The sequence below is a fragment of the Zosterops lateralis genome (genome assembly GCF_965231275.1).
Source record: "Zosterops lateralis genome assembly, chromosome: 1".
Classification (NCBI taxonomy): Eukaryota; Metazoa; Chordata; class Aves; order Passeriformes; family Zosteropidae; genus Zosterops; species Zosterops lateralis.
The window spans coordinates 18,039,697-18,317,215 of NC_139762.1; the positions used below are offsets into that span (position 1 = coordinate 18,039,697).

General features: G+C 40.1%; 1 protein-coding gene across 1 annotated transcript; it reads right to left on the reverse strand.

The window, feature by feature from the left end:
* Nucleotides 1-36,475: 36,475 nt before the first annotated feature.
* Nucleotides 36,476-225,234, reverse strand: GPR158 (G protein-coupled receptor 158; the record flags this gene model as incomplete). Its single annotated transcript, XM_083863219.1, has 11 exons — nucleotides 36,476-42,137; nucleotides 42,941-43,087; nucleotides 45,002-45,107; nucleotides 49,064-49,202; nucleotides 60,184-60,422; nucleotides 90,788-90,897; nucleotides 120,451-120,519; nucleotides 137,207-137,424; nucleotides 144,652-144,754; nucleotides 211,138-211,243; nucleotides 224,363-225,234. The coding sequence occupies 11 exons, from the start codon at nucleotides 225,232-225,234 to the stop codon at nucleotides 40,683-40,685; spliced, it is 3,564 nt and encodes a 1,187-aa protein (XP_083719345.1). The 3' UTR covers nucleotides 36,476-40,682.
* Nucleotides 225,235-277,519: the final 52,285 nt, after the last annotated feature.

The following is a 277,519-nucleotide window of genomic DNA, read 5'->3' on the forward strand; positions in this document are numbered from 1 at the left end:
GGGACAGCGGCGGGACGGAGGCGCCTGGATGCGGAGCTGGACTCCCAGCTGGACTCCACGGCCCAGTGATGAGACAAGCACCGTCCCTGCAAACGCGGCGCTGATGGCGTCACGGCGTCATTGCACCGCACTGACTGTATCACTGCTTCTGTCAGCCGCAGCGACATTACAGCACCTGATTTAGACAGCAAATGCGCCCGTCTATATCCGAGCGGGCAGCAGCCAGCAGCAAGCCCTCAGCCTGGGCACGGAGGGGAAGCGGGGAGCATCCGGGTTCTCCTTCAGGAATAGTTGAGCTTTTCCTGTTTCATACCTCGAGCGGCTGCTGGTGTCAGACATTGCCCCATCTGCTGGTGAGCAGAGCAAGACGCTCGCAGCAACGAGAGGGAGTTTCTGCATCTTGTCCCCAATTCCGTGGACAGAGGTGTCTCGGCCATTTCTAGTGCCCAAGGCTCCAAAGGGTACTGGGAATTCCTCGTCCTGCCAACCCACTGTGGCGAATCCCTCTGCCTCCACCTGCTGCTCGAGACCAAACACATTTTCCCTGCCCCAAGGTTTATGTCATTCCTGGATTTACCAGATGAACAGTTAAGATTAAACATACACAGTTGTTTCTCCAGAGAGAGCTTCATCTCTGTTATCTCCTTTCTAAATCCCTAAAGACATCAGGACACAGAGACAAGACTTTCAGCTCCCACATGAGAAACAGGGTTCCCTCTGCCAGCACTTTTAAAACTGACCCTTAAGAGAAGTGGCTCTTTCCCCTCCCTGCAACGTTCCGTTCCGCTTCCTCCTGCCCAGCCCCGGGCAGCCCCAGCAAGAGGGCTGTAGCTGCACCAAACTCAGCATCCCAGTTTTTCCATGACCCTGTCGACTCTCTGCCACCAGTGAGCCATGGCTCATATTGGGTGCTCAGCTGAGCTGCTCCTGTTTGCAGCAGAGACAGCAAGTGAGGAAGGAGTGAGCTTCAGTAATTACATGGAACAGTTCACGTGATGCTCACATGCGTGCTTTTTGGGACAAGCACAGGACACAGAGGTGATGGGAGGGGTCTGTGTGCTGGCAACCCATCTCAGAATAAATGAATGAATAAAGCCAAAATTCTCATTACTTTTGCACCTGGGTAGTTTTACTGGTGTTAATTACATACTGGAAATTGAGAATCCATGTAAGCAAGATTCCGATCAGTCACTGATATTTAGCTCTGCTTCAGGTCCTCTCTATAGTGTTGCTTCTGTCAAAGTGAAGAATGAAACAAAGAGGGGAAAACCTAAATAGTGATTAATGAAGAACAGTCCTTATTTAATCACAGCTTTCAATTCAGACTTTGTAATTTAAACTTCAGCAATTGTCTTCACAATTTTGGCATCTGCATCTCAGCCTACACGCTATCTTTGAACTAACAGCACAGCTTATCTTTGCAATTAAGCATTCAATGTAGCAACAAATCTTCAATTTGGTGTGAGTCACTCAGCTGCTAAATCAAACAATGTGTCACTAAACAAATCAGTTTCCTCCTGACCTCATAGGATGATAATAATGACTTGTGAAACCATCTTGAGATTTCCTTGGTATAATTTGCTGGTACTTTCTGACACATTCCTTTTCATAAATATAAATGTGTTCTGCATTAGAAACAAACAATTTAGAGTTGTTAATATCATGGAAATGTAAAAAACTTACCTCAAAATCAGTTGCTTAAAAAGTAAAATATTTTTCTATAAGTAAGAGCTGTAAGTACAGGGTGAGCCAAAGTTACAACTGCATTGGCCTCAGTGGGTGGGTGGGGATCTGGACTCCTGTTATGGGGGTGGCCAGTGCTGGGTGGACAGGGTGGACACTCCTGGTGAAAATAGGAGCCCCATGCCTTCATATGCCAGACACATACCTGCTGCACTGAATCACAAATCTTCATATGTGCAGTCAATTAATAAAAGAAATCCATAGTCTTCATCTCAATGTAGTCAAGATGATATTTGGTGCCATAAAGTACCTAGAAAGTGCATTTCTGCACTCAACTAGAGAACAGCAATGCTGGGGTTGTTATAATGTGCAGTCCCAGGGCAGCCTGGGCTCCCAAAACTGACACCACTATTTCATACAGATGAAATTTTTGAGAATCTGGATTTGGAGTCATGGTGGATGCAGGTGGTTGCTTACATTGGCAGCATGGCCTCATTGCAGGATAGATGATATTCACTGCAGAAAAGGCAACTACTTAAAGAGACCCTGAAACAATGAAAAATCTCATTTGTTTTGCTTATGTCCATTTTAAAAGTGATTTTTGCAAATCTTTACTTTCATTACTACCATTGACTTCACCTGCTTCACTTCAGCAGCCCAGGCTTTTCTGGAACAGAGTCCCCTCCCAGTTGTTCTGAGCCTGAAAATGCTTCAAAGTTTCTGAGCCATCTCATTAACAGACAAAAATGTAAATGAACTGACTCCCTATACAGTGGAAGCATGATGGGTATTTTCAATTTTGTACCTACAGACTGCTCTTGCATTGTATTTTCATATCTGTCTTCACAACTGCAGTTATTTTTTAGGTGAAAGCTGAGATATTTGTCTATCCTACCTCTCCAAGAACTGGTAGAAGCATTCTGCATGTCATGGTAAAGACAGGTCACAGAGCTGTAGGACTGCTCCTTCCATGACACATAGTCCTAAGGAAGTGGTACTACATGGATCACACCCTTCCCAAACATTTCAAAGAGATGATTGAAAGGCAGTTCCCTCCAAACTCATGTCAATATTATCAGTAAAAAAAGTAATTTCATCCAACCCCTTCAGCCAAAATCCTATGAACCATTATGCATAGCAGGTTTGGGTTGGCAGGGTGCTCCAAGCTTTGCTGTGTACTCACCCAGGCCACCACACCTGGTGTGGAACAGGGAAGCATGAGCAGGTGGGTGGCTGGGCAGTGCACACCCTGACACCAAAGTCACACCTTAGTTCAGGTTTTTTTTCCATCCCTGCACATATTTTCTCCACCATTTCAGAATGCTTCCAGGAATGACCCCTGGTGGGAGAGCCAGCCTTGGGAATTTGGGGATTCATCAGCAGAGCTTATTCGTCAGAGACCACATGAGTGGCCTCTCTACTTCTAAAGAGACATATCTTTGTGAGGACACTGCCTCTGATACTCACTTTACAATTTACCTACTGAGGAAAATAGAGTGTCTGGGAGATTTCCTTCCAGAGTTATGGCTGTAGGCACAGGCCAGACCCAGTGTAAGTGAGCCTTCAAAGCAGTCCTTTAAATGTCAGAAGAAAAGTGGGTCAGACCTTGCAGCTCAAGTCTTCTGGGACTTTGACTTTAGTTAAAGTGTGAGATATCAGCACTCACCCAGACATACAACAGAGGGGATATGCTGCTATTACTGCTTACAGATTGAAACCCCCAGGGTGAGAGCTCCTCTTCCCTGGCTGCCTGCCTCATGGCATACAGAAACTGCTCTTGTGACTTTATGAATCCATTCAACTAATGTCCAAATTACATGCCAGGTGGAATGACACAAAAGGGACTTTTCTTTACACTGCTGACCAGAAGGAAGCTCCCCAGAGGGAAAGGCCATGTTATCCAGGCAGCTTTACCTCCACGAAGTCCTTGGCTTTGGCAGTGCATGATCCTGGGAGGTCCCTGTGGAAGCCACCAGGCCACTGCAGAGCAGGGGAACAAACTGAAGCCCCAGTCTCTTCTAGCAGAAACAGATATTTCACGACAAATTTCCATGGCAGCTATGTAATAGGCTGACTCCTAACAAGAAAGGTTGTTAAGTGACTGAGGGCAGTAAAATGCTGACAGGGAGATGTGTGGGATGCTGGAGCTGGTGGCAAGAACTGGGAACTGATGTCACAGTGAGTGGTGAGCTAATAGATTACCTCATTTCACATTTACCAGAGATGGATATGGCAGCCTTAAAGAAAAGAATTTCAACTGCTTTGTGTAATTTATTTTAACTTCTTATGGAGTCAAACCAACATTTTATTCAGTCTGGCAGATTTAGTGCAATTTTATGTGTCTGTTTATGTAGTGTTCTACCTGTGCCAACTCTCAAAAATTTTTCAGCTTTCCTTTAATATTTTGTGTTCTTCTAAAATCTCAGTTCCTGCAGATAAGTGGCATCCTTCAATTTCTGCTTTATTTTCTAGATTTTAGACACAAATAATTTTTAAAATCCTCAACTGCAATATTTGAACTTCATTCTCATAATTTGGAGGATGAGGCCATATATTTCAATACTTAACTTTCAAAATACTCATTGACGCTAGAGAAAGGACTGAAATGCTCAAATATTGTGACCTACATGCCAAGTATGAGTTTTATGTTTTGGGTGGCATATACAGCCTTGTGCCAATGTTAGTCTATTTCTAACTAATTTGTACTAAATAACTGCCATAGCACTGGTAACTTTCCCTCCTTTGGAGTTTTTAATTATCCTAAAGTTCTGATCATATGAAAAGCATCCATTAAGTCCGGTCAGTGTTCAAATGAAGATAATAAGCCAGGGAGTACCCTCAAGTATACAAAAAATTTACCATTTTTATTTCTTACTCAGAGTGAAATGAAGTTTTCAGTAATTTATGGTCAGCCTGTAGAAGTAGCTGAGTGGAACAACTTATAAAACCTTTATTATTAGGGAACTGTGAGTCACCCTGTACTGTAATTGCCCCTGTGCTGGTCTCATGGCTGCTCAGAGGCAGTGCTGCCCTTGCCCCAGGGGACATGTCCATGGCTCGTGGGGCAATGTCACTCTGACGGCTCTACTGGGTGCTGCAGGAGTTGCAAGTGGTCTTTCAAACCTCATAGTTCACATCTTCTCCCAGGCTGGAGGGGAAGGAGAATTGGCATCTTCATGAGTGGTTGTAACTGTAGTGGACTCTGCTTGCCTCCCTTTGCATCCAGAAGCCTGAAGCAAAATGCCCTGGATATGGTGGATAAGTAGATGCTGCTTAATTATCAGCAGATGCTGCCTAGTGTAAGAAGGGGAAGTTTGTTGAGCTTCGTGTGACTATCAGCAGTTTCACTGCTCAGGAATCCAAAAGCATGTGTACAACTCTGACGGGTTTGCTGTGATGCACCTTTGGCCAAAGAATAAATGGGTAAGTGCTATCAGAACAGTGACAGCACACCAACAAGGGCAGTGCTTATACACCTGCTGATGGAGTACAAGAAGGAAACCAAAACACATCCTAAATCTGTATTGTAGAGTTGCAAGGCACCCATGCTCACAGCTGGAACAGTTCAGGATGTTGAATTGCTCAGATTGGATGCCCGTAAGGATAAGCAAATTGGTGATTACAGCACCTGATTTAGACTGTCACCATGCCACACGTCCTAGAACATTTAGTCACCTACTTTGCATTTGTACAGAGATCCACCAATTTTAGGAACAAACATTTAAGGTGGAGCTTTTAAAATATTTTTTTTAATGAGGCACAGTGCAGCAGATAGTATTTGTGTTTGGGGCTTTGACACAGCCTGTCAAAAGGAAAAACTAACAAGGCTGGCTCCATTGTAGTGGTAGCAAAAAACATATTTAAGATATGAGATAGAATTTAATATCTTGGGAGGCTACTTTAAAAAGATGATCTAACAGCCAGCTAGTCTATTTTGCAGCTGGGATCACTTACATTCACTTGGCAACAGTGTTATGGCCATGTTGGCATCTCCTCAGTGTAACAGCCTGCCTTCATTTCATTTTTTTTCTGCAGCCTTTTGATATGGAAGCCAATTGCAATTTGGGTGAGTGCAAGAGCATCAAGGAGAAGGTCAGCCAAGGAGAAGGGCTCATCCTGTTGCCTTCTGACAGTCATGCACCATCTGGGAGTAGGTTGGTATGCGCTGTATGCATGGAATCCCAATGTCAAGTGAAGCAATCATGATCTGACTTATGCTGTGCAAGGGAGAAGACACATGGCATAGTCCTCTAGATTTCCTTGATGCAGAAAGAAACTGCTTTATTTATTCTTAGTTTGAAGGAAAATAAAGAAGCTTTATAGCTCTAAGAAGAGTTTCCCCACCTTTTATCATAGTGTTACATTAAGCTGTTCCAGTTACCCTCTCCTAAATTTACATGTAGCTCTATAATTAAGCTGGAAGTCAGTGGCTTGGTTGTCTTTGACTACCTGGGCCTTTGCATGTGGTTGAATTCAGCATAAGGGTAATCCATATCTATGTACACATATATCTGTGACCTAAGCATGTAACTCACGTTACAGCAGAAGTGGATAATGTTGGTGAAGCGTGGGGTGTGACTGAGGCTGTCACAGATTTGGTTTCCCTGGCAGAGTGGGCTTCATCCCTTTCAGGCTCCAAGGCCAGACTGCCCACAGCCATGTTGGTTGGTTGGGAGTTTGGCCATGGGACTAGGTCAGGCACCTCTGCTCCCCCTCAGCTAAAATTAGTGGAGTCTAGAACTCACTGACTGCATCTACATTTCAATATCTCAGACATAAACAGAATCCCACTCTGGATGATGTGTAGAGTTCTCCCTCCTCTGGAAACCTTTCAGGGCCTGGATTGCACAAACACTGTACTGTTGTGCCTCTGCCCGGGGCTGTAACTGACCAGTACCCCCTGAGGATCAGGACAGTCCTTGACATCTCTGCTAACTCCCCTGGCTCAGTGGAGGGTTCTGGCATTGCACTGGTTAAATGAAGGCTTTGTGCTTTTCTGAGGCTGCATATAAGCCTCTTTGAACTGAGCATGTACATGATTAGCTGGGTAACTTTAGCATTTAGCAAGCAAAATCTTATGCTGAACATAAATGGTTAATAGAATGATTAAAACATTAAGCAGAGAAAATGCTGCTTAAGCAAAATTATATAATTTTCAGTCTTTTACTGAACTTTGCCATCTACTGTGGTGCTTTCACAGGGAGTCACCCCTCTGCCTGCTGGCTTTAGTAGAATACTATATTTTTTAGGAGCCTTCAAAAACTGTAATTAACATTTAGCTCTTTTGTCTATTTAGCTCTTTTGTTTAGCTCTTTTGTCAGTAACCAACTGGCAGTGAAGTGGCCTGGACTCAGTTTCTAAGTACTCCAATGGAAAGCACTTGATTGATACCAGTTTAAGACTCCATCTGGCCCTCGGGGAAGCCTGCAGTGCACTGTCTGCATATCACAGCAGAACAGTGGTGTTCCCTCACCAGCAAAGGCTCCCAATGTGCACACAGCTGGACTGGGTGTACTTTTGCTGAGCCACCACGAGCCTGCTGCTGCTTACCAGGAGCACCAACCATCCCCTCCCCCAGTGACCTATGGTACTGGTGTGCTGTGATGGCATAAATACCTGTCTGGCTAGGAGAAGACATGTAAAGCAGGAATGTTTTCTCCAAAATGGCTCTATGAATTGTACCTGATAGCAGGCAGCTTCCAACATGCATGACCTTATACCTGGGATGAATGTCAGCTTTCAGGGCAATTTATATTTACTACCAGACTAGGCTAAATGTCTCCTAGCTAATTTGGTTTATTCTATCAGTAAATTTGCCTACACTCCTGAGAAAGTAATGCTAAGCTGGACAGACTGGCTTTCTGCATGACAAATATAGATCCATATACTACCTCTCAGTTTGTGACTGTTCAGAGCAGTCAATGTAGGAAGATGTGGTTAATTTTTCAGGCTCCATGCTAAGTTTTCAAAGGAAGCAAAATGTCTATATAATGTTGTCATTGACTAAATTCCAGTTCTGGATCAGGGGAGCAACCAGTGGAGCAATTTCATTGCTTGTCTATTACAGAATGCCACAGGAGGGCAACCTGCAAGTTGTAATATGTGCTGAGTGATGGTAATAGAAGTGTGAATGATCATCCATAAATAGAGACTGTAGGTATCACAAATGTCCTCTCTTTGTGCACTGATTTTGGCTGGGATGGAGTTTATTTCCTGTGTAGCAATCCAGATGGTGCTGTGCTTCGGATTTGTGACCAAAACAGTGTTGACAATACACCAATATTTTGGTTGTTTCTTAATAGTGCTTGCAAAAATGCATACCTTCTATACGTGTTCTTTTTGTCATGCTCCTCCCTCAGCAATTATGCTGGCAGTGGCCAAGATGCTGGGCAGAGACAGAGCTGGGACAGCTGACCCTAACTGACCAGAGGGATATTTCATACTGAGTTATGTGGTCCTCAGAAAAAAAATCTGGAGTTAAAAAAGAAGAGAGGGGGGATATTTGGTGTTTGTCTTCCCAAATAACTATTATGTGTGATGGAGCCCTGCTTTCCTGAAAAGGAGAAATTTTCACTCTGAGATCAGGTGCAGAAATTACTAGTCTGATAGAAAAAGAAAAATATGTGCTCTGTATCTCAGAAGAATGCACTCACAAGGGTCTGTTTTTCAAACAAAACAAAACAAAACAAAACTTTTCATCTCCATCCACATCTACACCTCAAAAAGATTAAGTAATAAAATGCTTGAGCTCTTTAACCCTGCTGACAACAGTGTGGTTGCTTGGGTGGATTTCCGTGCTGGGGATGAATGAGCTCAAGCAGCAATGCTAAATTACATTTGTACAGTGGCTTGTGGACACATTGTGATCTTCTTGTTCCTGTCTTTCAAAGTCATTTCTTTGCAGTGTCAAAGATATTTCTTTACATTGTCACCAGTTTGTTAGCTCCTGTGAAAAAGCCAGGGAGTTGGATTTGATGGGGATTGCAGAAAACACAGAACTGGCTGTTTTCCTTCAAATCCCTGGCAGGACTGGCTCTGCAAATTGGCAGCATGGGCAACAGTAGCAGAAGAATGGCCCTGTCCATGGCCACAGAGGCTCCTCTGCCTTCCCTCTCACTCTCCCCCTGCCTCTTGGATACAGGATTATTTGTGTTTTCTCAAATATTAGGATGAATCTTTCTTTGAGTGGCTCAAAACATGAAGGAGAGCATCTTTTTGGGAAAGTCTAGTTTCTGATGGGCCTAGTGTTAATCTTTTCAGAAATTAACAAGATAGAAATAAAAGTGTCAGTGTCAGTACAGAGTACTGCTGCACCACTATTGTTACGAGAATACTGCAGCCTGTTTTAAGTTATGTTAGAAAAAGACAGGAATTATTCTAGAGTCTTGAACTTTAAGCTGTTGACTGCATATGTCCAGTCATCCTTGTTATTTCTTGGTCATGTCCATGTCTGTGCCTGTGCTGTTTTCTCTCTGTCCCTGAGATTTCTCTTGTCTATTTTAGAGAAATTAAAATACAAAGATTTCAGCTGAAATAATTACCTCAGTGAAAAATCAGTGGCTCAAGACAGGCCTTAAGAATTGACTCCCACCTAAGGCAGGCATTTGCAGAGGACAGGTAGCTAACCCCTCACCACAGAGGCCTCCTGTTTTGAGGTGTCACTCATTGTCCAGATGAGGTTCTCTCTCTCCTCCATGGTGTCAGAGTCCGTCCAAGGATGTGATATGCCTCACAACTGTCTCCGATGATTGGGGACTGGGACCCCAGACTCTGAAGATAACCCCTGGCCTGGCTGAGGTGGAACATTTGCCAAGTCTCGGAGGACTGGAATGCATCTCCATGAAAACAGAGTGCAAGAACAATGGAACTGGTCAGAGTGGACTGAGCTGAGGCTGCTTGTCCTAACTGGTCTGTCCGTACCAGAAGTACGGCTTGCATCTTGTTCCTGAGCATCCAACCTCAACACAGGTGGTTCCTGCTTTGGCTCTGTGCCCCTTGCTTTGGTTCCCTTTGGCTCTGTGCCCCTCACTGTGGTCCCCACCTTAACCAACCTATAAAAACTCTGGAGACCCCCGCTCACTTTTGTGTACACCCCACTGGAGAAGATCATGTCTATGGGCACCTCTAGGCCTCAAGGACTCGTCCCTCCATGTTGGTAGCTATAATCCCCTTCCCCTCTTTCTCTATATTTCTCACTATTCTTTATTTTCTCTCCCCACTATCGCATTTATTGGCACTAAATAAAGGTGCATTTTTGTTTAAGTAAACTGAGTTGTCCCTCGCTGTGTCTTTTGCACTCTGAGATCCCTAAAATGAACCATCAGGTTCCCCGCATATATTTGTGGACCCTGACACGTGGCCTTCTCTGCTGACCCATGGACAAGGAAAACATTCTCCTCCTGCAAAAAAAGAAGAAACTCTCACCTATGTTTTAGTTCCTTAAGAGTGGCTCTGGGGAGGACAGGAGGGAGGCAGGGTTGCCCAGTGCTCTCTCTTGACTACTGGGAACCCCATGGCTACAATGCCACCCTGGGGTGTGAGCCCAGAGTCACAGCATGTCTGGGGACCTGACAGGCACTTTGTCATTTAAAATGTTCCCATCACAGCAGCAGGAGGCGAAGTAACACTCCCACAGGGAGGAAGAAGGTGGAAGATGTGCTACCAAAAAGCATTGTCATCACCTCATGAGAGTGATGTCCACCTGTGATGACAAGAGTGAATGAGGCACGTTCACATTATTATAACAAAACCATGTCAGATTTGGCCAGACTTTAACTTCTAAGCTAGAATTTTTTGTGATTTGAACCCCGTCTTTTCCCCACTACTGAAATGGGAAGGAACAGAAGACAGCACATAACTGTGAGTGTAATTATTTTCCCCAGATCCAGAGCAGAGATATTTCACATTTCAAACATAAACTAGAGGGGTGTCAGGGAGATGCTGCAGCTGCCAAAGCAGAACCAGCCCTGGCATCCACATCCCTTCTCCTGGCAGATGCTTTGTGATGTTCTCTTATGTCAGAGAGAGAGAAAACCTGCACTGGACACCCAGCTGGTCTTTGCTACCCAGAACATGAATTAGACCACAACTTATTTTGTTCACTTCTTGTCCCATGGACCTATGGAGATTGGTTTTAGGGAACACCTGACATCCTCCTGGGGAGTCACATACATCTACAGTGCTTGCCCTGTTAAATAGCTGCTTGTCTCTGTAGCTGGAATGTTGTGGAGATTTGATGGTCTTTTAAAATTGTTATATTCCAATATTCTTATTTGTATTTGTATTATTGCTTATTATTATTTGCATTATATATTCCAGTATTTTTGTTTGTCATCCGAATTTATAGGGGTTTATGAAGTTAAGAAATTGAGTTTTGGACTATTTTCAATCTGGCCTCTTACTGAACTTGCAGATGAATGTCTCTTAGTGAAAGCTTTCTTTCAATTCATTGAAAGATGCTGTGATCTGCCTTGGCAACATCTTATTAGAAATTCCAAGAACAAGATCAACAGCTGTGCTGATTTCCATTCCTGTGCTGTAAGTGTATGACACTTGCTCACTCCAGCCATCCTGCCACCACACAGTGGACTTCTGAAGGTTCCTTCCAGCTTAAATGAGGCTCTGATTTTATGGCTGCTCAAGACTTCCATACACAACTCTGCAGCTTGAACTGAATTACTTGTAATGAGGGCATTTGTTAAACATGTCCTTTCAGGCTATGCCAATGCTTTCAGGTTTCTTTCCATAGACCTTTCTTGAATAAAATATCTCACAATCTTTATTCTAGTCACATAAAATATTTATGCATCTCTTTTTCTGAGATGAGTAAAGAGAGGCATTTTTTATGAAAAAGGGGGAGTGACACTTAATATGTTTCCTGTTTTGTATATTGAAATTAGATCTAATATGTATTTTATATTTATTTTATCACTATATTACCTTCAAAATTACACATGTATGGAAAATTTAAAGACCTTTGCCACTCTTGGTATCTCATTTTTTCCTTTCCAGAAACTAACATGTCTTGGTATTTCCATTGCTCTTTCCCCATCACAAGGAAATAACTAATGCATTTTTAACCACATTTTGGTGCCTCTTTTTCATTATATGGATTTCAACAACTTACGATCGGTTGGCAATTTTTCATAGGTAGGCACCTTCACCGAAGGTAGGCACCTTCACCGAAGGAGGAGAACAATTTCCTTTGCAACAAAGCAGATTTGGAGTATGACTATGAGGGTAGACTGAAGGAAAATGAATATTCCTCATAATTTTTCTATGGAAACCCAACTTCAGAGGTGGCTGGATGAACTCGTCCTAGCCCACTTCTGTCCCTCAAAGCATGACTGAAATGTACATTGTCTCATGCTCTTTGCTCAAAGATGAAAACTTGAAGCTCTAAGAAATACCATCTCCTGATCATTAGGAACATCACTGAACTCTCTCTCTCCTTTTGCCTTCCTGGAGGGGTCAAAACTCACACTGCAAAAGTTGAGGGCTTCCCTGTCACTTCACACTCACAATGAGTTTTAGTTCCTCCTTGTGCACGGCTCAGCTGACAGCACCCTGCAGCTCTGCCAGGGTGGCCTCTGCCACCCAAACCTGCCCATCTCCATTTTATATAGCATTAAAAACATTCTCGTTTTTAATGCTATATTTTCTCGTTTTTAATACTAATTTCATAGTAAATGCATGTTTTGAAACTGAGGCAGAAAGAGGATGTAATAGCTATGAGAGAAACAGCTGCCTCTGTGAAAAACGTGGCCATGGGAGGGAGCAACGGCTGCTGCTCCACTCTCCTGTGCTGTCGTTCCCACAGTGGGTGAATAAAAAATTTTAAATGCCTTCATTTTATTTTAAGTTTCTTGTGTAAAAATTTTGCAGAGGGACTCCCAGCTATTGTAGGTGGAGCCCTGCTGAATAACTGCTCATGTTGTAAAAGCTGTTACTTATAAAATGTTCTAGTGATTCTCCCTTTGATCATAATGTTTTCAGTGATGCTCTCTTCAAACAGTAGCTGCTACATACACTGATCATCTTAAAGAATATATTTTTTAGGCCTACTTTATGCTTTTATAGTGTGGGAAAAGAAGATGGATCCAAATTTTATGGTATTTACCCTGTGGCATGTGGCATTGCCTCTTCTAGTTACTACTCTCCTGCTGTTAATTCCTGAAAGTTTAATTTTCCTCTTTGGCTGCTATCAGGAATGGGGCTGAACTTTGAACTAGGACTCTGAGAAATTTTTCCCACTTATCAGGGACCATTTTCCATTAGCAGCTTGTATTTTGTCTCCTGCTTACCTGCCATTCCTACAGCAAGGGTAGGGCACGGCCAGCTCATGACCTGAGAGGATTATGGGGGCCCTGGCAAGGTCTGGTACCTCAATGCCATCAGCATCCTGACATCAAAACTTTGGCTATTTGTTTAAAATTAAACCCCCCATTTTTCAATCCTAAATTTGTGCTCTCTAACTAGTAAGCTAAATGTCCTCTTGGAGTAAGAGGATAAGTATGGAAGAAATAAGGAACTGATATGTCCCTGATGTTACTGGGGACACATCCCCACTGTCTCTGCTCTAATTTTCATTCCTTTACCCTGTGCATTTTGACAAAGATCAGCTTCTGCTTTTATGATGGCAGTCCTCAGAGTTGCACATAATGCTCAGGTAGATACTGTTCCTCTTTACTCTGCATCCACTCGTGTTTGAGAAGATGATTTTATGGGGATGGAAAATGTGGTGCTTATTAGCCTGTACCTTAGACAAACTTAGTTAAATAGTCCCACCCTCTCACTGCCTACAACCAATGAGACTTTATGTCTGCTTGCAGACACATTATACTGAACGTTAAACTTTTTTTGCTTTCATTCTTTACTTGCAGGGTCTCAGAAAGCACCAGAACATGAGCTATAGATGCTGTGGGTTTGTTTTTTATGATGAGCCTTGCACCTTGCCTTGTCCCATGCCTTGCACCCAAGAAGAGCCCAAGGAATCCGTGGAGTTGCTCACAGGAGAATAAAAAAAGAGTGTTTTAAGCCCCTGTTCTTTACCCTTTGCTGTTCAGTGCTTGCAAACCCAGAAATATGATGTGGTGACTGGCTCTTCCCATCCCATGCCTGCTCAGAGGGGGTTGCCCCATGGTTGTGACAAAGCGCTGCCCACACAGTTCTCTGCACCAGAGCTGCTCTCGGTGCCCGTGCCGGCCTCTGCAGCCTGGCCTAAGAGCAGCCCTCAGGGAGGGTGCTCCACTTGCACTCTCATCGCCTGAAAACGAGGTGTAAAACACCTGGAAACACAAGCAGATCCTTTTATTCTGATTGTCAAAATGCCTCCTGGAAATAACTGGGCAATACAGTAAAGAAGAGATGCATAAATACTGTGTAGCATCCTTAAAATTTCACTTACTTACCTTGCATCTAGCTTTTCTATTATTTTGTAACCATGATATAAATAAAGGAATTTTCCTTCCACTGACATCCACATCTTTTACTTTATATTGCAATAGACTTGGAAACCACTTGGGGGAACTTTTCCCATTGCAGTTAATTACAGGTAAAAGACTGTATTACCAAAAATACCTACTGATCTGACTCAGCTGCTTTTATGAGCACTGCATATCACAGAAATCCAGCAGATTTCACTAAGAAATGTCAAATTCTTAAGACATTTGCAGATAAAGCATCCTTTAGGTTCGTTACTCTGATCGTATATTTTGGGGAAATTTGAGTTTGAGTGAGGGCCTAACTAATCATTGAACTGGCACTGAAAGACCTCTTTTTAGTCTTGAGCTGTATCATGACCCACACAAATGGGGAAATGTTATTTAGCTGCGAAACAGGACTCGGTGGTGCCGTGAACAGTCAATGTCATGACAGACATTGTTGGGCACAAATCAGGGTGGATTTGTATGGATTTTCCCGCTCACCACTCCTTTACCGGAGGCAGCACCGGGGCTCTCCCGGGCGGAGGGAGCGCGGAGGGCGCGGGGCCGCGAGGGGCCACCAGGGGGCGCCCGGACCCGCCGCCGGCCTGGAAACGCTCCCGAAAAACCCGAAATTCCTCCTGCCGGGCGGGGCCGGGAGCATCCCCCGTGCTCGGGGCTAAATGGCGCCCTGCGGGCACGGGCACGGAGCATCCCCCGTGCTCGGGGCTAAATGGCACCGGGGAGGGGCTGCGCCCTGCTGCCGTGCCCGGGCGCGGGCCGGGGAATTCGCAAGAAGTGCCCCGTGTCCATCTCTGCCCTTTCTCTGCCAATCATTCCCGCTTTCCCGGTTTCCAGCCCGGCTGCAGGAGCCCGGCACTGCCCCCGTGTCTTTGGCCCATCGGTCAGTTCTGCCCCTCGAATGTTCCCGTCTCTCTGCCCGCCCTGCTGCCGTGAGCAGCCGTGCCCGGCCAGGCTGCCCAGTCAGGACCAGGATCACAGCATCTCTTGGGTACCAGGATCACAGCATTCCTCATGGTGAGATTTCTTCCCAACACACCGACACAGTGATGCAATATGCTTCTAACAACGGCAGGAATCAATAATTACTCAGTATGAGGCCCAGCCACATCCCTTTAGGTCTCAAACTACATCTAAATCCAGGAACAACCTTACTTAAAATAAATGGTCAACTAAGCCTTAATTTATGCATTTTTACAGACATCTAAATACCTTTACCTGTGGCAAATCATGGAAATATCAATGTTTGTTCCAGTGAAACCAGCAGAGTTGGGTCCAGGGCTGAGGTTAAGCATGCAGCTGATTGCTGTCCAGGACTGGGGCCCTGTCCTCTTCCTCTTCCTCCTCACCTCATGGGGCCCTGAGGGGAAATACTCTGAGCAGAATTTTTCTTTGTGAGGATGTTGAATTCTGTGGCAGTGTCAGTCCCTGGGCCAGTGCCCAGTGTGCAACAGACTGAAAGAAACTAATGGATCTGTGTGAGAAAGAAAAAAGAGAGGAGATGCAAGGTGAGGAGTGGAGAAGAAAGGGAAAATGCAAAAAGAAAAGAGGAGGAGAGGAGAGGAGAGGAGAGGAGAGGAGAGGAGAGGAGAGGAGAGGAGAGGAGAGGAGAGGAGAGGAGAGGAGAGGAGAGGAGAGGAGAGGAGAGGAGAGGAGAGGAGAGGAGAGGAGAGGAGAGGAGAGGAGAGGAGAGGAGAGGAGTGGCTCTTCCAAGATCTGTGAATGTCTTCCAAGAGCCTTGTCAGAGGATACCAGAGATACCACCAGTCTGATGCTCCCTCCTGCACCCCCCAGGGAGAGAATAGACATGCAAACAGGTGCAAGGAGTAATAGTCACCGAGGATTTTATTATAAGTCTTTGCCATAACTCTCCAGCATTGAAAACAGGAGACTAAATGCAACACATATATGCAAAGATATTTCCAATATATTTCCATATATTTCAAAGATATTTGGTTTTCATTTTCCTTTTTAGAGGAAGTCTGATATTCACTTGCAGAAATCATTGCTCCCCTGGGAATTGTGTACCTGCGGTGTAGCTGAGACATTTCATGGTCTTGTGTTATTGAACCTGAGGCACCCTGTGGTGTCTAAGTGCTGTTGAATGATCTGGGGGTGTCGTGTCAGCCTTTTAAAGGCAGAAGAGCATTTCTTTAGGCTGCGATGAAAGGCTTTAAATCACAGCCACCGATGCAAAAGAAACTCACTAGACCTCAGTGACAGCCACAAGTGGGGGAAGAGCTCCCCAGAGGGAGCAGGGAGGAGGCTGGGCATCAGCATCAGCAAGCACACACCTCCTTTAGAGCAGGGAAGGTTGGGGAGCTGGGGAGAAGGAGTATCTGCCACTTTGCTGCCATTTTAGCACTCAACATCCAGCTGCCAAGCTGATCAGAAACAATCAGGACAGAGGTTTGATGGCCTAAACTGCTGCCTCTGTGGAAAGTGGATTCCATCTAGGTCTCCCAACTGCCCAGCTGTGGGAGATGCTCTGAGAGAGGGACATACACACAATCACCATGGAATATTTGGCCCTCCAGACTGCTGCTTTCCTCACTGAAGCCAAGGCAGCACTCTGCACTTCCTAAAAGAGAGACAGCAGTCCCCAGGAAGGGGGAACACCATAAGAAAAGCCCTGGCTTCTCAGTTTAGCCACCTTTTGAACCATGAGTAGTGCTGATGGTCCTTTCCTCTGGCTGCTTCTTCCCAAGATAGATATATGTATATGTATATGTATATGTATATGTATATGTACATGTATATGTATAAAACAGTTTTTAAGGTTGGGGGCTTTTTTTGCAATACATATGATTTTGTGGTCTCTGTCAGGTCATTGAATAAACCTCAGGGAGTCAAAACAAAGCTGGACTTATGGAGCTGCCCTTGGTGGAAGGTTATCACTGGGATTTGCAGAAATTTGCACTGTAAAAACTTGGCTTTGACTGAACCGTCAGGGGATTTCTGCCCAGGAAAAGCAACAGATTTGCACTTGGTGTCTCCCTGGTATGACTTTATAGAGGCAGCAGGAATCAAAAGAAATTACCATGCTGGAGCTTAGAGGCCCAGAGCTATCTGACCAGCCCTTGCCAGGATTCCAGTTTGCCCAGCAGCATTGGGAGAGCTGTCAAGAAACTCCTTAGCATCTGACTGGGACATCTTTAGGATTTATATCACCCTTTGAAATGTTTGAGTCACAGCAAACATTATTTCTATTATGACAATTTTTTGAATAGAGATTGAAATGATAATTTTTCTTCTTGCTGTAGGAGTATGCGTTTTCCTTTGCCTCCTAGTCTAGAGGCTTAGGGTTGCCTGGTTACTCTGACTCAGAAACTCTGTAAGGTGTCTCTTGGTGAAGGAGCAGATACAATTTGGCAATTAGAGAAGCTTGATTTGTCATCAAAACGTAGAAATCCTTAGGAAAAAATAACCATTTGAAGAGCAGTTGCACAGAATCCACAGTGAGAAAAGTCTCAGAATGTACATTAGTACTGAACATTGCTGGTTTGCTTATTGTAGAGGCATGAAAGTCATTAATAATGTATGCAATAATTGGGAATGTTTTTCAGTGTTCAATTAATAGAATCCTGTTCATAGCATATATGAATTGCAAATGTGATCAGAAAAGCATTTTTGTTGAAGAATTTCCCCATGGACTAGTGCTATAAAAAGACTCCATTCAGCTAGCAATCTGTTCATCTCAGGCTGGAGTTAAAGGTACACGATACATTCAGGTGAGGGCCCCAGTACAGCCAGCACAGCCAGCTAAAGCATGTCTTATCTGCTTGAGTGTGCATGTGGCTACATATATAATCTTATATAGTACGTGTGCCTATAAATATGTGCAGATGTTCTTACAATTACACATTTGTGCTGATTTGGAAATTTGTGATTGTAGGAATGTTTTTATTTTGTGAAGTATTTCCTTTACAACTGAAGCCATGTTGTTTCAGCAGTTGCTTCATAGATGCCCTTTAGTTGTTTGCATTTTGATGCATCAGAAAACACTTCAAGAATAAGGAGGGTTATTTAATGGTCAGGAAGGTGAGGAATGTTTGATGAAAAAGTCAGATCTATGGACCAACAGTTTTGCTATCCAGGGATCAGAGAGGCTCAGCTAGCATAAACTCTAAAAGGTCAGAATTTGATTTAATGAACTGAACTTTCAAGGCAAGCAGTGTTTTTCATACAGGATATCCCCTCAGGCTTGCTTTATTCAGATAGCAAAAAATGCAGAACAAATAGACTGACAAAAAAGTCCTGGTTTGTATATCTTACCATGTTTTTAATCAAGTGTCAGCACTATACACTTATGGTTAAATTTTGGACACCTCATTTAGTAGGGGTAGGGCATTACCTGTTTCCTTTATAGCCTTATGTTATGCTCAGTACTGTGTCCTACATCACCAGGATCTGAATCATTGTCTGCAACTTGTGCACCACGTCTGCTCACAATCTCACTTTGGACACAGCCCAGTTGCAGTGGGCTCAAACACCTCCATCCTGTTGGGATCTCCCACTTCTCACTTTGCTTTTTTCGGCTCTTAAAATGCAATGGCTGTAATAGGGAAACAGAAAGCCACAGGTGTCTGTCCTTATCATTAACAAATAGGGATAACTCAAGAAAAACATAAATCACCCAGGATTATTTTCAAGAGGTATATAGCTCTCTGTAACAATCATTTTAAGTGTGAAATGGTGAAACTGTTACTTAGTCATGGTATTGGGAGGTTTTTGCCAGAACTTTGTTAAAGAAAAATGGTGTCTTTCTTACTTAAGTTTGTTGGGTTTTTGTAGTTTGGGTTTTTTGTTCGTTTTTTTCTATCAGTCAATTGCAGTTAATGAAACAATCAGAATACATATATTTTCAGCCAGGCACAAGGCAAACCTACAATATTCTCCTCAGGAATGACTTCTTACAAAGTCTTGTGGGAAAAGTACAATAAAATGAGATAATTTTCAAATAACACTGCCCCTCAAAATTATTTACATTAGAATATAAGAAATGGAGGACAGCTCAGGAAGCCTTACTGCAGCAAAGTTGTGTGAGCAATGAGGTGGGACATGCCATGCAGAGAGTGGTGGTTGGCAGGAATAATTGGAGTTTATGTTAATCTGAATTAGTTCTGTCAGCTAAAAACTGGATTTGCAGTTCAGGTGCTTGAGGGGGATCAGGGCTGGCCTGTGGTCACTCCTCTCCTCTGCTCCCTGAGGAGCCCTCCAACCTCTCAGGACAGGCAGGGCCCCCAGCTTGACAGTGGCTTTCCTTCCACTCAGCATGCAGTGGCAGCAGGGAAGGGAACAGGGAAAATTAGATTAGGAGGAATCAGAGAATGGAAAAGAAAATGGTACAAGAGATTGCACTGGGAGTTTGTTTTTGCAGATCACAAACCATCAATCTGCAACCAGAAAAAGGAATTAAAATCTGGCCACCACAACAAAGCAGGATTTTACAACAGAGAGGGAACGTCAGGATACAGATATTGTGAGTGAGGGCTTCCTCCTGACAGGCTGCTCATTCTGTAATGGCCTATGAAAGCAATGACGACCTATTTGTGTTCTCCCTCTAGGATTCTCCACTTGATTCCTTTCTGAGTCAGTCTACTGGGTCAGAGGTGTATTTATGTTTCTGTATTTAGGTTTGCTCACGTAAAACATTATTATTCCAACCACTATTATAGTTTTGACTGGTATATCTTATGTTCTATTTTCTGAAGATAATATCAATGTTAACTCTTAGAGTCACAAAATAGATGAAATTTCACTAACATATTTTGTATGTTTTCACTGACCTTGTGTGTGTAATATAATTTGTCTATATAAATAATTTATTTAGGAGGAGTTAAAACAAAAAAAAACCTGCAAATCAGAGATAAATGTTTATTCCTGTATGTAAAAACTATTTATTTATTAAGAATTACATTTGTCTTGAGTGAGAAAATGGTCTCGCATATTTTACCAGTCATGTTTTGACTTACAGAAATTGCCATAGTAAAGAAAGACGTTGCATTTCCAGGTTGTCTTTCTCCAGCAATGACCCAAACATGGTATTTATAGGATTTTGGTGCTCCCTATTCAAGGGGAGGAAGGAAGAGATAACACCTAAGTGGAAATCCCAAGGATAAAAAGGATCTGTTTTCACCCCAAATTTCTTAGAGCATCAAGTGCTTCTTTTGAACATGGCAAGTATCATCATACTCAAGGAAGATTCATTTAACAAAACCACCTAAAATATACACAAACGCCATAAAAAAAATCTTTCAGATTCAAACTTGGATGTAAAAAATATACAGAGAAATAAAGAAAAAACAGTGAAGAGGAGGCTGACTTCTCAAGCCCTGAGGGACTGAAAGTCTACCATCAGAATTAGGTAAATAATTATATTATTTTTTAAAATTATAAATTATTAAAAAATACACTTTCCCCAGTGTTGGCCTAAACTGCAGCCCTTGGAACAATCAGGCTGGTGGCAAGCTGCTCCTTCCTGCATTTCTGATTTAATATTAATATAAGAAAAAGGATTTTATTATTGCTCTTTCTTGCCTAATGAATAATCAAAGTTTTTCACATCTTTGGATGGAAACATGCTGGGATGAATTTTTTTCCCTAGTTTATGCCCACTATTATTCACATATGAATGCATTCATAGCCTCACAGGGGGGTAACATTAGTTGAGGTTCAGAGAAAGAATAAATAAATTAATAAGAGACAGTTGTAAATACACATCCACATAAATAGCTGTGAGGTTCTGGCCTCATAATTGGAGATTCTTTTTACAGATTTATCCACAGCCTGGTACACTTTTGGCTTCCTACTGTGAATTAGCTTACAATTTTTTAAAAGTCACTTTGTTACCTATCTGGTGCATATTATTAATGATGTTCTCAGCAAATGAGGACAATTATAAACACCAGTGATGACGGAGAAATAATCAAGGATCAGGAAGTTTCTAATGGGAAAATGGAGCCTCCCACAGAGAATTCTGCTTAAAATATCATCTTTTACTAATTGATACAGTCACTGGTGTTGGAGATGTTGTTGTTTTGCACCTGATTTAAATAGAGTTCAATGAATATTTTAATCAGACTGGGAATCTGAAGTGTTTATTGTGGGTTTTTTTCTGAAACAATGTTGTAAAAAGAGTATTTTAGAGATGCTGAAAACTCAGCAGCTAACATCAGTGATGCCCCAGCTGCGTGAGAAAGGGCTGGAACAGTGCAGTTTCATATTGTTAGGTGGCCTAAATACTCACCCAGGTATATCCACCTCTGCATGAAGGAAAGGTTTTGATGATTGCCCGAATTGTTACTTCCCAGAGACCAGTGCTACTGGAAAAGGAGGAGGAGATGAGAAGAATTAACTCACCTCAGCAGTGAAGGGGTCTTTATGAAACCTGCAGTGGGGTGGGCATGGATTTGTAAGAAAATTTCTGAAATGTAGCAAAGTCTAGGCTGACTTTCCCAGGCTCCTGTGAAGGATTAAGTGCAATTTGCAGTGGATTTTCTCCTGCATGAAGCTGTGAATGCAGAGTGACAATATTCACACAGGACCCCCGGGACCCTGGAATCCATTCCTGGCAAAAAAGTAGGCTGCATGTATGTGTTGCTGCATGTAGGAGTTAGCTACTTCTCTGCCGTGGAAATATCCTCCTCAAAGTTATTTTTGTATAGCCACTCTTTCTCTCAGTATGTGCAATGCCTAAAGTTTTAATTGCCTCTGATGTTTGAGCCTTTAGGATTCATGGTTTTATGGTCCTCCTTGCAGCTATTTATTTCATACAAATTCATGTAAACAAAATCTGATCTTTTTCCAATTAATAAAGTCCCTTCTTTTAAGTAAGGAAACTAAAGATATACATTTCTATCAAGAAACTATTTATTTCAAATGTCTTCCTGCATTATTACTTAAGGGTGTAGGAGGAGGAGGAGGAGAGGGAAGGAATGCATTTCTCTCTGATTCAACCACAGAGGCACAAAACCTAAGTTAAGCCGCCCCTCCAGCTCCCTTCCTAGCAAACAATGGTTCTTGGACACAGTTTTAAGATCACTTTTTCATCTTATTGTTGACTTTCTCAGCATTGTTGACTTCCTCAGCACTAAGTTTGAGGAGAGAAGTAATGCCACACAGAGATCTGGCTTAGTGGGAGATGGCAGCAATAGCTACAGGAAGCTTTTTTATGCCTTTCTGAAAGCAGCATATCAAGGGGTAAAAGCTAAGCTACAGAGGATGCTTATTGTGCCAGGACAATAACACAGACATCCTCACTTGAGCTGGTAAAGGTTTATTTTTCATGAAGCCTTTCATACTGCTGCCGGAAAATGCCATCCCATTGAATGTTTTGATGACAATGTACTGATGTACCTCTCCTCAGCAGGAGCTTCTTGAATTCATAATGTACACGTGGTCAAACAAGAGACGGCAACAGTCCAGGATGTTGCCATGATTTCCAAGCTGCAGTCACTCTTCCCAGATTTTTTAAATTAAGCTTGGAAAAAAACCACATAAGTAATAATGACACTCTCTGCAGAACAGGGTTTTTATTTCTGCAGCTTTTTTAGTCCATCCCTAATGGCAACATACTGTGTGTCCGCTCAAAGTACAGGTATTTCAGAGAAGCTCTGTCTGGAAGAAAGAAGTTGGATTGCTGTTGCTGGAGGGCAGAGCTGGGGTTTCCAAGGTATTTTAGCTATGCATTGCTTTACTTTCAAAAATGTTCATATTTTAGATTTTAAAAAGAGGCTGAATTTGTAAGTTGCTACAGGTTTTCTTGTACCTTAAAGGTTTTAGTTTTCTTCAGGCTGCTGCCCTATATGATGAACCTTAACCATGTTCAGTATAACCCTAAGAACACAGTATATTGCCATCAATCAGGACTAGAGCTGCAATACCACAATCATCTATAACACCCACCTACAAATGCATTTTGTACATTGGTAATCTCTAAATGGGAAAGGTAGCATTATCAGAACCTTCCTCAACTCTGGAAAAAGAGAATAAGCCAGAATATGACCAAATAAACTGAGACAGAAGCTGACTTGGATTAGCATCTCATGCCAGAGTACATTGGAGTAGAGAGGCTTCTTTTTACATTAAAGGATTTCTAGAACAAGGCTTATGTTTCAGAGCTTCTTGATATTTCAGTCTCTTGTCTAAAGGTCTGCCTGCAAAAAGCAGCAGTTCACTCCATAGTGACTCACTTTAGTGGATAGAAGACAGAAAACCTCCCCAACAGCACTTCACTCTGAGTCAGTTTTCCAAAGTAGCATCTATTCAATGTACATGGACTGACTGTCATCTTACTTGATCAATTAAATTCTGGAGCACTGAGTAAACATCATTGAAGAAAGGTGCAGCCTGATAGATTTGCAGCTACAGTGGTGATGGAATACATCTGCATAACAAGAAAGTTACCACGCAGTACCAGCTTCCTGCTTTTGGAGCTTTTGGTTGAAATTTTTTTTTTTTAATAACTGCTGTTACATGTCAGGGTCTTTAGGCAGCACCTAGGAGATGAATCAGGGATAGCTGGATATAGTTGTGTATGAATCTATGTCAGCCTATGTGTGTATTTAAATGCATTATATATATATATATATACTACACAGACATATATACATACATATATACATACATGTATATAGATTATATATAAAACACATGCACAAACTATTTTTCCACATAAATTGCTGTGCATTTTGGTTGACATTAAAGTATGGTACAAGAGAGAGCTTGAAGACTCTTGGTAGAGAGTTGTGATCCACTGCTGGCTGCCTACTGTCAGTTCTCCCAGGTGGATTCTGGCTGAAGTCAAAGCAGCCTTCATGGGGCAGGAGGGCAGAGCACAGTGAAGAGCCCAGGGTAGCCAGGAGACAGGTGGTGAGGGATTGCAGGCACAGGGACAGCACGAAGAATAAGGACTTCACTTACCTACTGATAGCAAACTAATTGCATTGGGGCAAACTTGAGACTCCCACAAACTTCTATGAAATGTTTCAAGCATATTCAAAACAAGATTAAAACAGATGATTATCATTCTGGAATATTGAGGGGAAAAATTACAGCATACCCACTAAAGTTCAGTGAAACTTAGCAATTGCAGTTATTTACAAATCTGACATACAAAGGTGTTTTTACTCATAATTAAGTAGTAATCCTGCTTAACAGCATTCTGGGCAGAAAATGTGGCTTTCTCAGTAAACACAACAGTGGGGCTTTTACCTCCATTACCCTTTAGACTTGTGCATGGTCAGTATTGTTGCTTGAACTTGAACCTTGACATCCTTCATGTGCAAGAGAGAGAAATTAATACAATCACAGAATCATTTATGTTGAAAAAGATCCTTAGGATCATGTCCAGCTGTTCACCCAGCACTGCCAAGTCCACCACTAAACCCTGTCCCTAAGCACCACATCTACACATCTTTTAAATACCTCCAGGAATGGTGACTCAACCACTTCCCTGGGCAGCCTGCTCAATACTTTGCAAGAAATTGTAGGGGGTGTTTTATTTGATGTCTTAGATGTGGAGTTTAAGAGGAGAGTGTGTCCCAGACTCAATCAACTTTATTGATTCTTTGTCTGTAAAGGGGACCCAGGGAGACTCACAGAGATGTTGGCTCTTATTCAGCTGGATACTATTTTGGGGAGTCTTTGCAAAGTAAGTTGATGATATGTCCCAGGTTTCCTCAGTTCTCTCTCTCATCCCTCCCACATATCTTTCATGGTGGAGTTCTCCATCTTGCTGCGTTTTTCCTCAACCCCTGCAGCACATTAAAATCATGGCTCCTCTTGGTTTCCAGCACAGATTTGGCTGGAATGTAGTGTGAAGGGCAGTTCTCTTGGTGAACCACTGTACTCTGTACACCAGGTTTGACAGAAAGCTCCATTTCACCTGCCTGCATTGGGCTCAGCCTCTTCATCAGGTCATGATGCCAATCCCCTCCACATTAGAAGTGCTAAAGAGGTGAGAGGAGCCTCTCTGTGCACTGTGATGACAGCATACCTCAAAATGTGGAGTCCTGCTGCCATTCAGGAACATTTGGTGCCATGACTGTACTCCTGAATGAAGGCATTGACATGGGACAGCTGTTCTTGCACATTTGAGCAGGGTTAAATAGAGTGTTTAACTACGAAAGTGTTTGGAAGGAGGTCAGGTCTCATCTGTGTGTGACTCTGGTGTCTGTTTCTTGAGTCAATGAGGCCATTGGGGGAACATGGAGTCATGGTGCTTGACCACGGTGCATTACTGATGCAAATAGTTTACTACACTAATGGTTGCTATGGACTGCAGCTATAATGCAGGGCAAACCACAACATTCATGCACAGAGAAACATACGGATATTCATTTCTCAAAGAAAGAATGTTATTTTGTTGAGTGGTGTAGAAGATTGGCTTCAACAGCAAGCAGACCAGCTATGTATCTTGGGAGGTGTGATCACACAGCATATATCACTCTTGTGCTATGTCATATAAGTTTCTGAGGAAGAGAAAGAACTGAAATGGCTAAGTAGATGTGCTGATTTACCTCAGTGATAAGTGACATTTCAGGGGCAGAAACAAAGGGGTGGTTGGATCTCTGAGTGGGTTGGAGTATGATGTACAGTTTTTACCTACACCATTGATACAGTAAATCTCAGCTGCTCCTCATAAGTTCATAGTAACTGTCCAGCTTTCTGCACTTGTTTTTGCATGGAACATCTTTAAAGCCTCACCTCACATTAAGCATGACCTGCCACAACATTAGTGTTATAATCCATACACTTCATGGATATCTGTTCTCACTGTCATACAGATTTTCAACCGTGGCAAATTATAGACCCCAAATTCATCATATTTAGTTTTAATGGTTTCCAGTGCTGGAGTAATACTGTACTATCTACAGTACAGTATCTACTATCTACACTTCATACCTATGATTAATAGCCTTAATATTCATCTCACTATACACATACATTTTACCTGATACTGATAGTATGCTGACTCCCTTAATTTCAGTAATTTAGAGTGTTATTCCAATGTTTAAAAACTATATCAATTTCAAGTGAAATTGCAATCCATGTATTATTTAAATAATTTTAAGCTTCCAGTCACTTTATATGACATAATTTCAATTACATCCTTGATCAATAGAGAGCATTTAGTCATAAAAGAGAATGAGTTAGTCAGATGTACAGAATTTTCAAGGTCACTATATTGTTAATAAAACTTGTTAAGTGACACAGGCATTAGTCATAAAGCTGAGTAAACGTAATGATTAAGCCACTCACAGCTCCTCACCATTCTGTTATATCCTGTTTTCTAAAGAGAGAATTTTTTATTGTGAGGCCTAATTTAAACCTACTTAAGTCAGTGGAAAAACTGCCTGTGGCTTTGCTGGGCTTCCTATCAGACTGCCACTAAATAACAGAAGCACACTCATGAAAGGAGCAGACAACAGGCTGGTAACTCAGGCAGACTCCTACACATCAGCTCCTGGCAGTCTTTAGCTGTAACGTTCATCTCAGCAAGACAGATGGAGCTTGACCAAGCTCTAGGTGGAACTGTAATTACATTTTATTTCTTCAGACACCTCTTGCTGCAGGAAGCACATTTTCCCTGCTGCAGAAAGAGTGGAATAATTACTGTTTGAGCTTGTTGGGGGGTTTGGTGATCCCCCAATGGCAGGCTGGTGCCCACTCACTGGGTGCAAGGGACCAAATGAGAGTATATGTATAACATGCAACCATACAAAGTGTGCAATAAACAGTGAGCAGTACCCAAATAGATACACTTCATTTATTGAAAACCCTATTCAGCTCCTGGCAGAGATCACAAAAGATAAAGCTCCCTTTTAATGATAAGAAGTGCATTATTTCTGTGTACATGACCACTCTATACTGAATACTATAATGTACAATGGGTTCTGTTTAAAAGTGAAGGATTTTTTCTGGCCTCTGCCTATTCTGCCTTATTCAGACAGTCATCAGTGATGTAAGATCAGGCATTTGAATTACTCTTGCCTGATGAAAAGTTGGGAGGCTGGAAAGAAGTCTAAGGCTTTGGCAGTGCCAATATGTACAATGCAGTATGAATCATGTCCTATGTGGGATCCCACATCTCACCTAGTATGAGACATCTTGGATAGCTCTAAATCTGAGATAGTCATCCTAATCTCCCTCAGAAAATGGATAGATGGCAACTACCTCCTGTAGGCACTGTCTTTAGTGTGAAAGGAATTACGCCACTGAATCCAGGGAATATACTGAATAAGTCTCCATTGACCATACAGGGGCCTGAAGTAGAATCCTCTACATGTAGGTTTCTACACAGGGAAATTCATTCAAGGCAGTTCCAGTCACTCCAAAGCCTCTCCTCCTGGGTACCACAAGACAAGAAAAACACCAAGTTGTCAGCACCCAATGCTACCAAATGGGCAGAATCCCTCCTTGGCAATGTCAAACCACTCCAATACACCCCTGAGAAAGCTGAGTCTGCCACAGACACTGAGGGAGAACAAACTCTTTAATGAGTAGACTGTACACTACAGTCCCCTGTCAAAGCCCCCTGTAGGCCTGCATGCAAGAAAAAAAATGTCCAGTTAAATGGACAACTTTGCTAACCACAACCATATTTTCATGAAGTGTATAAAAGGTGTCTAGTGACTCCAAGAGCAAAGCATTAAATTAATTCACTGCAAAGTAGCAGTGGACAGGCAGTACCTCATCCACAAAGTTGATCTGGTTAGGAGCAACAAGGCAGAGAAGTCTGGCATTACACAGAGCTGGGAAAAGCAGAGCACATGAACAGTATCATCAGAATGTCACACAGCAGAGGGACAACAGCAGCAAGGCCAAAGGACTCCTGTCCTGGTAGGAATGACAACAAAGGAGCATTCAATACAAAATCCAAGACATTCAAAAGATGTATCTGGAAGGTACAACCAAACAGCAGCAGAGACTTTGTCCTTCAGTGTGATTTATCAGAACTACAGCCCCTGCTACAGCCAGCTGCCACTGAAACAGCTTTTTCTTAACAAAGCAAATCCTAATCCAGCATGGTCTGAAGGAAGGAAAATCTTGGGTTTAGAAGCTGGACCTGAAAGAAGCAGCAGTCTATGCATGTGGCTACACTGCTGTCAGCAAAGCTTTTAGAAAAAGGAGCTACAAAATTCTCTTAAGAATCTGTAGTTTATGTAAGTAAACAAGTATGGAGCCTTCCTACATTATTGCAGATTTCCTGGTTCATGAATCAGTATGGATATATGCAGAATTTAGTTTCATCAACAGAATTATTTTAATAATTTAAAATTATTTTTATCTCTTTTATATTCTACTTTTCCCTGAAAATACCCTTTATGGATCTTTAATAATATCTTAATAGGCAAATATAGCTCAATAACTGAGGATTTTTTTTTTGTGGTGTCAGTGATGTGTTCATTATACTCACGTGACAGTCATCCCTCTTCCTTTTTTGCTTTTGTCTTTGTCTTCCCATAATCGTAGGCTGTAAAGACTAAAAAAAGAATAAAATTGGCACCTAATTGTGCATGTACAGTTCCCAGCACAACCTAAATTGATGCAGTGATGCTGTCACTCCTGCCTGTGCTGCTCAGGGAATTCAGAAAGACTGGGGAGGATGAGGCAGAGGGGTTTGCTCAGGTGGGTAGCAGTGTCTGGAGCCAAACCTGTGACCATGGGGAGAAGAGAATTCAGAGCAAATGTCAAGATGAGGGGTGATGAATGATTGGAATGTCAGAATGGAGCACACAGTTTTTTGATGGTGGAAAGGATTTGGAAACCGAAAGAATAGGAAAAAATAGGAGGCTTTAGCAAAGGCACAAGCACAGACCTAGTGGAAAAGGCAGAGGAAAACTGTAATACAAAGTTTATGTGTCTGATGGAGAAGCTGAAAATAAAAGACAAGGAAGCACGTGGGAGAGATGGGGTAAATAAGATTTTTGAGAACACCTAAATTCTTAGGGTTTCTAAGTGTCTCTTGCTTTTGGTGTCCTACTTGAAAGCAACAGTTTGAGCTGTTAAATTCCCCTGAAGGAGAAGAGCTCCAATCAGGCAGAGCAAGAGCTGGACATCAGGTATGCAAAAGGGGTTACAAAAGAAATATTCAAGTCTAGGAGACATCTGTGCATCTGAGCCAGTGCTGGTACATGAGCTCATTCTCACCACTCCTTGTAAGAGAAGAGGAGGAGAAAATGCAGCCCTTGAAGGAGAGCAGCAGAGAACACTAGAAAGGAGGATCAGGAAATGCATCTAAAGCTTTCTTCAAGATCTGAGTTTACTATACATGAAAGCTGTGACAGTGACATTAAACACAAACAAACTAGATGCTTACAGCAGATTTGATCTCCACATTGTGCCACAACTTACTTTTCTACTGAGCAGAGTCAGCTCTGTTTAACACAACCCAGCTATTTTACTTAAGGTTGTAAAGAGGAACAGCCTTTTATATAATTTATTTGAGTTTACCTGGCTCCATGGAATTGAACAGAGGCAAAGACCTACTGAAATTAAACAGACATATAAAACTGTACCAGATGTACCAGAGACACAAATACCCAACACCTGCCCTGTGACATTTGGATAGTATTTGAAGTAACAAGGAGGATTTTTTTATTTGGTCTTCATGTGTACACAGGAATGCTGCAATAGCACCAGCAAGCTTTGGAGGTGGACAGGGGAAATTCTGGACAACTCCTGCACTGGTGCTAAAAATCAACAAGTATTCATTTCCCACATCTAAACAACTCAGGAGATGGCATTAATTTTCATATAGGAAAAGGTCAGGTCACTTCAGCTTTGAGTTTCTCTGGGTTTTATCTATTTTTGCTAAGAAAAAATGCAAATTATAAAAGAGCCAAGAGGAAGTTTCACACAGTGTAAAATGGCTTTCAATGACCAAGTTTCCATAACCTGAAAGCTGATAATAACCTGCTTTGTGAACCACCTTCTACTGTCATTCAACAGTAGCTGAATGTGCCTTGTGTTAACCTTCTAGTGTCTATTCAACACTATATAATCCTTTGTCATGTAGAAGGTGAGGAGTAGTATCATACATGGGTTTTTTAATGCTATAAAAGGTACCTGGAGACTATAATATTTTATCTGCATCCTGTTTCCATCAGTAGGAAGCAGTCAGGTCTTCCTCACACAATGATAGAAAATCAAGGCACAGGGAGCCTGGGAGCCAGACCAGTACCTATGTAAAAAAAAGTGACCCTTAAAGGTTTGCCAAATATTACATTGGGAATTTACAGCTAGGCAGAAAAGTGGATGAGTGTGGCTTTGTCCTGGTTTGGGACAGGGGTGAAGTATTTCACAAGGATGGCCTTAGTCTGTATGGTAGCATGTGTTTTAAAAATGAAGTGGAATGTTTGAAGGAGATGAGGATAATAATGCTGCCACCTGCCCAGGACTTGAGCTGGGGAAAGTGATTAAAGAGAGCTGAAGGGAGCCGAACAGCCAGGAGAAAAACCTGAAAAGAGCTTTAGTTTGCAGCACAATGCTCCTGGCCTCTTGCTGAAAAGAGAGCAGAAGCAAGCAAAAGCCACTGCGACATTTCCAATGAAAAGACAAACCTTTTGTACTACCTGCAGGGTGAAAAAGGGCAGTAAGCACCTGGTGCGACCACCAGCTGGAAAGCAGGGAAGTGAACCGGCAGTGGCAGCTCTTGGAATGATGAATGCTTTTTTGTTCCTTAAGAGTTTTGTATCAGTGGATTGCTGACAGCAGGTTTCTGTTTCCCTGGTATGAATATGAACCAGATCCTGACTTAACACAGACCAGGTTATTTGCTGGCCTAGTTTGTATGAGGCTGTGGATTCTCTATCCCAGTCTGGCTGAAAAGGTGTTTTTGCTGTCAAAAGTTTTCTTTCCTAATATGGCTGTAATAACTCATCCTTGGTAGTGCGAAGTTAATTCTGGATATAGTCAATGTGTGGTCCTGTGTGTTGTTACCAATCATTTCCCATGCCAAGAGTCCACCTGGCTTCCCACCAGGTTGCTTATCCAAGGGGTTGTACAAGGGCATGGACTCTATTGCTGACTTTCCAGATTTGTTATTGCCATTTGTAAAGATTCGGCATGGCATCAAAACCAATAATCCAGTCTGTCAGACCGGTCTTTTCAAAGAAGTCATTGAATTCAGAGAGAACTGGAGACTAGATTCCTTCTCTGGTGGTTATGAAAATCAGTAATTTCTGTGCTAAGAATTAGCTTATGGTTTGCCTCTCATTCAGTAACTGATAACTTCTTCATCCTCTAGGTCTTCTTTTGGATCACATTAAGTTACAGTAGAAAATATGTTTTCCATGTGAGGAGACAACAAATGAACAGAGGAAAGTGGGAGTTCTGCTTAAGCAGCCCTAAAATGCTGCAGTGTTTGTTTTGTGTAAATGTATTTCCTTTTAAAACCTACCTGTTTGACACTTCAAACCTGCATACACTTTTGAAGAAATGATATCCAAATAATTTACTTCCAGAAAAAGGAAATTTCCTGCAAGGTAAAAGCAGGAACAGCATAAAATGGTGCATAAACCCCCAAAATCATAAGCAGGCATGGAACTTTAATATATATATATATATATATGTGGTTTCTGCATCTTCTGTTGAAATCCATCCCCACTGGGTAATTTTTATCCTCAGTAAAAATTGAGTTTGGGGCAAGAACTACAAGATGCATACTTGTTTCAGCTGAAATCACAAGTATTTTAAGTAGATGGAATGTACAGAGCAGTATTTGATCAGTCATCACAAATTTACAAGTTTCCCCTAAGCTCCTTAATACTATAAAAATTGGTTCAGAATGTGAAAGTAATAAACAAAATCCTCATTGTTTCATTCTGTTTTCTTCCCCAGAGATGCCAAGCTTTTCACATTTTCACTCTCACATTTTTAACAAAATAAAGAATATGGAGTTCTATCTCATCAATTTTTGATTGTTATCTGCTTGTCCATTATATTGAATTATAATGTTGCTCCCAATGAATTAAGAATACTATCTACATTTACAAGGCAATGAATAAAACACCAAAGAAAGCAGTTTAGCTTGTGTGTAAAAATTCTTGTCATATATGGATGGGATGGCAAATCCAAGAAACCCAGTCTCTACCTAGGCAATGATTGTTTATAATATGACTTTGCAATTCTAGTTGTAATAAAGACAACAAACAGTTGCATGGAAAGGTCATGAATGCACAATTGCACACTATAATTCATCATAAATCCTAGAAAGAAAAATGCATCTAAATGACACCTAGAAAATAATGAATGTAGCTTTATGCTACCAATTCTTACTTCAATTTTGTTGGTCATGAAAACAGCATAAATAATTAAAGTAATCAGAATAAAAAAATCACAAAATCTGTATTTTAAAATATTTAGCTATTTCTGAAGGAAAATTACATGAATTGTGAAGCTATTCTTTCTGACTTGAAATATAAATAATTTTGTGGGGATAATGCTGGCCGTGTAATGGAGCTGCTAAGATACAAATCAAGTTTAGTAGCAAGTTCCTGTAAAAGAATTTTTTAACAAATCACAGAGATAACAAAACTCCTATAAACAAAGAGAAACTGAAACATTGTAAACCAAAAGCATTAAAGGGAATATAAACATAAAATACATTGCTTACAGAGTAGCACTAGTCAATTTTGCTGGCTTACACAAATCCTGTGTATTTGCCAAATAAAACATGATGTGGGAACAGAGCTGGACAGGTGGCTTCTCCAGTGCTGCTGTGATTTTCTTTTGATGATGTCTCAAAGATGATTGCTTTGGAAGCACACAGCTCTTACCCCCCTGCAACTTAAGAAAAACTTCCATGACAAAGACATCATTACACGATATTATTTTTACCACTCAAGTATGTCAAATCAACCTGGCTTTTATCTGTTGTACTGCAACCAGTCTAAACTCCCTGCCAACATCATCTGTCAAGCAATACAACTAACAGTGTTCAGAGTCAGGCAGCCTCCAGCCTGCCCAGTTTTGGCAACCCTGCAGCATCCAAACTCACCTCATGGCCTCTGCTCTTGTCCCCTCTGTGGAGCAGCAGGGATAAAGTACATCAGGGAAAAACCACCACCATGGTGTTTGACAAACAGATCAGCCCAAACCATGTCTTTAAGTCTACTCCACGATTCAGCATCATTAAATAAGGGCACAAAAGGTCAACTGTCAGCACAAGAGCAAGGGGTGGACATGACAAGCCATGCTATGGAGAGAGCAGAGAGGCATCTGCATTTGCTCTTCCTCTGAACATCTCCCCAACAGCCAAGAAGCAAAGGCACAGGCAAGCCCTAACTTCACACACATTTTATACCCATAGATCTGAAAGACACCCAGTGGTTTGCATTTCATTAAAAGACTTCCATTAAGCAGGCTTAGCAATTTTGTCTTTCAATTGCTTCTAAAAGCAGCTACTTGTCTACTGGAAAAACCTGCCTTCTGCAGCTACAAGGCTGCAGGAATGATTCTGTGCCTTCTATATAAGATATGTATATCTACATTATACAGAAGATCATAAATGCACTTTTCAAAAATATATATGGCTATTTTGGGTACAGTGTAATGTTTTTTCATGCTTTGATACAATGAAAAATTTAACCTAATTCATATATCCAGAAATCTAAAATCCAGTAATTTCATGATAAAATATCCAGGGTTTGATTTGTTTGTACATTTTCAGTGACTAAAACCACTAACTCATAAATAAATGAAAAAGAAAAAAGAAAAAAAAAAAAAAAAAAGAAAAGAAAAAAAAAAAAAAAAAGAAAAAACATCTGCATAAATGGAAAGACAATTTTTAATCTTCCAGGTGTTAAAAAAAACAGAAGACTGAATATTGCAACATGATGGCAGCCTGCCAACCCAGTGAATGATCACTATCTTTTACTAAATTTCAAGCACTGCTAAAGCTAATTTCTGAGTTGATGAAAATGCTCCTTCAGAATTGGAAAAAGTTGTTTTCAACCTGTCAGAAATCCTATTTTATTGCCAAAAAAGCACATTCAGCTTGAAATAACTTCTCTGCAGACAGGCAGGCAGACCTGTAACCCTGAATGGAATCAACTGCCTTTTTGAAGAAATGCATTCACAAAACCCCCCAAAATTTAGAATTTTTTAAATAGTTCCTTTAGAATCCAATCCAGTACTGATTTTTTAAAAATCCTCAGATTGTTAGAGAAAAAAACATTACAATTCTTATAAGGTTTCTTTCAACTGTGCACCAGCTCAAGTAGTCACTAAACACAGGCAGGAAAACTTCTTCCCAACCAGCTCTAAACAAAATTATTTTCCTCGTCACTTTTTTACCACAGTAACTCTGGGCTGTGGGGTCAGAGGAAAAGCCAATTCTATTTCAGCAGCTGGTGTCTGTTAGGAGGGCTTGCCCAGAGTTATGTAAGATATAAATGAATCTGTGTCTGTGCTCCTTGGGGAGGAGTTGGAGTTGCCTGGTATCCACCAGGGTTTTAGAGGATGGTGGGAAGAGTCAGTTCTAGTAGCAAACACTTTTCATAGGATGATAGGATCATTCAGGAGGTCTCCAATCCAACCTGCTGCCCAAAGTTACAATATTAGGGCTTTATCCAAGAAAAGCTCCAAGGATGGGAATGGCACAGCCTCTGAGTAACCTCCACTGTTTGACTTCTCCTGGTGAAAAAGTTTTCTGAGTATTCATTCTGAGCCTCTCTTGTTTGAGTCTATGGCTGTATCTTTCTTCTTCCCACCATGCACCACTGTGAAGAGCCCATCTGTCCTCTCCATACCCTGCCCCTGGGTGCCAGGCTGACAGTGGGACACTCCCCACCCCAACCTCTCATGGTTCTGCAGGTGCAGCCACAGGTTCCTCTCATAAAACATAGCAGGAGAAGCAAGACGGTGTGTGAAAATACATCTCTGGATGATTTCCAAAGCCACAAAACCATGGAAATAATTTCCTTACTTCTTAAAATCAGTGAAAACTTTAGAAGTGGGGCTCAAAAGGCAGCCAGCACTTGAGAGAGTTTCAAAGCTGCCCTCAGTTTGAGCTGAGCACCCTGAAGTGGTTCAGTGAAAAATCTCCAGGCCTCATTTTTTGGATATCTGGACTTCCTGCTTTCAAAGGACTAGTACACAGTTCATTTAAAGAACATAAATAATTCCCTTCCCTTCTTTCCACCTCATGTTCCCATTACACCTGACACCGAGTCAGACTGGTTACCCAAATGGCAGCTTTCCAACCCAGGAGAGGTACATGTGAACACACACATATGCCCATGCAGGAACCTACCAGGACTCGTACATCAATAATCAATCATTAAAAACTGCCAGGATGACAACTGAAAATACACTGAGTGAGCCTAAACTATCTGTATTTCAGTAGACATAAGAATGTACAGGGGTTGTGCTGGATGAAATGTCCATGTAGCACCATATTGAGCAGTGGGTGATTAAGGTGAGAGAACTGGGTGATTATGCAAAGAGAATTATACTACTTATCAGTCATCTAGAGGTTAGGGATTTAAGAGTTTTCTATCCACCATGTTCAGGGATCTTGATGGATTTGTCTTCTGTGACCTCTCCAATGCTTTTTGAACCTATGATATGCACAGAAATCTGTTAAAATGAGCTCCACAATTTATTTATGACATATGCAGAAGAAAACTTCATTTATTTTAAGCTGCTGCATGATGGCTACCCTGGGTGTTCTGTAGTTTCTGCACAACAAAATCCAGCAGATTCCAGACTCCTAATTACCTTTGAATCATTCAAAAATTTTTATAGGTCTCATCCCTCTTTCTGAGTCATCTCTCTCCCAAGGTAAACAAGTTGCACTTACACAGCTGCCATTCTTTGTCTCTCATCTTTTTTGTTCCCATTCTTTGTATCTTTTCTATACCTATATATGTTAGACACATATATATATTATACGTTATATTACATATCTATATATGTTAGACACATATTTGAGATGAGGAATTCAGGAATGTGCATACATAGTACAGATGCGCTATAGGATTTTACAATGACATAGTAAAATGTGGTTTATTAATTTCCTCTTGTTTTCTAACACTGTGGTTACCAATAAATGCAAAGAATATAGTATAGACTCTACAGTTTTGAGCTCAAAATTTCAGTCACTGAGAAAACAGAGCTACTTCCCTAACATGAAATCCTGAACATAATACATATCTGCTCTGATGAAAATATAAGGAAAATCCAGAAAATGTTAATGGCATTATCTGATCATAGAAGCTGTAAAGTTAGTTACTTTACAAGTTTGATGGGAAACCCATCCAGTTTGGATCAGTAACGACTTCAGAAAATCACTGCACAAAAGCAGACAGATTAAATATAAATGTGCTTTATTGCAGAGAAGTTACATTATTTACATGCTGCAACACATTACAACATAAATCTATCAAGTATTTCATGGTGGATGCTGTTGGTTGCCAGATAACATTGTCATAAGAACCACATTATAAAGTGAAGAGACTTACAGCTTTATATACTCTACAACTTGGAGTAGCTAAAATTTTAAAAGTCAAAGGCAGTGTTTGCTCAGGCCTGCCTGTTGTCATATGCATGCAAAAGCCTAAGGAGAGCAAATATAAACGTCTTGTCTGGTTTCAGGTCTATGATGCCACCAAAGCTGATGATAGGTGTGTACTGATTGATATTTTAAAGCACATAATCTTGCATAAATTATACAAGTCTAATAAGATTGGTATAAATCTAATTATTTATAAACCATGGCTTAGAAATAAAGGAGATATGCAGCTTGCACATGCATTTAGAAGGACAACCTAGCAAAAGTTTGTGACCTTCATGTTTATTGTCTTTTCTCTTACCAGATCTGCTAGAAAACATCTTTTTAACCTCTTTACTCTAGAGTTGCACTTCTCTTGGCTGAACAATGACAATGAAATTCCAGAAAAAGACATCTAAGCAATCTAGTCAATATATGCTGGTGGAGAAAAATCTATGAAATACAAAACTTTATTTATGTCTAACTTAGTATGTCTTCATTAAGCAGTGCTTCTAGCAGCATCATAGTGTAGTAGGATAGTTGAGTGAAGTTTGGCCCCTCATTTTCTTAAATGTGAAATAATTTAAGTCCCAATTGAATCTGTAGCCCAAAGACCAGTTGCTTAATAAATTAGGGAAAGTTTTTTTGTTTTCTAAAGGAAAGTTTTCCAATTGTGTCAGTCTTAGGGGATGTGACTACAATGAGCCTAAAGAACCACAACAGACAGTTTTTAAGAAGTGAGAGAAAGGGTCAGAATAAAAGAAATCTAAACCAAATGAGTTGTACAAGCCAGTGCCTTCCCTGGTTAACCAGCCATCACTTGCTGTGCAGCTGGGCTGTCTTACACCAGCCAAGGAGTGAGCTTTGTTTCTGTGTTTCTAATGAAGTTATCTTTCAAAAAAGAAAGAAAGGGAAAAGAAACTGAGCAAGTACAGATATATAGCGGTGGCACAGACACAGTCATGCACAAAGGGCTTGATCCTGCCAGGAATGCAAAGGGCAGTAGTACTGTGCAGACACTTTGCCGATGTGGATCCCCTCATCCTTGGTGCCCTACACAGCTCCTGCAGAGCAGGGCATGGGCAGTGTGGCCTTGCTCAGCTCCGAGGTAAAGGATGGAGGGCCAGATGAGCAAGGGCATGAGGGCTGGTGCCTGCTCCTTGCAACCATCTGTCTCCAAGCGGCAGTGAGTATACACCAATACCTCCTTCCATGACCCCTCTGTGGATGCCCACTTCTAACCTCACAGTCAGGCTCCCGTAAATGAGCCAGGGCAGCCTGCTGTAAGCTGTGCCCCAATCCCAAAAACCTCTGCTGAGACTGCAGAACTTCCCTTCAAGGATAGGAAAGGTGTGAGATGGTCACCATTTCAGCAGGTTTTAAATTGTGTATTTCTCTGCACACAGGGTCAGTGTGCTTCTGGAGGCCTCCCAGAAAGCTCTTTTCCTAGACTTCTTCCCATGGAAATACAGGGTTATTTTCTCTCAGAAAAGATGATCAAATCCCACTGAAGCTGACAAGACAAGTTACAGACAAATCCCATGAGTGTCTGGGACTGAGAAGGGAGAATCTGAGCACATCAGGTCTAATCTCAACTCTTTTCCATACTAAGAACAGAGCTGGATTTGGGCTGGACATAGGATGCCACTGGCACTGCATGTGCAAAGTAGGTGCACTGATGTCTGAAGCACCCAGACTCATATGCCTGACTCCCTTTCATGGGTGGAAGGGGATCCTGGGTTGAAGGGTCCTAGTCAGATCTCCTAGACCATAATTATTCCTGACAAAAGAGGGGTGGGAGAGTCAGACAAGCCCCAGGTAGTAAAGACCTAAGTTCAGCACATCTCCACAGTGGAACTGAACATTATCGTAGATAACCAGGTTGGCTCGGGCAGGTCAGTTCACTTAATCTGGAGCTAATGAGCAGAATTTCTAAGTGAGGTACATGTTTAGACAGCACCAAGACCTGAGTCAGCTTGTCCCCAGCTGGCTCAGGTGTTGGCACATTCCAGGTTTGGGCTTAGCAGCGGCAGTAGGAAAAGCAGATCCATCTTGATCTGTCAGTCTAGACATGCCCATAGACTCCTCTCCTTTTTAAAGGACAGAAAAAGTCCTCTTCATGCCCAGGTTGTCTAAGTCCCTCTGCTCATTGCATTTTATCTTAAGCCACTTTTTCTATGATGCCACAAAAATCAGTTTATACTACATATGTGTATGTGCATGTGTGTATTAGATATGACATTTATATATATATTAAACATATATAAATATCTATTTTTATATATATTATATATATATATTAAACAACACATTCTATTAAATCATCCACATTTCATGTTCTTCCACCAAATCCCATCACTTCTCTCAAATTGCACAAGTTCTTTAGGACTGAGCTGTCTCTGTTTTGGAGTACACTATGTATAGCCAATTCCTGTGAACAGCACTTTACTGGTACTGCATTGAGATGGCTGGGGCTGTTTCATTGCTACTGATACTCCTCAGAACTGTCCAACATGTCCTCAGGCCCTGATGGTGAACTGTCACTAAGATTTGTAGTTGTGAATGGGCCACCTATGAATTAAGCTCATATGCACGATGAGGACTGTAGCTATTGCTGAAAAGCAGTACTGTATCAAACACTAACTTTTACTGTAAATGTACATATAAATTTAAAAAAAGTCAAAGCATTTTGGAGAGTTGGAGAGAGATACCATCATTTCTGTTCCCAGTATCGCTTACATTTGCATATATGGGGGAAGAGTAATATTTTGGAGTTCTCTCCTCACTCCAAGAGCCAATTTTTTGAGGTTTGCCAACAGGGATAAACAGTACAGTGTTGTTCCATAAATAAAATATCTCCCAGTGCTGTCTGGTTTTAGTAAAACAGGTGATCATTTCTGGGGTATATTCATTGTCATTCTTGCTTATCTTATTTAACAGGATAGGTTCAGTACGAAATACTGAACAAGATCATCACCATTAATGTTTAAAGTAAGATTTCTCGTCTCCTAGATGATATTTTCCAATTACTAACAAAAAAACCAAATAAGTTGTCCTAGGACTTACCAGTATATGCAGCTAAGACGACTGAATTTCCACTATTAACAAAGTGTATGAGCATTAACAGGGAACTGCATAACTTACTGCATATAAAACCCCTGAATAATACAGTATCAAATGATAAATATAAATAACAGAGAGTAAACAAAAAAACCCTCCACTATATAAATCACAGGAAAGAAAAAAAAATAAATCTCTAAAGCCCAAAAGAATTTCCCAATACGAATTACAGCTTCCACGGCCAGTGAAAGATTACTGCAATTCTCTATATAAACAAAAAGGTCTACAGCAGGTATTTTAACTTGCAATTAGAAGACAGTATCTGCAGATTGCACAAATATGTTGTTGTGTCACATAATATCAAAGTTATTTGCAAAAATTATACAATCTGGAATGCTTTAATATGAGACACAACAATGTACTTAAACATACAGTAATAAGAAAATGAAAGCAATAATTTTATAAAATATTTTTGGGATGCATTTAGTTAGCAGTGCTATTTAGATTAAATATGTAAAGTGAAAAGTCGTCACTTCAATAAGCTGCTCGTTGATACCCCTTTTTGCCATCAGGACATTTTCTGTGTCCTACTTCTGCTGGATCTTTAAAGTCCCAAGGGCAAGTTACAGCCAGTTGCAGCATCCAGAAATAATTTGGTTAAGATGTACACTGTGCGTTTATTATCATCTTATTATTTTTTCTTTTAAAAGAGGATTGATTTCACAAAGGCAGATTTCTTTCATTGACACAGTAAAATCCTTGGAGCAGGGACCATATTCTGGGCACTGCTAATCACATTGTTGGCACTCAACACATAAATAATAACAACAATAACGATAATTTACTTTACTGAACTCCTACTTATTTGTAGTGCTGATTCCTTTGATTTAAGTGATGCTCCTTAGGAATTTTCAGATCCATTTGGCCTAAGTCCCCTCTGTCTTTCCTGTTGTCTGTCTTCTCAATGTTGCTACTCTCCTCAGACCGAAAGCCTCTTATTTTCGAGGTGCTGCTGTTTTATTTGCACTTATAGCAGAGGTGTTCAATAAAGCTACACTTCTTTCTGCATTTGGTAAATCTGCTGTATCAAACTCCCAAGGGCAGACTTCAGCTCGAGATGCTAAAGATTGCTGTAGGTAACTACTTGGCTTATGGGAGTTAGATGAAAGCACATTTCCCTCAGAAGAGGCAATTTTTTTCTGTTCAGCCAATTTATTGAGGTTTTCCTTTTCTGCTGTTTTCTGGGGCAGCTCCTCCCGCTCCCCAGCATGGGCATTAGGTATATACCTATTAACATTCTCACACTTCAGCCCAGGAGAGACCTGGGACTTGGAATTTGACTGATTTTTCTCATTTTCAAAGATCTGCTGATCTTGTGTCTCCTGAGTGGCTGCTTCCACCTTCTCTGAACTTTTTTGATTTGACTGTTGATGCCCCTCAGGTGTCTTCAGCTTATGATGAGTCTTCCCCTTTGGCTGGGAAGGGTGGTTTTTCTCTGGTTCTGAGGAAGCAATAGACACATGTTTTTGAGCTTTAGAGTCAAAAGGCACAGGACCAGGAATTTGGTCATATATTTCCCAAGGACAAACTTCTCCTATGTTGAAATTATCCTTGTGCAGAGACTTACCTGGGCCTGTGTCTGGATTTGCAGGTGTTTGACCAACCCTTTGCTGTTTAATAATTCCAGATTTATGGGTTTTCTTTGTTTCCTCAGACTGGGTAGAGTTTTTCCGGTGAGAATCCTTATGTTCCCCTTTATCGGAGGCTGAGTGCTTTTTGCTGGCCTCCTTACCCTTCTGCTGAGATTTATGAGATTTAGTGCTTTCTTCTAGGCTTTGTGTTTTACCCGTTAGTCCCAGAGTCTTTTCCTTGGCACTAGCAATAACACTGAGGGATTTTTGTAACACAGATGTTCTTGGATGCAGAGGCTTCTTATCGGCACTTAAATTATGTGCACTTACTGATTTGCACACCAAAGGGACCGATTCAGTGGAGACAGCTTCAACTTTCTCAGGAGCATTTTTGGTTAATTTGTTACCATTCAAGGAGTCTAGAAGTGTTTTCTCAGCAGCTATAACTTCTGCACTTTCTGTAGTTAAGCCATTTGATTCTTCTGTTTGATCCCTAACATGATCATAAGTGCTGTGGGACTTCTTTAAGGAAAAGACTCTGTCTTTCAAAGTCTCTTCTTTGGGCTTTGCAGAACTTGTGGAATCTGGTGGGTTTTTCTTCAGAGTGGTCAAGTTCTTCACAGCATTGTGCTCCATCAGGTCCTTTTCATCCCTGGAGCACTGCCTGGTGACCGTCTCAGGGATTTCTGTAATGCGCCGCATTATGGAGCGCCCCAAGCCCTTTTTAGAGCACCTTTTTTTCTGGAGATGTGGATTATTAGCAATCATCTTTTTTCTTTTATAGATTTCAAGCTGAGCGTACAGTTTCTTCAACTCATCCTGCAAAGCAAAGTGAATGGCAAAACTAGTATTCACACAGTGAGTACAGTCAAACAAGCAGCCTGATGAATGCAAGACCTATTGCTCTAAAAACGGCATTAAACTCATTTCACTATCTTTTCTAATTCTTGAATATGCCATTTCTCCATCAACTTGCCATTTTTTCCACATTAGAAGAAGTTCAACCCTCATGCACAAACATGTTGCTTTCCACAGCATGCACACTTTATATTCATTTATGCTGTTTCAGATTTCACAGTGCTGTACTGTATGCTTTCCTGATGAACTCTATCGCTGTTTTTTGTTCTCAGAAATAAAGTAAAATAAGAATAAAGTAGTTTTCTCCATCAATCAAGTTTTTAAAATTTTATCTTTATAGATAAAGTGTATGCTTATGTACATGTTATATACATAACATATACATGTATATATATGCCTATGTATATGTTACATACATTACATATGTTACATACAAATGACTAATTATACTGAAACCAAAAGCTGTTTGCACTTCAAGATAATTCAAAGATTCTATGTAAACTGAGTAACAGCTCTTGCTGAGGATGATTCCTCCTCCTTAGCCACCACTACGACTTTTACTACAACTAGTAATGCAGCATCTCTTCACACTAGTAAAAACTTCCCATGAGAGTTTACATGACCTGATACCACAATCATAAAAGATCTAAGCTGGAATATTTCAGCTGATATCTACAAAGAGAAACAAATGCATGCAAGTTGGAGTTTTCATGTAGGAAGAAGCGTCCTTGAAAACAAATGCTATTTAAATGAGTTATATGTACCCGAATATCTTCAGGATCCAAACTATGTTCACTCCATGCTGAGTTGATACTGCTGTTCAGATAGGATCCAGACCGACCCATATCAAGCTCATCTTCATAAGCTTCTGTAGCTATATCATCTCTTGGGTTATTGCTTGAATGTGAAAACTGTAAGTATTCACAAAAAAATGTGTTGCCATGAGTACAAAAGTTTACTTCAACATCAGTATAAGAGCTTACAACAGTTTTTATGGTACAATGATTCTTCTATAGATTTGATGTGATTCTCAAACTCAGAACATTACTGTAACCTTCACTGGCTTAAGTAGTGTCCTATAGAGTCTCGGTATTGTATGGAAGGAACTCTTATTAATGATGGCTTAACTTGATAAATCATAGAGATTTGCATAAGGAAAAAAATTCTACTTATTTTGATACCTTTTTGAACCTCCTTAAATGGCATTTCAATTAAGCTGGCATGAAAATAAGACTTTCAGACATTATTTCCCATTAGGCTGCTAAAACAGTAAGACACTATTTTATACAACATACATCTTAATAATCCCGCAAAAAGCAATTTTCCTATTTTAGATCCCAACCCTGAAAAGGAAAGGGTGTATAAGGTGGAAAAACAACCCAAACAAAAACAAAAACAAAAAACAAAAAGAAATAAAAGAAAGAAATTAATGAAAAAGTAGACAACTTTTTTCTTCTATGTGTCACCAAATCCTTGGATCAGGAGTTGAAGTGAGGTTGTCATTGTTGTTCCGTTCATATTGATTCACTCATCTGAAGTTACTATTGTCCACATAATCATCTGTCTTCAGGACTTTATGAATAGAACTAAACCTTGTGAATCTTAATTCCCTGAATTCTTTGATGTGTTGGAAAAAAAGTCTGCACAGCATAACTCAAATAATAAGCTAAAAATGAAAATGTTGATCAGTAGTTATGAGTCAGCTTCAGAAAGGTCAACAAATTTTCTAGGCTAGTTTAGAAAGACACCTCTGAAGATATGTAATAAAGTACATGAATAGAAAACAGAAAATATAAGATTATTTCTAAAGACCAGAAAAGTAATTTAAAATAAAACAAGGTTATGGTGTATTAAGGTTGCATCAATGAGTCCCTTGTTAAGACTGTTTAATGTACATATATTTGACAGTCATCAGAACACCCTGTTCTGACACACAGGAAAAAGGCAGGAATAGCAGCTTCATAAACCTGAAAATTCTATCAACCTGACCTGCTTAATGCTCTTTCTTCATATGTAGCTTTCACCTTTACTGCTATTTTGACTCTTGTTTGATTAATATGATTAGTCATTCCAAAACCCATTAGAAAGTCATTCCCTTTGCTGGGGTACTGTCCCAAGAAGGAAGTTCCACTCCATTCCTGGGGACTGTTGCTAGGGACAGGAGGAGCCACCTGCAGGACTGCAGACACTGGGGCTTCGCTCCTGGTGCCTCATGAGAGGTGTGTGGGCTGCAGCTCGGGGGCTTCTCTGCTCCCCCCGACTCCTGCCATTACCACCTACCTGTGCCCCCACACACATATCTTGGCACCCAGCACCGCTCCTGGCTCCTTGTCACGGCCATGTCTCTTCCCAGTAGGCAGCATCTGTCTGTCCCAGGCTCTGACTTGCAAAGGCTTCTCCTTTCTCAGCCTGTAACTGCCTGATTTAAATCCCCACCTTCCTATCTCATGGCTAGTCCAGCCTCCTGATTCCAGTGTTTCTATGCCCTTGCCTAAATTCTTTGTCTGATCTCAAATCTGGCATCAGCACAGTCACACAAATACCTAAAAATATAGCACAGTTAGGCAGGATTCTTTCTTTCTTGTATTAATCACATCAAAATTTTAAGTACTTTAATCTCCTGGAATTTTGAAAGCAGTAAGAAAGAAACTTTGAAAATGTATACTTTTAAAAATAAAAACAATACAGCTTTCAAGGTAAAATATCCAAATTTTACATCCTCCTTTTCTATCATTTGCTGCTAGATTTACACAGAATTGCTTCTGCATGACAACATTTATCTTCTTCAGTCTTGGCAAAAGAAAAGAGACAGCAGACTCAAATACCTTAGGGATCAGAAGTAGCCCAACAGTGACTGTCACAGTCAAATGTGTGTGTGCAAAGAACAGCATCAGCATCCAGTCAGACTGAAGTCTTGAAGCAAGAATGAATCTGAAAATAGAATTCAGGGTTGCAATTCACTGCATTTCTCCAGTGCATTAGATTTAGTGTCTTTAGTATTCCTTAAGTTTCTTTTCACTGAATGGCCAAACACAACTGGTTTTGTTCTGTACTGCTTTCATACGGACTAAAAATTACATCCACACGCTTTCCCTATATGCTAAAATTTCAAAACAACTCTGAAAAGCAAAACAACAACCCAAAAATATCAAAGGAATCAACAGACCCTAAATTATACTCCTTATTCCATCTTTCTCACTCTACTGAGCTATCTTTTTGTTTTGTGTATATGGTCACAGTTTCTTTGGCCTGGGTTATAGCAACTTACATACATCAAGGAACTGAAGGGATGTTTTTAGGTTAAGCACATGTACTATGATGAATTGCAGTGCACCATATAAACACAGGATGTCCACAGATCACAGCTACCGAGTACAGCTGATAAGCCATCTGAGGGAAAACTGAACTGAAATGCTTTTTAGCAAGGAGCAAAGAAATGGTCTTTACTGCAGGACTGCCCAGCTCAGTGCTGCTAGGTCCAAGAGCCTGTAAATACTTGGAAATGAATGGCTGAACATCTCAAACAAAACAGTTCCTTGCTGAGCTTTTGAAAGGAGTGGTAGAACAAGCGGTGCAGTTAAAGCTGAAGCATGCTTGGCTTGTCTGCTTTAGTGAGCTCCCAAAGATAGAAGCAGTAAGCAATGCAACGGATGAATGGGTGTACTGCTGGCTTGCAATTTCCAGGTTTACAAAAATCATTCAGATAGAAATGACATTCGCAACTTATCCAAGTTCACAGATGCACATTTTGAAGAAGCTTTTGTTAACAGAAATAGTCTGGCATGAAACACTGGCTTACATGCTGTAATAATACAGTCATAATTACTTGTTTAATACTTTGTAAATGCAATATTTTATGAACACAACAAAATATTCCAATTAATTAATTCCTAGAGAGATAAATTGCTTTGGGACTTGAGATTAAGCAAACTTAACACAACTGAACTGATGAAGATGACATGAGAAACTGATGGATGTAACAACAGAGCAAAAAGTGAACAAAAGTTACAGACAGTGTTGTAAAGGATGGCAAGATTTCACAGGTGGTTAATAGGAAATCATTTGAACAATGGCCAAACTTCACAGATAATTGAAGGACCTTTGAGGGAGCAGAACTTGCAAGGTCAGTGGCACTGATGTAACAGTGCCATGTTATCAGTAACGGCAGATAAGATTGTGATTACATAGCTAATGGCATCACAAATGCCATTTTGAGTACAGATATAGCATAACTGTGACCAATAATAAAAAAAAATAATGAGGGTGTGTTGTTTATTTGGGAGAAGACGAGGACTGGGACAGATAAGAGATAAGGTAGGTGGGGGAAAAACAAGCATGGAAAGAAGCGGGGGGGATAAAATGGCTAGTGACATGTAAGCAAGTTGTCACTGAGCTCTCTACCTGGCAAATCTCTTATATTCTCATCAAATCCTTCTTACCACTCTCCATGGTGCACGTGTGCATGTATAGCTGATGAACAAACCTCAGGCAGCATGTGGATGACTGCCCCTGGGAAGACCCAAAGTGTCAGCCAGGCCCAGCTGCAGAGGAGGAAGAGGAGCAGGCTGTGAGTGCTGGAGCTGTGCTGGCCCCTGTGGCCAGCTGGGGGCTGTGTGACTGACCTGACGTGGATTTGCACAACCTGCAATGGAACCAGCAGCAGCCAGATCCATCAGACAGATAGGAGAAAGCACCCACATCCTGATGGCCACTGGAGTTGGTTAACCCTTAACAAATCCAACCTTCACATTCTGTGAGGGCTTTTTTCCTTGCTTTAAGCTCAAGACCTTGACTGATTACATACTCATGCCATACTACGTCTCTGAACACAAAACCACATCCGTAGGAGTCATTCAGCCCTAGTAAAGATAGGACTTCTATTTGGATGAGATTTTTTTCCATATAAATTTCGCATTTCTCAGCAATATAAGAGAAAGAGCAATGCAGGAATTTAATACTATGCTGATCTGAAGATAATCCAGAATCATCCGTTTCTGAAATGGGAATACTTTCAAAGGAAAACAAAATGCAAACAGTTCAAGGTTTTATTTAGTGCTCTCATCAATCTTCCATGAGCTTTGGGAGTTTTCAAACTGGATGGCGGCCTTGTAGGTGTCCTTCAAGGCTCCAGTACTTTCAACTCCATGATAACTCAGGTATGTCATATAAATCTAAGTTTTACATTTCTGCCCTTTCAGTTGCATCCAGAACTTGGCAGGGAAGATGTAAAGAAAAAAACCCCAACAAACTAGGGAAATGGATTAAGAGTTGTGCATGCAGAAATGGACATAATCTCAGGAGGGGTTGTGTACATTTTTTTCAATCTCATCTATAAACACTACACAATATTTCTTCCACAAACCAGCATATATCAGATGGGAAAGAATCAATACAAAATGTGCATTAAAAAAAAAAAATTAAAAAAAGAAGGAGGAATAGGACCAGCAGACTTTAGGCTGTAGGCACAGGATTGTCAATAAAACAAACTGAAAGACTTAATCCCTTTGTGTCTCCGTCATAAGGCATGCATTAAAATACCACATTTTCCCCTCTCTTTCATCCAAGGTTACTTGCTTCCTGTTCTATTGTTAAAAGAATCTTGCAGCCCACAAAATAGCTCTGAACGATATCTTCTAATATGGCTCAACACAGTTTAGGAATATAAATTAATGGAGGAAAAATTGACTGAGAAGCTGTCATATTGGTTATAATAAACTCAAAAGTATTGTAAATGAGTTTTACATCTATCAGGAATTAAAAAGAAAAATGTTTCCATCAAATAAAGATTTTAAACAATAACCTTGCTGATGTTTGTGTAAGGAAATATAGATTTTGAGTGTGTGTGGGTGTTGAGCTATAGGGTTAACAGAAGGGGAAGAAAAAAAAATGACATGCCTGAAAAATGCAGAGAACTGTATAACAGGGATAAGAGAAAAGAGCACCAGGAAGGAACAGAGATGAAGGATTTGCTTTGCTGATGTTTACTCAGAAAAAAATCACAAAAGCAAAAATCAAGAAGACAAGGTGGAATGTTAGTGCCAAGACAGACCAAGGAACAGAGAAGAGTATTTGAAGACTGTCAAAGAAGTAATGTAAATAAAATAAAATAAAATAAAATAAAATAAAATAATTTAGATAAAGTCTGTTAGGACACAAAAGATATGGTGTGAGAATGTCAGAAGAAAGTCTTAAGAGTTTTTACAGGATGAGATGAAACTCATGTTATCTTGCACTTTTGCATTTTCTAGGACCAATTCGTTTTTACAGGGTACTCTGTAGGAAAGCCAGATTTAGTAAATTTTCATTTAGCTACAGCAAAGACCCTTCTTTATTTGTTACTACCCAAATAATTTACAAGTATGAAATGTAGAGCTCATTGTAGACTTTAGGAGAAACATGGGCTTTTTACTGATACAGCATCATATGCGTAACAATTTTTTTATGTCAGCATATAAAACACTATGCTTCATGCCCAAACCAGTACAACAATCTTAACATAAAGCTGCAGCTCACCAATCTGTTGCACACCAGCAAAAGTACATACAAACCAACATTCTTACCTGCTGTTTTTCTAGGAATACAAAACAGTGAGCAGTATGTAGATGACTGAAGACAGACAGTTGTTTTCCTATACCTAATTTATCATATATAATGAACTTTGATCCATGTAAGTATCACCTAACTCAACTGGAAAAGACCCTGATAATAAAATTTCATATTCTTGAATCCCACGAGAACAGTTTTAAATTTAGTAAGCACTTAATTTGCAGAAACAAATATTTATAAGACCTTCCATTATACATCCTATCCCCATTCACCCATTCTAAGTTGTACCATATGAAACCTGAAAGATAAATGGTTAATTACTAGATCTACAGATCACTTGCCTAATTGTATGGAATATAGCAGAGATAATGAGCTCATTGTGAACTGCAACAGCCATATAACGTGGCTCATGAAATGCTGATGGGACTGTCCGCACTGCATAGCAGAGATAAACACCCCACAAGAGGAATAAAAATTCAGCTGTGAGAAGAACAAAAAGAAATAATTTGCAATTAGTTTTATAGATGGAAGGAAATTTGAAGCACTACAGTATCTTCTGTATGTGTGAGTATCTATGAAAAGACAGTACACATGTATATAAGTACACACATAGGCATTCAAACTCTTTCAGATATTGTCACTGTACACAATATATCTGGTTTTAATTTTACACGTCTTTTTCCAGATCAGGAATATTTACATTCATGGTATTTGTTTTTTAACTGAAAAACTTTGAGACAATGTCTAAAATTGTCTTGCTTGCTTTTATAGTTGGTACTACAGAAAATTCTCATCACTTCAAATAACATGTATTTTTAATTGTAGATCTGGTTCTTGTTACAGAGGCAGAAATAGTGCTACTACCAGACTATACGCTTTCTAAGACAAGACTTTCATTTCAAAGGTTTATAACTTAGAAAAAACAATATATTTTGTGTTTAAAAATTTCCTCTGTTTATCCCTCTGTTAATTCTGCTGGTACCCATAATATGACAAGTCACTTCTGAGGGTCTAATGCATTTAAAACAAATCATGTGTTTCTGTTAGGAGAAAAATTAGTAAAGGAACAAAGGAGAAAAAGTAGGGTGTCTGGATCAGCCTAAGCTATTCAGTTAGAGGTAGCTCATCTGCACCCAGCACTATGCTGACTTCAGCTTCCACTGGACAGCCTGATGTAACATCATTTTGATCTTGAGGCGAATAAAGTGATTTCCTAACCATCGATGAAAAAACTCCCAGAAAAAAAACCAAAAACCTACAGCCCTGTTGCGTAGTTATGAATAGAGATGGTGCCAGTGCCTCTTGCCTTGCAGTCTGGGTTGACAGTGGCTGGAAGTGTTTGAGTGTCACCCAGCAACATGCAGTTTCATGTTAAACCCCAGCAATGCCGGCACTGCTCCAGACCAGATTCAGACACCATCATCCCATTGTTGCTCATACACTGCTTTTGTCTTGTTGAATTTTTGCAATAAAAACTACAATTAAATGCAGTATAATAGAATATTAATTCTTTTTCAGACTTTTTTTTTGCCAATTATTTTTCTATCCTGTAACTAAACCTGGTGATCAGTGACATCACCCTGTGGAAGTGACCAGCAAATAGTTGCTAGTCTGGTTTCACTAATGACACAAATGCTTATGAACCCCACCATTAATAACAGACTAAAATATAATGGCAGCACTGGATATCTCATTAGAACAGGTCCTCCACTTTTAGTAGTCCACAACTGCTGTAACTTACCTATACTATATTGTTATACCATTTTGAAACTTCTAATTTTGCTGTTAACTCCAGCAAAAATCAATAAGAGACAAGTCTGGATAAAATGAATTCAGTTACATAAATCTCTCTGTGCTCTGACAAGAGTTCAGTTTGAACTCTGAACAACCCTTTGCACACTTCTCAATGAGAAATATATGTCCTACCTCCAAGATCATAACTTTTACTAGAACACATCCTTCCTAGGCCCAGCAGCCTTACCAGTTACATAAACCCAAACACCTGAAGCAGCATAATCCATTCATACTGCTGGTTTTGTGTTCTTCCTCACCAAATCCTAACAATAATAAACTTTTTGGTCTTTTGACTAAGTAATAGTATGATTTGAGGCCTTACTGAGTATCAAAAAAACACCCTTGGTATGAATTTCTGTGACTGTCCTAGCCTGGTTTTGAGATCAACAAAAGCACACATGCAGGTATGTTTTTCCCAAATTACTCATACAGTTGGGCAAACCAGCTGCTACTTCCATTTAATTTCTAGAAAATTCGCTATGCTATAAATGAAGTCTGTAATTCTGGTTTCTTAAAAACCTCCTGCACAGAATGACTTACCAAGCCATCTTGATCCTGAAGTCTTTCCTGACCAAGTGGAATACAAATTTGGCTTTAATGACATAAGAATAAAGGTATTTTACAAATCTTAGCAATTTGTTGTTTTTTTTCCTTTAGGTAGGTTGCCTCACGTATGCAGAATCATGGCACTGAAATGTGTTGTTCTTCAAATGACTGTAATTTATTGCTTTAATTGCTCCATAATGATTAGAAGAAATTGAAAAGCAGAAATTGTAAGAACTAGGCTGCTAAAGCCAGATCACTATATCTTACTGTCCTCTCTTCTTTGGAAATCCTTCATACTGACACTGTTCTGCAGGGCTCCTCTAACATGCCAGACAATGCCTATTTCCTCACATTTTGCCTTTCAACCAAAGTTCCCCTGCTCCCCAATATGAGCAGTAGAACTGAATAGATGAGCTAATTGTGAAATAACAGGCATGCTCCACAAAACTACACATGGTTTGTTCTTCTTCCTCTTTCTCAGCTGAAGCAAGAAGAGTTGCAAGCTTTTTTCTGACTGAAAATATCAGTTGCAAGTGCTAACAGAGGCTGAGAGTTTGAAAAGGTTTGGCTTTCAAAGAAATAAAAATACTCATGTAAATTTCATGTGCTGAAGGTATTCTTACTTGAACGAAAGAATGAGGGCCAAATTTTGCTTACTTTTAGAAGAAAAAATAAATAGCTGTAATTTTGAACTAGTGGTTTTTGGAGTTTTTTTGCATACAGAGCAAATGAAAAAAAACCCCCATACTTCCATTTAAAAAAATCCAACACCTTACAACCCAAACATTTCAAACAGCTGGGTTAAGTAGGAAGGCAGGTTGCATCTGATCTCCAGATCTGATTAATTTTGAAAATTTCAATTTTCAGTTTCACAATCATAGTTACAAGGAGTTCTTAAGACAAGAAGCAATTTCAAAGTATTAGTATACTGGAGCATAACAGTAGTTTGTACCATTCAGTGCATAATGCTTCTGGAAAAGCTTTATATTTAGAGCAGAGTTGGCATTCCTGTCTGCAGATAATAATTACTGTGACATCTGGTATGGAACACAAATACAGAAGAGCTCTTAAAACATAAGGTAAAATAACAGAGTTCCTTTACTTACTAAGTCCCACATTACAATAATTTCATCAGCAATGACAAAACAAAACAGACTGATAGAAAACCAATTTATTATCTAAACCACTAATTAAACAGCTTAAATATATCATGTAAAGGCTGTTAGGGGGGAAGTCAAGTTCCTATAATTAGCTACATTCTTGGTGCAATTTGCAACAAAAATCTGAAGGTGTTATAAATTTTTACTGTATTTTTTTCCTACATGGCATTTTTACCTTCTCAATATAAAGTAAGGTAACATATTAATGTATTTATTACTCTAATGAATAAGAAATATATAACTAACAATAGATGGATAATTGAGTACATCTGGCCACCATGTCGCAAGGTTCTAACATACAATTCATCTCTGATTAGGTTGTTTATGGGACACTAGTGACTGCTTTGCACCAAAAATCTTTAAAAATATGAAATTATATATGAAATGTGATATGAAATTTCCATTTGGCTTGCTGAGTAATTTTCCACTGAAAGTCTGGTGTAGAAAAATGACTTTCTGATTGCTAAAGAATATCTTAGCATACTGCATACCTGTCAAGAGCGAACTCAAAACTCAAAACACATGATCTTGTTTCTATTATTTAGCACAAGGCTTATAAATTATCCCATTTCACATATTAAGCACAAAACCAAAAAAACCTTCCTTCTCCTTCTGAAAAAATTATGGAAATTCCTAGGAGAGAGAGCTGTCAACTGTTCTCTGGACAGAAAATGCATAGTCAAAACAATAAAGCATAAAAGAACTCTGAAAAAAACCCTTGCAGTAGTTACTCTATAATTATCCAAAACAGGCATTCAGATCTGGGAGAAAATCTCTGATAGATAAGAGGTTAGGAAAAGGCTTTAAAGGCATAAATGGATGCAGATATGAATGGAAGGTAGGAGATGAAAATCTAAAGTGACCTCAATATGTCATGTGCACAAATGAATTAGTCTTTAAATATCTCTCGTCTTAGTCACTACCTACTTCTTATCCACAGAACCTTTTATCTGGTCTTTGCATTATCTGATCAACCTGCTTAGTATATTCGTTGGTGTTTAAAAATCAAGATTCTTCCCTGTCTTCATGATGGTGATTATGTTTTTAGAAAATGAAGCAATTTGGACCACTTAGCTCATCCAATACTCTGGGCCAGACTTGCCTGATGCCACTGGCCGGTTACAACGAAGGCTGTGTCATGTCTGCTCACTTGAGATCTTTTTAGGCCACTGCTCATATTCTGCATCTTCTGATAATGAAGGACAATGATTTATATCCACAGGTTGTGGTATGTATCTGCTTCACAGAAAAGGATGGACTCAGTGTTGTTGTTACTGATTTAATCAAATTTTCACAAAAGATCTGGGTTAATATATTTTCTAGGTTTTGCTAAACATGCAGTGGTCTGTGTCACTCTGAGCAGAAGGAAATCCCCACATTAATCCATTGCTGCTTTCACTCCTGCTATGCAGCTGTCTGTACTTCACCTAATCAAGGCTGCCTAATGATGAAAGACCTGCAATTTGTTGCAAATGACATTTGGACGTCTAGAGAATGACAGGAAAGACTGCAAGGGGGGAAAGTGGTATAGCACACATGCACAACTGATTTCTAACTCTGCTTGTGCCTCAGGCTCCTATGAATTTGAAAAAAACCCATTTGAGGTCCCCACTCAATCCAAAATTTGCAGAGCTAATAATTTTTTTTGCAGAAGTGGGAGCAGTTTTCTTGTTATTTGGGTGCCAAATACGCATTTTTGCAGCAAAAATAAACATGCAGAGTTGTGTTTGTAGTCAGTGAGACAATACAAATGTTGCAAATATATTTGACTAAGGTCTGTAACTGAGCTGAAGGCATTGCAACATGGACAACCATATTAAATGGACCATATAACCCTAATCTCACTGTGCCTCAGCTCTGCCTGTGTAAAATGGGGATAATGCTTCCCTGCCATTGCAGGACAACAGTGGAAAAAAATTTACCCATATTTGTGAAGAGCTTAAGTCCTAAACTGTGTGTTTCCTTACTGCCATGGTCAGGAGAGGAAAGTGAATTATTTCAGACTGTCCTGGTTGCTTTTCAGTCCCCCTACCCTGGCAGAAATGCCTTTCTCCTCATTCTCTTCCTCATGCCAGCCCCTTGGTGAAAATGGCTGTGGGCTCCCTGGAGCCAGGACATCCATTCCTGTGCTCGCTTGCATTCTGCTGTCCAGAAACTACTTGCAAAAAGAAGGCAGCCCTGAAAGATTAAAGCCCATTTTCATGGCTGTGTATGAAGCTTCATGTCTGATCACACTTACTTGTTTGAAGAGCAGCACAACAGGCCAAAACCAGGCCAGTGTTCCCCAGGGATGGTGACATTAAAGCTGTGACTTGCCTAGGTTCACTTGGTATTCTGAACTCTACACTGCTGGTAAAATAGTACTGTTCCAACAATGATACCATTTTTTCCCCAGGTTTCAAACTCTAATTACTGATTACCACTCTATTTATATCCATAATGCAGCTACGACAACTCATCTATTTCTCTACCACACTTCACTACATTTTAAATCCCGTTTACTGAAATGAAGTGAGCTATGGATCTGGAAGCGCAGCTCTTCCATCCGTTCATTCACTCAGGGTGCCAGCTGGAGCTGAGCATGCACCATTTTAAAACTGGAAAAAAATTGTGTCCTCGATTGCTCCTGTGTTGCCAGCCAACGCAATCTCTTTCTGCATCACTGTGTCCAATCTCCCACCTGGAGGGTTGCACCATGTCATAGGAGAAGCTTTTTTCTTCAATTGAAAGGATTTTCATATATTTCAATGAACTGTGATTACAAGTCTTTAGTGTTGAGTTATTCCTAGCAAATTATAAATTACCAGAGGTTTATCCGTCTCTCCCACCATATCTCAGCATCATTTTAATTAGCTATGCACAGCAATAAAGAGAGCTATTTGTGGTGAAAGAATTGATGGTGGCAGATTCAGATTCTTTTTCTTCCCAGAACTTCCATGGCCTGTGACTGTGAAGGCTGAGAAAGAAGAGTGGGATCCTTGGGCTGGTGGGAGACACAGCATACTCTGTCTCCCCCACTGTCACAAAACTGCCTTGCAGGTCTACTTGAAGTGATGCAAGGGACATGCAGACCATGGTTTGTGGGTCCCACGGCTTCAGGGTGCCCTAGAGATGGCTTTTGCTGGCAGTGGAAGCATATCCACTGATGTGATTGTGAGTGGAGTCTCACTGCCCTAAACACATGCCAGTCTCAGGTCTCATGGGGCTCCTCTCATTTCTGTACTTCTTCTAACCCTTATACTCAAGCGTTTTCTTAATTCCTGTAGACATGTGCTGTCCTGCCTCATGACTTCCACAGCTCACTGCTGTTATTAAAGTCAGCTGGACACTCTTCTTGTCTCCGTGTGCCCCATCATCCTCTGCACTTGAGTGTGGATGAAAGAGGGAGAACAGGATCAGCTGAAAACTGGCTGAGTGTGGGTCCTTGTCTCTCACATCTTAAAGAAGATGCAAGCAGATGCCAATGGCATCCAAAGTACTTAAAGTGCTGGAAAGATTGGAGCAGTACTAGTAGTGGACTCCAAAAGGAGTGGTGCAAAGACAAAAGGAAGTCAGAGCACCTTCCAGCCTCTCCTAAACCACAAAGGGACATGCAGAAGCAACTAAATATGGAATTCACCAATATATAAACACGTGGCCCAGGCAACACAGATGTGGTTTCCTGAGCAGAATTTTTTTGTAGAAATCCCATACTAAAGGGTATGGGATTGCACTTATCACGTAACAGGTAACAAGAAAAAGCAACGTTACTGCAGGGGGTAATGCAACTCAAACTGCTAAACCTGGGGGTTCCAACAGCACTCCCCATCTTTGGTACTGTCCCTCACACTGTTCCAGATTTACCTTATCCTAGAGATAAGTGTCATAAAACTGCACACAGTAACATTGATGTGGACTGTGGAAGGACTGTGGAAGGACAGGGTGGCAGGAGGAGTGGTTTACAAGCAGAAAAGAGATGGAGCTGAAGGTCATTTGTAAAATACTGTTCTTTTCCCATTTCTGCTGCAAACTTTTTATACAGCCCTGGCCTTATCACTTAGAATAAGCTTTTCACAAGTGATCACTATTTTTACATGATAAATTTTTTGAGTATCTAATGCGAGAAATTAAGCCAGATCCACACCAGTGCTGAATTCTAAGCATCTCCTAGTTGTGCTTTCCACAGAAGAGGCTATAAACAGTACTCTGAAAAAACAGTCCCTTGATGTCTCAAGACAGACACTGAAGATGGGAAATTTTGGCTTTAATCTTTGTGCATTGATGCTAAGGGGAACATGTTTAGAAATGCCCATTTGGAAACAAACAGTTCTTTATTCATTGCATGCTCTGAACAACACACCCCAAATATGGCATGGGGCCACATCAAATGGAGATAACAAAAAGAAATAATAATCACTCATTCACTGAATGCAGCAGAGGGCCTAAAGAAAATTTAATAAAAGGGCCTCTTGAGGATGTATTACAATGTCCTAGCTCAAAATTGTACAGGCAGTCTTGATGCCAAATTTGTCAGAGCCTGTCCTGGCACCTCATGCCCTCTTTAGATACAAAGGTTATGTATGTTAAATATCAACAAATGAACAGTGGGAGGAAGTTCTTCTGGGAACAGTCCAAAAATACTCACTTTGTTCCTTTTCCTGGATGAGACCATGCAGTAATTATGAGAAAGTTTCATATTTGAAATCCTCCTGATGCCCAAGACCCAAAGCATGAACTACAGATGTGTGGGCCATGGCAGCAGCTCAGTGCAGAGGAGCAGCACTGCTCCTGCCAGTCAGAAGTCAAAGAGGAGCAGGGGAAAAACATCTACCTGTCATTCACTTCTGGTCTAAATAAAAACTGAAAAACATACACAGAATGCATGGAGGACTTTTAAAAACCTCCCTATCCATTTGGGGTGAAACTGGCCCTGTTGAAGTCAGGAACATCCACCTGTCAAGATTTCACCTCTGCTTTTTGTTTGTGCTTGTGCATGCATGTTTATCTCTCTGCCTGCCTTCATCTCCTCCCTAGGGCTTTGTTCATTAAACTTATTATATTGTCTCTTTTTTCAGTTTCTGGGAAGCTCTTTTAAATCCTGTGCCAGTATCTGTTACACTTATAGGATGTTTTCCCCTCAGGATAAAGAATAATAGTTTGATTTGCAACACTGCAAGCCCTTAGGTACCAGAAGTTTATCACTTGGAGTTGTTTTCTAAGTCAACATCTGATGGTGACAGGTAGAGGCATAGAATATATTCAGGCCATAGGAAAAAGGCTTTGTAGATGAGTATTTTCAAGGCCTCAGGTCTTTCTCTGCAATCTCAGACTGTCAACCATGCCATGGCTTTTCAATGAGACAGATGCCCCGACCTTGAAAAGGATGCAGAAACTAACACAAAGGAAATAAAAGAATAAGGCAAGTAACAAATAAACTACCCACAAGTATCCAACCCTAAGGAAAATACACACTAACTTACAAAGGTGAAGGAAAATACACAGTAATTTACACTGCATTATGTAGATAAAATAAGATTTACTGAACTGTAGTTTTTCTCATCAGCATACCACCAAGTACAGAGGCAATGCTAGAAATGGTGATAACCATTGTGTATAAGTCCCTACGTCTCTCACAGAGACCATCCTCTTAAACTTAATGGAAATGTAAATATAAAACATTCACTGCAATAAAAGTCTCTGGAGATAGAGTCTAAGTAGCATGATTAGTATGGAAAATGCTTCATAAATCCCAATTCCAATAATCTCTAGTAGCATAAAGGATTCATCTCATTATGACTTTCTAGAAGAGCCTTGTTAATTCTCACTTCACTAATCTGTGACCTTGAAAATTCCCTGTCCGCATTTCAGAGAAGTGTTGACAGCCAAGTGAAATAGGGAAGTGTTCCAGCAAGGGCTACAAGTGACAGAACATATCGCAAAACACCTCACTAGGTTTATATAAAATACTGTGCCTGACTAAATTAAATGAAATAACAAGTCTTTAATAAATTACCATCCATTGCATTTGAAATCAAATAGCAAAATCTATCATTTAATTTATTACATATTATATTTTGCAAGACTGCTGCCATAGGAGTTCTGTGTTAAGGACATTACTTCTGACACATATCTGAGATGAAGCATCTAATTTTGGGAGTAGTTCCTATTGACTGTAAGCTTTTCAGGCTGCTATTAGCAATAAAAAAATTGAAGTCACATGCACACACACACACACGCATATAAATATATATATGGACCACACATGTTACTACAGTCTTGTAGGTGCACATCTCCTGGTACCACTAATATGACTGCATAGTTTACTAAAGAGTTGCATAATTCTGTTTATGAGGTAGTGTGGGTAAGAAGACAAAATGACTGAACAAAAGAAATTCTGTCCAATTTTCCAGGCTCGAGAGCTCACTTTGTTTCTACTACCCCTGAGTGTATTTTGAAAAACATTAAAAACTTCTAAATGTAAAGATACTCAAAAAAAAAAAAAAAAAAAAAAAAAAAAAAAAAAAAAAAAAAAAAAAAAAAAAAAATCCTTACTTTTTTTCAAAACTAAGCAGACAGCAACTTACGTAATTTCTTGCCAAAAGATTCAATTGATCATAATTGGGTATTAAGGTCTGAATTGTTAATCACTACACCACCAGAATTATAAAACCCAGAGACTAAAAACATTTGTTGCCATTATGCAAAACCACCACTATCAAAATATTAATAAAACTACACTGTCAAATGCAACAAGATTTTAATCCAAAATGGGTTAGTGCAGATGACATCAGCAAGTGTTTCACATTTAATTCTTTTTTGTTAATTTTACAACATCTCTGGCAAAACTACTATCCCATTACTGCAAAGTACACCGTCCAAAAGGACCCAAATGAAATATATTTCAGAACACGCTCCTTTCTACTCTTCTCTGTGTGGTTTACCAGTGAGTATATTGGCAGATGGGGTACCCCTGAGCCTGACTGCCTCTGAGATCTCACAGAAGGGAGAGAAAAGCAGAGCACAGGGGCACCTTGGAGCCACAGAAGTGCCTCAGTGAAGCTGGCAGCAGTGTTTTGTTATACACTGACTTTCTGTACGCCAGTCTCAGAGAAAACACTTCTGTCCATCTCATCTGCACTCTCACATGGAGAAGCTACCATTACCTCTCCCTAATCCTCAGTAGCAGAGGTCTGTCAGTGGGATGTACATGGGAGAAGTAGGGAAAGGGCAGAAAAGTAGGAATTTATTTCAGATTTCAAAACACTGAAGTATTTGAGGCAGCGGATGGCTAGCCTGGGCTGTACAAGAAACACTGGCTCTAGGTGGAAGCACTGCATTACACTGTTTAGCTGAACCCTGGCGCAGAGAACCCATTGTTTCTTATAGAGTTAAGGAAACAAAACCTAAACCTTTCTCTGCTTTATATGACTTCTGCAGGGTGTCATTTTTAGCTCTTGCCTATTCCATGCACTGAAAGCACATCTAACAAATACATCAAGTTGGTGCATTTGATGCTCATTTCCTATTCCCTGTACTTTGATACCAATTTCTGTAAGATTATGAATGAGTGGTGTTGAAGTTCTTTCCCTCCTCACACAAGAACTCTGCCCAGTTCTGTGGTGCAAAATCAAAAAGCCTTCATTAAACTAGTCACAATTTCTCTCTTCAGTAGTAGAACCATTGAAGAGCTTCAACAGTAGAAGAGCTACTTCTTTCTTCTCCCTTCAAAGATGAAATGTCTTGAGCACCCATCACTTTGTTACTACAATCCAAGTTACAAACCTTTGAAAGTCATAGAAGTGTCAGCATATTTTGTTTTAGTTCCGAGCCCATTTAAAAAACATATATGCTGATATTTTACTGCCATAATTCTCACATATTAGGCAGTCTGACAAAACTTTAAGATATTGTAAAAGAAGAAAAATTAAAAGGCAACCAATCTTTATTTTAAAAATTAAAGGTAAGATAGAAAATTAACATACCAACAGCCATCATGTAATCCCAGCGGTCTATGAGGCACATATTGAAGATCAGATGGTCAGATGTTTGCCCTTGACCAATGAGTGGAATGTTTCTCTCCAAATTTTGGGTTATTGCAGAAGTCCAGCCAATGAGAAACCAAAAGACTACCAGAAGAATAACAGACAGCATCCTCATCACTCTCCCACCTGTCATATATGGAATACGCTGAGCTGTTCGGGACAGGAATACCTTCAAAACCCTGAAAAATCCAGACAGTGCAGAATTAAGAAGAGCAGTAGTAGCGTCACAGGAATTAGACTTCCATTTTATTTCAGTACCAGATTATTTAAAAAACAAATCAACAGTATTTCCTCTGACAGTATGTACAAGAATAAAGTTTGGAACATTATTACTTTCATATTAATCATATTTAAATGGAACTGATTGCTGCCCAGAGAGTGTTACATAGCAATAATAGAAAATATTAGCTATGCTTATTTTAGAGGCATGCATTTACAGGCTGTCTTGTCAAGCTGTTTTGTACATTCCATCTCCCAGTGGAAGACTTCTGTCTTTGGAAGATGAAAGGTCATTTCCATAAACCAGCAACCATGTATGTGAGGTTTTATTCTGTTTTGATGCTGTCGGCTCATCCCCAATCCTGCTATTTCCAGAGAACAAATTAACACTTCTTAGATATTTTTCCCACTGAGTTTGATGCTGCTGAGACAATAACCTACTCATCACAGAAATAACTGTGGAAGGCACTTTGCTAATTAAATGAAGTTTGATTTGTTTAGAGGCAACAACATGTTTTTTGAGCTAGGACAGAACTACCGTAAGAAAAGCCACACCACACACCAAGCACTTACACCATGTAACAGCTACTGAACACTTTAAAAATAATTGCACCTATTATTAGGATAAATTTACTCCCACCAAGAAATGTTCAAGGAAATAGCACCTGCATTTTCTATCCATCACCACCTGCTAATGCAGAAAGAGGTCCTCCTAGGAGCATGAGAACAACCAAGATTTGAAGAAATTCCCTTGGGAAGGAGTAGTTTGATTCTTCATGTTTCACAAAATGTCTCTCTGTGCTGCCTGCACCATGGGATGTGCCAGATGCTTCTTCTGGGAGCATTCCAGTGCTCCCTGCCTTGGCCCTGCTAAGCTAACAAGGATGAACAGGGAGGAAAGGCTAGAATGGAAGTTTTTAAGTACCCAGAAGTAGATGAGCTGAAGTTTAAAGGCTGTTTTAGACACTCAGGTGAGGAGTCTTTCAAAGTGAAGAGTTCAACTGTTTCAGTGATTTTGTCCTCAAAACCACAGTGGTTCTTGACTCCTGAGCATGAGTATGCCTAGTCTTGGTATCCACAAAGAGATAAATTATCACTGAGGTTTTGGAATCATGACTTTTTTTCCCCCTAAAGTTGATTTTTTAAATGTTCTTGTCAGCTCTTAAGTTATTTCAGTGTACCACGCATCAAGCCACCTCCCAAGACATTCTACAAACAGGCCTGCCTTTTCAGCAATACAAAATCACACTTCAGATTAACATTTGTGCTTATATTTGTCTGAGAGAAGACAGAAGCAACCCGTGTTGCATCTCAAGCAACTAATAGAGCAGTGTCTTTAAAGGCAGAAGCACAAAAGGTTTTCCGCATCCATAACAATGAATCAGCATCTGACTACAAACACAGCCTTCACAGTGTGCATTAGGTGAAGTCAGAGATCTGAATATGTTCAACATTATTCAGCTGTTTCCCTCCCAACAGTCACTCCACAGGGAGTCACAGTTTTTGATCTTTCCATGTTTGATAGATGTTCTGCTCTCCCTTTACAGATGTTAAGTGCCTTATGTTGGAAGCAGACTCCCAGAGACTTTATCCAGGAGAGACAGATCTCCACAGAGGCAAGTCATGCCATTTCCCACTGCACTGCTCAGTCACAGCACTACTGTTCTAGGGCAGCACTGGTGAACCCTTGTTTTCTAAACACTTAATTCCTGATTTTTTCTAAAATCAGGAAGCAAAGGCTTCCCTTGTCCCTGTTGTGAATGGTGGTCAATAGTTCATTTCTCTGAAGGGAAGAAAAATGGGGGGTTTTTTGTAATGAACTGCAAAATTTCACAGCGATAGTTTCTCATTTGAGAAAAATCTTCTCGTACATTTTTATGAATGTTTAATTATTAGAGAAATCACACAAACCAGCTGAGAACTATTAGAAACTTTTTGTATTTTGGCTCCAAAGTAAATTCTTGATGATTCTGCTGGAAGTCAACATGTGAGCCTATTTTGGGCATAATAAGGCAGAACCCATTAGATTTTTTTCAGTACTGTTCATTAGCTGCTGCCTGTGAGGCAGCTTTCTAAGGGAGAGGTATGGGCTGCTATTACATTATTTACCTAAGCACAGTGAAACAAATAATATTTTGCAATACAGCAAATCCAATCCAATTTGGATCAAATCACATTTCTTTTTTTCTCCTGTTTTTCACAAAAAAAAGCATCCCCCACCACAATAATTTCTACTTTGGACTTGTAGGCTTACATGTAAGCCAACCTTTACACTTCTTTTTTTAAACATTATTTTTCTGAAAAGCTGTAAAGAAAGTTGGGTTAGATCAGTAATGTTGCAAATCTCCTTTTCAGAGGTTGTGGTATAAAAGCAGTCAAGCAGAACACAAGCTCCCAAGTTGCAATTCCCTCATCCTCCTGCCACAATGTGAAGCCAAAGCCTCATTGCTCATCACCTCAACGCTGACTTACATACTCTGTCTGCTTTCATCTTCTATGTTTTATTGAACATGTATCAAGGCAGAGACAACTGCCCAGGAGTTCCTCTCCCAAGGGCACATCTTCTCACCAGACTGGAGGGTCATTATCTTTCCTGTACAATCAAAGCTCACTATAAAAAAGTTGAATTGCTGTAGTATGAGACCAGACTGCCACAGCAAACACATGGAGTTTAGTTACTTGTACCCTACTGTCAGAAAACAGGGGAATTCTTGATTCAAATCCCTGCCCTGATTTCCAGGCAGACAATGTTGAAGTCCCCCTTTTCCACTCAGTTCAATATTTCTATATTGGGTCAAACTAGCTATTGAACAAATAAAAGAGAATTCTTTTGAAAGGCAAGAAGTGGGGCGGGCTAGTGGGCTGCATTGCTGCTAGGAAATCAAATATGCCCTAGGTCATCCCTAGCACTGAAGCCAACTGGCAGAGAACAGCCAGCATCCATACAATTACCCTCAGCATTACAATTGAACAGGACAGAGGATAGAGAACCAGTGCCCAGGAATGTTCTCAGATGCTACTTGATTTATGTATATAGATGTAGCCCCAGATTCAAGTTCCTGAGCAAATTAATGTTTAATTATGAGTACCAAATAAGGCAAACTGGAAAGACTCCTCCTTCTTTCCTATCTACAGCCGAAATTACTGGCAGCACAAGTCAGTGCCCTGGTAGGAGCTCAGGGGTCTGTTTGAGACATATGGTCTCTGATCTAAAGCAGAAGAGGAAACTTAACCATGCTCCTCAGCATCTTCTAGCTATACTTTCACCTAAAACCACTCACCATATGCAATACACTTTTCTGCACTGTTGCTGGATAATTGAACAATCATTTCCAGCGACATGTCATCAGCTCTGTTTACAGGCAGACCAGACAGAACACTGCAATGTGTTACCTGCCTTTCTGGAAGACACAGCTGTCTTTGAGCAAAGCTTTGACTCACAGACAGCTCCGGCGAGGATTAAAGCTGATATGCAATACCCATTTCTTTTACAGAGTAAACGGAAGCTGCAGTTCAGGCTGAATGAACTGCCTGGAGACCATGGCATATAACTCCCAACTCTGCTGGCTGCACCATCAAGTCTGGGGAGAATTAAGCTACATGGACTGAGGATTTTCTTTGAGGTGCCTGGCTCCATACAAACAGAGATGGGGGGGCTTAGCTGCAAACAGTGAGAGCCAAGGGAAGCCCAGCAGCTGGGAAACATCAAGTGAAGAACATGGCTGTTGCTGTAGTTATTTCCTAAGATGCAATGTGTAACCTTAGAAAATAAATAAAGCCATATTAATTTTTCATGTTATGTCAACAAAAAGATGGCCCCCAACCTACCACTGACTGCATAAACAGCAGAAACCACAGGTGAAAGATCCTGCTTTGACAGCAATGACCTGGCTCAGTTTATTTTTTATTTCTAGCATCTGTCATTTTGTGACTCTACTGAGTCATTCTGTCAAACTGCCCTGTTCCAGACTGGTGATTTTTATTGTGATACAAAAGCTACATCAGAAAGATAATGGGTCAAGCCCTTTGGAAGTATATTGCCCTCCTACAGTGCAAGGATTATGTTTTATTTACTTTTCTGGATTAACAGTGAATATGCCACTAGTTACTTTGAGTTACTAAACTGATGTGATTCTACTAAAAGTGAAAAGGTACCAGTGGGACATGTATGGCATATGTTGATACAAGAGAGTGCCTACACTTCACACTTCACACACACACACACACACACACACACACACACACACACACACACAAATACTGAGTGCAGGTATAATTTCCACATCAGGAAAGATGACTGAATAAAGAGTATCAACACTTCAGGCCCAAGATCTCAGAAATCATATTTAGATAGACTCATACCATCGATTACTTGCTCTTTCTGCAAAGGATAAAACCTGAGAAATTAACAGCTTTCTAAGCAACTTCCCAGCTGGAAGTGTACAAATTAGTCATTATCTGCTTCCCAAGTGATTTCTCAAGACTTCAGCCCAGAATAAACTAGAAGTGCACCACTGAAGAGAATATTTTTATGGGATGATCTTTTGCTTTATTGATTCTGACCACATTGAACCTGAGCAAACCTGAACTAAGAGGCAAGCCATGTGAAGCATGTGAAGAGCACAACAATAGCAGGGCAAGACCCACATCATATGCATCATGTCCTGTCCAGTGAAAATATACAACAACTAGAAGAAGAAGTTTTGGAAATTATGTGGGTATATCGATACTTCTAAGAGCCCCCCTCTTGTGTGTAGCCAGCAAACTCGGCCACATATCACTGATAGCCATCAATTTATCTCAATTTCTTCACACTATGCATGCAACATCTTACAGTGTAAATAACAGGAAATCTCCCACATTTTTATTTCAGAAAAGAACTTTGTAATAGCAAATACTTGTCAAGAACACTGCCATGAAAGACAACAAATGCTTAGAAGAATTGACTAACCTGTCCAAATGCACTGGAGTTTGTAATGGGTAACAGAGCACAAGTGTGCCTTTGTGGCCAAGAAGGCCAATGGTGTCCTGGAGTGCATTAGGAACAGCACTGCCAGCAGGTTGAGGAAGGTGATCCTGCCCCTCTACTCAGCCCTGGTGAGGCCACATCTGGAGTGCTGTGTCCAGTTCTGGCCTCCTCAGTACAAGAGACACTTGGAGCTCTGGGAGTGGGGTCCAGGTGGGGGTGGGCAAATATGATTGAGGGACTGGAGCATCTCTTTTATGAGGAAAGGCTGAGGGAGCTGGGCCTGTTCAGCCTTGGGAGGAGACGACTGAGAAGGGGCCTCATCAGTGTCTGTCAGTATCTAAAGAAAGAGTGTCAAGAGGATGGATTCAGGCTCTTCTCAGTAGTGCCAAACAACAGGACAAAAGGCAATGAGCAGAAACTGATGCACAGGAAGTTCCATGTGAATAAGAGGAAGAAATTCTTCACTGTGCAGGTGATCACACACCAGAACAGGTTGCCGAGAGAGGCTATGGAGTCTCTCACACTGGGGATACCCAAGAACCACCTGGATGCAATCCTGTGCAACATCCTCTACGAGAACCCTGCTTGAGCAGGGAGGCTGAACCAGATGACCACTGTGGTCCCTTCCAACCTGACCCACTCTGTGATTCTGTGGTGGCTGGTCTGCACACTGAGGCCATTAATCATAAGCTTGCCCCATAGTTACAAGATAAACTATAGGTACCATCAGTAATGGAAATACAGGGAGGGAGATTGTGCTGCAGGATTGTTTCCTCTCTACGGGAAGTGTACCTGACTTCAAATTCTTATGTGGAGGTCTGTGTTTAATAAATGACAATATTAATATGTGAGGATATCTTAATGGTACAGTAAAGATTCCCAGGTTATTTTGTGTATTGAGTAATGAGAAAAGCAGTGCTATTTCTGAAACATTTTCTGCAACATTTCTGCTGCAAAAATGTTTTCTACAACAGATTATATTTATTTTCAAAAATGTGATTTTGAAAGTACAGTTTCCTTGATAGCTTCCCTAGAGTTTTATAGTGATTTGCTACTGTGGGAAATTAATGCAATACAAATTCATAAGGTATGGCTAGAACAACAAGCTGTGAAGATGTATTTTACCTCAATGCCTGGTAAAATCTACCTCCAGTAAGCAAAGAGTCATGTGTCATGACTTCATGCTACTCCACACAGTAGTTTCCTAGATTAGTTTTAATGCTATACATATAAAGGTAATCCTACAGTGCTTGAATAAAAGTTCCCTTTCTGGATAAACGCTGACATAATTTCCAGGAGTTTGAGCAGACAGAGGAAGGTGGGAGGGAAATCACATGTTCAAGGAAAGGCTCTGGGTATTGGGAGGCAACAGGACAACAACAGATTTCCCACTGCAATCAGAACCACTCATTCACTCACTCCCATGTGAGTAGCACTGGATTAACATTTTCTTGCATATTTAATAACATGGAAAAGGTCTAAAAATATTACTTGCTTTGATGAAAATTTATTCATTTGAAGTAATTTTGTTTGCCAATCTGTAGGTAAGCCTAAAGTGAGCAAACAACGTTATTTCTTTAAATGCAGCCAAAGATTCTGACATTTTTCATGCTATGCATAGGTTTTATTTTATCCTTTCACCTGCAAGTCTAAATTCCCACCTGAGAAAAGCTCAATTTCCTGGTGGATCATAGAACAAAAAGCTTTCTCTGCCTGCAGCCAATTCCAAGAACTGCAGCTGGAGTCTTTTGACAGACCAGCTGAGCTTTGCTTTTCCCCAGTGCCTCCTTGCTCCCCAGCTCACTGCCCTGCTGCCTGCATCTGTTCTAGCTGCCTCCCAGCTCCCACTGAAACCTCTGTGTGTATATTGCTTTGTGAAGTGCTTTTGTTTATATCACCATATCATCCAGGTAGGTCTCATCAGAAATGGCCACCTCTCAACAGGATTTGCCCATCCTGAATGTGTGTTGATGTATGTGTTAAGCATGGGGAGCTGAGAGGTAAGAAGGCTCAACAAGGGGACTTTTCATGTCACGTAACTAGGTTTCAGTGAGGCAGACCAAGTCTCCTTATTTATTAAATCCTCATCTGCTTTGTGCTAATTATCTCTTCTAATAAACCACTTACTGCACTAATACCCCCATGAATCCTGCTGAGATTAGCAGAACTACAGAGTGCCAGTGAAACGTCTGACACTCCGCTGTCAAACTCTGATGAGGCAGAGCTGCTACAGAGCACACGGTAAACCATTAAATAAAAAGCCCATCAGTCTGTCCCCAGACAACTAGCAGTGACATATCACAGAATGGTTAGGTTTGGAAGGGACCTTAGAGGTGACCTCATTCCACCTTGGTGACAAGGGCAGGGACCTCATCCACCAGACATGTTGCTCAAAGCCCCATCAAACTTGGCCTTGAACATTTTAACGTCTCCTCTCTGTCAGTTACTTGGGCTTAAGGTTACATCATGTAGAACTCATGGCTACAGAATCTGATGCCTAAAGTTCTGAAAATCCCAGGTCTTTGGGATAGACACAAAGCCATCCTTTCCAAATCTGCTACTGAATGGTTAATATAGCCATTTCATTACTTTCCTCCTGACAGATATGTTTAAATAACTACATCCCTTACTCAGTGAAAAATCAGGTCAGGTCCTCAGACAATTTTCTCTATAAGGAAACCAATCTTGTTGAAGTCTTTCCTTCATTCAAATTTGTAGTGATTTGTGACAAAAACTTTACTTCATAGATCATCAAGACTTTTGCCACTAGTAGTTTGGTCTAAAAATTATAAATCCATCAGCCTATATAAGATCTGACTAAGTTAATTATTTGCTTTTTAAAATTCATCAGGTGGTTACTATCTTTTTTGCAAATCCAAAGCCATTGAGTTCTTTACCCTTATCAAAGACTTTCAGAACAGGCAGTACAAAAGATCTCAAGGTCAGTATTTATCAGGAAGCTTACACTGTGAAAACAGATGCAAGAACTGCCTCCTGGTAATCTTTTTCTACAACAGGTCAAGAACATTTTCAAGGCTTTCATTCCAAAATTTGCTTCACAGACTACTGTGGAGTTGAATGTACAAAAGACAACTCCCCTCATGAACCTAGCTCAGAATGTTTCATTTAACAAAGGCTGATGAGTAAAACCAGCTGGGATGAAAAATTTCCCTCCTTGTTAGTGCTGCTCTATCTAACACTGTTCCTCTGCCACTGTGAATGAAAATATTCACAGATGATTTCGACAACCTTTTCAATTCTCAGAGGCATTTTCTAGCAGCATCAATAAGGTAGCTGGGCAAAACCTCATGTCAAAGGTACTTCTGTTCTTAACATAGTCATACTACAAACAGGGAAAGTCTTGAAATGGATGAAGCCCAAATCCAAACCAAAGTAAATTTGAGAGTGACTATTTATATTGATGTAGACAGATCATGGTGCTAACACCAAGGATGGGGTTTGTTCTCCTCATGGGCCATTCACCTAAGAGCTGGACTTGATGATTCTTGTGGGTCCTTTCCAGGTCAAAATATGCTGTGATTTTCTTTGCTTTCTTCTCCTCCTTAAGTTCACTGGGAAGCATTGTACTTCTACTCAGAGAATTATAAGCTCCACTTAAAAATGACAGTACTTTCCCAGCATTTTTAATGTGGCCAGAAAACCAAAATACCTCACTCCTCTTAAGCTAAAGGTGGTAAATATTCTGGTCCATTTGCATGGTGTGAAAAGTTGCAGCTTTAATAAAGATATAGCAATCCACTGCAGCTGTGCTATGTTTTTCACCACTTCTATGAATGTATTAAAATAATTTATTCACATACTATATAAGAAGATGCTAAGGCTTTTCACTGGAACAAAAAATAGTGAATACAAATTTAGTGGACTTGAGTGAATTATAATTCACTCTGCTAGCAGTTATTTATTTTAAGGACTGAACTAGATATCCATAGTATACTTACAGATATACTTTGTTTTTTGAGAACTGCACTAAACAGTAGTCGGCAGCTGAAGGAAAACAACCATAACTTCACAGACAAATTATTTGTTTTCATGTTCACAGATAGACACCACATTGTTTTACCCTTTGTATCTGTCTTGGGTCATGTAACCAAAAAAAAAAGTTTACTCCACCAGTTGAAACTGGTTGGGGAGGTGTTTTCTTTAGCTCTTGTAACTCCAGGGGGGAGCGGGCAGCCACCTTCTGATAATGGACCAGCTGTTAAAACTGGGTGGGGCATTGTTCCTTATCTCCTTCCACCCTCCGGGGGATGTCTTCTGTTCATGGGCCATTAAGGCTCACCAATGACATGATACATTACATCATGCCATTGTGAGATGCTAAACCCAGTGAAGGGAGCCAAACCATTCCTACCTAGATAAAAACTGAGATGTAGTAACACCAGACATGCAGTGTTCCCACTGGATTCCCAGAGGAAGATCGGATGCATCTTGCCATTACCGGACCCTTTTTCTACAGGATCATCTCTACTCCAACAGAACCACATCTGCCACTCCAGGAGGGCTTACTCTGGACTGTTCCCAACACCCTGACCAACAGGGTGTGAGGTTGTATATCTGATTCTGTCAGGGTTTCTAGGATTTTTTTTGTTTGGTTGTTTTGTTTGGTTTGTTTGCTTGTTATTTTTGTACTACTACATTTGTATTCTTAATATTTTTAGTAAAGAACTGTTATTCCTATTCCCAAATATTTGCCCCAAAAAGCCTTTAATTACAAAATTATAATAATTGGGGGGGGGGGGGGGGGGGGGGGGGGCGCAGAAAATTTACTTTCTCCATCCTCAAGGGAAACTCCAGTGTTCCCTGGCAGATACCTGTCTTCCCTAACCAAGACAGTATCCTACTTCAGTAGTGGTTAATGTGATAAGGTAACTGTTAGTTTGGGTGGGTTACATTGTGGATTTGAACAAGATAAGCTTTCACTAAAAATATCTCATCCTTTACCTATTTTTAGTCCTAATCACATAGCAAGTTTCTACACTAAAGCAGAATAAAATGAAACGTGTTGCTGTGTGATCTCTTTTGTCTTATTAGCTGTTTCAATAAAATTAAAAACTATTTATTAGTGTTCTTCTAATAATATTGTACAACTGTGCTACTGAATTTTCTAGAGCAGCATCTGAGATTCTGCAGCTTGCAGGGCAGGTGTAGCTCTTAATTTCATCAAGCCTGACAGTTCATGGCTGACAACCCTGGGACCCCATTAATGCACAGACCAGTACAGGTGTTTGTGTGGCCTCCACATCCCCAGAAAGGAGGAGCTTCCCAACCCTGCTCTAAAGGAACAAATACATTGATTTACAAGATCTAACCACAGAGTCTGGGTTTGGATTTGTCATCACAGAAGCTTCAGTGACCTAATGATTTTTTTGAATATTCAACTTGCAGGAGATGAAAAGCAAGAAAATTGATTTCTCCTTGGAAGTCAAATTGTGCTTCCTTTATAAAGTTTGTCATGATGATAAGATTTTCTTGTGGATCTTCAAACTTCGTGTGACGTCTGGCATTATCTATATTTGTAAGACATTAAAGACACAATTTTTAAAGAAAGAATGGGGTCAGTAGACTTCTCTGACGGAAGTGCTATTTCTCTGCTGATCTACAGACTGCTGAACAAGCTCAGATTTGGGAGACAGCAGCAGATAACAGTAGGAGACTTGGAGCAGAAGCAGGAATCTGGAAACAAAATTCCCAAGAAACAGAGAAGATTCCGGAGCATTTGATGTAACTTCAAAATTCAGGAAGCCAGGTCAAATCAAGACCACCCTGCAAGAACAGGGCACACAAATCAAGAATTAGGCACAAGCATCGCTATTTCTGATCTGATGCATCTCATTGCTTTGAGGTTGTTTATTAAAAAATAAGTCAGCTTATTGACTTGTCAATGAGATTTTCTGAGTTTTCTCTTTGTCTTTTCAGAGGAGGATCCTGCAGGAGCAGCTGCACACAGTGCAAAGGTATCACTGACTGTGGGCCCAGCTGCATTTACAGAGGATGCTCAAGAAAAGTATTTTTCAAAATATACTGGTTTAAGTACATTGCATTGAAAAAAAATTCAGCATAAAGAAGGAGACTAGGAAAAGATCTCTATCTGTGAAGCACTGACTAAAGCACTATACACAAAATCTTTTGGCATTATACTGTCTCTTCACAGATTTACTTGCAAGCACTTACTTCCTTATCTGCTGAGCAATGACGTTCTTACATACTACTTTAAAATTTCAATTCATTATTAAAGATGCAGGAAGCAAACATCAGCAGTCGAAGGGTCAGGATCCTGTCCTGTCTTTATACACTGCAACAAGCCACCATTTTTATGCCCTTATATCTTCTGGAGTGTGTTTTTGTCCTTTCACTTTCCTTCTGTCAGAGTGTTTCAGTGCTGGAAGTTACTGCAAACTGGCTAAATTGCTTCCATTTTGAATGACCAGAAGCATGTGCATCTTTACATACCCAAATGAAGCCATCTAAATGTTCACTTTTTTAACACATTGTTCTCCTAATCTTACTACTTCATTGATAATCGCAAATGTGGATTTCTTTTGAACCATGAGGACAGAGGAGGAGGATATACTGAAAGGTTTTTGATGAGTTGTACTCTCACTTTGATACTTTCATTGCCTTGCCAGATAATTAAACAGCTCAGATGTAGCAGAAAGAACTTGTCTTGACTATTTTACTTCTTTAGGTGTGAGAAAGAGTAGTAATCACACCTACTGGACACAATCCTGCCCTCAGATCCACAATGCAGACTGCTATACTCAGCTGGGTTGCCAACACTCTTCATATATGATGCTAAGTTGACAGGAGTTAATGAAATATGGTACAGAAAGACACATAACACGTAATATAAGCATTATTTAATTATAATATTTGTTGCTAGTTTTGTGCCATTTAAATAAAACAAATATTTACCAATTTATAATATGATTGACAGGCAGCAGTGTTTTGTATCAACTCTACTGCAAAAGAAGCTCATTATCAGCATTGTGTTCTCCTTCCACTTGTGGAATAAATATTAACTTTATCTTAAGGTGTGCTTGCAGGTATTATGGCTAAGGCCTTCATGTGTATTTGAAAGTTTATTCTTCAGCTTGCCTGCAAAAGATAAGATTCAATCCACTTTTATAACAGATAAAATCAGGAACATCTCCATCTGTCACAAGATATAGCAGTGTCAAGACCAATAGAAATTGAAACCATAAACAATGTTAACTTCATTGAATAAAATTTCTATGCTATAAAATATTGCTATTATTAAAATATTCCTCTGTAAATGTGCACCTGGAGTAGCTTACACCAAATAGACCAAAAATGCTGGCAAGGGTATTAAAGCTCATCAGGCATCTGGGGAGTTATAACATCTCTGGTTGATTAACTCAAAGAACAGCCAAGGTTGGAAGAGAGAAATTGAGAAATTCTCTGATACAACCCCGATCCAAGCTGGATCAATGACAGCAGGTTACTGAGGACCTTGTACAGTTGGGGTGTGAACTATTAAACTATGTCAAGCATCTCCTACAGAGGGTAAAGCAAGAGGGCAGCTGCTGGCATGGAGGAGCAGTGACCCTCTGTAGAATAGAAAGTCTAACATGAAGTTAAAATAGCAAAGGTTTCCACAGAAGCTGCATGTCTTTCATTGCAAGTTCCAGGCTCTCAGGAGATACTTAACATGAAGAAACAGCATTACATAAAAATATGCCTCTAATGTATCAATATAGGGGTGCAGATATGGCTATTAGAGGTTGCAGTACTACTACAGACCTCCCCCTGCTCTGCTAGTAATCTTATTCTACATTCTCCACTCTCAAAAGCAACAACAACAAAAGCTCCAGGCTTTCATTACTTCAAACTCCTGTCTTTTCTTCTAAATATACAGATGATGCAGAGGACAAGCAGACATTAGTTCATAACCAAGCTGAGAGTCACATGAATTCCCTGACAAACTGCCCAACTTACTTGTTTCCTTCATGAAGAAATTTAGAAAAAAAAATTCTACAGTAAAGGTAAGCAGATCAAAATAGAATTTTTGAGGGGCTTTAATATGCCAAACACCTCTCCTGATGGAAGAACAAGTGCCTGTGTAAGAAAATGAAGATCAATATGTGCAAAACAGTTTCTCAACTAATGCAGAAAACAAATTCTGGCCAGAAAAAAGTCAAATACAGAAGAAAGAGAAAAATGCACTTCTTCACTTTATAATAACACAGTAACAAGACAAATAACTAGAAAATCCAGCAGTCAAAAAGCCCAAGTTGTATAAAAGTGACACCTGATAAAATGCATCCCTATGGATTTCTGTGCTGTGACTACCTTCAGCTTGACTTGTACTGTGCAAGCAGCACAGTACACAGCAGGTACAAAAAGAGTCCCCTGTTTAGGCATATAAAATAAAACATATAAGAGATTTGAAGTAGTCTAGAATCATTGGATAGTGTCAGCAATATCTGATGAAAATTAGTTCTTTGATGAGCTTCCATGATCTATTGCCAGGTAAGTGCTCAATCAACTGTTTACTCTCAGCATGTGTGACAATCAGAAAAAAATGCTAATTAGGTTTATCATGAGTACTTCTGAGGAAGCTACAGTTTCCTGGAAACTGGTTTCTGAATGTCTGTCTGAATTTAAATTTTGTGAAAATAATTAAAGTCTCATGACTTGATAATTACTTGCTGGTCAAGAACAATCCCATGCAGCAGCACATTCTGGGTGGCAACTGGATGGAAAGCAGCTTTGCAGAGGATGACTCGGCGATACTGGGGGACATCAAAATGACCATGAGCCAGCAGTGTACCCCTGTGGCAGAGGCAGCCACCAGCCCTCAGGACCATACCAGGCAGAGCATGTTCTGCACATTGAGGGGGGGATCCTGTGCTTTACTCACTGTTGGTGGGACCAGAGCTGGGGTGCTGTGCCCAGCTCCAAGCTCCCCAGCACAAGAGAGACATGGACATCATGGAGATAAGCCCTGTGAAGAGCCACAAATATGACTGAAGGATTTGATCACCTTACAAGGGGAGAAGCTGAGGGCTGGGCCTGCTCAGCCTAGAGAAGAGAAGGCTCAGGGAGAAAACTTTCCAATGTATATAAAAATACCTGATGGGAGGGAGTAAAGATGATTGAGCCAGACTGTTCTGAGTGGTGCCCTGTGTTCTCATAATAGGCAATGGGCACAAACTGAAATCCTGGAATATCCATGTAAACATAAGAAAAACTTTGGAGAAATTCAGAACGTGACTGTACATGGCTCAGAGCATTCTGATCCTGCTGAGCCTGCTCTGAGCAGGCAAGTTGGACTCTATGATCTCCACAAGTCCTTCCCAACCTCAGCTTTTCTGTGACTCTGTAATCTTTGTTCAGTTGATACACAGATGTATAGATGGAAGAAACTATATTTTCTTGGTATGTTTTCTGTAACAAGGCTTTTAATCAGACCTTAAGTCTTAAGATTTAATATACTTCAGAACTGTATTAGTATTAAAAGCTCAGTTAGGAGTAGAAGCTCTTTTGTATAAAGCTTTTTTGTTCTATGATCTTCTGAATTTTGACTGAATATTCTACAGGGTATCACAAATTATGCTCTCAGGGGCCCACTAAAGTACACATTTTAACTTTTATTTTTCAAATTTATTACTATATAGTACCATCACCCATTCTAATGCAGAGAGCAAGACAATTACTCAGGCTCCTCTGCATGGTTATATACATCACTGCAACATACAACTTCAATAAATAAATGAAATGTTCTCTTTATTTATCATTCTGCAATAAAATACCCAAGTTAAAAAAGCCAACTGAGAGAAATACTAACTCTCATCTTCTGTGTTTCATCTCACAGAGGAAGAAATAGCATCATCTGACATGCTGAATTCCACAAACTGTTGTTTTCTGTTTTCACCATAAAATAATGAAAGAAATTATAATTTAAATTGCCATTGAAGGTTTAGTTGTCAAGGAAAATGAGAATAATGTTCCCATTTAATGAGACACAGGAGAGTTAATCTAAATGCCACAATTTTCAGAACAAAAGAGCAACAGTTGATTGCTATGAGATAGATAAAACACTCCTGTATTCTCACTGAAATCAAATGTAAAAAATGTAAAAAATACAGACACAGGCAATCTACCCACACAGAGCAATGAGACCCTACTGCTAACAACATGGACTGACCTGAATGGGAGTAAAATGCAATAAGCTTGAAGCTCCATAATATCTGCAAAGATAAACTAAGGGCAGAGTGTCATCTTCCCTTTGTGGTCACATACACATTAGAAGTGTTGATAGTCGTGCTGGTTTTTTAGCGAGTAGTTGTTTAAAAAGAAATATTGCAATTAGAGAGACATCAAATAATGCTAAGAAATGCAGTGGTAATGACCTTGCTTCACAACAAATAACCCAAGGGAAAAAACAAGGGGGAAAAAGGGGGAATTACTAAGACTCCTTTTTAATTAATAGTCACGCATTGACTCCAATTCAGACTTGGTGACATCCATGCAACAAGAGCTAATTACACAAAAAGCAGATATGGATTCTGGAATATAACAAACAGCTTAAATGTGGTGTTCCATGTAGCATGAAGATGAAAATAAAATAAATAAGCCTGCTCTAACTGAGCATGGAGACAAAAAGGAACAGAACATACACTTTGTTTTCACTGAAAATAGTCTTGATACAGAATTTGGTTTCTGTATTCTATCTGATAAGTCTTGCCAATGACATTGATGCCTCTAGCTTTTCATGCTAATGATGCATGATGACAGACCTGAGGCTGTCCAGGGCAGGGCACACTGCCAGTTTTTCATACATCCGAGCGTGCTAGGGCTGCATCCAGGCTGCAAGCCTAGGGAACAACTAAGCTCCAGTGCTCACTGCATGCTGAGAAGACAGCTACAAAACCTGTCTCACTGTTTTTATTTCCAGTATCTTTCAGGGTACTCAATTTTGCTGCTCTTGACAGTCTTGTGTTTATTCCAGAAACTGATGAGCCCACCCAGGAAACCTGTTGTGGTTTGAAAGCAAAATGAATGAGAGGCTCCAAGTCAGAGATATAATTTAATAAGAAGAAAGGTAAAAAAGGTAAAAGTAAAATAAAATAAATGCAATAACACAAAGGATCACTGACAGAGTCAGAATACAACCTGAGCAGGGTGGTGGAAGCAGTCCAGGTGAGGTGCTCTTCCTGAAGCAGTGATCCTGTAGAAAGGTCTGGGAGCTCTGGTCCTCTGGGAATCCAGTGGGTAAGTGCTCTTGCACTGTCCCACATACCAGCTTATATCCAGGTGAGAATGCTTGGCTCCTCCCCCTGGGCAGAGCATCTCACAATAGCATGAGAAGTGTGAAGTGGGTCCTTGATGGCCCATTAAACAGAGATAACTCCTGGAGGGAGTTACCTGTGACTCATGGGCCATTAGCAGAAGACACCCCAAAGGCCATTAGCAGAAGAGGCAGGGGCTTGGGAAAACACTTAGCCCACCTGGTTTCAACAGTTCATGAAGATGGTGATAGAATAAATACTTTGTGTACATCCTACACTGCAACCCAGGACAAAACCCTTCTGGGATTTGGGATAAATAGTATTGTTTGGGTTTGCAGAATGACCTCTGTCAGTGGCTTTACTATAGCCACTATGCTTCTAGTAAAAAGGTGCAGAAAACAACTACAACGTTCACTCACTGGATTTATAAATATCACCTTTTTTTCTTACAAAAAAAGCCTCACAGTTGAAGTCCCAAGGGCTTTGGTTTGGGTCTTTGTTTGGTTTTGTTCAGGAGGCCTGTGCTCTCTGGCTGGACTGCAGATGTCACAGACAGGACATTCTGGCAGCTCTGTGACTCTGTTCAAGAAAGTGTCAGTCAGCTGAGGGGATCTGCATCTTTAGGAAGATGTGGCAGGGAGCTACTGCAGCTGGTGGCTGTGCCCTTCCTGCCACACAACACTGGATTGTGCCCACTGGGTAAAGCAGACTTTGGCTCTGCATGATTTCTGAACAGTACAGAAGGAAAACAAATGAAACGCAAACAACTCTCCGTTCTCTGTGGTCAATCCACCTTTCTCAGCTCAAGCAGCACGTTAAGTGCTTCACGGTGCCTGGAGTTAAACCCAGGCAAGCTGTGCATGTTCAACCAGGAGCACTGAAGTGTGGGCAGCAGGCACTGACAGTGGCAGCCAGCTACAGAACTGCTGCATTGACATTTCAAAGTGCAGGACTTCATAGGAGTGGTATTTCAAACAGACAGTCCAAAAAAGGAGGGAACAAGAGAGTTTGTAACATACCTATGTGAAAGAATTGGTCTTGTCATTTGAGGTGGAGAAACTGAGCGACAGACCTGGTTGTGGCTGACATCCAGTTAAAAAAAAAAAAACTCAGAAAGGAACTACTGGCATCCCAGAATTAGCCCTTCAAACAGCCACTAGAATTTGTCTGGCAATTAAATTACTCAAACAGAATTTGGGATTGGAAGACCTGTGGGGCAAAAAGGCATCTGAAAAAATCTACAATAAACACTGTACTGCACCTGATGATGCTAGACAAGACATTTATATTCTTCAAACACCAGCCATAGTGTTTCAAGAAACAGATGCCTTACCTAGAGCTATGCCTGTTTGAAGAAAGACTGAAGAGTGAGACAAGCCTGCCTTGTCTTACACTCTGCACAAGACTAAACCAGCAATGCTGCTGGCTCCACAGGAGTGATGAATGAACCAAAGAAGTATCTTAAGATTAAGTTTAAGGTGATCTAGGGCTCACGAGTCAAAATGGCAGCTGAAATAATGCCTAGTGCTCAAAGTAAATGCACAGCTAATGTAAAATAAATGTAGTTCCAGAGTTAATTAGTGATCAAACATCCTTTAAGTTGGCAAGATAAATAGATATTTGGATAATAGATAATTGAAAATTACTCAGTTTATAGCTTTTACCAACAAAAACATGTATGAAATAAGAGGATAGTAGCATGCTTCATTCGTAGTCTTGCTCAGCTTTGGAGAGGCAAGGAAGAAACAAATGAGGAACTTCCTGGCAGAACACAGCACACTCATAAGAGTCCAAATGGCCTACAGTTTTATGGTGATTTATGCTGCTTGCCACAGGGCAACAGCTTACATGGAGAGAGTCACTTGGTGCTCTGACAAACAAGCAAGGAAGTAGGTAATTCTGGTTCTTCAGAAAGGAAATAAAGACAGCCAATTGTGCAACTCTGCCTCTGTAAGGCTAAATACAAATACAAATTTGAAAGAAATATTTGGGTACCCTAACCAGGGAAAACCTGGAGGACATGGACTAGGCCAATACTAAGGCAACTGTGCAATACTCTCATCTTCAAGAGACATAATAGGTATGGCACAGAAATGCTGTATTAGCAAAAAAGCACAGCAGTATCAGGACTTGAAGCACCATCCCTATGTTAGTGAGATGCACACCTCAGCTATTTATTAAAAGTTAGGGGTTTTCTCAGTTTAGCCTCAAATTATGCTGAGGGAGGTTTAGATTGAATATTAGGAAAAATTTATTCCTGGAAAGGATTGTCAGGCATTGGAACAGGCTGCCCAGGGAAGGGGTTGAGTCATCAACCCTGGAGGTATTTAAAAGATGTGTAAGTGTGGCATGTAGAAACATAGTTTAGTAGTGAGTCTGTCAGTGTTAAGTTTATAGTTGGTCTCAATGATCTTACAGGTATTTTTCAACCTAAACAATTCTATGATTCCGTGTTTGGCATACTGCTGCAGGTTTCTATGGCTTTTAGGTATCCACATGATGATCTATCTTGTGGAAAAAAATCAAGTAATAGCATTTGTTTGGGTAGTCCTGCCCCATGCTTCTATGCATGGCACATACTCACATTCTCCTTTGGGCAAGACAGTTTATCTTTGTCATACTGAAAGTTTCAACCAGAAACACAAAAACCACTTGTTAGCACAAAAACTATTCAGGAAGAACTCCCGGATAGTTATAATAGTTATCCAAGATCCTGAGAATCTCTGATGAGACTTAAGAGTTCTGAGCAAAGATAAACAAATATCAGAATGCCACATGAGAGAAACAGCAAGCACAGAAACAAAGTTCAAAGACAAGTATAAATAACCAGTGGGCATCATGTTTGCCACCCAAATTAAAAAGAGCATGAAAACACACAGAATGGTCAACATGGATTTTGTGCCTTGCTCACATCTGTGATCCTGATGGTGCAGCTGTGCAGCACACGTGAGTGCAAATCTCAATAAAGAATGCAAAAAACAGTAGGAGTTTGTTGATTGGGCTTCCAGACTTAAGGCAACATCTTAGGAAGCAAACAGAGCACCAACCAGTATTTCTGAGGATACACACTGACAAAATTCCCTTACAAGAGACTGAGCCAGAGACAAAACTGAACATTACTTAGTATATGTTCTTGCAAACCCCTACATTTTCATACATTCATACATGGCAAATCAGTCAATGTCTCTTTTTCCTGGGTACAACAGTGTCATGGTTTACCAATCAACACAGAAGGGCTTTTGCTCCTCACAGGCCAATGGTAGCTGACACTCACCAGGAGCCATCAATTGCTACTTTAACACAAGCTTGACAGTCCCCCTTCAAGAGCAACACACAGGCCATTTTCTCAACTAGCCAAGTATCATTTTCAAATCGAATAGAAACTTAAAACTGAGGTTTAGTCATTGCAGCCACATTCTCCAAAGCATTTGAAAAAGTGCAGAGGAGCAAAGTCCAGAGCTGGATTATGTTAATCCGATTTAAAAGAAAAAAAAAAGCCTGTCCAGTCTAAGATAGAAGGCAGACTTATTGCTGAGGCAAGATCCTGCATAAAGCAATTAAAGCTTTTACTAAGGGATGGCTGGGACACTGTAATTCCAGCTCTTTTATCAGTTTCAAGCCTTTGAGCACTATATGGAGTTTCATTAAAAGCCAACAAGAGAGTGATTTCTGAGGTGCTAGAGAAGTATCTCAGGAATACATGATGGTCATTTACAGACTGAAGGAAACCATATGGGAGATAGAAAATGGTTTAAGAAAAATAATTTAAAATGTTATGTTTTAATATATAACTTTACAAAATGGTAGCATGAAAAACGTTTTAAAAGCTTGTCACTTGCAAAAACTAGAAAAGCAAGTCAAAGAGAAGAACAGAAGATCTGCAAAAATGTGCTCACAAATTTGATTGCAATATCTGGAACTAAACAGTTCAAAGATTTTTAGCCTTGTTTCAGTAAGACAATGGTACCATACATGCCTATACATACCAACTTTCTTGTTACTAGCCCTGGTGAAATTGCCACAGTACCTTCTGACTTTCCTCTTTGTTTAGAGACCATGAATTTATGTAGTTTGAACTGAAGTATGATTTCAGACATGTAATGTCTATTTGCATTATTCACAAATGAACAGTAGAAAATAATACCAAAGAAATGCTGAAAAACATCTATAACAAAGACCCTGATCCACATACAACAAGGCAGAACCAGTGAATCCCTGGTTGCCAATGCCTGACATTTTTTAGAACAGAATGGTGGAAACAAGAATACATGCACTGGTGAGGACTGATACCAATCAGAGAGGCTTAATGGTTGTATAAAAAGATAGGAAGGGGAAACAAAAAGCTTAGCAAGATTCGTGGTCACAAGAGCAGCTGCCACTTCCCAACAACTCTGTGCAAACCAGTGCTTGAGGCACAGCCTGCCAAGAGCAGGGGCCTTCCCATCATCAGCCCTGCACTCACACGAAATTGTAACCTCCCCTAGGCACACCTGGGAGGAACAGGTGGCATATCCCCAAAAGGCCCGCAAGGGGGAAAAAGAACAGATGTTGCAGTAGGAGAGGCCAAGAGCAGAACATGGCTCCACCAGGACAGCTGTGTTGCCCTGAACCACCAGAGCATAGACAGCACTGCTGATGGCTGGGAAGAGACTCAGAGACCCTTGAGTAATGGAGCTCGGCATTAGAACTCCCAGCTAATTTAAATCACACATTGGAAACAGGCACTCAGTTTTGCACTGATTATTAACAGCTAGGATTTTTAGATTTGCCAGAAACAGAGGCTCCAGCTTGAACTATATACAGTAAATGCAAGTATGAACAGAGTCTCACAGTGTGCACACAAAGGAGGTAGGGCTCAAGAACACAAAACTTGTCCTGTGCTGTAACAGTCCAGAGCAGAAAAAGTTTCAATTTTTAATACAATTTTCTTTGGTAGTGAATATTTATTGAAAATGTTACAGATTAGTTCTAAAAGGAATAATAGCTTAATACTTACAGCTGAATTAATACTGAAACTTTCTACAGGATGTACTGTTTATGTATTCCCAAGCTTCAAGCAGTCAAGCCAGCATTATCTTGGTCTTTCCAGCTCAGTTTATGGATCCAATATATTGCATGTAAAGTTCTTAGAGCATCTCATGCCTCTTTCAGAAAAGCATCTATGAGGATAATTCACCAATGTGCAGAGTGGTACAATGCTGAATGAGCTTTACCCCTGTGTATGTTATAGCAGAGCAACACAGTATTTTATGTCACCAGTGGCTGGTTACCACTGATCAGATACTCTATTCTTCAAGAACATAATGGCAATTTTTTGCCTTCACAGAAATCCAGAAAAGAGCAACTAATATGTGAGAATATTTGGTCCAGGGACTGGTTTCCCCAGTACTTAAGATCTACATTAGAGTAAATGATCAGGAATAATGAATGTCAAAGCAGCTGGTACACGCCAACAAATCGTACCACTATATGTCATTTCAGTCTATAAATATGCTTAATATCTTAATAGATCTATACTAGAAATAATGTTTAAATATCATTTTTATTGCATGTTTGTAAAATAAAGGCCAAGTATTGGACTAATCACTAAATTATACAGCTTTATCAATTGTAAAACACAGACCATTACATTTTTCTATTGAAATTCCTGCCATTTGTAGTAGTACTTAAGTACAGAATCTTCCAAGAGAGGAATCAGTCTTTTGTGTGAAAGCAACACAAAAAAATTCTCATTGCTCCTCCAATCTATTTGGATTTTTCAATAGCTAAGCACCCTTCTGACAAAAATGTATGCTGGATTGCTCATTTGAATTTCTCTGGTTTTGGCTTCCAGCTACCAGATCTTATTAATCCTCAGTCCAATAGATTAAAGAGTCTTTTGTGACTACTTTTCCTTCCCCTGCTTGTTTATACACAGAAGAAGATGACAGAAGAAGCCATCTCTCAATCTTCTTGAGGATCTAAAAACTAGATTAGCATCCACAGTATCAAGCATTTTCCCAGCCCTCAAATACTTTTTGAACCACAACCACCTAAAGTATACCTCCTTTAAAAATGCATCTCAAGAATAGGACATACTGCATTTATATGAGTTTTGAAGACGTTATCTCCTGTTGTAAAATCAATTCCCTACTGATTAACCTCCTATTCTCTGTAATTTTTTGTCTTTAAATAGCCCCTAGTTATAATTTGCCTTTTGGCTGCACTCAAATGCATCTCTTTGGCTAAGACAATAACAACATGGACATGGCAGAGATGTTTCGTGCTTTCATTGCCTCTGTCTGCAACACTGATGATGAGCTAAAAGGGTCCCAGTGCCCTGAGCTGGAGAGCCATGGCTGCGAGAATGAAAAACTCCCAGTTGTCCCTGAACTTCTACAGGATCTGCTGCTCCAGCTGGGGCCTAATGGGATTCATCCAAGAACACTCAAGGAGTTGGATTATTAATAGCAAGGCCTCTTGTATTGCTCTTTGAACAGTATTAGGAATCTGAGGAGGTCCCAGTTGACCGGAAGATGGCTAATGTTGTCCCAATGTCCCAAAAAGGATGACCCTAGAAACTACAGGCCTTTTAGTGTCTCTTCAGTGACTGGTAGAAGTCAGGACATTATTCTGGGAGTTATTGAAAGACACCTGAAGGAACACAGTTGTGGGTCACAGCCAACATGGCTTCATGAGGGGAAAATCTTGCTTGTCAAACTTAATTTCCTTTTGTGACAAGGTAACTCACCTACTTGATCAAAGAAAGCCAGTTGGTATAATCTTTCTGGACTCCAGCAAAGCTTTCAATGCTGTCTCTCACAGTGTCCCTTCTGCACAGGATGTCCAGCTCACAGCTGGATAAACACATTATGTGATGGGTGAGCAACTGGCTCTGAGACTGAGCAGAGACCTCACTGCAGTTACAACTTCCCTGTGAGGGGAAGAGGAGGGTCAGGCACTGATCTCTTCTCTGTGGTGACCAGAGACAGGATCCAAGAGAATGGCCTGGGTTTGTTTCAGGGTGGTTTAGGCCGGATATTAGGAAAACTTTCTTCACCCAGAGGGTGGTTGGGCACTGGAACAGGCTCCTCAGGGCAGTGGTCATGGCACCAAGCCTGTCTAAGTTCAGAAAGTGTTTGTACAATACTGTCAGGCTGATGGTGGGATTCCTGGTGCTGTTCTGTGCAGGGCAGGAGTTGGACTTTGATGAATCTTGTGGATCCCTTCCAACTCAGGATATTCTATGATTCTAGTAAAGAATACTTTTCATTACTAGATCTTCTGAAACAGAATTTACTATTTCGCCAAGTTTTGTTATCCACAAATCTTGTGAGTAATCATTTTGTTCTTGGTTGTTCATTGCAACTGAAAATGCTAAACAGTATCAGGCTTACTCCTCATACTTCACAGTAGCCCACCAGAAGCCTCCTCTCCAGTCATGATTCCTCACTGACAATCAGTGTATGTGATCTGCAAATCTCTGCTTCCACTGTGATCAGCCTGTGAGTCACACACTTCACTACCTCATCATGCTCTGCCACAAATAGCTACAACTCAAGTATTGCAGTGTAATGCCTGGTTTCTCTTTTATGCTGTAATCCCACTCAGAGATACCTTGTTCCAGTGACCGATTCCATCCTTCCCACATAATGAGAAAAACCAGTCTGTAAAACTGTTATTACTGGTATTGTGAATATATGCAGACATGCACACCTGCCTGGGAGGTATTGCCTCACAGCACAAAGTTTTGCTACCTGAGTGAGGTCCTGGACTTGGATATCCTTGGAAAGGATAGGTCCCTTCTGCTATCATGTTAGCCTGATGTGCAAAACCAATCCTTTCTCACAGTATCTGCCAGGGTGCTCTTGCATGCCATCAAAAGACATCTGAGAGGTCTTGTAATAGCTGTGGATCATTACAAAGTGCCTTCCAACCCACTGCTGGTCTTTTTTTTCCTAATCATGATAACAATGTAACTGAATATTAAAACACCAGATAATTTCTTTATCTTCTCTTTGAACTTTCCTAGCCAAACTTAGTCTACTATGATAAAGCAGAATGTTTGCTACATTAAGGTGATTAAGACACCAGCCCATGGAACTACAGCAATTTATATAAATTAAATATTAATAGGAATATGGATGAGAATATTTTCCATGATCTCAGTGCCTTATTAATCTTAAATACATTATATGTGCTGATTTTTTTGCTTTAAGATAATGTTTATTAGTCCCACTTCTTCATGGTGCTCCATCAAGATTAATTCTGAACTGTTTTTAACAGCTGTGGTGCATTTTGCTAGTTAATACATAAGAAAGTAGATATTTTATTCAGAAATATGAAACAACCATTACACTGTCTAGTTAAGGCAAGTTATTGCTTGAGAATGGCAGGGATACAAAAGATCTAAACAGGGTTTTAATAATGTAGGTTTTATTGAGAAAAAAACCCACAGTGCAACAGAACATGACTTATTTAATCTAGAAGAACTGCAACAACAAGTATTTCATCTTCAGAGTGCATCATGCAAGAATGCTATATGGAGTTTACTGTCTCAAGCCCCCCTGTTTTGTTGTATACCATAAAAATAAGTAAACAAAGTAAAAAAGATTTGCAGCAAACATGAGGCATGAAATTAATTAATTAGGTTAAGGCATGCTAACAAGAAAACAGATTTTTCCATGATTGGTCTAATTAATGAAACTTCATTCCTTATGAACTCCTATTGTATGTGCAGACACTTTTTCAGCAAGCCCAGCTTCTTCCCTCCCTAGCCTGTACCCCCTAGCCTTTCACTCTGTACCCAGACTCTAAAATCCTTGTTTCTCTGCCATATTCTCCAGCAGTCAGGCCTGAGGCACTGTGTGGGAGCCACCAGCACAGTTTGTGAGCCACCATCAGCACCATGTGGGAGCCACCAGCACTGTGTGCCCACTGACCACCCAGGGCAGACCAGGCAAAGAAGGACCTGCTGGTGCTGTGGGTTTCAGCCTTCGCTCTGTGGGAGCATGCATAATATCTCTTTTCTGCCTCAAAACTGTTTTTCAGAAAGCTTTGTAGGACTCAGTTCATACAGCCTCAGGTGCTAAAACATGCCACTTCTAGGGAAAAGACGGACAAATGGTTGGAAATAGTTATGGAAAGCCTCTACAGTGTAAAAATCTCTACAACCTGACCAAACCACTCCTTTTCCTATATTGCAAACAGACTGGGATCCTGTCAGTCAAGTTAAAGCAGTAAAAACCCCAAACAATTCAACAAGGCAGTATCTGACTAGCACTCCAGACACTGCATTTCTGCAACAGTAACATCTGCCTTGAAAACAATATTTCCTCCTTTTGTTTTATACGAGATAACAATGACTACAGAAATCACTATGAACCACATCCAGTGACAAAACACAACAGTGAGTGCATCTGTCTAAAGGTATTTCACTCTCACCTTCCATAGGAAAAAATGATAATTCAATAGGAAGTAAATCCTCCACTTTTTTTGAGTGCTCAACCAAGGTAAGCAAGAGGGCCTGACTCATTTCAAAAAAACAGTGTGGCTCACCACTACAGCCCATGCTCACTTTGCTGGTCAATTTAAGTAAGTTACACAGTAACCACCCCTCCAATACAAAACTTCTCTCTGCAGTGCTTCATTACTAGTGTTCCATTCCATGGAACCACTGGGTAGTGGTGTATTGGCACTATGGAACTGCCACCTATTGGCTCTATAACCTGTGAAATATTGGCCATGCAATAATCCAGCCCTACAGGTTCCAGCCGCCAAGGCACCTTCTGCCCCTTTCTGCACCACATTCCCACCAGACACTTTTAGACAAGATCATCTGTTCCCTCTTTCCCAACCCTAGCTGACCTAGGGGAGGTCATATATGCCATGTGTTGTGGTTAGGAATGATATTCCCAAATTTAGCGTTCCCACTGTAAAACCCCAGACCACATGCCACTTGTCCACTTCCCCCACCTCCCCCAGGGGGAGGATGAAGAGAACTGAAAGCACAAAAACGTAAAGATCGGAGGATAAGAACAATGTAGCAAAACAGCAATGAAAAAAGAAAATAAACAGTAACAACAAACAGCACTAGAAACCGAGTGTACAAGTCAGGCAAAGCATTCACAGGCGAGTGCCACTCACCCTCCGCCCAACAACCCCAGGGGCCGGGCTGTGCCCCTCCTGGCTGATGCTAACTTTAACCCTGTCCTGCCTGGAACAGGACACCATGTCCTCAGCACTGATGCTTCAAGAAGCAAACCAACATCTTCTTTGGGTTCTCTGCTAGCATGAGGCTCCTCTTCAGTAAAATACTGAACTACAACTCACAGAATCACAGAATCTTTGAATTGTTTATGATGGGAAAGACCCTTAAGATGATCAAGTTCAACGATAAATGTAATACTGCCAAATGAGCCACTAATCCATGTCCCCCACTAAAACATGCCTCTAAACACCCACACACTACCCACACTGTTTTTCTCCTCTTTTCTTTACCACCTCCAAAACCTGTAGGAAGGTCCAGTGCTTGCTCCAACTGTACCAGATGGCAAAGCACAGCCATATAATCTTAGCACAGTATCTAGATGAAACGCTGTGCTAAGATGCAGAATTGCATCATAGTGTTAGCATCTTGTTCTCCCACTAACACACTCCCATCCCACCATCACTGCTTACAAAAAAGTGTGGATTATGTCATTGTCATGTTTCTCATACTTGAAGCATCACCTTCCCCATACCTTCTCATTCTCCTCACTTTTCAACTCTCCTCTGTTTCTTCCCATAGAGAAGCCATTCTTGGGTTTTCTTTTCCTAAAATATCTCAAAACTATCCTATGTATACACACACAAGTGCATACATTTGTCTGTATGTATGTCTCATTTTGTTTCATTCTAATGCTTTAGTCCAGAATTAAGGATTCTGTATTAACCCTGACACGAAGGTGACAGAAGGTCACACAATATTAAAAATAATGAGATAAACTGTTCATAAAATACAGGGCTTGAAAAAGGACATAGAGAGTCTTCAGTTACAGAAATATACTGAAATATGCAACATCAGCAGCTCCTTTAAACCCAAAAGGTTAAATTTGAAACATCATTATTTCTTGAGAGAATTATTTTGAAAATTCCATTGTTGAGGAAAGTATTGTATTTTATGTTCATAGCTCTTCAGCTAGATTTCTTAAATTAAGCTCATTTCCATGCCCCCATCCTTCCACCCCCATAAACATCAGCTCGTTATTTTAAAAATGCACAGTGAATAAGAAAGAGGCAATTAAGGATGAGGCAGTGTAGAAATTGACTGTGACAGGTGTTCAAAGAATGAATCAGTACATGACTTCCCTGTTCTTTTATTCTTCCTTAAGCATCTGCTTTTGACTTCTTTTCTGATTTCCCCTTGGTGCTTGACCCTCAAAAGACCTCTGAGACCTCCTCAGGAAGTGAGGAGCTACAGGAAAATTAAAAACCCCCTACAAAACCCCAAGGCGTGTCCAGTGACTTCTACCTGGCTTTGGTTAACCTTCACGCTCCAATGCTACTCAAAGGACTTCATTTGTTGAGAACTAGAGCATTAGAATTTCTCATTATCATTAATAGCCACCTTTACACAATATTGGTTTTCCCATTTAACTCAGAAAAATCACATGTTCCTTGCTGGCAATTGGTTCTTCCCCAAGGCAGGACACAGCCTGCAGGAGGGAAGCACTGCTTGTCAGGAGTATTTGTGATGTCTGCAGTAAGCCATTCCTCAACCTTTTAAGACCTGTGAATTGAATTAGGTCTGCCAAAATTTTCTACCAAATTTCTATTAACATCACATTGTTCCTAACAGCATAACTGCTGAGAATGTGTACAATAAAATATATATCTAACTTGACTCAGTCTTTTGCAAGACACAGTCTGGGACCGAGACATTCAGTACCAAAAAAGACCACAATATCACAAATGTAGGAAAGGAATGGTCAGGATATCTATGTGGAAAACAAAAGATAGATTCTTAGAGAAAGTAATTCTAGATTAACATACTAAATAGGTTTTTCCCTCTTTGGGTTACACAAAGAAATAGAGAATAATTCAGAAGGTCGGCCAATGGTCACAGTAGGGTTAACAGTGAATCCAGACCAGGTTGCTCAGGGCTTTATCCAGTTGGGTTTTGAAAACCTCCAAGTATGGAAATTCACAACCCCATCAGCAACCAGTTCCACTGCTTCATCACCCTGACACTGAAAATGCTTTCCTCATATAACATTGACCCCGATATTCATTCATATTGTATAAAGCTGAAATCTCCTATTTCAATTTGTCAATGGCTTTTGTTCTCCCACTATACATTGCTGTAAAGAACACAGCTTCACTTCCCTGTAAGTGTTGGATAGCCTGTGTTAGGTCCCTCCAATGCTGTATTTTCTTCATGCTGAATGAGCCCTGCTATCTCAACCTCTTTAGAAGGAGCACTGATCCAAGCCCCGACCATTTTGATGGCCTTTCACTGAACTCATCTAAGTCCACTGGCATCTGGACACATAATTGCAGATATGGTCTGAGTAAAGGAGGATAATCACTTCCCTCAGCCTTCAGGCTACTGTCCTGTTGATACAGTCCAATCTGCTGCTATTCTTCATTGCTTTGTGATGATCAAGGATGATGATGTAGTGCATTCTCGGTTTCTTATTCAATTTCATCTTGTTTGCTGACCCTGTCAGCACAGGTACCAAGTAACACCCAACAGCTGAATGAGCAAAGCAGAAGACTTTCTGCCCAATTTTGTAGCCTATCCTCATTTAATATGAATGGAAAATCAACTGTCCTGTCAGGATAGCTGCTTCCTCACATCATGTACAATCATATAAAGAACCTGTTAGGATAGCAGAACTGCAGTGACAACACGAGCCACCCACAGTCTCAGGCTCTTTATCTATCTGAGCTAGAGATAACAAAGCATCCAAGCAAAGTCACCAGCTCTCTCTTCTCTACTGCTCTACTTGTTTTATTTTTTGCATCAGAAATTGTTTGTCCCAGATAATGCTATGGGGGTGTGGGATTTTCTTGGTCAATTTCAATGCAAACATGTGGCCAGACACAGCATTTTACAATTACAGTTTACCAGCCTAAGTGTACACTTGTAACCAGGGACACAAATTCAAGGGAGCTGCAAGAAGGAGCTCTGTTTAATTGGGATAACAGGGGTTTCCACTAAAATGTGACAAGTCAATAATGCATCATGAAACACAAGATATTTTTTGTTCTTTCAGTTTATGAGCATAATATGAAACCTCCTCTAACATGCAAACACAGTAATGAAACTAAGATAAAAAGTAAGATTGGATGAGTGAGCGTACTTCATCCAATATGTTCAAGTATCAATATACTGCTTATCTCTTTGCTTGAATAAAAATACTTAGAGAATTTATCAGTAGTTTTTTTCATTAAAGAGGGAAAAATATTAAGATTTTATTCAGCATACACAGAAAAGGCTTCAGTTTTTAAGGGGACTGTAGAAGTGGGAATTGAAGTTGGGCCTCTAAATCTTAAATGTCTGAGTAATGTGTGAATGCAGTGTCAACCCCACAGAACCCAGAATTTGCCTCATGTTTTTGCTGGCAGGTACTGATGCTTGTGAGTGTGTCGCTTTTCTACTATGATTGCTTGAAGAAAACAGTCCTTGAGATAAGAGCCATAAGAAAACACATTAAGTACATACACCATAGTCTATTGCTTTACTCCCCATTGCTGTGTCTAAACACTTCAGAAGCATCTCTCTACTTGTGAACACTTCACAAGGAAACTTTTGAACACTCTTACAAATACGTCTGTATTTTTCATATTCAAGGAAAACACATTCACCTCCTGTGAAAAGGAGTTCTTGCACAATTTAACAGTTAATGTATACATATTTTTCATCAAATCCTGTCAGCTTTCGTAGCTCTCAACTCAGATTAGTAGCATATAATTTGAGCAGGAAAATTGAGGAGAAATACACAGTGAGTTTAAAATCAGAAACGGCACTTGTTTATGATAATATTTGCAGCCCTTCCATCTAAATACCCACACAGATTGCACACACTCCCACAGAGATGGAAATTAACATGTGAAATACCTGTGCAGCTTGAGTGTCACAGTTCCATAAACAGTAGCAAAGCCCAGAAGACGAACCCATCTTAGGAGAACACAGCGAAATATACTTGGCTCAAAATACAAAATGACAACCTATAGAACAGAAAGATAGAGAGAGCTTCAGTACTGCTTTCATGAGAAAGTAGTTCTTCATTCAAATGCAGAATAGTTACAAAACAGGACAGCAGACACATTTCAACTCGTACTGCTGTATATTTAGATTTTCTAGTAAAGTGTTGGGATGATCAGATCAACCAGCTGGCACAGTTCTAGGCACCAACTCCTTTTTGAAGGGAGCTGGCAAAAGCCCTGTGACAGACTGTGAAGTGACAACACTTTTAAATGCAATTCCACTGACTTTTCTTAACTGAGTGAAAACATGTACCCAGAGAGGAGGATAGAACAGACAAGGACTTTTTCCTTGAGCTATTCAAGTCTTATGCAGCTGGTTTAATTCTGGTTTGATAGGCTATATTTACTAGGTTACACTTCAAAGTCACTCCTAATAAAACTAGCAAAATGATAGCTGCTCATTTTTCTCTGCCGAACTAAAAATGATTTCACTAGCCTCTTTCTAGCCAAAATATGAAATATTTATGACACATTTAACTCTTTCTTCCCTATATATTTCAACTAAGCCATATCAAATTTCCCTATACATCACCACTTTCTTAAGAAAAATAACCTTTTTTTTCACCTATGCATTTGTCTAATCAAATAAAAAAATGTCTTACCAGCCTTTTGCCCTGTCTACCGAGGACCATGCACAAGGACAACACTCCATAAGCAGTAAAAGAAAGATACTTCTGTAGGTATAGTGCATATAGAAGCTTCACTATCAAGTAAAATACTACTCTTCTCTAAAACAGGGTTGCTGAGTCAACTAAGTCACAATTTGAATCTGGATTTCATTTCTTCCCATTCCAGCAGACATCCTCCCTGGTATCCTGAGGGCTGTTCCCATATTCCTTCCCACTCATCTGATCCCACCAGGAGCCTGCTGTTCCAGGGATTTGTTGGAAAACTGCCCCTACCCCACCTGTAGACCCTGCCTGGACCAGCAAACCTAGACCCCATGCATTCAATGTGTCTGACCAGAACCTGGTAAAACAACCCAATGCACCATAGCACAAATTAATTAGGCAATCCTGGTCTAGAGAAAGCAAGCACTGAAACTCTTCAGGCCATCTGTCACAGCTTCATTTACAGTCAGTACATTCTGGCAGCAGTGGTAGTATTGTGCCTACTGGCTGCCACATATTATTTTCCTAAGTAAATGCTCTTCTATGTGGGAATTCAAGTTCAGGATATTGGCCAAAAGCCCAGGACTACATCCTTTGGGTGACATAGACTTCTTTAGAAGAGTGGGGGCAAAAATGGCAGATGTGGGCTGAGGGAGATGGAAGCTGCTGTGTTTCACTGGAATGCTTTTTAATACAGCAGAACCAAACTATTTCTTTTAAAAATATAATATGCTGAATCAAACTGTGCTGCAAAATTTAATCTGCTTTTTTTCATTGTTATTGGACTAACATAGAATCACAGGATGTACTGAGTTGGAAGGGACCCACAAAGATCATAAAGTCTAACTACTGGTACTGCTAGGACACCCCAAAAGTCACACCATGTGCCTGAGAGTATTGTCCCGATGCTTCTTGAACTCTGTCAGGCTGGTGCTGTGACCACTGCTGAGGGAGCTGTTCCACTGCCCAGCCATCCTTTGGGTGAAAAACTTTTTCCTGATTTGACATGCTTCAATGTAGACATTTCCTGGGATTCTGGCAAATTGTGCATGTAGGAAAGGCACCAGCTTTTCTCCTTGGAAAACCAAAATGCATCCACATATGCATGACCATGCTTGGGCAAAGAGAGCATCCAGGAAAAAATTTCTCAGAAAGACCTGAATGACAGCAATGATCTCTTATCCTAATATGCAGTTATATACATTAGGACAGTTGCAGAACCCGAGCAAAGTCTCTAGCAGTAACTTGTCTCCTGAGGTTTGCCAGAGGGTAGAAAACACCATGTTTCATCTTTGATTCTTTCAAACAAGAAAAACATTGTCAAAAAAAGACTGGCATACAGAGACTCTGAACATTTCCAAGTTGATTTGAAAGCAGAAATTTTCAGATAATTGAAATGGGAAGGCCTGAAAACTCTCCAGGCATAGAATTTTCTGAACAAGGGCACCAGCTCTCTTTGCCATGCAGTCTGACACAGCAATTTCATCTGCTGCTGCTTGTTGAAACACTAACTGCTTGTGTCTAGAAAATCTCATTGACTTGCATTGAATCATTTGTATAAGCAGCTGAGGCATATGGCTAGATATCAATCAAGAAACCACCCCTTCAAATGCAGCCTGGCATGACCTGGTGTGACAGCTCACCAGGAAGGCTCCAGAGGTAAGGCTCTGTTGGAGAAAACTGTTCTCATTTTCCTGTTTGAAACAGACACATTTTAACCGCTCTTTCACCCAGTGGTGAAGGATACTGCAGAAGTAAGACTCCATTTAAGTTTGAGTCTCTTTTGGATCTTCCTGTGTTTATATGGCGGAGAATCTTAACAGTGCCTTCACAAGGGCCAGTGTCCATTTCTATCTCTTCCTGCACACGGTTTGTCATGGACCCAAGGCTTTGAAGAGCCAGAATTACTACATGCACATCTTGTTTTCTTCTTAGGCATTGCAGAAGGTTATTCTAAGAACATGTCATTCCCATCCCCATCAGGGCTCACCAAGTTGTTCAGGTAACTGCTCTTTCTAAGCTCTTGTCAGAATTACATCTCTTATAAGCACCATGAATTTTAGAGGCACAATTTTTAAACAGGATTTTAAATGGAACGGTCTTTAATGGATTGGAGCGAAGGGGCTATAGAAACACTACTCTGGAAGCCTTGCTCAAGTTTTTAATCCAAATGGAATACAATTCTTACAAAGAATCTGGTCCAGTTTATGACTGCTGCACTCCATACCTCACTCTCCCTAGCAAAAAAACAAACAAGAAACACAAAACAAACCCACACAAACACATAAACAAACAAAAAACAAAACAAAAAAAATACAAAAAAATAGGAACATAACACAGAGAAGTATTTGGTTTGTTTGGTATCAGCCTCTTCTACCTTATCAAAACCCCCATTCCCTCCTGTTATCCCCAGAGCTGTCTTCTTCAAGTGACAACAAATGTGCAGCAAAAGGTTGCTGAGCTCCAAGTGAGGAACGTAGGATGAGCACCAGATTCACCCACACATCCAGGCTGCTTTCAGCAGAACAAGGGAATCCCTTAGTTCTAAAAGACTACCCTGCCCACCAAAAATCTGACAATATTTCATTTTCTCTTTTTGCATTTATGATGCATTAGACCATGATTTTCTTAAAAATGCTAGAAGGTTTTGCTGATGGATGGAACAAAACGTCTTTACTGTACATAATGAAATGTGTTATCATAAGTTTCGTTAGCTCCCAGCATCCATTTAAATATAAGACATTAGTTTCTGCTACTTAAACAAAAAGATCTGGGAAAATTATTTGGAAACCAGAAGAAGGTAAGCCAAAGAGCGGCTGTTCATGTCCCAGTTACTGCAGCTGTGCGTGAGACTTCATGAACTGTGACTCGTCTTTGTCATTTGGACAAATGCGTTTAGATGTTTGCTTTTAAACTCAGTGTGGTTTAAGCTATTACTATCCTTGCCAAAACATTGTTCTAGTAGTCACGCTACCACTTGTGGAGTCAGAGATGAAAAGACTTCCTAAGGTCACTAGCTAACTGTCAAGTGTGTTTAGAGCTGGAGAATTACAGACACGGAAGAGGGACTTAGCTTGCTGACACAGTGATCAGCCAGCTCAGTTATTCATCTGACATGATGAACAGACACACACACTCTAAAGACAACAGCTGAAGTCAATAAAAGCACCTCACATATTACAGCAGATTTTCCTTATCGGGACAGGTAGGAAAGTAAAAGTGTAAAGAGAACTAACGCTGAACAACTGAACATTCAAAAACATAACAGAATTAGTCTGCACACATACACACACAAAAAAGGAATTAATGAGCTTTATAGACTCAGTGCCATTGCTTCTTAAAAGATAAACAGCATTTAGAAAGATTCTAAAAAAAAAAAAACCACCTTATTATAGCCCTATAATGTTAATAGCGAGCAAAACTGCATCGCAAAATGCTATTTTGTCTTTCAGATTAACTTTACTGTGCACATTAAAAGATGGTTAATTCTGCCCTTCACCTTGGCACCAGATCCAAGCAAAAGTATGTTAATACTGTGCACTTCCCCAAGGTGCACTGACTGGGATTCATTCTGCCTAAATCAACTATATAATTTCTTCCTACACTGTTTTAGGGGATCTAGTAAATCAAGCCTACTAATGCAAGTTCCACAGATAACCCAGGGATAAAAACAAGTAGCTTGAAAAAGGTTCAGCTTCAGCTACTTGAACAAGAGCTTGTCCTACAGGCTTCAAGTATACATCTCCATTGACTAGAAAGGCACTACAGCATTTATTTTAGGGAATTTGCTTCACTATATGTCAATTAATAATCTGCATTAGGAGGACTAAGCCAAGCACTTTATAGCCAGGTGTAACAATTTTGTAATGTATTTAAGATAAGTACTTTTTACTTCCATTCTTAAGCCACAGAAGTCACAAGAATAGATCAAAAACTCATTTTCCTCTACAACCATCAAATTACTATACTTCATGTTGAGAGGAAATGGGCAACACTATAATGTCTCAAAAGATCATAAGCCAAAGAGCTTAAAAAATACATGCATTGTCAGTGCTAAAAATCCTAAAACTAAACATGAAAAATTTTGAGCAGGACCTTAACTCCAAAAGCCCCAAAGTGTTCAAAATTTTTGAACTCTTCTTATTTTTTGTGCTAAGGTTTAGGCTGGAATGGAGCTTTAAAGATCATCTACTTCCTAATGCTGTGGACAGAGATGTTATCCGTGTTATATTGATGGCAATGAAATTCAGAGCTTAGAATTTGAATATCAGCATCACCTGCTGATGGATCTGAGGTGCAAGTCACCCATGTTAGACAAAAAGTGATGCAAAAGTAGGATTTTTTTTTCTCATTTGCAAATAACCAAATTCATCTAAAATTGTGTCCCCTTAACCCACAGAACTTTACAGGAAAACCATCTACTTTTTAAGTTGATCTTCAGAATTTTCTGCAAGTACTCTGCACAGTTCAATGCAGGACATGAGACGCCTTTCAAGATAATGCCTTTTGGGCTAATTCCATTAACAAGCATCTAGGAGATACTGTGAAGAGATCCATCTGATCTGTTCCACTGCCCAACACCATCTGCCCTTGCCTGACTGCAACAGCTGTCTAGGGTTGTCTCTAGGCAATTCTGCTCTGCAACAAGCCATCAGATACTTCCTCTCAGTCTCCTGCAGTGCTGAGGGATGGGCAGCCTTCCTCCTTCTGCCATGTTTCAGCAGTTTCTTTCAACACATCAAATATCCTCTGGGATACATCAAATCGCCTATTAATGCCTCAGTCCTAACACTGAGAAGGGATTTCCTGCAGCAGAGATGGTGTTTGCAATGTTAGATAAGCTTGCCATCCAAACTCATAACAGTCTGGCACTACGCTTCCTAGGAAAGGGACCAATCCACTTCTCTGTGGGCACAGTTCCATCTCAACAGATGGGATGAATGAAGGCATTCATGAGCCTGTGCACACTACGGGCACCACATACCACTGCTTGAAACATGAGTCACAGCTCAGATCATCTGCCTAAATATTAGCCAAAGCACAGTTCCTTATCCAGCCCTGTACTACCCACAAGTATTTCCAGTGCAGCTACACACAACATTTTAGAGGTATGATAACAGCTGAATATATACTTAGGCTAATTACATAAGAACATTTCCTTCCATTTCCATCCCATTTTTTTTAAACCACATGTGCTTTTTAAGACATTACATCTTAATATAATAGGCTTGTGAGCACACAGTACCATCAAACCCTGCTATCCTTGCAAATATCACAATTTTAAAGCAGAGCTGCACTGGATCATTAGCTCAAATGCCTCTGTGTAAAGCACACATTTGCTGCACAAAACCACAGTAAATACTCAGTAGGTTTTATTCTTTCCTCTGAATTGGAACTGAATCAACCTCTCAATACACAGCACTGGAAGCACTCTGCTGTTGGGGGCAATGCATTTCAGATAAGATGTATGTCACAAGCAAAATTCTTGCAGTCATTTAAGTAAGATCTTCTGGGTTTCTTCATAAAAGAAGACAATTTTTTTTCTTCATCATCCACACGAAGTCCAGCTTGAAATTCAGCCTACTGAAATCTCCTTTTCCCTCCCACTATACTTTCAACTGTAGATATTGGTGTTTCTTTCATTGCCTATCTTATAATTTCTATTAATACATATTATACCTCTTTCTGTGTTTCAGCAAAGGCGTGTCTTGTCTGTAAAGTCTTTTGGATGATCATGACCCATATAAGCACATAACCACCAGCACCAGTGTAAAATAAAAAGCCAGACTTCTAGAACTTCATTCATTAGAATGCTTTGCTATCACTAGGTTTTATTACACTATGGATTCATCCCCATCAGGCGGTAACAACAGATCTCTAAAGTTCTTTATAGAATGCATATTTTATAGTTGGGTCATTTAGCCCCCTGAGAGATTTAACTGGAGATTAAGCAAACAGAATCTTCAAGATCATTCTGGTTTGACAAAAGACAGCATATTTAGAATGTCTTTTATGAATATATCTTCAATTATTTCCCCTCTTTTTTTCCCCCTTCCTCTGTTCATAAGAGAGATTTCAACTAATTATTGACAGTACACCCTGAGTGGATTATTTTGAGGAATACAAACATCCATTTGATTTCCAAGAAGCTGTCATGCATTTCCTCCGATTTGAAGAGAAAGTGATATGCCACAGATCCTACCAGTTCTGGAAATATTTATTTAAAAATTATTTGAATGCAGGGACTGAAAATGCATTTATTTATCATAAATTGTAGCCTTTGCTTAAGCCTTACTAATGATCCAGCTTCACTACTCCTATTTCCTTTGGCCTAATGAATAGTATTCTAAAATCAAGTAATGAAAAACTAACATGTAATCCACAATGGCTTTAAAAAGAGACATGCTTTCACTCTGTAGACAGATTTGATCACAACAAATGAATTTTTATGCCCAACAAGGCCCACACAGTCAGGAAGAGCAATCCAGGACTTTTTCCTAATAAAGGATAAAACTTTGTCACAAAACAGTTCATTAACTTATGAGAGACATCAGCTGATGCCCCATCTGAGCTGGTTATAAATGCTAAGGGTTGAAGGGTACTCCAAGTGTCAATTCACAACCAACAAAAGAAAAGAGATACAAAGAAAGACAGCACACCAGGTCTACACCCTCTTTGGGGAAAAACAAAGCATAAAAACAAGTATTACCAAAAGGACTAGACCTCTACCCCAGGCTGTTGTGGGAACTCTCTGAGGAACTGAGGAGAAACAAATCACTTAGGAACACTGGATTACCAGGTTTGTTCTCTGCATCTATTTCCAAACACAGAGATCATGCTTAGCTTTCTAGTGTAATAGAATTAACTATTTAACTTCACCTGCAAACTTCTCAAATACAAGGAGAGATTTCAATGGTACTGGCCCAGGGAGTAGTGATGCTAAACAGGTAAAACATGGTCATTCAGGAAGTATGAGGTCTCCCAGTCTAAGGGGCCGTAGGCACTGTGGTGCTGGACGTGGAAAGTCCAGGGGCAAATGTTTGTCCAAGAAAGGTGTCTTCTTGACCACTGCTGGTTATTGGATGCTTCTGTAAAAGCAGTACAAGACAAGGAGAACATCTGAGGCTCAGAAGTTCCATTGAGACCATGCCTAAGTGTAGCACAAAAAACAAATTACCTAACACCGAAAAATCCAGGCTGAAAATAAATCTATTTGTTTTAATCATGTCCCACGTAAGGCAAAAGAGAAAATAAAGTCTGAATTGCACACTATGCTTTCCCTGTTCTCACTCAAGCGTACTTCTAATTCACCAGTACCATAAAGCAAAAGAAGCAAATAAATACTTTTCAGGGGATCCAAAAAATAATGAGCTTGGTTGGCCCAAATGACCTTACCCATCTGCTTGGATGTGTCAGCTATTTCTCTGCCTTTGATAGATGTCTATCCCTCACAGATATATTGGCTCCCTCCTGACAACCTCACAGTCTACAGTTACCCTACAGTTACCCTAAAAGTAGCTTGAACATCTCAGAAGTCAGTCCCTGAGGACTTGAGAGTTGGCTCATCTCAGCAATTCAGACACTTGAACTGGCCAGATGTGGACTTGGCTGGATGTCTGAAGTTTCCACTGAAATCAAGACACTGCCTCAGAAAGTTTAAAATGTGTTTAAACAAGATTCTTTAAAAACAACAAAAACTGTTGTGTTTGAAAATTTAAAGCCTACCAGAATCTTCCTAGCTTTGTACAGAGCAAAATGCTTTTCCTGACCCATGTAGGTTATCAACCCCAGCCTGAAAGCACAGAATTAATGCATAGTAATTGATCTGATTTAAAGATACTTAGGGGCTAGTAAGGGAGTCAGTAGTTGTTGGCTTCACTGAAAGGCAACTACCCAAATATTTAAAAAATATTTGTCTTCCTGTCTTTAAAAAGAGTGCTAAAAGCAGCGTATATAGCACTGATGCTATGCACTCTTTCATTTGATGTTTTTAAACTTACATGAAAAGATTTTCAATTACATTCCAGTTAAATACTGAAAAATATATGAAAATGTGGGTTTCCTGATCAAGCAAATGGTCAGGTCTTGAGTGAAGTTTATTAGAGGTGATCTGCCAGCAGCAACACTAAAAGCAAAGATGAGCAGACAGGGCATTCAGGGCTCCAGCTTCATGCACACTAAGGCTGAGAAGAGAAGCTCAAGTGAAATACAGAGGAGAAGTTGAGCTCCTTAATCATTCAAAGCTTCTATTTTCATAGTTTGCATTACATTCAAAAAACATAATGCAAAATTAATAGAAATAACTTCATCAGGACATTTTATCTCAGCAATGTATAGGCACACCAAAAATTGTTCATGCTGATGCAAAATTTAAAAGTGGAAAATCAAAGGAAGCTGCAAAGTCAAAATATCTTCTAAAATATTTGCTTCTTCTGCCAGCTAACTTTTATAATCCAATTGCTTCTTTCATCTGTTCTGATACATCTTCTGCCATGTGACATGCCACTTGGGTAAATCACAACAGTCAACTGAATGTCCTAGTTTACCCACTTCATATGTGAAAAAAACCCCTAAACTTACTTATTGGGTGCATTGCTATCCTCTTTTCTTATAACCAAAGAAGCAGAAAGAGAAGCATTTTAACAAACTGAACCATATCTAATGAAAAAACCCTGACATCTCTTCAGCCTATTCATTTGCCAAGCCAGTGACGCATTTTAATAATAGTTTTAAGGTTATGTATTTTCATTATTTTATTAAAACCCCGGAAAATACAACAATTAATTTTAAAACCACATCTGTAATTTTAGGAAAAAGGAATCTTTTAAAAACATAATGTAAAGTAGTCTATATTAAAATAAATCTTGCAAGAGCTGCAGCTAAATCAAGACATAATGGATTAAATTATTCAGAGCAATTTGTCAAGTACACTTAATGCAAGACACAGGTCATAAAAGAGACTCACACAGACTTTTTGATATTGTTACACTATAGCTGAAATGCCTACAAATATACAGTGTAAGGTGTATGTGTGGGGGTGTTATTTGTATGTCTCCAAATAGTGACTCCTACCTGAGGAAAAGGAAACCATGAAGTATTTAGAATTCAAAAAATAGTTATCTCCTTGTCTTAATCTAACAAAGCCAGAGAAGTATTTAACACAAACCGTGTGAGGAAAAAAGCTATCTGATGGTTCAGGTTCTTCAGAAATACATCCTTCCTTGCTGTACATGCTCTCTCTGAACTACATGTTGGCAGCTTCATGAGTAAAGGTAGGAATTTTACTCACATCAGCTATTAAGATAGTTATTTGGAAAAGGTAATGGGGACAGACCAGGACTTTGAAATACCCTGCTAAACCATAGCAAAGAGCAGGGCAAAACTGTCTGCTATCCTCCTCAGGACAATTTTTGTTGGTATTTATTCTGACAACAAGCAATTTAGAAAAACTCCCTCTACAAAATATCAGCCGGACATCTCAATCCAGCCGGTGCTGATTAGGTTACTGCAGACATCTCTGCTGGAACTATTGACTTTTCATTTTCAGCTTATGCACCTGTAGCAACAGCAGCAGTGGGCACGAGCCAGAGACCACGGCGTGACCAGCCTCCAGAAGAGGTGCTGGGAACACTTCATCTCCTAATGTTCCCTAATGAAGACTGGATGTCTGTCTGATAAATCTGCTTTAGGTAAACTGAAGCTACCGGTAATTGGATGAATTGCAAAAATGAGTGACATACTCTGCTGGCATGATCTACATTAATCTTCAATCTACACTAATCATATCAAGCAAATTATGTTATTAACATAATTAATTAATTATGGGTAATTAATGAAGTCCAGAAGAAGCCAGCCACATCTGCAAACTCAAAATTCATTCCACAGTAGAAACTATAGAAATAGGAATGAAACACTATTTTTCTTCCTAGTGGGAAGACATTAATATAGTTCTTAAATCACATTAATACAAACATTTTTACCTTCCAAAAGAATTGTTTGGAGTTTGCTTGGCTAAGAGGGCCAGAGTGCTCATAATTTTTTGGTCTAGTCAAAAGGAAAAAAAATGTTTAAAGAAATCTATGCACAAAAAACATTTATACAGTGTTGAGCGAATATTGAAAATTATTATAACCAAGAAATTAAAACAAATTCAGCAAAATAAATTTCTATATTCAAGATAATCTGATCTAAATTTGTTCTGTCATTTTCTTTCAGTCACATATGCCACCCAGGTGATTTTTAAAGAACAGCATATAATTAATCACATGCTTGTATAACTATTTGAATACTTATACATTTAAATGCAGAAATAGATTTGTTGCATTTCTTCTGATTTCTTTCTTGCCTGTAAAATCATGATTCTCTTTCAAAAGTTAGGTACTTTTCATGCACATTGATTCTAAAGTGCATTGATTCCAAAATAGCATAATTTGAGTGTATCTGTGCCAATGTTTTCTGCTTTATGAAAAGCAACACAGATCAGTATCAGTCTCCTCCAATCCTAAGCAGCCCTGAAATACACTTTATTGCAGAACAATTCACAGGGCATCTCCACGAGCCATAAAACACTCCTTCACACAGCATGTGAGAAAGTCTTACTCCCTACACATTCAACTAAGGTGGTTTGATATTATAATATCAAAGCTATTTCTATTGAGACTAGGGATCTGGAGCAGACATTCTACACACCTGAGCCAGGGAAGACAAGTGAATCATTAAATTCCATGACAGTCAGCCCAAGCTCCCTCTGTATTCAATGGGGATCACTGCAGCAGAGGGCAAACCACATCATCCTTCTACAGGCACCTGAGTGGTGTCCTCCAGAGGTGCCTACTTTCCTCCACAGCCTACAGTTAAATGTGATATACAGAGTTAAAATTATTTTACAAAATAATAAAAAATATCCCTGCACGGCAAATAGCCAGTCTAAAGTTTTACTCAGAGTTTTTAGTACTCCCTCTTTCTCAAGTGCAGGCAGCAGTTAGTAACCTGTCAGACCATGTAAAGTCCATCCATCAACTCTGATATACTAGAGAAGAGAACGAGCTGGAAAAACCTTCAGAACTATTTAGCCTAATTTAATATTTATTGCTATTTTAAGCTGGGTGTCTCAAAGGATGCAAAGGACCTCAGAATATTGAACTGATTTGGAATGAAGTGGACCTAGAACAAAAGTTATGTTTCAATGGATTTTAAGGCAACTCTTGAAAAATGAAGAAACACAGAAATAAGATGGTACAGAAAGTAACAGACACATTTAGCACATTGAGGGCCAGATTCTTAATGGACAGGTGACATTTCCATTAGAAAAGAAAAATTAAAAAGTCCTAAAATGGAAAGCACTGATCTCAAGATTAAGCATACAAGCTGTCATGGAGCAATCTCCAGCAATGTGTCAGCACCAGAGCTGGATGGACTGAGAGGAGCCTGAGAAGAACTTTTCATTACAGAACTCACAAGGATATTTAAGAGTTTGAGAACAACATACTCGACTCTGAAAGAGCAGTCTTCAAAAGCTTCAACACATGTAGGTGGCAACCAACTAAACAGAACAACTCAGAACAGGAATCTCATCTTGGAAACACTGTATGGAAATGGAAAGTAGGAGAGATGAATCTTGAAGCAGATTTTCAGGAAGTTGAGTGTAGACTTGAAAAACTTTAAAGAGTCTGTGGAGGTCATTGTGCAGTTGATCAGAAGTCTGAAGTCTAATGATGCAGGAAAGAGAGGAATCAGGTTGCACAATGTGAAATTATTGACTGGGAGAAATTAAGAGTAGTAAATTCTCCTCCTCTTGGAAACAAAATTTCATGACACCTCAATGATCTGTATAGCTGCTCATGACCTGAATAATCAGCAACAGTAAAAATCCCTAAGGAATAACAGGCATATATCATCTTCCAAATATTGCATTTTCTAGCCTTTGCATACATTCAGGTTTTCCAGAAAACTGCATTACCAAATGCACTTATTGATGAATTCTTAATTGTTTGACATGGGCAATTTCTTTTTTAAAAAGAAAGAGACACCACAAAAACACTTGAGATGTAAAGTTGCATTAGACAAGCATATCTTTGATATGTAATGTCTTTTTCAGTTATCATTAAAAACCTGAATAATTTTCCTCACCTGATATGAAGTCTTTTCAGGTCCTAAAGATTTGAACTCAGACACTCAGATCAGCCCTAGGATTTGCAGTTTGTTTTGCTGTACTATGCTCCCTCTTTAACTTAGGGTTTCTTTAATGTGATTGTAACTGCCATTTATTTCAAACATGTACATTAACTATAAAGAAATTTATTGTGAATAAGGAAAAAACCTCAGAGGAGCAATTTTTTATTATTTTGAAAATTTAGTGGGATTATACAAAACAACACACCTGTCTGCAGTGCAACAATTTGCAGGTTTCTGAAGAAAGCTCTTGACAGTGAATGATTTAACCTGGAAAACAACCAAATTCAAGCTATGTTTTTTCAGTGACAACAGTTGAGGCCCATATGCTACTTTCTGCTCATACCTAAAAATAACTTAACCATTCCCTGAAGCAGTTCTAAAGCCAGATCACCCCATTTTAACCAATACATAATCTAACCAGTGGGTACAACACCTTTCCTACTGCTCTGCAGTTGGATTAATACTTGTGCTTATACCTATTTACTACTGCTTAAAGGAACAATGTGGAATGTAACAGTATCAGCACCATAGGCTGAACATCTCCCATGCTATTGCATCCTAGAGACAAATCAGTCAAACTTTCTTCAAGGTGGTACAAGTTTGTATCTTCTGAGCCAGAGAGGGGAACAGGACCCAAGTGTCACATCCAGAAGGAACACATTAACTAAAGGAATATCGAATAAAAATGCTGTGTATAGGCTGGGGGTTTTACCACCTATACTTGGTAAGAAAGTAAAGATTGCATAGTGCACTTGAAGAAAGAGTTCAAGTCTGCAGCTCTGGTGAAGAAAGTTGTTTTCCTACGGAGAAAAACTAGGCAGATGATAAGCACAAATCCTTCTCTCTCTAGGACATCCAGCTGCCTAAGCAAGCAAAGCAGTCATGCTGGTGTCTGTTCCCTGACTGAGCAAAAAGCCCTCTCATGTAAAGAGTATCTCATTTGACCTCAAGGCACCAAAACTGAGCACTGAAATCTGTGATTGTAATGCTCACCCAAGTTAAGTAAGTTGGGTGCCTAAAAGACTTTGTGTGATAAAAATTGAAGGTATATGGGGAAACACGTTCTCAGCTAATGGCTAAACTATTCAAGCATCTTTGGTCTCTTTTGAGAGACACCAACTGAAATACCTATAGCCAGTACCTGCTGGTTCCCCCCTGTTGCTGCAGCTGCAAAAATAAGCCATTAGAAATAACAGCCTTCTCAGAGAAGATTACTTATTTGCATTCCTGGCACAGCTCACTTGCACGGTCCACAAAATGCATTCATTAACAGATAAAACAGCAGAAGGAGGCTTTCTTCAAATGTTCCACTCCTTCCTGAGCACAGGGGGAGTCCTCCAAACATTTCACTGATTTATCGAAGAAAAGGCCCACCTTCTAGCAGGAGAGACATATTCCACTGCATTTTGTTGCTAGGCAGTCCTCTGCATTTAACTGCAATTATTTATTTATATGAACTTCCTTCTCCACCCTCCCAAGATGCTTGTATTAACGATACAATAAAAAACAGCATAAAAGCAGAAGGGAAAAATATTTAAGAGCAAAATTAACAGCTGTCACCAGAACTAAGAATGAGATGGCAAAGAGAAACCAAAATAACTGGCAGGGGGGACAGGAAGAAACACAACAATTTTTTAAAAGAGAAGTCAAGCTGCTAAAATAGATAGAGAGATGGCAATGAGATAGACCAACCAAGTGGTGAGACCTCGTATGTGAGACTGCCCAAAACAAATATTTCAAGACTCATATTTAGTTGAGGAGCTGTGAGCACTCAGAAGGCCATGACCTTCTTTTTCTTCAAGGTTCTTGAACATTTACTATATATAACACAAGTATTTATGATTTAAAACAAATCCATTCAGGCAGATTTTGATGGGATTGCTTGCGACATGTCTGAGAAAAATGCACTACCTTAAACAGTCTGAGAAAATTAACCTAGCAGACTCAGTGTATCATGCCACAAAATTTCATCTACTTTAGGAAAGATACACACGAAGGGTAAAAAAAAACCCATTTCTTTGAACTTGCTTAGATAACTCAAGGTAACTCAAAATCCCAAGAATGTCTGCTGTGCTCTCTAGACCAATAAAGAACTCAGTGTTTAGCAACAGAAACTTTTTTGTGCTCTATACAATTTTCTCTCTTTCACTCTGCTTTCAATTTTTTTCAACTTTTTCCTGTTCTCTAATCTATTCCTTAATGACTGAAGACTACACATTACTTGAAGATAGACCAAGGTTCCATACTTTTTCTTGCATTTGTTCTCCCCTTTACTGTCTTCTCAAGAATTCATTCTATCAATGTCCTTGTTTAATCTGATCCATTATTATTATTATAATTATTATAACTATGAACAGTAACACATTCTAATTATGGTATCAAATATAATTAGCTATCTATCAATGTCATGTCTGCAAGTTCTTGATCACATCTGATGTCTGCTATACACACTGGAGAGTCAAACCAGAAATGAGTGCCTTGCACAACTACATCATTTGATATAAAAGGCTTTTGATGTTATCAGGTTAACCTAGTTCATAGACACTTGTGAAAAATATAATATATTAGAGGTTTCATTTTCACTGATGTCCCTTATCCTAAACAGACAAGATATCCTGCCTGAGAAAAGGAGGGCTCCTTACTATTTGTTAATCCCATGACCAACAGCAGTAATTACAGTTCATATAAAGACATCTCAGCTCAGGATCAAAACAGATCAAATTTCTTGTCCTGCAAATTTAGTATATTGGAATGTGTTTTGCTTCCAGAAAAGTTACATGAAGAGCAGATAAAAGAGAATTTTATTTTTTTAAATGCATTCTTGATGACATCTGAAATTGGCAGATACCTTACTGTTGCCAATAATTAACTCATTAATCTTGCTTAAGGCTTACATGGTAAGCATTTAGAGTATGTTTCTGATTCAGCTATCTTTCAGAATTCCAGAGTCTTCAAACAACTGAGCATATGATATTCTAACAGAGCCTTACATTGAATTAACAGTTAATAAACATGTTCCTTAGGGTTTTAAAATACTTGTTATGACAGCATTTTGCCTTCTTGTAGTAACAATTGGTGATTACTTGAACAGAAAGTGCCTGCCACTATGGCAGTAACTTATTTTGATTATGATTTCAAAGATGTAAAAATGCCTGAAGGCTTGGAAAGAGACACAAGTTTAATAAATAAAGATATAAATAGCTGACTAAATAACCCACTACACAGACTTTTATAGATTTGTTCTCTACAGATTTCAAGGCAATGCCATCAATAAAGACAGAAAAAAGGATAAGCTGACTCCACGGGCCAGCAAGACCTGTCAGATTTTTTTAAAAACCCCACATTTCAAGGGTTCAGTGTGCTGGTGACACCAGATTAAGAATTTAAGAGAAAGAGTTGAACATTAAGAACACTTGCTCTGTATATAGCATTCCAGTATGTGCTGGGGATTAGGTTGTTAACAAATTAGGCAAGATTTGTACATTCGACAACATACTGCTGGAATACATAATTTTTTTTGACTCTGACTAATGTGACAACTTATACACATGATTTGACATAGAAGGAGAGATCTGAAGGTTAAATAATAGATCCATGCTTTAAATAACTGTAGGTTATTTAGAACAAATTATTTCCTATAGAAAACTCCAAAATTTAAAAGGAAGAAAAAATCTGAACAAGATAAAAACCTTGAAGGATAAGTGAAAAGGAGTTCCTTATGCCAACATAACTTTCTTTACCTTTCTTCCTAAATGTCACAGAATCACAGAAACACAGAATAAGCTGAGTTGGAAGGGACCCACAATGATCATTGAGTCCAACTCCCAGCTCTGCACAGGATAGCTCCAAGAAACACACCATGAGCCCAAATGCATTTTCCAAATGATTCTGGAACTTCTTCAGGCTGGTGCTGTGACTGCTTCCCTGGGGAGGCTGTTCCAGTGCCCAGACACCCCCTGGGTGAAGGGGTTGTGTTTTTTTTAATATCCAACCTAAGCTTCCTGTGATACAACTTCAGGCCATTCCCTTTTGTCCTGTCACTGGTCACCAGAGAAGAGATCAGCGTCTGCCTCTCCTCTTCCCCTCACAAGGAAGTTGTAACTGCAGTGAGGTCTCCCCTCAGCCTCCTCTTCTCCAGGCTGAACAGACCAAGTGATCCCAGCTGCTCTTCACACGACTTCCCTTTTACCATCCTCATTGCCCTCTTTTGGACACTCTCTAATAGTTTAATATCTTTCTTATATTTATCTTATCTTTTTTAATATATCTTGTAATGATTTCATCCCAGTCTGCATAAGTACCAGCATATGCTATACAAAGCATACCTGTGTATACATGTAACAGGTTTAAACATTTCATTCAGTAAAAATGATCAAAAGTGCTCTGATCATGCAGGAAAAACTGTATCCATATAAATTTAACAGAAAAATAGTTAAACAAAGAACAATTAAGATTCCTTTATGAAAAAACATTTCTTCTCCAAACTTTGTACACACCACAAAGTAGACCCAAACCTCTTTGTAACACCCTCTCAGTCAGCAAATGCTGCCAGAGATGAAGCCACTGCCGCTGTAATGGCAGCAAGCCATGGCAGCAGCATAGAGAACGCTCTCCTGTCCCAAATTCCACCACAAAGCACCAAGATTGCAGCACACCCAAGGAACACACTTGGCCTTTTTGGTGGATCTGCCCACATGCACCAGTGCAACACATTCAGAATACATCAGAATTTATGTGTGTGTATGCTATGACTATGGCTTTCATTTCCCAGTGCATTTGGCCCTTCAAGATTATTTTTATAAACAATGACCCTGACACTGATAAAGTTTCCAGGTATTCCAAGTAACTTTTTAGGTTTACTTTTGCCTGCTTTTTGGCTCACTGCCTTTCTCACCAGCCCTGAGTCCATCTCAAATGTGACATACAAAGCAAGCACCCTCTACTGCCTACAATATATAAGAGAAAACAAGACAAGTATGCCAGTAATCATTACTTGCCAAGGGTTCTAAGGCATCTAAAGGACTAGCTTCAAGACTATTTGCTGCTGTAAGTCACAAAAACTTTGTCTAATTTAGTGTGTACCTGAACCCTCCCAACTCATGCTGGTGCCAAACTATGTAACATCTAACTCCCTTCTGAGCCCTCTTCAGCTGCTAATGTGTAGGACCCAGTCTTGCTGCCAAGGGCAAACCAAGGGACTGAGTAAGCCTACTCAGACCATGCAAAAGTAGTTTTAAATCCCTGGTTAGTTTGAGAGAGTCCAAAGTCCCTTTTGTGTAAAGGCATGCCCCCCGTGAGGCAGCTCAGGGATGGATCTGAAGCTGGCCTGGTTTCAACCCACACCAACAGAGCTGCTCCACTTTACATGGAACACTTGGATGCATTCACTGGCACCTTATGACCTCAGGTCAGGCCCCTAAAAATGGACAGATTCAACACCATGTCTATTCATAAGAGGACAGAAATACTCATTCCAGTAGAACTGGGACTTCTTGCTGTTGCCCCTTCACATTGCCAGCGTTTCCACTATTCCCTCTGTTACCTTAAATCCTACAGACTGATGCTTTTTACTGAGCGCAATGAATTTTCTTCTACTATTTCCAACTGCTTTGTTTATCATCTAATGCATGTCTTCTCATGCTAGTTCAGTGCACCTCCATAGAAATTAGTAGAGCAGTTTCAAATGGAACCAGTATTAGGCTTTTTTCTATTACTATTTTTATGGCTTAATACTTTCAAGCATAACTCAAATATTCTCAGATAATTCTCATAAAGTACCTATACTCTCTAGAAGTATAAAAACAGTTGCATGCCATCAGTCCTCTGAAGATACAAGAAATTCACCATTAACTGTGTCCTTGCTCACACTTTAAATAAAACATTTTTAAACAGTTTCACTGTTGTTATTATTAGTAACAGTCATTTGTAATGTGATTCTCACTCATTGATCAGGACCCTGCTGCGCACAGCACAGCAATGCCAAGCATCCCTGTACCAAAGGGTTCATAATTTAAATATGAGATGAGAACCCAAGCATCAATACAGAGGAAGCAAAAGGAAAGAATAAAACATTTATCTTCTACAATTATGTAAGTGGTGTTTTAGGAAAGGAGAAGAAAGCTTGCAAGGAGTAGTGAGAAATAACTGTATGCAAGCAAAGAACAAGCACTGAATGTACAATCTGTGGTTTTATAAAAATCTCCTATAACATGTAGTTGTGACAGTAAGAGTTCTGACTGTGTTAAGGTACAAGATGTCATTTGCATCTTGTTTTCATTTCTGTACTGTTTGGTTGCTCAATTTTGGATTAATTTCACAGGTTTTTATTAGACTTTTTGCTGTGCTTTTATTCTCTTCCACTTACAACCTTTTGTGCAATGAAAGATTCATTTCATCCTTTTATTTTTTGCAGGTATTTTGTCCATATCTATTACCTTGGAATGTCTTTAAAATTTTTTACTTTGGAAATCCTGACATCCATTTCTGACAAGAGCTTTGATCAAATTGACTATTTTTCTTTGCTTCTTTTGTTTGTTTGTTTTCTCTCCCATCAAAAATGTGCAGAACTTACTGCACAGCATCATAAAGAATTTTACTCTGGATTCAGATTTCAGAGAGATCAGCACATGGAAAGTGTATACTGGTTATGAAGGACATGATATTTCCTAATAGCTTCCTCAAAACTTGCATATATTTGCAGATCTGTGCTTAGTCCCACAAAGGCAGAAAATCTAGAAATTAAACAGTTTGTATAAGACATTGTTTGCTGAAAACAGTGCTTTTTGTATGTGATTCCAACAAACAGAGTTATATCCAAGACATGAGAAAGTTTGTATCACATAGGAAAAAGCTGCTTTTTGTAAAGACTAATTGCTTGCACTAATGGACATCTTTTGTCGCATCTGCTGTACTGTTTTTACTTTTAAGAACAGAAATCTCATCTTTCCCTACTGGATGTGATGTAGATTTAGACCCAGGCACCAGTCGTTTGAATGTCTCATTTTCAGAAATCCATCTGGCTAGGTACATGGCAAATTTTTGACCTGCTGGCCCCTAACTTCATTTTTTTAAATCCTGTCAAACCAAAATTTTGATATTTTTGTCAGATGACTCTACTATTATCAATACTAGCAGAAATACAGAATAGCTTGTGCACTGGTATTTGTTGATGTGTTTCGATAATTTCATATTGCAACCTATATGTTATATTGTAAACTTGTCTCTACTCTCATAAGTGTTTATATTACTTTTTCCAGTTCCTCTCTACAAGCAAAAAGCTAATTTCCTATTTATATCAGATGATATGTGGTCTTGGGTTAAAAGCACTGATTAAAATTCCACTGATCCCTAATCTCAGAGTTTAGACAGGAGATATTTAGAAGTGCTACGCAGTAATAAAAACTTTGCATTATCAGTATTATAATTCTGTAAAATTTTTCCAGTGCAAATATTTCACTAGTTTTCATATACTTTTGCCTGCAAACTGCTTAACTTCTAGCAGTTGATATTAAAATCCATAAAGATACCATTGTCTGCATCCTCTCAGTTCTCAGATTGTAGAATGACTATGGGCAGCTTTATCTGTGACAGATGAAGTCTCCTTTCTTAAGGATCTCTTCCAAAAACATCAACTCTCCTCTTTCTCCATTGTAATGTATTGAATTTCTTATCTCTTCTAATAATTGGCCATTAATCACCCTTCATGATGCAACACTTAAAATCTGAGTAGATGGTTAGGAAATACCTAATGCATTCATACATAAAAGAAGAGAAACTGAGAAGAAAAACCAAAGGAGAAAAAAGCCCAAAATTCAGCTCCTGTATTATTCACAGGGAACAAGCCTTGAGATGGAGACTGTCTTTTCTTTCTCCTCTGTGTTGATGCAGAGTAGTCTGTCAAATGACATGGAAGATGATGGGTAGGATATCATGTTTCACCTGAACATATTATACTGGTCAATGTCTTATCTCAATCTCATATTCCAAGGCATGATGAGTTATAGCATCACCAGTTTCCCCTGACAGCATTGGTTTATAACTGCACCCAATTTCAAATCGGAAGCAGCACGGTAGTATCAACTTGTCTAGCTCAAGTCTTCCTTAAGCATGAACTGCTTCTGCTTTCACTTTGATGCAGATCACGATAACCACAAGGCAGGCAACAGATGAATCTAGTAAGTTCAGCAAGATTAAAGACAATCTACAGGCCTTTCACTTGACTATAGGTGTTGTTCCTTGGGTCTTAGGTATGAAAGCATGAATAAATAAAGAGAAAAAAACATTTGATGGAAAAAAAGGAACACGTTCACAACTTTCACTGAAAGACACTTGGATAAGTGAAAAAGAATGACTGAAATTTATCTCCCGCCAACATGCAATCTCTCAGGTGCTAAATTAATGAGAGAAGGTAATTCACTGATGCAAGAGCTATTGCCTACTGAGAATATGTGGTAACTAAAATTTTTAATATTTTCCTTTCTGGCACAGTTAAATCCTGGCTCATCTATACTATCAAAACTTCTTGCCTCTTTAGTTTTACAATTTAATAAAAATGTAATATTCTGTCTTTCAATAGCTTTCCTGTAAAAGGTCTATCACATATTTTGAACTAATACATGAGAGTGCCTTTTTTTTCATGTGTCAATTTTTTCATCAATTTAAGTCACTAGAGTAAAATTCAAACATATTCTAAGCATCTTGCTATTTACTCAATTCACTTGCCAAGTGATCAATGTGGTCATCAAAATGTTTGGCTGAGAAAATGATTCCAATCCTTTCTAGCTTATTTGCTCTGAGACCCAACGAGAATTGTATAAAAGATACATGAAAGACTAAACATAAAAGATAAAATATATATATATTATAAAATATATATATAAAATATAAATAAAATATATATATATATATATATAAAATATATATATATATATATTTATATGATATATAAAATACTTTCTTCCTTTTTTCTAACTCTAATTCAGAAGAAACAGTGGGCCAAATGAAGGCTTTCACTGATTAAATTTTTTCAGTAATTCTTCGGCATGGAAGTGGTCCTGCTGTGGTCTCCTGCTCGAGTGCTTGCCAAGCACCAAATGGTTCAGCTTTAGAGGGCAGAGCAATGAGGATGGATTATTAGAGCATGGTTCTGGGCTTCAGTAAGGAACATACCATGAATAGCGTCCCAGCGCTATTTTCCTCCATTTGAATGCACCCACATTTTACCCTCTGATAGTTTTGTTTCAAAGCTTTTTATGATCAGAAAAGAGCTCCCCACACTTTTACTTTTCAAATGTAGCACATTTTTAACTTGTGCACGTTACTGCTCAAGCTGTATCAAAAAAAATTTAAATCCAATGGCTAAAATTTTGTGCACTGTTTTTTGGGACTGTTTTTACATCACTTCTTTAAAAAGAATATATTAATGTAGAGTTTTATCTACAAATTCTTATATGTGTAAGTTTATTCATGTAAGTTACTTCAGGGGAATTATGAGTAAAGAGGAAAGACCACAAGATCTTGCTCTGCTCCCCTCACTACAAGATTAATTTATCTGAATGAAGGCCTGTCAAGATTGTACCACATAAGTGCCTGCAAGCTGGCAGTGCAAGATAGCAATTTAAAATAAAAAGGTCACCAAAAACCCAACGTGGCAGTTGGCTCAGGTCACCGGCTGCTGTCCTTTCCTCTCCGACTCTCAAGCCCTTCACACAAACTTTGCTATTCAGTGAACTCAGACTCTGACAAATGTACCCTTTGAACTTAAGAAAAAGCTCTCAGAGTAGGAAAAATAGCAATGTCCTTATACAATACCTACTGCACCTTCAAATTCATGGAAAGGGAAGATCGAGTTTTGTCATGGAATCACAATTAATGCCACAAGGATGAGCATGAGAGTCCAAGATGTGAAAGAATAAAAGAGTAAAATCAGTACCTGTACCTTCACTGACCTATCTTCAGCCTGCCATGTATAAGTCCCATGATATGTTCCAGCAACATCCCATGTTTTATCACTATCCAAAAAAACCTACAACCATGAGACTTTATTGCATGCCTGCACACTGCCGGATTGGGTAGTCTCCATCTCTGCAGGTTTTTAAGACCCATTGGATAAAGCCTTTAGTAACCTTGTCTTGTGTAAAGTCTTATAGCTGACTGTCCTTTGTGCAGGAAGTTGGAGTAGAAGCCTCCTGAGGTCCTTTCCAGCTTAAGGTAACCTGAGCACACAGACATACACAAATGCAGAGAACATACACAAATACCCCTCACCAAATTCCACCCGTACAATCTCTTAGAATTTATGAGGTGACAGCTCTACTGAGTTTCCAATACCCTAAACTTTTGTCATATACACAGAGATGCCAATATGTAACTAAGAACAGGAGACATACAGCTGTGCCCAAACATAGTTCTTAATGTGGATAATCACATATACAACAGCCTCTAGTTATCTCCCTGACAGTAGCTGCCAGAATTTTTTAGGTTAGCTATGTAGATTAGTGAACAGAACCATGAAGAACTATCACATGTATCTTATTTTTCCTGACATTTTAAATAAACATATTCAAAAAGCAGAAAATATTCAGTGCTTGCTTCTAATCAGTAAAAACAGCCATAAACATTTTTCGTAGCATGGTTCAGGACAAGGACACAAGCGTTTCCAGTACCTATGAGGTTCCTGTACTTTGTAGCCTGTAATGCAGAGGCAACACCACCTGACTTCTGGTTTTTGCATTTAAAGTAAGCTGGCTCTCAAAAAATAAGGTATTGTTTTACCAGTTGCATGTTAACTCCAGAAAGCATGTTCATCTGACAAGGACATTGACCAAGAGAGACTAACTTCTGCATCTTCTGCCTGGTTCCCTCACCTCAACGCCCAAGCATACAATGTATATATATCCTTGCAACATGGTATTTAAAATCTGCCTTATGCATTGGCTGGATATCTAACCCACTGTGATCCAAATAAATGGAAAGACGCTTTCCTAGAGTACTATGGAAAATTGTATTGATTATTCTAGAGCAGATATTTACACCGTCTGCTTGGACTTCAGTGACATGAACACCAAAGACAGGTGTGTTCTTTACCTGAACAAAAATAAAATGACAACTGTTCATTCTGAAAGCTTTAAACACTATTTTGTGAGTAAAGGCAATGCAGTTATATCCTGAAAAAGAATCAACCTGAAACATCTGGGGTACCAGAGCAGTCTTGCAGCACTAAATGTGTTGGAAAAAGCAGTTTTCAGTTGGCCTCAGTGCACATCAATGTATTTAGAATAAACAGTGAGTGTGCTTTTGTAACTCATCCCTTATTTGAAGGACAAATGCATAGGAGTATTTTGCAGAGTTCTATTTTCACATTCATTAATGTCAAAACCAGAGCTTTCCAGTGACCTTGCTCTTCTCAAGACTGTTATCACTAGTGGACCTACCACAGTCTCATGCTCCTAAACTCCACAGCTCATTTCTTCCATGCTAACACACATAAGGATCATTTGAGGGGAAAAAAAACCCCATATCTAAGCTCCACAACTCCCCACCTTCCATTACTTCTCCTAACACAAAAGGATAGGTAATTGAGTGTGAAAGAGGGAGTAAGACAGTCCCAGAAACAGATCTTAACACATAACACATGCAACAAGATGTCTGAGCACAAAGTTTATTCCAGGATTCACTATTGAACTACTACATGAGCATTAGGAAATCAATGCCTCCCACCTCACAGCTCCATTTCTCTAAACTGATAAACAATAGTGCCTTGTTATAATTTGCAGTCCGTAAAAACAGTAAAACTGTAATGAATTTGGATTTTTTAGCCAAAGGAAGAGAAGAGTGAAAGAAAAAAATGGCAGGTTTTGAAAAAGATACTCAGCAGCCTCCAAAGCTAGTCCATCTTATGATCTAGCTGACCTCACTCTTACAAGATTCAGCCCCATTGTCTAATAACTTTCACTTGCTGGAATTTAAATCTAGTACTTCTTATCTGCCATATCAAGAACAGGGAGAAGAAATCATTCCCTTGGTATTTGCATCATCATACTCACTTAACTTTAATCACTGACCGTAGAAATTATATCATATCATTGTATCATATCATTATATCATACAATCCATTGCATGTATTTTGGAGTTTCAGTTGATGTAGACTAGCAGTATGGGAACTATTTAATGTATCAGGTAATCCTAGCTGCCTAGAATGGAATTCATCACCATTTGAGGCAAATACTTAATTTACAATCCATGAAGTGTTGGCCATGATGCACCTTATCTTCAAGTTCCAAGTCTAAAACAAGTCATAAAAGGCCCAGTTCCTCTTCAGGATTTGGTGAGCATAGGGTGACTGTCTCAGCTATGGATGCATACATAAGAAACACAGACTCAGAGAATTTCATTTGCAAGGGAGCTTTGGAGGTAATCTAGTCCAGTCCCCTGCCCAAAACTAGGTTAGGTTGTTAAGACTTGGGCCCAGTCAAGTCCTGACACCTTCAAAGATGGTTATTTCATAAACTCTGGACAAAGAGTAATTAACAATCCTCACAGCTAAAAACCCCATTTCTTCATACCTTATCAGAATCTCCTATTTTTCAACTTGTGCCCATTACAGATGTCTAAAAGCAGCTGAGGTCTGACCCCTAATGCAATTAGCAGGCTACTCTATTACAACATTGTGCTACTGCTCACTTTATTTGAAGGTCTTTGTAGCAAGCAAAGAGACTTTAAACTTGTGGCAGTGTGTTCCAAACATTAGCAAGACAGGGAGTTAAGAAAGGTCTAAATGTTTCAAAATAGTATTTCTGGACAAGGAAAGTAATGAGATACCTCCCCTCAAATGTCAAGTACTGAAATTAAGGGACTCATCCAAAAGATGGTAAGGTTTTGGCTTTCTGTTTAAAATCTAAGAACAAAGAAATATAAACAAAATCAATTAGAAAGCCTAATGTTCATTTGGAGGAGATCCACTGATAATTGGAAAAACTAAGTAAAGGCAAATTAGAGAGGTTACTATGAGACTACAAAAAAATATAAGAAATGAGAGTTTCAGAAATGTGAACTGCCCAGCAGCTTCTGAATAAAATCTATGCATTTGTAATAGACAAAGCTCATCTGCCTGCTTATAATTCAGGAAAGATCAGTGTTGCTATGAGTATAGCAGAACTTGAATAATAAATTTAGGTGGAGACCATCATTTGCACTTCCCATTTGGTTAGAAGGGCATTGTAACAGCTGTTTTTCTCACCAAAAGCAGCTGACTGGTGATATTATTTTTCAATTAATGATGTCACACTATGAATAGATTACTGCATGTAGGCATGAAAACAACAACAATTAGTGAAAGAAATTCAGCAATGTAACAAAGTAGGTTTTGGTTTCCATTTAATTGGAGGGTAGGGAAAGTCAGAGATGCAATAAACCCCTTCTAGACACAGTGAAATTTGTATGCTGAAGGCTCTCAAAACAATCTGAGACAGACTGAGTAAACAGATCTAGAAAAAGAAAGAATTAGGGAAGGGCAGAAGAGCAGAGAACAAAGATGCCAAAGACTTAAAGCACTGTTGAGAAAAACTAAGGGGATTTTGTTTTTAAATAAGAATGTAATTCTGCACTGAATCCTCAAATGAATAGAGATTTCAGTTATTGAGAACTGCAATGCCTTCCTTTAATATCCTTACATTGTTATATGCACTAAGCCAAACTGTGTAATTCCACACTTGGTTGAGTGTGAAAGTAAAGCTTTTTAGTTTTACATTCCAAATCACAATAGAAGAAGAAGAGATTATATCAAAGGAAAACAGCATTATGTTGAAAGACAGCACCCTACTGCAGTAGTGCTTATGAACTCCATTCCATGTTAACTCACATTTCCTACTATCTGTGGAGAAAACAGCCTAATTTAGGTGTATAAGATGTGAGATCTGTATTAAATAGTCTTAGAGCTCTAATGTACTCCTCCAGCATAAAATGAGGAGCAAATCAAATAGCTGAAACAATGACCTCTTTTTACTACACATATTACTACATCTTTAACCATATCTCTAGGTCACAAAATATTCTCAATTCTTCTTGGAAGCAAATAAAAGCACAAAATAACATGAAGGGGTAAATAAATAAGACCCAGGACAAACAAAATCTGCTTTGCAGGTACATGACTTATGACTAACATGTATATAGGTAATATATTCTCTACACCCTGCTATGAATGAGTATGTGTGTGAATGTAAGCTGGTGCAAACAAGACTGTTTAAAGCTTGGGTTTTCTTTCTCGTGTCATTCTACTCTGTTTTGTGCTCCTTTCCCAGACAATAAGCAGGTGAGCACATTTAGATTCTGTCCATGTACAGCAAAACATTAAGAGTTCCCATTCCAAGGACTCACCCCTCATAATTCACACCTTGCGGCTTTTCTTTCTTAAAAAGACTATGCTTTATAGCTTTCACACATTTACTGTTTCACTGTCTTGCCCTGAATCAGAAATTAATGAAAACTTCCTTGCAGTGAATTGAGGGACAGGGATATTAGAAAGTTGATATTTCTGATCTTTGGTTTTATGAAACCATATTTTTCTGGTTAGTGAAATAGGGATAAATTTCTCTGTCTGAAAATGCAAAGGACCCCTCACTACCACATTTGCTACATCCCTCCCCTAAAACCCTCAAATAGAAATGATAAAATTGCTCTCTTTTCTTTTTCCCAAGTCTGTAGGAGTAACAGCCTGATTAGTAATTCTCTGTATAAGAAAGAAGAGTGCCCCAGGAAGGAGCGTGGGAACATAAAACTGCTAGAAGAGAGAAGCCAAGTCGTACACTTTGTCTATTCATTTCTAATAGAATGTGTTCTCAGCAGACAGTTTTATATAGTAGGAGCTCGAAATGGGCAGAGAAAGATGAACTCTAGTCAAGTATCTACATCTCATCTGGGACGTGGGATAATCGGGAATCTCCAGCAAAAAATTTTTTCCTCATAATTCATGAAACTGTCATTTTGCACTTGCTGTACATTTAACATCCTCAATGCCAGTGGGGAAAAGAAATAAAAAATAGGGAGGGGGCTTAAATGTCAGTGAAGAGATGAGGGGACTTGGGTTATTGAACTGCTCCCTCCCAGAACCACTTCCTTTCTTCTCCCTCTGCATTTATAGGCTGTGGATGGTCACCAGATCTTGCATCCAACAGCACGGTCCTCCAAGTCAACTACTGAAAGAAGGCTTTCTCCACAGCAGTGTCTCAGAGTCCCAGGGGCTGAGCACCTGAAGCCTGAAGACAGCCACCAAAGAATGCTCATCCTTTGTGAAACACAACAAATGGAGGACCAGGACAAGAACTGGGAAATGAACTGAAGAATAGGTGACAGGTGAGCAGACTGCAGACGCAACTCTGATGAGCTATAATGAGGCTTCTCAGACTTTGGAGCTGAGGCTGCACAGACACTGACTGGTTCTGATTGAGCATCTGCCTGGGGAAGCCATTACCTGGCTCCAGGGCTCTCTGAGAAAGCAAAGAGGAGACAATAATGGAAAGGAAATCCCTTGCATAATGCTTTAAGCTATGAATTTCTGTAAATGCTCCACAGCACCAGCTGAGGAAGCAGTGCATGGGTTTCCTTTTATGTTCACTGAAAAGATATATGAAAGAAGCTCTGAAAACCCATGGGAGAAGTATTTACTTCAAGTTGTAAAAAACTTTCGTCCAACATGAAAAAACCAAGAACTTTAATTTCTCTGACTTCTGCAAAGTGAAAGATGAAAAAATACATAAAACTATCCGAGAAATGCACATTTTTTCTTTAGAACTTGAAAGGTCCACACTATTCCAAAAATAATGCGTAAAACTTCCACGATGGTTTGTGTTTATTTACAGTATTCTTCACACATTTTACTTCATTTTATTTCCTACTTGTTCTGCAGCTACTGAAGAGTTTTGTTATCCAGCTCATCTTTCAGTAACTACAGGATGGTCTATAAAAGCACAGAAAATTCTGACTACTGAAGGAAAGAGGACACAAACATATTTTAAAATAGTCCACAACTCCATCTTTGATTGTCTCCCAACATGCATGCAATCAACTTCAACCAATATACACTTTGATGTCTAGCTTTATCTAGTCATCGTTTTGGGTTTATGTGGCAATTAACAAATTCAGTTTTTCTGGGACTTTTGAAAAGAGAATAGACACATATTTCTGTAAGTTTTGTGATCTATTTCTCACATGACTGTGAAATTACTTTTTTTTTTTTTTTTTTTTTTTTTCACTTCCAGGGTAAGGGTAATGCTATCTAATTTTCCCGAAGACATGATATTGAAGATACCACATATCTACAGAAACATCAAAATGCATGCCAGTAATGCACTGAAATAATTAATCTCCTTTATATTACATTCCAGAGAAATATTTGGTATAATCGGTGTCTTTCTTTTACATACCTTGCTTTTTTCCCCCACAGGTAACAGAGGTATTGTCTTTCAAAGCAAAATCTCAACCCAGAACACCCTAAAATTTCCAATTAAACCACTAGCAATTTTTACCAAATTGAAAATGGAGAATTGCTACAAATATAGCAAAACATTCGAGTATTTTAAAGAATATTTACAGAACACAGCATATCTTATAGTCAGATTAAACTAACAATTAATATATAGTTTTTTCATTTATATTTTCACCAGAGTCATTCATACAATGTTTTAAAATGTTGGCAAGGGAATACTTTTTTTAAAAAAATTATAGTTTGACTTACTGGGAAGTACAGAAGAAGTGATCCAAAAAGAATGGTTTCCAACAGCACCAGCCCTGAAGCCCTGATACTCTAGAAGACAAAAACCAACACAAAGTATTAGAAAATTCTGTGTGTCATTTTCATAAAGGTACCTTCACTTTTGTCAGTATAGCACTTCCACAGTAATGTTTTTTAAGCTGTCTGTCATGCTTGCATGCTCCACACTCTTTAAATCACAGGCCCATTTCAATGGTTGTGTTTTACGAAATTCAATTTAAAAAAATCTTTTTTCTATGTTAAATACTATTCAACAGACATTACTTGGATATGATTTGAAGCTGCTAAATTTGCTGTCAAGTGTCAAGACCTGGGTATCATGGCAATTATAGACATGAGTTTAACTGTAGAATTTGTTCTGCATTGTTTAAATTTCAAGAAGTCCCTAGAATATTTGTGCTCAATTAATATTAATGACTTGGCTTCCATAATAAGTCTGAATAATCTACACTTTTACTGAATATAGAGTGTGCTCTTAGACTGAAGTGCATTTACTTTTCCTGAAATTTTTGTACCAAGACATTGATTTATTAACTTGTCAAGATTGTAAAATACTATGCCATTTCCTCACTACATATTGGTCCAAAAAGCCAACATGGTTTTCTTAAAACTTAAAATATTTTAAAAATCAATTATTTTTCCTAATACAAAGTGTGTTCCAAAAAGTTTGCTGATTTATGTACACTACAACTGTGCCTTAGAGCCTTGTCTTAAGAGACAAAACATCAACACTTGTGAGAAACTGATATGTTAAGGGTTAATGACTCGAAGAATTGACCACTGCAAAAGCAAGAGTGCTTTGCTCATGTGTGAGGTACAGCCCAGGTGCAGAGGCTGTGAGCACCAGATGATGACCAGGACAAAACAATTTTTGCTTGGCAAGAAGTTGGGTTTGAGCCAGATAAGGGAAGAGGCCAATAAGCAGATCGTGAGAGGTGGAATAATGCTTTTTATCATGCCAGTGTCCTCCCTTCAGGAGTGGCTCCCTCCAGCATCATATAAGACACTGGCAGAGGTCAGTGAGCTCATGTGTCTCATGACTGAGTAATACTCAAACCACTAAAGAATTTTTTTTTTCTTTTCTTATTGTGTACAATGAATCTCTATATACCAGAATGACCAACAAAGCAACTGAAATGAGCTTCATATAGAAAAGATGGAAATTATCTAAAACATCTAAAGTCCTTTTAACTCCCATGTGGACGTTCTTTTCTAAACAAGTCTTTCTATCAGTCTTTTCTTATCAAGCTTGTTTCTGGGCAACATGAACATAAGACAAACTGCTGGGGCAAAAAACTTCAGCATTTCCAGCTCTTCTTCCACAAGAATAAGTTATCCCATGATTTTCTTCTCGTTTGTGTTCTGGTAGGTACCATTCCCTGCAAGTTCTATCTGTGCACTTCTACTTCCTGCCCTAAAAGAAGTGTGGCTTACAGAGCAACGCTGGAATTCAAAATGGGCTTGAATCCAGGTTCTGACTGTACTTTCACCTCAGTCTTTGGTACCAGGAGAAGGGGGCAGGGGGGGGCTGTTCACCTAATATTTGCAGATATCACTGCTCTTCTAAACAGGTTTTCCTTGGCAAATGGAATATACATTATAGCAGAACTGAATGCTATCCACAATGATGAAGAAAAGCTCAAAACTTCAAATACAAAATAGTACAACAATTTTTACATAAATGTAGAGAAAAAAATAGGTTGGAAATTGAAGTATACACATTCTCCCAAACTACATTTTTGAAACTGTTGGTTTTCTCTACTGCAAAGAAAAAGAGATATTTTAACACTTGATTTTAAAATATTTTTATTTCTTCCATAATGACCACTACAGCCCAAGAAGTCCAGAAGAAAAAAATTATCCAGCACTAAAAATTTAACAGCAGGGTTTACCTAAAAAGAAGAAAACCAAACCAATGCAGAATGTTTCAAAATTAATTTACTGAAAATATTTTATTAGATATACAGGTATTTCCAGAAGTCTGTGAATCACAGTTTTTGCATTGAAAGCTGAGTCTTCCACTGTATAGACTTTGCCAACACAGGTCCCTAAGGCATGGCTGGGTGCAGGATCACAAATGCTTCCCTTTATGGGCATCTGAAACATACACAGCAGTGAACATGCCCACACACCTCAGGAAAAAAAAGCCCTTGCTCCTTGCTTCTTTAAGAAAATAAATGAAAGAAAGGAAACCAATGATAGCCCAAAGTCTCCACCAGCTGGTATCCACCTATACAGGCTGGACAAATAAAATTCTCGGAATAAATTCACAGAAATTAGGGCATTTTAGGACACAGCCCTGAAATTTTACACAGTGGGGATTTCTTCCAACTGAGTGAAATATTTGTGCTCTTTTTTTTGCTTTTTTTTTTTGCTTTTTTAACAGCTGCTTGGGGTGTTTTGCATCTGTCTTGCTTGTTGGCATTTATTTTGGTTTTACTTATTTATTTCTCTGGCTGTTTATCTTATGTTCAGTTTGTTTATTGCCACTTAATCTGTGTGTTCATTTCCCATTCAGGCTTTCATTTCAATCTTTACTTACTTGTGTCAGTAGAACTGTCCTTTCTGGATTTCCTTGTCTCACTGAAAAGGTTACACATTGCTGACACCGAAATAATACTGCAATTTGTTTCCAGCTTCATACTAAATTTCATACTTAGCTACCTATACCATCCACTTATCTAGGTCTGAAAAGGCTACTGTTTGTGAAGGACTGATTTATGCCTTGGGATTTGCTCAGTCTTCCATCCATCCATTCTATCCAGGCCACATTAGTAGCCTTTGTCATTCCTTATCCTTGAATCTGAGAAAGTAACACCATTTCTGTGAAAAATCCCATTAAGAAAGGGAAGTCATACATGCCTCTTGGCCGCTGCTAAAGGGTGTAAATAAATGTTTAATAATTATTTGCACAAGGGAAATTTTAAAAAGGGTAGCTGCCCAAGTTGCATCAAGTGCAACAAAACAAAAGCTGAAATGATGTATAAACAAACACAGAAGATACATTTCAATTCTTTGTGATCCTAAGCAATCCAGGAAATACAACCACATTAATTAGCACTGAATTCCTGAATGTCATCACATAAATCAGTAAGATGAGTGTCAGAGTATTTTCATAGTAGAGAAAAAAAAATAAAAGCCAAAATAAAATTAAAGTCATCCTGTATCAGTTACATTGTGTAATACTGAATTAACTGAACTGTAGACTTTTGGTGTCAGTCCAGGAAGACTGCAGGTTCCTCCAGGGCCACATGTCACTGTGTATTATATGAGCATGGTACCATGGAAACCTACTGAGAGGGAAAGGTTGTCATATTTTGATTTTTTTTTCACTTTTGTTAAACAGTTCTGCCAGTTCTGTAATATAAAGAATGACCAAAGAGGGCTGTGATTTAAGAAAATTTCCTTTTACAAACAGAATGTGAGATTGCCCTTCAGATAAATAAAACATATCAGAGAAAAAATTATTTATATATTATTTATATATTTTATATCATTATTAAATATAGATATTATTTGTATATTTATATATAAAATTTAGATACTATATAAAATCATATTAGAGAAAAAATATTCTTCTTTGATGTCAACTTTGAATACTTTCATATATATTAATTTGGAAGTGTATTTACACTCCATGTGTAACTGGAAAGCACATACAGATACATGACAATGGTAGAGAAGCAAGGAGATATAAAGAATGGACACAGGTTTGCTCTGCTGTGCTAATGCTGATATATTTGAAGTGACCAGAAAAATTACTATGCAAATTGTCTCAAAAGAAGTGAAACAAAAAGTGTGGCTATAGGTAGGTGGAAAGGCAATGTGCTCGCTCTGTATTTCTCCCTTGTACTGCTGGTCTGGCAGATCCATCCTGCTCCACACGTGAGGACATGGGAGATCTGATAGGACCTTACAGGACTGTATTCCCAAATCTTACTTCTCTGAAAACCCTTCCTGGTCAAATTCTTTTTATTTCTGATACAGGTGGCTCTTCTATTAAATGGAAGAAGTGAGAAGAGATTTTTGTCACATTGAAAATATGTGGTCTGAAGTGGAGCTGGTTGAAATGTTTTATTACCAGTTACTTTTCTTACTAAAATACATCTTCCCAACAAAAACCAGCAAATAATACACAACAAATAATTTCTTTCCAGTATGACTATATTTTTGTCTCGATTTCCAAATGCTGTTTTTCTAAAGCCCATTGAACCTCTTTCCTCTGTCTTATCCCATATACCTTTTCCCAAACACAAAGACACTGCTATCTTTCTTAGTGAAAGAGCTGTTTGGAAAAACTAGGGAAGCACTAATTTTCAGGAATTTTATCCCAATTAAACTTTACTTTTAATAAATAGACTGCAGATATTCTTCTTTCTGTCCCTGAGGCTGAGTAACAGCAAGATGTTTGGCTCTTCTGTTAAGAGAATTTGGACTTCCAGTTCCCACACACTGATATTAGGAGTTACAGAAAAGAGAGGAACTAATTTTCATAGTGGTGATTATCCTGATTTTAGTCACACCTGAAAGAGGAACATTGAGGACTAAAGAATAAGCACAAAAGCAATTGAAAGGAGTACTCTGAATCCTCAGTTACCACTCTATAACAATAGTGTCACAAGTTATTTATTGTCTTGATAAATTCAGGGACTGATTAGGACTGCCACCCAGGAAAACAGAAATGTCAAATTCCATAACAAGGCTTTGCTTTAATTTTATAATTGTTAGTTGAGGTACAAAATTCAAACAACTCATTCCCAGCTAACTGCAGGAAAAACTCTTAAATTCAAGAGAGAATGAGTTGCACCTCTTTTGAAAATTTCTCTGTAAAATAATTAAGAGGAAATTGTGTCCCTCTCAACCTTTCAGCACACTAAAAAATACTTTTAACCTATTTGAATCATAGCCTCCTAATAGAATACAGATTATAAGTACAGAAATATTCACAGAAAAGGCTAATTTTCCAGACAGCCCTACAGTTACAGGCTACTATTTAAACTGTATTGACAAATTGTCAGAATTTTCTGGCATTTGCAGGTTTTGTGTAGCATTCCTAAACCAAATAAATATAATCCTCATGTTCTTTCATTTCCCTTTCAAGTCTTTGAAGAATACTTACATGAAAGTCAATTTCTTTTTCTATTACTAGTTATAGCTGAGCTCAGACAGAATGTAATTTTAAACTTACTTTTTAGTTGAAAAAAAGTCAAGAAAAGCAAAAGCCATCAATCATAAAGCAATTTCATTAAAAGTACACAAGATTTCAGGCTTCCAAGAATCCCCAAATATTTTATTTTCTAATTCATATGGCCCTTGATCCTTTTTGTTACACAAGTAACGAAATCTGTTGAGATATATCATGATGAAGGTAAGGTGTTATGCATTTAGTAGCATAGGCATTGTTGTACCTAATTTGCACTACACTACCTACAAGATAGACATTTGAGAAAAAAGTATTTTCTGGTGAAGAACCCTCACAGTAAAAATGGTTAATGTCCAGGGACATCTTTTCTTATAAGGGCAGAAATTCCTTCTTTGGGGACATACTGCTTAGATCAAGATACCTGCTTCTCATCAAATAGTGGTGAATATATACATGAAAGAAAATCAGTAATGAGGTAATTTCACAGCAGTCTATTCACAGCTTTATGGTTAATTTAAAAGATGAATATGTACAATGACAATCATCAAAAATATGGATCCCTTAAAGTGTGTTTCACTAGGTTATGCATTCAATTAACACAGAAATTAAATAAAGATCCAAAGACATTACTTTCAAGAATAAATTGCACTCTAATATTGATAATTGCCTAATCACCAAGAGATTAAACTGAATATACAAAAAAATCTGATGAATAGGAAACCAAATTTCAGGAGCAGGAGGTGAGGTTCATTCTGTTGCTCTGTTTAGTTTACAAATAGGTTCAGAACACCTGAACTAAATTTCAGCTTTCTTATTCAACATGGCCTCACCTATTACAGAAGATAAACCACAGCTCACTAAAACTTTCTGTATGAACTGTAGTTCGATCATATAGAAATAAATAGTTTATGGTAAAAGGATAAAAAACCCAACCTGACTGCAAAGTTCAAGATTCATAACATCTCAGAGAAAACAAACTGAAAATTTTGTGAGAAGCATTAGAATAAATCTGATTGAGGTAAAAAACCCTCATTATTTTCATTACTTAGAAGGCAAAATAACTATAGATGAAAATCGTAATATTAATTTCAGATCAATCAAAACCTCATAATTCTGAAGGGTTTTAATCCAACTTCAGTTTGTTTTATTCACTTTTACTTTATAAGAGCCAAGTGCTAAACCACCCCAAATTAATACCTTATGACTGCATCTGAGAAATCCTAATCCCAAAAATGGTGAGATGTTTCAGTTCTTCAGAATTTATTAAGCTAAGTAACCTCTCATTAAGTTTAGATCATGGAATGTATGTTTCACTGGAAATAAAAGCACATTTGTCTTTGAAGGAAATACTGCTATGCACAACTTATTCTTCCTACCATGTATTGCTGAAAGGTCCAGCCCCAGGGAAGCCTCAAGTAAGTGCAGACTCTGCACAAGGAAAAAGTGAAAATGTCTGTGCTATCTGCACAAAGTTAAGAGTTTAAGACAAGGGACTTATCCTTATGGATAAGGGCAGACGAGAAGAACAATGGAACAAGGCAATATCACATTTCAGAACTAGCAATTAGTACTCCCAGCCTATCATTATCTCACTCTAAGTCACATACTTTGTCAGCACTTGAATCTGAAGACATGATATGGAGAGCAGGGGATGCTCTCAAAAAGCATGAGAAAAGTATGAAGGGAACAAGGGGTGTTTTTTTTTAAAGGTAACAAGATGAGACTGGTGTTGACGCTTCTGCATCAAAGAAATGACATTAGGAAACAGAAAAACGCTCAGGTGGGAGTTGAATAAAACAGAGATATACAGCTCATGTATACTGTCAAGAGGGAGATGCAAAGAGGACAGCAGAAAGTGGCAGAGCAGTAAATCATGGGCAGCATCATTTCAAACAGACAGCAGCAGGCTGTGACTGCATCTGCCACAGCCACCTGAAAGGACAGCACAGTAGTCAGGACACAAGATACCCAGCTGAGACAATAAACTTAGGGCTGCAGACTAGCAGAAAACATTTCTCAAAAGGGAGCTCAGAAGGAGTTCAGCAAGGCTTAGACATAACTAGAGGCACAGTGAGCTCTAGAGTCCAAAATGACCTTTGGTAACAAGCAGGTTGCTACAGGAACTATGAAAGCAGTAGCCGGGATGCCCTAGAGGGAAGCAGGGGGAGATCAAGGTTTCTTTTCTGCTATATGTTGATGAGATGTCAGTGAAAAATGTCATGATTTTATTCCAGACATGGGGGAGACATGGCTGGGACAAGAAAGGCAAAAAGCAATGTGACTGTACTCATAGCACAAAGTCCTAATGAGAAGCTGACAGCATGAGCCTGCTCCTGAAAACCTTCAACTTTTACCAAAAGAAATGAAGAAAAGAATGAAGAACAGGAATATGTTTTAGTCTGAATGATCTGTGTTCAGCTTGTACCACATGGTATAGCCAAAACCAACCAACCAACCAAAATATTTTAAAAAGCATGAAGTTTCTCTGAGCATTCTACCATTAACTAAAAGGTCTGCAGTTACAAACATACAGTAAAAAAATGCAATACATTTCCTGGAATAAGGTTTCCAATACAGGGTTTTTTTACTACTTGGAAGTTCTCATGCTACATTTTTTTCCCTGGTGTTTTCTTTTCCTGTTTCTTAATTTACGTTACTTCTTCCTTCTCTCTGGGTAAAACTTCTAAAAACCTCTATTTTTTCATCTTCCTAAGAGCTTCTCCTTAGTTAAATTGACTTTGCAACATCAAAATGGGGTCTTACTATTAGACCCTTAAAAGAAAGGTTTGCTTTAGACAGAAGTCTTCTCTTGGAGAGGGAGGCATGCCAAAGACCTCCTGCAAGCCACCAGGGACTTTGCTATTGCTATTGATTGTACAAGGAAGGTTCACAGTAGGATACAACTCCAAGACAAATAGCAGGATAAATAAATAATGTCGCCGTTATTCTGCTGACATGATAGGAAGTCTCTTCCCAGCAAATCTGTAAATGCTCATTCAGGAACCCAAATGAAACTTCGGATAAAAGCAACTGTCCTAAAGTTACTGCATCAAAGAATCAGTGGGGAAAGCTTACTACCATGTGACAGACTGTTCAGTCTACTCAGACACCCTATAAGTGCTATAAATATGAGACTCAGCAGGAATCAGAGAGTAACAGACAAGCAAAAATCTTAGCAGTTTGCTCAGTTTAATAGATGACTCTGAAACAACCTTGGAAAAACTTTTCTATGATGTTGTCATTGTGGAAAGATATTTGCTGGAATTCAAGAATTCAATTACTTAATTTTTCATCATTTTTTTTAAAGCGAAATCATAGTGTAATAGAATTCAATGAACACAGGCCTTCAAGGCTACTACAGCTTTTTCTTTGGTGATAGCTATATCCTTGGCCAGCACCCTACACTGAAAGTGCACTACCAGCTCCATTCATTTGAACTTTGGGGCTCTGTGTTGCAGAGTTTTGTGGAGTACTGGTGTAACAGAAGGTAACAATGATTCACAGTCTGCAAGGTCCTATGCAGCAAAGCATTAAGATTAAGAAAGCAAAGGCCAGGAATCACTTTCAATGTCAAAATGGAGCAAATGTGTCACAATCCACAACTGATTCACATCACTTTGAAGGCAGTGCACTTCTAAAAAAAACATGAATGTTTGGACCCCTAAGGTGTTGGGCAATTCAACTTTGTAGACAAAAGCTTCGACTTAATATAAAGTTATACAGAGAAGACTGTAGCTTTTGAATCCTTAGAGCTACTCCTGAGTATTGATGAAAAGTTATTTTTATGATCTACCTTAGCCATTAAGAGTAGACTGTATCTAGAGCACTGGTTTTTTTGGGGTTTTTTTGTTTGTTTGTTTGTTTGTTTTTTGGGTTTTTTTTGGTTTTTTGTTTGTTTTTTTTTTTGCTTTCTACCACCCTGCTCTTCTCATTAGCTCTTTTTTATGAGGCTGAACTGAAATCAATGAACATATTTCATATCTAGATCTTTATTTTCTTCACACTTCAGTATTCATTAGGCCTAGAGTGTCTGTAGTTTAGTTTCCTATTCACAAGTACTTGATGGCTCTAAACTGTGTATTAGAATGAAGATACATACTCATGTGAAACCTTTGGCCTTAGGAAGGGGATACACACAATAAATACCCTACAAACACTGCAGCCATGCCTAGCAATGGCTGCTGTCTCTGGGAACACCAGCAGTCAGTACATCCTCCCTGAGACTCAACTGTTGCTGCAGGCTAACAGCCCCTCCACTTCTTATCCTGCCAATATGGCACTCTTAAATTATTTATGTGGGAGTTAAGAAAGTACAGCATCCCTAAAGGCACATCTTATCTACACACAAATATGGGAAGGGACATGCAAGCAAAGGAAATGAGAATTCCACTAAAAACAACAGTATTGAAAACAATATTTAAACTTGCACACCTGAAGACTACAATAAACTTCCTGAGAAATCACAAGAAACTAAGTTTTCACCCTAGGATAGGATGAAGAAAGGGTATCTAATGCACTGCACAGAATGTGTATGTGCTGAGTGAACTATCAGGTATGCCCACCAGCACAGCATGTAAAGGCGGCTGCTCCATCTGTGCAAGATCTCTTCCCTCTATCAAGTTTCCACTTGAGCTGAAATGTCAGAAATTGTTGTCTAGGGAGAAAAAAGCAGAATGTGCACCAAAGATGAAAGCCATCCAGGCATAAGCACATCAAGATGCCACTGTGGAGTCAAAAAAAGGAAAAAGGATTGGCTGATTTACATCAGAAAAAGAGGTAAGTTTGCAAAGCCAGCATGCTTTAATATTTAAAAATGTATCACACATCAATAGGCTGTGATTACCTCATTTTAAATTACTGCATCCTACCACGGCTGCAGTAAGGGTGAAAAGACATTCTTGATTTTTCAATATTAGAAAGGGGAACTACAGCATAAATTTGCATCTTGGCTTTCCATCTATGTGCAGTTCTGTGCAGTGTTTAAAATTGCACTGCTTTGGGACTATCTTCACAGTTTTGAAATCATATTTAGCAGAACACTTAAATATATTTACAGCAAATAAAAAAATGGGATTGTGGTGCCAGTGTATCTAGCCACTCTGAACTCAAACTGAAAATTTGTATTTGACAGAATAAAAACCATATAAAAAACAGTCTGTAACTATTATTTGCCGTATTTTCCTCAAGAGAGGGAAAATTATTTATTCCTGTTGATGATTAGCCATATGGTCCTGTTAACTATTTACCTTGATCAGTGTTCAAGATGTGTATTTTCCTCTTCTTATTAAAAGTATTTGTATTTCTGTATTTCCAACAGTTCCTGAATGTTCATAAAGGGGGTGGGGTGTAGAAGACCAGTACTACAAAACATAATTTAGTTAAAATTTTCCAATATTTAGGATTGGAACTGGTCTTGAACAGGGGAAAGCCCTTCATTCCAATGGGCTCTATCACAGTCCTTCATCACTGTTAATGCCACATGAAAACACCATTCCGAAGTATTTTGTTGAACTCTAAGCATTTTTCCATTATTTTTCAGAGCTGAAAACAATCTTTTCCAAGTGTGCTTACTACTACCAATTCTACCTTGACATGCTGGATTTAAATCCAGAGATACTGGCCACAGGTGCATCAGGAACATGGAAAGACCAGATCCCCTGCTTGTTCTCTCTTCCCCTATTTTCAGAACCCGGCAGCACCACAAGGCAGTGAGATGAGGGCAAAGTAGCTTGGCTTTAGTGCAACTACTCTGAAGCCTTTAGCATTGATCTGAATAAGAATTCCCAGCAAACAAGACCCTTCTAGCATGAGTCAAGGCTGGCAGCACATTCTCATCTCTCCTTCATCACAAAGTAGCAATTAGTCTCTTCCACTCTATGGCTGAGATCAACTTCTCTGTTCTCTTTGCCAGCAGAGGTTCTTGGCATTTCCTAAGGGCACTTACAGTTCCTCACAGCAGTTGTGTTCTACCTGAGCAATCCCTGTTTGAGGTGGTGGGCTGCCATGCAAAGCTCAGTTATTTTCAGCTCTTCTTTCCGAATAATTTAAAAACACAGCCTGGTAACTGATGGGCCTTTTAGGTTCTTTTAGGCCTTTCTTTCTTTTAGGTAGTTTCCTTCCACAGTCCAGGTCTTTTAACAAAGATATTATTACAATGCAGCTAGTTTTCTCTTTAAGGTTCTGGCAGATTTCTAGCCTTATGTTAAGTCTGAAATTTAAAAAAACAAAACAAAACAAAACAAAAAAAACCAAACAAACCTCAACAACAACAACAAAAACCCAACCAAAACACCAAAAATCTCATTTTTATTCATTTTATTCATAGTTATTTAAATGTTCAGTTTCTTTCCAGTATTTGCTACCCATACACTGCATGCAATCAATGCTGTAGTTTCACTCCCTGTTTGAGCTCTCTCTTGGTCCACACAGCAGGGCCCACACAGATGAATTCTCCTATTTTGTGGATGCTTTTTCTTACAAAACCACTGTTCAGCTTTTCATTTTTGAGAGTATTTGTTTTAATATCCATTATTCTGTCCTTGTCTAACCACCTACTTCTGTTGGCTTAGTCTCATACTTTTTGGATGTGTTTTTTGTAGTGATGTTTGCATTATTAAATCAATAATAATGCCACAGCACATAAAAATGTTTGCTAGTATCACCTTGAGCTGTTTTGTTCCTTAGTTGTTCAGCTTAGAGAATGTTTTGCACCTCTCTACACAGCCATGAAAATCTGACTTGGTAAGGCTGAAAGTTCTGCAAGATCCTCTCATACTCGGAACTCTGTCAAAGTCTTTAAAAACCAAGGAAAGAAGAGGAGCCTGTTCCTTTACAGACTCCTCAGTCATTGCTAAGACACACAACATGACCATCAACAGCACTGAGCCTGTTCCTTGTTTTGCACCCAGTGTCCCTTTACTTCTCTGACACTCCAGAAGCCTCACCATCTTCCCAGGCCAGATTCAGGAAAATCACTCTGTCAGAGCAGTCAAAATAGAATTCCAACATTTTCACTAATGAGGAAAGATTTCTTTTTCCCAGGCTTCATCACACAATTCCATCAGTGGCATTAAATTGGTGCTGTCAGCTTTTCTGATGGGATTTCACAAATTTTCATCTCCCTTGAATTTTTGAGCCTCTTGCACCTTGTATCAATACCAGGTTCATGGCTTCCAGCTTTCACTACTGATTGGCACGAGGGCCGTCCACAGCAAAGATTTCTTTGAAGTGTCCACACATCTGATTTCCCTTCTGTATTAGCTATTTTTCCTCTTTTCTCTTTGTTTGGCACATTTCCCCCATTTACTCTCCTGTTGAAATGCTTCATCTTTTCTCATTATAGCAGTAGCATCTCCTCTTTATCTATTATATTTTTCATCTTTTTCTGTCTTTCCCTACAAAGCTTTTCACCAGTGGTTTAGCTTCTGCTACTCCTTCCGTGCCTTCTTCCAAATTTTTCGTGTTCTTATCTTTTTGGAGTTCTTCCGTCTCTTGGCAATGGGCCACCTTTTCTGTCTGTGACTTTCTTCAGTTATGACTCTTGCAGTTTAATAACATTACTGCTAAGCTGATCTCAGGGCTGTTGAGTCACTTTCACCTGTGCTTGACAAAGCCTCAAATGAATTCCCCAGCATTGGAGTTTTGTCGCAGTATCTTTTTGCCATTCCACTTTGTTCTTTTGGCCAATTCCAGCTACTGCTTGAAGTCACAGCTTTGCAGATTGGTCAAAGGTACCAGTAGTTTGGATCAACTGTGTTTTGGATGAACAGCTGAATTTTGTTTTGTCACCTATCAAATGTACAAGTCTTCACAAGTAACTACAAGGTTTTCAAGAACAGACATGAAATCTAATTTAATGACTCTTTGCCAAGAGAACAAAAGATTTTCTGATTTAGACTCTAGTGTCCTACCTCACTTCATGGCCTGTGCTTCATTATTAAAGAAGCTGAGAGTGATCCTTCCTGATCTAGCCTCTCTTGGACCAAGTAGTTCTATTATTTATTACCATTACTCTGAATTTGCAAGTGTGTAAGGTGGACCTAATGGTCTTTAGTTCTCGTCACTATTACAAGGAGCATTTATAAATACAGCTGTCACATATCCTATCTTCTATTGCTCCCTTACTGCTATTATTGTAAACTTATTATACAGTAAATAGTTTAGCAGTTTTCTAGACAGAAGTCTGAAGAGGATTCTTCAGAGGAACCTTAAGAAGTTCTAGAAGAAGAGAAAACTTCAGAAACTTGTAAAAGTCTCCCTAAAGAGAAGCCTAGCTTGTAAGAGCCAGTCATCTAGCTTACTATAGGCTTTGCCTAGTTACTACCATTCATTTTGTCAAGATCTGAGCAGGAACTCATGAGCTGGTATTTATCAGGTTCTCTGTAGAGTCTTATTATTACAGTCTAAGCCAGTAATAAAGATCATGTCAAAATGAAGGTTGTATCATCACATTTTGTCAGTGACACTTTAGCAGTAATTGTCCAAAAGGTCTCTGTTCTCATTGCCATGCTCTGTGGCAGAGCAGCATTCCATCTTTTACTCATGGTTGGTCTTTTAGCAACTGCTTTGGATCTCACATATATTCCACACTTTTGACAAAACTAGGCCAATGGCAATTTTCCATTTTAAGTACTGCTTGGTCATAAGAAGTGCAACCAGTGTGATCTGAATAGATGATGTATTTCTTCACTTTCCTAAAATACTTACGATCTGCATCTGCTCTTACAGATATGTTGATTTTTTTTAAGACAAAAAAAGTCTTGTCACTTCTGTCATAAGCTAAAAGATGCTTATGGACCTCTATCATTCTGTTTGTGCATTATTATATTCAGAATACCACTGCCAAGGTGCCTGGGGTGTTTCTTCCCAAGTGCCTTCTGTTGGCAGACCTTAACTTTCAGAAGCTTAGTTGTTTGAAAATAGTAATTACCAGGAGCCCTCATGAAGTACAAGCATTGAGAGGTCTTCTGCAGTCACTTTTGCTAAAGAGGTAACCTGGCCCCATTTACCTTTTGATTTTACTGATCAACAGCCAGATCAAAATGCCACATACCTACTCTTCATTCCTTTCAGCACTGAAAGGGCCTTAAATTAACATCTTTTATTTTCAACTCCCATCTTTGGCTCCCTTGAACACTTTGAAGCTTGCTTCTTGATATAGTAGCAGTACACTATTCTTTCTGCTAAAATGTTGCATTAAAACTATTTTTTGCAACCATTTGAATATTGTAGTGCTACACGTAGGAGAGAATCCAAAGAAATGCTCTTCTGACTCCCACACAGTACAATGGAAATGAGCAGTTTAACACAGCAACTTTAATCACAGACATATATACTAACCTAATTGTGTATTGCTTCACTAACAGTTGGAAATTCTCAAAAAGGCAGATATTTTGAATATACTTTAATATGTGTTCTTTCATTTTCTTGATTTTACCTCCACAGTGTAAACTGTTGGCAGAGAGTACATAGTAAGCTACTAGTTTTCTCCCTTGACTCCAAATTTCTGTCATTTCCCAATGTAACCAGCAGGTTTTTATGCAAATACTGTTCTCAGTATGTTTGCCTTTCATACAACTTTACATTTCACGGTAAACACTCAAGATCGTTTTCATGCTGTACCAACAAGAACAGCAAAGGAATATCCAAGAAAATCTCAACTGAATGACATGAAAAGCAATGAAAAATCTATCAGTTTCTATTCCTTGAAAACATCAGTCATAATGGAAAGGTTTGTAAATCACCATATTATTTCTTTTGTCGCATGTTTCCTTCCCTTTTCCTTGTGAGATACACATTTACAGAAAAGTTAACTTTCCTGTAAGGTACCAGAATTGTAACTGAATCCATTTCTGGTCAACTGAATGAACTGCAATGTCTTAAAGACATAATTTTTTTTCAGGGAAAAAGAATGCTTTGTTTTATGTCTGATTCTCACTCATTCGTATGTCATGATTTCTAATCATAAGAGGGAATCTCGAAAAAATAAGCACAATCTTTTTTCTAATGACTGAGAAACATTTCAGAAACAATGGAAGATGTGTATATGCCTCTTTAGTATTGCTTTGGTAGTAAAGATTCAGATTCCATGTGTTTCTTTACTAATAGAGTACTTTGGAGAAATGACTAATCATTACAAATGCAAAAATGTGCTTTTCATGAGTAGCAGGTTTTGTGAAGCACAAGATTGCTGTGTTATGTCTAAGAAGACCTTTCAACTCTAGTAGATATCTGTATCAGAACATATACAAGTGTACAAGTGCAAGAGGGAAAACTGTTTCTCAACCTATTTGTGAGAAAACAAATATTTTCTATAAAACAATCAACAGTTCAGTGTGTAAAAAAGAAGTCAAGCCCAGCTTGCAATAGCTGCATATCACTTTGTAAATCTAGAAATAGTTTCACTTACAAGAAATGCTTGTCGTGATGTTGTCTATGACATTAAAAGTGAGTAACATTACCAGAATAAAACCTCACAAAAATCAGAATGAAGTTCTGCTAAGTTAATGTCAAGCAACTAAACAGATGCTGACAACAAACTTTTCATAATGAAAAACTTTATGAATACAATTAAGCCTGTAATTTCAATCATTTAATATAATATCATAAATACAAAGACACTGTCAGAAACATAAGGGGTGGAAAAAGAATGTTATTGCTCATTCTGTGATTTCCTGGCAGGATATTAAAGTCTTTTAAAATGAGCCACGCATTTGTAACACAGACACTGCAGGATCAGGAAGACTGTGGGATCAAGTGTTCCAAAAGCCAAAATGGAAATACTTATCTAGTTATAGAAAGTGGATGAAGCTATTAATTTCAATAATGTAGCATACTGTGTGCACACCTACGTTTCCTAAATGTAGGTAGTGAATATATGCCAGCTTCAGTTAATTTCTTTTTAGCAAATTTTAAGTTTCAGAGAATATTCTGCATTTACTGAGGCAACAGTGAGATTCCAAGAGATGTTACCTGATTTTCAGTGAGGTAAAAGCAGAAAGTTCATTCGCTTAGTACATAAATGCTGCATCAGAAATTTACAGACACTCCTTAGTATACTCATTCTTTAGTGAAAAAATTAATAATATTTAACCATAGAATCACATTTAAACTCTCTAGGAATCAGAATTATTCAGAAAGATTTCTCTTTCCCATAATTATTTTCCAGCTAATCTCTCAAATATATTGAAGCCAAACATCATTTCCAGTAGTGGTAATGCAGAGAATTTCAAGATCCTGGCTTTCTAAAAACCCCATGTCCCCTTAGATATGTGCATAATTAATTGGCCTGGCTTTCCAAAATTATTTAACAGTTTCCTTGATTTTTGCTGAACATCTATAAATGCAAGCCTATTTCACTGGAAGACACAAATTGCTCATTTTTATTTTTTTTCCCCCCCAAAAATCACATAAACAATTTAGGAAAACATTCCTGTTTGGAAATCCCATCCTCCCCTTGAGCTGCGCTCCTTTGCCTGAGAAACTGGCCCTCAGAATGGGAAGCTCTACCCCCAGGATAAAGGAGCGTGTACCACCCAGTGAGGAGGAACATCAAAGCAAAACACGTGGGTTTATTACCTTTGCCTTGCGGAAGTGGTAGACCACCAGCATGCTTATGAAATCCAGCAGCATACAGAGCGTTTGGAAGGAGATGATGGCCAGCCGTAAATACTTGTCCTCCTGTGCATAGCAGGGAGTATCATCTGTGCAGAAAGAACATCCTTCTCTGCAGGGTAGGCAGGTGTAGACTTCTTCTGACAATTCGCCACCAGAAAAGCGATTTTCTGAATCCTTTCCTGAAAGTATCAGAAGAGAGAGGGGAAACACCTTCAGTTGTACGGGATGGGGAGTTCATCACCAGGTCTCTACTGGGTTTCCTTTCCCTTCTCTTCTCTCTCAGTAGGTTACAAAATAGCTTGGCCAGTGCTGCTTTTCTCTGAACCATCCTTTGTAATATTCAGAAAATGCAGACCAATGAGGCAAAGTAAGCTTATTAAACATCAAATGCTTTCTTGTTATATTTAAAGTGGGCTAAATCTGCACAGGAAATTCTACAAAGAAGAATTTTGAATGGCTAAAAATTACATTAAATATTTGGGAATAAGGAAAGGATTTTACACAGACAGATTAAGGGCAGACCCATTAACTACCTAATATTCACAGTACAAGCACTGATCCCATTTCAGATTGTTCTTCAATTTTATAAAAATGCTATCTAGTGAATTAATGAGCTTCAAATTAGATGAAACCCTTCTTAATTAACATTTTTTCAACAGGCTGTTGCATGATTGCGCTGCTCTGTCCCCGAAGCTAAACCAGCACACTTTAAGTATAGTTTTCCATCATTCACACAAGCACACCGGGAAGAAAACCTATTGGAAAGTTAATATTTTGTCTAGGAAAATCAATGACTCTTGAGCTGACATCTCATCCATCAATTTTAACCCATCAAGAGCGCACACAGGATTCCTAATTTTTCTGATCCATGACACTTGCCATAAACCCCTGTAAGGCTGCTTACCCTACAGGCCATGAATAGAGTTAAAAGGTGAAAGAGAAAGGGGGCAAAACCAAAAAAGAACATTGTTAAATAAATAGAAAAAATTAGTTTGTTGAAAATGTTTTTTATAGGCAAGACAGCCTTAGGAGGTCACAAAAACAACAGAATGTGGCTGAAGCCAAATCACTGGTGTGTTATAATGTGCAATAGATCCTCTCACTTTTCACAATGCTAGAGAACTGCTCCAGTTTCTTTGATCAAAATTCTCCTTCTCTGTCAGTGAAAGTAGTAAATTGTGCATTGCTGAGTCCTTCAAGAGACAACCTATTACACCTATGCTGCACATACACATAGGCTTATGCATCTCTCTTCAGACTTTTAGCTTGGAACAATTGAAGCAGAAGGTTATCTACAAGGGTAATTACTTCTTGCTTTCTCAAATCTGCATTTGAATGTGCATGAGCACACATCTGCTGCCAGGCAAAGCCTCAGAAAGGGACAGAGGCCATGTTTCTTGTACTCAGTGTAGGATGCTTCACTCCCTCATCCCAGAGTGAGTAGAGAACGGGATGGTATTTCCCATGCAGATTGTGATTTCTCCTTCAAGCTTTATTCTAAACTAAGATGTTGGAAACCTGAATATAGCAGAGTAGTGCTGACTCAGATTTTTTAGATACAAGAAGTCAGCAAGAAGAGATCTTGTGCTTTTTCAACCCAGACTGTGTGAGGCAGGAATGGAAATCTTGGAAGATAACCATGCTTGGGCATACCAAGCAGATGGAGAACCTCTAAGGAACACTAATGTTGAAGCTGTTCTAGGACCAGAACTTCTCTTCAGAGCACATACCCAAGGACCTCAGCCCATTATCATTCCAAGAGCTTTAACAGAAACCACCTTCTTCAAATCTAACATCAGATCCCTGCTTTCTTAATTACAGCTACAGCAACAGACCCACATTGTCCTCTGTCAGAGACAAAAGTCACAGTTTCCCACCTCCCATCTCCATATCCAAACCAAGCATGCATTCCCTACTGTCCAAGTTTTCCACTTCATTTTGTCAACATTGCAGCTCATGTCAATCTGCTGTTCCACCACATATTTGCTCCTCTATCATTTCTATAGCTGCCCTTCAATTAGCCCAAACCTCCTATTTCTGAACCCCATAAGCCATTTGTTAATATATATTTATTGTGTCAACTAAATAAATTATTTGTAGTATAAATACTTACACAGAGAAAAAAAATGTAATTCAAGACAAACAGTTATGAGTTCATATAATATTTGTCACAAATATTATATGAATATGGCTTGATAATTTACATGATCCTAAACTTGATGCATTTCCTTTATTTCTGAAATGTTCAACCTTGAAAGTCATTGCAAATACACTATATTGCATTTTATCAAGCAGTTTCTTATTTGAATCATATGTGGGAGGGTCTTCACATAGATGCTCATCACATACTACAGGAATAACAGTTAAATAAACAGTTGCATGTTGAAGTAAATATCCCATGGATGTGATTTCATAACACAAGAGCAAGGTTTGTTTAGAGTGTCAGGTGTCATGTTTAGAGATTGGAATGGGCTGCACAGGGAGGTGGTGGAGTCACTGTCCCTGGAGGAGTTTAAGGAAAGACTGGACATGGCATTCAGTGCCATGCTCTAATCTATGGCAGTGTTTGGTCATAGAGTGGACTCAATGATCTCAGAGGCCTTTTGCGATCTATTGCTTCTGTGATACTGTCAGTTGCATACAAAGAAAGATCACTGATCCACATCTTTTGCACTGCCTGCACTGCCAGTCAGGACTGATTTTTCTGTGAATATCTTTTGACTATCAAATGAAGGTGGAGGTGTCTGAAGAACAACTGGATATGGCACTCAGTGCTCTGGGGTCTGGTTAACAAGGTAGGGGTTGCTCACAGGTTGGACTTGGTGATCTTAGAGGTATTTTCCAACCTACTGGATTCCATGATTCTGTGTGATTCTTACTTACAGCCAATAAAAGAAAGATCAAAAAAAATTGATCTACATGAAATTTTCCGCAATGTAATGAGGAACAATTAACAGTTCTAATTTTTTCTTCTCCTTGACAAAAAGAAAAAACTTTTTTCAGACCCTCTAAAATAATTTCTTGGGGAAGAGCTGTTCGTTCTATATACCACAGACATGGATCTTGTCCACCCACACCCTTGCCCTGACTATGTCTCAGGGTACAGCTGCCCAATGCACAGTTGAACATTTCAGTCCTTTTTGTCTGGTCCTGTCCCCTCAACAAAGTCAATGTAACATCAATTCAAGACACAGACAGTCCAAGCCAAGCCTGGAGTGCCTCTAACAGAATTGCTAGACATTTTATTGTGCCTTATCCTATTGCAGCAGTTCTTTGGGATTACACATCTCCCGCAGTGAATAAAACCTGTTTTTCCTCCTCAAAAGATGACAAAATATTCTAGACATTGGTAAGGTGGATGTACAAGAAGTCATTTCTGCTCTAAGGCAGCAGAGTTTCAGTGCTGTCACAAATGAGATGGAAGCAACACTGTGTTGTAGAAGTTAAAACTGAAAATGAGGAAGGTATAAAAAAAAAAGAAAAGAAGAACAGAAATAAAATGTAGTAACCAAAAAAATAAAAAGGATAAAAAGGAAGGAGAAAAGAACAAAACAAAACAGGTTGAAAGTAGGAATAGGGAGACAAATTACATGAAGTATAATAAAATAAACCACAAAGCTTAAATGTTTCAGCTATTTCCACTCTACCATTTTTTTTCCTAGCACTTCTCTCTTCTATCCTAGTCCTATTTTTCTGTCTGATTGGCCCATCTGTTTTTGAAATGTTCTCTTGAGAGTAACTCTTCATCAGCTTTGGTTCTCCTAAGGACACTTTGCCACGCAAGGGATGCCTCAGCAGCTGCAACACTCCCAGCTGAGATCTTCCTGCAAAGTAAGAATGGCACCACCGACTGCTGAGAGCCAGCCCAGAGCAGGGCAGGGACTGCTTTGTCCCAAACCAAATCATCCCACACTCCAGTTAGAACTCAGCACATGAACACAGAGAGCACAGTGCATGCTGAGCACTGAGTAGAACAAAAGACTAATTCTGCTTCTGTTCTTTAATACCATAAATTAGGAATACTACAGTTGCATCAGTGATGTTGCAGTAACTTGGTGAGAATGTAACTGGACCTCTTGGCACCAAAACCTGGTCATCAGCCATGGTCATAAGCCTCACCCCAGAACGGGATCACTGAAGTCAGTGAGAACCTTCATATATGCAAAGATCTGCATGTGAGGATTCTGTTGAAGAACCAAATCCAAAGGGCAGGTGTAAAAAATAAGAATTCCTGTTAAATGGGAAACCTCTCTTGGAAATTTTTATGATCATGGTAGTGTTAGAGACAACAAAGTCCTATATTCAGACAAAAGAGCCACTTCTGCTGCAAGCAGGACAGGTTCCACAACCAAACAGCAAGAGCTGAGAATTTCTGCAGTATATGGATGATGCATTGCTAAAGAGCAAACTTAAAGGCTGAACAAATCACCGTTGTTCTGCTGAAGATTTTTCAATGCAAACTTGGTTACCCCATGAGGCAGAGAAGAGAAGTGCCTTGGAGAAGGGTGTTACAGGAATGTTAAAATATAAGTAATCTTCAGTTAGTCTATTCTACCTACATTAAATGTGCTACCTAAAAATGAGCCATTAGGAGAAACTGCATAACCATGTATTCAAGCGCTTACAGGTTAATACAACCTGTGTCCATGAAATTTGCTTTTTTCTAAAATCAGTTTCCAACCCCAAAAGATACCCTAGAAGTATGGTAATAACTTTGTCTCCTTCTAGTACCCAAGGTCCTCATTAACACACATAGAAAAAAATATAAAGGTTTTACATATTTTGGCACCATCAGTTCTGAAGAATGAATGCAGACTTGGGAGAGAAATGCCCTCCTACCTGGCTTCTTTTTCAGTACGATAACAGGCTGAATTCCAGCTGTGCCTCTGTCCTAAACACTTTGGGAAGCTGCAACATCTGCCTCCCTGGGAGCAGCACCACCATGCTGCTTTAAGGCAGAAAAGCAACAGATTTGCAGAATCTTTCCTACACAGGACAGTTTATGTCACGTTGCAGGTCCCCACAGAGCCTACCAGTAAACTGTGGACAGTGTTCAACATCTTTGCAAAGCCCTATTATACAGTTATCTTTCAGACTCAAACTAAAATATTAATCTGGGCCAAAAGCAGAACCTTTCCCCCACTCAAATGCTGGACATTTCAAATAGGACGTGCAACTGTAACTACCCATATTTTGCTGTGGTGCAGAATCCCAGCATCGTTGAGAAATGCTCCCATTTCAAGACCCAACACAATCCAATTTTTCAATTGAGTTAAGCAAAAAGCTGGTAATTTTTTTTCTATCTATCTCCTTCCTGATATCTTGAGACCTGAAAATCTTTGCTGCCTCTTTATTTTCTTCCACTAGGAATACTTTCTCAATGATTAACATTCCTATTCAGTTTCATCTCTTTTATCATCAGATTTCACCAACCTAGCTCCACAAAGAGATCTCCAGGTCAGACAGCTTCTGTCAAAGCTGCTTGCAGAATTCGTGTCTTGAATTCCTATGTTAACATCATTTTGAACCACCAAATACATACTACAGCCATTTTAGCCATGCCATTTTTTCCTCTTTTTTTTTTTTTTTTTTTTTTTTTTTACAGAACACAGCTGTGTGACAGAGCCAAGTTTCCCTTGAACCATGGGCTTTTCTCATTACTTTAGTTATTTCCAGTCTCACTGTTCACTTTTTGAAATAATCTATACAACTTGGCAGATGGAGCTGCATCTGGATGAATTTTAAAAGTTCTTCATTACTGTTTCAAAACTCAGGTTACCTCAGAGAAACAAGGGCTCAAATCGAACTAGCCCCCTACATCCTACAGTATCAGCATTTAAAAACTTCCTTGAGACAAATTTCACTTTATTAGGAGCTAAATAGCCATTTTAAGGCTCTTCATTCTATAGCAAATGGAGAAATGGTGGAGGTATTGCTTTTTCCATCCAAAGACAAATCACCCTCCAGGGGAGCCATGCTTTTGATGCTGACTGCATTTGAAACCAAGGTGACTAATACATACCAAGCATACATATTTTGCATAACTGATATGCAATAAAGTTAATTTTGATCCCTAATGATTAATGTTGCTATGGTCTCTAGCCACATTTTTTGGTGTGTGTGCTCTACGGCATTTGGTATGAAGTTTTCTTTATATGCTCTCTCAAGGAACTAAATCCTAACCAACCAGAACTCACTGCACTTCAGAAGGAACCAAACATCCTCCTTACTCTAGCAACAGATTCACACAGCCCAGAGAAATAGCACTATCACAAGGCTGCCTTCTGCAACACTTTACAATATGAAAAGACAAGGGAAACACTCAGCAGATAAACTGTTGAACAAACTGTGCTACTTATTCTACAAATATGTACAGGAGACATATCCCCTTCATATATGTGTGTGTGTATATCATGTGATGATTAGTAGTAGAGGCATTTCTCTTGGGGAACAGGAACAGCTGTTTTCAAACAAGGCAGGAGATAATACACGCAATCCTGGACCAAGCTTGGTGAAAGTCACTCACTGCCATTCTCTGGAAATCTCACACAAACTGATCTCACAGCAAGAGCTGATGTCATGAACCTCTGGCTAAAGGATGGTGCAAAGAAGCTGGGCATGAGATGAACCTGAAAGCAGGAGGCAGAGAAGGCTGCCCTGTTATGCCTCCAAGGAGCAGCTTTGCACGTGTGACTGCAGCCTGAACTCTACCAGTACAACTGCAACAATTTCAGCACAAAATCCATACAGAGATTTAGTCACATGATGATAGTAACAGACACCAGCTTTGGCCATGCAGTTTGTCTATTTTCCCTGATGAGCATCAGCCAAGTTCTGTTCCTCCTGTTGTGGGAATTCAGTCTAAGAACCATACAATGTGTGTCCTGGGCACGTGTAGGATGTATGTTATCCATACATCCAGTCAAACAGACTCCCAGGCTGGAAGTATCTCTATTACCTTATCACCACATATTAGAGTTTGGATGCTCCTTTGAATTTTCTTTTGCAAATGGAGTAAAATGAAAACAATTAAAGCCCACACAAAGTCAGAGGCTAGGGCATTCTCATTTCCTCTGGCTAAACAGAAAATGAGTAGATTAATTTCCAGAATACTTGTGCATGAGCACAGATGCCAGAAATCTCTATTTCCCCTCAGCAAGGCTTCTTTTCATGTTTTTTAATTTATTTACAAATCAAATATTCTTCAAGTGGGTATGTTTTACAGGATCCTCAAGAGCATTGTGAATGACAAACCAAAGGGCTAGAACTCCTTAAGTGATTATATAATCGGAGAGTTGCAAACTACTGGGATTTTACTGTATAACCCTGACGAGGATAAAAAGCAGCCCTGCATTATTAATGATAGCTCTGTTTTCTTTTTTTTTAACTCAAGCAAAGGCACTTACTCTGAAAGCTGTTCACTGAGAAGATGTTGGGATGATAGAATCCAGCCTTGCAAATACATTTGTAGGCTCCAAGCACAAATCCAAGGCCTTTAATTGGCATGCACTGTGAGAAAGGAAAAAAAGAAAAGTCATGCAGATGATCACACCACTGTATACTCAGATGTACATTCAAGCATAAAAACATTACAAGATACTCTGTGCAGACTTCTAAGAACAAATAGGCACTCCTTCCAGACTGACAGTATTTTCTCAGCAGCTTTTGCCATAGTCATATATCACTCCAGCATTTTTTGCCTTGTTGTTCATCTCCAGCAAACAGCAAAGACAGCTATAATCAAGTCTGTCCCACTGATAAACTGACCAAGTGACAAATTTGACTCTAGCACATTTGATCTAGGCAGGACATTAGACAGCTGTGGCTTTTTCCCTGAAGAGTTTCCAGCACTTTTCCCCAGCACAGCAGGTGAGTTTCAGACAGATGGAGTTCACACTACATGAGGAAGAACATGAACACCTGCAGCCAAGCCCCAGCCTTCTGCTGGGAGCACATGCCACTGCCCCTACAACAGCAGCAAAGTGGAGATAGCCCAGCTAAGAAAAAGACAACTACTTGTTAGAGGAAATGGCTCCAGACATAAATCTGACCAAGCTGAAAGAGAAAAAAGCCTACGCCAACAGGAGCCCAAAACTTTTAAAATATCTTGTAATTTTACAAGGTAGCAATACATGAATCAAGTTTTGTTTAAACTCAGCCTCACTCTTGCTTAGTTTTGACATCAGGTCAGCCAAAGCAAATTTATTACCATGACAGAACATCCACTGTCAGACCATTTCTATACATCAAATGGACTTTGCATAGTACAGAGGGAAGAAACAGTCTAACAACATAAAGGTAGAAACCCTTGTAAAATGATGATTCCCAGTACAGTTTATTTCACTTCATCAGATGAAAGTAGACTACTAGACTAGATGCCTTTCCCGTGTGTACCTATAGCATAGGTGTACCATGAATATGAACTAGACATTAGCAGTTCCTCAGTGACCAATTGAATGATTTAACTAAAGCAGCCTCTGTCCTCTCACCTCCTTATTTTTCATTTGTTTGTGACTGTCTGTGACTTTAGGATATGCTTCACCATCTAAGTGCCTGTGACTTGGAGGAAGATGCAGAAGACAGGGTTAGTAAAAAAATACCTGGGTATAAAAATATCAAATGTACACCAAGAGAAAGTCTGCACTGTAGACACTCTAGAAAAACTCGGGGGGGAAAAAAAAGCTAAGAGTTTCTTATTATCTCAAATTTCAGCTTTGTGACATAATTCTGCCAGGAAGACATGCTGCTTTTCTTTGCCTCAGTTCCCCAGATGGCATCATCTCTTCTTGCACCCCTTGCTAATCCAATGTCAGTGCAGGCAGTGCAGGCCTGCAGGTGCTATTGGAAAACAACTAGTATGTAGGAAACTGGTATGCAAGAACATTGAAAATTCATTCAGCCTTTGTATAAGCATGAAAGAAGGAAAAAAAAAAGGAAAGAGAAGGCCCAAAACAATTTTTTTTTCACACTTTATCTTCACCCTGCAGAAATGTGACTGTTGACAGGGTGGAGAACAGGACAAATTGAAGTGGGATGAGAGTGTGTGCAAGTCCAATGACAGCCTAACCTCTTTAACCAAGCACAGAAAGGTAGTTAAAGTAATAAAAAGACTTTTTCAGAGAAAAATTCTCTTCTGCATTCTGGCTTCTTACTTTGTAGGACAAAGGTACATGCTGCTGTAGAGACTGCATTTTCTTTTTGAAGAAAAGGAAGAAAAGAGTAGCTCCTATGCTATTATGTAAATTCTGCAGCACCTCAAGTCATAATCCTTTGCCACTGAACAAATTTATAGAATCACAAACCTGCTCATATCAATTATGCTACAGGCTCATGAATCTGTTCTGCATTAAAACAATGCTTTACTGACGAATCTTACGCAAACATCCAATATTCACACCAAACAAAAACCTGTGATTTTTACTTTATTGTCACTGGCCAGTCTAGGACTTGAAAATGGACAAAATACTTCAAATGCTGTTAACTTTCATTGGTCTAGGACATTATAGTTTTTTACAGAATTTGGCAGCTGTAATACAGCTTAATCATTATCAGTTTGTTTCTTGCAGTCCACATAATCCCAGGCAAAGGTGTAAAAGGGATCAGAATATCATGTTGACAGGTGGGATGGGGAGAAGGAGAGAAAGAAGCCTAGATCCCTCAAGATGCAATTTCAAACTCTGAAATTCCACTGTACTCAACATTGCATGGAAACAGAACCATTTACAGCCTGACTTTTTAAAAGAAATTGCAGCACCTAGGCAGGAAAAAATACTAAATACTATGAGGCCAAAAATAGGAAAAAAACCCATCTCTAGAAAGAAAAAAAAGTTCACTCTTTCTACAAAAGATTTAACAGATAATATTTTATATTGGTTAATGGTGACAAATACTATGATGAAAAAAGTTTTCTGCCGTACAAAAATGAGTTTAGCAAACAAAGTCTAGATTTGTTTGTTATATTTATTTACAGATAAAAACTTTTCCTGGCTGTCTGTAAGTGATTCTACATGACACATAGCAGGCACAAGCAAGCAGCTTTTGTCCTTGCCCTGACAAGTGGCACCTGGTTCCAGTGGCCCCAGTGGCAGACTGAGCCCAAGCCTTGCAAAGCTGTACTAGCTCAGCCACAGAATGGGCCATGGGCTTCAGACCCTCAGGACCACAGGGACTGAGTGATGCACAACAGGCTCTGTAGACACAGCCAGTAAAATATTCATCTGCTGCTAAGTTACTCAGGATTTGATTCATACAGAACTTAGCATCAAATAAAAGCAGATGTGTGAAAAATACCTGCTTCCACATAAGTAAAAAGGAGAGAGAGGAAAAAAAAAAAAAAAAAAAAAAAAAAAAAAAAAAAAAAAAAAGGAAGCCTAAAACTGACCTGGTTTCAAATTTTCATTGTAAACATGAACACAGCTCTGGGAATAAATCCACCATACTCCTGAGTTTTTTGCCTCATTAGTAGTCATCAGCTTTTTAAAAAAATCGTACTTTAATCAATTCATAAAAGCAGCTACCTTAGGTTGCATCAGAAGCTCCATTTAGGCTTGTATCACCCCTCCTATGTGCCAGCAGCCAGTGTTGGGGCAAACAGTGAAAGATGCAGGTGGCTACTGAGTGATCCTTCACCGAGATGCCCTTCAGGGCACCACACTCCTAAATGGAATTTGTATCACTTTAACTTCCAGTTCTCACAGATGGCTTGGTTACAATTAAGATCAGCTTTATCATCATGTTTGCTAAACAGAAAGTAATAGGTGTCTGTAGAATTCACAGAGAGCATCTATTCAACCTGTCTGTTCCCTGGTATTGTATTTTTAGCTTTACAGTATAATGTAATGACTCCCAAGCTTTTTATAGCAAGCTTTAAATCACACGCTCAGCTCAAAAAAAACTTAGATATTCCATGAATATTTATCTTGACATGACTTAAAAACAAATAGCTCTTGAATCAACACAAGATTCTAACACATTTAAACACAACATCAAACCAGTTTTTTAAAAGTCTCTATTGGTTTAATTTTATGCTGCTTTTTCTAAAGGACAAAGTCGGTAAAATATAATGTGATAGAGATTATCGCTGTTGGAAAGAAAATAAACCCCTCAAATAACATGTGCAATTGCTTTGGCAGTCTGAGCCAAATCTTCTGGCACAAGAGAGACAAAGCCCTTCATCAGATGTGATTAGCCAGAAACCAAGTGACAAAGTATTCAGCAGACACACAAAGCAGGTGAGACATCCAGAAGGGGAGAACAGGGCAAAAACAAACAAGTAGTTCAAGAAAAAGCATGTGGCATCATGTCCCACATGTAATTTACAAACTCAGATAACGGACTAAACAAATCCATACTGTGGCATTCTGGAGCAGAGGGGGAAAACCACTAAAGAAAGAAAAAATGAAGAATAAGACTAAAAATACAGCCAGCCTTGAGTTGAGTACTTCAAGTTTTCAAAGAGCAGCTTTCAAAATCTGTATTTCCACATGCATACAGTAACAAATGTCTCCCTTTCCTAAAGTAAATTCCTTGGTCAAAGGAGCAATGTCATGATATATAAAGCTTAACAAAGATAATAGAAGTAAGCCCATGTTTCTTTGCTCTGTTTAGGGGCAGCACATAAGGGATTTCTAGAAAATGCAATGTATAGAGTAATTTTGTACCTGGCACGCAATAGCAGCTGGAGCAGGTTGGTGTCCTGCAAAAACCCAGGAAGATTTTTCTGATAGCTTACCACTCAAGTCAAGCACACTCAGTCTTAAAAAAACAACAAAAAAAACCAAAAAAAACCAAAAAAACAACAACAACAACAACAACAACAACAACAACAAAAAAAAAAAAAAAAAAAAAAACCAAACACATAACCCACCCTCAACAATAATAATTATGAATTTAAAAAATAAGATAAAAGCCAAAGTCTCTTTGCCTAAGTCAGTGACAGCTCTGTCATTGAAAAGGCTTTACCCATTGCCTTTTCTCACTTCATTTACCCTTCAAGACCAGAGTGTTGTGTTAGTGTGTTTGCAGCCTCACAAGTGAGCAGTGGGCATGTCCAGGCATCCAAGAACCTTGTGCATCACCTGGAAGGCCCTCCTTGTCTCCAGAGAGATTGGGAGGCAGCCAGCTTGCCAACCACACTACTCATTAACTTTTCTTTCCAAACACAACATTTTGGTTCAAAGAGACAGGACAAGATTGGCCACTCTATACTTTTACTGCAGGGTTACTTAGGCCCCTCTAGTTCTCCTCCTCCTTTCTGAATGCATTGGTGGCATTAATTACTTTTTATATTCAAGTAAAAATGTGTTTTCCAGCAACAAGAGACTTAGAATAACATTGGGTTGTTTAAATCTAAGTCAGTGAAAGCAACAGATGATCAGATTCAGCTTAGAGCAAAGGTAGTTGTCAGGACAATATCTTTCTTTATAGTTTGATGCTTTGCTAAAAATTCTTCAGTGCTTCTTCATTTGATTTTTCTTTATTTTGATTTTGTTAGGCATAGGATAAGAATAAACAGTGATGGAAAGGAGCCTCAATTCATTCACACGAATAATGATAAGTGACACACGATAACTGCTGACAAATCATAAGCAGAAAAGTTAATGTCATTCACTAAATGTAAAGAACTGTAAAGTCTTTAACATCTAATTGACTTCTTTCCAAATATGTCTCAGTTTGGTGATCAGGCTGTATGTTTGAGGACACACAGGACTGACTCCCTTCTGGTTCTCCTCATCTTCACTTCAACGATGATGATGATGTTATCAGCCCATTGATGGACAAACACTAAAAACATGCAAGTGCTAGTGAAAAAAAATAATGGTGAAAGTGGAGCATTTTGCAAAGAAACTAATAGAGAAGATCAGAAATACGTACAAATCATAGTACCTTCTTGGAATATGGTGAAAAAGGAATAAGTTTTAATTGAGCAGTGTTTGAATGCAGGTTACAGGGTGGGGCTAAGGAGCAGAAAACTCATTAACAGCTGTTGTCATGCACATGGAGAACCCGTGGTCAACTTACAAACTAACCTTCCCACAGTCAGGATCCTTTACAGACAGATGGAAGTACAACATTCACAGCAATTTTCAGGTGATGGGTGGCTTGGACACTCATAGGTTCTCAGCAACGATATTTTTTAAGACAGAGTTTTCATTACCACTGAAAATACCTGTGCAATCTACAATCAGACTACTTTAAAAATAAAAATCTCTTTATTTGATAGTCTGGAATTGACATTGATAACCTGAATACCATTTTACATCACATCAAACTTTGCTTCTGGTTAACATACTAAACAATAAAACTACAATGTCTCCTCTCCTAGAAAACTGCACTGCAATTACAGGGGAACCTGTTAACAGACACCAAAGGGACTGAGAATTTTATAGCCATTAAATAATGCAGTGTAATTAATTCAAAGGCACTTTCTCAGGGCCAGATATCCTTGGCTTTGAAGATGAGTTAAGACATTTTTCACCATTAGCAGAGGTTAAACTTCATTTAGAGCAAAGTTCAGTTCACTTCCTCAGTGCCTTAACTAAGAAAGAATTATCTTCAGACTGTCTCTCTAACTCTTTCTTCCTTATCACTAGTGTAATTGCAGTCTCTACACACGGGCAATACTGGAAATATCAAACATTATCAGCAGAAGATCTTACAGAAGCTGTCAAGTAATGTGCCAAAACACACAGAGGTCCTTTACCTGTGAATGTCTGGTTCTGCCAGCTACTTCTGCATTCATCTGTAGCTTGGCAGCAACTATTGCAAAGTTTGCCTGGAAGATGAGCCACACAGTGAGACAGGGGATTAAGAAAGCTTGCCAATATCTGCAAGAATGTGAGTCATTTCCGAAATCATTTGGGGAGGGGTGCAGGGAGGAAAGCTGCATCTATTCCTGATCTCTACAAAAGATGCAGTCTTTTAAGAAATACAGAAACCCTTTTGTATTACCTATCAATATCATTTTTTAAACCAAATTTTCAGTTGGCCCATCTCTGCCAATAAACACGATTAGTGGCCCTATGACAATGCAGACCAGTTCCATTCTGAAATCCATTCTGCATATTTATTTAAAATATTTATTTACAGTACTAAAACCAGACTTCCACATTTTCTTCTAAAGGTCAATAGGAAATACTAGAATAGCCAATCCAACCCAGTAATTCAAGACAATTGTGGTGCTTAAGCACAGAAAACTTATCCAGGATAGCAAAGAGTAACAGGGGGTGGGGGTGCACAGGAATTGCATAGCTCATCTCACAGAAGGGCACAGCCAAACATCCAGGAGACTGCACCATTCTTTGGGAAGAGTCTGACTGTTGAAGTACTTCCAGCATGGACAGCCTGCTGGCCTTGCTAGCAGGAAAGGGAAAAAAATTCCTATGGTTCATCCAACAGGTAACAAATAGCTGCTATAATCAGTAGGTAACTTAGACACATAATTCAAAGAGGGGAATAAAATGGGGGAAAACAGTGCATGATATTTTAATAAGTTAACATGGACAACATTGTTAAACCAACATTTTCTAGCCAGCAGATGTATCTGTCATTTCTATTGCATTTCCTAGCAACCATTCATGTAATTACTTCTTTATTCCTAAAACATGATTTTTAGGCTGATTCCACACACTAGTAAGACATACATAACCACATTGAAAAAGTCTGCAACAGTTTGTGTCTCTTTTCCCAACCCACAATCACTTTCTGGACTTACTGCCTGGTTCCAGGCAGTGCAGCAGGGGTCAGAAAGCTGTTAAGTTCCCACAAACTTAATGAAATTAACATCCTGCTTGAGAAGAGATACCCTCTGAGTGTCCCTGCTGAGGAGGAGACTACATCACAGGGACATACCTTTTATTAGACACTAGAGAATGCTCTTTGAACATGCCACATTCACAAGGAAAGCTTTAGCTGGTATTGCTGCTGTCTTAGACATCAGTGAACAGCATAACATCCTTATAGACAAACTCAATAAGTGGGGACTGGATGAGTGGTCAGTGAGATTGAGAACTAGCTGAGCTCCAGATCCCAGAGGGTGATAATCAGTGGCACAGGGTGTAGCTGGAGGCCTGTCATCAGTGGGGTCCCCCAGAATTCAATACCTGGCCCAGTATTGTTTAGTTTATTCATCAAGGCTTGGATGAAGGGGCAGAGCCCTCCTCAGCAAGTTCAGTCAGCACAGAGCTGAGAGGAGTGGCCGATACCCCAGAGGGCTGTGCAGCCCTTCAGAGGGACCTTGACAGGTTGGAGAGATGGACAGAGAAGAACTGACTGAAATTCAAAAAGGGCAAGTCCTCAAGAATCATCTGGACACAATCCTGTGCAATGTACTCTAGAATAACCTGGCTTGAGCAGGAAGTTTGGACCAGATTACTCACTGTGGTCCCTTCAAACCTGACCCATTCTGTGATCTGTGATGAGAAAATATACTAGGAAACCAGGCTATAATAATCTGATGTTCCTGTTCCTCGGTATTCAGTCCATCTTTAGGACTCATCCTATTCTTCCAGAGGTTTTGACTATCAAGACTGCCAAGAGTCTTGAGTTGAGTCCAACTGGGTGAAGTTGAATAAGTTACGTTCCTAGTTAAAAAATTATTTTTTACTGAAATTCTACTAGAGGATTTTGTGTGAAACATGGTTGAGAAGACAGCTAAAGAGAGGCTCAAATTTTAATAAATTTGGTCAATTTTACAGCATTCTTTCCTTTTATATTGATGTCACATTAGACAGAAATTTAAGGAAAATACCCAGCTCATTAGTACTTAAATGAAGACACAGCATCTTCTACCACAAAACAGTCTGACATAGTCAATTACATGAGTCTTTCTGTCTATTTGGTGGTCATTGGTAAAACTAAACACTCAGTTATGTTCTGTCCATCAACAGAATGCATTTTAAAGGTATATTTCCTTAATTTGAAAAGACAGTCAAGTCCTGCAGCAGAGCACTCGTTCTGTTCACAACTTGATCAATATCCTTTCATTAATTTAGCTTCATTCTGGACTGTAGCCTCTATAGTTTGACAAGGTGTCAACCCATCAGGAAAGTTAATCTTACCTACAAGATACTATCAGAATCTGAGTTTTCCTACTTGCCAGCCTCAGGGTTGTTTTCTACTTCTCAGCCTCAGGGTTGTAATGTCCCTCAGAACTTAAGTTCAGAGCAGTTTCTGGGTTTAACCATGATCTGAGCTCTGTTAAATTACAGATTCTTCTTGATTGCTTTCAATCCCACAGTGAGAAGAAGCACCATATTGTTGCTGTCAGAAAAAAATCCTCTCCAAATCCCACTACTCGACAGCAACAGCTTCACACTGATCTCCACAGCCTGGAGCTGCACACTCATTCATTACGAGGCACAAGTCCCACAGAGGTGCTGCATGTCCCACTAGCACCATGAAAACAGAGCACCCACTATTTGCCTAAATAGCTCACAATATGAGCTATTTGAGAGCTCATTCCACCTCTTCAGCACTAGGCAAGCACAAGAGTTTTTAAAAATGCTTTGGGGAAGACAGTTAAACTTTTGGGCAACAAATTAGAAACAAAATCTTATAACAACCTAATATGAAACAGCAATACACTTGATAAATTAATACCTGTCTAGTTGCTTACTGCTTCTCATTCAGGACACCTCAGAGATCAGCCAGGAAAATGAAATCCTGCTTTTTGCTTGAATATTTGCTTATTTCCTGCAATCTTTATCAAATTTGATGCAAAATGTTCTAATTTTGAGTTGTGACTGTCCCACAGGCAAGTTCTCACTTCTAGGTCTAAAGCTAGCCAGAAGGTTGGTGATCAAATCCCATATATGAAGCCACCACCATATTCTAGACACACACCTTGAAAATATTTCTTGTATTCTTCTGCTTCACTTATTTCAAATCTAGATTGTTACTTTTTTCCAAAGCCAATGTAGCCTTGATGACTCATACCTCACTCCTCCATCGCCGTCTGGAGCTGGAGGGTTTGGCCATGAATGTAAATTCCTTAGAAGTTTCATTCTAAATGGCTGCTTTTGATATTTAATGATGCTTCTCTCTCCCCATCATTATTTTTCCTTTAGGTTTGCACTTATTCCAACAAGGCTATTCCTGTGCCCTGGGGATTAAAAGATACTTTTCCCTGTTCTGCTTGACTGCCATTTCCTGCCCAAGCTGAGCTCCTCCTTCATACAAGGCTACAACCTTCCTCCATTTAACATTAGGAAAACCACCCACTATAAAGCTGTTCTCTGAAAGTCACAGTGTCAAATGAGCTTTCGTACAGCCCTCTAGAGAGCATGCAGACTAAGAGCATGCAGAATAGGGGTTGTGGCCAGATATCTATAGGAATGGAAATATTCCCTTGTCCTGTCTCCAACAGGGAGTGCCTGTGTCACAGAGTCCTCTTGCATCCACAGAATTCTAAGTGGATATCTGCTGGAGCACATCACCCACAGCTTAACTGGTCCCAGAGCCCTGCAGGGGTTTTGGGACAGTGCTATGCCAGGAAATCCACAGAACAGTCCAGACTCACAAATCTGCCAAGGTAGCTTAAAATCTTGGTAGCAGCCCTCCTCTTTTGTGAAATTTTTAAACAGGACATTTTCTTTTTGTATAAACACAAAGTACAGATTCCCACACTGTGAGAGCTCCAACCAGGACAACTTTCCTCTTTGTATGAATTAATAGTATAACTAATCTTTACCACAAAATTGCAGCCACATTTAATCAATCTTCTGAGATGTATAACACTACACATTCCAAAACAATGGTTAAGTTCAAATGTAGGCTGGAAGGATGAAATAAACTTTTTTTTTTTCCCCCCCCAATTTGTTCAGTACACTACTTTCCCTTGGTTTAGCAATGCCCTGTTTTTGAGCCAAGGTCCCAAACCTTGGGACAGATTGCCCAATTCCAAAATGAATTCCCTGCTAACCCAAACAGCAGATGGCCACACCACAGAAATGCACGATGATGTTCTGGCTTGCAGCACAAAGCTAAAGCAAAGCATCAGTCTCTGGAACCAGAAACTCTGGAACTTTGTACTCCTTCTCCTGGCAGGATAACTACTGATAACACTATCTGAAACACCCATGGCTGCAAACTTGGAAGCCAGTTTCCTAGGAATCACTAAGAATGTCAGGACATTCGGCAAGTTTACTTGCACTGTAATTATTTCTTCCTCAAGCACTGGCAAGTATACAGTGGCAGAAGAGTAATACTAAAACTCAGGAATCAAAGTGGCCTTCAGGCAGTACAGTACCTATCACTCACCAATTCTATGTAATGAATGTGCATGAAAACAGGACTTAATGAATAACAAGTCACGTGGTCCATCATCTGAAGAGAAAGCAAGCTTGAGTTTTCTCTCTATTATTCAGCAGCTGCCAGGAGCTGATTCACAAAGCATGATGGACTGGATCTTTTCTGACATCATTAAAATTAAAAGTGAAATTGTTTTCCATTATTAATTATAGAAATGTCCTTCTTCTTTTCAGAGCTCTCAGAAATGGTGAAACAGCATCTGGTAGCAGTACAATGTAGACATATAAACCTCAGCAGACAATTGGATGCTTGGAAGAGTTTGCCTCAGACTGAACAAAATGTCAAGTTTACTTTCCATCTGACAGAGCAAACCCATTTTTATTGGAAGCCACAACAGAAACAGCACCAAAGACCTGCCAGCCTTAATGTGACACAGGCATATGCACACAGGCACTCACCCTCTATCACTACTTTTTAACTCTCATTTTGAAATAACTTGAAGATGTGGCAACAGTTACCACTTCTATCCACTAGAAAAGTCCTGGAGACCAGTGAAGTTACTGCCAGGACAAAACAAGGAGGAGCCAAGTCCTTTCTCACATCTATAGATTTTAGCTGGTAACATGTAGATGTTATACAGTTGACAGTGGAAGAGGAAACAACTTACAGATTGAGAGACAATTTTTGGTTAGTAGCTTCATTAAACTGCACTTTAAAGGCATCAGATTTTTTTATATTTATAAATAAATAATACTCACAGTTTCCAGAACAATATTATAGCACAGAAGCTTGTAAAATTACCTTACTACTATGTTTTCTGTTCCTGCTTCCCCCTCTCTGTCCCTTCATCTCTCATTCTGCAAAACGCAACACATCACTAAGGACATGGGACTTGTGACCCACTTCCCCAGAAAAGCCTCCCACCTCCTCCCCAGGAACAGCACAGGCTCTCCATTTGCCTCACTCCAACAGACTCGTATTTCAAACACTTATGAAGCAAGACACAAGTCCAGGAACCAGCCCATTTAGTCTGAGGAACCTTTCCAGTTCAAATACATTGATCAGTATTTTTCTCAATCGTATAAAAGTGCAAATAGGACACAAACTAGGTCTTCCAGATTTCTATCCTGAAACTTGAAAAATTCCATCTCAACTATTCACTTTATTAAAGCAAACCAACAAATAAACAAACAAGCACAAACCACCAGGTAAATTGCATTAACATGTTTCTTTATGGTAAGCAAATTAAAAACCAGCAAAGTTTGTAGACAAGAGTTTCTGTGGAATTTTCTTGAGTCTGAGCAAACACTCAAAAAGTACTATTATTGCTTCACAGATTCCAGGAAGTTTCTGAATTCTATATAGTAAAGTTGTAATTCTATAATATAGTGAATACAATCCCATAATATGATAACTATATCCAAAAGTTCCAATGTAGTTATCTTATTATAGGATTGCATTTACTGTATTATAGAAGTACAAAACTGCCAATGACCATGGCAGAAGCTTATGGTGAAAGCCTACTCTCTCTCACGTCAACCTTTCAGTGAGTCAGAATATGTCATGAAAACCCTAAAACCCAGAGGCAATGTTTTGAAAGCTCGAAAAATTCAGAAACATCAGAAGAGAAAGCAAAGCATTCTCTACTGGCAGCATGAGAGCCCTGCAGAGCCTGCAAGCTTCCAGGTCAAGTTTGGAGGTTCTTGGTAAGGTTCAAAATGTTCACAAGTTCACAGGCATGCTCATTCCAGGATAAATGCTTCCACAGACTCTCACTGTGACCTACCTACTAACAATCCTTACTTATCTCTCACCAGGAAAATGTTTCCTTTTCTTATTTACAGGCTTCTTTCCCACTTGTCTTGTAGATTATACATCTTTTCCTTATGTATGGACTTCTCTGGGGTGGGGAACTTTCTTTTTTGATCCCACTTTCAAATTCTCAAGACATCTCAGGATTAGGGATTTCATACAGCCTTGTACCATGAGAAATGCTTGGTGAAGTAGTATATATACCAGGCTATTTAGTCAGCATCATACCCATAGGGAAATAGAGGGAAAAAAAAAAAAAAAAAAAGAGAGAGAAAATTTCCATGCACTAAAAAAAACTTGCTCACTCTAATGCTAATATTTTTAAAGTATTCCTGTGACATACAGAAAGTCACCTGACAAGCTAAACTGTACTTGGCCTTTGCTGTCTTTTGAGACTGTTATGCCGCTTATAATTACTCTGACTTGTGAAAAAACCCAAACAGTTAATGTTGGTAGTGATGCTGGTAATGACAGAGCAAGTTATAGACACTAAAATTAATTATATTCAAACTAAAGCAAATTTGGGAAAGGCATTGGGATGCACTCAGCATTTGGCTACTTTTCAAATTACAATCCACCATTTTTATAGGCTTGTGGAAGAGCAATTAGTTTTGTGAACACGAAGTTCCCTGTGTAAGGACCAAATGGAAAGAAGTGAGTGGGCATTAAGCACCCCCACCTACAGAAAACATCCCTGCAGCAGCAGCCAGGTGAGTGTCAGTGTCCCTTCGTCTGCCTCCAGCTGTCACATGTGAGACAGAAGGGTGGGGCTGGATATCCTGCACCCATCGGGAATTTTTCTCTTACAGTTTTCACAGCTACAAGACAGGTGATTCAACACAGAAACTACTTTCACCTGCACTCTTTAGCAGTTTACAAAATTTTACCCAGCTACTCATACAAACTATCAGCATTCTTCAAACTGTCTTGCTCCCTAGAAATATGCCACAGGCTCCTCAGTCACATCTCCTAAGTCCTATTATAGACCTCCAAAATAAATACATGGAGTGGAAAAAAAATTTCACCTTGTACTAATCTCTTGGCAATAAAAGTAGATATGACTGTTAATTTACAATAATAAATATGAATTATATAAATTCACATTACCAACCATATAAAGTTACTATAAAAAAAGGACCCCCATCCAGTATCTTCCTCCCTCATACTTCTTGCAATCTCTAAATCTTTCAGACAAAGCCATTTATCCTGTGCTGCTGAACCCCAAACTAGAAGTGAGGAAACATATTTGAAAGGCAAGCCAGCTTTTACTGGCATACCAAAAGCAGCTGAAAATACACAGCAGTTCATCAAAAAGGACAATTCTTCAGGAAATTATTAGTGGCTATTTTCAGAATCATAATAATATGCACAGAGCTGCACAGAACAAAAGACATATACAGTCTTTGTCACATGAAGTTTATTGTAACAGACACTTGAAAGACAAAATGAGAAGGATCCAATTCTATTCTCATTTGCCGTTATTTTAAATAAACTAAAATTCCAGTGACTCCGTTACTTCCAGTCACCTCACTGAAATTACTGGTTAACGATGCTTGAATCAAACCCACTTTGTCTCCTTCTGCTTTTATACTTTTATTTATACTCAATTTCTTTAATATAAACTCATTTGTTGAGACTATTAAGAAGTCATAAAACCTAAAGAATGAAGATCACCTCAGCATTAAGTACCACCTTTGACACCAGCTTCTAGCAGATTCCAGAAGGGTGAGAAAGTAGGGCAGCCCTGCTACTACTGCCAATTAGCAAATAACACTCATTAAGCCACAAGAGTTCCCAAGTTCCCACCAAATTACATCTTTATCAATGAATACTTTCCTAAAACTGTTTAATGTAAAAATCTTTTTCAATCCACAGCTTGAGCAAGCCCCTCTCCTTGCTGTAAACTCACCTTGAGGTGCCAACCAATTGCCAAGTTTTATCATTGGAACAGCTGGATTTCAGTGTTAGCAGGTGGAAAAAAATCCCTGAGCTATTCTTGAACTCAATAAAGCAGATTGTGGGATCTTTGAGGGAGGAAGAGAGTTATACAATTCTATGAGTGCTTTCCATGACAACCAAAGATCCTTTGGAATATTTATTTATAGCATCACTTGAGATTATGGCAAAAGCTGGCTCAGAACACAATCACAGAATGGTCAAGGTTGGAAAGGGCCACTGCAAGTCTCTGGTCCAACCTCCCTGCACAAGCAGGTTCCCCTAGAGCACATTAATTGGGGCTGTGACCAGATGCTTCTTGAGTATCTCTAGTGAGGGAGACTCCACACCCTCTCTAGGCAGCCTGTTTCAGTGCACGGTCATCACACAGCAAAGAAGTTCTTCTCATCTTCAGTTGGAACTTTCTGCACATCAGTTTCTGGTTGTTGCCTTTTGTGCTATGCCTGACTCCCATTTCATTAGACAACCAAAACAGCTATTAAGTTGCAAAGTCCTTTGTCTAAAAAAAACAGTTTCACTGGCAGAACTGACACCCCAGAGGCAACTTTTCCCTGTCAGTAAAATTAGCTGGTTTTCATACAGCAGCAACACTTACCTGAACTGTGAGAATTTCCCATTTCAGTCATCACCCACATTTTTCTACATACAGCATCCTCTCCCTTTACTGTGTAAATCCACTGTCCTTTTCATGCCCAAACTCATTTTTCATGAGAGCTGCCTGTTAGACTAGGAATGCCATATTTCTCAAAGCAGAGGCTGTGTTTGCCCTCTCCCCCTCCTGTCTGCAGCCTGATTGCTGCCTTGGGAGGTTTCTCTACCTGCACAACCTGAAATTGTGCCAGTTAAAACTCTCCTTCCCACTTCACATAGTCCTTTGTTCCACTTTTCAATTCAGTCTAAGACGTGCTTCTTAATTATACAAAAACTGGGGGAAAGTCACTAAATTTTTAGGCAACCACCCTGGAACTCATATTCCTTACACATCTCCTTAACTGGATGTATCAACAGCTCCTTAGAAATGAAAATTATTAGAATATTCTTCCTATTAAGATCACATTTCAGATTTCAGTCAGGATTCAAAATTTCCTTCTTTAAAATAACTTCACAGAATTCTATTAAACCCTTTCACACAGGTAAGAAGCACTCTGCACTTGAAGACAAAAATTTCAGATAGATTTCCTCTCCATTTGCTCTAAGACAAGTAGGTGTCATGGCTGCATATGTCTTATGGCTACAGCCGAAATTCCTTCTTTGCATGGCAGAGTCTGCCACCTGCCCTATCCTGATTTGCTTCTTGTGCTGGAATAACCCCTTGGACTCTCATGGCTGCTTTGCTGGTGTAAGAAACTTCCAAAATGAGCAAGACAAATAAAATATAGCTCAAAAATAAGATGTGTAACAAAGCTGTTATCCTTTGAAGGTGTCAAGCATTCCTCAGATTCTGGAGGACTCATTTATACAAATATTTAAGTCCTCAAAGCCAAAACATTTACCAATCATTTAGACATAATCATCCTGTCACTTACATAGAGCTCAACAAACATGTCATTGGGGAAGCCCCTCTCAGTGTAATTAACATTGCGTTGAATGACAACTAAAGAAAAACACTATAAGCAGTCTCATTCAAACCTGAAAGGCAGTATCTACTATGTCAACACTCGCTTCACCAGGAAGATTGATTTTCCCCATTATTATTCTTAATTGTACACATGTAGCTTTCAGTTTGATTTCACTGACTATTTTAATCAAAGCCTGAATTTGAGGTTTTCTGTTTGGCAATGTAGTCCAAAGTTTTATTCTCAAGAAAGCAAGAGATGAAGCCGCATTGCCTGTTAGCACAGTTAAGAGATCTGACAGTCAGAATGCAGGGGAATGAAAGGAGAACTTACTGTAATTTTTATTAACTTTCAATTTTGTAGGTAAAATTTCCAGAATTTTCAGTAACCAACTGTAAACAAACCAAACAAAATAGTAAATGCTGGTTCCATGCCAATAATCGTTATATTTTTCTAAAAGTACTGTCCAGTCTTCTGAAGGAACTGTAGCCCTCAAAGCTTTTATTTTTCTGCCAGTGTTGTTAAATTTCAGAGAGAAGCAAGCTGCAGTCATGTTTACCTAGGTTATAATACATTTCCTCTACATTGACTGCAGAGCTGCAAGCAGAGCTGTATGTCAATGTACCATTTTAAAATATAGACACAACCGTTCTCTAAGCAGTACAGCTCTAAGCTCTGACATGCAGCAAGGTCCCACCAGCACATCTCAATTCTGCATAAAGTACTATTAGTGTCTGATTAAATATTAATTACAAGAATGTAGTTGAACAGCATTTAACTGGGGAAAGGCCATCAGCAAATCACAATTTTTCTGCCAAAAAATACCTAGCACAGCACTATGTTACTTTCTGCCCTATTTAATGTGGATCACAAGGAGGCAGTAAGTGGTCTGAAAGTATCAGTCCCACCCAGTGACAAAGACTGTGTGTGGTCCATGGTCCTCCCTCATTTAGCCAGACAGAATCCTGGCTAAAAAGTATGCCTGGGAGATATGAGTATTATTTATTCCAACAAGAGCAAGAGGAAAGTGTTCAGTTCCAAAGAGAAGTTCAGCCTGTACATAGGAAGCCAACAGCACAGAGGTACCTGACCTCCCCTCCTGCCTGAGGGAGGGTTTGGGCACCTGCCCTCACACCCAGCTGCCTCTTTAAGGTCTCTGCTGACTACATAGGGATTACAGCCATCCTTCTTCAGGAGGAAAGGACCATCTCTCCAGCTATCCACACACATTTCCTGCAGTCATCCTAGTCAGCAGATCAAGCTGAAGACCCTTCCCACATCTCCTGTCATGCTCAGCTGCCTCATGCCATATCCCATGGACATGCACCAGAGCTGCCCGCGAGTGTTGATGGCAGCAATGCAGCTGTGACACCAATTTTTCCCAAAAAAAACCTATGCAATGTGAGGGATGTATCACAAATACTTGAATTCTACCAACTGAGGAAAGCAGAACCAGGGCCTCCATTGAAAAATGGGGGCCATTCCTGTTTTGCCAACTTACAGCTATGAGATATGGGGTGAAGGAAAGCTCTAGCACTACCATAGGTTACAGCTGAGCAAATACTTTTCTACTATTATTTGCAAAATAAGAACTGTCTGGGTCATATTTAAATTATTTAACTGTCTGAATCCACTCCAGTGAAAAAATACTGCTGAGGAGAAGGAGAGCTTAAATTTTGTATGATTCAATAATGGCTGCAGAACTGGTCGTTTCCAACCAGTTCCATTGAAAAACCAGGAGAACCTCCACCTACCACTGAACTGCAGGCATCACAGGTGCATGTCCTTCTCTTATGTTGAAGGACCCAAACTTGCATTCCCATCCCCAGAGACTGCTTCAGCACTCAGAATTATTCTGGGAGTAGTTTGTCTTAGATTCAATAGAGCAATGTAAAATAATGATCTCTGGACATTTTAGTTCAAGTGTCTGAATGTGCCTTAGAAAAAGCATCTCATCTCTCAAATGCACCCTTTAGCTACCAGACAGCTAATCCATTCACACCTCCTTGGTGCTTCTATGTCCCATGGCAGCATTCTAAGTAATTTATTAAGTGACACTTAGTAGGGTATAGTTGAAGTGTCCCATTTCCTCACACCAAAAAACCCTGCTACATTTTTTATCACACACTTCCCTCCTCAAGGTGCCCTCTCAGTTTCCATGTTTCGCCAGAGCACTGAAATATTTTATAGCACTCACGAGAGCACTGGATGGCAGAGACACATGATCCCTGCCGAAGGAACTCACAGCCTGGAGAAACAAGCAGGGACAAGGCAGCAGGATAGCAGAAGCAGACAGTGTCAGAATTTCTGAGCTCTGGGATAAGCCCTTCCTAGGTTTTGCCTGGGAATTCATTTAGTGCTGCATCTTCTCCTGTCTGCCTTCTAGAGCACTTGCCTTTCAGAAAGAGGTATCTTCACAGTCCCGAGCTGCATCTGCAGAAATTACTCAGCTAATCTTTTTCTTCCATTTTTTAATTTCCTTCGGAATCTTTCTGTTTCTGACTTTTCCCTTCTTTTCAATTCTGTTGTTAGATCAGTTTGATGTGATTACCACTTCTGATTAATGAATTAAGGACAAACTCAAACACATTGTTCTTCCCAATAACAAAGGTCACATGAATTGCTTAAGAGTTAAGAATCATCAAGCAGAGGTTTATGGGAACTATTTTGCAAGAAACTACACAATTTAAAAAGAGCAGTAACTCGAAAAGCATCTTTACATTGGCTGGAGAAGTTGGGCATCCTCAGGCAGGATGAACCAGCTCCCTACAACCCCAAACAACTTCTGTCCACTTCCCCAGGCACTTTGTCTCCAGAGATCAGTATCACACTTAGGGCATTTTGGTGTCATCAGAGCAGTGGCTAATGGAGAGCTGGTAAGCTCCAAGGGAAATAGAAACAAGACACGCAGGCTGCCAGAGCACCACCACACTAAGTGCTCCCAAGGGCTCTGTGGGAAGTGCTTCTCCCACCTGGGCTCTGTAAGAAACAGTGCTACAAATAGCACCACATGTAGAAGTATGAAACAATACCTGGGGACAGAATTTGAGAACGTTTTTCCAGTCCACTCATTCTTGGCTTGCAGCTGCTGTAAGTACATGTGAAATTGCTCCATGTGATCCAACTTCTTCAGTTTCTACAGTGGCTTTAGAGTAATGGAACCAGCTGAGTGTGTAATTTTTTTATTTTAGCCATTGCCTCTGCATTAAATAGGTTACGTTGAATGCTGAGGGCGAATGAACAAACAAGATTTCTTCTTAAAAGCTAAGTGTAGGATTAGCCTACTAGGAGATGAATGCCAAGGAGTCTCACACTGGGCAGCCTGGATTCAGGCACTCTGGAAATGCAGACACCCTGAGAGAGCATAGGCTTTTAATTGCAGATACACTGGTTCCTAGCTTACACTTGTAATTATTTGTTACTGCTCATCTCCATAGAAATGAAAGGATTTACATCTTTTTAAATAACTGCTTGAGAATTTTCAAACATATCTTACAAAGACAATTTAAAGCATTCAGCCTGTGTTATCTAACCTAGAGCTAGAGCAGAGAAGCAAACAAACCAGTATGATTCCCCCCTTCTTTTCCTAATGCATTTTTATGCTCCACATACTTCAATTTTTAGCAATACACTTTTTAAACTGATAAATGGAGATCTGCAAGAACTATTTGAACATTACATCTAAGAACACTGTGCCATTTCTCAGGAGTCAAAGGAAAAAGTTTAAATTATCTTCTGTAGTGTTGCCATCCTTTCCTTTCCTATGTTTTTCAACTTTTTACTGTGGTACTTGAAAACAAAACTGACCAAGAAAGCCCAACAATTAATTCCAGAACCAGTGATTGCAACAGAAAGATGGTCTAATAGATTTAAAATAGACTAGTGCTCCAATGTCCCTGCCTCACACAGTCAAGTCGTAATTTCTAACTCATTCTTTGAAATCAGAAGCAGGTTGCTGATGCAGACAGATCCAGTTTCACCTGGGAGGTAATGAGGTGAAGTCATTGCATGGGAGAGAAGAAAAACACATCCAGCTGACTATGCAGCATTTAACTCAATGGCTCCCTAGAGGGAAGCATCAACAGCAGGGGTGCAGCTGACAACTGAAATGCTGCTTTGTGTAACACTTTACTACCCATTTGTGTGCTATAGGAATGGCAAATCGTCAAAAGGCCACAGAGGAACAGAGCTCATCATCAAAGCAATCTGCAGAGGTACCTTTTGTGGTTAGTAGGCAAGAATTCAGCAAGCTCCTGGGCTGCCACAAAGCTTTGTCCCTTGAATTTTGTTAGAGATTAGTTTTCTGAAAAATGCCTGTCCAGGCTGTGTAGTACTTCATAGTATTGACAGAATATAAAGTCCCTGCTTTTAGACCTTAGACTATATAAAGGGTGCTTGGCAATAGGATTTAAAATCTCTCCTGCTACTCTGGATGTCATTGTTACCATCTAAAAAAAAATCTCTATAGTCAGTACAATGAAGGAAGTCTGGTTTCTTAACAGATGTACCTTATCTTTGACTTTGAGCTCTACTTCAATCATCTCACGTGGCTGGGACTCTGACAACATCTCCTGCCTGAAACAAATGAAGTCACCCCACGCCTTTCACCTCACAGAGAGCTTCCCCTTTCCTCCATTCCTTTCTCTTCATAAAACACACGAGACCAGAACATATTTGTAACTTCACTGTCATATTGACAAATGGCTCAAAATTTTCTGTGAGATGAGCTGACAGTCACACAACGTGGTTGGTGAATATATGTTTTCCATGGGAATCCAGGCTAAAATTACAATAGAAATGCATCCACCAGTAACACAGTCCCCCCCACTCCTGTCACTCACAGACCAAGGAGGCTGCTGTGCTTATTACTCACTGAGCTACGGGACTGTCCCAACTCAACCTGGATGGCTGACCTCTGAAACACTCCCAAGTGGTCCTCCAGTTCAGCAAAATTGTGATACTGGAATGTGTTGACAATTTTTTGACAAATTTGACAAGGTTTGATTCTCTTTATCCCTGTGCTGCACTGAACGCTATTACAAAGGGCTCTATTTCAGCACCTCTTTACTGTTGAGCTTGTAGGTTTCTGCAATCACTTCAGCTGTGTGACCTGGATAGAAGAGTGATTGTAGAAATGCAGAAGTTTTCTATGTTTGACATTTTATCAGTTAAAAGAAATCATCAGGAGAAAGACCCATTCTTTTTCTTAGAATCATCTCTACCATAGCTTCCACATTTTGTAGAAGTACTGCCCTGGCTGGAGATTGGGTCATGAAACTACAGCTAATCAAGAGCATGTCTCCTGTGTCCAGCATCACCGTTTGAGTGAAGCATATCAGTAAAAACCCATTACATTAGCACACTTAATAGCTGCTGCAAGTACTCAGCAAGAGAAAGAAGATGGGCACCTACTGATTGATGGCATCTTGAAAAGACAGAGAACTGCTCAAAACTTGCTTTCTGAACAAGGGGATTATAATATAATTTCCAAACATTTCAAAGTAGCAATTAAGCAAGGATCATTTTACAATCCAAATTGCTTATTGATCATTAATTAATTTGATTATCAGCAGCAGAAACCAGCTTCCTGAGCAAAATCTATCCAACAGCCTCACCATCAGATACTCTATCCTTTCCTCCTAAAAAAAAATAAAAAAAATTGCCATAATTGTTTCTTCATTAACCCTTCCCAGCCAGGGAGGTCACTTATCTGCAGTATAAAAGAATCTGTCCTAAAATCCAAGTGTCCAAAGATAATGCAAAGCAGCCTAAACAGTTTGGTAAGTACTGCTGCCCTACTCCCAGCCAAAAAACACATTAGCATTTGATCCATCATCTGCCATCCTTATAGCCTTGACAGCAAACTGAGCAGCTTTGACCTGCATCATACCAGTCTGAGAATCATTGGAAATTTCAGAATTATTGGAAATTTCCTCACAGCTGGGGGACTGCTGCACCTTGTTGAGACAGACATTGTTAATCAGACTGCCCTCAATCTTACCAAAGCTGCAGATGCAACTTTACAGATATAAGAGGAGAATGGCCTACAGAGAAACTCTTGTGAACAAAAAAATGTACTTTCTAGTCTCATTTTCCTGATGGATTCAATTCAAGACATTCTGGTTTGCTATGTTTAAAAGCAAGCACACAGCAAGAAACCTATATTCTTTCTCCCACATATGAGGAACATTGCTTTGCTGTTCCCTAAGCACTGCAACAATGGTGTCAAAAGATTTCTAGGAGAAATAGAAGTCAGAGTCTAGGACACAGCAACATTTTCTTTTTCCTCTTAGTAAGTTTCCAGGGTTTTAAAAATTATTAGATGCCTTCACTAAGGAAGAGTTTCAATGTCAGAACAGAAACACATGAATAACAAGAAAACATGGGAGTTGAAGCATCAATTCACTAAGGTAATTTTATAATTTAAAAAATAAAAAAAGTTCAAGGTTGACTAAATCACTATTAGGTTTTGCCATTATCCTCACTGACAGATAAAAATGTCTTTGATTTGTGTGTTGCTACTCCTTCCACTGAAGATTCACGTAATGCATTTGCATTTGTGCTTAGATTCTGTTTGAACCTAAGATTTGCTTTTTGGTGTATTGGGAAATTCTAATAACACTCTAATAAGATTTCTAATTAGCAGACATGTATTTACTCTTTCAGCTAAATTGAGGAACTTTTTTTGTCTGGGAATGACATGATTTTTCATTTAATCTTTCAGTGGATGTGGACTGAAAGCACACAATCTGATACTTCTCTAGAAGTAACTGTTTAAGAGGATTTACATGTTATGTATCTTAGTAATTTTGGCTTGTGCAGTTCAAGAAAAGCACTTATTTAGAATAAAGTTCTTATATTAGGACCACTGTATTTCTCTCATAAATAAGAAGTCATACTTTAACTCTCTACCAATACAAATAGCTATCATTCCAAATATATATTATCTTTATCATTCATAAGAATGGTTATAAATCATTAAATGGAAATTTCATATCTTTTCATAATATTTTTCACATAATACTTTGGAATGATTAAAAGTTTCAATGAATCTTCCATTATTTAAACTCCCACATATAAACAGCTAAACAGTTTACCAAAAGAAATAACAGTGTAAACAATGAAAACCAAATGTCAAATGCCTAATAGCTGGAGATAAATAAGAGTACAGTACATATGAGACAAATATGTTCCAAGAAAAACAACAGAGATTGCTTGAATTTGAACTATTACATTGTGGTTAAAACCAAGAAAAAAAACATATCTACAAAGTCAATTTCTAAAACAAACCTGTATGTTTTTCAGGTTTTTTTCAGTTCTAGCTACTATGCATAAAAAATAAGAACAAAAAAAATTTTGTGCAATAAAGAATTTAAGTCAAATGCAGTCCAAGTTAGAAGTAAAACTCCTCTTGCCTTATTACAGCATTTGAAATAAGCTTTAAACTGACACCAACATAAAGACATTACAGATTTCTGAAAAAAAAAATAGTTCATAGCATCCTGTTTTCTTTTTGCCTTACTAAATAATTGGTTGCATAACATCTTTGTTGTTTACTCCCTTCCCATTTTATCACTCCTTTAGACTGCTAGACTAAGGTTACTCTAGTAGTGGTAGTTTCCTTATTTTATTTTTTCTTTTTTCCTTCCCTCACAAGATTAATTGCATATTTATAGATACCACAAATCTTTCCCAGACCATATGGGAATAATTTCAATCTGCCCCAGGATCATTTCTGTAATTATTGGCTATTCATTCCCATTAGAAGCTGTTACCCATCCTGTTATTCACCATAAAATTGAAATCCAGTATTACCTATTCAATGCTTCACAGCTAAGCTGGGGTTTGTCTCCTGCCATTTGAGCAATTTGTGGCAGCAACAAGACCACCACCTTAGAAACTTTTCAGAGAAACCCTGCTCATGCAAATGATGCAAAGCAAGTCACCTCATTAATAGATGTATGACACGTAATTCTACCAACTGTATTATTAGGCTGCCAGGAGTAGCATTATGTATATAAACCAGTGATCCTGGAGCATGGAAACCAGGCCACAGAAATGAGAGATCATTGGTCTCTCTGCTGTCTTCTAGACTAAAAAAATCATGTTCCCATACTTAGAATACTTTACTTGCAGAAGGCACGAGTCTGTCTCAAACACAATATATACCTGACACTTCAAGGGATTACAGCATGAACTGTCCCCAGATCAGCTCTGCTGCAGCTTCTGACTGATAGGAAGAAGCAACAACTCACTTGGTGTTTTCAGCCCCATCCCTGCCTCTTACCATGGCTCCCAGGAGCCCCCTTGCTCAGCCACAGTTCCTTCCTATGGGGGACATCAGTCAGAAAGGCTGCTCCCAGGAAAGCTGGGGAAAGCAAACTGCAGCCTCACTTCCCTCTTCTGATTCCCTTTGTTTTCTAATTTTGCCAACACAGCTCACCAAGATGTACACCATGCCAGGAGGTGAGGACCATTCCTGATGACCATCTTGTGACACTCCTGGGGACATGCCAGCCTTGGTCTCCATTGCAGATTCCCTGGACTGTCCTTTCATGGCCCCACTATTAGCTGCATTTTGAATGCCCTGCATTGGCTCCTTTTCCTACCATTTTCTCAAGTTATCCACCATAAATATTACACATATATTTGCTCTGAATTCCATGACTGATTGTTCCATTATAAATCACATCCAGCAGTATCCTGTTGCCATTTCCAACTAAATTATCTAGACTTCTTTTAATCTATTTTTTTCACATAGCAATAGACTTTCTAGGATGGCTTGTCTGATCACAACTTTTACCTCCACCCCACCGTCTTGAAATTCCTATTTCTGCAACCCTTATTGGACTGCTTTATCTCAGAGCAGAAGCAAGGAGAGAAAACTAGGATGGCCTAGCAAACACTGAGACAAGCAAAAGAATCACACAATAGCTTCTGTAATTGTCCAAGGCTGTTGCCTCTTCTTCCTTCAGGACACAGGCTAGACATTTGTTTGGGACAAATCACAGTGCTGACAGCACCTGCATTTTGAGTAACCTTTGCTTCATTTGCTGCTGTAGTTGAGCAGGACACTGAAAATGAGGCAAACATTAGAGGGTTTGCATGATGATTTCATGACTCAGGTAACAATGAAGAAGACGACCCTGTTCCAGCCCATGCTGCTAAGGGCACTGCAGTCTATCTGGCAGATTTGAGCTCACCCTGCCAGTGAGCAGATCCAAGACTCTGCACATCCAGAGCACAAAGCCCAGGCTAACATGCCCTGTGCAGGAAGTCAGGCTCTTGGCTGCAGGTAAGGTGTCTGAAGTTAGTATAGTGAAGTATTAAGAATGTGACTTCTTCTATTGAGATCTGTTTGGTTGAACCCCATCATAGTCAGGGATAGTTCATGCCCTGTCTCAACAGCTGCTGCAAGGAAGGTGTGCAGCTCAGGGCACTCCTCCTGAGTTCTCCTGACAGCTATCCTATCAAGATGTGGAAAATAAGAGTTTTCCAAGAGGCAGAGATCTGCTAAAGCCTGGGCACAAAGGATTTTGCTTAAACCAAGCAGCAGAGATCAAAAGAAAGAAACAAGTACCCAGCAGATGCCATTGGAATCACGTATTTTTGCTGCTCTGAGGGAAGCCAGCTGAAACAATCTGATAATCACACATGGTATGATCAGCCAGACAGGAGCACGAACAAGAAAAGACAGCATACAAACAAAGCTGATGAATAAAAAATAGAAAATAATTCCAGGGAGAGCTATCTTATTAGTGCCTCTAAAAGTTCTCTGTAAATAGTCCTTCAAAGGTCACCTCATGAGAAATCTGAAATAAATGTTAGGCATGAGTGCTCAGCAACCTGCAGCTTTTCACAGACCAAGAGCACCCTGTACATGGAATGCCATCCTCATGGACTCATCAGGTGCTCATTCACCCTCCCAGCCACACAAGTCACACAGATCCTGACAGCACTCAGCCCTGGCAGCAGGAACAAGCTCTGCTGGCTTCCCTGCACAGCCAGCCAGTTCCAAAGCACTCTGCCCACACCAGCTACATCTTGTGTGGAGGTCACCCCTGTCCCTGGCTGCCGCCCTCGCCAATGGATAAAAACAGCTGCAGTTCTTCCTACATGTTTACATGCAATAATACTGCTCCACATATTTCTGCATGGCCTAGCAAACACAAGGTGTGTTGCACACTTGGTTTTACTTGTGCAATGCTAGATCAAGGCTACTATTCCCAATGGTGTTTATAGTTGAATTAACCTGTAAATATTCTAGGATGCACACTGTGCTGGTTTATTTTTAAACAGGCAACTACTGCATTTCATTCTAGCAAGCCTTTCCCTTCATTAAAGGGAAATGCTGTTTTCACTGGGATTCATAGAAACTGAGTAAAGGATGCTATATATATATATATATATGTCTTATGAATCCTGTGTGGTTCCCAGCTGTCACAAGCCTTCAGAGTTAACAAAAACCAGGAAACACCCAGCCAACATTTCAAACCATTTAGGAAAAAAAAAATCCAAAACCCAGAAACAAGTGTTGGGTGTTAATATGTTCTTAATGACCCCAACAATAAGCTTTGAATAAAGCTCTTAACAATTTGATGATCAGATGGCATGCACCAAGGTGACAAGAAGAAAGTGTCCTCAGACACAAGCCATTGTTTTCCTTTCAATTCCTACGATCTCTGACCCAGCTCTGCAGTGATCATACACTGCAGTTTTCCCTTTATCTAAAAAAAACCCTTGAGAAGGTTACAATAAGTGAAGTGATAGTGCTGTAGACATAGCCTACTTCTCTTTTTGTGTGGCAGCTCTCTGAAATACTCATAAAATATGCATGTTTTAAGCTTCTTCATGGCACTGACTATTGTGCTAGTTAGCTTGATGAAAGCACTGCAATAAATTTAAAGAGACACTGTCAACTGGTTTGATTCAAATTCAGCATGTGTTTGGAAATATTGGGTGTTAAGTCTAAAAACTACGTAAGTGCATGTTGCAACAAATAACAAACTTTAATTCAGAGTAAACTGAATTCCTTCAAATTATCTTCCATAAAGTTGTGAAGCCCCTTCCAAAACATGACCATGACAAAACAAGTACATAGGAGAAAGAACTATGCAAACTCTGCTATATAATCAAAATGATACAATTTTAAAAATTACTTTAAATGTTTTGCTATTTTTGCACAAACTTTCCCAAGCAAAGATCTTTATTTTTTCCATTGTTGCTATCTTCTGAAGGGATTTCTCTAAAGAAAAGATAATACTGCGGGGAAGCTCAAACATCTTGTTTAAGTCTGAAAACTTTTTGATCTCGGTGACAATAACCTTCCCCAGCCTTCAGCTCTGAGTATCCATTACCTCAGTCCACTCAGGACAACATCCAAAAATTACAGACTTCAGTCTTAACATTCACTCCATTACTAACCTTAATGACCCACTCACCCCCTGCAAATAAAGTCAGAACTTGGGTCCCAGAGTACTGAAGGCCCTTGGTCTGTTGACAGTGTCCCTTAACACGGGCTCACCAGGCTTTTACACTCTTGGAACAGATGCTGACACCTGGGGAAGGTGCAGAACTCCTGACCTCACTGCAGCTGTACCTGGCAGGCACGTTGGTGCTGACAGGAGCAGGTCCCTGCCCAAGGCAGCTGCTGCATCTGCCTTAGTTGAGCATCCTGCCACCCTCCACCAGTTTTCTACTTGTTTTTGGAATAGAGCAGTTGCACAGGACGCAGAAAGACATAGATTTAGCTCCCTCTTGTCTGAACACAGTTCAACCCTCATCATGTAAATCCCAAGAAAAAGCATTAATCACCAGACTCTGCACATGTGACAGGAGATGAAGGGCAGGAGGAGGTAAGAGTGCTCCTCAGCCATGTAGCTGAAGTATTATTAAACACTATTAAAGAGTCATTGTACAAGACAAATGAATTACATATGCAGGAGGAAGAAGACAAATTTTCTCCAGATCTAGTGAAGTCTCTGACCATCTGGCTCCAGAACAGAGCTTTCCACAACCTTTTTCTCCCATCTGATTCATCTTGGTTACACAAGTTCACAAGAAGAAGGCTAGTGTCCCACCTAAGAACAGCACTAGCCAGGTGGCATGTTACTCCTCTGATCTAGTGGTTTTACATTAACACAGAAAGAATAATATTGGAATCTGGCCTCCTTCTTCTTCTTGTCCAACAGCTTAATTTACTGAGCTATTGTAGCACAAATAATCTAGCTAGAACTGTTCCTCCAGAAAAGAGTGGGGCATGGTGAGGTTCCATGGGAAAACATAAAAAAAGGCTGCCCATAATGCTGGGGGGGGGGGGCTCAGCATGACAGAAAAAAAAAACTCTTTGCTGCCTTCAGTGACTTGCCAGAAGTCACACAACAGGGAACTGAATCTCAATCTGCCTCCTAACCCAGAGCGCTTTCTGCTGCATCTTCTGACCTCCCAGCTTCCAGTGCTGCAGTAGAGCCTCAGCCACCCAAGATTCCTCAGCTTTACTTCAGTTTGCTTTGCAGGCTCCTGAAGCTCTTCAACACATTCAAGAAAAGGACAGAGGAGAGAAAAAGCCAAGTGAGGGAAAATTCAAAAAGACAACCTGCCCAGCCTCTGGGGAGCTCTTTCAGAGTGCATGTCTGTGGTCACATGATCAAAGCAAAAACCCATTTTTTCTGTTACCATTCTCCTCTAGGTCCTTTGAAGAAAAGAAATATCATCTCACAAAAAAGGTAAGTACTTACTCTTGTAGTTTGTACAGTACATGATCATTATCCCACTTTGGCTTTTGCTATACCTGCTGATATGCTTCCTACAGCTATTGGAAGATAGAAAGGCTTCTTATTTTCAGACATCAGCTATTTCAGCCTTTTAAAGGTTTTTCCGTCTCTTTCTCACAGATAATTTGCAAAGAATTTATCTTTAACAGTCTCCTGAACTGTTGACCATGGAACTTGGCAGTCTGAGGAAGATATCAGCTAATGTCACCAGAATAATCTATACTTTATCACCATCATCTTCCTCCACTTCCTGTCTCCCCCAAGAAGATAAATCAAATTATCACTTGAAGATTCTCCCTCTCATTTTTTACCCTTCACTATTGCTTACTTCAAACTCTGTGCTTCAGAACATTTCCAGTGTACAGCAGATAACACACTGATAGAGAGTAGGACAGTCTTAATGCCAGAAAATCTGGAGTGACTCATCTTCATGAAAGCAAACCATGTGAGTCACAGCCATGATGACTCAGAAGCCTGAGAAGGTGGCACCTTTCTGGGAGGAAGAATTGAAATTGTCCTACTTTACCAAATATGTAACTTAGAGAGGAGTTTCCCATAGGGGCAGATTGAGGGGAGGAGCAAGGAGTGATATGGAATTACATCACCAAAAAGTAAAGAGACAACATTTTCTTCCATATGTATTTATGGAAGAAAAGAAATCCACCAGTTACATGGTGACTTGCCATATTCATTAGATCTTCCACTCAATACACAGCTTCCTCCTTTTCTTGTTATGGGAAATTAAATGGAGTCAGGTTTTCTGTTGCAGTACTTGGTTGCTTGACTCCATTGGCCCTTCAATAATGATTTCATGACTGACCACAGGGAAAATAAAACTTCTAAGACCTGCAGTTCATTACAGCTCTCAGTAGAGGTGGAAAAATATGACACATTGATTAACAAATTTCAATGTTTTTAGATGTCAGCATGGTTAGGCATTTATGCACTGTGCTTCACATGATGGTAGTAAAAGTATAACAAGTATAGTAAGACAGGATAATCTGAAACAGCACAGACTTACAAGTCTGCTTATCATAATTTAAATATAAACTACGAATTATAAGTCTACTTATCAGAAACCATGCAAAGATCTGAAGTCACAAACCAAATGCGATGGCAGAAGTCCTGCTAATTCCCATCTATGGACCATGTGTGGTCCAGACTATGTGAACCACAATGTGCAACAGTTTCCTTTTCTAAACCATGTGAAGATGGTCTCATTCTTTTTTTTTTTTACTGCTGCCCGCAGAGGCTGCACTGCTGTTGATTAAACTGCCCTTTGAGTGCTTCCAGTGTTAGAATTACTCCATTCTTCAAGATTCAGCCCTTGCTGCCAGATTTGGCACTAGAAATCCGATTTTTCTTCCTTCAAATTGACCATTTTATCTATGGCTGCTCTAGCAATGTCCTTTAAGCACACTGACTCATGGACTAGACTAATTAATGGCTGTCTCTATCTTGTCTTCAACCTGCTTCCCATTCCTCTAAATTTCTTTTGATGTTCCAATTCCCCACATCTGACTTAAAGTTATGAAGCAATGCAGCTTCACTTAAAACCTGAGAAAAAAGGTTAAAGCTAATACATTTTACTTGGGAAGACTAGGAATATCTAAACGAGTTTCCAAGGGCCTTCCAGTGTGAATCACTCTGGGAGTCTATCACGTTGATATTCACAGCGCCTCAAATAAAAAGCAGCAGTCTGTTACCCCAAGATAATTTTGACATTTTTCTGAGACCACATCAACATTTGAAGGCACAGCTAATAGTACATACCTAAAGCACGGGCACTCAGACAGAGGGCTGTGCAAAAGGCTGGCAGTGTTCAGATATTTCACAAGGAAAGGAGGCACACAAACATACTAAACAGACAGGTTTTGCAGATATTCCCTGGAGAACCTACCTGTTGTTAATTATCTTGAATATTTAGCCTGACAGTCAGCAGGGCTGGCTCCAGCTGCCACTGCTGAGGACATTCCTGCCCTGACTGTTTATTTTGCCTCAGACACAGCTGAATTACTGATGGCCTTATCATCATTAGCTGGTAAAGGCAGGTTTGCATTAAAGCTCAGGATGATGCAGGGGATGTACCTGCCCAAAATCTCTTGGCAGCACCCTGTAGCAGGAGTGTAAGTCTCTGACAGCAGGGACATACAGAAGGCTTGGGGTAGCAGTCCTTCAGTCTACCATACATATGTTTGCTAGGAAACATTTGCCCATTCCCTGGACTTAAGTTCAGATAACTGTTTGTCTTCCTATGGATGCATATGGAGTAATGCTCTCCTCTGAGATTTCTATTGCTACCTCAAAGGTGTTTGTAGATCTTGGTAACATTTTATCCAACAGCCTGCTCTTGTGTGTGTTCTGATTCCAGGGTGCCTCAGCTTGACACTTGAAAAGGCCCTGTTAACAAATGTACCAAGTGCCAGCTCTCTCCAGAAGCAGGTCATGTTGAGGAAGCTGAACCCCCTGGTCCCTCTGCACAGCCAAAACACTCAATCTGTCTCCTTGACTCTTCTTCATTAGGAGCTCTGTGGCAGTCGTGAATCAGCAAAATTTCCACCGGCTAATAGAAATTTTCGGACCATCTTTGTGCAGATTTTCTACTTGAGTTGACACAGACATACTGGCTTTCAGTTCTCTCAGTTTTCCAGATTTTTTGGTTAGCTCTTAGAAACAAGCTTGAGGTCACACCACAGAGCACTTATCTTAAAGCAGCAAGTAAAGGCAGCTTAGAAGAAAAAGAATAAAACAAATACAAAACACGCCAAAGCGACTTGCTAATGTGTATATACGTGACTGCACGATACTGCTAATTTTTCTGATACACATCCCTAGAATCAGTGGCTTGTGGGCTGTCTGCAGAAACAGAAACAATTGATTAGAGATGCACAAAATCCTTTAACACAAGTGTGTTTATATTTATAAAAGTCCCATTTCCTTAAGCACAGGAGGACTCGAACAGCAGGAGACAGTGGGTGTGTTGATGCTGCAGGACGCAGTGCAGCACACAGATATCATCTTTAGGCAGACTGGCTGGGAAACCACGGTGCCGCAGCAGCACACAGCGCCAGTCTGGACCAGCACATCCACCCAGGTGTGCATGCTAACTCCTTAAGACATTCAAAGACTTCTTTTCATTAATCCCTGTTTCCCTGACTGTAGTGCTAAAGTCAAAGTCGGTGTGATGGGGGCATGCTGAAGCAGGCTGCAATGGTGCTGTTCTCAGCCAGTGTGAAAACCATGTGGAAAAGGTTCAAGCAGAGGCAGAGCCACCTGTCCACCCATGCTCTCTGCAGAGCAGTCAGGCAGCACAGCCAGGACTGAACTCCAGGCTGCTCCAAGAAAGCACAAGCTTCCTGAGCCAGAGTGGCTCTTCCGTAATTTGGATGCTCTTTTGTATTTAAGCATCTTCAGTGTCACTGCATGTCCCCCTGCTATTATTTCTCCCACTAGTCAGAACAACTTCTATGAGACTTCAGGAGCTATTGCAAATTAAAGCTGGGATGGAGAACAATGGAGCCACTGTAGCTTAGAAAACACACTTACACCTCGGCAAGTACCCACATATTCTTAAGGAGAACCGATAAACAGAACTTCAGCAGCTTCAGGAGCTAAAACCTGGATTAGGCTCAGGCTTGTCTGTACTCTTGGCTCAATCTGTGAGCCCTCCAGTCTCTCAGTGCAAGAAACTTTGCTCTTTCCTTAGCTCTTGCCATTCCCTCTGCAAAAACTCACTCAAACATGCCGAGTGAACAGTGAGGACACTTATTATCCCCTGCATCACACCCCACCTTTACAAGCTGCTTCTGCAGGCAATTGATAAGATCCTGAGTTACATCAACAACAGAAATGGGAGCTGCTGTACAGCAGTGCTAATGCCTCTATTAATCCATAGCCTCCATAAAACCAAGGCCAAAATTTAGGTCCTCACTTACAGGAGACTCCAGGCACAGCCCAAATCAGACATAATTAGCAGACTGTGTGTCTAATGATAAGGCATCAATACTATTCAACACCAAAATTACTTCAGAACCTCAACTCACAAAGGCTGTATGTTTTAATTATAAAGCTATTTATAGCCTTGATAAGCGGATAAAACTAAGTCCCTTCTGCCTATCCCTGGCTGTTGAGCACATGGATGCTAAAGATCCCCCTTGCATTCAGGGATCAGGATAACCCATCTAAATTCTCCAAAACAACATTGCTGATAAAACCCAACTCACAACTGTTGGCATTATGTTTGAATACAAATAAATAAATACTGCTAGAGGCATCTGTCTACACCTTCAGGAACTATACCAGGGTCTTGTTAAATTGGAAATAAAAGGAAATTGCAAATGGTTTTCACTGCTTGAGAACACAGCTTAGAATACAACAGCGGTTGTATACATAATACATAGATAATTGTAAACACATTCTGAAGAAAATTAAAAGTAATACTTTTTATACAATGTTCTTTACTACAAAAATATGCAGGATTAGATTATATTGTGATTTTTCTTGTTTACACAGCCAGCTGAAACACAATGTAAAGTTATATGGAAAAAGGAGTATACTTGAATATATCTTTCAACATCCTAGATGTTGGGCTGCACTGCAACTAGAAGAATCCATGGAGACCTGCAGTATGTCATATTCCGAAGTTATTGCTATAAAACCACTTTACAGTTTTTTAATTCTGACAAAGAAATTGGGTATACCAAAAATGGTGTCACCATATTGCAGGCTGGAATTACAGCATAATCGTTCATTTGTAATCAAATTTTCAGAGAGAAGTGTGAGAAAGATGGGTGACATTAGGAAAAACAATCCCTCCCAAAGTATTTTCTATTGCAAAACATTCCCAAGCTCTGTATCCAGAAATCAACAGTTTGTTAACAGAAGAGTTACCAAAAGGTCAGGTGAGAATTAGTGAGAAAGTAAAAATAACTAAGTACAGCAGACAAGGAAGACTCTAGCTAAATTCAAAAGTCAGAGATGTGTCTTTCAAAATCCTGCCTTACTAAGCCTTCCTGAATCAATAAAAAGATAAGCGAGATAACTTCCTATCACCTTGTCCACAATTCCAAGTTCAAAATATGGGTTGGTTGTGCAGTCTTAAATTCACACTTGCATTGTAAGACCTAACATCCTTCTCCCCATCCAAGAGTTTTGCAATTAGAGCTTCAAGAAATACCCTGCATGATGAGCAGAAGCTCCAGAACATTTGGTTGAGACTGCTCAAATAAACATTAAGGACATCTGTTCAGAGAACTAAACCCATCTTTGTGTCTTTATATGAGTAATATGCTAAAAATAGATTGTAAGTGGCCAAATTCTGTTCTCAATCAAACTTAAACAACTTTGGTGATTTCAACACCACTACGGAATTATCTCAGTTGATACGCACCACTTCTGCCCACTGGCAAAGAAGTTGCAATATTCACTATATTACAGGATGAGGCGCTTTCCACAGTTGATATTCTCTCCTTTCTTTGTCTTTTCTCTGGTAATTTTATGTCCTGCTAGTCTTCAGTCTACTATAATTTAGCCATTTCACATCACTGTGCACATTTTTCACCAAGTTAGAAATTACAGTTTGAAAAAACTGCACTAGGAGAAAGGCAGAAATGGACAAAGGACAGCATTAGCACATATTTAATCCACTCAAATAACTCCTTCATTCAGCCCAACAGCAGAGTATGAGCTAGTCACAGCCATGAGTAACAAAGTGATTACCAAAGGAACTAAGGAATTTCTCAATGATTAGTCTTTAATTTCAGATGGTAGGTTTCTCTCAAAGATAATGAGCTCAGTTACAATTTATCAGACTTGGCAGCTTTTACTTACATCTTAGAATTTGATAAATTTCCTCCACAGCAGGAATTACAGAGTGACATTTTGTGATTTGAATTATGCAGGTGATCAGACCAGTTATTTGTATTTTCCCTTTGTGGCCTTGAAATTGGTGAGCCACAGCTGAGGCCATGATATGTGATTTGATGTGGCCTAGACTTTCCAAATTAATATTTCACTTTACAGACTGGTCTGCATACAGAACAATTTTAAGGTAGCACACTTCATCAAGTTACCAGATCCTGACTGATTCCAACTCCCAGTGTTTTTGGATAGGAATGTGTTTCTTAGTTTTTGTTTAATCAAAGTCCAAAATCAGGAAACATTTCACATATGCACAAGCCATAGCCCTAAAGTAAATCAATAGTCAGGTTTAGATTGTATGGGGGAAAGAAAACAAAAACTACCAATATTTTCTTTCAATAACATTAATACATTCATTTTTATAACTATTAACCTGTAATTATTTTGAGACAGAGGAATACTAAGTGATTTTGTAGTCTTTAGCGTATTACTTTCATGTCATTGAAGAACTCAAAGATTAAATGTTACACTGAAAGATTTGGTGAACTCAAATTTCCACAGCTCCCCACAGAAAATCGTTGAAGGCTGGAAAAGTTAATATCTCATGGGCCAGCAGCAGCAGAACACTGGCTATGCTAATGGAACACAGCAATTCTCAATTACCAAATGGTAGAAAGCATTTTATTCTATTCCTGGCAAGTGGCACAGTAGCAGACATTAAAATCACATAACTTCATTTTTATAGCATTTTTACTTTCCTTTCCCCTTATTTCAATTTGGATGCAATATTAGCAACCAATAATTCAAGTGCAGCCAGAAATAGAAATCAGATCCTTGTACTAGCCAAGAATAGCTTAAAACATTTCAAAGGCTATGAAGCATTAACCTTCTCCTTTAATTTTTTAGAAAAATTGTTATATATTGGATCCATAAGTTATATTTGAACTGGGAGGAGGCAAGACTAGAAGCAGATATCAAAGGGTCACATCTCACAATTCACGGTAAATAAATACTCTGGCAAAGGCATAAATGATACAAGGTTACATAAGAATTTCCAAGTACACCCTAAAAGCTCTTTCTGTAGCAGCACCACAAAGCACTTTGTAACCAACTGCAATATACTCTTTGTCTCATTGCTTTTTACACTGCAGTAATCACTGTGATGAAAAAAATATCATTAAGGCTAAAATTTGACCAAAGCAAGTAAACAGGGACCACACTCAGTCCTGCGATATCACACTCCAGCAGCAGCAAAATGGGATAAATATGCTCTATTCAGGCCTAATCTAGAAGAAATTTAAATCTGTGGAGTTAAATAGAATTGTCCTACTTTCTGTCTCACTCCGAAGGATTCTCAAAATTGACCAAAATAAGATTAGAATCTCTTTCAAAAATTCACAGAAACAATACAGAAGTTGTAGCAATCAGTGATCCCATCACACATGAAATTTGAAGTCTCTATTCCTTCAGTACCTACGCAGAGATTAAAAAAAAAAACCTAAGAATTTTTTTATTTAATATTTTGATCTTAACAATTTTATCTTGTTCCAATGGTGCTGTAGAACGATATTCTGACTTTCGTAGTGTTACTGTCCAATCCAAACTTCTGTGAGAAACCATGTCCAAGTCTCCTTTCAAACACAATGCAAACCCAAGATCGTAGGAGAACTCAGAGTATCTCTCCACACCAGTGAAGGGATTTGTCACCACTTTGGCATTACTGCAAGGATCATCAAAGGTCTTATGATCTCTTGACCGTTTTCACCCAAAGAAACCACTTCAAGTGACTGAGGGATGTTGCCAGCTGAGCATATGGATATCAGACAGTGGGCTGCGTCAGCAAGGTCTCAGATAGTTTGATATTTCATACATTGAAATAACATAGTGTACATGCCAACAGGCAAAACTGCTTTACACTGAGGGGAGACTGTGGTAATTGCACAAACCCAAAGATGAGTTAAAATAATAATGATGATCCCAGTAGTACAGACAAGGTTCAGTAAGCAGGTAGATCTAGCAAAGCTAACAAAAAAATAGAATGCTTTCAATTAAATTGCTGTACTTGCTGCTTTAACTGAAAATAACTAGATTTGGAATGACAGTATATATTTTTTGCATACCACGATAATTGAAACAGCTACAGACTGGGTGTACACAAAATATGAAGGAATAAAAGGAGCAAATTTGCCATATTTTTGCACATATTTTGGGCACAAATATGCACATGGAGCGTGAAAAGTACCCATTACCTGATGTGATACACTGGGAGACGTACTGGCTAAGAAAAGAGCTATAAACCAAGATGCTGGATAGCAAAGCTGAACCTTTGTGGGCTCCTGGAGGTGCTGCATCTTGAGGGAATTCTGCTGTTGGATCATATTCATGGCTTAATGGCCCCGAAATCATGGAGGCCAAAAGGCAAGAGCAAGCTCACAGCTCGCCATGGAAAGCTGCATCACGCAGAGGTGCTGCTCAGCTCTGGGAAGCGAGTACCTGCATACAGTGAGAGTTGCAGGCAAGTTAGTAAGGCCCCTTGTTGGCAGGAGTTACCAGATCAGGACAGGGAGCTCCAAAAAACTGCAGAGAAAACAAGAAATGGTCATCTACTCCTTTATCATCCTGAAAACCCAGGGTTGTATGGAAGAGCCTGTATCATCTGCAGCACAGACCCAGATGAGCAGACCAGTGGGCCAGCCAAGCATTAGGAACCGCTCCTGGCCTGAGGGACAGCACAAGTTGACTTTAGCAGAACTCAAGAAGCTATTAGCCACTGACAATCAAAAGATAACCATGCATGCAGCAGACTTAGCAAAAAAATAAAATGCAACCATACTCAGCAAAAGGATAAAATTTCTTAATCTACCCAGGTATTCTTGTGCAATTTGTAGTATAGAATTTCAATTTTAATGTGAATTTTTATGTTTCTATCTCTAAGAGATCCCTGTACAGTTGCGTGCATCCTGTTGAAAATTTCCTTTTAAGAGGATGTCTTTTAAAAAAGAAGGATACGTTTAGGATTCAAAAAGGTGTGGTGATAGAGAACAAGAGAGGCTTCAGAAAATTAAGCAAAGGAGAGAAATTCGCTACTGTTTTTAATCCTTTTCATTCTCCATAAAGCCAGAAAGCTACACTGTGCCAACAACTTTCCTACTTTCTGTTCCATACAGCCAGAAACCTCATCTGGTGTTATTATGAGCATCCTTTAAAGAAAATTGTCAAAAGGACAGGACAGCCACATTAAATCAGACCAACAAGACATTCAGCATCCAGTCTGGTACCATGGCTAGGAGGAAATGTAGGAAAGCCCATATGGACTGGAATATTTTACAGTGATACTCCTCTACAACACTCCCCCAGCTTCCAGCACAGGGGGAAGAGGCCATATTGCTGAATTACATAATCCCGATTTGATTTTGCTTCTCTTCATGTGTCCAGACAGTTTTTGAACATATGTGAACTTCTAGCCTCCACAGTGCTCTCTCTCAAGGAATTTCAATGCAGAACTATTCAGCAAACAAAGGAATCCTCTCTTCTTTTTTCACCTGCTTGATATCTTTGGTGTCTTCCTTCCCAGACTACCACTACTATTGAAAGAGAAAGTATCTCTGGTACTTATTCTCCACTTGTGGGGGAAGGACTAAAAAAAAAAACCAAAACTGATCTTACTGTATACAATAATAAACCAGTGTTGGAAGAGAAGGACAATGAAGGATGGTGTTCTCCCAACCTGAAAAAATAGACCTCTCTTCCCTGGGATAGAGCTATATCCAAAAAGCTACAGCAAACAATTCAAGCTGCTGGATGTGATAGTAGCCAGTAGCAGAGATTGCAGGGCTCTGCCTGCCTGGGCTCTTGTAAGAAAGTCAAGTCATTGCTACAAGTGCCACAGCCAAAGAGGAATCTGAATTGTTTCTTGGTCTCTCAGCCTCTGTGGGAGTGATGGGAGGCAATATTATATACACTTAACAGATAAATCGATAAAATCACTCACATTCAAGGACTTACGTGCATGCTCCAGTATGTATTTATATCCAGCCACTTAACAAGAATTTTACATAAATGCTGAAAGAATATTCCCAGGAGAAACAGAAATGCTCAACATATTTTTACAAGAAAAAACTCCTTCCAACTGCATTTCTCAGGTGAACATGGCAGGCAATTAAATAAATATGTGAGGGTCAATAAGCATGGACTAAGAAAATTTAACTAATATAGAGCTAATCCCAAGGAAGAGAGCTGAAAGTAATGAGAAAATAACCAGCCTACAAGAAGAAAAATTGCAGAGTTTTTGTCACCACAGGCATCCACTAACGTCATATCATCCTGGGAGACAGACAGTAAATCCTGTTTAAAAGTAACCACTGCTGTGAATACACAGGAAGCAGAGCTGACCTGTACCTGAGAGCCCAGGAAAGGCACACACTGTCTGATGTCACACTTTGGGAACAGCAGACTTTGGGCTTGGAGGCAGATAGCAGCCACCATGAGCATTCCTCCCCCATTCCAACAAGGAGTGCAGCCCTGCACTTCTTACACACCATACACAAAATCCCCCTAGACACCTAGCCCATACTGTACAGAACTGTTTTTAAAAAGTCTCTGAACTTAAGAGATATTCACCTATTTTAAAAACAAAGCTCCACTTCGATTTTGTTGCATATCATGTTTTAAACTTTAATAGTTTTGCATTTGTCTGTTTTGTTATTTGGAGAAAGGAAGAAATATCCTTTTCTGTTAACCTTTCTTTAAACAACTATTTCTCCAAAATAAAATGTACATCTTCAACATCTATGTTATGTACACACATACACACACAAAGAGCGATGCTTTTTCACATCCACTGTTTTAAAGACAGCCCTCAGTCAAAATAAGGCACACTCCCAAGACAATTTTCAACACTCAATCCATCTAATGAAAAATCATACTGTTTTCACCAATACAAAACAAGAACAGAGATATGTTCACCAGGGAATCCAAGATCGCTTCCCTTTCCTATTTACTCACCATCTCACTTGGCTGCTCATTTTATGAGCATCTCACACGATGTGTTTCATCAACATGAAATTCAATTTAATGCTTAAATAGTAAAATAATCAGACACTTCTAAAAATAAGTAAGGACAACTTTAGCTTTTTCATTCTGATTTTACTTCCATTTGATTTAGTTTTGATTACTATCTGTTTACCTTTTTAGTAGCTGATTAATTTTGGGAATGATGCTTGATGACAAATTGTGCATTCTGCTTTTCAAACATTATCCAGTGGGTTCTGCTGGTGTTTACCATACCAGACATGTATTCCAAGTAGTGTTTTCACTGACTCTCCAGCTTGGCAAAGTACTGCTTCACTAGAGGTATTACTGAGGTTTTCAAAACGACAGACACCAAGCAAGTGAACAGGGAGGGACAATTCACCATTTTTTATGACACAGCTGGAGGCAGAAGAAAACTATTTTTTCCCCACAAGATTTACTATACCAAGCAGGGGTAAGGAACTGAGAATTTTTATCCCAGTCAAGTCAGCACTGAACTCTGATCAGCCTTGAAGGATTTTGTGCTGATTTTAACAGAGAAATCACAGACATGAATACTAATAAATAAAGTTAGTGGTTTTGTTGTTCTCAGTATAGCAGAGTATCAGTTCTAGGAAATTTTCGCCAGAAGAGCACAAACAAAATTTCATAAGACCAAAGGCCTTTCATTTGTTCTACAGAATAATCCTTCTTCTGTTACATTAGAGACAGCCTAAGTAGATCATATTTGCTTTCCTGAAGTTTTGAAATGTGCCTATCAAAACCCATTACTACAGGAGCAGCCATTCCTACTAGAAGCCATTAGCCAGCAGGAAATAACAAAACTGTTCAGACACAGGCAAGAAAATAGAGCAAAAATTAGAAATGTGCAGAGACAAGAAAAGGCTAAAAATATCAATGAGCAAGTTTCCAGATATAACCAAAAAATACAATCATAGAAAATATCCATTTTTCAGCAAATGCTGGTTCTACACAGGGAGCTGTCACTAATTAAAAGCAAAATATATTACACTGTACATGAATAGAGTAAACTCTCAGAACTTGGTTGAAAAAGCTGAGAATACTTCTGAAGATCACAGATCTACCCTTTCTGTGCTAAGAGAGGCAGATCTGCTTCTCCCAGGCCAACAGTACATAAGGATGAAGAATTGTCCCAACCCTACAGACTGTAAAGGATTCACCATTTTTCATATATTTTTCATTTTATGTTTATGACAAGATTTATTTTGACCCACTAGGTTAGCTTTTTGGAAATATTTAACTGTATCACAGTGGAGAGAGAAGCTTTATGATAAGAGTAGCCTAGGACAGAAGCAGATCAGCATCTTCAGGATAATGGAGATCCAACTACTCTGTTTGGAGTGTGGGCCAAGATATCTAGAAAAGTAATTAGAAAAGATTCTGTCCTAATTAGTTTGCAAATTGTTCCCACTGCTGATTTTAAATGGGAGCTTCAGCAACTGACTGTGATCTCAATGCTCCAAATTACTGACCAAAGAAGAAGTGCCCATGGGTGTCTCTCACAAGAAAAGGGTGATGATGTGGCTACAGAGCAGACAGGAACAGGACACTGTATCTCTTTAATGACTCATTCATTTGGCCAGCACTTATTAATTTGTAGGTCTTCAAAATTAAATGCTGTCAATTCTAAAAGGCCACAGAACATGCAATAATCAGTTTTATCAAGAAAGATTTATAACAAACAGCAACAGCCTATATTTAGAGGCAATTCAAGCATGCAATGAACAGCATTAGAAATACAAAGTCATTTCTTCTGTTACTAAATACATGTGCCTTTTCTTTTCCTGTTCGCAATTTTTGTAAATTTTTTCCCTATATTCCTTATGGCCACTTAGTAGATGTGAAAGGTTCTGTGTCAGGTTCCATAACCCAGTGCAGTGATTACATTTCACATTTGAGCTCCAGAAACAACTTAATTCCTACAGCTGCAGCTGGAGAGAGAGCAGGAGTAGTTTGCAGAAAGAAAATTTCATGCAGAAAGAAAATCACAGCACAAAACCATCCTGACCATTTCCATCAGGATGCCAGGATATTCTGTTTTCAGAACTGCCCTAGCCAGTTTTCAGAACATGCCCTAGACAGGGATGTCTAGACCTGTTATGTAGCTAGTACAAGTCGTAAAGCTTCATCTGAGCACTGCTTGCTGGTGCTGCCAGGCTACTGCTGAAATTACAAAGGAAAGAGCGTGTGTCCAATAGGCTGCTCTGCCCTTCTGCTACATTTCCCACCTTTATAAGCAGGACAAAATTTTACCCAAAACAATGAGTCAAAATTCTTCAGTTCTGAAGAACAACAAGCATTAACTCCTAGAGACAAGAAATCCAGGGCCAGCATTATTTAAGTCTTCTGATATTTAAATGAAAACTGGGCTTGGATAGGTAACTCAGCCATATATTTGGGATACCTAATTTGGATGAATAAATTTAGCCACTTTCTTCCCCTAGCAGCAAATGCCTAAGTCGTGTATACAAAAGAGCTTTCACAAAAGAGGAACATATGGGACACTCTTCCTGATATTCTAAGAAATGTAGAGTCAAACTTGGAAAACTCTTGTTTAAAAGGAAGGCATAATCAAGAAAAAGTGCTACCAAGACTACATAGGAAAAATACGAATTTCATAGCCACTGAAGGAGGTTCACAGAGCATGCAATCTGAATTTTACAGCTAAAGGAGCAAGGAGCTAAAACAGATGAAAGAGTGTCAGAGAAAGCAGTTACACACAACATGACTGAAGTTCAGATCTTCAGAAAATCCACAGGAATCTGCCTACCACTGAACTTGAAATCAGGAAAAGGAAACTCTGAAGGACTTTTAAATGATTAGAAATCAGTGATCAAAAATCATCACCAATTATCCTAGACTGCTATGACAGCAGAGTTAGTCCTGACATATATCAAGATGGGAATATTGCAAGAGTGAAGAGACAACATTAATATCATATTGTAGCATTCATAATTAAAAGGTAGCATCTTTCCTTAACATCCAAATACCAGAAAAGATAAGGACAAATAAAACAAGTCCAAAACTTCTACAGGAATGAGTTAAAGGTTGGGAGATAATGAAGATCTAATGTATTAAAAAAAAAAGTAACAATCGATTATTTTCAAAAACACCTTCCTGTCAGACAGATTTCTATTACTGGTTGCCTTTATCCAACAAAATATCCTGAGTCATTTCAATTATTAGAAATTGAAGTTACAAAAGCTCAAAATGTAAATAAGCTTATTACTTTTGCCAGTTAAAGAATTTTGAAACAACCTGTTGTCTGCTGTGGTTTATAAGAGATGACTCTAAGAAATTCAACCATGGCCAAATATCTTTATAGAAACCTTATTGAAACTGAATGAGTAATTACCAACATGGAGACAAATGGAATTTTTTAACTGAAGTGATATAAAACAGTGGTTCCTCTCCCTCCTAAGTTTCAAAATTTAGTGCATCAGGGCAACTTCATTGATTTCAGGTAATTTATCCAAGACATGCAGCACTGGAACAGTGACTCTGAGTAACACATCACAGCTGACAACATCCAGTTCAATCTGAAGTAAATATATTTGGGAAGTTTTAAGGAAAAGTGATATGTAGGCAAGTTATATTGTTGAATATTGCCTCAGAAAGGTCTTAAGTAAAACCATTTGGTATTATGCCACCTGCTATTTTCAGTGATTCTTTTTAAGTGCTGCAAGACATAATAGACATACCAGTGACAGCCCAATTAAAAAAATAATCACAGCTGGTTCAAGCAAGTTCCACCTGCTTAGGGAAGCATCCTAGCTAAATACCAGAGCATCATGGATCTGAAAGTACAGTTCACTTTAAAATTCCATTTTTTACTTTTTCGTATTAGTTACAGATACACAAACAATATTTTCATATAATTCACATTCTAATTTCTCAAGAGCAGCAAAAAGTTGAGTTAAAATATCAATGCATAGATAACTTATGAAAAGCCACTTTCTATTTCATTAAAGGCTCCATTCAAGGATATCAATCAATTTTTAAATCTTTTTCTTTCATAAGTTTTGATCCACTTAGAAGTCAAAATATGTAAAAACCCAAAAGGCAAACATTCCAGTCACCTGAAATACTAATACATAACATAATCTTTGACTATAATGCCACAAAAAACATCAAATAGTGAAGTAAGGATATTACATAATCTCTGAATTCAGCCATGGTGAAGCACGTTCTGGAATGTGTGCCCATTCTTAGTGTATACATTTTGTGATGATCAGTGGTACACTAGAGTAAATCCAGAGAAAGACCCTAAAAATGAGCTGAACACCAGAAAATGGGCTTTTCAAGACTTACTTCATGATAAAAAAAGGCTGAATAGTTTATATTGAAACACATTTTCACAAACAAGGGAAACTTAATTTGATTACCAAGTATGTATAGCATAAGTTAGCCAACAGTAAAGGAGATATAGAATAAGAGACTTATTTTTACTGAAAAATGTACCATGCCACCAAACACTTCATTTGCCATTTGAAATCTAAAAAAAAAAGGGGGTCTTCCCCTCAGGAACATGGTGAGACTCTTGGGTCCTTTTGTTTAGTGAGAAATTATTGAAAGCTATTTTAAAACTTTTTTTTTTTTTTTTTTTAATTATCCTTCTACCTTCACTCTCACATCTTGGCAGTCTTCTGGTTCCTTAAAATATAGAAACACTTCAGGTTGAATAGTACTTTTTGCAAGGTCTGGTATTAGTTGATTCCAAGGGATTCCTTGCTGAAAAAGTCGGACTCAATGGCTCTTGCGGGCCCCTTCCAACTCAGCATATTCTGTGACTCTGTGAACCTGTGCTGCAGCAGTGTGTCCTGGGTTTTGGCTTTTTTTCTCAGGAAATTACTGCACAGAACTGTTTCACAAAAGATGTAACAAAAAAAGCCTGGGGTACTCTCAGTAATAACTCTCAATCCCTATGCCTGCTACCACTCCATGATTTTTAATTCTCTCAGTAATTCAGCTGGTGCCTTTGATTTCTGTTTGCTTCACCTTGAAATACTTACAGAAATACTCAGTCTTTGTGTCCTGCAAAAGAAGGAGACAGTGCAAGAGCAGCTCTAGTCTATTACAATAATACAGTGAACACAACCATGGAAACTTTCCTGAGAGCAAGAGAAAAACAATCTGAAATAAAAGTAACAGCAGACTGATGGAATATGGCTCTTCCTTCTGTAAAAATGGATAGCAGAATCCCTTAAGGGTTTTTGACTTAAAAATAAAAGTCTGTTTTTGATGTTCATGATAGGTAAGGCTAGTTGTAACTAGGGTGACAATAAGAATAATTCCTCCTAAGAAATAAATCAGCATCACTATTCATTAAAAAAATAGAAATAAATTATTTTAGAAGCTATAAAGACACACATAAAACTAGATCTTTTTCTTGCCGTTATGAAGCCTTAATGAAAAATGAATATTTATGCAATGGCAAGCCAACTGATCTTAATGAGAACAAGCTGTGGACACAGAGAGCAGTAGATCTCATCTGTGTTAACCACCCAGTAAATATTCTTCCTTCTTTTTTCAGCAAGGAATCCCTTGGAATCAGCTACTACCAGATCTTGCAAAAAGTACTGTTCAGCCTGAAATGTTTCTATATTTTAAGCAACCAGAAGACTGCCAAGATGTGAGACTAAAGGTAGAGGGATAAAAGAAAAAAATGCTTGAAAATAGCTTTCAATAATTTCTCACTAAATAAAATTTGATGTTTTAAAATATACTCTATCTTGTAACAAAGAAATCAAGATTCCTAGGTTCTGTGAGTCTTGTATTAAAAAGCCTGTGAACAGAGGTGTAACTAATGTAGAGAAGGGCAATAAGCATCTTTCTCAGAAAATGCAATGGAAATTGTCCTGTATCTCATTAAATTTATATTCATTATGCTTCTAACAACAAAGGTGTGATACAATTTATGCATCATTCTGAATACATAAGAATCTCTCCTATTTCTACCAAGCAATGGTAGAGACAGTGACCCACCTCAGTAAGAAAATTCTAGCATTTCTTTCAGGCGAATTAAAACTAATATTCAGTTCTACTACTCTGACAATGCTGGCAAGTCAAAAAATGTGACTTTTACTCAGTAGAGAAAATATCATTTTTGCCAGAAAAGAGAGACTGAAAAGATTCTCAGTAGATAACAAATGAGAGCCACAGGGCTCAACCTATCTCTGATTTCCTCAAACCTCTCACTGTCCCCAACATGAAACAAACTCTAAACATGGTTTTCCTTTCCTTTCCTGAGGGGTCTCATCTCACTAGATGATATATAAGCACTCTCAGCATTCTTTGTATGCCTTTATCAGTCTTCAAATAAAAATGGCTTGCTTTGTGTCTGTCAAACATAATTAAATTACTTAGTGTTCAATTACTGAGATGAATGCTGACAAATCCATTTGATTACCACAGACAAGGCTATGTCTTCCATTGTGGTATTTTCCCTCAGGTTTTTTCCTCTTGAAGTGTTCATACTTTTTGGACATTACTTAGGAGGTGTGTATTTATGCAACACTCAAGAAATCGTATCTTCAGCATGACCAGGAAAAAAATCAGCTGCCTATACCTAACCAGGCAGCATAGAGACCTGTGTGGATTGGTGTAAATTGCTCTGAATTCTGTTATCTGTCTTTCTTCACTACCACTGCTAACTGGTCTAGGCAGATGAAAGTTCACGCACAGAACCACACAGAATCACAAGGTTAGAAGAGACCTTCAAGATCATTAAGTCCAACCCAGCCCTAACACCTCAACCAAACCACGGCACTGAGTGCCACATCCAATCTTCCTTTAAACACATCCAAGGATGGTGACTCCACCACCTCCCCGGGCAGAGCATTCCAGTATTTTATCACCCTTCCCATAAAAAACTTCTTCCTAATATCCAACCTATATCTCCCTTGGTGCAACTTAAGACTGTGCCCTCTCATTCCGTCAGTTGCTGCCTGGAGAAAGAGACCAACCCTCACCTGGTTACAACTACCCTTCAGGAAGTTGTAGAGAGTGATAAGGTCACTTCTGAATCTCCTTTTCTCCAAGCTAAACAACCCCAGCTCCCTCAGCCATTCCTCACAGGGTTTGTGCTCCCAGCCCCTCACCAGCCTCGTTGCCTCCTCTGGACACGCTCAAGTGTCTCAATGTCCTTCCTAAACTGAGGGGCCAGAACTGGACACAGCACTCAAGGTGTGGCCTGAACAGTGCTGAGTGCAGGGGAAGAATTACCTCCCTGCTCCTGCTGGCCACACCATTCCTGATACAGGCCAGGATGCCATTGGCCCTGTTGGCCACCTGGGCACACTGCTGGCTCATGTTCACCTGGCTGCTGACCAGAACCCCCAGCTCCCTTTCCTCCTGGGCACTGTCCAGCCACACCATTCTCAGCCTATAACATTGCAAAGGGTTATTGTGGCCAAAGTGCAGGACTTGGCACTTGGACTTATTAAACTTCATCTATTGAACTCAGCCCATCCACTCAACCATTTCAGGTCTCTCTGTAGAGCCCTCCTACCTTCCACCAGATCAACACACGCTCCCAGCTTAGTATTGTCTGCAAATTTACTAATGAAAGACTCGATATTCTCATCCATGTAATCAATAAAGATATTGAACAGAACTGGCCCCAGCACAGACCCCTGAGGAACACCACTGGTGACTGGCCGCCAGCTGGATACAGCACCATTCACCACCACTCTCTGGGCCCGGCCATCCAGCCAGTTCCTAACCCAGCAAAGAGATTCCTGTCCAAGCCCCGGGCTGCCAGCTTTTCCAGGAGAATGCTGTGGGAGATGGTGTCAAAGGCCTTGCTGAAGTCCAAATAGACAACATCCACAGAGTCTCCCAAATCCACCAGGCAGGTCACCTGGTCATAAAAAGGACACCAGCTTGGTCAAACACAACCTACCCCTCCTAAACCCGTCCTGGCTGAGTCTGATACCCTGGCCCTCCTGTAAGTGCTGTATGATGACAGTCTGTTTAAGCTGCTCCATTACCCTTCTGGGTACTGAAGTCAAGCTAACTGGCCTTATAATTGCCAGGATCCTCTTTTCCACCTTTTTTGTGAATGGGTGTCACATTGGCCAGTGTCCAGTCACCTGGAACCTCACCAGTGAGCCAGGACTGATGGGAGAGGCAGGTAAATGATGGAGAGTGGCTTCATGTGCTCATGTGCCAGCTCCCTCATCACCCTGGGATGGATCCCATCTGGTCCCAAAGATTTACAACCATCCAAGCAGCTCAGCAGTTCTCTGACTGCATCCTCCTGGATAACAAGGGCACCATTATGCTCCCTGACACCATCTACCAACCCAAGAAGACAGTTTGCCTGAGGACAAGCCATCTTCCCACTAAAAACTGAGGCAAAGAAGGCATTAAGCACCTCCGCCTTCTCCTCATCTGCAGCTACTAAATTCCCTAAGTTGTCTTATGGACGAACTTTTGTCACTTTTATCCTTATTAAAGTGTGAAAATGCCTTTGCCTATCAAACAATCCTTTTCCGTATTACAAGTCTCCTTCTGAAGGCATATAAAAAAATCACTGCAAATATAGGTAGCCCACAAATCCAAAGAGATGTTCTTGCACGCTTTTCTGACTGAAGATTAGTTTTACAGTGTGCTGACCTCATTTCTTCAGTCACTCCCAAGCCAGACTTCAAATCAGGAATGCACTCGAGCTTGTGCTGAAAATTAAGGTGGCATTCTAATACCATTGAGGTTTAAGTCCTTCTATCCTGTTCCTAATGTGTTCCTGATTATGGAATCATAGAACAGCTTTGGGCTGGCAGGAACCTTAAAGATCATCTTGTTCCAGCCCTGCTGCCATAGGCAGGGACACCTTTCACTAGACCAAGTAGCTCAGAGCCGCATTCAACCCAGCCTTGAACATTTCCAGGGATGGGATATCCACAACTTCTCTAGGCAGAAGAGGTATGACCTAGGACCTTCAACCAACTGGATAAAACATTCAAGGTCAGAGTCTTTATTTGAGAGTGAAAGCCAACCTCAGTGTTGGCTCCTTTATTGCTGGTTCCTGTATTGTTCTTCGCACTGTTATACTGAAACAAGGCTTTCAACCCGTGCCTCCTAACATGTGAGATTTTTTTAAAATAAGATCATTAAGGTCTTACTACCCTACATCCACTAAATACAACAGATAATTACAATTAAATCCCCAAGAAAAGCAATTCCTTAATTTTTCACCACACTCTAAAAAAGAATATTTAGACTGCTCAGCATCTATCTGTCACAAAGGAACTGAACTTCCAAAGTCCCTAAGAGTTGAGCTCTGCTTCCAGTAACAGTTTTTCTATTTATAGCCATGTTTTCTGACCTCCTTTTCTCATTTTCTGGTGGGAATACACAAACTTAAAAAAAAAAAAAAAATAGAAAAAAAGAGGAATTTAATAATAGTAATAGTTAATAAATAAAAATTCCATCTTGGTACAGTCAAACATACAGGGTAAGCCCTGGTGGCCTCTTCACAGACTACATGTATGTATTAGTTTGCTCACCTTTCTTTACTGGTATTGCTACCTAATGATTAATTGACAAATACTGTAGGCTAAGTGCATAAAAATACTCGGGAAAAGCAAGTTTGAAACAACACTTGGAATATTAAAACTCTGAACTGGAAATTGTAAAGATACATACCTGCAGTTAGTACTCAGTGTTAAACAGCACTGATTTGTTCAAATTATTCATAGGTTTGGTCCTGCAACAGACTAATTTTCACAGTAACACACACACAACCTCAGAGACAGATGCCCCTCAAGTGTCTTGAAGACAAAGTAGATTAGTTTCAGGTGGATAAATTAATTTAATTCTCATTTCTGATTCAATCCTTAGTATCTATACAATACAGTAATATGGCTGGACAAATATAAACCTGATTTTGTTTCATATAAAAAAGCCAGAGTACAGATTAATTTTGAGATCTTGAGTTTGTATGGGTAGAAGTTAGAATGTAGAAAATATGTGAACACAGGAATTAGGTAGTAGACACAAATATAAAACAGAAAGGAAGGGAAGAAGCAACGATTTTAAACCTGAGTCATGTTTTGAAACTTTTGGTGGAACTGAACACCTCACACATGCCAGTTGCTAGAACAATGCCTCAGGTTGAAATTGCTCAGAAACACAAAACTTGGTGATCAATTCACAGCCTAACTCAGACACAGTTCCTTGGGATCTGTGCAATCACATTCAAGTAAACCCTGTATAAGCAAGGGGAAAATGTAACCCTTTATCAGCCTATCAGTATTAATCTTCAAGTATACTATAATTCCTCCCATCAATGTAAGAGTGAAGTATAAAATAAACTGCAAGATATGCTTGCTGCTACACAGTAATTTAGTCGGGTTTTTTCTTAGAATGCCTAATTCTCAAATCAAGCGTTTCTCATTCCATCCAGGCATGCAATTATGTATCCATTACCAACTATAGCTGTAAAGCAAACCTCAACTATTGTGTCCACTGCTGGAGTTCTGAATTAAAAGTAGGTCCAGCCTTTTCACTTCAGGTAAACTGGACACTCTGACCCTGATTTGACTTCTTACCAGACAGCATTGGCAGGAACATTGTAAAAATAAAAACGGGGGTGGGGGGGGGGAAAGGAAAAAAAGAAGAGCTACTTAGTGCAGGACCAAGGGGGTTTTATCTTCTTCATTAAATGGAAGGAAATAGATCATATACAAAATGCATGAAGTGGGAGCGACAGAGATGAATAATGCATCCCTTACTTGTTTGCATAATGGAGTTATTTGATCTACTTTGACTTCTCAGGCAGAGCAAAACCAAAACATAATGGTTTTCCCCACCTTCTTCCAAGAAAGTCCTGTCCTTTGAAAGGCCACAGGATGCTATAGAATACTAATGAACTTCCAGCTGTTGTAGGTACACCTGTTAAGCAGCAGGGGCAATTTTGCCCCCTGGGAAGATACCAATCACTGGGCACCTCTGCCTGATTTAATGAGTGAAGCTCAAGCACTCATGCAGGAGGTGGCAGACAAGTTCCCATTTGTGCACAGATGGCAGAGAAAATTTGCACAGGGGAAAGAAGAACAAAGGTATTTCAGAGAAGTTATTTTAACAGGTTTAGGGTCTTTTTGCCCATAAAGAAAACATACTTTTGTGAACTTTTAATGCAGCAATTTCTGTCTAAATAAGCATTTTAGAAGGCTCTGGAAACTTCTAAATGCTTTCAGATATATTTGTCACTACTTTATGAATTCAAAGGCTGTTTGATAACGCTCAATCATTTGAACAGCAAAGTTCTGTAGTGAAAGGTTCAGTCCAAAACTGAAGTCAAGGGCAGCACTCTTCAAGGAGAAGGAGAAGTTAAACACCTAATGATACCAGCTTCTGTTGACTTCACATGTAGTAGGACTGCCTGACCTGTGTAGGCACAGAGAGTACTGCCCACTTTTATTTTCCTTTTTTTAATATCTTAAACTACCCTTGAAAGGATGACATTCACCTCAAAACCAAAAGACACTTCCTCTCTGGCTCCTCAGCGTTAATTTTCTGCTAGAACATTCTGCAGTAGGGAAAGAATTTTTCTGCTTCTCAACTGAAGCTACTCTGCTATCATTAAAAAACACAGCCAAAAGTCAGTGACAGAGGTAAACCAAGACATATGTCTTCAACCATAGCATATTTTTTCTCCTCATTTCATTCCAAAACATAGGTTATCAGTTGCCAAATTTCAGTGTTCCTACAAAAAGTGCTTAGTCAGTACACCAGAACACAGAAGATTTAGTTCAGCAGGTGAGCAGGGCTGTCTGGCCTGCCCAGACTATTACAGTAACTCTCATGTAGGATTTTAGGGTCTGAGTGCATAGTGTAGTTGAAAACCCTGAGATCACGTGTGGACAAACTTAACTTTACAGGTGCTCATCAGCAATGAGAACTTCTTTTTCTGCTTTATCTGAAAATTGCTGAGAAATCCTTGTCTCCTGTAATGGCAGAACTATATTTATTGGGTAAAAAAAGTCTTACTACAGGACAATTTCAGCATTACTTTAATTTTAGCTAATCTAAAATTAATATTAAACCCAGGGACTTACCAATAAAAACCCCTGTCTGATAGAGATTTATATATGAGTCTAAATTTAGAGTCTAAAAATACAAGTTAGAACTAACTTGCGTGTAACAACTTTCCATAGAGTGCTCTACTGAATAAAAATGGTTCACTGGTCTTAATAAAACAATTACATTAACAGGTCTGCATTTTTCCCAGTTTACATATTTGAAACTTAATAAAATGGCTTTTTTCCCCATCTGATTTATTTAGTTGGTACCATCACTATGCTCTCTCAAATAATTACATCTAGAAGTAAGAGGCTCCTATTATTTATCTTTCATTATACTATTTTTTTTTTTTTTTTGCTAATCTCTTTCCCTCATTACTTCTCATATAGGAAAGCAGCTTTTACTTACTATTGTAAATTTTGAGTTCTAGGAGTTTTTTTCTTTAAGAAAGGATCTTCTCATTGTGACCTAGAAGATGCTGAGCCGTGTCATACAAAGCAGCAGTACACAGCATCTCTGTCAGAATTTGCTTGGGTGTATTGACAAACTGGGCATCAGTCCTTTCAACGGACATTCAAAAATGACTATTTTTTTAGCACTCCTTTAAAACATTGTTTTTATCTATTCTTCTTTCTTTCAAAGAATTATCTGTCTCTGTCAGAATGCCATTAACTGAGATTTCAGTTCTAATGGTCCTGAATGTTGAGGCACAATCTAATCTTCATAGGAAGGGCCCCTGGCACTGTTTCTTCAGGAGAAATGATAATGGGGATATATTTTGTGATGTACCAGTTATTCTAGATCTATGAAGCTGTGGAAAACAAAGAACTCTTGCCCAAAATGCCCACTTTTACTGGGAAAAGGTGTGATGGATTTTATATCACAGATGTAAGGCATACTGACACATTTATTGTCATGAAAGTAAGTGTTCCTAAACGCAACTGTAAATCAGACTAGAAAAGGTAACAAAGTATACTGTACTCAAGCCAAGGAAAAGGGATACGAAGCTTGAAAAATAACTGCTCTTTCTCATGACTTCGGTGAAAATATTTATGAATACATGTTACAGTAGTTGAACTATCCTGTCATCTCTGTCCCTGAAAGGTATGCCATTAACTTAATTCTTGCATAAGGACAGTAATTTAAAAATGAGATTGTACTTGGCAGTCACTTTTGAAGCAAATTAAATATCTTTAGGTGTTTTGACAACTTACCAACCTTCCAATACATAATCTTTTCCTGTCAGTCAGAGCACAGTTTCTTGAGTCAACTCTCATAAGATTAGTGCTAATAGTAGTTTAGGCAGAACCTACTTCCTACAAGTAGAGAAAAATAGCAAAAAAAAAAAATTAGTCTAATGCTCACAGTTCTGACTCTGAAATTTTTCCTTACAGATGGCCATGGAGATTTGAGGTGAATGAGCAAACTGTACAAGATGCTTTTTAAAAAGCTGAGATATTTCTTTTATCTATCCTGAAGAAGATTCACTCAGTTCTTGTCTGTTAGCATTTCCTTTGTAAAAGCCAAACTGCCAGTTCTCAGGCAGGCAGCCAAAATCTAGTTGCTGGCTTTGTTCTTACAGACTATTTTCTGGAAGAGATGTGACCAGTCCAGTGGTGCTCCCCAGTAGGAGCACAGGACCAAAGATATATATGATGAAATGACTGATCACTTCTGAGACTTTATTGTGTATTTTAAGATAAAAACAAATACTATATGATATTATATGACCAGCTACAATAACAGACCACATGAATTCAAATAAAACATCTGTCTGGATTCCAATGGCATAGGAATGGCTAATAAGGGTTTTCCAGGAAGGTATCTGGTATGCACTTAGACACCAGAGAGAGAAGAAGTTGGGACATATTTGTACTTGATTTTCCTGGTTAGCAATGCAAATATCCCCAGCATCACTATGGATTTGCACTCAGAGTGATCAGGGCAAAATAAATTATCTTAGAAAAGCTGCAGCTTCAAAGCCTTTCAGTGGGTAGTCAACCTAGAAAGAAGAAATACAAAACCAGATTTAAGGCAGAATTGCACACAGGTAGCAGCATTTACATCTGCATACTTCCCAAAACAAGGAACACAATCCAAACCCAAGGCCAAGCTAAGCAGACTCCAATCTAAAAGACTGCAGACTCCAGAAGAAGTTGTACAGTTGTTTGGGGTTGTTTTTTTTTCCAAAAATGCAGTATATGGTGTGGGATTTGGTAGGGGGTGAAGGTAAAAACAAAAGAGTCTGATTGTCCCAATTATGATACTGTATCAAGAGGCAAAAATCATTATTGGTAACATCCTTTTAAAAATAGGAAAGAGGGGGAAAAGACTCCTTTTAACCTGCACAAAGGTATTCCAGAAGTCAGAATGAAGGCCTGACAGAAACCTGACTGATCTTAACAATTTGGATCACATCCTCAAAACTGTATTTACTAAGAGCATATTGCTTGTACTGATGGTTAAATTGAACATAAAGATCAATAGCACCTGGAAAGGTGATAGAATGACCCCCTGAAGGGTGAGCTGATTAGCCTTTGCTGCAAGAGGGAAGAATATACCTCACCTGCCTTCATTCTCCCCTCCAGGATCTAAAATGTCTCTCTATACAGGATGCACTCAGAAATGCTGGTCCTAGAAAAAAACACAACTGGAGTTCTGCGGGCCAAAACAACAGACCAGCAGCTCCACTCCTCTCTGCTGAGATCACAGATTACTGCCTCTGTTCTTCAGGATCAACAAGGATTCAAAGTATTTTAGTGAGAACTGTCTCATGCTACAGACTGAAAGACCAATTCCTAATGTAAAGCTATTGCTGTAAAATCATATAAAGTCATCAAAGCTATGGATGATGTGAGTGGATAATTACAAACATTCTCACACTTATAACCCAAAATTATCTGGGACTTAACCAAGGCAAAAAAATAATCGAGAAAAAAATCCCCTCACAAAACACAAGGACTGTTCTTTGTAACAGTGTTTATCTCTCTGGAGAAAGCAAATGGAGTGGAGCAAGAGCACAGTCAAATGTTTGATGTTTACAATGGACAAGCAAGGAATTCCTTCTTAATGGCAATAATGTTATTCTTTCATGTAACTCTTACTAAAAAGGTAAGTGTACAGCTCTTGTACAGAATTCATGCTTTTCAAGCCCTCCTCTTCTTCCATCACTCTTTCCTGGAGAGGGCTTTGAAGGTTGTGGCCCCAGTTCATGGGGACAGCTTCTGGGGCCTCAGTGATGTACACATTGCTTCCCATCCACACCAACTTCCCTTTCTTTCCCACATCTGTCACCCACAGCAGTCTTTTCTTGTGTTACACACATACAAATTTAAACACAGAATTAATGTAAAGCCTATGGAAAATTCAGTGAGAAGTAAGGACTTCAAAGTTGGCACATCTCAATTATTACAGGTATTTCAACATCTTCACCATTTAGCAGTGTCACAACAAAAATACACAAATGGAGGAAACACTTAAATTTGCTGCAATACAACACAATTACAAAGATGAAAATGTCTCTCCACGTAATCACCCAAGAAAATATTTTTAGGTTACATTTGTAACAAAAATTACTGCTATAATGTACCTTTTTTTGTTTAAAAAAATGTTAGAAAGCAGTTAGAATAATCCACTTATGCATAATTAAAAGCAACTCTCAATCACCTATGGAAATGAAACATAACTGAGACGCACATTAAACATGCAAAAATATTTCTTCCTTAAGTAGCTTACTGAATATACTTCATGAGAATTGCTTTTTATAATTCACAGTCTATGTAGCAATAAAGTGGTTCCTTAAAAAGCAATCATTACAGAGAAAACTCAAAATTTAAAAGCTCAAATTCATTCTACTACCAAGAGAAAGAAAATAACCAGTCTTACCATTTTTCACAAAAATAATCCTGAATATTGATATCAGAATGACAGCAGAGTTTTATTTAGAAATTTATTTCAAAGAAGAATCATATATTAGTTCTCCATATTAAAAAATCTCTATAACTAAGCTACCAAGAAATGCCTCCCTCAGCCAGTATAATGCAGTATATACTTTGAAGGGTAATGGAAAAATGTGAATTACAGAGTTTAAACCCTACAGAGCAAATATTTGCTCTCACATGGTTGAAACCAATTTGTCTTGTACATGTTGGAAGGTAATGATGTTTTATCACGTCTGGTAAAAATTGGCAAGTTCTGGAGTGCTTTCTTTCACTTCCTTTCTTGAAAGAAAGATAAGATGCTTTGGCTGAGCTAACACAGCACAATGAATATCCAACAGTATAGGATAGATATGGTTAGTGTTTGAACTGGACAAATGATATCAAAAGTTTCTAAACTTTTCAAGAGGAAAAAAAAGCATGCATTTGGTGGGGCTCTGACTGGTAGACAGGTTTCTAGAAATGTTCAAAATGTATCACAACGCCATCTGCCATTATCATACAGCAGGACTCTCTCTCCAAGTGTCTTTTTAAAATTTTCTCCCCATAAGAAAGGATTAAGATTAATGCACAATTTTAATCATGTTTTATCAGTTTTTCAAATAATACAATATCCAAGAGAAGCTACCTGAAATACATGCTTTCATATTCCAAAATGACACTTTTTTAAAATGCTAATTCAGGAAAATCCACTGTTGGCATTGCTTCACTGCATTTCAGGATAAAAACAAGTATCAGAATGTCTTCATTTCAAAAGAATCTATTACAATTTACTAAACAGCCCTAGCAATCCTCTAACTCTAGAACAATATTCTATACCCTGTAGTCTCTTTGGAAAAATCCCAATTTATGCAGCATGTTTTCCATTAAATGCACCACCAAATCTATTTTATATCTTCTCCCCACTCAAAGACTTAACCATTAGGTAACATATATGAAGGGATAAAAGTATTTCAAATCTTGCACAAGCAGCAAGTCAGCATAATTCAAAATTTAGTGTTATCTCTACTAAATCAACTTTCAGAGAAGTTTTGAAAATAAATAAGTTCAGATGCTTACAGCTATTATCTAAAAAAATAAGAATCTGGATATACTGATTCCCTTTCTTCTATTGTAGTAGAAGAAAGAAGTGTTGAGCTTGTTATAGAAAAAGTGTCTAAAGCAAGTGATTTCTCAAAAACTTTACATGCAATTCTTCACACATTTACTAGAAGTCTAAAAGAAAAAAAGTGATGACCAAAAGCAGCTGGCAACGGAAGAGAGTCTTGATACAAGTATAAATGAAGCAGAGTAGAAATGCAAAGCTCAGAAGGGATGCCATGTTTTCTGGACATAAATCAGACAGGAAAAACGAATCATGTGAAGGATGAAAGAGCAGCTGACTACAGAATCACACAGCAGCTGAGCTCTGGAAGGCACCTCTGAAAGTCACCCAAGCTCTACTCAGAGCAGGCTCAGCTAAACCAAATTGCCCAGGGCCATGTACATTCAAGTTCTGAACACCACCAATGGTGGTCACTCCACCACATCTATGGACAACCTGCTCTGGTGTCTGACCACTCTCACAGTGTAATCAAAATAAAGGGGTTTCTTTACTGCTTCAGTCTGAAGCCCTACCTCATGCCCTGTCACTGACTACCCCTGAGAGGAGTCTGTCTGCCTCCTTTACAATAGAGAAAATCCCCAAAACCTTCTCTTCTCTGCACTGTGCAGTCCCAGCTCCCTCAGCCTCTCCTCATTCAACAGGTACTCCTAACACTTGATGATTGTGGTGGCCCTTGGCTGGACTCCCTGCAGAGCATCCATGTCTCAAACTGAGGAGCCCAGAAGTGGACACAGCCCTGCAGAGGAAGTCTCGACCAGCTGGCAAAGCTCTGCCTAGAGCAGCCCCTGAGGCTTTTGGCAGCAAGAGAACGCTGCTGGCTCATGGTCAACATGGTGTTCACCAAGACCCCCCTAAACCTTTTGCACAAAGCTGCTTCCCAGTGGCTCAGCCCTGCAGCCTCAGGTCAAGCCAACTGAGTTCATTTTATTTTAAAATGCAACAGTAAGACTATTACTGGTCAAGATGAAAAATATGGGACTCACTTAGCTTAAATTAGAATGCATAGTTATACCACTTCACAAATACTTTTTTCCCCTAGCCAACCATATTTGAAAGAGGAAAAGTTATTAGAATGCTTAGATGGTATGGGTGGCAAAAAAAAAAAAAAAAAAAAAAAAAAAAAAAAAAAAAAAAAAAAAAAAAAGTAGCTATTACATTCTGACAAAAAAGAGTAGAGCTCAGTAAGCAAATCCTACTACCTATTTCATGCAAGTAAATGAAAACTGCCTTGAGAATAGTCATGGTAAATCTGGGGACCAAATTTAACTTCAGAGGGATTCTGATCCTGCTGCAAGAATAAAACACTGCAGTATAACAAATATTGCCTGATTGGCCTCTAAGAAATTCTATTTTCACTCACCATCTTTTATAAGTTAAAGAATAATCAAAGACAATAAACATCTTGTTTATCTTAGGAAGTTCACATGCATAGGATGTTGGGAAGAAGCATATTTCCATTCACTACTTTTTCAGTGATAGCAAAAGAATAAAATCCTTATAGATGAACAATAAAAATGCAGTAGGATGAAACTCAGTAATAGCTTACAAAATAGTCAGAACACAAAAAGGCAGTTGTTGGGAAAGATGGGACAAGAAGGACTTATGGATATGATTGTCTGGTTAGAAATACTAGAGGTGTAAAACCTGTGAATGAAATAGAAATGAAAGCCAGCTTTGAGACATAGGCATGCTAGGCAGGAAGATGGCGATTAGCTGGAGTCAGGTTGAAGAACAGAAACAAAAAGACTCAGGAATGTAGCCCCTTTCCACCCTGCTAAGGCATCAGGGAACAAGTACATAAGAAAGTAGTCTTTAGAGTTTAGAATATAAAATGACATGGTAATATAGCAGTTCTCATAGGTTGCATGCAAAGTTTGTAGGTTTTGTATCTTGTCCCAGTTGGTCACTGTAAATTAGAATATTCAACACAAAAAGAGATATAATGTATTGTAAAAAGGTCCTCACTCTCTTATCCCTGCTCTCTTACCTCATTTCTACCCCTTAGCTTTCACTCTTCTACCACTCCCTCGCTCTTGCTTTTACCTCTCTTCTATCTCTCTCTTACCACTCAGACCCCTGCACTCTTGCTCTTACCTCTCCCTTACCCTGTTAGCTTTTTCATCTCCCTCACCTCATATACTCTCTCTCTCTCCCTTTTCTCTTTTGGGGCTTCCCTTCAGCCAAGGCTGGTGGCTGAGGCCAAGCCCTCTTCACCCACGACCTTTGTAATAAAGCCACGTGTTTCTAGAATATCTCAGGTCTGCAGAGTTCCTTGTCCCTGCCATCCATGGATGCTACTACAGGCAGTAAGTAATACTCAAAAATCTGAAGACCAAAAATCGAATGTTCTGCATTCCCATATTAGTACTGATGCTTAGTATATTCATGATCTCAAAAAGCAAGAGGTAAGAAAGTATTAAAGAAACACAAAATACAATTCTAAATTGGTTTGTAAAGACTAAGAAATTTCCAGGAGACCAGTCCAGGATAGCCATCAGTTTACAGTACTGGCAAATGCAAATCAGAAGAAAAAAAAAAATCATATGAATTACTGAGAGTTAAACAAAAGCATAGATAACCCAAAAGCAGCCATTTTTCAATTTGTAAAAAAAGTATTTACTTCCTACCAGAAGTCACCAACAAAAGTGACTGTATTTGAATGTCCAGTGTTATAAATTGTGCTTAAAAATAAAGCTAAATTATTTTTTTTTCCATTAAGGTTATTACTAGGATTCAGTACATTGTTTTGAATATAAAGATTCAGCAGCTATTATCTCCAGTTTTTCTTCATGAGACCTTTAATATGTTTTCAAGCTAATTTTGTCATAGAAAAAAGAATGAACTTTCTTCCCTAGGTTAAATTAAACTTGCATCTTGTGTAGGTATGACTAGGTAGGAAAAAAGCAGGAAAAAATAGTTACTACAGTTGATAAAAGGTTTATTTAAAGTAAGACAGACAATTTTTTTCTATTGGTTAACTGTTTCTCAAGTCTTCAAAAAAACAGCAAGTTTTTTTCCAAGTAAAAAAATTAACTCCGATAGATATGCATGAGCAGAATTTTCCTATTTTAACAATAAAAAAAAAATCTCTGCAGTATCTTACCTGAGTAAACTGATAGTTAACACAAGAACAGAATCTGCACAGTTCATAGGAAGCTATGTCCTTTGCAATGACAGCACCAGTGTGTTTATCTAAGAGGAGTTTGGGTGACTTTATTTTTGACCAAAATTCTATCACAAGTCAAGACCACTAAGAAAACTGTGAAGATCCTCAGACACAGGTTCCAAAAATATATCAGGATGCTCAAGACTTGCTGGAAGTATCTGAAGCATGGTGCGGGTGCATGCTGTGATGCACCCCCCAAAACCCCATTCTGAAGATGATCCAGCCTGAGCCCTGGCTGGAGCACATCAGGACTCAGCTCACATGCTCAACCCACCTCTCTGCAGAAGTCAAACTCTGGAGAAGGTAACTCACACCTGGAGATCACTCCTCAATGCCAGTCTATCAGTTTAGAAATAATGATTCTGCCTGTGGGCCAGCTTAAAATAGGGGCAATAGTCTCCGTATTTCCTCACAAGATCCAGGAGTACTTGCACACCTTTCAAGATAAGCCTGTCAAATCTCTTACAGAATGGACCAGATGCTTTGAAACCAAAATGTTGATATTTATTTAATTGCATATACCCAATTGTGCTTAATGCTACTAGAGGCATTTTGCAGACATCTTACAGGCCTCTGAATGCAGTGATAACAAATGAGAACTCTGAATGAAGCTATGTTCTGTTTATGCCTGGATTTTCTACAGCTTCTGCCATTTCACCTCTGGGAAAGACAATTCACTGCCAGTCTGCCATGAGACTGGTGCAGCCTGGCTACAGTCCCCATGCTCCTTACTGCAAGGTTTTCTGTGCCTCCCAATACACCCTGATCTTCCTTTCTCTTGCTCCAGCCACAGTTTCTCAATCTCTCTCCTGGGAAGAGCTCTTCCCTGCACCCATCCCCCTCTCTGTAACTTTTCCTTTGCTCCCACCAGGTATGTTTTGTTCATGTTCCACCAGCCAACTCAACTTCTGAGCCTCACCTCTTCCCTTCCCAAACACAACAGGAAGAAACGCCAGTTCAACTAATCAGCACTGCCTGACAGGATCATCTAAATATCTCCGTTCAGCAGAGAAAGACACAAAAATTGCAGCCATAGATCTGAAAGAACTGGAAAGAAATGTAATGCTACCATCGCCTGCCATACACAAGATAAACCAAAAATCTCCCAGCTATTTTAATTTGACAGACAACATCATTCAGCCAACCATCTACCCCTTTTCATGTTTTAACTGAGGGAAGGGAAAACAGAAGCAAATAGAACTGACCCAGATGAATTTAAATGCTCAAGACTGCTAACTAGGATGAAAGGAATTTTTGCAAAGGTTTTCTTCTTTGAAGAAAACACTGATAACCAAGATTAGCTCCTGCAAAACACAGACTCATTTAAATATTTTGTCTTTAAAGCAAAGATGCTGTAGCTAAGCAACCTGGCTCTTCCTTAAACTGAAAGCACCTTGTTTATCACTGAGAACTCTGACAAACCTCCACTTTATTTTATGTAACAGTGTCTGGGGGAGTGCCAGATTAGATCTGGTTTACTGTCATAAGGGGACTTTTCCCATGAATGCAGATGATGTAAACGTTATTTTTAAAATAGCATCCAAAATGTCCTTTGTGCCTACTGCATGCTCTTCAAACACCCTGAGCTGTTGGAGAGAACAAATACACCTTGTCTGCTTCTGAATCCAAGAAGTGCTGGCTATGTTTTCTCTACCTGCATTCTGAAATGAGCCACTGCCCTTTCTGCCTTAGATTCCCTTTTCAGCTCAGGATTTGATACAGCATTTAGTATTTGTTTTCTACCACTAAAGAGGTTGTTTTTATACAAAAAATATCCTGACATGTTCTCTGCTCTGGTTGGGTACTGCTCTTATCCTATGCTGGATGCAATCTGTAGCTTTGAGAATGATTATTATTTCCAAATTAGAAGCTAACTATAGTCCATAAACCCCTTCACTCAGATAGAATCACCAAATAGCTTTGCTTTCAAATTCTTCTAATTCTGACCGCACTTTTCCTAATGGATAGAACAAAAAATACATGCAAGCAATAAGCAAAATCAATGACACTGAGTATGACCCACTGGGTTATGACTTCAGATGCTAATCTCTTGCCATGGTTCCTCTCCCACAGACTGTGCACATTAATATCCTTTTCCCAGTCTGACAAGGGCACTGAAAAGCATTTGCTTGAAAAACCTGGAAAGCATTGGTTTTTTTCCCCTCCCTCTCTCCCAACTCAGTCCCCATTACAAATCTATTTTTAATCAGCCCCCACCTCCCCCTTGTTCAGTTGCTTGTAACCTTGCATACAGTATAATAAAATATGATGGTCCCAAATGTTATGCTAAACAATGGAAAAAAGATTTTGGCTGCACTGCTCGTTTGTTTTCCGCCCTCAATCAGTTTTGTGTTTGTGCACAATAAATAAACACACAGTAGGCCTATGCATCCTTCTACAAACATAGATATGCAGCCACTGTGTACAGACAGCAATGCAGCTTTCTTGTTTACTCTGCTTCCCTCATTTCCTGTAGATATTTTTGCACGCCGTCATTTGTGGAATACTGTTGAAACCCAGAGGGATGTCAGCTGAGTCTGCCTCACACTGCAAGCTGTTGGCAGACTCATTAAGGCCAGGGGAACAGTGTGGAGTCTGCTGCCACTGCTCACAGACTGCTGCTGCTGGCTGGAAGGATCCGGCTCAAGGGGCCACACCAGCTGATTTCTTCAGATGCTCCTCAGCCTTGACATTACTGCTCGTGTCTCCACAAGGACTATAAAGTTGTTTCTAAAAGTGCCAGCAGCTGCTGTCAGCACTTACGGAGAAGAAATCCAATATAATAAAAGTCTTCAAGGGTTTCAAACAGTAAAAGTGAATGTTTTCTGACTCCCATAACCAGCCTTGACTGTACATTGTACAGCACTGCCTGTACAATGAAATTACTTTGCACTTGTTATTGGGTACTACACTTGTTTTGTTTGTTAATTTCAGACTTGTCTGCATCATTTTATGATCTACCCAACTTAATTATTTCTAACTCTGCAGATATTACCTGTCCTATTTGTTGCAGCCCCAGAGAATCCAAACCTCTTGCCCAACAGCTTCTGAGGAAGTTGTTGCCTATTTGGGAGTAACGGTAGAAGGCAGGAAGCAGAATGTAGCTCTCTCACAAAAATAACATCTGGTCATCAGCCTCTCTTTTACTGATCCAGTTATTTTAAAAAAGGAGAAAAGCATAACTAAAACAGACTTTAGCCATGGTTGAAATTTGGCTTTACTGTGTTATGTATCACCTAACTTCCTGCCTAATTAGGCTGAGCACCATCCAGTTACCCTGAAGCTAAAGGAGGGCACTCTTGTTCATCTAAGCCGCTGTGAAATCAGGGATGTTTGTGTACTGTCCACAAAAGAGAACAAATCAGGAAAAAATTTCACTACATACTAGGAATTTAAGTAGTTGAATATTAAAAATGGGGAAACCAAAGTTCTCAGTGCTTGTTTTTTGTTTTGCACTCAAGGGCACCATACATAAAACAAGTTATTTAAGAGCCACCAATCCTAAGGAACACCTAAAACTAAGGATGGATAGAAGTTTAAGGAAGATTAGTATATCTCAGTATTTTGCATATTTGAGTCATAGTACTCCTAAATCATTCAACCTGACACTATTTTTTTTCCAAGCAAGGACTAGCACTAAACTATTCCATCACAATCAGGCTGTTCTTGATGACTTTCCAAAGACAAATCCCAGTGCCACAGTTAGCATCATCTCCTAATCCTGCTGTGCCAGACTATGTGAAGGAAATTACAGTGCTTTCAACAACAGTCTCTATTTTCTAGTGGAAGTTGGATCTCATCCATGCCTTCCCTTTTTTCTGTCTAGCACATACAGACCACTGGCTTACCATATGTTTCCATTCACTGTCATGCACCTCCATCTCCCTCATTTCAACTGATTTTTATTTAGAAACTAAACACTTCAGAACACCACAGAAAGCAGGAGAATTTGTCTGCCATGTGTCTAGTAGACTTTAGCCACTATAAAAGCATTTTGATTAATCCATAACATTAGTCTTTTCCTCTAGTTCTTGCATAAAGTCACTCTGTTTTCATAGCATTAGGGAAGAAGGGAGTTGTACTTCTGAAATATTTAAATATTCTGAAATAATGAGCTTTATGCCTTTGGTTTACTGGTATTAGTACTCTGGCCACATGGCATGGGCTATGCAGTAAACACTTTCAGAGTCAAATCATAAATTCACTATGGTAAAGGCTTGTCAAACAGTCTGCACAGAGGCTATGCTGCAGTAAATACTCAAGTCACCTAACAAAACTAAACTGAGTAAGGAGGGTCTAACAAAAGCAGAACTGGAAATTCAGAGATCTCCATTCTCTTCCTACACTGCTGCAGACAGACTTTGTAAATGGGGGCAGAGCATTCAAGCATCAGCAGGTATTTGTTTAACTGCTCCTAGGTAGATAAGAGAGCACAGGGAATATGATTTCATTAGCATTTATAAGCAAAACTGTGGAAAACACTGTTGCACAGCTATGTAAGTTACCCTTATTCCACAGAGTGGGTTCCAATAAAACAAGTATGAAAAGCAGCATGTGGGACCTTGTCCAGGGTTCTGCTGTGGTAGTTTCTTCTCAGTAGCTGGTACAGTGCTGTGTTTTGGCATCTCTGGGAGAGTAATGTTGATAATAACAGCCAAAACACCAGTGTGGCAAGCAATGCTTACATTAAGTCAAGGACTTTCCAGTTACCCATGTTCTGCCAGTGAGGAGGTGCACAAGAAGCAAGCAAAGGCAGCACAGCTGACCTGAACTGGCCAAAGGGATATCCCACACCACAGAACATCATGCTCAGTATGTAGGCTGGGAAGAGTTGGGCAGGAGGGTCACTTGCTGCTGGGGGCAGGACAGGCATTGGTCAGCAGGTGATATTGTGCATCACTGGTTGTTCTCGGGTTTCATTTTTTCCCCCCATCATTTTAGTAATAGTATATGATCATTAGTATTGTTATATTTTACTTGGTTTCCATTATTAAACTCTTCTTATATCAACCCATCAGTTATCTTATTTCCCAAATTCTCCTCCCCATAGCAGTGGGGGCAGAGGAAATGAGTGAATGACTATGTGGTACTTAGTTGCCAACTAGGGCTAAACCACAAGAGATCTAGGACTGGGGTTTTTTTCTCAGTTAGAGATGCAACTTACAATCCCACCCCTCTGCTGACATATTTTGCTCATAAAGCATTAGGAAAAAGAGGAGCACTTGCCCAAGTATATAATCACATAGAATATATTAAAAAACAAGGTTTACCAGATCACATGGGAAACCATATTTTCTTCTAGGAAAAAAACAGGAGTGATTTAAAAAGTATTCCCTTGAATTCAGAAGCCAAAAAGTACTTGACAAAGAAAAACATTTTTCCACTTGCAGAAATATTTGGTCTAAAATAAGCTTTTATCAAAGACTTCATTTCACATTTTGAGTTTATTTTATGAAAAAAAAATCCAAGACAAAAATACTAAAAAAAAATGTTTACAAAAACTCTTGAGTTCTTCTTGCTCAAATACGTTAGCAGCTGAATTCATCAAAACCAACTGTTTTTCTACATTTAGATTTGGCTTTGATAAATAGACATTTTACAGAAAATTAGGCAAACATTTCCTGACTTCTGGTAGACAAATGTCAACTTCCTCTGCATTTTAATTGTCTTTTCCAAAAGTACTGAAGTGCACAAGAAGATACCTACTCTCACAGAAAACAAATGGGTGCCTTTGAAATCACCTTTACACAGCCGAATTAAGAGACAAATCAAAACGTGTTTTCTTTTAGAAGTTTCATTGAATACATATGACTGGCCAGTCTGAATGATCTATGATTGCTGACAGATGGAACCAGACACAGACCTTCAGAAGAAAGGGGAAGCAGGAAGAAGCTGAGCACAAACATTTTAGTCAGCCCTGTCAAAATGTTGGCATTTCTACTAAGAAGGAATTACAGTATCCAATTTTGCCTGGTATTCTGTATCACTCTATCAAATTACCATGTTTTTTCTGAATAATTACCATTAGCATTTCAGCTACTTTTACCATATTTTGCAAAGCTGTCCAAGCAAAAGTAACACTGACATTAAAATCCTATTTCGATTTTGAGCACAAAATAATTGTTTGACTTACAAAGCAGAACCTCATAAATTATTTAATTGGCAATCTTTTTCCCTGTAACTTACATCTCTTCACAATAACTTTGCTTCTGTTTCAACATCAATAATTCTAAAATGCAGGCACTCCTGAAACTCATACATTCCATAACACCTCACACAAAGATTTCTTCAGCCCTACAAATCACATTTAATGTCTATGAAATAAATAACATTTACAGTACAGAACGCTACTCTGTAAAGATTTGTAACTGAAGTGAGGTCCCTTAGGGACAGACCTACCTCAGAATTGTTGAGATGACACCTGTGTGTCCCTGAGAACCATCCCTCGCTCGAACACTGGTCAATGTCCACCTTCTGCAGATTGATGTCGACTTTGACAACACCTCTGAAAACAGAAAGAAACTGCCTTGAACACAACTACAGAATTATGTTAAACTTTTCTATGATGCTGTAGCCTGAAAAGCAGAACTACATCTTTCTTCTAAATATGGAAATTGATAAAATGTCTAAAACCAGTGAAGTTTTGTGCTCCCAGAGCCACGGACACAGAAACGTATTCTTATTTTAGACTTCATTGAGATATACCATGACAAGATAGCTACAGAGCCATATATTTGAGAGGATACATACAAACAAAATTAGAACAGGCATAAGAATGAGCTTGATCAAAACTAGAACAATACTGTTCCCTCATATCTGACGCCACAACAACAAGAGTCCACAACAGCTAAATTTGGACATTCATCTTCAGACATGCTACATAGTAAATGAAGGAACACAACTACATCATGTAAGTGGTCAGAAGAATGCATTAGAAAATTACATAAAACAGACTGTAGAAAGTTAGACAGTACAGGAGCACTTAACCCCACTCAGTCTCCTGATTAGAATCTAAACAATGTTGGGCCCATATAGAAATTACTTGAAACATTTAAGTGCTGGTTCTAGTGGGTTAAATTTAAAATAGCACACACCACACTTCTGGAATATTGTGATATATTTTTAGTTTACAGCTTTGTGCCTTTGTACACTTGTTTTGAACAGCAGTTTCACCAGGGACTGTTCAAACCATACCTCTACCCCAAGGAACTGTTTTTCCCATGTTACAGGTGAGCAATTACCTCAAGAGGAAAAACTGCCATACTGCACAGATTCTCTTTAAAATGCTGATATTAGTGGATATCAAATTTAACCTGGAAGGAAGGTGCCTGATTCAGATGCCCATAGCAGTAGAGATAACAGATCACTTACCTAGACATGTGTAGATCCCACCCAGTAGGTTTCTATCCTTTTCTGGACCTTTATGAGCTAATACAAATATTAGTGTGTGGGCTGAGGACAGGATCTGTTCTGCAAGTGAATAATCTCCTCATGGCTGCATACAGGCACAAAGCAGGCAGCAGGACCAGGACCAACACTACCCCTTGCTCTCCTAATTCACGTTATACATCAGTCACATTGGCAATGCTATCAAGGATTAGCGTCATCCTGACTACTCCAAAGATATCGGTTTATCTAGTACACAAAGCAGTGATGATTCAGCTTCAGTAGAAAAGCAACACATTTACCTGGGAGGCCTGAAGCACCTGAGGGAAGAAGGTTTCATACCCTTTACATAGAAAGTTTTTCCCTTGTGTACATTTTGGTTTTAACCGGTAGGAGAGGAAACTCACCCTTCCCTCCTCAAACACTTTTGCAAAGGGAAGTACAGATTGCAAATAAAGGACAAACTAATCACTGCCAGAAGACAAGAAACAGCTTTAAGAGCAAGCCCTGTAGAAGCAGAGCACCAGTAAAAAAAAGGCTATAAATATTTTCAAAAGAAAACTTATCTAGAGGTTACTTGTGAGAAAGACAACACACAAGCCAGAGAAATTAGGGTCAGTAAGTACACTGAGAAAGCATTTCAGTATGGCCTCGTACCAGAAGTGCTGCCTTTTGGAGAATTCATGGCATGTTCTAAAGGGAGAAGCATCAGAAAGCAGGAGAACATCCTAACACTCAGAGACATGTACTGGAAAGGAAAGAATATACTTCCAGACTTTTCATATCAGAATTGATTAAAGAATTTACATCCTTTGAAAGCTCTTTAATACAATTACTTTGCTAAAAATAGATTTGAAAATCAGATTCATACAGCAACTATCACTGGAAGAAGCCTCTTGTGATCAATCCAATCAGCTCAAAGCAGGCTCAGTTGAGCTGGGGGGTTTTTATACCTTCAATAGTGGAGACTTCATCTCTGGGAAACCTGATCTAGTGACTGACTAAACTCACAGTGTCCAAAAAAAAAGTATTTCTGATGCTTTAAATGAAATTTCTTGTATTTCAGTTTGTCCCTGCTTGGGCTTTCTATCTTTTCGTTGAATAAGGCTGAGAAAGGTCTATTTCTCTCTCCTTTACACCTTTTCGCTGAGTACTTACACATAAAATGCTCTTGGACCCCTTTCTTCTCCAGGCTGAACAGTACCAGCTCACTCAGTCCTTCTTGTGTGTCAGATGCTCCAACCTTTAACTATCTCTGAGGCTCTTCACTAGGTTTGCTTCAGTACATCCGTCTCCTGTGCTGAGGAGCCCAGAAGTGGACATAGCACTCTTGATGGAGTCCCATCAGGCTGGTAAGAGGAAGGATCACTTCCCTCAACCCATTGGCAAAACTTCCTCCTGCTGACCAGGAGGCTGTTGGCTTTCTTTGCCACAAGCACACATTGCTGATTCATGTCAAACTGGTGCCCACCAGAAGTATATCAATAGTGACTGACCTTCAATTGGACACCGGTCACCTGGAAGGCTGCTGAGTTGGTTAAACACTATTTCTCCCTCAGAAAGCCATGCTGACTACCCAATCACGTTCCTCCTCTTTCTGTGTTCCAGAAGGGGTTTTCACAATGATTTGCTCCATCACCTTCCTAGAGACTTAGGTGAGACTGATCAGCCTGTAGCTCTTGGGAGACATCAAGCACTTTGGACTTTGCAACATCCTTCATCACAAAGTACACTTTTCCATTCAGCAGCAAAGACCTTGGAAAAGACCTTTAAGAACATTGAGTCCCAACCATTAATCAAGCACTGCCAAAGTCACCAATGAACCATGTCCTTAAGTGCCACATCTTTTAAATACCTCCAGGAATGGTTACTCAACCCCAGCAGCCTGTTCCAATGCTTGACAATCCTTTCAGTGAAGTGAGTTTTCCTAATATCCACTGAAAAATTCCTCCGGCACAACTTGAAGACATTTCCTCTTGTCCTATCAATTGTCACTTGGGAGACAAGACCAACCCCTACCTTGCCCCAACCTCCTTTCATGTAGTTGTAGAGAATAGTAAGGTCTCCTCTGATTCTCCTTTTCTCCAGCATAAACACCCCCAGCTCCCTCAGCTGTTCCTCACAGGACTTGTGCTCCGGACCCTTCACCAGCTCCACTGCCCTTCTCTGGACTTGCTTCAGCCCCTTTAATGTCTTTCCTGCAGTGAGGGGTCCAAAAATTAACAAAGGATTTGAGGTACAACCTCACCAGTGATGAGTACAGGGAATGATCACTTCCCTGGTCCTGCTGGCCACACTATTGCTGACACAAGATATTCATGATCACAGTCATGCTCAGACGATGTCTCCATATTCCTCCCAGGTTACCTGACCCCATTTCCATCTGCACTTTCCATCTGTGCTTAAGTTTAACAGGATCTTGCCATTAAGCCATGCAAGCTTGAAAAGATTTTCATAATACTTCTTGCAGGAACACTATAAAATTCTTTCATTTCCAACTAAATCCATGGTCCTTTTACTTCTCTTGTACTAAAACTTCTCTTACAATAACGTTTGTCTTTCTCAAAACCTAATCTTCATGAACTCAATACAAACTTTTTAACCTACACTCTCCTCCCAACTGCAGCTCTTTTGTAGCACAACCTGAACTTTAGATATGGTTAAGTTGTTCTGCTTTTCCTTTTTCTCAGAGCTTTGCGAGTTCCTGGGGTGAAAATCTACAGGAAGAAGAAACAGGACAGACAGTGCAGAAGCAGGAACAGGAAAGCAATCGCTCCTAACAGTTACAAGTTGCCATAGGATTTCAACTGTTACCCCCATGGTGGATACTATTATTCCTTTTTCACCAGACCTCTGCAATACGTGTTTCATAGTAACACTGCAGTTCTGAAGTAGTACCAGGGTCTGAAGCTACCTGAGGATTCAGTGCTTTCAAAAGCAAAGTTTCTTTAAGCGTATATGTGGCGTTTACAGAAAGTGTCACAATGGTACAAGACTTCTACTGCGTTCATTTGAGATACTTTGCCATTTTAAAACACCATCTCAGACTTGCACCCCAGTGCTGTTACACAGAGTACACTAATATGTACATGATATATTTCTGAAATTCATCTGTGATTAATACAGTAGCTGCTGGCACAGCCTGTTTAGCCACCCACATTTTCAGTTATTTTTGATTCAGCATTCAGAAAATGGAACATATGGAAGAACACATCCTCCTAGAACGTATACGGACCAACTCCCTGTGTTATATTTATCGAACTAATTGGGAATAATTGCAGTGTTGCTATCTTGGTGGAAGCAATCAAGACAAATATCAAGGGTGTAAGAGTAGACTTGACTTGTCAGCGTAACACATTCATCCACACTGGCAACGCTGCCTGGCTGAACCCAAGCCACAGCCCTAAGTTAATAACAGTATTACTGGTAATTGTAGACCATCTGGCAGGTAAGGATAGTTTGTTAATCTCCTTGTAACAATAGATATTTGTTTCCTGCTCCGATTTTACAGTCCTTACAAGCACAGAAGAGATATCTAAGGATTGCCTGTCCATGTTAAACATGCAGTTAAGAAAGAATTAGTTGAATTATACATAAGAAAATCATTGAAGAATTATGTCATCAAGGATTTTCTGTCAGGTCAGAGGTTTGATTTAAGAAGCTTTAATGTCTGTCTGCATTTCTAGTACTACTGTTTGTTGGCATACTGCTTGCCTTGAAATCTGTGCCAGAAATTGATTTAAGCTTATTTTCCCAACCTACTAGATATCTTGATAGTTTCGGTAGTTATAATATTTCATTGTAACAACATGTTGTAAAACCTATCTACAGAATAATTTTTTTGCTTCTACTGTTACATCATAAAAAAAGCAGAAGGAGCACGTTCTTTTTCTCTAGTCAGCTTAAGCCAGAGCTGTACAAAATAATAGTCTGCCAACATTTAAATGATGATAAACAGTATCCTTGTGCTCTAGATCTTCAAAAGCTTTTTTGGCACAGAGGTCATCACAGCTCAGCTAAACACACAGTTTGCCTTCTAAGTTTGTACACTTATTTTTGTGCCCATAAGCATTGTGAGCACTCATAATTAAGGTATAAGGCATGGCTATCACACACTGAACTGGGCATCACCCCCCACATCTAAACACTGGCTTAGATTCTTGCTGTCATAGTCATTCAGCCCTCCAATGCTTTCCTTCACAAGTCCTCTTTACCACAAAACAAGGAGATAACAAAAATAAGTTCTCTACAACCATCAGCAATCTGCAAATGCCCATCCATCTAGAAAAACACACTGTATTCAGCATAGCCAATGTTTTCAGGGCAGACGCCTTCCTTTTCTGACCACTCTCATTTTGGACGTTGCCACTTTCAAGAATATTAATCTTCAAATACTGCCTGCTGCCTGACATTTGAGGCTCCCTCCCATGTACCATCAATTGAGCATCCAAAAATAATCCTGGTGTCAAATTCCCAAATGAATTTCATCTATAAGTCTTACTGACAAACAGCAGCTACTGCAGGTTCAGCTTGCCTTTGAAAGTTAAGATTTAGGATTTTGCATCACTTGGACATTGTTAAAGTTGTGACCATGTTACCAGCCAGATTCACAGAAGGCTACTGGGACATGGCACAAGATTTTGGCCTGGTCACAGAGTTACCACCAATTCCTTACTAACAGAACAGACACTTCCCTAATGCTCAGCCCTAGAATGACTGCTGTTTTTCAGCACACATTTTCACAGGAGAACCAGCTTTCACTAAAAATAAGCTTAACTGAGGAGTAAGGTATAGCAGTGCGGGCCCATAAATTAGGATTCACCTGCAAAGAAAATCCCTCTAGGCCATTTGAAACAGTACTACAAGGGCAGAATACTTAAAGCTGAATTCTCTATTGTCTGAAGAATTATTTCAAAATTAAATCTGCCTTCAGATTTATAGCATGCAGTGCTGCCTCCTTGGGGATTCCCCTGCAGTTCAGTCAGAGAGTGTCTCAGATACTCTGAGGGGCAGGGATGGTGTAGGTTTTTTTTTCCTGCTTGAGGATGCTCAAGTTGCTGCTAGCATCTTAACTGTGTCACAAAGCATCACCCTGTATAGGAATGCCAGGTGTCAGAGATAGTAGAGTGCCACTTACATTAGATTATCCTTATGAAAAGAGGTCTTGGAGCCAAATTCAGGTTGGGTTTTTTGTTTGTTTTTTTAAGGTTTCCATTACCATCCATGGGGTCAAAGAGGCAGGTGGAAAGAAGAGGTCCCAAGGAACAGAGCACGATAGAAGAAAATATGTTAGGAACACAAAGAGCTTTTGAAACAGAAGAATCCTACACAGGAGGGATAGTCTCAGCCTAACTATAACAAATCCTGTGACCCTGAAGATTTATTTAAAGGTAACAAGGTCATTTTAAAACTCAAAAGTAAGTGGAAGACAACCCCCTCAAAAAAAAAAAAAAAAAAAAAAAAAAAAAAAAGGCATAAACCTGGGCAAGGAGGAGCATACAAATCACAAACATGAAAGACAAACCCAAGATATTTTTAGAAACAGCATGTTAAAAAGATAGGCTCCACTAATTAAGACCATTTCAAATACCTCAGAAAGTGGAAGGTGGAAGTAGAATCTCTAACAAAATAGACAACCAAGTTACAAAAATAGCTCAGAGTAAAGACAGCTTTTGACGAAATTAGTTATTTTCATCACTCTTGAAAGAATCAATGAAGCAAAAGTCAGCTTTCACATGCAGGGAAGCTGACAAGCACAAGTGAGTGGCCAGTGACAAAGTTCGCAAGTGATAAAAATGCTTAATATAACCCACAACTAAACCTGTCTGACACAGAAAAAATGCAATAAAACACTTTGGAAAGTATTCATTCAAGAATCTGGGATCTCCCAAGGTATTTAGATTCATGAAGTGAATTTAAAAAACAAAGTTATGGAACCCATAATAGATGGATACTATGGAATATAAAAATATATTATAGAATGCAATGCCAAACTACATTGCAGAAGATAAAAATGTGTTAAAACATGGATAAGAATCATGAAGGTCAGCCTAATAAGTACTCACTATCCAGTCATTCAGATAAAGTCTGAAAAACAATTTATTTTTATTGCTTATCAGTGATAAATTGGATATAACCAGGATAGGAGAACTTGACATTTTTCCTTCAGTACCCGCCAGAAGCTGCTTTTGGAGCAAGGGCTATGGAAGTCTTTTATTTGACCTAATACAGCAGTACATTTTTTTCTTACCTTTAGCAAGATTTCTATCTCAGCCCACACTCATAAATAGAATAGTTGACAGTCCTGGAGCTGAATCTCAGTAAGGACTGCCACATGTCCATCCCCTTGAAAAGAGCTTTGATAACCTGCTGTGCTGAAGTCTATCCCAAGAGGGACGGAGATGGAGAACAAAGGACTTGGAAACAGAAGTCTGACCCAAACAAAAAAATAGTTCTTTTTATTGCAACTTAGCATGTGCTACATAATTGTGGACATGAATGCAGTATGTGCTTCAATCCTCTCATGGCCATATTTAACTTCTTTCTTCAAAGACCCACTTCTGTTTCTCCAATATTGGAAAAAGCTGAATCTTGGTTCTAAAAGAAAAATCCCTATTTATTGTTCCTTTCCTATGTTTCATCAACATCCAGTTCTCTATCTCTATCCATGACCTCATATGAAAAATGCTGGCAGGGACATAATTGATTGCCTAGAGAATACTTAGAATATCCTGAGGGTTTCCACAAACAGACAGTATAATAAGAGGCTTCTTTGTTTTAACTTCTTTTCAGGAACACAAATTCAAGACTTTTAGAAATTCTAGGAAATAAATTATTCCTTTTCATTTTTGAAACCTGTTCTAAATCTATCCACACCTTCAATTATGTTAAGGGCTAGGACATATTATAAAAAATGTCAACCTCACCAATTTAAAATATTTTCTGTATTATACATCATAATGGCACAAAAAATTAAAAAGTCTCCTTAAACAATTAAAATTAATTTTCTCTTAGCTCAGTACTCAGACTAAAGAGACATTGGGGGAAACTAAAAAAGGGGGCTAAAGGAAGAAATTAAACCACATCTAAAGGAAAAAGAAATTACCCATTTTTAAAATTCCTTTTTACATGTCTATATTTGTTTGGGGTTTTTTACCAAGCAATAGCTCTGAAATACTTAGCAAAATAATAAATCATATAATATATGTAATCCCTAAGAAATTACTTATTTGTCATAAATACTTCTACCTCCATGGTTTAATCTGCCTTTAGTAATGTTTCCTTAACTAAGAGTCCCATCATAGTCTAACACTGGAGTGGTCCAAGTAATTGTTAATGGTACAGTGCAAATCACTACATTACACTGCCTTTAGGGAAAAAAAACAGCTCAATTTAACTGTGCGGTAAAGATTATCTTTGCATCAAGGGATATCTTTCCGATAACTGAGAGGAGTAGCAAACCTCTGGAAGACAGAAAATATTAAGATGCAGCACAATCTGGCCAAACTTCAGAATGAAGTTACCTGTAAATGATCCAGAACTAGACACCATCCAAAATAAAATAAAATTTAAAAAATAAAACCCAAAACAAACAAACAAAAACAACAGCAATGTCACCCCAAACTTATTCAGCTTGCTGATTAAGTACCTTTCTGCCAAAACAGACATTATTCCATTGGATTCTCCATTAAAATCTTGAAAAAAAGATAGTAAATGCTGTGCTGGATTTGGCAAAAACCTTGCTGGAATATGGTGGAAAGGGGAAAGAAAGCCAATGCTTTGTATCCTGAAGACAATTTGACCTCCATGATGAGAAATCATGCAAGACCAATGACCAGCTCCCAAAATGTAGACATATTACAACACAATGTTAAAGAAAATGAGAACAGCACACAAAGGAACATTTTGAACTGCAAAAGCAGCAGCTCATTCATCAGAGTTTGGGGATAATTGATGTCATTGCACAAGGCTGAAACAGTGCACATGAATCTGACCAACTGTGTTCAGGAAATACTGGAACAGGACTTGAGAAGAGGGACCATAGCAACAGAGAGCTAATGGCAGAGACTAAAGAAAGTCAGTTTGTGTAGTCTAGTAAACAAAGGTGGAGAAGGGGCCACTGCCTATAAATAAGTCAGACCAGTAAACACCAGCTAAGAGTGCTAAGTCAGGTGGAAGACAGTTCTGGACCAGAATAAATGCATAAGAACCAACTGCAAATAAATTCAGATCAGAAATGAGAAGTTATCCAACCCTTAGATCCAGCATGCCAGTGAACTGAAGAGTCAAGAGGGAAACCCACCTGCTAAAAGATGGAGATTTGTCAACTGATGACATTAAGTGGGCTTGTGACAGCAGAAGGCTGATTTAGTGACCCAGGAGGACTTTTTTTAACTTGTGTGTTCCTATTAGCTGACTATGTAGTCATCTTTCTTCTAGATGAAGTGACCATTCCCACTTGTCTCCTGGACTGCTAAAGCAATCATTTCTTCTCCAGGCACCAAGAAAATACTTTTAGAATAGGAATCATATTTACAACATGCAACTTCTCACACTTTTCCACTTTCTCAGCAGGGTTGCAATGAGGACAGCTGGGTCATCACAAGCCATAAAATAGGGCTCATTCTGACCATGTGATAGACAGTAGCAGAGAAGGGGCACAGATCTGTAACAGATGCTACTGTGCTCTACCCCCTGCAGCACTACAGTAGTAGAGTGATTAGGCACATTAAGTGGTGAATTTAAGCTGCAAATAGCATCAGTTTAGACAGGAGGGATGGTTAACATCAAGTGATTATTTCGAGTCTCTGTGGATCCTGATTTCTGAACGAGAGCCTACACTGCATCTTATAAGCAGGTAATAGTAACATTCTCTACATGCATTTTGGGTGGAAAGACCAGCAAATGCTGACAATACCAGCAAGCACTGCTAAGAAGCTGCAGCCAGCCAGCACTGCTAGTTTAGCATTGTACTAGGCTAATGTGGCCCCATTGGGACTGAACAGTTTCTGGTACATTTATCAGCACAATCAAGTTGCCTTTGGTTTCTCCACTTTATCTCAGTACTCGTCTACAGTGTTAGCCATGGCAAGACAACCACATTCTCTCCTTGGCCTTCACTTGGGGTAGTTTGACAGTAATCTCTTGGGAAGGGGAGAGGCAAAACTGAAGACAGATGAGCTGTTTGCAAGAGTCCCCTGGCCTATAGTACTCACATCCTCAGGCCAAAAGCAGTGTAACTCTGTACAATGTTAAGAACAAAGCTTGCTGCTTTCTGCTGCACTTCCAGAACGTCATTGACAAGAGCACTGCAGCAGCAGCATGCACCGAACACAGGCAGTAATAGTTATCAGTATTGCCTTCATTAAACTCTTTCGATTGCTATGCCACATGAACAAACCCATCTGTTACTGCCACAGAAGAGATACCAAGGAGCAATAGCTTTTCCTTCTGTAATGTGAAAGAACTCTCTTTCCTGGATATAGCACACTCCTGAATGTACCTTAACCCTATTGTACCAACACCTTGAACCTAATGTAAGCAAAGAAAGTACACAGACTGCTAAAATAATATTAAAGAGACATACACTAACTTAATGATATCATGCAAGACTACTAAATAGGAGGAGCATGGCAACTGATTTATTAAAATGTTTCTAACAGATGGTTCAAATATATATTTTTGGGAGAAACAACACAGCTGTCCCAAAAGATGGAGGTTAATGAACACTGTTTTTTTCATATGGGCCTTAAATAAGAATTTAAAGTCAAAATATTTTGTCAGTCAAAGACTGATGGTGAGGGGAAGTAAAGCTTACTTCAAGAGACATCTTATAGTAATTCACATTAATTTTCCAGTAACCACACTAGATTTTACATTTTTCTATTACATGCTCATGCTTTAAACCTTTTTTTCTCTTAAAAATTCACATTGAGGCTGTGTACCTGTTAAGTATTGAAAACACTGTGTAAATATTGAGACAAAGTACAAGTCCTGGAAGCATATTTTGTGTATGCTATTTTCTGTGCAGCTGAGAAGTTACTTTCTCAATATCTCAATAATAATCTTACATTAAAGCCCATCCTTCATCTAGCATATTTCAAATCAGGAACACAGGAACTATCCTTTATAAATACATACACATTCTGGAAAGGCTAATTTTAGTTCTTCCACCTGCTTCTTTAATAGTTTGGCAAAAAAGATAACCCGTTTTTCAGAAAAGCATTTAGAAATCATCTCTCTCGATACAACAAATCTTTGTTGGTTTTCTCCTAACTTAAGTATAACAGCAACACAACACTTTGAACTTCACAGCATACTCCATCTCAAGATCTTCTAAACTAGAACTGGTTCTCCAAGCTTAGACGAGCTCAGTGAAGTATCAGAGCCCTTTGAAGCATCAGAGTTATAACGGGTTATTCTATTTCTTAACGGAAGTGACCCCCACATGGCAAACAGAGGCTGGGAAGATGAGGCAGGCAAGGCAGTGCTCTGCACTGCATCCACGAGGACATCTACTGGTTGCCGTGGTTGGTCAGGGTTATGCCAAAACAGACCTGGTGTGTTCTGCACACCAAAGCTACCACAGCAGAAACCTACACCACTGAGATCCTTCCTGGCATCATAGAATCTTGGCAAAGAGCTGGGATTGTAGCTTTAGACTTTTTTGGTTCAAATATGGGGTTATTTCCTCTTCTATCACATCAAGATTGAAGTTTCTTTGAGTTAAGCTTTATTTCAAAATTTATATTCTCAGAGAGCTGGTTTGTGGCTGCTACCACACCTTTAGCCTAGTGGCTCTGCAAAACTCTATCCCCAACAAGAGAATATCAGCCTACATTAACTTTCATCCACATCCCAAAGTTCATCAAACGTTAAACTTTGCATTTCAATGATCTCTGACAAGCTTCCTGATTTCTCTGGACTCCCTAGGGTCCAGAAGAGCTCTACAGTAGACCTCTTCCTGGGTTTTGGTCTCAAGAGGAATTCAGCAACAACAGCCTACAGACCTTAACCCTACCATCCCCATAAGTGTGAAAATTTCAGGGCAAAAAGGAATTCAATGGAGAAATAAGCAGCCATTATCCATTCAAATGGATACAAACACAAATTTCACGTTTTTTCGAGGATTTATGACTACACTCGTATCTCTTTGATCTCACTGGATTTCAGACTAAACCAAGAGAAACAGCATTTGCAGGCACTATTGCCTTGCCACCTAGGTGTGGCAAAAACTCTTCAGTGTCTGCTACATTCCTATCTATCTTTACTTATTGCTAATTCACAGCACAAAAGAAATCCTGTGCTCCTCTCTCATCCTGAGAAATGTCAGCTGCTTGTGAGCAGTGGGCATTCCCCACTGGACAGAGCTACCTGTGATCCCCTCCTAGGACTGCTGAGGGAAAAACTGTCATCCCATACTCTACAGGTTGCTCCCATTCTTTGAACAAATCTCTTTGGTGTCAAAATACAAAGACACAAGAAAGAGCCTTTTTCTACCTTCCTCTCTGTTAGTTGCAGTTCAGTGGCAAAGCAACAAAAAGTATACAAAGCAATAAAAAAATAAGCAAACTTTTACATATGCCAGGTATCAAATATAAAGCTGGTGGTGTAAAAAGCAATCTTTTCTACTGCCAGTTCAGGTTATAGCCACATGAACTATGACAGAACTGCAGTCACCAACACTCATTTACCTACAAGTGCACTGACCGCTGACCAGGCTCGAGCACCCCACAGTGGATGTGTTCTGGAGACCAGAAACAGCAGCCTGCCAGCACAACAATGTTATTTCCTAGCAGGCTAAAGCATAGCTGGGGTCCAGCCAGGTGAAATTTCGCAGTGTAGTAAGAAATGACACCTCAGTGAGCATTTTCCTCTTGCAGACACAGATAAACTTCAACTGGCAACTGCTGCTCTGCCCTCCCCACCAAAGGCACACCAGGAAGGTAACCCACATGCACGCCCGCTCCAGTGGGAGCAGGTAAAGCAAACGCTGGTTTACAGACAGCGACGACAGCGATTCTTTTACGGAGCAACAGCTCCCGAAGGCACGAGGGTACAGCTCAACAGGAAGGCCTGAGGTCGCTCTGCGGTGTGACTGAGCAGCCTGTGCGGCACGGCTTGATCAGCTCACCCACAGACCAGAATGCCCTTCCCTAGGAGAGGGGGCAGAACCAGATCCCCATCCTGCTTCCCCCCTCCCCTTCTGGACAGAAAGCAAGCAGAACACTCCTCTTACCTGAACTCGGGCAGGAGGTTTGGCCGCAGCCCGTAGAAAGCCGCCGAGAGAGTCACTAGCCAGCCGGGTTTGTAATTCCCATTCTCACACTCCAGGTACGGTGAGGACCACCTGATGTGGTTCTTATCAGCGGTGAAGCTCTCCCGCCTCTTCCAACTGTTTTCCAAAGTTTTGGGGCCCGTGTTTAAGACCTTCCTGTGCAGATGTGGCCTCCACTTGCGCTTCAAGCCATGGAACCACTCTGTGTCCACGGAGGCGTTGGCCAGGCGGTGAGCCGTGGAGGACAAGTCCTGCAGGAGGACCTGGCTCTCGTGCCTGCTGGCCTGGAGGAAAACCTGGGGAGTGGAGGAGAAAGGCTCCGTGCTGAAAGTGATAGCGGCCCTGGAGATGTTGGGGTCCTCCTCCAGCAGGCTCCTGATCAAGGCGCGGTACCACTCCAGGTCCTCCTGCAAGTTCTGCTCCCGCGACTTATTGCTCTGGAGGATCATGTTGAGTAAGTTGGTGGCGTGGGTGAGGGTGCCCAGGGCGCCGTGCAGGGAGGGGTGCGAGGTGAAGCGCGACTTGCCGGCGAGGCTGGCCAGCTCGTACCGCCCGGAGCAGTTGGCTCGCCGCAACTCCCGGGAGTCGCCCGTGTAGAGGAACGAGGCCACGTCCTGGGGCACCTCCTCGGCGAGCCGCTGCGCCAAGATGGTGCTCTCCGTAGAGCGGCTCCGCGGGGCCGGCAGAGGCTCCCGGCTCTTGATGTGGTTGTAAATAGGCTGCTTCCCTCCGAGCGCCCGCTCCCGGCCGCGCACCGCCTGCCCTCGGTCAGCGGCAGCCCCCGGCCCGCGCTGGGCGAGGAGCAGGAGGAGAAGGAGCCGGAGCAAAGCCATGTTCCCCGGCGCTGCCGGCGCGGCCGAAGACGGGCTTCGCGCAGGCGGCCGCGGCGCAGGGGAGCGAAGGCGCAGAGGCGGCCGAGCGGCAGCGGGGCGGAACGCGACCCCGGGCCCGCGAGTCACCTGTGGCGGTGCCGCCCGCACCCTCCCCAGCGCGGGGCTCCGCGCAGCCCCACCGCCGGCGCGGAGCGGCGCGCAGCCCCTCCGGCGACAGCGGAGCCCAGCCCGCCTGCGCCTCCTCCCGCCGCGGCCACCGCGCTCACTGAGCTCCCGCCCGGCGCAGCGCGCAGGGGCGGCGGCGCCCGCGCCCGGCGCAGCGGCGGGTCCCCCCGCGCCGCCCCGCCGCCGCCCGCGCCCCGCCGCTCCGCATCCTTCGAGCGCCGCTGCCGGAGTGGGGGGCCCGCGGCTCGGGACTGCCACTTGCTGCGGGGACCGGCGGGCGGGGCCGCTGCCGCGGAGCCAGCGGACAGGCGCCCGCCTCCGCCAGCGCCGGGCTCTGCGAGCGAGGACGCCCGGGCGTGGGAGGATGGATGCTCACCGCGCGGCTCCCCTCGCCGCCGGCCCTTATAGGTGTACACCGGGCAGCGGCCGCCCTATGTGGCCGCCTGGCCTGTCAGTCAGCCGGCAGCCACTCACGGGGCAGGAGGACGGCGCCGTGCTGTGCCAAGGGAGGCGGTGCCGCTGCCGCGGACGGGCGTCGAGGCACCTGGCGTCACCTGCGGCGGGCTCGGCTCGGAGGCGGGACAGGCGCCCGCCCGGCGGGGCCGCTCCGCTCTCCTGGGGCTCGGGGGGCGCGGGCGGGGAACCCGCGGGGGCTCCGCCGGGCCCGGGCCGGGGGTCCCCGCCGCGCCTGGCAGCGACACCTGGTGGCCGGGCCCGGGACTGCGGCTCCGCGGCGGGGCGAGCGCAGGAGGGGCCGGGGCGCCCGCACTGCCCCGCTCCGCGCCCCCCCCGCTCCGCGTCCCCCCGCCCTGCGGGGAGCAGGAGGGGCCCGGCGCCTTCCGCGGGGGAAGATAGTTCCAGCTGGATCCGCACCGTGGGCTGGTGCCTGTCAGGGCTGCCTGCCGCTCTGGGGAAGGCGCCCTCGCTTCCAGCTTTTCTAGGGGCAGGGGCTGCTCCTGGGCTGCCCAGGAGGAAAGAGTTTGGGTGGGAACGGGCAACAGCGCCTTCGGGATCTCCGGGCCCGTCGCCCGTGGGTGCCTCTCCTGGGCTGCCCCCCTGGCCCTTCTCACCTGCCCCAGGCGCGGAGAGCATCCCCACGGAACGGGTCTGGGCCGCCTTCCCTCTCCCTCCACTACGGTGCCTGGCTGGTTGTGTTTCTGTATCCACGATCTTTTTTTCCCTTCGTGTTTTAACTCCAAGGTGCTAATTCCTACAGCTGTTTTCAAAACTAAGCCCTTAATCCAGTGGGTTTTAACGCTGACCTTCGGAGTTCCTATGTGGAGCCGAAGCAGCACAGGCTGATCACCGAGCTTTGCTCCTGCTCTGTGGAAACCCCCTTGGAATAACACAAATGCTTAGAAGACATAGTTAGGATTTTCCAGATAAGCCGTCATGATCAGTAATAAGGATCTAGCTTAATAAAGCATTTCAACATGTGTTTAACTTTGTGCATTTGCTTTGGCAGAAGTATGCACTTGCTCAATATCTTACCAATGGATGAGGGATTTGTGACAGGAGACGGCCAAGTGTGAGTTTTGGAGCAGGTGGTCCACGGCAAAATCTCCTAACTACATTGCATTCTCATTTAATATAAAATTCCATTTTGGAATTCAAAAGTGCAAACAAAAAGAGTAGTAAAAGAGGATCTTTTTTTTTTTCTCTTCCCCACACATACACGTGCATGCACATCCTACAAGGAGCAGATTTCAGTTATGCAGAATATATAATCTAATTTTAAACCACTGCAAGCTATATCTGCTCCTTAAAGCATAATCTTATTTTAGAATTATTTGAAACTACACTTGACAGAATAGTCACTCTAAGATAGCTAAATGTAAATTACATTTGCAGTCCATATATCTTAGCGATGTTATGCACTTTGTCTTTACCTATGAACACCTTTAATAATTATAATATCACAAGTTAGTTAAGAGAGAAAGTTATAAATTCTTTTTGTCTCTTGCTGCATGCAGTTGAAGAGGATATTCAACACGTAAGAATAATTTACTTGTATACTGAACTTTCCCTCAAGTGAATAGTTAGTGAGAATATTTAGAAACTGCTTATACTGAGAAGCTCAGAGCTGGTATTTACAGTTTAGCACAGCACAGGGAGTCTGTATTTCCAAGTCTGCTCTGAACAAATACCTAAAGATGCATCATTTGCAGTGGATAAGAGAGAACTAGGGCTTTTGACAGGAGCAGATCTCAGGACTGAGCTAAGATAACCTGGGATCTGTTACATGGAGACCTATCAATGGCAACATAAACAAACACGTTTTTTTAATGGTGTGCCTGTCTGATCTCTTTATTGACAGAAAAGAGCTGCTGTAAAGGGAAGGTCAGTTCCCTGTTGGAAATTCAGCCTGACTTTTAATACCTGTCTGAATTGCACTAGGCCTGCTCAATGGCCACATTCACACATTCTCAGGATAATCAAATATCCCCTTAATGTACTTGAATGGTAAGTCCTTTGTATTTCCTGATCACCTCATAGTCCTTCCACTTACCCTTCTCCAGTAGCACCCACCACTCCCCCTGCCCCTTGGCCTTCACTAATACCCCAGAAGCTGTAGGTGTTAACTCAAAGGTTTGCCAGGAGCAAAGACCCAAATGGGTTAGTGCACACCTCCAGATGCTGGAAGTCTCCCTTAATCTCAGGCATTGGAAGTCTCTCTATTTCCTGTCCTATCAGTCTACTCTATGTGTTTGATCTCTATGCTAGCACCTCTGAGTCAGAGGGAGAGGATGGGGGGTTTAATGAGGACTTTCTCATTCAAGGTACCAGGATCCTCATGGCTGAGTCTTGTACAGTTGCATCACACAGGATTCAAAGAGGTCTTCATTCTGTAGGGCTTCCTTCTGCAATCAGTTTGGAGCTGATTCCAAAGAGCTACTGTGTACAGCCAGGTCCAGAATGAGACCCAAACTCACTAAATGAGATTTTAAGCCATTGCAAATGCGCATCTTCTTACGGCTTTGTAAACACTATGCTGTGGGACCCAAAGCTTACCATTCACAGCCCAGATCCAGGGAACTGGCAATATGGAAATATAGTATGGTCCTAGATGAGGTAAATCTACCAAATATTTTATTTACATGAGTTCACTAAGGACTGGAAGAGGTGTAGAAACCTGTGATCATTGTATTTTTATTTTATTATTAAAATGCATTAGTCTTTCTGGACTGTTATATGTAATCAATTGAGTGTGTCAGAAATCTGTTCAGCTGTGACCAAGACAATGTGAAAATGGACTGGGAGCCCCCTGAGACGCAAGTGTACTGTGACTGAATGATGTTTCCTATGCTTCTGCCTCAGTTCTGCCAGAGGTGCTGCATCAAGCCATCCACTGCAAGGAATCAGGAGGCATCTGACCACTGTCCTGAATATTTCTGAGTTGTTACAACTATTGCAATTGCTTCACTCAATGTACTTGTACATAGAGCATCTCACTGTATTACCTATTAGGATTGAAGTCAGCTCTACATGAGTCTAATTACAGTGTAGAAAGAACAGTAGTGCCAAATGTTAGCTGTTATTAACAGACTACAGTAAGTGTAACCTACTTTCTTCAAATACGGCCTATGCAAAAAGATCATGGTTTACCTGAGCTAGTTGACATGCTAAAATCATCAGAATTGCTGCATTACATGCTTTCTCTTGTTTTCTCTCACAAATGAATTTAAACCATCAGCTAAATATGTCAGGAGGAAATAGTCAAAATGCAGAGTACTAAAATTCTTACTTGGAAGTGGACAAAAGAAGCAGCAAGAGCTTACCTGTCAGTTAATGTTCACTGGTAGTGAGAAATTCCAACCCACTGGATATGTTCTTTGAAACATTGGAAGAGAAGGAATCTGACAGAGGTTATCTAGTAGAGCACTCCAGCACTGCAACAGGACTACATAGAGCACAACTGTCTCTGGCAGGGGTTTGCTTGCCTGCTCTCAGAGAACTTCCAGTCAGGCAGACCCCACAGCCACCCTAACTACCTTCTTCCACATTTCATTACCTTAGCATCAGGTGTGGGGTGAGGGGCCGCATAATATACTCAAAGTCTTCTTTGCTTTATTTGTTTCTTTGCCTTCTTAGAGCACAACCACTATAAACTAGTATCTGTCTGCAGAGGACCACTTCAACTTACTCCTTTTTTTCTTTATCTGGGCTAAATTAATCAAATTTCTTAACAGGCTATGCTTTGCTTTCCAAAACTGCTGTTGGCCCTGTTGCTCTCTTCTTGACTATCCATTCTGTTAGCCCTAGGTGTCCCAGACAAAGCCTCCATTATGCATTATCTCCAGAATGTGTAAAATTCTCTGTTAATACACCCCACATTGAGGTCTGCCTGCTTTTTCACCTTCATCACAGTATCGACCACTACTGAAGTCTGTAATGCTGAGTAATCCTCATAACCTTTCAAAACATATTGCTTTCCAGTTATCTATTATCTATTTTTATTTGAGGATTTGAGCTCTGCTACCTCTGGGTAGTATTTTGTACTTGTATTTGCTGAAGTTTACCAAAGTGATTTCAGGCAACCTCTGATTTTTCAAAATCATATTTAGTTCCTATTCCATTTGTCAAAATGGTTATAAAAATCTCCTTTTTTTCTCACTGTCATTTGCTAATGATTTGATCTTTTATTTCCTTAGCCAATCTGTTCATTAATCAATTTAATAGAATGTATCTGAGATCACAACCTTTCAGGAACCTACTAGAAACATCTTCCTGGTTTGATAGTACACAGCTGACACTTAACTTTGAAAATTAGTTCAGGAGCAATTACTTACCCCTTATGCATCACCTACACAATATTTTGTTAGCTTGCTGATGAGAACCTCAAGCTACATATATAGTAAGTACTGCTGATGCAAACATACAGCATATCTCCTGCTTCCTCACTATCCATGAGGTCAGTTACAAGTCAAAGAAGAAAATTCAGCTTGTTTCATGTGGAGGTTTCTTGATGAACTCACAATGGCTAATTGTGATCAATTTATTATTTTTAGGTGATTACTAAGAAGTAGTTTAACAATTCTTTTGTGAGTCTTCTGGTGGTATCTATTTCATTACTTTCTTTGTCATTTTTTCCATCTCTTTCTCTGAAAATACATGATTTTTTTCCAATTTTAGAATCTCTCCCCAGACACTTGAAATAGCAAGTGGTAGTATATGCTTGAAAGATCACATCTGATCTCCAACAGAGAATGTTATTCTAGATTAGGAGAAAATGTCAGAAAGCACATTGATGACTTTGATGCCTAATTGTTTATGGAGAACTTGCATCTGATATGCTGATGTATCTAATAAGCAGATGCAGACTCTACAGTTTAAATAAACACCATTCAAAGGCTTTGCTAGCTTATTCACCATTGGGAAAAAAAATGCAGGTCTAAATGTAGTCCATATAAAATACAAATAAAAGTACAGTCCATTCTGCTTGTACTTCACAGACATGATGTAAATGTTCAGAAACACTGTGCAGATATCCTGAGAACTGGTGGTGCCCTCAGCCTCTGTGGCAAGGACACACAGTGTAACACACTTGCACTGAGGAGAGCAGAAATGCAGCTCAGAGCACACACCCAAACCAGTCAGAACCCTGAGCCAGTTTCCACTAGTTCTTTATTTGAAATTAAAACAGATGTAAACCAGAAACTCCTGTATCAATTAAGGTAGTGTGCAGCAAGTGGGATAAATGACTAGTGTAGTACCTGAGCTGCCTTCACAAAGCAAATCCCACTTCCCCTTAATTTCCAGTATAAATTTCCAGTGCTAAATAAGGACATTAAGTGTGTGACACCCCTAATAATGGCAGAAGAAGATTCACTGCTGTATCCGAAAGGCAACATTAGTGTTTGTGGCTCTGTTTTACTAAGCTTAGAAGCTGATATGAATCTCCAGCCCCTGCAGCAGCAGAAGTTGCTGAGCTCAGACCCTCAGCCACCCTTGGGTGAGCAGTAACACACGTGGGGAGGAAGAGTGCTCAATCCCCTGATAATGTCTTAGCTGCAGCAAGAGCAGCATTCATTGATTCAAGGGGCAAAAATATTTATTGTCCTTAAACACTTAACTTGTGTATTTGAGTACAGCTTAGTGAATGTCTGCTGAAGCATAGGCAGGGGTGGTAGGAGTGCTTATCTTTGGATTAATAGCCAGGCCTAGAACATTGCTATGGCAAGTGAGAGGCAGAGACCCTTCTGAACAAGACCTTCAAACCCCAACTTTGAGGAGACAACCCAACAGCACTCCAGCATCTTGTCAGGGTCAGAATGAAGCAGGCAAGAAATGAACAAGAGATAAATGCACTAAGATGAGTTCACCTGGAGGTGAAGAGGAATAAAGGAGTAAAGGAGGAATCACCTGGAAAAGGAAGTTCAAAAATCATTATAAGCATCAGAAAATAACATCTCAACTAGGACATGTTATCTGAAGTAAGTAAGTTTCTTCTGAGCATCTTGGTTTCAGTAATGAACTAGTTGATTACAATGAGCATTCAAATTAATACAGTGTTTTTAAACAACTAAATACACATCCTGCAGAAATATCAGGGAAGAATAATCACTGGGAGAAGAGCACAGACAAGGTGGGTTTATTTGTTCTCTTAAAACAAGAATAACATTCATAGTACTTCCAACAATATCTCAAGAAAAAATAATTTTGTTATCAAGCAATAAACCATGAATGCATACAATTCTAATCCAGTCTGTACAGCAATAAATTGCTGGGTGTTGTTTTCTTCCTTGCTGCTTTAGAGATTTAGGGCATTAAAAATATTTTTTGAACTTTCAAAGATGTAACCCACAATATGATGGCATGGTAACTACTTTGGATATAACTTTATGTGTAGATGAAGTATTCTCCCTCCCAATTATTATACCAATTACTTTTTTTTTTCAAATATATTTCAAGACTAGAATAATCTTGCATTTTCTTTTCATTACATAAAACAGAACAAATTGTCATCTGATGTAGATTAGCATATCTTTACTGAAGCCAATGAAATTATATGAATTTATACAGATAAGTATTTGCCCACTCACCTCGTATACAGAAGGAAGAATACCAAATTCCCATTAAAATGTTACAAAAACCACATCCTGTTACATTTTGTTCTAAGAATTTGCAGATGTCAGCTAATGGAAATAAACTTCAAAGGGAGGAATAATTTGAATTAATTGGGAGCTAAATCACAATCTCAAAATAAGTTCTGTTTGGAAATGGTTGCTTTATGCTGTGTTGTTAAGTGGGTCTTTTAACAGCTTTGCTGTTTCGTGTAGAGCTGTCCACTTGAAATAAGAAGCAAATAGCAGAAGCTACTGATCACGGACATTAAGGTTTGAAGCAGCCATGCTGATAAAATATTCAAAATAAACACTCAGTTAAAATGCTGCTTTTTCTCTTTCTTCTTGGAAGAAACAGGGTAGATTTTTTTAAAACAATGAATAACGGGGACATATCAATGATACCAGAGATGGAAGGGAAAAGTGGAGGAAAATAAATTTAATTTTTCTGATTCTTTTTTTCATAATTTAAAAGGAAAGGGTCTGCTTTACTATAGGTCAGACAGACTTCACTCTGGAGGAGAAAGGTAAGGTGTTGGAGATAGTACAGCAAGAAAAAGAAAATAATGATATGGCTTTTTTTATATATATACAAGGCTCCACAACACCCATGTTTTTGATTTATGAAAGCATTTTCAATGGACAAGAAGGCACATGGCCAGATAAGCTTTGGGCCAAACCTTCAAAAGTCATACAAACCCTATAAATCAGGGACAGTAGATGGGAGATGAACAGTCACTTGCCACGTCAGTGTTGGGGTGGGAACACTGTAAGGTTCTGATCTGGACAGTCCTCTGGCTTTGAAGAGGGAGGCAAGATATGAAGAAATAAGGCAGACAGTGGGTAGGAGCAGACTGATAAATACACTTTCAGGTCTCCCATCACTGATGCCCTTCATTTGCAGCTGTGGTGTTCATATTTCCTGATGTGGATCACTGGTCAGTAGGACCTATAGTGAATAAAGAGGCACAGAACTACATCATTCATACAGATGGTGAAGAGGTCTTGTGGGCTGAGAGCTTTCGGTCTCTGAACTGAAAAAAAATCTCTATAGAAGAAGTAATCTATTCAGTCAATCCAGCCTTCCTCTAGAACTATCCTCAAAATTAATGTCAGTTCAAGACCAGAAGGGAATTTTTGTACATGTCTGTAAAACTGGGGAGACTTGAATACGTGGTTCAACCAAGCAAGGATGACATTCAGCAGAAACTGCTTGTTCCCCACCAATTCTAGAAATTGGAGGCTTCTGAAAAGACTGAAAGCTAATGCTGATGAGGTAGAAGGAGGATTCAACCATTATTGTCAAGAGGAAAGCTATTTCAGAGGAGCATTTCAGTTTACCTTCTCTAGAAAGAGTGATGATTTCCCATGGGAAAAAAAAAAAACAACCCAACAACCTACTTTGCAGCAATGGCAAATAAGGATAACTGTTTTTCTACATCTAACCCCACCCAGCAATTCCTCTCTCTAAGGTATAACATAGCCAGTTTAGTTTTTGCATTGGTTATCTCAATTACTTTTTAAAGGCAATTCAATTAGTAAAATCAAAACAAGGGTGTGTCATTTACACATTAAGTTGTAGCTTCAAGGATATACTTGTCCATATTCAGTTTTCATCTCATAGACTGTTGATATTTGCTTACTATAAATCATAATTTGTGAAAGGTGCCTATTTTTCACAAATCCTGTCCAGCAGTGTGGGATGGGTGTACAATATTATCCAGCTGTACTTTCAATCTATTGAACATGCACCAAGGGCAGACAGAGGGGTGGACTTGGGACCACAGTGTCAAGAGCTTTGTTACCCACACCTTCCACCCTCTTTCCTTAAATGTTTGCAAGGGACAGCATCAGTCCAGTGCAGGGCTTGATGCCTCTCTTTTTCCAATGCAGGCTAAAATACTAGCTCTCTCAAGAATCAGTGTACTTCTTGATCCCCACTGTGCTCCAGAAGGAGACAGATGAGCTAGGTCACTTATTAAACTGGTGTCTCTTCTGATCCAGCTGCACCAAATGACTAAAGGCAAGGAGATCACATCAGTGTGTCATTTTCCAAGACTGTAAGTAGTGGCCCACTGTGACGGCAGCATAAGTAACAGGACTGCAGTCTGCCAGTTTCATAGACAGACAACACTTTTACCAAGTATAAATTTCTTTTTCCTTTACTGAGATACAGTAAATTTACTGATTCTGAGTAACCTACATAAGGACATGCAGTTCTTCACATAAAATAGATTTCCAGTAGCTGTAAGAGAAGCCAGCCAGCTCTAGGTATTTCATTGAAACACAAATTACAGCTTTCAGAGGAGTAAAAATACTCATGGTAGTAAGACAATCCAGGGACCTATTTTGACAAGTGCACCATTGTTAGTGTTACTTCCCTATACAAAATCTACTTCTTTTTCAGTTGGTTTGTCTGAACTCCATCTTCATTCTCAAATATATGCAAAGGCTAAAATCTATTTATGCTGCAATCAATAGTAAACCACTCATAGATTTTGCCAGAGTCAGTCTTTTAGCCTGCATTGACAAAGAAGAGACACCATCAGGTTTTGCATTGGACTGATGCTGTGCCTTGCAAACATTTATTGTCAGAGAGGGGAAGATATGGATTAATGTAGCTTTTGACACTCTAAGTCCTTCATTCTGTCCACCTTTGGTGCATGTTCCAAAGTTTGAAACAGCAGCTAGATAAGAGACAAATCAAGTATATCCAATCCCATGCTGCTGAACAGGATTTGTGGAAAGTGGGCTCCCTTCACAGATACTGCTGAGGACAATTCAGGTCAATGTCTTTTTTTCACTTACTTGCAAGAGAATGTTGTCTGGTTTTACCCTGCTGAGATTAGAAGATACATAACCTTCAGCTTTGCTTTCAGCATCAGTCATTTGTAGCTAATGATTTCAGCAAGTGTAAGCAGCCTCTGTGCTGCTGATTCTTCTGAATGTTTTAGTTAAAAATCATTTAAATCATTTTGGAAAGTGAGACTTGGACTCTGTAGGTTTGGAAAATTTACAAATTCTACTTTTTTTCTCAAAGATATCAAAGAATTATGTTAAGAGATATGCAAATCCTCCATTCTCTTCCACAAGCAGGAGAGGCATCTCCTGTCTGATAAGCCAGAACTTATCAACCATCTTATCTCAGATCGGCTATTTATACTGCCCTTCTGCAAATGTGTTATCACTGCCCTGCACACTGTTCTAAGGTTTTTTCCACAAAACCTACAGATTTCCACATCCGAAATGAGCACAACCCAGATCAAATTTATACAGAGGCTGGAACTGAGTCTTCACTTTGGATGGCTGTGTGTGGGTGTGTGTGCATGTATGTGTATTTGTGTAGGCGTATCAGCATTCATTGCTTAAATTTTGTTCCTGCTGTAAAAACGACTTGCATAGAGGTTTATTTTAATACCAAATTGCAAGGTTAGTTCATTTTACAAGATGGCAGTTTAACACGTTGGGAGAAGGAGGGAAAATAGATTTTTTCCTAAGATCTGCAGTGTCTGTGATGCTTTGCAACAGAGCAGAACAGAATTCTGGTGACCGTTTTGATGAAAAAGTGAATGTACTCAATGAGCCAACAAGAAGCATTTGGGGAAATCAAATATGAGACTATATAATTTTTTCCTCTTCCAGCCATTCCATTTGACTTTCTGTAATTTCATTTAAGACAGAAATATTGTACTTAAGGGGGTTTAATGCTTTTTAAAATTAAATATGCTAAATTAGTTTGTGTAGAAACATTTGTCTATAAAAATCAACTGCAATATTTGGTGAGTTCATTCTTTCCCTAAAAGTAAAATCAGCTGTAATAACTTTCCTCCTAACACTGCAAAGAAATATTCTACAAGTTTGGCTCTTAAATCAAAGATTTAAGATTATTTCTATATAATTTCTATATAATATTTCTATATAATTTCTTTAAGATTATTTCTATATATTTTCTATATAATATTTCTATATAAAGATTATTTCTATACAAAGTCTGTATAGAAATAATCACAACAAATGAAGACCAAAGAAAGACGAGCTGGCTTTAGGGCTCCATTATAGCCATTAAAGATGGGAAGAGAAAGGAATTTTGCCTGCTGAGCCTGTGCAGTACTGTACCTTATGCTGGAAAACTCAGCAGTGGCAGCTGGATTGGGTCCTCCATCTCTGTGCAGGCGGACTCTCTCCCACTTCTGCCCAAAATTTCTCTTGACATTGACACATAATCTGCTTAAAGCCCATCAGATCCCCTCTCTGCAGCTCAGTGTCCCAGTGCCAGGGTTACCTTTCCATCTTCAGGTGGGACTCATCTTCCAGGAGTGTGTATCCCAGCAGCCCCATCCTGATGCAAGCACAAAATTATGTACTCTCAGCTGGGGTTCACCAACGTCTGCCTGAAGCCAGATGCAGTTCAAGGAGGAGGCAGCACCATTCAGTGTGATACAAGCACAGGTTTGTGTCTGGGATTCATGCTGCAGATGTGTCTCCTGTTGCCTTTGTCTTTGCTGTGAATGACAATGCTTTTGTGCTGGTGAACTGCCACATACCAAACACATCAGGTACCTCCATTAAACTACCAAGTGCTGCAAAAAAGTCAAAAACAGGGGAAAAAAATCCTTCCCTTGCCTTCCTGTTCTGGTGAATAGCTCTGATCCTCTGATACTATTTAAGTTCTCTGCTTTTGTCTCTTCCATTGCACTCTTATATATTCAACTATGTATGTACACAGACATGCACATCCACGTGCTTTAAACCTTATGGACTGTCCTAACCATGTTCCTTTTGTACTCCAACCCCATCTACATTTTTAGCCCTGAGAGACTCAGTTGCTCAGCTGAGGTAATGTCAGAGCCAGCGTTTGCACTGACAGGAAGAGGAAGGTGCAGCATCTCACACAGCTGTGAAGGAGCAGAGGGCAAGAGAGGAGGAAAAGCCCTTCCAGCATTCCTATTATGTCCAGGAGTAGCACCTAACAAGGAGTGCAGTGATGAGAAGTAAGGGTTAAATCAGCTGAGCTCCAGGGCACACCCTCTGACTGAATCTTGCAGAACTTTTATTTTTTCTGCACCCTGTGAACTCCACAAAGGTGTGCAGCCACCTCTGCTGTGCTTTCCACTGCTGTTCACTATGCTGCAGATGTTCCCCTGTCACTTTGCTCTAGGCCATCAGACTAGATAAATTCCTATTGCAAACAGAAGATAAGCTCCATGTTTACCAAAGTGGAATGATACCAAGCCTATTTTCATTTCTGCTACTCCAAGAATATGCATTATGCATACATTTTATATTTATGCCAGTTGGACTCAATTCTGCATCTTCCTGTCAGCTGAAATGATTACCTTTGTCTCTGGCAGTAACATGATGATACTTTATTTACCTGAACAGGCTTTTAACTCGTGATCCTACTCAGCTGCCTAATATTTTCTGGTTTGAGCCACCTTATGTTTGATCATGAAATTTGTGTGGTCCTATCAGTAGCAATGGTAAAATACGCTCCACAGATTCCTAATCTTCCCTCTCTCTCGAAATTTTGGCCCCTGTGGGAGTTGTCTATGACAGGAGGAGCAAGGCCACAGCTCTGAGCAGCAGCACCTAGCCTGCACAGGTAGTGCAGACCTTGGGAGGGTGCTGGCATTGCCCAGCACTCCTTCCATAGCAGTTTTAGGACATTAATGCCAACATGGGAACATTTCCACCAGGCTTTCTGATCACAGCCATCTCACTCGGGATTTAATTCTATAGGTGCAATCTCCATTGGGCCAGTCAGTCTCTAAGTGGTTCCTTGGCCATTTCATAGTGTGAGACAGCGTATAACTCTCATCTCAATTTGCTTTTCTTTCCTATTTTCACCCCATAAATTCAGCCATTTCAAGCTTAGCTGCACCTTTCTAAACAGGATCTCTCTCTCTCTCCTCCCCGGCTCTGCATTCTCACTTGCAGCCAGGCTTGGATGTTGCTTTATTGATCTCTTTCCTGTGGTCAGTTTTGCCAATTGACCACCTCTTACCATCTTCCATTTCTTGTCATCTGAACACTCTCCTTCAAGTAATTTGTAAATCCCTGGTACTCTTGGATCTTTGCTATTTCTCTTCTTCTCCTTTTTTCTGTTGCTTCTGGTGGCAGAGCCCTCATAATGGTGCATTTTATTGGAAAGTGATAATATGTGACAGTAAAGGTTTTAAATCTCATAGTTCTTTTCTTCCTCCCTCATTCCTTTTTCTCTAGTTATCTTCTCCATTGACATTCTTTCCAAGCCATTTCATTTTCATTTCCACATTTTTAGAGCTCACCAGCACCCTGCTATTCCCTCTGCAGCTTTGCAAGTTTTGGAGTTTTTCTCTTCTTTTTCAGAGGCAGTGGCCACTCTTAATCTTTGCAGGAACTGTTAATCTCAGTGCAACACCTGTCATCTCTTGTGCTCCAGCTTCTTACTTTATATCTGGTCTGCACTTGCATAGTCCAGTTTTCAGCTATGTTTTCTGGTGCCTTTCATGGCTTTCCCCACATCATTTTTTATCTGCTCTGTACTGTGACTCCCTTCCTTTCTATCCTAGAGGCAGAAGGGCCTTGTTAGCTAGTTCTGTTCCATAGAAAATTTTCTTTCAACGTTTTCTTTTAGAGAATACCAGATTGCAAACACTGTTAAATTTAACACACAGCTCTCCACATCATGATGAGTTAGAGCACTGGAGAAAGGTTTGTGCCCTAAGAGTTCTTATTCATCCTTGGGACTAGTGCCAATCAAATCTGTCTAGCTCAAAGGTTTTGGCCCCCAGTTTCTCTATTCTCTACATTTTTCTCATGTCTGTACCTCTATGTCAGTTTTGAAAAGGGTTATTCCCCTAAAGCTTTGCCCCACTGTTCTCAGTCACTCATTTTTGCCACTAAAATGCAACTAAAAGCATATTTCTTGTTCTAGGATTAAATAATTTCTCAAAATTCCTTAGTGGTGGAGTTTCCACAGCCTTCCCTAGCAACCAGATACCTACCCCAGTAACCTTGCCCTCCATCCTTGCTTATCCCTGCTGCAATGTCAGTCTATTTTTCTTGTGCTAACACAGTGGATATGGTGAACAATTCATTCCTTCCTCTTTGCAGGTACCATCTAGATTTTGCACACATCCACTTTCAGATTTCTCTTCTCTGGACTGAGCTACCACAGGGACTTCAATCCTTTTCTTCTTTGGTCATATTTTTTAGAGCTCTGACCACTCTTGTGCTCTGTCCTCAGGTCTCTCAGGATATCTCTCCCTGACAGATTACTCCCACCAACACACAAACACTGCTTTACTGAGAAGAAGCTTCTTTGTTAGTCTGCCCGTTCCCCAGGAAATGTTATACTTACATTCTTCTGTATTAGAGAGGAGGTTTCAATGTTCAGATCTGTGGTTTGTATATATGATCTAAACATACGTCTAAATGCTTTTTAAAACATTTTGAAGCATTTGGAATAATTTTGATATCATGTAGCACATGCTTCCTTCACTCCTCAGCCATCCTTTTGGCACAGGGCATGTTGCTTTCTCCCAACTCTTAATCCCCTCAGCAGTGACTTTGGGCTGAGGGCACCCTTGGTTTCACTGTCAATTCCTCTAGTCTGCAAGACTTTATTGCTGAGAAACTCTTTTCATTTTCACTAGCAGTTTTCTTTCTCCCTAAAATGGCAGGGGTTAGTTATAGGATTTGTGTTATCCATCAGTATTTCATTTCTAGAATTTCCTGAAGACATATAAAGGGCCAAACACACAAAGTTCAGTGCTGTATTTCTATTTGAAATAACAGCAGTATATAAATCCACCTACAACCAGTGACCTTTCAGGATTTGCAGAATTAGATCACATTGAAAAACTCTGATAGATGAAAAATACAAGCATAGGGAAAAGTAATATCTGGGATCCCCAGTGTAATGTTTTCAAGAAAAGATTTTATAGCAGTTATTTTACCCCTTGATTTATTCACACCTTTTGCATATATCCTCAGGGCAAAGTGCTCACACTGATCATAAAAAAATCCACATTTGGACAGATTTTTCCTCTAATGAGGTGTTGGCTGCCTGTCTCAGAATTTTCTGCGAGTCCTGTCTAACTTCTTGTTGTGACAAAGGTTGCAGCTACTGTTAAACCTGTAATTTCCCTACAATAACTTTGTGGGTCTTGATGGTACTGTAGAAAATGAGGATAGCCTGAAGGGCAGCACAGTATAATAAATGGTGAGAATTTGCTCTGAGTGATAGGTAAGGGCTACTGAAGATGGATGTCCATCCACAGACACACACAGAGTGTGTTAAGGTCACAATGTGAACCATTGTACTTATGTTTTTCACAAATCTCAACAGAGACTCTATTCCACTTCTTAAAATTAGTTTAGACATTACTCTGAAAGAACCATAAAATCTGAAATACTACTTACGTGATAGATAAACCCAAGAGAATTAGCAGCATCATTTCTTCACTCAGATTCCTTCATCTCTAAGTTTTGCTCTTAAATCACACAAGGTCAAATAAGTCTGTCTAAAACTTGTCTGTTCCCCTCCCCCTCAGGCAAAAGGCTGTCCTGATGGCTGGGCCCAGAAAGTGTTGGTGTCCCACAGCAGTAAAAGGCAATCCTCTGACTTGTCAGTGAGTGGAGTTTGCTGTTAATCCTTAAACTAGAAATTCAGTTTTCACTTTGTTCCTGCTTTAGGGCTAGCAACCTGCTTGGCTATGAAGAGCTTTCCTGAGGAGGATTAACTGCAAGAATAGTCAATTAATTAATTAATATTTGCCCAGACAGCAAAATCCCTGGAAGTGTTCAAGGTCAAGCTGGACGGGCTTCTGAGAAACCTGGTTCAGTCAAAGGTGCCCCTGCCCGTGGCAGGGGGTTGGATTAGGCGGCTTTGGGAAGGCGCCTTCCAACATAAACCATTCTGAGATTCAGCTAATGAGGCCCAGTCTTAATCGCGGAGCCAGCAAACACCTTTGGGCGGGCCAGGGAGTGCTCGTGGTCGGTGTTCAGGAGCCGGAGCATCCCTCCCTCCCGAGGGGCGGGGGAGCCCGAGCATCCCTCCCTCCCTCCCGAGGGGCGGGGGCTGCGGGCAGGGCCGGGCTGTAGGATACGGAAACAACGTTAGGGGGCGCTCCGCGCTCTCCTCCGCTCGGCGCGGGCTGGGCGCGGACAGCCCCGCCTGCCCCGGCCCGGGGGCGCGGCCCCGCTACCCTGCTGCCCCGCTACCCCGCTACCCCGCTCCCCTTCTCCCCTGCACTCCTGCTCCCCTGCTCCCCTGCTCCTCTGCTCCCCTTCTCCCCTGCTCCCCTGCTCCCCTGCTCCCCTGCTCCTCTGCTCCCCTTCTCCCCTGCTCCCCTGCTCCCCTTCTCCCCTGCCGGGCGAACCGGCCGCCGGCTGATCCGCCCCTCACAGCGGCCAATTAGCCACGGGGGTTTCTGACTGCAAAGTCAGAAATGCCACAGACTTAATTATTGTCTTTGCATCTACCACCGGATTAGTTAATGAGACCAATTATTAGCCATGGGCACTTCATGCTCCCAGGTTGTGGCGCTTATACAATGAAATGTTTTGGTATTTTCCCTGCAATTTTCAGGGCTTATTACCCAGACAGTTTACTATAGTAATTATGCAAGAACATTTATTATTTTCATACAAGCTGTAATGTGCATGATTTACTTCATAAATAATCATTAGAGAAGAAATAGAGAAAAAGTAAAAGAAAAGTTCTGATTCAAAGGACACGGGATGAATTTGAGTTACAGAGAATGAATGCAGATCACAGCAGAGCAGTTATGGGGAAGGGCAAAGATGGGTGTTCTGGGGAAATGGAGGAGAGCAGGAGGGACTAGAAGAGACAACGAAGTCCATGCAATTGACTGCCAGTGTTACACAGAGAGATTATTAAGTATCTCTCTCTCTTTTTTTTTTTTTTTTTTTTTTTTTTTTTTTTTTTTTTTTTCTTTTAGTGGGGGTGGTGTTTTGGGGTTTTTTGGGGGTTTTGTTGGTTTTTTATTTTCTGGGACAAAAAGATCGACTCTAAGTTTATTCCAACAGGAAAACAATAAATTGCTTTACACTAAATGGTCTCTTACTCGTCTTAAAAGGCTTTCTCATATAAAATGCTGCCTTCACTAGTCCCCTGCAGACAGCAGCAGTGGTAGCACAGCAGCCCACAGTTCTGCCTTGAAACACATTTTAAGCACCTCAGACAAAAGGAGGAGGCTTTGTGTTTGGGTTCTGTGTGCACCATCTGCTGAGAGGAGACACACAGACTTTCAGAAGGCTGCCAGCTGGCTGGCCATTCCTCTCATTTCAAATAAACATTCAACATGTTTTCAGTAAATTCTGAATGATAGAAGCCTGCTTTTTCCTTTCTGCAGTTCTCACTGGAGAGGGTGAGAGCTTTTCTTTCTCTTGGCTATGTTACATATTTCCAGCAAGATGAACTTTCACTTTAAATTATATCTCATAAAAATAGCCCACACGGATTAATGTTCATTATTAGAGTATTTGATTATGAACTTTAAAGTTGTAATTAGTTTTTCGAAGCATACTAAAGAACAAGATCACTTAAAGATGACTTACCGAGCCTATAACTGAACCATTCCGAGCATGTTCTATTACTTTTAAAAGTAATTTTAAGGAGAGATTTTTCTTCCTAATGTGTTTCATTCATAAAAAGTGAGGAATGCAGAGAGTTCTGGGGTGAAATGCAAACTTTGCACTGCCTTCACTGCATAGTGATCCAAAATGTCAAGCAAATGCCATACCTAGGGCACTAATAAGTGCATATCATTCTGTATATAGCAAAGATGCTGCAGCCAACACTGGGTGTCTTCAGGAGGAAAGGTCTCAGTTTTATGTCTGCTCATCATCCATGGACATCCAGATGTCCATGTTTTAAGCAGGATGGACCATGGCACGTCTGGCATGGAGAAAGATAATTTTGTAATCTAACAGCAACACACACCCGAAGCACACAGTCATATTCAGCAGGAATGCACTTCTATAATACAACTTCCAACTTTTCTATCTCAATGTGTCCTAAATAAAATCATGGAGACTATAAAATTCTTGGAGTACCTGATTCTCCCTGCCTCTCCTTTCAGTGCCTGTGAGAATATGCAAGCAATCAAGTTATTGTTACAAGAGGAAATGCCAGAGCGTCAGCTATTGTCTGATAGTCGCTCATCTGAATGTTCTTCCTTGCAGGACGTGTGAGGTCATTTTCCCCTCTTCAACTCGCAGATAAGCAGTCTCAGTCCCCTTAATCCAGAGAGGTAGACACAAACGGTTGCCGTGTAGCCCCAAGATGTAACTCCCATTTTGGCTGCCTCCTGAGAACCTGTGCTCATATGTGCTGAATGATCATAGGAGCTCCACTTACACAGGCACTAATTCTGAATTTCAGATTCTTAATCTGTCCTGGCACTTTCTTCCATCTTCTGCTTTCCATCTTGCATAAAACAATGTTATTTTTTGTTTAATTTTTTTTTATTTTATTTTATGAGCTATTCATTATGTATGACCTCAAGTGGAAGTGCCAGGTTTATGTCAGAGGATTCAAAGCAGCTTGAGCTGGTAAAAGACAGGTGGACAGATAAATGTACAAAACACAGTATTCTTTGAGAAACCTGGGTAAAAATACTCATAGCAACAGCCTGATCATTCAGACAAAGATTAAGATCAATAACTTTTTTGGGGTAGATTCTCTTATCAACCCAGTAAGTTTATGTAAAATTATTCATGCATAAATACTTACAGAACCTTACCAGAGGTCATTTCACATCATTCACTGTTCTAAGCTCATCTTTTCCTTTGGTGATATATTGTTCATACATCAAGGAGCTAAATAAAAAGCAAGGTGGTATTTTACAGGTTTAAAATCCTTTGGCTTAAACTGTAAGACAATTTTCTTCCCAGGAGAATGTGTTATCTAAAAAGAGTTCTTCCACCCTCCACCCGCCTCAAAAATGTAAAAAATTTCATATTTAGCTCATTTCCTTCTGGGGTAGAGAAATAATGTGAGTGAGAGTACATGGGAGATTTGTGATCATTGATTTACTGGCAATCCCAAAGCCTGTCCAGTGAAGAAGGAAGGAAGTATAGTTCATCTCAGTGGCAATTTCTATTGTGAGAAGTGTTTCACATGCTGAAATGTTCCATATGACCATGAAAATGCATCCTCATGCTACTAAAAACAGACCAGGAAATTGTCACTTAGAGAAACATAAAACAAAACAAAAATCCCAAAATAATGTAAAAGAATAAAGAAAACTATTAAGTTAAGGAAATTCCAAATGAAGGTGGTAACTACATCAGGCAGTGGCATAACAAATACAGTGCACATAAATATGGCAAGACATAATAAAAGGCAGATTTACCGAGGTGAATTCTGCACAACTCATATCCTGCTGCATTACTTCCTGTCATTAATTACCCCACCTACATCCAAATAATATCAATCAGCCAACTGGAAGCGCAAGTTAATGAGCAAAATTTCATACTCTGGGGGGTCAAGTTCCTTTTCCTTCATTTGTCTTCATTAGCAGCACCTCTCAAGGCTTTTCCCCAAATAGAAGGCAGTGAATTAGTTGAAGAGATTTTAGAAGTCACACTCAGAAACAAAACTGCTGCATTAGCCTCAGAGCTCTTAGGATGAAATGGAGGTTGTTATTGTTATTAAATGAGATTTTCATAATAGGTGTCTTCTCATCCTAATTATTTTCACCATCTCTAGTCTTGACCCATTTGCTTGTCACCTTGTCACTGACAGATTACACAGGTGCTTTACAGATTACTGCCCAGTCTGTAAAGAGTAATGACCTTCCATCTCTGGTTACTCCTGTTCAGTCAGTGAGTTTCTCTTCACAACATCCTATCCTTTCTTCATGCTCCATGTAAACGGGTGTTATCTCTTTTCTTCCCAAGGACAAGGCAGGAACAAGGCAAACAAGGCCACCACCAATATCCTGTAGCATCTGCATAGCAATGAGAAGAGCAGTGCAACTGAGGGACAGCCACACAGATGTCCTGCTTCTCCATAACCTATTCCAGGGAGTTTCAGTCTCCTTCAGTTCTGTTGTCCTTGAAGAAGTCATACACACCAAGACTCTTCTGCAGAGTCCATATCCCTTAAAAAGATAATTATGGACAGGAGCTGGAGAGACAAACAGCAAAGTGAGATATTCCTGCATTCATTCTCCTAGGAGATCTCTTTGGTTTATGTCATTTCTGCTTATGAGCTGCTGGGGAAAAGGAGAAGCCAGTGTCTCTGGGAGCCCTTCTTTATCAGTAGCCAGAGTCAGTTTGAAACCTCTGCCTTTGACCCACAGACGAAAAAATATATCACAGACTTACAGTCCTAGGAAAAAATTCCTGTCACTGCAGATGCAACACAGTATGGGGTGGAAATGCAGCAGTTATTTAATAGCTCAGCAGTTTGCACACTCATGGGAAGGTTGGAAGCATCAGCATCACTGACAGGCAGCACAAATTGGAAGTGCTGGGAGGTTAAATGTGCACCCAGCACATCTCTGCACTGAGGAAGGGACTCCTGGGTTTTCCAATGACCCTGTATAGAAGAATCTCAGACTCATCCTTCATGAAAATAGATGTTTCTTCTGAGCTGCTCCTGTTCTACTTAGCACTAACACAGTCTGTTTATAAAAGGGCAAGGTGATAAATGACAAAAAGCTGTTCTTGCCTTACAGTGGAGAAGTGTTTTATTTGAGTGATATAAAATAGACTTACAGAGATCAAATGAAGTCAAATAAACACAATCAAAACCACCCTGTAGGGCAGTTCTGTCTACACATAAAAGAACAGGAAAAGAAGAAAAGATTTGCACACTTTGAGTCAGGATGGTCATTGTGTCAGTGAAATTCAGACAGTTGGTACAGTTTGAGGTCTCCAGCACAGGGATCAGACTGAGGTGCAAGGCATGACTCCTCTGCCCAGTCTGCTGTCAGGATGCTTTTCTGGATGACCTTGGCCAAAGGCCTATTTCATCCTCTGCCTCCTGCCAGCTCTCTAAGAAGGGCAGGAGCATTTTAAAAAAACTAACAATAATATGTGATTTTTTTATTGTAGATCTTTCAACACTGACCTCTTTTATGTGGTGTTCAGGACCAGGTAGAGACTGAGCCTCATGTTAATGGCACTCAGAAGCAAGCTGATCTGTGTGAGGACGTGATTGACCTTTCCAGGAGAACTCATTTCAACACTCATTTCAACACCCTCTGGTAGCCTCAGTGCAGCCTTCCAGAGAGCCTTTAAATCATCCAAGTTAAAAACTGCAGTATCATTTTGAAAAAGAGCCTTTTCAAAACAATTGTAATTACTTGTTGGTTTTATTCTTAAATCTGAATTTAATCAACAATAGCTCCTTCCAGAAAATAGTTTCCTTCTCAGCTGCTTGGCTTTGTTATCTCCTTGTGTCCACTCATAACCTCTCAGTTCTGTGAGTCAGAAGAGTTTCCAGGTCTGGGTCAGGTCTGTGGAGTGATGGCAGGTTGCTCCTGCTCAGAACAAGTCCTTCACTGATCCCTCCCGGGGCACCACTGAAATAAAGTCAGATGCTGCCTAATGGCAGCTGCTGACAGCAAGGACAGGCAATACCGGGGTGCTGCAGACACCTCATGGTTCAACCACCTCTGCACAACAACCTTTTCCAAGTACAGACTCCGTGGACCTGGGAAAGGAGGGACTGAGGGAGTTCAGTGCCAGAACATGGTGCTTCCACAGCACTGGGGCCCAAAGGTAATTCCCACCGAAGAACAGGAATAACTGAAAAGCTCAAGATGCACAGTCCTACCTGGAGGCTTTTCCATGCAGCCCAGCTGGACATAGAGAAGAAAGGCTTGCTTTGGTGTTTTTTAATTTTATAAGAAGGCCTAGCAATGGAGCCTGAGTGAATATTTAATACATAAAATAAGAAAATTAATTTATTTAATTTTATCATCAATTTTCTTGGAAAAACCCAAGATAATTTAAATGCCAGACTCCAGATAGAGAATTATTTCTGAACAAAAACAGATGTTGAGCTGTTGGACTGGTCTCTGAAGATTAGCCCAGCTCCTCACAAAGAAGGCTGTGACTTCTTTTGAAGAAATCTTCCAAAAGTAATTTCAACAATTCTCTCATTTCTGGTGTTTCTAGATCCCTAGATGATCTCTGTGAAAGAAAAACTAGGCCAGCCAATGTTTTGGCCCTGGAAAAAAATCTGTATTAGTGACACTGTGATGGCCCTGATGCGACAGCTATTTATTGCTATTGATTTTTTGTGGAAAATGGACAGAATTGTGTAGCCAAGCCTGATAAAATGGATATAAGAGGGATTTTTATATGAACTGTGTACCTTGTCAGTTATTTATGCTGGCAGATTGATGGTAAGTGGAATAATTTTGGAAATCTGTCTATCAGCAATTCATGAATTTCGATTAAAAACTTCTGTTACAAATGCTCAGTATGCAGTGGCAACTACATATTAAACCACAAAGTTCAGTTTGTGAGGCTGATAAGCCTTTCTTGCCACTGTCTTTCCAGTTCTGCTGGGGAGCAGATGCCAACGTTAATGACAAAAGGCAAATTCCAAGATTTGCTAAAGCTTTATGTACCTCCTACTCAAAAGGAAACCTTCTTCAGCAGACAATGTAGCCAGGTGAGTAAAACCAGCTAGGGTCCACTCAACACTGTGATGACTTGAAACATCTGGTGGCCTTGATCAAGGTGAATGATAGGCAAAAGTGAAACATCAAAGCCCTAAAGCTGTGAGGCCTTATTGTGGCATGTGCAGCACTGAAGCAGTGGTGTGTTTGAGCATGGGGCAGGTCAGTCGTCAGGGGTTGTGCCTGCCTGTGATCCCTCAAAGAGCAGACAGAAGCTGAGGTGAGACAACTGTGGTACATGAGCACTGAGCAGGACACACAAACCAGGAAATGGTTACATATGGTATTAAAAGATATGCAGCATGATAATATTAATTTTTCTATATATTTCAATATTCAATATTATTGTGGGCCTTGGGATGCAAAATTGTAGTAAGCAATCTAGATGCAGATTCAAGTAGGAGAGGTAGAAGAATGTGAGTGAATGATACCACAAGCCTCAGCCTGCCTTTGATCATTCTAATTAATGTTAGCGGGAAATAAATTAACAGGAAAGCATTAGAGGCAAAGAGCATCAGATGTGAGTGGTAAGCCATGACATCCTATCTGCTGGATTAACAGAAAGAAGCTGGGCTGCAAACAGCAAGGAGGGATCTCTGCTGGCCTTAAAAAGGGAGATAATTTCATATCAGAAGTAAGTTATTAAAGGAAGGAATCAACCCAAATCTTAGCTCATGTTCAAGTGAAGATTCCTATCAGCAAATGGCTTTGGCGCTTCCTTAGAGCTCAGGTAAATCCAAGTAAGAATTCTCCCCTGCCAGAGAACTGGCCTCTATTAGTGAGTGATCTTGAAGGTAGTGCTCAGAGCTTCCAGCTGTAATTCTCACTCCTGGGTGGGAGATTCCAGAAGAATCCAGAAGTATGCTTCAGTACTTTTAGAAATTCTTTTGTTTTATCAGTAGCGAATTGTCCTTTTTCTACTCTTCTCTATCCATAACTGTGAGTGCAAATTTCTGTGGAGCGCATTCCTAGACTCCCTTTCAGCTCATGTTTACAGATCAACAGCTGCAAACAATAGGATCCCACTTAGCACATATTTAGTATAGAGATAATATAATTAAGTCATTAGAAAAATACATTGTAGGAATATGAAAATTAATAAAAGAATGTATGGGAAGGAACTGGATTGTAGAAGGGATGATCATTGGCTGCACCTCATGGCTGATCAGTTTTCTGCTCTCATCAGGGTAAAAATCTGCAGTGCAACTCTGGTACCAGGCTGAAGGCAGAGGGAGTTTTGTCCTAGAAAGATGTGGTTTTAGAGCAGGCTCCAGCACAGCTGCCAGTGAGGTGGGGGAGCTGAGCTAATGGTGACCAGTGGTCATTGTCACTGGTGGCTGCTAGGGGAGTCAGCCCTGGAAAGGGCATTTTTTACACAAGAAAGTGAAAAGAAACCACTTCTCCTCCTTGGCTGGTACCCAGCAGCCAGGGATGGAAATCTATTGACACTGTAAGAAAAACTTAACCACCAGCTAGTTAAAGTTCTGAGAAGAGATGTACCATGAGATGTGTGAGGCATTCAGTTTGTGCCTTGCAAAGCTGCAGCCAGACCAGGTGGACACCAGGCTGGAGCTGCCCTGCCAGTGCAAAGAAAGCAAATCTCATTGTGAAATGCAGCGATCAGATCAGCATCAGTGCCAATTGCTAGGAGAGGACCACTGGATGGCCTGTGAACCTCCAGTGGGTGTGGGAGTGCAGGGGAACTGTTCCAGCCTACCCTGGGAAGCACTGCAGAAGCCCTGCATCCATGGGGATCAAAGCAAGTATTTCCAGCAGCTTGGACCTGGGTAATCTGATCCCATTTGTGTTGTGCTCCATTTGAGCAGGGAAACTAACAGGTCTTTAAGATGGAGCCTGATGTCTGTGTTGGGAAGATGGGCAGCAGGAATTTGACATGAACCATTGCAGCAGTGCTCATCTAAAGGGGCACAGGCTGCATAAAATTGAGTGCCCCACTAGTGCATTGGCCTGTCTGCAGCTGTGTGGCACAGTATGGCCACAGCTTGCTGACTGCCACATCTGAGCCAGCTGCCCTCCCCAGACGACTGCAGCAGCATGTTCTGTCTCTCTGAAGCAGTACCCACAGGTTCACTGAATTTTGAACAGCTGGACAAACTCACACATGCACAGTGCTTGTTGCTGTGGTTCCTGTCGCCACAAGAGAAAAAATATTTAGCATATGAATTTGGGTGAATCCACAGCTTACAAATGAAAAATAATACAAATATATTACAGAGAAAATCTTGTGATTTTAAGTCAATCTGTGCCCTAGGGATCAGGGCCAATGTTATAAATACAGCTAAATGAAGTCTATGCAGTGTTTACTCACTAAAAATCCAAGCAGTAGATATTCCCACTGGACACCACTCTGACCACCTGCATGTTTGCCATGCTCATAGTGCCAGTGCCTTGTCCAGAGTCATAGCTCACAGCAATGGCCTCTTGGGATTTTAGTTGTCCTTTTTTCTTTTCTTGTCTTTCCCAGCATCTTCCTTTCTTCTCCCAGAATCTGCCTTTATACCATCCCAAGCATTCAGCCTCAGGCCCAATGAGCAGCTGCATGTCCTGCCAGCTGCTGACAGTCGTGTTTCCTTCACTTGAAGTGGGGCTAGTTCCTGGCAACACTGAAGCTGATTAAAACTCTTCACAAGATCAGTTGATTAATCAAGACAACAGAACCATTGATCAGCAGGAACCAGAACATAGTAAGTATACAGGAGGCCCTAAAGAAAAAAATTCCTTTATAAATAACAACCTCTCTTTCATGAAGTCTGGAAGTGTCTCATTCATGACTACTGAGCCAGCAGCTTCCCCTCCAGCCTCCTGGCACAGCAGAGTCTGTTAACTGCGCTGAAAACACTCAAAGAGATTTGTCATGAAACCAAGAGAAAGCAATTACCTAACCATGATAGAATAAAGACATTTTTTACAGTGGAACAACCTTCTCAAGAATATGGTAGAGTACCCATCACTGGAGGTTTTCAAGTTGGGCCAGTCCCAGGGTGCTAAATAGGTTCCTTTTCCCATAAGAGGTTGGACCAGAAGATTTTTCATAGCTGCTTCCAGCATGGGCTCTTCTATGATTCTGTAACAAAAGTGCGTATAAGCTCCTGAAAATATAAAGCAGGTGATCAGGGTCCACATGTCCCTTTTACTCTGTTGGCCTTGACCAGCTGTACCTCTGAAGCTACTTCAGCCTGGTAAAGTGAGCAATGCCAGCCTCTGCATCCCCTCAGCTGCAGTGCCTCTTTTTCCAGCTGCAGCTGCCACCAGGATTTAGAAGGAGCTGGGAGTTTTGCTGTGTATCAGGACCCCAGCCCAGTGCAGAGTGACTCCAGGAGCAGAGACATGGGTGATGTTTCCAAGGCTGAAGTCCTCTTCTTTCTCCTTATCATGGTATTAGATACAGGTAGTCTGGCATATTTCTGTGTACAGAGAAATCTAATTGGATTCATTATAGCAGTATTTGCATACATTAGCATCACCAGTGACATAGAGTGGAGTTATTATGTAACTGTCCCTGTTTGGAAGGAGCTGTCCATCAGCCACCTACAGTGCTGGCAGGAGGCACTTTGTTGGCAGAGAGGCTCCTGCAACCTGCTCTCCTTGCCATTTGTTTGACAAACAGTATTGTATCAGCCAGGGGACTTAGCTAGCTGTCACTGTGATGACACATATTTGGTCTATCATTAAAAGGGAAATTTCTCTGAATTTATATGTGTATAAATGGAAAAGGTAATTTTTCAGCAATGTCTTAACCTAGCTAAATTCTGAGCAAAGTGATCTGAATTTTCCATTAGACATTTTGTCCTGTATTGTAAACCATAATGGAAGCTGTGAGCACTTTCATATATGACTTTAACCAGAAGCATGTGCTGAAGCAAAATTTATTACATCATCAGTTATTCACAACCTTTTGCAATGTATGGAAAGATATAAATTCTGTAGCGTGATCAATAAATACGTAGTGTATTCTGAATGAGAAGATTTTTCATTGAATCATTTAGGTTGGCAGATACCTTCAGCTTCATTGAGTCCAACCAGTAACCCAGCACTGCCAAAGTCACCAGTCAACCATGTCTCTAAGTGCCACACCTACATGTAACTTAAAGGCTTCCAGGGATGGTAACTGCATGGCCTTCCTGAGTGGCCTGTTCCAGAGCTTGATAGCCCTTTTGGTGAAGAAATTTTTTCTAATATCCAGTCTGAACCTTCCCTGGAAGAACTTGAGCCTGTTTCTTTTTGTTACCTGGGGGAAGACACCACTTCCCAACTTGCTTCGACCTCCTTCCAGTTGCTTGTAGAGAACAGTAAGGTCCTCCTTGGGCCTCTTTTTCTCCAGGCTGAACACCCCCATCTTCCTCAGCTGCTCCTGATCAGGCTTGTGCTCCAGACCCTTCACCATGTTTTTTGCTGTTCTCTGGACTCCAGCAATTCAATGTTTTTCTTGTAGTGAGGGGCTTGAAGGGATTGGATTAGATACGCTGACTTCTAAAATGGCCTAATGCATTTTTTTCTGTTTTTCTTTCAGTGGAAAATAAGCATACAGGATGAGAGCCTTAGGAACCTTATGTTAACCTCATCCCCTGACAATGACATCATCCCCTCTGTGTGCCCAGATGAGGTCAATTCTGCTGATGGAAAAAGAAAACAGATAATTTCTGAAACAGAAATTGTGAATACTTTTTGATACAGAGTTTGCCTGGAATGTTTTAAACAAAAGAGAGATACTAAATTTAAAATATTTTTTTTTTCAAGTAATACTGTGTATTTGGTATGGAAATACATGTCTCATGAAAAAACAAACCATGTTATCAACCTGGCAGGTGCACTCTTTTATCACAGAAGTGTCCGAACAACAGGACTGAAGGCCACTGATAAGGAGCAAAACCTGACCCATTAATGCCTATGTGGATGTCACAGCTAATGAAAACAGCAGAGCAGCTTCTCAACTTGCAGTAGCCAAGGCTTAGCAGAGACACATCTCTCTGCTGCACCAGAGCAATTTGCTGATTAGACTCCCAGGGTCTAATCAGTGAACTCAGTGCTGATGGGTCTTTCCAAGAAACTAGGGGTAAATTCATTTGTGACAATCTCTGTGAGAAGAGCAAAGCAGCCCCTGTTCTCAGCCTCATTAGGAATAAAACCTGTAATGGGGAAATAATGGGAAAGGTGGTGAGACACTATAAAACCTCTGCTAGGGCAAAAGCCAAATGTCATTTCTTAGGCAATGCTGCTGTATTAAACAGGCTCTCTCTCAGAGTGCATTATGCAAAGGAGAGGTGGGATGGACAGTTGACAACAATTCGGTTACTTCAGACAGGCAGATCACTGCCAGTTTCTCTGGAGAACAAGTGTTTTGCTAATTGATCAGAAATATCAATGAGTGAACCTCTGAATTGCAGACCAAACTCAAAACCTCAATTGAAGACATCTACCAGTTACACTGAATGGCTGTGGTGGGCAGCCTTCTCCAGGGGTTGCTGTGGGAGGGAAAGGGTAAAGGGCATAGTGAAAAGAGGTTTCAAATAAGGGTGTTTTCTTCTTTCTCAAGACATATGGGGGTTAAAGAGAGAAGACACAGTGATGCTGTCATGTTCCCATTTAGGACAAGACCAGTTCGGTACAGTCCTAGCCATTTCCCAGCAGTGGGTTGCACATATGTGTAATATATAACATGCTCAATATGCTTTCTGGAGACTTCTTCATCAGCACAGAAAAGGAGTCACAACACAGTCAAGCTCGGAAATGTGAGAAACCATTTTAAACCCAAGAGGAAGGGCATCAGAGGACGTATGGAAGTGAATTCAACCATTCTTCAAAATGTGTTCCGAGCTCTGTTGTGCCTGCAAACAGAGGATCACACTTCTGCAGAGTGAGAATATTCCCAGTCAGACATTCAGAGTCTGCTGCAAGCTCTGAGACACAGAGCTGGATCATCCATCCACTGAGCTTTCTCTATTTGTATAAAAACCCCCAAAACCCAACCTGTGTCAGACATCAACACAAAAATACAGGTGGCTTTGTTAGTTACAACCTGTTGAAAATAAGCAGCTTTTAAAAACAAAGCCATGCTATGGAAATTGCAGATAGCCTTTCAGAAACACATTGTTCTACCTTTTGCTCCTCTTGGAGGAAGGTGTCTGGCAGCTCCCAGCACCTGGTGTCCCACAGCCCCCTCTCAGGAGAACATGGTGCTGCAGAGATAAAGAAGCTGTTACAGCAACCGTCTCTTCCCTCCCAGATAAGGATGACTAATAACTCACTCAGCAGATCCCTCTATTTTGGAAGTGCCATTTTTAAAGGCTTACAATTAGTCAAGTCTGATGAAGGAAAATACCATTTCTTTGGGAGTGGCAAGCAGCTGAGAAAGTTGGTGGCCTCAGATGAATCATTTAATCCTCATCAGACTGTCCCCAGAGCAGTAGATCAGCAGAGGTCTGAACAACAGCCCACTCTTTCCAGAGCATGAACCACTGTGTACTGGAACCCAGGGCACTTTTAGGAAATGGGTCCCCATCCACCCACCAGTGTAAAATCCTTGCATGACTAACCTGCAAGAGAGACTACTCAGACTTCTAAGCCCTAATGTGAGATTGTTTAATGAGTCCCTTGGTCTGATTTTTACTGAACACTAAACCTTCCATCCAGTTGGATGGGCAGGGAGAAGGAATGTCAGCTGGAGGAATGTCAGCTGTCAGCAGCCAGAGCCAGAGTGCTTTCAGCAGAAGGGAGGGCAAAAGCATCCTCACCCCAGCGCCTGCTGCTGTGGCCTCCTGGTACTCAAGAGAGGCAGTGCCTGAGCTCTCTCACGGATGTTTCCTCAGGGGTATGCCCCATCCAGCAACGTGGCTGCTCTTGGTGCCTTCAGCCGCTTCTCTCCAGCACTGCTGCTAATGCACATGATAGAGGAAGTTCAAGCATCCAGAGAAATCCCAGCAGCAAAGGCCAGGGCTGGGGATGCCTGTCAGGAGGAAAGCAGTGCCTTTCCTGTCGCTGCAGAGAGCTTTTCTGCAAGCAAATCCCTCAGGGAAGCAACGCCAAACTCTAAAGGCAGAAAAGCGAAGCGGGTTTGGCAGCCCTGAGGCTGTGTCCCGTGGCGGAGGCAGCAGCAGGGTTTGGCTGCAGGGCAGTACCGAGGGGCCTCGGCTCCCCCTGCACCGACCCGGGCACGGGCACCGCCAAACAAGGCGCAAGGAGCAAGACACGGTTCCCTGCGTGTCAGCAAAGGGAAAACAACAGTCAGATTAAACCCTGCAGACTTCAGTCAGCACCCACTGCTTATGCCAAGAATTTCAGGCTGCAGATAGAGGTTGTATAGATGTTTACATGCAGCATTTTAAATCAGTTCCTGTGACTCATCATAATACAAATATTTTTCTAGCTGAATGTAGGCATATAAAGATTACCTTCAGAACAGCAGCCACATTTAACTACTGCCATGTTGTAAATATCAATAATTAAATAGTAACTATGCTGAAGATCACAAGAGAAAACAGCAGACTATACTTATGATCCTGAGAGGAAAAGGTATTTTTCTCTTATAGCTCTGAGAATGTCTTAGAAAATCATCTCATGAGAGTGCATGTTTCCCATAATCTAACTAGCAACCCCTCAGCTTTTGAGCAAAAGCAATATAGAAGATCAAACCAACTGTAATTTTAAAAATTCCGTTAAGATAAAAAACCTCATGGAATGTCACTTTCATTCTGCCCTTACATGATCCCTCCTGATTTACCCACCACATTTCCTACCCAAAAAACCTTGATCTGCTAGGCCCACAAAGGCAGTAGCACAAGAGGAGAGCAGCAGATTCTGTCTGCCCTTTGCATCATCAGGAAAACTGAGTGCTGCCTTCTACCTTTCAGCTACTGAGTGCACACACTGCAGAAAGGCAGCCTGGCTTTTCAGAATATAGGTGATGTTTAAAAGGATTGCAATGAAAAAATGTCAGTTGTAAGCTGAGCAAATAGTCTATGGTGTTTATCAAAAAGATAACAGGCCATCCCACGATTGGTAGCTTCAGTTATGGCTCTAATACTGCTTGTTTTACAGGACAGAAAGAGAATTGGGAAATGGTATTGCAACAAAACCGGGCAGGCCACCATTTAAAGGCAGATTAGGTAGCTACATTATGATCTGCATGAAATGAGCTGCTAATATCACCCCACTTTGGAGGCAGTAGATACTCCCATTAGAAAAATCTCCATCAGCTATCGTTTTTCTTACCGGAGGCAATTTAGTCCCAAGCCTCCATCTGTTCTCAGAAATGGTTCTTCTGTGCAGCCCATGGACAGACAGGAATGTGGATGCCCAGTCTGCACTCCTCAAGTGCCATACCCATTCCACTCTACAGGCAGGCACAGGAATTCACCTTCCTGGAGTTTCAGGAGCAGCACTTCTAACCATGCAGCAGCTCTTTTTGGTAGAAGAGCTGCACCAGCATGTGCTGACATGGCACTGCATATGATTACAACCATGTTGGTAATATACCCCCAGACATGGTCTTACACCAGGATCAAGGGGTTGTTGTTCGTTTGTTTGTTTTAATTTTACCACTGCAGATTAGAAATCAAAAATCCTTTTATTCCAGAAGTGGGGTTTCCCCCACGGGGATTTATTCCTGTGTATCCATATTGGCTTACATGTACTAGAATAAAAATATTGGTGAGTGACAAATATCCCTAAACTGTTTGGAAGAATAATGTAAACAAAAAAGCCTGGGTAAAGGGGAGAGAAAGGATTGGAGGGAGAAGAGGCAAAGGGCTGGTCTGTTTCACTGCTCTCCAAAGAAAGAAATCTTGGAGCTGTGTCTTTAAAGTAAGGTTTTCATGGGATGCAGACATCCCTTTCACATATGCTTTATCAATTCCAGGAAAGCTGATGAGACTCTCCTTCTGAGAAAGCAGGTGGCTCTGCTCCATCCAGCTCTTTGAAATCACCTAATGAGATCATTTCATCCAGGAGAAAACTGAAGAGCCCACGCTGCACAGCAGCCGCCGCACAGCAGAGCAGTTGGAGAGTGAAGGGCATTCAAGGTTTCAGAACCACATCCTCCCTCATCTCAACATAATCAGATCAGGGGTGAGGTGGCGTCTGCAGCAGCCCTTGTCAGTTATGAAGACAGAGCGACCCGTCTGTCAGTCGGCAGCCGGTGGGTGAGATGGGCAGCACTGCAGTCCCGGAGAGAAAGTAATGAACCTTCATTTCCACTGCTGTCTGCTCTGTGACAGATAAAAACTAGACTTCACTGCTGAGTTTGCCAGGTGATAAATTCAGGTTACTTTTAGGCAGGAAATCTGGAAAATGCCTATGAATATTGTCAGGTCTGAGTGCACAGTGGGGACCCTGGCAGTGCCCCTCCTGTCCAACAGGAACAACTGAGCAAGTATAGAATCATGAAATCATTCAGGTTGGAAAAGACCTTAAAGATCATCAAGTCCAACTGTTAAACCTAACACTGCCAAGCCAAACACTAAAGCATGTCCCTAAGTGCCAGATTCTACACATATTTTAAATACCTCATTGTGCTGTGGAAGTGTAAAAGCCAAGCAGAGACCTCACTCTAAATGACCTTAAGATTCATGTAATGTCATACAGCAAATGTCATCCCTATAGTGTCAGGAGATCTGTGTTTTCAGACACTGATCTTTTTATGCCCTTAAAGAAACAGCCTGTCTATTTCCTCAATCAGGCATCATTCCTCCAGTGTATTTCTGTATCAAAAGCAGTGAGGGTAGCAGGTCGAGGAAGTTTTTTCTGCCCCTCTACTCTGTTCTTGTGAGACCCAATCTGGAGCACTGAATCCACCTCTGGGATTCTCAGCACAGGAAGAACATTCACCTTTTGGAGCAAGTCCAGATGAGGGCCACCCCCTGACCATAAGGCTGGAGCACCTCTGCTATGAGGAAAGGCTGGGAGAATTGGGATTGTTCAGCCTAAAGAAGAAAAGATTCTGGAGGGACTTCATTGTGCCTTTCAGCATCTGAAGGGACCCTACAAAAAAGATGGAGAGAGAATTTTTACAAGGGCATGTAGTGAAGGACAAGGGGCAATAGATTCAAACTAAAAGAGAGTAGGCCTAAATTAGGTAGTAGAAAGAAATTCTTGTCTATGAGATTTGAGGGGCACCAAAGAAGTTGCCTAGAGAAGATGGGATGCTGCATCTCTGGAAGTGTTCAAAGACAAGTTGAATGGGGCTCTGAGAAATCTGGTTTTGTGGAAGGTGTCCCTCACCACAGCAGGGGGATTGGAACTTGATCATCTTTGGGTCCCTTCCAACACAAATGATGCTATGATTCTATGGTCTCCCTGGCTCATGGGAAGGCAGTTGGAGTTCAAATTCTTTTCCTAGTTTCTCACATCCTACTCAGGAGAGAATGTCATTGCTGGTAAAATAAATTCAAAATTCATGTACTGAATTTACAGCCCTTCCTTGGTGTCAGGTTTTGGCTGGGCAGAAGATGGGAGAGAGACCTTCTGTTGTTATTCATCAGTAGATGACTTGGGACATAAGCAGAGCTCTTGACATATCCCTCTTTTATCTCCTCAGATTTACAGCAGGAATATAGGGTTTGGTGAGCTGATTTCTGCCAGCAGCTATTGCTTTTCCTGACTGTCCACAAGTGATTATCCAGGGCACAGAGGAGTTTGAAGTGGGAAGTGCATCCCTCAGGCACTGCTGAGCATATTTAAAGCATGAGATACTGGGTTCAATAGAGAGGGCTTTATACAGTAGCTGTTTCCTACTGAGCTAAAAAACACCAAGATAACACAAATATCAACTGTCTAAATCAGAGTTCAGGTTGCTTTGCTGCAATAAGGTACTAATCTACTTGGTTTTGATGAGGATAATGCTTTTTCTAGTTACAGACAGTGTAGGATTTACACCCACTTGAGGACAAATAAGAAAGTTTAGAAATGCTGAGTAACTGAGGGAGCAGAGAGGGAAAGTTCTTGAAGGCAGAGAACAACACAGACCCAGAACAGCCAGCCAGGTCACCAAGTCTCATCTCCTGCAGTCTCACAGCCCAGATAGTGTCATCTCTTCCAGATGCCAGCCCCTTTTCTTTGGCAAAAGAGCAAAGCATTTGCTTTGTGAAAATCTTAGAGAACTTATTGCAAAATCTCAGTATCTGGGGTTAGAAGGTTTCTGACTGAAATGTACTCTGTGCATGTTCTGTCTGAATGCCAGTTTGTGGGCTGGTACTGCTCTTTCAATAGATACATCTCTTCTTTCTCAGTGTTTTCTCTTTGGCGTATCAGCAGGCAGGGACAGTGGTTTCCCGGATTTGACATATCCCTGAGATTTGCTAACAGAGCTCTGCAACAAGTCCCTGCAGCCATCTCTCAAATGGCAGAGCATCCTTGCTCTCCTGTCTATGATGATGGGACAAAATTTGTGTCTCCCTGATGAAATTGCCCCAATGGGGAAAGAGAGCAGGAGCCAGAAGAGGGTCAGGATGGGCATACGAACCTGCACTGTGCCTGAGGCACTTTCCTTCTGCCCATCACTCAAGTTAATGGTGAGGAATGAGTGAGTTTTCTGTTATGATTTCTGGTTGTCATTGTCATCTACAAAATATGCTGTGTTTAAAAGAGATTCATACTAATATTTCATTAGCTTGCTTTAAACATCACTGCATATTGTCCCAGAAGAAATAATATCAGGGCTCTGTTTTGATCAGAATCTTCTCTTGTGGGACATCTACTCTTTATTTTGGTCCTATGTAGAATCCATCCCAACTAAACCCTTTCAAGAACAGCACCTGACATATCTTTAAAGAGATACAGTGATGCCGTTTCTGGACCCTGTCCCCATGTCATTGTGGGGAGGATCCCACTGTGGCAGCAGGCAGGTGCAAAAGGGCACATGGCTGGGGAGGCACTAAGGGTTGGCGCAAGTTTTTGTTGTTCCTGTTCTGCAAAGCTCCCCAAGGGCTCAAGGACATTCTTTAAATTCCTTTCTCCCAGCACAGTTGTTTGATAACCCATAAATAGCTCCTTTTCAAACAATGCTGAAGGCCCCAAGTAATGAGCCAAGAGTGAAAATGTTTCAGCATTTAAACACTTTATTGAACTTGAAGAGGCCAAAGACTTCAGTGCTCTGTTCAGATTTAAAATAAAACACAAAACAAAAAACATATTCAAGGAAGGCTATTTCATTCCCAAAGTTCCCATAAAACAGGGCTGTTTTCCTTTGGTCATTACAAATATACCTACAGAGCACAAAAGGTCATGAAAATAACAAGACTGAGCTGAGCCGCAGCTGCTCTATGTCATTTCATGAAATTGTCTTGGAGATCATGGCCAGAGTCCTTACATTCAGATACCTAAATATAGAACTGTGCATACTGACCATGGCAGAATTGCCAGGAGCCTTTATGTTTGGAGCTGGAATATGATCAACAATTTCTAAAAAAAAATCTTTGTGATGTCTAATTTTGGGCACTAAAAAGCATATCCAATCAAATAGAAGTTTCTTATGGAAATATTGAGATATATTTTCTTTCAAGTGTCATTCATGGGATTGCTTTCTTCCGTAGCTGTGAAGGCAAGATCAGGGAGCGCTGACCCTGAGCTTCCTTGGTATTAATATCATACAATATTACCTTATAAATATCATACCAAGACATCCAATAAAAATGTGGTTATCCCACTCTGTTCATTCAGCTCATCCTCCTAGCAACATGAACTCAATTTTTCGACTTAAAGGCAAAGCAGTGCTTTTGGAGAATGCGCTTTCCAAAGGGAAAGAAAAATGTTTTGTCCTGAAGACTTTCCACCTGTGCCAACATGTGTTATGTTCACTGCCCCACTCAGCACAAGTCCTCCCATGGTCACTGGGATGCCCTTCTGCTGTGCATGGCTGTGCAATGTTGTGTTTCTGAACTCTCTGCCACAGATTAGCAGTATTACCAGTAATTTGCTGTCACTAGATGGTAATCCATGGACTATAACAGAGAAAAATACCTGTTATCAACTTGGCTGTGCAATCTAGAAATGCTGGCTGGTCATTTTATCCTGCCAAAACTAAGCCCTCTGTAACACAATTAACATTTCCCGTTAAATGACCCTGCATATCAGGGATGTTTATTTAACCCCTAACCTGGCCTTACTCTGAAGCATGTGTTTACCTTTCTACCTGGGAGTATTCCTTTTAAATGACACAACCCACTTGATTAGTACAGGCTAAATTGCCACAGGAGATGAGGGTCTCCACGAGAAACACTTTCCCCTTCCCCGCTCTCTGCATCCCATCTATCCTGGACTAAGAGACTGAAGACATATTGCACTCATTTTGGTGATAGCTGCTATAAATATTAAGAGGCCTGTGAGGCTAGAAATATCCAGCAGAAAGCAGCCATGATAATAAGTCATGATAAAAGTTTTAGAAATGCCTCACAGCTTTTCAGCTAATGTGTCTTTGGTGAGGATATAATCATGGAGAGCAGTAAAGTCACTTCCAGGCTGGTCTCTCTCACGTAACTGTCTTGCAGTAGATAGGTGGTGGTTGAAGGTGGATGAAGGTCTTGCGATTGTTTGTCTTCCTGTCTCCAGGCATGGTATTAACCTCTGCAGCCCACTAAAATGCAGCCTGAGGATTCCACCCTCACTTTGCAGGGAAAAAAAAAAAAAAATATATATATATATATATATATATAAAATCTGGTACGCCCCTGCTCAGGATGCTGCCATCACTCAGGAGGCTTGTGCCCCCCTGAGGTCTCTGCTTCCACTTTCCCAGCAGTGCTGTGCAGTCACAGATTGACATGGAGGAGCTCGTTCTTCTCCTGGACTGGCTCTATCTCCTGGTTCTCCCCTAATAAAATGACTTCTTGGTTTAAGATATAGTCTGTTGGGTTTTCTTCCAGTTTTAGGAAATTAGATTTGTTTTTCAGTTTGATCTGTATCTCTGAGAATTTGACCAGTTTCTCAGTCCAAATGAAGACCAAACATTATAACATTTTCCTTCCTTCTGTGGGGTGTAGATTCAACTTTTTCCAAACATCTTTCTCCTTTTGGTAGAAATTTTAATTATTCACTCACACATCATTAAGGATACAAAAATGGGCAGGAGCTGTGAAAGATGTGACCAGTAAATATTTGAGAAAGGCCTTCAGCTGGTACACATGGCATTTGGACAGAGAGTGCAGTAGAGCAGCTGAGCAACCAACACTCGTGGTGCCTGGGCCATGGGGACATGGCACAGTGTGTGTCACAGGGGCTGGAGGGTGGCTGTGTGTCACAGTGACAGGCTGGAAAGGGCAGTGGTAGAGGCATCCCCAGCCACACATATCTGGAATTTAGACAAACCCAGGTTCCCCCCACTTTGAAGGAATGCCAAGAACTACTTCTGACACAGAAAAATGGGTGCACCTGTATGCCTTTTGCAACATTTGGCTGTAAACATGAGAAAACTGCAGGTCCTTTTATAAGCAAGAGGGCAGAAAAACCCCAAAAAGTCTACCAGGTGCTTTCCTGTTGCTGAACTGTGTTTCTCTGGAGGTGGCCCTCTGACAGTGCTGGGATGTCCCAAGTAGCTCTTACAGTTTCACATGTTCCTAAGCAAGGCAAATGAGAAGGAGGTTGGTTTAGCGCGTGTAGCTCCTTCTACCTCCTGCTCCCAGGCACCATCTGCTGATACTCAAACTTAGAACCTGTTATATATATTTTATATAAAGTTGGCTTTTCGCAAGATATGTGTTATATAGTAAATAATGTTGTGGTAAGGATATAGAATATATAGAATGTAAGTTTTTAATTCTGCTTTTAGAAAAGTAGGTATAGTGGTAATAGCTGATGCAATATGCTTAAACTGTCTGTTTGGTTGGGATAACATTCAGCAAAAAATGTAAAGAGGACCCTTCTATTGATGCACTACCTATCAACATCTACCACCTGAAGAAAGCACGGACCAAGGCCCAAACTGGACGCGATAAAAAGGACACAGCCACGAAACACGCATGCTCTAAAAAGGCGGACCCAAGGAGGGGCCATGTAAAACAGTTCCTGGAATATGGAAACTAGTTTATGGAATTTTATGAATATTCATATAGCGATGTAACGGAAAGAGTATTTAACGAGCAACTCTGAGAAAGCAAAATGTGGACTTGGCTGAATGCCAAGTCACCCGGCCGGCCGTAACTGGCTTTTTTCTTATCTCCTAATTGTCTTAATTATTTTATTAAATATATTTCTTAAAATTTACTAAAAGGTGAACCTCGTTTTTCACAATTTGGGGGCTCGTCCGGGATATACCTCGACCCTGAAACCCCAGGAATTCCAGAGCGAGGGAGGCGCCCCGCCTGGGTTTTTGGCGGCCCAAAACTTTGTTTTTCCTGGTGAGAATTGGGGATTGCAGGTAAACATCCGAAGAGACAAGCAAGGAGAAAGAAAAAGCAAGTAAGGAAAAGGGAAAAGGCTCCCTAAAACTGCAGTATTTTTTTTGCTCCGTAAAAACCTCGTGCACGAAGAACCTGAAAAAGAAAACGACTGTAAGTAACTTTCAGGGGAGCGGGTTAAAGGGGGTCTGCGTGGTGTGTGAATGAGACACTGGCTGGCTACTCCAGACTGGTGAAGCGAGTGGGAGCTTCTGAGGCTGCGTTTCCATTATCTCGCGAGAGAAATGGCCAGTAAGGAAGCGAAGTGAAAGAAAAAAGTGTGAAAGAGACCCCCGGGTGTTTGGGACGGGATCCCAGAGGAAAAAGGGGGTTGTAAAAAACCCCGGGTGGCTGGGACGGTCCGGGGAGGGTTTAGACCCTTCAGGGAGGGAGCCGATAGTTTTCCTATACAGTCCACTGGGAAAACGGGATATATATATATGCATATATAAAATAATAATAATAATAATAATAAAAGAAATAAAAATTGTGTAAGTGGGGTGAGGGAATGTATGTGTAATATAGAATGCTGAAGTAAAAAAAGGGAATTTTTGTGTTGAAAAAAACTGTGCATGCAACACATGGTACTGTACTACTGAGATAAAGAGTAAAGAGTTTCTGTGCCTCGGGGAGGGGGAAGGGAAAAAGGTGGTGTTCAGGCTGTTAGATAAAGAAAAGAGAGACCGAACAATAACTAGACAAAATCCTAAAAATGGGACAGAAACTTAGTAAGAATTGGAGTTTTGGAAAAAAGGAAAAAAAAGAGTTGCCAGCAGAAATACCCCAAGATAGCCCTTTAGGAGTTATGCTAGCAAATTGGGATCTGGATCCTAGTACAAAGAAAAAAGACAAAGTAAAAATGATTCAATACTGTATGATTGAATGGACAAAAAGAGAAATAAGATCTGACCATATTTATTGGCCCAGATATGGTTCTTTTGAAGGATGGATTTGTCAGGCTTTAAATATGTTTATAAATTCAAAAGAACCGCTTAATCCAGAAGAAAAAAAATATGCTGCCTGCTGGAAAGGAGACATGGACCCTATGGGGATAAGGATTTTTAAATTATCCGAAACCCCAAAGACAGAGAAAGAAGGGAAAAAAAGAGAAAAGGGCCTAGATGTATTAAAATTTTTGCCCCCACTAGCTCTGCCAGATGCCCCACAAGCCCCTATTGCCGCGCCGCTTTCTCCCCCAGCCCTGCTGCCCCCCCCAGCCAACCCCGTTTCCCTGCCGGCCGCCCCCCCGTATTCGGGCCCCCTGCCCGCCTTGGCCCCTGTCCCAGCGGCTGCCCCCCCGTACGCTGTTCCCGCACCGCTGGATGCCCAGCCGTCCACGGCACCTGTGTTTGCTCCGGGCCAGCCCTCATGGCCGGGGGTCGCTCCAATAGACATGTCGGGACATGTCCCAGCTTCGGTTCCGGCGGCATGGGCTGCAGCAGCTCTGCCAGAAACCCCGCCTGCCCCAGCCACGGGCACTTCAGCCACCCTTCTCCCGCCCGGGGCTGCTCCGCCTGTCCCGGCCCCAGCGGCTTTGCCCCCGAGAACTCCAGCGGTGCCGAGCGTAGACCACGTGCAAAAGATCCATGCCCCGATTTGGTTTCCGCCGGAAAACCCTGCCCTGTCGGCGGTTCCGGCAGTAGCCCCCGCTAACCCCCTCCCCTCCCGGGAGGACCCAGCCTCGGGGCGGACCCCTGTCCCCACTCCTCCCTCTCTGCCCGGCGCAGCCGCCCCTGCCTTTGCCACCGTCCCCATGGGAACGACACCTGCTACCGGCCAGGGGATTTCTCCTTTTAAAGGAGAAACACCACACCAACATAAGGATAAAAAACAGGAAAACTGGGATAGAGAGATTAATTTATTCCCATTACGAGAAGTCCCCATGGGAGGCGGGAGTACAGGATTTGTAAATGACCCTTTGACTTCTTCAGAAGTCAGGAGTTTTAAAAAGGAAATTAAAAGCTTATTGGAAGATCCTGTAGGTGTTTCAGAGCAACTAGACCTCTTCTTAGGGCCAAATTTTTTTACTTGGGCAGAGTTACAATCAATTATGAAGATTATTTTTTCCCAGGAAGAAAGACAGATGATTAGAGCTGCTGGCATAAGGATTTGGGAGAGGGAAAACCCGCAGGGAGAACCAGGAGACCAAAAAATGCCAATAGAAACCCCAAATTGGAATCATAATGATGAGGCGGGACGGAGATCTATGAATGATTATCGTAACTTGATAATCAAAGGAATAAAAGAGGCTGTACCACGAGGGCAGAATGCCAAGAAAGCCTTTGAAGGACAGCAGGGAAAAGAGGAAACACCGACTGATTGGCTTGAGAGACTCAAGAAAAATATGAAACAATATTCTGGAATAGATCCTGAAACACCTGCTGGACAGGCTTTATTGAGAGTTAATTTTGTTACTCATGCCTGGCCAGATATTAGAAGAAAGCTGGAAAAAATGGAAGATTGGCATGAAAAATCATTAAATGATTTATTAAGGGAGGCCCAAAAGGTTTATGTTAAAAGAGATGAAGAAAAAGCCAAAGCAGAAGCTAAGATCATGGTAGCCATGATGCGAGAAAATAATCTCCAAAAAAGAACAAAGCCCCCAGGTACCACTCCTAGGTATTCAGGTAGTAAAGACAGGGAAAAGGGAAAAAACAGAGTCCATATACAAACAAAATCTCAGGAGCACTCTACGAATGTCTGTTTCTTTTGTGGGGAGAAGGGACATTACAAACGTGAGTGTCCCCATCGAAAAAAGGATCTGAAAATTTTCAGAGAGATAAACCAAGAAGAGGAATAGGGGAGTCATAGGCTCTATTTTTTAGGGGACAAATACCATCAAGAGCCTTTGATAACTTTAAAAGTGGGTCCCCAAGAGGAGGAAATAGAATTTGTTGTAGATACAGGTGCCGAGAGAACATGCTTACTAAATGTTCCCACAGGTTATAGTGTAAGTAAAGACACTGTAAAGGTGTCAGGGGCAAAAGGAGAAAGTTTTACAGTTCCTGTTATTAAAGATGTGGTGATAGAAGGTGAAACTAGAATTTGGATGGGAGATGTCTTATTAGTCCCTGGGGCAGGTAGCAATTTATTAGGGAGAGATTTACAAGTAGAATTGGGAATAGGGGTCATACCACAAGAAGGGAAAATGACAGCTAAAATTTTAAAACTTGACCAAAAGGATGAGGATAAAATTAACAAAGAAGTCTGGGCTGGAGAAGGAAATAGGGGAGGATTGAACATAGACCCCATAAGGGTCACAATTGAAAGAGAAGAAAGTCCTATACGTGTACGTCAGTACCCGATATCCTTGGAAGGGCGAGAAGGCTTGAAGCCGGTAATAGAAGGACTAATAAAGGATGGGACATTAGAACCTTGTATGTCTCCTCATAATACCCCTATTCTACCAGTAAAGAAACCTGATGGGAATTATAGATTAGTACAAGACTTACGGGAGGTTAACAAAAGAACCCAGACCCGTTATCCCCTGGTACCCAATCCTTATACTCTTCTAAGTAAGGTCCCACCCCAGCATCAGTGGTTTAGTGTAGTGGATCTAAAAGATGCTTTTTGGGCGTGTCCACTAGCAGAGGGAAGCCGAAATATCTTTGCCTTTGAATGGGAAGATCCACATACTGGAAGGAAGCAGCAATTAAGATGGACTAGATTGCCACAAGGTTTTTCTGAGTCTCCCAACTTATTCGGACAGGCTTTAGAAACAATATTACAAACTTTCCCTACTCCTCCTGGAATTCAAATTATACAATATGTAGATGATCTCTTATTATCAGGGGAAGTTAAAGCTGAAGTTAGGGAAGCTACCATAAAACTTTTGAATTTTCTTGGGGAAAAAGGATTAAGAGTATCAAAAGGGAAACTGCAATTTGTAGAATCTGAAGTGAAATATCTTGGACACTTAATAAGCAAAGGTAGCCGAAAATTAAACCCTGACAGGATTGCAGGAATTTTATCCCTCCCTCCGCCTTCTTCAAAGAAGGAAATAAGGAAACTACTTGGATTATTGGGATATTGCAGATTATGGATTGAAGGATATACGCAAGCAGTAAAATTTTTATATGGAAAACTGACAGAGGGAGATAATATAAAGTGGACCAAGGAAGATGATGATAAATTAGAAAAATTAAAGTTGAAACTAGCCTCAGTGCCAGCCTTGAGCTTACCCTCATTAGAAAAACCTTTTCATTTGTATGTAAATGTAGAAAGTGGAGTAGCCCATGGAGTCCTGGTTCAAGAGTAGGGAGGAGTGAAGAGACCAATAGCTTATCTATCAAAGATGTTGGACCCAGTGAGCCACGGCTGGCCGGTGTGTATTCAAGCTATAGCAGCTACTGCAATCCTAGTAGAAGAGAGCCGTAAGCTTACTTTTGGAAGTAAACTAGTTGTGTGTACACCTCATGCGATTCGAAGTATATTAAACCAGAAGGCAGAAAAATGGTTAACAGACTCTAGGATGTTGAAATATGAAGCAATCCTGATAGATAGTGATGATCTGATATTAGAAGTAAACAAGAGTTTAAATCCAGCACAATTTTTATATGGAGAACCAAAAAGTGACTTAACACATAATTGTTTAGAAATTATCCAGTACCAAACTAAGGTACGGGAAGATCTCGAAGAGCAAGCCCTTTTAGAAGGGGAAATAATACATGTGGATGGTTCTTCCAGGTGTATACAAGGGAAAAGAATGTCAGGGTATGCTGTGGTGAATGGGAAAAATATGCAAACCATTGAAAAAGGAAAGTTACCTTCAAACTGGTCAGCCCAAGCTTGTGAATTATATGCTCTAAAAAGAGCACTAGAATATTTGGCACATAAAAAAGGAACTATATATACTGATTCAAAATATGCCTTTGGAGTAGTACACACTTTTGGAAAAATTTGGGAAGAAAGGGGATTACTCAATTCAAAAGGAAGAGGGTTGATACATGAGAGCCTTATTTTGGAAGTCCTAGAAGCACTAAAATTGCCTGAGGAAATAGCTGTGGTACACATCAAAGGGCATCAAAAGGGAATGACCCCAGAAATAAGGGGAAATAATCTGGCAGATCAAGAAGCAAAAGATGCAGCAGAGAATGGGACCAAAAAGGTTAAGCTAATTCTGACTTCAAATGAGGAGGAGTTGGAAACTCCAAAATTCAGTAAAGCAGAAGAAGAAGAATTAAGAAAAATAGGGGGGAAGTCAGATGAATCAGGGAGATGGAAACTTCCTGATGGGAGGCAGTTACTTAATAAGCCACTCACTAAGAAAATATTAGAAAACATGCATCAAAAAACACACTGGGGTACTCAAGCTTTGTGTGATCACTTTCTAAGGAATTATGGGTGTATTGGGATTTTTGGATTGGCAAAACAAGTAACTGAAAGATGTATAATTTGCCAGAAGGTAAATAAAAAGGTAATGAGAAAAACAACATTAGGAGGTCGAGAGTTAGCTCTCCGACCATTTCAAAGTATTCAAGTGGATTTTACTGAACTTCCTCAGATACAAAGATGGAAGTTTTTATTAGTAATAACAGACCACCTGACTCATTGGGTAGAGGCTATTCCCACGGTCAAAGCCACCGCCAATGTAGTATGTAAGACCCTTTTGGAACAAATTATTCCCAGGTATGGAATGGTTAATAGGATAGACTCAGACAGAGGAACACATTTCACATCAAAAGTCTTACAGCAAATAGTTCAAGCCTTGGGAATAAAATGGGAATTACACACCCCATGGCATCCACAAAGTTCAGGTAGGGTAGAGAGGATGAACCAGACTCTAAAGAGAACCTTAACAAAATTAGTAATTGAAACCCAAATGTCATGGGTAAAATGCCTACCTTTGGCTTTACTGAGAATTTGCACACAACCCAGGTCAGACTTGGGAGTGTCACCTTATGAAATGATGTTTGGATTACCCTTTCTGACCACCAAACATGAAACAGCCACATATGATATAGGAGAAATGAGTGTTAAGCAATATGTAAATACAATTGCAAAAACCCTTGAAAATCTGCGATTGAAAGGGATACTCCCTCAAACTGCACCTTTAGACTTTAAAATCCATAATATTCATCCAGGGGAGTGGGTATTAGTTAAAACTTGGAAAGAACAATCTTTAACTCCACAATGGGAAGGTCCTTTTCAGGTACTACTGACAACTGAGGCTGCGGTCCGGACCAGGGAACGAGGGTGGATCCACGCCAGCAGGATCAAAGGACCCGTGGAAGAACCGAAGGAATGGACTGTAACATCTGAACCGGGTGATACTAAACTAACTCTTAAAAGAGGACTGAGTAATAATGAACTGGGGAGAACCTAAATAACCCAGGAAATATATAAGAATCATACCTAATTGGGAAATAAGGGCAAACTTATATCAGTAGTTTCAAACCCTGCCTGGAAGAACTCCAAAATATCTCCATTATTCTCCCCACGGGGAAACACTTCCACGTCAAACAGAAGGATTAGGACTGTTTTTGGTCAGAGGATTCTCATATTCTCTCCTTAAGACTTATACACAGAAGAAGAGGAGTTAATACTCTCATCAGAACAAAAGTTCTATAACCTGCCGGATTCATCCCAATACTGAACATGCTAGCTGGGTTAAAAATAAAATTTGGTATTGTAAATTCATAAAATAACACACCTATTGTATAAAGTGTTGAAGGACAAATTTATTCCCCATCCTGGTTAAACCACTAAGAGCTGAAATAGTAACTTTACTTTGTGTATGAGAATTACTAGCGACTGCTGAGTGGGAAAATACCTGAGGAACAGTAGGTCAAAGACAATTTGCCCGGAAATTGGCAAAAAGGAAGTGACAAGGAAATAGAGGGCAAGACTGGGTTGGCCGCTGTACTTGCCACCAAGAAGATCATCTACTCCTGCTGTGGGTTGCAACCCCATAGGCATGGAGGGTGGAGGTATAAGCCATACCAGACCTCTGTCATTCCTTCTTCTGTCACTCATTCTTTGTCTTTTCCCTTATGGGATATCGGCAAAGCCATGCCACAGATGCTATCAAAGGTTATACATGGAAAGACACCGAGGTTCCTTCCTTATTACACATTCCCATATCAACAGTCACTGCTATAACCCATCCAAATTAGATAGTTGTACTCATAATGGGAAAAAATATTGGATTGTGGAAAACTTGGGAACAAGTGGTGACAGGTTGGGAAATAAATGTCCAAAAGGAGAAAGATGGATTTGTTTTACATATGCTGTTGGGAGTAAGGTCCAAGATTTAGTAAAAGAGCAACTGGTAAACAAAAAGACAAAGCCAGCACAGCAATCAAAACCGGTACAAATCTCACTCCAGAATTTGTATACAAAACTGGACCAGCAATTAGAAAAAGAAATGGATATCTTGAGACAAGGGAAAAATCTGTTTGTGGAACTAGGGGAAAGAATAAGCAAGGAACTTAACATAACCAACTGCTGGGTCTGTGGAGGAGCTTTGATGTCAGAGGAATGGCCATGGAAAGGCAGTAGCTTAGGCCCGGTTGAACTCCTTAAGTGGAACCAGACAAATACAAAAGGGGAAAACCGACCGGAAGGGTGGATTCTAAGCTCAACAGTAATAGGTGAAGAATGTCTCTGGCGCACTGGGAAAAATTTTCTTAATGAAGTGGGAAACACCCCCTGTAAAAGATATAAGGTAAGCAATGGAACTTTTACTTGGTGGATACCAGAGAAACCAACTAGGTATTGGACTCAAAAGAAAACAAAAGGGGAAAATTGTAAATATAATAGAGTAAATGAACTTTTTCAATGTAATGACACAGGAAAAAATCCCTATTTTGGGATCCCAGAAGTATCCAAATTTTGAGAGAATATAAATCAACAGGAAAAAGATTATTGGAAGGCACCAGATGGCTTATTTTGGATATGTGGAAAGAGAGCATACCCAAGACTCCCCTCTAGGTGGGAAGGGAGCTGCACTTTGGGAATTATACAACCAGGATTCTTTCTTTTACCAGGACCAAAGGGAGATCAATTAGGGATACCAGTTTATGAGGACTTAAAAAGAAATAAAAGGGATGTAATTGGAGGATTCCAGAAATGGGGGGATGATGAATGGCCCCCTGAACGCATATTGGAAACATATGGGCCAGCCACCTGGGCACAGGATGGGAGTTGGGGATATCGGACCCCAATTTACATGCTGAACCGCATCATAAGACTCCAGGCTGTTGTAGAAATAATAACAAATAAAACCGGGCAGGCATTGGAATTAATATCAAGTCAACAACGCCAAACAAGGGCCGCAGTATATCAAAATAGGTTAGCTTTAGATTATTTACTAGCTGAAGAAGGAGGTGTTTGTGGAAAATTTAATACATCAGATTGTTGTTTGAAAATAGATGACAACGGAGATGCTGTTCTGGATATAGTCAATGATATCAGAAAAGTAGCTCATGTGCCAGTCCAAAAGTGGGAATCAATGCTAAAAAGCAGCTGGTGGGATAATTTACTGGGAATAGAGTGGTGGAAAAAACTAGGATTTTTTCTCTTATGTGCTACTGCTGGCCTGATATTCCTTCCTTGTTTAATTCCCTGTTTTATTCGGCTGATTACAAATGTAGTTCAAGGCATGCAAGTGGTAACAGTACCTACAGACTCAAAATTGACCACATCCGGAACGGCTCAAAGGATTATGGTGTTAAAGAAGCAAAATGATGTAATAGACCCCTTTGAAGAAGCAAAATTGATCTATGAAAAAAATGAACAAATAATGGAAGCTAGAAAACAAGGAATATGGCTCAAGCCAAATGAATTATAAAGAGAAAAGGGGAGGAATTGTTATATATATTTTATATAAAGTTGGCTTTTCGCAAGATATGTGTTATATAGTAAATAATGTTGTGGTAAGGATATAGAATATATAGAATGTAAGTTTTTAATTCTGCTTTTAGAAAAGTAGGTATAGTGGTAATAGCTGATGCAATATGCTTAAACTGTCTGTTTGGTTGGGATAACATTCAGCAAAAAATGTAAAGAGGACCCTTCTATTGATGCACTACCTATCAACATCTACCACCTGAAGAAAGCACGGACCAAGGCCCAAACTGGACGCGATAAAAAGGACACAGCCACGAAACACGCATGCTCTAAAAAGGCGGACCCAAGGAGGGGCCATGTAAAACAGTTCCTGGAATATGGAAACTAGTTTATGGAATTTTATGAATATTCATATAGCGATGTAACGGAAAGAGTATTTAACGAGCGACTCTGAGAAAGCAAAATGTGGACTTGGCTGAATGCCAAGTCACCCGGCCGGCCGTAACTGGCTTTTTTCTTATCTCCTAATTGTCTTAATTATTTTATTAAATATATTTCTTAAAATTTACTAAAAGGTGAACCTCGTTTTTCACAGAACCCAAACAAGAATTCAGATTAATTTATAAAATTATACTAAGGAGCTGAAGATATTTTTTTTCCTTTCATTTGGGATAAAATGTAATATAAACCAGTTTCATCTTCAGAACTAAGATTGGCTCTAGTAGAGCAGTCAGAAGGAGACTGGGCTTACAGACATGGTGGCAACTGTTTGACTACCAGCCAGGAAGGGGAATTCCCTCCAGGCCAATGTGGAAATGATGGGTGAAGAGAGATTATCTTTGCAGTGGTGATATTAATAGCTCATCTGAATGTTTTTACTCAAATATACTCACTTCAAAAGCTCAGCTTGGGGACCAAGAGAGATATTTTTCAACAAAACATTAGTCTCAATTAACTAAATGTAACCAAGATAAATGAGCTGAAAAAACCAGAAGCAGCTAAAACTGGTGAGGCCATTAAATCTATAAAAGGAAGATGCTGAAACTTGGAAGGTATCTGAACACAGTCCTGCAAGTATTCCAAGGCAGGGTCAGAAAGGGATAACAAGGCAGGCCCAGGCCAGAGATGCTGAGTGGCCAGACGGTATTGACACAGACAGTCAAACAGCAGCACAGCCCACAGCAAACACTGTGCACTAAGGTGGGGAAGAATTTTAATGAGTAATTTCAGTCTCATACATGCTATGAAGAAAGGACTTGGCATTGTTCCCAATGACAGTGCCCTCCAGATTAGAGACTAAATCACAGCATCCTCAGGGGAGGATGAAAAGAGATAGCAATAGAGTGTCTTTCTTTGTTTCTTTGATCCTGATATACAAATGGCAACATGTGGGCATGCATAAGAGCAACATTGGAGTATAACAAGAAGGCTGAAGAATGAAATGAAATGAAATGAAATGAAATGAAATGAAATGAAATGAAATGATAAAATAAAATAAAATAAAATAAAATACTGAGAGTAGAGGACTAAAATAGAACCCAATAAAGTAATGTTAGATGATTTTAAGGCATTAATCCAAAGTTTTATGAACATTTATAGCAGGCTATGCACTCTTAGGTAAACAGTAATTTATTTGTTAAGTAGAGCCCCTTTAACAGATGATTTTCCGATGTCTTCATCAGGACCAACACCCCAGTTCTCTCAGAGGAGGCAGATGTACCAAAGCAAGTAATATCGTGTGGGATGACAGGTTCTGCCCTCCAAAACCTCACGGAGGAACCGGCACACGCAGTGAAGGCAAAAGGAACAAAACGCTCTTTAGGCATGAGGAGGCACCAAAAAGCTCAGCTGTCTCCGCAGCATCCCCGCAATGTGTTATCGGCGCGGGGTGAATGAGTCAGGCGCTCCCCCGGGCGCGGCTCCGCAGGCGGGCGGGAGCGGGCCCGGCAGATGGCGGCTGGGGATGCCTTTCTCTCCGGAACATCGGCCAGGAAAGGAGCGTGTCCCAGCCCGGCCAGCCCCCAGTGCCGCACTCCCAGCCCCGGCCCCGGCCCCGTCCGCTCCAGAGCCGGCTTTGCTCCCGAGCACAGCCCGGGCTGCCGCGCCGCCTCCCTGCCCTTCATCCAGCCCTAGGCTACAGAAGGATGAGAAGTCGGCAAAACTCCTGGAGAAGCTACTAATGCTCTTGTAAAGATGAAAGAGGAACGTGCCAGTTATTTCTGCAGCTCTGCCCCACTGTAAAGCCACGTAAGCCCTCCAGGAGAGCAGCATCTCGAGGTTTGGGAGCGATTGTGCTGCCATGGGATTGTGGGCTCAGCCCTCTTGTGAGAGAAATTCCCCAGCCAGACTGTGGAGCCAGGGAAGGCCAGTTTGCTTCATCTCTTACTGCCGCCGCTTCTAAAAGGACAGACCCTCTCACTGCTCTGCCATTTGCTTCCACTTGATCCTGTTCATTATTTCTAACTAGCTTTTTATAAATCAGTGTCCTGCAAAAAAACCTGAAATTGAGCACAGAGGAGACTTGGGCATGTACGGTGCTCATATCCAGATAAAGAAATGCCTGTTAAACTGTGAATGGCTCTGGATGGTTCTGGATGTGCAACCTGGCTGCTGTTCACCTGCCTTCAGACAAGGGTCTTCAGCAACCTGAGACTGCACAGCAAGACCACTCAGTGTCACCTGGCATTGGACTCGTTTATCCTTTCAAGTTTTCCTATCAAAATAATCAGGAATTTGAACACTTGAAACCAACTAAGTCCTTGATAGTAAAAACTGCAAATTCTTTGTTCCCCCACCAGCTTGGGAGCTGTGGTATTTTTTATTTTTTTTTAACAACTGGAGAAGACGTCATAATTTTTGAAAAAATAAGGTAAATCTTTTACAAAAAAAGTTGTATATTATTTGGGGTTTTTCTTTTATTTTTCCTCAGGTAGAGTGAAAACCCCTCACTGTTTTCTACATCAGTGGCTTCCCTCAGGTTTTTCACTTAAAATCAAAAAGATTAAAATTTGCCTTGGTAGATTATTTCTATTATTTATGTATGAATTTTCCTGTAAACAAGACTGACTGCTTAATGGAAAGTCGTCTCCTGTGTTTCTCAAAGAAGAAAGGCAGCAATGATTGCTTGAATGGCAATGAATAATTGCTTGGTAACAGCCGGTGCAGGGCTTTGCTTTTCACTGGAAACCTGTTCCTGACGTAGAGACTAATTAGCTACTGCCAAAAGGAAAAGGGAGACTTGCAGAGCTGCTCCTCCGCTCTCACTCCCAGTGATTTGCAAGGTGTTTCCTGATCCCTTCCAATCTCTGACCAACCTGATTCCAAAGTCCTCCTTGGCACGTTTGCCTACCTGCTGTGCACCTTCCTCTGTGACAGAATTTTAAACCACACTACATTTTCCCTGTCTCTAGAGCAAACTAAAACCCTGAACACTCAGCTAGCATAGATGAGCTTTCCAACCAGGCAAAGGGCTTTTTCTTTGGTTAATCAGTCAGTGGTGGGGCTGTATTGCTGGGGAGGCACTGGACTGTCACTTTGATCACTGTACTTCTAGCAAAATATAAGGAGTAGTGGGTGGGACAAAGAGACCAGTGGCTCCTCTCTCCTCTGTGGGCCCCCCCACAGCTCTCCTCAATCAAGGTAGTCATGCCAGACTGACTTTGCTTTGAAACTTCAGGAAATCAAGAGTTTAGATCAAATCTCTCTCTCCTAGGTTTCTAATACAATGCTCTCTGGAGGACCCAGCTCGTATGGCTAGATAGATACAGATATGCTCAGAGAAGGTATTAGGAGGAAACTTCAGGAGTAAATTTTTTGTGATGCTGTAATTAAATACAATGTTATAAAGGGTATATATAGTGAAATTGAGCCAAGACTGCCTTGGAAGGTATGACTTGTTTATTTTCTAGTAGCTGAGTGTTTGACTTTGGAACTTTAGCTAAGTTTTCATGTGCCATATTAGTAGAGAACTTCAGTAGCTTCAATCAGAGACTTTACAAGTATCTCCAGTGCCCATGGCCCTTGTCTTTCAGCTTCATTACACACAGCAAGCATGAGGGAGATAGAAAGAGTGAATGAGAATGTTAATTGTTTTGGAAAGCATGATGTCCTGTTCATGCTCTTGTTTATGCTTCATGGGTAGCTATTTTAGGCTGTGTAAAACAGTAATGAAAAGGTTAAGAGGGAATGTCATGGATAATTGTTTTAAAGTTAATAAATATATAATTAATTTTAAGCCTGCATTTTGCAATAATCCAATCTTGCTCCCACTGGACTCCATGGCACTTTTGTGATTCACTTGAAATTAATCAGGTTGCAGAGTTTCCATAAAATAAAATCCAACACTTAATTAAACTCTTTATTCTGAAATTCCAGGGTCATCTTCAAAGATGCACGGTAATATTACTCCCACACAGATGTAGATGCTAATGTTACACAGTCAGTCACATAGCCAGGTGATGAACAAAACTAGAATAATTCATAACCTGTTTAAATAAATCAACTTCAGTGAAGCTACAGGTTGTATTTAGAGTGGACAAATAATATTTTTTTTTTAATTTTTATTGTTTATAAGAGAAGTTCAGCTTCTTCTTGCAATCTGTTTTTAAATGCTGTTTGGAAACTGTATTTCAGGGTTTTTTTTTCCCAGATAAAATCTTACCTTATCTATATGCACTGTTAGTATACCTGCTATTGCCTTCCCTAAATGCCCAAATGAGCCCCAAGGCTCTCAGCAGTGCAGGTAAAAGCACTCACTGCAAGGAGTGGACCAGGCAGCTGTGGTATTGCAGCAAGGGCAGAGGGTGAAGTGGGCCAGGACAGGATGGGGCAGGCAGGATGGGATGGGGCAGCCAGCACTGGCAAGCAGGACCCAGAGCCCTGTGCTCACCCTGGGCGTGACAGCCGAGTTCCCCAATTTCCACACCAGGGAGGGCACATTAATTTTTCTGCCACAACAGTCACATAGGTGGCACGTGGCCTCTCCTGGACCTCAGACTCAGGCCTGGCATCTGCAAATTTGTGAAAATGTTTAATGAATCAGGAGTGAGCTTTCCCAGTTTTCTCTAAAAGTGCCTGGAAAATACAGAAAATGCACTCACAGCTTGCATCTTCCAACACAGACTCTGAGCCACTGTGTATTGGGTCTATTTTCCATCTGGGCAGCCATACCAGCAGTTTGGTTTTAGGCCTCATGCCAGTCCTCTAACACACTCTGATTCCCCTTGGACAGGTT